The sequence below is a fragment of the Diuraphis noxia genome, unplaced genomic scaffold (assembly GCF_037042655.1).
Source record: "Diuraphis noxia isolate RWA-SAM2 unplaced genomic scaffold, SU_Dnox_SAM2 contig0004, whole genome shotgun sequence".
Lineage (NCBI taxonomy): Eukaryota > Metazoa > Arthropoda > Insecta > Hemiptera > Aphididae > Diuraphis > Diuraphis noxia.
The window spans coordinates 26,036,693-26,243,442 of NW_028301714.1; the positions used below are offsets into that span (position 1 = coordinate 26,036,693).

General features: G+C 32.5%; 3 protein-coding genes across 6 annotated transcripts; 1 reads left to right on the forward strand and 2 right to left on the reverse strand.

The window, feature by feature from the left end:
- Positions 1-953: 953 nt before the first annotated feature.
- Sox102F (transcription factor Sox102F) lies at positions 954-184,214 on the reverse strand. 4 transcript variants are annotated; one of them, XM_089225954.1, is made up of 12 exons: positions 183,753-184,214; positions 115,937-116,068; positions 84,422-84,483; positions 75,522-75,618; positions 39,362-40,414; positions 30,852-31,038; positions 8,298-8,459; positions 6,947-7,529; positions 5,097-5,207; positions 4,932-4,985; positions 4,491-4,634; positions 954-4,297 (listed from the first exon to the last, which is right to left on the reverse strand). In XM_089225954.1, exons 4-12 carry the CDS (start codon positions 75,605-75,607, stop codon positions 3,936-3,938), a joined length of 2,742 nt encoding a protein of 913 aa, XP_089082080.1. In that variant the 5' UTR covers positions 75,608-75,618; positions 84,422-84,483; positions 115,937-116,068; positions 183,753-184,214; the 3' UTR covers positions 954-3,935. The 4 variants fall into 4 exon arrangements, with proteins under 4 accessions (XP_089082080.1, XP_089082079.1, XP_089082081.1 ...); XM_089225953.1 differs by having other exon boundaries at positions 30,852-31,041; XM_089225955.1 differs by lacking the exon at positions 75,522-75,618 and having other exon boundaries at positions 30,852-31,041; positions 183,753-184,208.
- On the forward strand, positions 47,748-51,636 carry LOC149055891 (uncharacterized). Its single transcript, XM_089226358.1, has 10 exons — positions 47,748-48,200; positions 48,594-48,771; positions 48,856-49,100; positions 49,170-49,434; positions 49,504-49,670; positions 49,814-50,023; positions 50,157-50,352; positions 50,885-51,040; positions 51,130-51,395; positions 51,475-51,636. Exons 1-10 carry the CDS (start codon positions 47,949-47,951, stop codon positions 51,601-51,603), a joined length of 2,064 nt encoding a protein of 687 aa, XP_089082484.1. The 5' UTR covers positions 47,748-47,948; the 3' UTR covers positions 51,604-51,636.
- On the reverse strand, positions 157,235-158,362 carry LOC149055892 (KRAB domain-containing protein 2-like). Its single transcript, XM_089226968.1, has 2 exons — positions 157,955-158,362; positions 157,235-157,711 (listed from the first exon to the last, which is right to left on the reverse strand). Exons 1-2 carry the CDS (start codon positions 158,360-158,362, stop codon positions 157,235-157,237), a joined length of 885 nt encoding a protein of 294 aa, XP_089083094.1.
- Positions 184,215-206,750: the final 22,536 nt, after the last annotated feature.

The window sequence follows — 206,750 nt, forward strand, 5'->3', positions numbered from 1 at the left end:
GGTGGACTCCGGTCTATAAAATCTGGACAGGAAGCGGATGCAGTCAAACATGTAATTTGTTACTATTGTATAATGTATGAAAACTGAAAGGGGGTAAGTCGGGGGATTGTCCCGTATAACCCACCCCCCGTATGTATAATTATTTGTCTTCAAATAAACGATGGCGGCAGTAATGCGAAAGTTTTTCCCGCGGCGCTGTCGGCCGGTTCAAACGGAAAAAAAAGGTACCTATATTAAATACTAAATTTAATATTTGCATTTATATAGAAGTTTTCTTGAAAAAAAAAATACCCAGAAAGTGAATATATATATAGTATGAGAGAGTTCTCAAGTCCAACCTTAAAAATTCTTATTTTAGATATTTCAGAATTTTGTCTGTGCAATATCGTTTTTATTTTTTTGATATCACTTATATACAAAAAAAGTTGTTATTGTTTCATAATACATTTTGTGTTTTTTAAGCTTGAATAACTTTTTTGTATAGTTATCTGATATCGAAAAAATAAAAGCGATATTACACAAACCAATAAATTCTCCTCTTTATAATATGGCGAAACGAAGTGAAAATATCACTTTTTAGTTATAGGTAACTGTTGCTTTCTCGGTTCTTTTTTGAGCGAAACAGTTTTTGCTATGTTACGCACTTTTAAGACGGAGACAACTTATGCGGATGTGGTGTCTTCTTAAACTAGAAAACTGTTCTATATACACACGAAAACTAGGTACGTCGATGCATTTGTTTTACACTTAAAAGTAAAAATATGACTTGTTTGGTAGATTTTTCTCTCAAAAAAATTCTATAAACACAAAATTTTTAATTTTTTTTCATTACTTCTTGAATTTTTCATTCGAGTCGGTTTTTAAGTATTTAGATATGCATTATTAGAACCAACTAGCCAGTAGCCAGGCGGACCGGATTCTCCAAACAATAAACGTAAAAAAAAAATCAATAATAATATCATAATGTTTTCTATAATTTGTTCAATTTTTGTTTATTGAATTAATTAAAAAAATTTTTTTAGTTTCTTTTTCAACATGTTGACAAAGAATAATGTTATCATATAATAATATATTTTATTTTAATAATTCAGACAATAAAAGAAACAAAATAAATAACTATCTACCTAAATTGTATACACACACTATTACATGGTACAACACACGCGATTATGAAATACTTCATATTATAATATGCTATATTATAATATGTATGTACTTACATTTATTTATAATAATTATTATGAACGTATATTATAATTACTGTACATCACAAATCGACGACACCATTTAGCTAATAAAAAGGAAAATTGTACAACGGTGTTTGAACTTTCCGACGAATTCTGAATGCTCGACAATTTTTTTACAGTTTAATTATTATTTTTGTACACAATATTAAACAATCTGACATCTGTCTACGAAATCGCTCGTTAAACTCTTACAATACAAAAAAAAAAATAACGTATCTACATAAAATAATAACCATAGTAATAATAATAATAATAATAAAAGTTAAACAGACTTTTGTAATATTAAATATAATATCAAAATATATTATTTCGTATTCAAATATTATGATTTGATAATAATCATAATACTGTAGTAAGATATTATATAATATATATATATACATGATACGGGTATAGGTAGATACTCAAAAACAAAAAAAAAAAAAACAAAACAAAACGTTTGTCGCGGGATTAGTCGAGGGAGGATATGAAAAATAGGCATCGACTACCGAACGTGATAATCTCGGCAGACGGGGTCATGAGACGATATCTGCAGAGAAAATAAATGTCGAAATTAATTTAAGTAACCTACCTAGGTACGTATAATTTATCTACTACGTTTTTGCCCGTATAACATATCCAAAACATATAATATACTTAGATACACGTATTAAATACCGTTATATTGTGTCTTAAGAACTTGTATTTTATACCTATTGATTTCTTGACCCACAGTGTAGTACAGATTATACAGGGTATTCCAAATTATGTGTGTAAAAGTGTCAAATTTTTTGAATGAATCAAAACTATGTTATATTATATACATAGGCGTCCCCTGCAGTCTACTCAGATAGCTTGTTTTATGTTTTTACTTTTAATAGTGAAAACACTGAAAACTATCAATATTATCATAATTCTTATCATGAACGTAACAGAGAGTTTTGTAGTTATGTATCACATTATTTTAGAAAAAAATTCTGATTTATGTTTTTTTTCTTTTGAAGAGAGTTAAAAATTGAGTTATTTTGAATTATATTGGCATCTCTCCTGCGAATAAAGTCTGCGCACGCCTATGTATATATATATACCTATATATATATAATATATGTACAAAATATGAATAGGTAGTAAAAAAAAACCATTACATTCATAAAAAAAAAATTATTGTTTATACAAACACGGTACAATTAATAAAACATATATATAATAATAAAAACAGAGATCATAAAGCCGACAACGCCGGTCGCCGACTAGCCGTACTTATGTGTAACGAAATCTTATGTAAGTATGTATGTCTATACATTATGTTATAATTAGGTACAAGCACGTCTCTCATCCCAGTTCGAGTAAATAAAAATTAAACATAAAGTATATAATATTATGATGATATTATAATATAACATTACATGCCGTTTATGCTTGTACTACTCGCTATATATTATATATATATATATATACGTATATGAAGTATAATATTATATACAAACAATTTAATTATAATAATTTATAATTATTACACTTTCCTATTATATTAAATTATTACATTCTGTCGCGGCGTTCGATCTGCCGTTTCGTAGGGCACATATTATAGTGTCATTATATGGTATAATAATAGTAATACTAATAATATAAAGATATAACCTACTCACGAAATCGCTATACATATATACACACATATATATATATATATAGGTAATTGCAGGTATTAGATGCGATACGCCTACGCACGCGACAAATTTATTTTATATAGGTACTATGCGCAGACGAGGTAATGAAACTTTATCACAAAAAAATTATCATATTTGTACACTCACACACAAATACATGTCACATCGGCACAACCGCTATAAGACGACGTTTTTTTTTTTGTTTTTTCTTTATTTTGTTTTTTTGAATTTCACATATTTTTTCGATTAATCATAATCGATATTATATTATACATATTATTAAACTAAGTTATGTCTGTACAAAATATAATTAACGTACCTACCTATTTATAATTTTAATACAGGTGCGGAAAAAATCCTACATGTTCAATATTTTATAATCTATAATATAATATAATTTAATAATGATAATAATAATAATAATAATAATAATAATAATAATAATATTGTATACACTCGAATCATAACCGCTAAAATATATAACACATAAATATCGTGAACGCGATATAATTTTTTTCGGATTTTACTCGCTTTCCCGTACAATTAAAATAATAAAATCATGTAATTAAAAAACCATAATAATATAAATAATAATAATAATAATTTACACAATTTTCTGTACACGGTAATTAAAGAAAAAAAAATTGGTTCATACACATAAGGAGGAGGGGGTTTATTTTTGACTATTTCCATGGCTACTAACGCTGCACCGTATTATAATATATAGTGTGATACAGGTACTGTTGGTAGTCGTGGGGGTACTGGCCTGTTTGCCGGTCGTCGTGCGGACGTGGCGTGGAGGAATAGTGAGTGATGTCGATCGGCTGAGCAGCGTGGTATACCGATGACCGCGGTAGCTGCGCATCAGTGGCATCCTGCACCGCCGATGACCGCGGTAGCTGCGCATCAGTGGCAACGGCGATGACTCGAACACGATGACGTCGCGCAAAGCTCTTTTAGGTAGATACAACACGTAGTGCACAGGGTGAGCGATACCGATAGTGATGCAGGCGGCTTACTGCATCGCCGACGCGGCTGTCGCTTAATCCTCGTCGTGACTGTCGCCGCCGAACGATGGCGAGTTGGCTGGTGAGTATATCAGGTCCGGCGATATGGACCTGTCTGCCGGATACCCAAAACTGGTTCCGGCCACGTCCGACCCAGAACCGGAAGGACCGGCCCCCTCGCCCCTGTACCACAGCTGCCGCATATCGTTCCGCCGCTGCCGCATCAGCATCTTGTACTCGGATATCCGCATCTTTTTGCCATCGATGATGCACGTCCGCTTCGGTCTGGGCCGATACCGATAGTCCGGGTGCTTTTCCATGTGCAATTTGGACAGTCTGGATTGTTCCTCGTAGTACGGTTGCTTGTCCGAGTTTGACATTGCCTTCCATCTGCCACCTGCAGCGAACGGCAAAAAACACGCGATTATTATCATCAAATATATGCAGGTAGAAGAGTAAAAAAATCGAATAATTTTGTACAGTTGTGGCAAAATCGACAAAAAGATGTAAATAGTCTATTTTGGTACTCTACACATTATTTTGCCACAATGGTACCGAATTCTCTTATCGAGAAGAGATCATCTACGCACCTAAGATTTTCGAAATGTTTGAATTATGCATGTCGGGACAGGCTTTCAAAATCTTTCGCCTCTCGTCCTTGGCCCAAACCATGAACGCGTTCATAGGTCTCTTGATGTGCTCGCCATCTTTCTTCTGTTGTCGTATCATGCGACCTAAGGTTTCCCAAAACAAATTATTTATTATACAAAATTACAAACCATCAACTGTCATATTGCAACGTCATTGTGCAGTGCAGCATAGGTATATATTATATTACAATCCAGTAAAACTTCCATTTAACTACATTTTAACCAAATCTATTTAATTCTATATATATTTTAACGATATCTCTAAAATATGAATTTTGTGGTTGCCCACGAGTCTTTGTAAAGTTTGGAAGTTTCGCTGTTTAAAAGGCCGTTGTAATCTATAGCTGTAGAAGCGTCTATATGATTCTACTGTACACTCACCTCTATCACTTGTGTCATCGGCGATTTTGAAATTTGGATCGCTGGGTCCCCAAGCTGAGGTAACAAAAAAAATTAAATACGTGTTAAATATTGCACTGTTATACATAATTTTATCGTTGATGGTACAATACAAGTCATTTATATAAGCTATAAAGTTATACTTACATAAATCCATGTTTTCGGAATGTTCGTCCCTGAGGAGCTGAGGCGGACACAGTTGGAATCCCGAGTACGGCGACATCTTGTCCTTGCCGGGCGATAGGTTTAGTTTGCCACCTGAGATTAAAAAAAAAAAATCACTAATTGACAACAATATATTATAATAATATCAATTTGGCTACGTGAGTAATTATATCTGGTGGTAGTAATAATAATAATAATAATATTATCGTTGTTTTATGTTACAGTATATTTGTTTTAACTTTTAATTGAGTGCCAACTTTAGTCTCTAATTTATTCGTCTACATTATTTTTTACTTATGGTTCTTATATATACCTGTCTATAAATTCAATTAGATCGCGATCGATGAACGGTTCATATGATAAGGTGTACCGGTTCAAAGTACATTCTAAATAACACATTATTTTTATTCTGCCGATGCGATTATATTATTACTATTATTATGTTTTTACGAACGCGTATTTCATTACCACGGTGATGTTACCTGCAGGATTGAACTATCTCTATCTCTATAATATGCAAATATTGCGAATGCGTGCCCGTTTATATAAATATTGTATTGTTTAGTCCGATCGCAATAGAAAATTATGAACTGGAAATATAATACTGCACATAATATATGTAATAAAATACACCTTTTTTTTTTATTTATTCGTGTTTACTGTTTATTTTTTACATTTTGTCTTTCGCGCAATTAAATCCACGTATTATGATTAAATTACAAAATATTATGCTATATGATATTTTAACAGTTCGCCATTTATCGATTGACCTCGGACGTGTACTGCCGATAACGTCTGTTTAAGCGACCAAACGCCGACGATTAACCCAAAGGCGGCGCCAAAAGTCGTCGGCGACACCTTTATTATTCATTCCGTTGTGCGTCTAACGATCCACCGAAACAATTAATAGAAATGCGTGAAAAACGTTTATAAGCACTTGAACTGGCATTAAGGTGGCGAGGACGCGCGTTAATCACTTTTTACGTTATTATTGTTTAGAGAGATGTTTACGAAATACCGGTCGACGGCGGAAACAACCTTCGCGGGCTATAAAATATTATTATAATAATGTACGCATATATATATAATATCGTGTCTAATCTAACGAAACGAATACAATTATTATAAATTATTATATTATTCTCGTTTTCAAATTATCAAACAACAGCAGGAGGTGAGATAACTCGAGAGAATAATTATTTGTTCCGAACCGTGTGCGAGTATATATAGGTATGTCGATAATGCGAATAATAAGTCATTAACGGTTCACCCGACATCGAATAAACCGATTTCCAAGGCTCGAACGAAAATAATTTATGCGGTCTGAATTTTCGCGAACGCAATTTTCGTCGGCTCTTACGATTTATATCGCGTACGTCGGTTCTGAAAAGAAATATGTTTATTTTAACGAATCGATATAATATTGTAATAACATAATATTATATTCACCGTAGTATATACTATTACATTTTAATAATTATGACCGGACGTAGTGATTTTTTTCTGACGTTTTAATAATGTGTGTTTGCCGACAGTTCAACAGGCTGGCGGACATCGTAAATTCATAATAATAATATAGAATTCAATTGATTGGAATTTGAATTATTAGTTATTAAAAAATCTAAATGACTGAATGACCGATTGGCCGAAACGATGGTAAGATCGGTTAAACCCATACTATAGTACGTAGGGTACTAGATATAGAAGAATATACTAGATTTTATATCTATTATTGTTTATAATGTTTATCAGGGTAGTAGCAGTCTGTGGTTCAAACGTTTGGATAAGTTTTTGTACTGAATTCAGTGGCATTCGATAAAAACTGCACTTACCGGTGGACGAGTGATGTGGCGGAGGAGGCGGTGGTATGCCGGCGTACGGCATGAATCCCCTGGGCACCGGTATGGGTGGTGGCAGGAGTTTCGGAGTGGCCGCGGCCGGTGGGCTGACCAGTCCCTGACCGGAACCGGACCGCCTGTTGGCGGTGCCCGGCGTGGTGGCCGGCGGCGAAGACGAAGACGAGTTCCATCCGGCGCCGCCCGAACTCCTTGGCGCAAACATGTTGTTGGCCTGTTGTAGTTGGTGTTGCAACTGCTGTTGATGCTGTTGGAGATGATGGTGTTGCTGCTGTTGCTGTTGCTGATGCTGCTGCTGCTGTTGGAGTTGTTGGTGGTGGTGTTGCGGTGTCGTCGACGACGGAGGATGTGGTTGTGGCGTGGGCGACTTTCGCTTGGTCAGGTTTAGCGGTGCGTCCGGGTCGGTGGCCGTCGTTGGGTGTTGCAGCTGTTGTTGCTGCTGTGCCTGAGCAGGCGGCGGCGTCTGTTGCTGCTCATGTTGCAGTTGCATCGAACACTGACTGGCCGACGACGTGGACGGCGGTCGGCCGTTGTTGGACCATGCGGCTGTCGGCATGACCTAATGTGAAAAGCAAACAGGAAAATAGTATAATATGTCAATGATTTAGCGTTATATTGATATAAAGTCTACAAGTCCTCGCTATTTAGGTTTAATCCTAACCTACGTCTAGCCTGGCCCACTACATAATAAGCGAACGAATTCTTCTCAACTCGAAACGAAAAACTCCTTTACAAAACTCTATATTGATGTATATTTGGGCAAACGGTATTCAACAATGGGCGTAGCCAAAATAATCAAATATATATAAAATTGAAACTTTTCAAATCATAACTTTTCGTAAAAATATTACAAATGCTCCAGTCAGTATCCAAATCACACTGTTCATACCGATTTGAAAATAAACAGTATAGAAGAAACTGCAAAGGAATTATACAAGCGTTTTTGCTTCCAACTAATATACCATCCAAATCCTGGATAATCGGCGATAAATTTCGAAACCATTATCCCCCTCGCAGGTTAAAGGGAGCATGTGGAGTTATGTTTAAAATGCATATTTATCACTATTAAAATTAATCAAATTCACAAATAAAGTGTTATCGTTGGATCTTGTGTCTCATGTCTTAAATATATAAATCCGAACACACAGGCTTATTGTAAAAATTAGAAAACATATATAAAAATATAAAATACTAAATATGTATATTGTAGGTATTGTGGAAAAACTTAAACATGCCACAGAAGAGTTGGCCAAAAAGACGTACCTATCGAGTGGAAAAATCGTAGCTTACTAGCTAGATTAGATACAGGTGACGTTTAGATACTCACGTTGCAATTGGTGGATGCCATCGTGGTAGAGGTCTGTTGTTGTTGACCGGCCATCGTTGCCGCGTTGGAACAGTGTGACAGGCCACGAAGTTGGTCCAATAACGGCAGGAAGAACAGTGACTGAGGGTTTGGAAGGCTCGGCATCCCTTTCAGGTGGTTGAACTGAAAACGCAAAAATGACTGTTATTAGAGATCACAAAAAAATCACGCTCAAAACATCGTGTTTAAAAACTATTTTATTTTATTTTTTGAGGAAAATAATTAACACCAAAATAAAATATGCATAATAGCGTAACATACGAAGTCATAATGTCATGCTGAGCGGTATAATATTGTATTACTATTTACGAGTATTTTCAAATGGTAACTAAATATTTTATACTTAATATGTATTACTCATACTAACTGAGATTTACGACGAAATATTTTAATTTTAATTTAAATAATAAAATGAAAACTCAAAACTCTCAATTAGCTGAACTATATTAAGTTTTATACATTAAAACTTTAGGTCGTAAATATATTTGTCAGAATGAGCGAAAAAATTGTTTTTGATTAAAGAAGAATATACAAATAAATATTTGCTTAATAACGCTTCTCGAGCTGTTGCTGTAAATAATATGAATAATTTTAAATATGATGATATTATAATAACTGTGTGGGTGAATACTGAATACTCGCGCGTGCTCAAGTTCCATTGATCAATGCCGAATTGATAATACTAAAATAGTAAAATATAATATTATTATTATATTGCCGATAATATTTTAACGATTTAATACGGCTAAGGGTCGAGGGATATAATATACCTATCAGAGTATGAGTCCGAGTATAAACCACTTTAACCGCGGTTAAGTTAATAATTTATACATACAATGAAATATTTGAACGACGGACAACAGCCACAGACCAAACATTATTTACACGCTATATACACCGAAGCAGCAGTCTACTACAACTGTGCTTGATTAATGAACGTAAATAAAACGTATACTGATATACATATATGATATTTTGATACTTATATATTATATATTATATGTGCATGCAGCATGCGTGTTACGCACATCGGAGCCAAGTGTATTAATTCTGCACACGACTGTCGAGGGACAGTGGGTCTTTTTTCTCGTGTCTCGTTTACACACTCCCCCGCGTGACAGTTTTATTGTTCTATAAGACGGTAGACAATTTTTTTCCACTTTAATCATCCGAATAGTTAAAAATCTTTTTTTCCCATCTCATTCGCGCTCTTCCGTCACTGCCATTACCCACTCCCCGTGCACCATGTTATAGCGTATAATATAATATGTAATATTATTCACATAGTATATAACGTACATACACCGCAGCACATCCTGCCACCCTACCTCGCACGTCTATTTTGAATTCAGGCAAAAACCGTCTCAGCTAGCTGTGGCAGAAATATCGCACCGCATGTGCTAATTTATTTATTAATATGTCGTCGCGCGTGTTCCGGTTTCCGGTTGCGATTAAAACACATGTTTTCGTCACGACCGAGGTGAATCATTTCAATATCGTTGCAGTTCGATCCCCATTTACATCCGGACATATAACACGCATGATGAGAAAAAAGTCGTCACACTCATAGTATCGTCAGTTCAACTGAGTACGGAAACGATCCAGAAAAAAATTAAAAAACTCTAGTACACATGATATATTATACGCGTGTGTATAGCACAAGTGGTATCGTTCTTAACGACGCGTCATTCCGAAGACGCGCGCGAATATAACCGAAAGTGATAGCGAACTGCAGGTGATAACCGGAAACGATTGCGGCGCGTACAATTTTTTATGGTATATGTAGGTACCATTTCAAAAATAAATAGATCGCCACTACTCGTCATTCTTAGATACAGCTCATGTAGTCAAGCTGAGGCGCTTATATATTATATGTACCTATATATATATTATATACATATTTGTCCATATTCTGTCTAGCTTTCAGCTGGTTGTGCGCACACACTCACACACACACCAGCGAGCGTGGGGCATTTTAAAAAGATTATGGCCGAAAGACAAAGTGCGAAATCGTGGCAACGGTCCAGTACTTAAAATATAATAATATACCGTCGTCGTCGTATTATACAAAAGTTTGTAGCAGTGGAGCCTATATAGCGGTGACATCGGAGGCAACCATCCAATTCTTTAGATTTATTATTATTTATTATATTATTTAACGCCTATACGACAATTCTCGCTCGTGCTGCACACACTGACACATCACACATATACATGACGGCAGCAATTCGACCGGATAATAGTGTACAGTATGTGTGAGTGTGATGAGTGCACGCGCGCGCATCGACAAAACGTTACAAAAATAGGTACATTTCGCAATGCAAAAATGCCGCTAATTTTTATACAAAAAAATCGGGGTTTGTTTGGTTTATTTAAAAAACAAATTAGAAAAAAAATATTCAAGAAGAGCGTGTAGGAGGTTTTCGGTGGTAGTAGTACCCGTAAACATATTTTTTCTCATCTCTCGCTCACCGTGCCTTGTGCAAAGTGGGTTTATTCCGGCATCGGCAAAAGCACTTACGGCTACGTCACCTCTCTCTTCTGTTGACTTATTCATATTATACAATACTCGCTTCGAGGATAAAAAAGAAAACGCTTTTAAATTATTCTTTTTGTCGTATTTTTTTTTTTTTTTTTATAGACGTGACCCGAAATCTGTGGCGCAAAAGATTTTTGTTATTATTATTATGTATTTCGTGGGAGCGCTAAGTTCATTTATGAATATTGAACGAACCCGGTCGCCACTGCTGCGGCCTTTGAACCGCACGCTTCGTGTTTACCACCACCACCACAAAGCCCTTTTCAATATTTAATTCGTGATAGGTATCGATTGCGGACGACTTTTCACGTTTGTCATTATCGGGCGGCGTTGTTTTACCGCAAAAAAAAAATGCCTGAGGCTGGGAAAACGGAAGAAAAAAAGCTTAAAAGTATAAATTATATTCACATAAAAAAAAAACTAATAATAATTGCTTTCCCGTCGAGAACAAGACCTGCTCACCTACCTTTGGTTTTTTTTCTTAGTATTTATTATTCTATCGCTATTCCACCTCAACCACTGCCACTCGGTAAACAATGGAGATATCGTTTAAACGACGTCTCGGGGGCAATCGTAATAACGCGGACGAGGGAGGATGTTGCACAGGGAACCACAGACCAGGAGATTTCCACACTGCGCGTACGGTTTACGCGTATTATAATATATTATAATGTATTATGAAGACCGCCGTCGATTCTTGCGGCATCGCAGGGACGTGCGTGTATCATTGTTGACAAAATATACTTCAAAGTGAACTCTGTGTGCTGCTTGTTGCAACCCTCCTCGCTGTGTGTGTGTCGTTGTTATTATTATTTTTTTACGAGTGGTGTACCGAATGCAAACAATGAAACTGCGTTCTAATTATGCATCACCGCTACTAGAATATTATACATGTTTGGATTTTATGCGCTTCTTTTTCCATCCCCCGCACCGCACCACCCATCGCGCCACCCCAAGCTAATCTCGGCCAACGGTACATGACGTAATACATAATAATATGTACGTATTTGTTTTAGATTATTGCGCGTGTGTGTAGCGTACATTCGCGGAGGAGTGACACAATATCAAAAATGTATAAAGGGCTCGACCGGAAACCGGGAAAGACGATACATACTCGTATAATAATAACAAGTATTATATATATAGCTGCTGGGGATTAGGCGAATAATCATCACTGCAGCAGTACATATGATTTTTTCATGGTTTTATTCCCCCGACCGATTCAAATGACATTGTCCGATCGACGGAAAAAAAATCCGTGCACTATTCATACGCGAAGAACACGTGCCACCGATTTCCGAGATCAAGATCGCACGCGACCTACGGTTTTACTGTTGTTTTTATATCATTAGGAATACCGTGGAACAGCAGCTAGAGTACTCGAATTCACAATTCCAATTATTGTCATATTCGATTTACTCAAGGGTACACGCGTGTCATCAAATCGCCGGTGCTCGCAGAATCAAAAAAATTGCCTACAATTGCACAATATAATAATATTTATATGAAACACAGTCGGTTTTGCAGTTTTGTATATTCGAATTCGTAAACGTATTATCGCACAGTCGAGGAAATTATGTGAAAAAAAACAAAGTATAATAATCATATTATTGTATAATATATACAGTACCTATTGTTTCACAATGTCGAAACAAAATCATTGCGCAACGTTAATGGGAGGCTGGAAAACGTGATGACATTATGAAAAAAAAAATATTTATATAAAAAAACCTACTCACCACAAATTAAATCTTATTGTTAATTTGAAAGAAACCATTTTTGTACACGCGGATTATAACGCTTACTAACTACATTAGAGACATGGCATATAATATAATAAGAATTCATAAGCCATATGCCTACATTATGGTACTATAGTAATATAGTTTCGACATTATTATATTGTTATCTGTTTATTGCAATAATTTACACTGATGTTACTATAATATTACATCGGCGTGTATACGGTATTATAATAATGTAAAAAACATGTTGGCGAGTTTCTCAACAGATTCCAGTTTATATATATTATAATAATAAATTTAACAGTGGGCAAAGTGCATTTAGTCGTTAATAATAATAATAATAATAATAATAATCGAGAATGACACGCGAGGCTCACTGAATTCGTTTGGCTGCAAAAAAAAAAAAATTAATTAATTAAAAATAAACTAAAACCTCGCATGACCATCGACGTGATTCGCGTAACATAATAATATCGCGACCGTGTGATAATTTTATACGACATATTATTATTATTATTATCTGTAAACTTAACTTGTATAATAGGTCAGTCAAAGGTTTTTGTCTCAAAAAAAAAAAAAACGGCCACAGTACGTATTCGGCGCGTGTAATATGTACTGCTGCAGAATCACAACAATGTGGTGTAATGCGGTGCCCGCGGTGTATATATATATATATGTGTGTCATTTTCGTACTTAATATTGTACGTCATATAATGTATATATATAATATTATACAATTTGTGCGACTCGGCACTAGTCTAGTCGGCGGTTGTGTACAATGCGTATAGATAGGTATAGGTAGGTAGTATATATATATGTTAAAATTTTAATAATCGCACTGCAGCAAAGACCTACACAATACGCGTCGAACACCGTGTGTGCTCATATATATAGGCCCTTGAGGGGGTCGTAGCTGCGATGACGACGGCGGTATCAAAGAGATAACGTTGCGGATAACAGAACGCGCGCGGGCAAACAATGTGGCATTGTACACACGCTCAGCGCGTCAGTGGCGGTACACACACACACATACGGTATACATTATTATTACAGATATAATATACGTGTACGTGTGTGATGACGATAGCGACTGAGTGTATTCTCTTTATAATAAACATCAGAGTAATAATAACGTCCCCGCGCGGTCCAGCCGTACCTATATAATAATATGTGTATATATGTATACTATATATATGATGGGTGTATATCGTATATATATATATATATATATATATAGGTACAGTACGTGTAATCACACAGCTTTGTCGTCGATGAACCACCACCCTCTGCCCACCACAACTCGTTCATCACCGAAAAACTAGGGTCTTGTCCGTCCGTCCGTCATCCGTCCGACCACCCTACAGCAGCAGAAATCATTGGGTACGCATTGCGTCGTCGTTGTCCGGTTAGTTTTTTTTCTTCTGTACATTCGTCCCTCTCTCTCTATAACATACAAACGGTTCTGTTTGTCGTTATTTTTCGGGGTTATTATTATAAATTTTTTTTCATTCTCTAATTCTCTATACAGATACGCGTATTATGCGTAGATGCGGCTGTATATAGTTTATATATATATATACACTAACGTGGTCATTAGCTTCCACTTGTCTCCGCAATAAGCTAAATGGATTCATGTCGGTTTTTTCCCCTTCCATGAGCACATACTATGAATAGGTATAAACGACACATATTGCACCGGGGTGGTTCTAGTCTGCGTGTGTGTTATCTCGTCTCGTGTTGTACAAAACGCGTATCATATAGGACGTGGTCATACGATAAGAGGGTGGAGATCGGTAACAACACATACACGACAAAGATCAATTACGATATTAACATTCACAAATTTCTATGAAATACAAATAACTCTCATTACTGCTTTCAGAGACATTATTTGTCAACTGCCGGATTTCGATCTATAGATGGGGTTGTTGACGAGCTACGGCTACATCGTTGGTATTACCCGTGAAAATCGCATACGTTCCTGTTCCTACATTGCATCATTCAAAGAGGTTGTGATAAGAAAAATATAACAGCTAGAATATTAAGTCGACATTTTGTACTTCTAGTCTTATAAATGAAAAATTATCAAGTACTTAATTACAGTGAAACGATAAAAATAATATATTGGCCAAAATGAGCTTATCTTAAGTTTCACAGATTTTTGGTGATATTCCGAAATCTGTTCGTGCATGTTGCATGTTTGTCATTATATAACTATAACTCACTATAACTAGGCATTACGAAATAATGTTTTAAAGTTTCTTAACAGAATATATTATACCAGCACTTATGTTTGTATACTTTGGAAGGAAAATAAATCCAGCTATTATACATGATAATAATGATATTATTTACCTCTGCTACTACAGTATGTAATAATATATATAATATGTACAATATAAATAATATAATAATATGTATTGCACGACATATTACACAAATTCTTGTGTAGACACGCACTTTTGTCGACACTGCAGATTGTTCTGGTAAAAACAATCGTCGACAGAGGTGGTACTGCACTACTGCATGCACACGCTCAAATACACTTTCATTACATCAGACTTTACTATTGGCGGTGACGAACTATGGGTAGGCGGAGAGAGAAACTCTTTGAGTCGGTAGGGATATACGCGGTAATAATAATAATCATAATTGTAATTATAATAATAATAATCGTGTACAGCATTATACTTTACGGCAGCAAGACCCACGGAGACGGCGAGAACAAGTGGATAAGTCACAATGGCAAACACCACCATCATGGCAAGAACACTCACACAAAGAGTTTTCACTTTAGAAAAAATAATAAATTCAAATGAATAATAATAGAGTTTTGTGTTACTTCGGTGACGATGGGTGACGACGGTGGTGAAGTGCTGCTGCAGTGTATACATAATAATAATATATTCGCACCGCATCGGCCGTCCGATCAGCGTGCGAGAGTGTTGTTGGCGGGGGTGTTTTATAAGTGTGTCGCGGTTTTATTTTTTTTTAACAACGCGGTTATTTCAAAGAATTATTATTTTTAATGAGGCCTAACCTCCCCTTGTCAGCCCCCACCAAACTAGTGACACGAACAACAGTCGTTGTGCGGTTTTTCAATACACAATATAATATAATATATACATTGACTCCTATAATAAATAAATATATATATATATATACATTCATAATAATAATATACACACTTTACATTGCAGCACACGGCTTTATTGGTAGTTAAAAATTAAAAAGTATAGCAACAAAATATATAACTATGCGTTAAATCAAATTTATCATTTGTGACAGCGAGACGGCGTAGTCTATAATATGTTTTTATTTCAATAGTACCTATTGATATCATAATGTTCTATTAGGTACTCATATAATATTGTGGGTTAGATGGTGGTGAGTGGCGTGTGCGTCCGCGCTCTTACACCAACACCGAGTGCCAAGATAGAGCAATATCGGTTCATTAGGTCGGATAGGACGCGCCAAAATAGTTACTGCGCGATTTCACTTTTCTAAATAAAGGTGTGAGTGTGTGTGTGTGTGTTAACGCGTTCGCTTGTGTCTCGAGTTCTTTCCGGTTAATTGATTAATATCGTTGCCAAAATATAGTACGAAATGTGTGATATGCGTCCCCTCCTCAGTTGAATGGTTTGGATTAATGACGGCACCGTGATTTGATAATTGAAAATAATTGTTAAACACCACAGAAAACCTTTCTAATTTTTTTTCTAGTATTATTAAATATACGTTAACAGTCAGTCCCCGATGATTAGTAATCAGATGATAATTATTGATTGTTATTCGATAAAATATCTCATCCTCGTGAATTTCGCCATTTCGGATATAATATTTTTATGCGTCACGTGTTAAAGAAAATATACATTAGAAATATCATATTTTGCGCCAAATGCCCTCTATGGCGAGAGCTTTTCATTAACATATATTTATTTATCATTTATTGATAACATGTACCTTGTATCTATAGAGGGATTGAAATTCACAATTTTGGTTTTGATAACGGACAAATAATAAATGATTGATGCAAAAGTGGTTGATGCGTATTGTGGGCAAAGAAACTTGTAAGAAAAATGTTATATAACTTTTATTCGACGTGTGTCAACTTACCCCTACAGAGCCAACGTTGCCCGGTCACCAACATATATATATAGTTACTAAGTAAACAGAACGCGAAGAAAAGCGCATGAAAAATTCAATGGACAATGTATTAGACGTTCGAGTCGGGGATTAATAATTCGGCGTTCGCGGGCAACGAAATCTCCCATTTGCCACCGCAGCCTGCACTGCCGGACATTCGGAGCTCCGAGGCTCGACAAAGGCGTAAATCGGTGGAAACCTTTTAACGGACTTAGCTAAAATATAGAATTTGCGGTGGCGTTAAGAACCACGTAATGCCGACCGTGTCCAGCCTCCTCCCTCCCCATTCATAGCATACCTACGTAAACGCGTATAATCTGGTGATCTCCTTGTTCGTCCCGAGCGTAATATATGTCTTATTCCTTTTATTTTTCCAACGACCTCGTAAGCCATTTGACGTTCGCCATATGGCCCCTACCTTCACCCCCGCCCGATAATCCACCACGGCCACTCCGACTATTACCTCCCTCCATCCTGGCACTATACCTTCACGTCCACGAAGCGCTATGCACTGGCGAGTATCCTTTACAACTGTGTATATATATATATATATATATCATGTGTACACGAGCGCGCACAGTGTTGATCTTTTGTTTTCGACAGGAAGCGAGTCATATATATATATATTTTTTCCGACACATATTATATATATATATGATGATATTCTCCGAGCGATTAGTTTACGGTGACGACGACGGTGGCGGCGGCGGTGATACATTAAATCGTCACGATTCTTTGGACTTTACATGACACAATATTACGCGGGGTATGATATATATGTACGCATGCGCGCTTGTATAAGAACGAAGCTATTATTACGCGAGCGATATGTACATATTATATATACATACAATAATACATGGATATGTATATTACTAATTTTTATGTATATATATATTATATATATATATATATATATATATATATATAATATTAATGTTAGCCATTTCTACCATCGACCAAACAACAACGGAAATTTTATTTCGAACAACGCGCGAGACGCTTTATTTTAAAGATCTTTTTCCTAATAGTTTATTAGCCTCGCACGCATCATCATCATTGTTGAACAACGAAAAAAATACTTAATAATATTAACGCACGAATAGCCAAATACGCCGCCGCATTCCTCTGCCGGAGGACCGTTTGACTCTTGGTAGTCTAGTGTAATATTATTATTTTATTATTTTCCCGCCATGTTTATATAAATCGCTGGCGTAAGGACGTTTTAACGAATATCAAAAATAAACTCGGCTAACCGTTGTACAGTATACTATAACAGCAGTGACAGCAGCTATAGTTGACACACGCAACGATGCAACCAAAAACGCGCACTCGACGACTAGAGAGATAATAATTTTTAAATCGGTCTCCTAGCTACAGGTTAATTTATTACAATTTTTATTTGTGTGTGCATACACATGTAGCGCAGAAGTAGCAGTGTTACAAAAGACAAAGACAGTCATTCAGGAGATGACTTGGCCAAGAAAAAACATTTCATTTAATAATGACGGAGAAGAACGATGTCTATTATATATTATTATTATTGTGTGTATGGAACTGAAAATAAAGATTTCCTCCGTTATGAATTATTAAAAACACGCGCGGTGGCGGTGGGATAGGGTGGCAAAATTATACGAGAACGTATTATATACACCATCACGCGAACGACGACGGCGGAGGCAAGGGACAAGACGTCTGAGAAATATGAATTATGAGAACTTTGGCTACAACTATCGTTTCTTAATTCTACCTCGCTTCGTCGTCGTTGTCCTCGCGATCGTCGTCGTAAATACGGATTAGCCGAACGCACGTATATAATATCGCGGCAGCGGCTACAGCAACTTCATCCTAAACCGTGCATTACACAAATTAATGATCTCGTTAAAAAAAAAAAAAACTCCCTCCCGCCCGTTGTTATGTGTGCTTCTGTGCGTATAACATTTAAGTACGACTATACAGCTATTATTAAAACGCTTTGAAAATAAAGTATTTTCCAAACGGATAAAACTGAAGTGTTCGTCATGGTGTCGCACTTACCTATTAAACATATTATACGCCTGTAGGTAAATGTCATGTATACACATAGAACTTTTCGATGACTACCTGACAAACTGCGAAAACGCCGTATCTAAAGGTATATATTATATTATATAGTGGCGAACTGCGCGTGACGCGATATATATAGTGTTATTGTCGCGAGAGAAACGGCTTTTGCGGTGTGACATTGTATAGGTTACGAAACGCAAGCCACTCATTTTTCTGGTACGGAGTGAGGCTAGCGGAGATATTCTCATTATTTTCTTTGGCATTGGTTGCGGAGGTCCGCTGGGAATCGGACGGCCCCGGACGAAAACAGATTAACGCTGTGCAATACTACGCCGCTCTCTGCCGCAGCCACCCTAGTATTTTCGCCACCGAACCGACACAAATGCACAACGACAGCAAAAATGTTATCAGACGACAATATCATCCGACACGAGGTTTTCAACGAATTGTTCAGCTAGATATTTATATATATATATATATATATATATATACACACACACAGTTATATATATATAGAACATTATTGCTACTATATATAGTGTAACGTGTAAGAGCTGCACGGGTAATTATATATGTTGTGGGTCTCATTGCGAAAAAATCGTTTCTACGTAGGGGTGGAGGAGGATAGAACAAACATACGGTGGCAAATTCATCTCAAAGATTTACCAAACAACAGTATAATCGCCTGCAGTTCGAACGACCCTAATATATTACGTACTCCTATATACTTCTCCACTGGCCTCCTTTCTTCTTATGTGGGGTCACACAAAAGTATACATCGAAATAAGTAAATAACAGAGCATGGGGATATATAATATATATATAAAGAATGTATTGTACATTATTATGTATATATAGCTATGAAGGATCGACAGCATCGGTGTAGAGCAAAGAGCGAGAATTTTGTCGAAAAACACATATTGCGAACAGATTGTGTTTCGGAGAAGAAAAATGCTGTCAAAAAATAAATAAAACAGGCTCATGATTTATAGCGGTCACCGGGGGTGTCTAGCCGGTCAAATTATTTTACAAGGGCACGCGGAAAAAAAGAACCCTGCCGGGTTCGGATTACGGTTGAAAACAAAAAGAAAAGGGCCGTCAAAACTGAATAACAAACAAACGATAAGACTTGCCCGGCGATAACCTATACATTTTATCGGTTTTAACGACGAACGATGTCGTTTATATATCGAGAATAATAAATTGATAATATACAACATTATATTATATTATTATTATACGATTATCTGCCTGCGAACAGATGTGGTAATAATCAAAAATATCGTCGTGGACCATTTCAAGTCTTCGTATTATAATTATTGTACTATTCAAATTCATATTTTCTGTTTTGACTTTTCGACGGATACCAGAAAAAACGCACAACGTCCGTACTCGGGTACTCCGAATATATTATTATAATGTTTGAGTTATAGTCGTAGTTATAGATTTCGACTTGCTGCACATGTCAATCCACTGCACGGACAAGACATCACGAGTGTTTTGGTCATTTGCAGACGATGACTTTATATAATTTCACGTGGGTATATTATATATACGGGTGATAATATTCCGGAGGCGAAATGATTTTTATTTTCTTACTCGTGAAATCGGATATGCTGAGCATAGGGGGAAAAATCAAATCTCTTTCGACGCGTGAACAGGTGCGATTCGTAATAAGTTTTTACATTATAAGACACACATCGTGAGGAAGAGGAGGAGACGACGACGACGACGACGAGTTGACAGCGACGGTGGTTGTCAACGCGGTTGTCGCCGCCACTGAAACCGAACTGCGTTTTGTGTGGCGTTATTGCGTGCGCGGCGCATCGGATATAGGAAAAAAACACCGCCGCCGTCGACACGTAATAATAAAACGCGCGCGCCATCGATTGACGTCTTACACCCGTCATGTGTGTGTGTGTGTGTGTGTGTGTGTGTGTGTGTGCATATCTGTTGTCGTATATAGTCTATGAAATTAATTGGCCACGTGGAGCGGACGAGACGCACATTTCGAAAACCTAACAGCAACAGCAGCAGCACTCGCCACGTACATTATTATATTATTATTATTATTACTTTCTTCTAGAGGATAATATTCTGTCAACACGCGCAGAACCAAAACTTGACGAAATATTTATTTTGTGCAGTGGGTTAGATTGAGGTGTACAATTTATTGCTGCAGTGTAATTAGGATATGGTAATATTTAAACGTCGGGCCGTACACTGGTACAAAAACAATTACTGTTGTACCTATATAATTAACTTAACACACACTCTCACACAATAGGTATTTATAAATGTGACACAATATGATCGTATATTGCTATGAAATAAAATGTATTATGCTATAAATTATGATGCTTATTGTTCTGTATTGAAATCATAATTTTTTTATATATATATGTATATTAATAATTAGTATCAAACAGAGTATTATAAATGTACGCCATGCGTATAGTATCTACGTTGCGATCACGCGGTGACTTATATAGTTGGAAATATTTTTAGAAATGAGATGAGCTGCAAGGTGACACATATTGTTTTTTTGCATCAAGTGTATGTTAGCAATCATTTATTTAATGTACTTATAGAAAAAATATTATGGAATTAAATATAATATTTATCACATGAACAAGTGAAAAACATATCAAGGCATTGATGATTAGGAAAAACCAAAGCGGGTCTGTAGGTTTTTTAATTATTCAAATCAGTAAACATTATATATAATACATACGTAGGTACATAATGTGTTAAAAAATATGGCCATTCAAGTACTTGAATATATATTATACATTTTAAATTGAAAAAAAACAAGTTTGTATTTGAGTAAAACGTGTACAAAGTAAATGTATAATTTAGCGTGTAGGCGAAAATAAAATATATACTTATACAATTATTTTTTTCGTGTAGACACTTATAACTATTATAGAATTTAAATATCTATATCAACTTAGCGAAGTATTAAAGTCCATTTGGGACCGTCGTACGATTAAAAATAAAGAACTGCCACACGCGCACGCAATGATGGGTACCTGGTACCTACATATACATTATACGAGTAAATATAAAGTATTTACTTAGGGCTTAAGTAATCGCGCTCACTGCAGCAGGACAAGAAGAGCCGGTGATGATCATTTAGATGTATTAGTCAAAGTTGTAACAAGAGGGCGAAATGTGGAAGGGGATGGGCTGGGATTGGTCGGAAAAAGAGTAGTTCGCTGTCGTAAACGGACTGGAAAAAAATAACTTGCAACTTCCTACGAATAATGTGCGTGACGACGACGACGGACGGCGACTTTATACCTATACAACCTAACCTAACCTATACAAATTAAATAAGAGACCTCCGCCGTTTATGAAAAAATAACGAACCGTATAGTTATTATTGCTGCTGTAGCAAAAGAATATATATAAATGCACCGCGTGTTTATTATTTATTTACTTATTTTCATATTTTTAAATATACATATTTATATAGTTATACATTCCACCGTATAATCGTGGAAATCTTATTAAACGCTCATGCTCGTTTTGCTAAGCATAATAATTAATTACGCTTTGTTTATTAAATCGGAAGAAAGGGAGGAAGTCGCACTCACTATGACATTTATTCTCTAGGAATAGGTGTAGTGCAGTAAATAAAGTATAGGCATAACTGTGTACAAGTCGGTATATACTTTATATTATGTAGGTAGGTATATATCTACCAATAGTTATACCTATATGGCTATACATATAGTTATAGGTACTACTATACGGTAGTACTACTACTTCAGGCATATATATAACCTATAATAATCCAACAACGCTTAGTAATAAATGTATATATTTATATAAATGTATACAGGCATATACAATATACATGGCTAGGTTTGAGATCAAACGCACTTTTTAATTCAAAATTATAAATTATAAAATTTGAAAGGCATGTAATAGTTGAATTTATAGGGGCATATTAAAATCACATATTTTATGTAAATGTTCGAGAAACAGTTAATACAATAATAATATTATGCCTATGGTTGTAGGAGCAGATAGGGGGAATAAACGAGATGAAATGACGAGAAAAACATTATAGTTAATATTATCCTTTGCTGCTTTTCATTTCGTGGAAAAAGGGCTGATGTCTGATAAATAAATACAGTTTTCCGTTAATTACGTACATTTAACTGTTTCTTCCGAGAATCACCTCCTCTCCACCGCACTGCCACTCGTGATACGGCACAACGATTTTTGTTCAAATATACAATGTATATACGAGTACAATTTGTACTGTACAAAGTGTCTTTTGGACTTTGAAGACAAATCGACAAAAAAAACTTCCACTGCCAAAGGTAGGTATTGAATAATTTAATTTTTAATTATTATCGTGAGATAAACTCAAAGGGCTCAACGTCAGCTATTAAAGTTCGAGTTTATTTGATATTAATATATGTATATATTATATGACAAATATATATGGCTATATAAGCACAAATAATACATTATACATTCCTATAGGTACTTATTAATGCGCGATTTTGGAAATTTATAGTTACGTTACGTACCTACCTATACAATATACTTATTACGTATGAGATACAAATTAAAACGATAAATGATATTTAAAAATAAATACGACATATTAATGATTGTGACATATTTTTGATTTTATTACGCGGAAAACTATTATCAATTAATACCTAAAGAAAAACCGATACTATAATATATATATTAAAAAAATATATAATATAATATGATTATATATGGCTTAAAATATTTAATATATAATATATAATATGTATAAGTATCTACTATCTATATACATAATAATATAAAAATACTTAAATTTATGCCGTGCAATCTTGTGTAATAAGTAAACAAAATAATAGCGAAAACATTTGATTATCCCATTCAGTATGCACACTGCAGGTGTTTTCCGTACTGTTATATTGGAACTATTGGAAATACAGATAGGTACCTATATAACCCATATATTATTAATTTTATAATGATAATCAATAATCGTATACATTGTGGTACGACGGAAGACGTACAATGGGGCGGTTTTCCACAGTTGGCCTCGCGAACTGCAGGCGTGACGGACGGAAAACAATAAGAGAGGAAAAAATATATTTTCGGAGGGTCTGCCGGCACGCGATTGGCACGACCGACGAAGGGCTGCTATTGGCCGCCGCCGACAACAATACATATTTTCACGTCGACGCCGCAGCGTGCACGCGCATACAGGTGGATGACAATAACGCCGCGTGAACAATGGCGATGATGTTCCTATATAACATACTATACCTGTATAGTATATATTATATAATAACGACGATCTGCCTAGTGCCTACCTACCTACCAACAGTATAATACAAAGTAATAAAAAATAATAATAATAATAACAATCCCACCGTTGTTAGGTCCTCCTCCTCATTGGTAGCTATACCTATATATAGGTGTTGTTAATTTTAAAGACCGACGAAATAAAACGTACAATAGCCATTTTTATATTAAATATAAGTCATCGTCGTAGCATATATTATAATACCAAATAAGTAATAACTATTAACTATAATAACAAAATAAATAATAATATGTTATTTTTCCAAATAAGTCAGATTTTATCATAACACGCAAATGTATAATATTAAGATATATAGAAATGTATAATAATATTATTTTATATTCACATCACGCACCGACGCACCACTTTGAATTGCTCCAGATTTTAACATCATGAACATAGTTTTAGGTGAAATAGTGTAAACTCATATTGTACTTTAATATACTATATGATGATTATACGAAAGTTTTTAACATTAAAACTCATCGGAAAAGAGAAGGGAATTTTTTTAAAATTAATATTGAACCAAAACTTTGTGGTAGATACATTTGCGCATGTGGAAATGGCAACTCAGGTCTTATATACGTTATATGCATATGCACGCTGCAGAGGAAATACCTAACTCTAAAATAGACGACGATATACCTACAATTATGTGTGGGAAAGAAATGAAAATTTTTACCCTGTCATATATTTACTGCATGTTGAGACTTTGCGAGCGATGTAATACAATATATATATATATATATCCACATATAAGCGTTATTAATCACTGTGCATGGGATTTTCGACGAACATGATTTTTCGAATGGGTGCGACATATACTTCACGTTGCAGACACACACTCGCACATATATTTTATTGTTGTGTTAGTTTATATTTGCGAGATACTATATTATGTATATATATATATATATATATATATGATATGGTCGTCGTCGTCGATAATGTAATATGAGGGACCCGAGAATGTTTCCAGATGTTAATTTAATAATATATATATTATATGTATATATAATATACAGATGGTTTTCAGAACAAACGCTCCAATAAATGACGACGGCGACGTACGGTGCGTCAGACGAATCTATTATATTATATACACGACAAGTCACTTTTCTGACCTACATTACATATGTGCGGCAGTTGACGGCGGTGTTTTTCGAAAAAACCCGAAACACAATAATAACACATTTCGAAGTCGTACGTTAAACAGCAGCATATTTTTAATACATGTATATATATATTATACGCTCTATATAATACGCCATGTATTATTTATATATTATACTATTTTGATATAGGACTAAGACATGGGCGGATAGGCCATTTTTGGTCTACCGGAAAATTTTAAAAAGGGTTAGGTTAGGTTAGGTCCCCGCATGAAAAAAAATTTAATAATACATGATATTAAAGGGCTCCATTACCAAAATACGAAGGGGGGCCCACCCGGAAATGCCCGGTAGCCCGGTAGGCCTATTCGCCCATGGACTAAGAGCTGTAGAGTGTAATAAACGTATCTATACAATACATATATTTAAACATGTAAGACTATCGATTTTTCTACTGGAAATAAAGAGAGACAAAGAAATAAAATGCAACAGAAATATTATATATTTATACGAACGCGTATATAATATAATAGCCAATATTAAAGTATATTATATCATATTTTTTTAGTACATAATATAATGCTGACAAAATTTATTCGGAAAAATTCGACGTTTAATAAAACGGATGAAACAGCAAAGCCGATATACTCCGCAGCGATATGTATATACCAAAATATACGTTCGGTCTTATTATTCATGGGTCGGTTGTCCGCGTAATATATAGTGTAATTTTAAACGATTTCTAATCTAACCTGTATATTAATATTACGTAGGTTCAACATAATATAATTATAAAATAAATGATTGTACCTATACTATATAGGTTAGGTTAGGGGTAAACGATGGTGATAACATAATATATACACCCTCATTATGCCTATTATATTATATATACATTTATACCGCGTAATAGTTTATATGATCATTGATGTTTATTGTGTATTTCATTTTTGTATGCAAATATATATTTATTGTTATTTAGATGATATGTATAAAGTATATATATATATATATATATATATGTATATATGTATAAAAAGTAACCTGTTATTTACACACACACAAACTTCAGGCGAGAACCTCGACAGCCAAGGTGAATGGACGGAACTTAGAAGAAACGAGTCAGAAAAAATGATGTAACCCGGCGAGACACGCTGACAAAAGGTGCAGTGAGTATATAATATATACACCTGCCTATAGCTATATCACCGCCACCGTCAACCACTGTGGCGTGGAGTTTAAAATTGTTTTTTTTTTTTTTTTTATCATTATTATTGTAATAACGAAGCCTAGACGAATAGACAATACACGTATTGTACGCGCCCACAATGGCGTTGTCATTATAATACAAGTAGGTCGTGGTCAAAAAAAGTCAGTGTGTATTTCGTTTTGAAAAAAAATATTACAAACAAAAAATATATGTATATAATATAATATATTATAATAATAAACCGAAAGAATAATAATAAATAATACACAAAACAAACAGTACTTTGATAAATGATTTCTTTTTCTTTTCTTATTATATATATATATATATATATATATATATATATATATATTATATAGTTACTATTCTCTTATATTATATTCTTTTATCCTCCTGGCCGAAGTTGCCTACCGCGGTGTGCACGTCGTTGTTTAAGTCTCACACAACAATCATAACCAACTCGCACAATAGCCGCCATTTTCTTCGGTTCAGTCGACTATAATAATGGTCGTATAATAAAAATAATTGAAAACTATTATCATCGTCGCAACGCGCGGGTTTGCGTATATAGTAGTTGTACGACACGCCACCGACTGCGGAGGTGAAAGAAAATTACGTTTAATAAGCCGTGCCGCTTTTTTTATTTTTGTAATAAATCAATCGGTCGAAAACCACAACGCAGCGTATAGTAAACACTAAACATATTATATAATGATAATAATATGATTATGCGACTGCAACAGAAGCCGAAAGAAATAAGTATGTATTACTGTCATATTGCAGTAAACGATTATGTATACTATAATATTATAAGTTCGACCACGAGACCGACTGCACAAGGGTGGTTGTGTAGCAGTTCCTTAATAAATGAGTTTTCTGTAGTTTATAATACAAAATACAGAAGAATAATAACGATCAAACCCAAGGAGGAGGCCGCGGAGTAGCTACACACACTGCAGTATTTATTGCGAAAATCGTTGGCTCCGACTACGGGGCCACCGGAGGAGATATACCATATATACCTTTATAGTCATATTATATTTATCCATACATACAGAAATATGCATATACTATATAAAATTAATATAATATGCATAATATTATATAAAGGTTTTAGACGTCACCCGCGGTCAGGGAAATGAATGAATGCTTTTCGCTGGCATATTGTTGGACAGGCGCGCGACGAGTTCTAATTTAAACTCTGCGCGAGTAATAGTAGCATATATATATCCACGCGCCGCAATCGTAATAATAAGGATTAGTCTAGGCCAAAGTGTAACTATATATATAATATATGTACGATATTATCATGATGTACACGCTGTGCAAATCAAAATGTATAAATATTTTTATTTTTTTGTATCGATGTAATAGTTACTACAGCTGCAGTTATATATAGGTTAATTTTTATGATTTAGGCACTTTTCGTATATTATATTATGATGTAGTATATTATGTGCAGCGTTGAGTCAGCGATATAGAAGCGCAGAACTATATTTGGTGAGGATATCAAAATATCATCACGCTCGATTGGCGATCATATCCATGCCCGAAGCTAACGAAAAGCTTCGTGGCGTTGAAGTCTGCGAACCGTGAACAATTAAATGATGTCCATACATCGCCGTTATTAGGTATACGTATGTTATATTTATGTCTGTGTGTATCGCATATTGTCGAACGCGCTTTATAATAATATTATTATCTCATAGTCCACTACGTCTCTCCCACATATTACATGAACATAGACATACAAACGCTCTGATCGCCGTATATACGTCATATTGATAGTGCTTTGCGCGCGTTGTATATCCCCGGAGGACCGTGATCGCGTCTCTCGCAGTAGCGGCGCAGTTTATATGTCGATCGCGGGCGTGACAACGGGAAATATATTATTATATCAAACATATGTTTATGAATATTTAATGTGCCGGCCACTTTGCAAAACCCTATAGTCGGAATTAGCGGTGTGCGTGGAATGCTTATATAGCTGGCAGCACCCCGGTGAACTGCAAGAACTGCAGCAGTGCTACAGTATAGCAGCAGCACTCTCCGCGGTATAATGTATATAATAAATCACATTACACGCACGCGACCCCTGCACAACCCTTTTCTCCTCGTCTCGGACCTCTTTCCGATTGTCCGGTTTTTTTCAAAACCCCGCGCGGTTCTGCCACGCCAGCCGTAGGAAATTAATCAAAAACGAATTTTAGTGATGGCGACATACGTCGGATTAACTTCTCGTTATATACACATATCACTGCGTATATATACGTATACGCACGCTGTACTCATTACGCATATTATAGTATTATTTCCTACGCGCGTGACGGTTGTTTTTTCTCGTAATCGAGTTTTAATTAAAATAAACGCGCGAAAACCCGTGTATGTATACAAATATGTTTTTTTTTTTAAGTTTGCGTACTTTTTTCAAGTAGGTATACTTCCGCACGAACGACGAGTTACCGCACGACACTGCGATGCTGTTATATGTCATCTTTGAGAGTGCTGCAACTGTATATAGGGTTATAATATACTACTCCTGACTCCGGCACTTTACACTAATATACGGCGTTTTTACGGACATTTGAACAACAGAGCACGTCCGTTCGTTGAAAAGTTTACATAATGGCCGGAAATAATGAGATATATACCTACCGGTGGATACAGAATTATTATGCGCCCGCTTCAGCTGCTGCAGAGACTGTGCAGACGGGGGTAGGAGGAGACGCAAAAGGAAAAGCATTTCTTTTCAAAAGCACAGAAGCAGATTAAAGTCCGAACGCGGAACAAAAGCAAAACGGCCGAGTAATGAAAAAGAATGGAGGCGTGTATACATATATATATATATACCACGGTACATACGCAGTGGTATACGCACGTAACCGGCGTTGTGTTATTAATGAAAATGAAGAGAGAGAAAAAAAGTACTACAATATGATTTAGGTAAAACGCTCGTCTTTCCACAGTGGACCCTTCTTTTACTCCTCCCGTACAATATAATATATATAGACTCGCTGCAAGCAGTTTTTTCAGAACATTTTTATTTTAATTTCTCATTGAACTCCACCGCCATCCGTTACCGCGCGTATACCACTCCACTGCCCCGACGAAAAAAACCGCTTTTCCGATTATGTTGCATTAATGCGCGCCAGACTTTTCATGTTTCCAATCATAAAAATGCTATACCTATAACAACGACTGTGTCGATATTACAAAAGAATAAGCGGGATGTTCTGTCAATATAATAATATACACTAATTAAACGGTGAACTCGATATGGAAATGAAAATCGATGTCGATAAATATAAATTAGTTTCAATGAGATCATAGTAATTATTATTATTATTGTATGTTGAATAATATATTATCAACGTTGTTTTTGTTAATGCACTCGAGTTGGCAGATTTCCGCAAAATTAAATACAATACGTGAAAGCTGCAGCAGTGTTGTACCATCGTATAATATAATATGCTATGTGTATATATCATATCATCATTAAAGAGTGTTGTGCGAAGTATGGTTTTCATTTGTTTAAAAATAATATAATTAATATAACATGCCAATGTTAAAAATGTTCGAAAATAATATTTATAATTATAAAACCACCCTCTATTGTAGCGCTGATCGGATACAACAGTGCGATGATGCGCATTTCGATTATAAAAATAGTTCATATGTGCAAGCGTATTATTATTATATATTATGGCGTAGCAAAAACGGTAGTAAATCAAAAGTTATTACAAAACATAAATGTCGGCTAGAGAAGAAGGCAGTTAAATAATTTTTTTCTCTCTCCGTATACTCATATATATATACACATATCACTCCACCGAGAAGTATCTCTGGGTTATGTAGGACGCGTGTCTACAATTTTCTCAAACACTCCTCGTGTTACAGCTGCAGATATCAGCGGTTTCCAAAATGCGCGTGGGCCGCTAAAGAATTTTAGCGCCGGACATCGCGAAATATTTACTTTATTCATTTCGCTCACGAATACGATATTTTTGATAATATTATAATAATCGTGTGTACATACATAACTACATAACATTTGGAACTGTTACCGGTCAGTATACCAACTCATAAAAAAAACAATAGCATCGTCCTATATAATATGTCTACATGCATAAAACACGTCCGTTGAAGAGGTGTCCTCCTAAATTCTTAAGTTAAGAAAATAATATTAATACTAATTTAAGATTGGAAACTTTATATATGCTTGTAGAACATACATATTGTTGATACATATTGTATAATGTATATTTTTAAAACTATATGACCCACCGTCTCTCCCTCCCTATCTCTCTCTCTATATATTATATATTTTTTTTTACTTAAAACAATGGTCTAAAATTATATTAAGTTAACTATTATATATAAAACCTTACCTTGTTAGGATGATCTTGTTGGGTAAGCAGTTGTTCCCGAAATAATTGCAATTGCAATATCATTTCCGACAGTTTGCGTTCTTTTTCAACTATCGTAGTGGTATCGCCTTGCAAGTGTTGCAGTAGCTCCATGCCGGGGGGACCTCCTGAAGGATCTTCGCCGTGTTCGGTCAAAGTGTCCGATTTTCTGCTGAAAAAAAAACCATTGTCATTGTAAAATAAAAAGACACAGGTAAAATAAATTGTCACTGTGTATACAAATATACAACAGCTTACAAGCAATCAAAAATCAAAATAAAACATTCATGTATGTTATTTAAATAATAACTTATAACATTGCATGTGATTAAATAATTTGGCGTTTTATACCATATATTATATTTTATTTTATTAAACAGTCATTAGGAACGAATGGTTGTCAGACCAATTCAATTTTAAACGTAGGCACTAAACATTTTTGTCGATTAGACAGACATTCCGTAATTAACACATGTATGTATTGTATTGTCTGAGTTGGACAGATAATATATTATTTAAGAAAAAAAGGATATTGTAAAATAACAGCTGTATTGTGACAATATAAATACAATAACATACTCTCCGTTGAAAAATCCGTCCCTAGAGATTATATTCTACTAGATTTAACGTGAAGAGTTCGCAAGTAAGTATATAACGTACCTAATATATAAATTCGATTAAGTACACTGCAGAGAACGATTCGAGTTTTGGCTTTGTTTTTATAAGGTAAAATCGAATCAGTAATGTACGATGTCCGATCGACTACATAATATATATATAGGTATATAATAGAGGACAGAGGTTGGAATTTTCAATACGGAAATTGCGTAAAAAAAAAAAAATGTTTTTTTATAAAAACTTTACGAAGGAGAGGGTGGGCGGCTGCGTTTATACACACACACACGCATGTTATATTATTATACGCGCGGGAGAGGTAGGTAATAATAATAATCGATGGTGATTTATACGAGTTTAACCCTATAAACAAACGTACACCATTCCCCGTGCACCTTGCCTAGACCTAAGTCGACAGTATTGTATATAGTAAGTATATATACACTATCCCTCTCTACATATTATTTCATATATAGTTACTATATATATATATACACAGAGTACAGTGTGTTTTATTATTTATTCACAGGGCCCTTGGGGTTGCGGCGGCATGTCCCTTACACATACACACACATAAAAAATACTGCACACACAGTACAGCGCGTATACATATATACACGATTATACCCTTTTGATCCTACCCGTGGCGGTCATGCATCCCCTCCTCAGTGGCGGCGACGGGATGGTTTTTTTCTCCTCTCTCCGTCCCCGAAAAATTCTTCTCTTGTTCTTTTACCGTATTATGTGCACGCAGGCGCTCGACCGTCGTATACATATTATAATATATTTATCAAGTCGACGCCACAGCCGCTGCCTTCCGTCCGAGAGATAAGTCCCAGACCCCTCACTTGCAACGTCCCGTCATTATACTTTAATGTCGCTCGTCCGTATGTGCGTATATAAACACAACAATGATGCTGTTATTTTTTCAAGTATTATGATGCGTGTTTTGTACGAAATATGTAATTTGTTTCATGCACGTCGTGAATAACCATAATAATACGAACACGCGAGAAAATACAATTAAGAAAAATTTCCGTTTTTTTTCGCGGAGTACCTACTCATATATATATATATATATATGTATATGTAGGTAGATATATTCTACACGATATTATATGTGCGTGATCTTGTTTTGCATAACGTACACATATTCTTATTATTCATATTATTTGCGCGACGGCGATGACGACGACGATGACAGAGGAATGTGCTACGGGCGCTCGTTCGCTGAGAAATAATTTATATTTTTTTTAAATCCCGCGCCACTGCGTACGACTATAAACCGATTCCACAAAATATTAAATAATAAGTATTTTTTCTTATTTTATAGGCGCTAATTTTATCAAAATTTCTATTACACTCGTTTTGACTATTATTGACGGCGGACAGCTTTTATATTATTATTCACTTATACATTCGTTCATTGTGTTCGTGCGTCGGTGTGTTCGCGTATATTATGATATGTATTATTATTATATATTATATAATCATATCAACGATTTATTCAAATTAATATCTCATTCGTTTAGATTTTACGACTGTTAATATATTTTAGGTACGCGTTGACATTTAAAAACGTATACATTTTTTCATTTTACGCCGTAATACCTACGACGACGAAAAGGGTTTACGTCGTCACTCAATATAAGTAGGTAATATTTGTTAATTAAAATTTCGTTGAAAACGACATCATTCAAATTTATATATATGTAGGTAAGAACCAAGTACTAATTAATATTTAATTTGCATGCGGCGCGGCATTACGAAAAAAAATAATAACAATAATAATATCAGCCGTATATAATATACCTATAGCTATAAACTACCTATGCACGATTAAGCCGTGACACGATAGTTTATTTCAACAATGTGCAGTGTGTTTTTTAAAGCAATTTTCGGTAAAAAATATAATTTTATCGCCGCGTGTAATCGACTTTCTGTCCCGGACATTCCGATTCTGATAAAAGCGTACAGAAATCACAGAAAAATAACCGATGTAAGGTATTTGTTTTCCGCAATGAAATACACGACGGACGAATGTTAGGAAAAAAACCTGACCTATACCTCTTTGCGAAGAGCAAAATATTATAATAACGTACAGTATAAAATACCTAGACGTCGCGTGGTAGTTATTATGATTTAACCCTGTGGCCGCGTCTGGTGGTCAAGTGCGTGGTCGTTGAGGCCGTTAATTTATAACTTATATAAAAGTGGTTTCTCACGTGGCGCAGCCATACGTCAGACGGACATTACTGTTATTATAATGGCAAATATAATTATGGCACTTGTGTGATATAATAGTATCGTATATTATAATATTGCATGTGTATTGTGCATTGTTACGGAAAAAATAAACCGTCGGCGGCGGCCACCTTTCGATGACCTTGATAGCAGTGAAAAATAAAAATAAAACAAAACGGACGCATAAAATAAAAATAAGAATTTGGACCGCGGGAACATTATTATTATATTATATACACGGGGTCGTCGAATAAAATATAATTATTAATTGGCCGTGGTCGAAAGGTTTAAGGTAGGTATAGGCACCTATATTAAATTATATTTGCACGGAGGTGACCACGGCGTATACCAATGTCTATATTATAGAAAACGGACAGACTAAAATTCTCTCGAATCATTAACGTTCATTGTTAATAGCGAAAACATCACTGCACATGTAAAGAAAAATCATAATATCATAATATATTATATAAAATGATTATTGTGTACACTAACGACCACATCTTACCTATATTATATTGGCTTGTCCGGAGATAAAACATAAAATATTGCTCTCTTTCGATATTAAATATTAATTCTATACAATAATAATTCGTATTATTGTTATATTGTATTATTTCAAAGTCTAAATAAAATAATAAAAAAAATATTATACGTGATATTGTAATAATTTATGATATTCGCTTTTGCCCAAGATATTTTTGGTTATGATTTAATGTTAACATCTAAAACAAAAAATTTATATTTATGCTTGTCTATGTTGTTCTATAAATTTATAGCATCACACATTCACACCTATAATAGAAGAGATATAATTCTATTTTTTTATTTTTGCAATAAATACTAATGGACTGTTGCAAGCATCATTAGGTATATCTATAATCTATAGACAATAAAAAAAAAATGAGAAAGATATATAGTTCTTTCCAAGTATGTTGGCCTCAAGCGAAAGCACACACACATCCATTGTATATTAAACATAAAAAAAGTAGGTATATATAATAATATAACATATTATACAGTAAAGGTACAATGTTAGTGGCGGTAGTTCCACTCGACATGTTTGCACTGTTTGCAGGCAGTTAATAAATCGTCTAATTGAAATTCAGATAACAGCACCTGAATACTACACCATATTACCACACACATTATTATTGTGTTATTATCATCATCATCATCGACGACGACGAACGTTTAATTATTTTCTGTATATATACTCGTTGGTGTATATAGTACTTCTACGAGCATAACGTACATATTATATAATATTATATGTATACCTAGGTTATATGCCTATAATATGCCAATTTAACGTCTTTTCGTTGTCGACGGCAAATAATTAAATATATGCGGTCGGAAAAGGGGGGAGCCACGCACTTGATATAGTTACACACCGTATAGAGGGATAATATTATAGTATAATATTATTATTAGCGAAAAAAACTAAGAATGAAAACTAACCAAAGAGGTCGTATAAACTTATAACACATATAAATTTTCACTGTCACGGTTAATCTCAATCACACGAACAATCCTGTGGCGTGTGTCTAAAAATAAAAACGAAAAATCATCGTGCAGAGTAGCGGAAGTGCTAGATGCGGGATGAAATTTTGTTTACGGAAGTAGTGTAGTAAGTATCCGAAGATCATAATATGGGATTTCGAGATGAATTTTATTTCTAGGGGCAGTGCCCTATAATAGCTATTTCCCCTTTCCCACGTCCATTTCTGCAGGACGGAATAGCTAATCCAGAACCTATATATGTGCTGTAAAATACGCGAGACAAGCAGGTGGGTAATTTTACTGTGGACAGAATATATGGGTCATTTATTCACTATATTATTATAATTCAGGATTATATTATGTTATAATCACAAAAACGTTCTATATAACACGAGGATTAACAAATTAAATATTAAAACGTTCACGTACTCGATCGCATCAGATCGCTCCGAAGAGAGGATTTGTTCGGATCGTGCATATATACCACGTGGCACGCGGATATAACAACAATAATATTTAGCTGCGTAAAAGTAAGTACCTCACTCGTGTTTGTTTCGTGTAAAACGTGTTAACCGCAGAAGAGGCGAATGTCGAATATGGCATTTATCTCCGGAACGATATCATGTAGCTACTCGGCGGCAGCAATCGACTAATACGCGATGGAGGATTTAAATATACATTTAAAATTTTCAAACATTTGCTGCAACATATATCTGATTAGTGTCGGCACCCGCGAGAAGAGCCTATAATATTATTACAATAAGTAATTTAACGATATCGTCGCATTTGTGATGTTCTGTCTCTAAAACACGCGATCGACCAAATTTTACAACTGCTATATACTGCGGTCACATCATTTTGATTTTGCTTCGATATTATTATTAGGCATAATAGACATCGTCTAAAAGTACAAAACAATAAACGCGCGCAAACGACCCAGCGGAGGAGTGTTACGCTCGTCGTATAACATAATATATTATTTTCACTGTCACAGTAGCGCACTATATAGTATTATGAAGATAATAATAATAATAATTTAAACGAAACAGCATTTACGCGCGCGAAACGGATAGCTGCGGTCCAGCGACTATAAAACTGCGTTACTAGTCGCGGGATGACTCGTATATAAAACGCGGGACAGTTACGTTTTGTTGGCCGACGGCCATACACCTCCGCCGTCGCGGTTTAATATAACCGAACTCGGTGAGACAGATAGGAAGAATGAGAACGTATATTATTATTATTATTATTATTATCATGCGCATCATAGAGAACACGGCGGGTACACATTGTATAATATTACTTATATGTTATGCATGATACAACAAGAGCAGAAGGCGAAAAAGCCATCCATTAGCCCTGCCCGTAGTCTTTATCACGACCCAGTCACTATATCCGCCACTCTTTACGTTACTTATTATTTCCCCTTCCTTTCAGACTGTTCTGATCGTCAGGTTAGACCGAGTGGTTCGTGCCGGCGAGTCGTAATTAGATCATTAATTTATGATGAACTCCTCTGAACGTGTCAAAATTTATTAGAGAGAGAGTGTATGCAGAGGGAGCAGCGTAGTTGTAGTCTAAAATTTGTATCAATTTGTTGGCCTAGAGTAAAACGGCGGCGGCGGCAAAGATGACGACGCCGAATTTCCATACCGCGATGAGACGCGTTGAGCTTTTCTTTTTTTTCGTTTTCGATAACGTATAATATTATTATTACAATAAAGGCACTCGACGTGACGCGTGTATGCAACTAATTTGAGATAGCCACCTAGCCTAACCTATCCTAACCTAACCTATATAATTCTAAATTAGCGATTTGCATTTTTTTTTTCTTAGTTTATAAGGTTAGACCTAATTTCAGAAATAATTTTATTAATATTAATTAATAATAGCTAATGTCGGACGTCGGTAACCGCGAAAATGGAATGAATTTAATTTCTAATATTATTTTACTCGTTAAGTTATAGAATTCTTTGCGTGCGCAGATTACCGGTGAACCTATTATTACAAAAGCGAACAAATTATCCAATATAAAAATAGTGCAGTACACGTATAAAACAAAAGATCGACAATGGTCGATCACAAATAATTAATACAGAAATTATAACCGATTGACATTATTATTGTTAGGTACCTATACCTTGTTAGATTATATCATAACAAATTACGAAAACACTGTGTTTATAAACTGTAGGTACATTTTATATAATAACATGTCTGATCGTATAATAAATATTATTATTATTAATAATTATCATGTCATAATACAGGTATAATATATACTAATGACACGATATGTATCGTTTTTCGACTTACCCGAGCCCAATTCCGCCGCCGCCGCCGCCGCATTCGATGAAAAGAACGCATTTTGAACACATGTCTCAGCAACCGTTCCTCTATTATAATATAGCTGTAGTGGTTTATTCGGTTATAATGTTATATTTTACGACGGACGGAGTGTCACACGAACGCGTAGGAGGTACCTCTCTGTGCTTTACAATATATTATGTTATAATATTATTGTGTCATATAACATACGACGAAGGCTAAACTCTCACTGAATAAGCTCCAACCATGGACGGACGACGGTGGTGGCAGCGATTACTCGCGTGTAACTGCACCAGAGCCGTTCGCTCGCGATTATGATGACAACGACCAGAGATGCACGAAATCAATAATTAATATTGTCGGCAGATAATGATGAGCGTTTTATGATATTGTATTATAATTTATAATGATATATCTGACGACGTCACGAGGATTAAAACGTTATTGAAACGTCGTGTGCAGCGCGTGTGTGCACGAGACGAGTGTACAGAAAAACTTTTATATATAAACGCGTGACTACGCCAGACCCCACCCCAAAAATTGCATGTTCATAGGTCATATATAGATATATTGAGTGCAAAAAAGATTTCACCTTCTGGATAATATATACCTGCGAGCTAGCATCTTGTTTTTAAAAAATATTATACTTACTTAATAATATATATATATATATATATATATATATATATATATATAATTATATAAGGCACCTATTGCAGTTAGCGGTGTATTATAATATTATTATTATTGTTATATCTTAGGAAATCAAAAGTTGTTATTACAATGTTTTAATAAAATGCACAACTATCAACGACAGAGACGATATGGACGAAAAGCGATATGATATATAGGTAAGCCGCGGCCATCAGAACAATACTACACGCAGCGCATGCACTCGAGTATATATCCACGGCAAATAGGACTACAATATAATTATAATAACTACGTTGTTATAATATACGATCTCGAGTGGTCTATAAAAAATATACTCAAAACGGCAATAATTGTTCGCTATGATATATTTTTTTTATCTCTCACATAATATTTGCTTCAACGCATATTTAATTATAATAATATATAATATTATAATACTACAGACTACGATTGCCACCGAAAACTCAAGTACATATAAACACATAGGCCCATCGTTTTGTTTTATTTCGACATCACAATACACGAATATGTTTATTGCTCATACATAATATAATTATACCCTTGAAAAATCATATCAATAAATTATTAAAATATTTTACGAAAAATATCCATCGGGGATCGTGATATCAAATACTCTACTTATAATTGCGATATTTACGATGGCACTATATAGGTACACCAATAAGTAGTAAAAATTATCGACCGATAGAGGATTTAGCATTTTTTTTTTTTTTTTATTAACGTCTATTTTTTACTATACGATTTCAATATTGCACTCTTATTGTGTCGTGTTGGGATGTGTAAGTATAACTTAAAGACGTGCTCACGGTGGGGGAGGGGGGTAAGATGAAGGTGCCTTTTTGGCTTATTTTGGTGTATAAAACATATATTATAAATAAATGAATGTATATATTATAACTACATGATCTGAGAATAGTCAAAAATGTATATCTCCCCTCTTTCAAAAAAGCTGAGAACGCCTCTATGATGAGCACTAAAACTACTATTTTCGCTTTAGTGGTTTGAACCACAACACGGTATCCAAAATACAAGATGTTAGATACTTGCTGCAGTAAACGTTAATTTCAGCGCATCGATAACACCAACAATACTGAATGGTATTATAATAAACTTTAATGAGCACTAACCTTTTTTTGTGCGATGGCGAATCCGGACGACCGGACGCAATAACGCCGTGTTCGTCTTTGATGTGCTTTTTCGACGAAAGTTTCTTGAGCACGTCGTCCATGGTGCGCTTAGCGGCTGGTCCACCGATCGGAGACATCATGTTGTTATTGTTGTTGTTGTTGTTGATGTTATTGTGGTTGTGCATGAAAGTGTTGTTGTTCAGGTGCATGAGATGAGCGAGTTTGTCAGCGTCGTCAGCGCCACCCTTGCCGCGGAGTAAGCGCTGTTCGATATCAAAATATGATGAACCGGAAGCCGCTGCAGCGGCCACAGCCGCCGCCTGAACGCTATCCATCATGTGATGGTACTGTTGTTGTTGCTGCTGCTGCTGCTGTTGTTGTTGCTGCTGCTGCTGGACGTGATGGCCACCGGCATTCATGAACGCCCGTTCGTACGCTGCCGCGGCAACGGCTGTCTCGTAGAAAGCGGCGCCATGGTTAAGCGTCAAAAACGACGCGATGTGTGGCGGCGGATGTGTGGACGGCTGATGTTGGGGCGGCGATCCTGTGGTGTGTTGTCTGGCGTACGCGGCGAACGGCGACACTCTAAGAGCGGCCACAGCGGCCGCAGCAGAGCCCGCTGCGGACGAGGGGCTTTCCGTGCGTTGGCGTTTGTTGTTGTACGACTGTCGGCCGCCGCCGCTGCTGCTGTTCTCGCTGTCCGATGACGGCGAGGGCGACGTGCCGCCACTGCTGCTGGCCGGCCGGGCTGCCGCCGATGATGGCGGGGGGCTGTTGGCCACCGCCGGGCTGCCGCAGCTCCTGTCCGTCGTCTGCACGGCCGACGCTGTGGCCGTGGCCGTTTCCATGGTCGTTTCGTTGCAGTTGTCGACGACTTCCGTACCGTTACCGCAAGTGTAACCGTCGTCCGAGTGGCCGCTACTGCTGCCGCTACCGTTCTCTTCGACCGCGTTCGTTGCAACCGTTGTCTCAGCCGTCGTTGTCGTGTCGGGTGCGCTCGTAGCGTTATCCAGCAACTTGGACGGCGGCGATTTACGTTTCGATGACATTACACTGCAACAACAACAAATAAGTCGTAAGTTACTCGTCACACTATATATACTCGTGGATTTCGGTTAGGCATATATAACGCATGGAAAGTATTAAATTATACCGAGTACCTACTCAAATGAAAATTCAAATCTCCTATAAACATTAAACATATATATATATATATATATATATATATATATATATATATATATATATATATATCGTATAATGTTTTTGGAGGCTTTAATATCAGAGAAAATAATGCATAACTTAAAGACATAATATAGGGTGGGTTGTATTGAATATAATATAATGTATTATATTCATCATCTCCGTATGGTTATAATATGAAATTGATTTCTGTTCTTATTATTGTATGTTTAGGGACGAAACAGTGTTTATTTTTATAGTCCGACAATCATAAAAGCGTCGAATAGAGGCTCAAATACTTTGACCAGATACCGTTTAGTATAGATTTATGTCACATTTTGCAGTCCTCTTAAGCCTTCCCGTCGTGCTGTTGACTTTATTATATTATAATGCATTATTGTTGTAAGAGGTCAGTTTTGAAGGAAATCTGCCGGATCCGGTTAAACGCACGCGCGGGCAACAATTTATATCATTGCATTGTTATATTATATATACTAGTATTATTATAAACATTGTGTGTCACTCAGCACAATTTTACCGTGACAAGTACAATATATTATTATGAAGCGCGTGGTAGACGTTTGCGCGTAAACGTGAAAAAAAACATAAAATATTCGTGGGAGGTGTCATCCATATCCATATTATATGTATAAGATATTATTATAATATACGCACGCCATAACAATATCGTATTTGTCGCGTGCAGCTCACACTGATCCAGAGTTGAATAGTTCATTAAAAAAAAAAAATAGTGCACGTGCTATTTCCTTTGCAAGCAGACAATAATGCATGTATTTATTAAAACGATTTTCTGAAGAACTCGAAATAATGTGAAAAAAATCGCAAGAACAATAAAATCCGCTTTTCAAGCGCGCCTCTTCAATTTATCACGAACAAACACTTTTTATTTGATTTATCATATAAGACAATCGATTTTTTTACATTTTCACGTGGTATTCTTGAAACGGTTCGATGACGCGAACGAATTGAATATATTCTCTCTCTCTCTTTCTCTGAAGTCTCACTCACATTCACATATATGTATATGTTACACTACCATAGTCGAGAAGTATTTTATTATTAATATTATTATTAATTTTTCAAACGACATTTCAATTTGAATTGTGTTACAATCTGTAGCTGTATTTGTATGTGCCGCACGCGAACGAAATGAAAACGTATTTCAGAGTCAAAGGAGAAGGTTACGCGTAACGATCGCGTTAGAGGTCAAAAATTCTATGCAGGTATGTATATTTATTTATGTGTAATTACACTAAAAATACGAATATTTAAAGACAATTTAAAGGGAAAAGATACAGCTTTGTATATATATGCAATATATATATATGCGTGTGTATTTTAAATTAAATAGACGACGATCTTTTATCATGATTGACGTTACACCATCGAGTCGAATAAAAATAAGATATACAATCCGATAATATACATTTAATTATTTAAATGTGTTCCACGCATATTATATACGAGCTGGACGCTTGTAAAGATTTTTATTTAAACGTCCTAATATAAAATCGGTAAAAATAAATAATTATAATCCATCATTGGATTCGCGAAATCTCAACAACTTTTTAATTGGCACGACACGCATGAAAATATCGGCTGTTCTGTGACGATCTTACAAATTTGCGTCAACGTATGTATAATAATAATTTAATATTCAAAACACACCCGTGACCATTATAACTGCGGCGACGCGATGGCAAATTAAAACAACGTTCTGTTGTCATATTAACAAAAACTGCTGAAAAAATTATATACTTGGGTAATAATATACGCGACCTATAAAATAAAACAGTATCACACACATGCATACACGCATAATATTATGCATGTGTCTATACTGCTGTATATATATGCTGTACATTTTTTTTCAGAGGTTATCAGTTCAAGCAATGGCCCGATAACATAATATATTATAAGCCGGACTTGAATCTAACAAAACACCAATTGAAAGAGATAAAGCGCCAATATATGTATATTTAATATATATATACGAGAGTATCAATCATTGTTATTTTTTTATTGAATTTATTGACGATTATTTTTGTACATAAAAAAAAATTATTATAATAATAAACGATGACCCTCACACCTTGTAACTTAAATTTTTTTTTAATCCTTCTCGCACTGACTCTCCGCCTCACTCTCACTCACTGTTTCTCTTTTTCTCTTTCACGCACACTCAACTCGCTCACTCGTGTGTAGACACATACAACACAGTAATGTTGTGTATATTATGTACATAGAGTTCCAAAGAAACCTCGTTGCTCTTTTAACACAATATTAATACTATTTATAAATTATTATTTGTAGTTAAACGATTATGCGCGTAATAATATTATTATGATACAATAGACATCAAAAATTATTAAGCTTGATTAATAACTTGTAAACGTAAGGAATACGAATAATATTGAATTTCTTTGGAAAAATACTTTTTTGAAATCGGCAATTAATCCGTATTGTTTCTCGCTGACAATGGTCAACACTTTTCGCTCGCGACCTATACACGCCGCCTTCTGCTAAACTATATCACACATCACACTTTTGTTTCCAATGGCCCCCGATTTTTTAATAGTTATAATTTCTTATTATTGTATTAAACACGCACACGCACACACACACACACTTGCGCACGCGTGTAATAATGTACAGTGAATTGTGGTTTAGACATATGGTTTTTCTTTGTTAAATGTCACACACACAATTGAGATTAAACGTATAACAGGTAATACAAAGATTTTTTTTCCTAAACTTCCCTTCAATGCGTCTCATTGATTATTGTTAAAAAGATGGTAAGGTATTTACCAGACCAGAGACCAGAGGTTTACCTAACCAGATAATATTATAATATACGTATCGTTATATTCCACTACCAACTAATAATGTTTTATAATAGGTATATATAATAGTTATTATAATAGTTAATTTAATCAATCAAAAAGTTTAAAAAAAAAACATTACAGGTTTAAAAAAATATAATTATTTATTATTTATGTATATTGTATATACATTGTAGAATAATATATTATGTTAGGTAGGTAGGTACATCGATTAATGGCAGTCTGCTTGTATAAGCCAGGCAAATGGAATCAGCAATAACCGCGATCAATGTATTATAATGTATGTATAATAATAACATATTAAATTACTCCCGCATTATAATCAGCAGACTTATTTTTCATCATACTCACTCACAGATTATAATATTATTATTATTATTATATATATCTAACCATCATTTGAACGTAATAACGTTCCTTAATTGGGACCGCCAAATACATATGAAGAACATTTTATTGCAATAATAGTAATAATAATAATAATAATAATAATTTACGAAAATCCGTAATCAATTTTCGTAATCCAATAACAAAACGGTCGCCGCCGCGGGTCCGATTTATACCACGCGCAAGCGAATAGAGATTATTTATACTCGTAAAATATGTATATATATATATATATTACATATAAGGATCACAAATTGGAAACGCTAAACGGGTGCATGTGTATAGTCGGTTTTTCATGGGGGCTAAGACACAGGAAATGGACGTAATTTCCCGTTGCACACGTTGTCTTGTTACATCGTCGTTGTCGTACATTGCATTAGGCGAGTACACGTCGTCTCGAGACGTATGAGTTTATAATATGTATATGAAGGTACACAAGTGCACACAGATATATACTGCACAATAATAAAATTAGAAATTTCCGATATAATATACGCACACATCTCATCACGCATTCTCGATGGATAATTTAAATAAGAGCGTGTAGGCCGCGATCATTCCTTTCTTCGTCGGCCTTTGGCTATATACTTACGGTAACATATTACGCATATTTTAAATATATATCCATATTCCAACATCTCCTATATACCAACGCGGCCTATCCTACCTACTGTATATGTTCCTTAGAAAACGTGTTATCTTGTGTATATAAAATTATAAGATATATGTTAAAATGTGATGAGTATAATACCAGCCTGCGACAGAGGTCGTCAAACGAATAAGGGTCAAGCTAGTCATCAATGCAGCATAATATAATATTATAGCCTATAGGTACAGTTTTTGTTGAATCTACATGGTTGACTTTCACAGAGTGGATCCCATGTATAGATATTATAATAATGGTATATATGACGTGTATGCATAAAAACTTTAGGATGAAGTTTTAAAATTTTTTTTGTTAAAAATGATAAGCTGTAAGGGTCATGATTAAAAAAATGGTTTATATTACGTATCAATAATTTTCTTTCATTCATTTTAATATTATGCTGTTTGTCTTATAGACTAAAGAAATTAAGAGTGTTTTTCTAAATTGTTTTTGAATGTCGTTTGAAAAATAATGAATAAAGACGATAAATTTATATAAATAAAAATACATGGTTGAAAATTATTGTTATTTAATTAACTCGCCTAGTATATTACATCATACCTACTGTATATAATATATTAATATACGAACGCGATTTGAACTACATTACAAATTTTATTAATCATCGATACACTACGCGAAAAAGGTTACAAACGTACGAAGGTACCTACTTAAATGAGGTATAAGGATGCATAATATGTCTAGCGTTATGTCATTATTAATATATTACAATGCTAAATTTGCTATGATATAATATAGGGGTATATAATTTTGAGGAAGCTGCGCATTACTCTACCACGGTAAAACTATTGTCTTTGCAGCCAATAAATATGTTATGGGCGCGAGTGTGTGTTATTATATGCTTCAAGGCCTAAGGGGCATCCCGCACGCGATACCCTGTATCTCAACGCGATGTTAACTGCAGGCGCTTTGTCAGACGGATGAGAATAATATATTATAATAATACACCAACCGACACGGCGTATATACTTTGTTATATATAATAGCTAAACATAAACTAATAATATACGATAGAGTGTTGTACCTATTTTGATTTTATGATTTTCGAACGCTGCCGCTGGTATAAATCGTTCGTCGCCATTGTTGTTCGCGTAATAATAATAATAATAATACATACGCGTATATATATTATATACGCATATATATATATATATATATACGCGCGCGCGCGCATCAACAAACCCGAACGGGGAAAATGTTTACACGTAACGTCGCCGCCGCAGCGGTCGTTCCATTAAAAATTTCCCGAGTTATTTAAACTGCGTGTGTGTATATAGAAAAAAAACCGATGTAAACAATATACATATCCTCGAGGCGGCGTGTGTCGTCCACGTGCGGTTCAACGAACCGTTTACCGAATGCATTTTAAAGAGAACGCGAGATGTAAAAACAACAAAAATCCTCCGCGCAAGTGGACTATATTACCGCGACTATCGCGCTTTGATGACATTTTGCAATCGTTTTATTATTTATCTTTTTGCGCACTGAGTAACTACCTACCTATAAAATAATGCGTACAAAAAGTCCCAGGCGAACGCGCGCGGGGGCAAGCGGACGCGTATTGTTTCGTGACTTTTGGTGAAACATTACAATTTAATCGGATGTGCCAACACGGCACCACGTAAAGGATGGATTAGCTTAGCGCGAAAATCCAAACGAGATTAACAAAATACAAAATATTATGTAGGTAACTACAAGAGGCAAAACGCGAGACAGAGCTGAAAGCTGAGAGCAATAAATGTTGAGATGAAAAAATAAATAAAGGCTCTCTCGTATACGAGTATTTCAGTATTATATATTATTATTACTATTATTATTTATGAATTCCCGACGATGAATAGAGAACGTCACCTCAAACGTATTGTGCACAAATGCGCAGCATTGACAAAAATAAATACGAGTAATCCACTGATTGAGGGCGTATTGTAAAGGTTCAAACGGTTTTCGCTCTTATTATCAGGGCTTGAAACCGGTATTGGATACCGTTTTTGAATACCGGTTAAAACCGTTAAAAAACGAAAACGATATCAAAACCGAAATCGAAAACGAAAAAAATCAATAGCGGTATTCAAAACCGAAATCAAAATCGGAAAAAATAAATACCGTTATCCGAAACCGAAATCGAAAACGGAAAATATAAATACCGTTATCCGACACCGAAATCGAAATCGGAAAAAATAAATACCGATATCCAAAAACGAATATAATTTAAAATTAATAATATATCACATTTAAAATTAAATACTAAATAAGCTGTTATAAATACGGTCAACTGTGGAGTGTTGGGTCGTCCGACGGAAATACGGTATAAATATTAAATATAGGAGTCAGCCGATGCGGGTAATTAGATTGCAAATTCACTCTAAGTAGTAGTTCACTCTAGTACTCAGTACTAATCAATATTATATTATACTCATTCTAAGTAATAACTAGAAAAAACTAATAACTTAGAAGACGTAATGGTATATAAATGTAAAATGTATACCTAATTAAATTGTATATAATATGTATAACATTGAAGTAGGTACTTTGTTAATTTATTTTATAAATAAACAAGATGATAAAATAGTTTAGGCCGTACATGGTGAAAGGTTTATAAATATTATAATTTATACATGTCTAATAATAATATTATTTACACAAGTATATTATGGTGTTAATACTAATTCAATGGAAGTTTAAAAATTAAAGATTGGAGTATACAAGAGAATGCATAAATTATAAAAAGTACTAGGTGAACTAAGATTTTTTTGATAATTGTGTAGCGCGTTTAAAAACACGTGCTTTTTCTGCATCATCCTTTTCCATTTTTTTCCATTTTTTCCAAGTATAATTGAAAATAATAAAATCAAAGAATACTACGTTGGCTAACGATAAACGAATACAGTCAATAGTCAGTCAGTATACGTGATTTAATAATTAATATTATTTTGTTATTGTTCGGCAGTGCCATTGTTAATAAGCTATTAAGCCATAAGATGTACACTGTACAGTGTACACCGCCTCCCCAGTCCCCATAGGTACGCCACACCAACACGGTTAGTATGTACTATGTAGTATGTACAGCGACTTGAATTTATTTATAGATACATTGCCATGAAATCTCCGATAGGACGGTAACATTTCCAAACAAGATTGTTTTAATTTGTTTTGATATTACTATATTAGTATTAATATATATTTTCAATTTTCATATTATATTATGTATAATACTATAATATAAGAATATATGTAATATGTACATTATAATATACTATAGGGGCCAATACGCCATGACATAATAATATTATTGTACAAATAGTTATTATTGTTATTGGGATAATATCTAGCTGGCGATCATTCGAATTTCGAGTTATTACTTCGTAGTTCGTAGACCGTCACTCGTACGCGTTCGTTCCTCCGATCCTCCGTAATTACTAATTTCTATCGTCTCTCGTTGCCATTGTTTATAAGTTATAAGTATAGACGTATAGTTTAACTTATTAAAATGGGAAGAAATCAAACTAATCCTGTTAGTAAGTTATTCTATACTTATAATATTCAAAAAAATGAATCGACGTGTAATATTAAACAGTGTCGACGACCAATACTAAAAGGTCGCCATAGTTACAATCTCGAAACGCACATAAAATGTAACCATCCTGAAGAATATAAAGTCTTGAAGAGCAAGAAAAATGAAAATACACTCAAAGACAAACGTCCGCTTGATGACGCTACTATAGCACTTCCATCATTAAAGGTAATTATAAATTAAGTGCATATACCTACTAGATATTTAAATATTATTTTAATGAATTTTATTGAGGATTGTATTTGTATGTGTTATATGTGTTTTTTTTATATCAAAAATTATAAAAATATGTAGTATTTATAATCAATGGTTATACCAAACTAAACTTAAAAGATACCTACCTATTTAAAAAATAGTACATTAATACCTACATGCCTAGTATTTGTATTTGAAATCAATTTGAAAAGTATATTTTACTATAGACTTAACTTATAGACTGCCTATTTTTTATACTGTTACTACTAAATAGCTATTAACATATTTATAATAGAAATTACTAATTATTAACCTTGCATATTTTAAATAATATATCTGATCAATAAGAAAAAAATACTTTCATAGAAACGTGGTCCAATAGATGATATGGTTATAAAAAGAAGTTTAAACATTGAGATGGACAAGAGTACATTATTAAATGCCTGTACGGAACTCGTTACTGTAAATGGCCGTCCTTTTACAATATTCAGCGATTCTGGGTTTAAGAAAATTTTAAACCCCTTAACTGAAGCTATCGGTAAAGGTAATTATATAATTTTTATCTAAGTTATAATATTATGTTATAAAATTAATCCTAAACATACTAATTTTTTGTTAACCATTTTAGGGTTTACTATAAATTCACATAATATTAAATCCCATATTTTATCAACTTCGGCTATAATAGTTGATAAAATAAAGTCTGATATTAAAAATCAGTTAATCAGCTTAAAAATAGACTGTGTAAAGCGACATAGTCGTTCAATTATGGGCGTTAATGTTCAGTACATTAAAGACACTGAATTATGTTTGTATACAATAGGAATGGTAGAAGTAAAAGAACAACATTCATCAGAAAATTTAAAAAAATTGGTAAATATAATATTTAAAAGGTTTTAAGTATTTTATACTTGGTAATGTTTAAATTATAATCCATTTTAGCTTCTTGAAATACTAGAAACATATAAATTAAATAAAGAACAAATATACACAATTACTTGTGATAACGCGGCAAATATGGTAAAGTTAGCACGAATAGTAAATGATAGACCAGAAATATTTGTAACGACGACTGAAAATGAACAAGATGATAATGATAGAGATACCATTGATGATGATGAGTCTGATGTTTATGTTAATGAAGGAGAACTCCTTTCATGTACCGATATTGAAAATGAACTTGAAAATGGTGAAGAACCAACAAATGGTAATTCAATATAGATAATTAATTTTATTACAATTTTCATAGTTTAATTATTATTTTAATTTTATACAGATGATATTAATATGAATATTGAAAATTTAGAAAATAATGTTTGTAATGCCCTGAATCCAGTAGCTATTACATCCTGTGTGCGATGTTCAGTGCACACATTACAGCTATGCATACTTCAAGGTTTTAAAACTGCACCAATTATGAATACTATCTCACGGGCTAGGGTTGTAAGTAATAATATCGAATAGTTGATAAAAAAAAATATATATAAATACAAATACTAAAAATATAAAAAAACAAATATAAATACTTACCTACATAAAAACCTTTTTTTTTTTGTAATATTTACATCATTTATTTTGTAAAATAGATTGTAAAAAAACTTAGAACTCCTAAGTATTCTTGTTGGTTGGCAAGGGAAGAGTTTAAATTAGCGATTCTGGATAATGAAACAAGGTGGAATTCATTATATAATATGCTGTTTAGACTATTAGAACTGAAATCGTTTTGTCAAAAATACGATGAAACAAATTTAGAGTTGAAACTTCAAAATAGTGAGTGGGAATGTTTACAAAGCATTGTAAGTTGTTTAATCCAATTAAATAATATTTTTTCTAATTCAATATGGGGAAAATTGTTTTAAAATCATAAATTGGGGCATTTCTTGTTTCCATTAATATTTATATAAATTATTTAATTGTTGCAATATTTAGGTTGATGCTTTGAAACCTGTGAAAATCGCTACAGTAGCTCTGCAGAAACAGGATTTAAATTTAGGAGATTTTTTTGGAATTTGGTGGAAGGCCTCTAATGGTTTGAAATCAAACGGCTCGATACTTTCAAAATCAATTTTAAAGGCTATGGTCGAACGTCAAGCAATTTTGTTAAAAAATGATGTTTTCTTAGCAGGTAATGTATATTGAATAAAAATAATATAAGTGTTTTATAAATTGTAACTGTTACATTAAGAAGCCAAACGAATTCTATTATTTGAGCAGTAATATTATCTATACAAGCGGTTCTTAAACTTTTTAGGACACATACCCCTGGTGAAACACTTAATCACATACCTCCTTAATAAACAAAATATCATGTTATCATAATCAATATATTATATTATAAATTAGTAATTACAGCTTAGATCATATCCTATGGGTATAATTGCTCTTACACCGAATTGTGTTCAACATTATCCCCATCACTTCAAAATTTTATTTAATATTAAAAACCTGTAGAAATGATTTATATTATAGGTACTTACTAGTTACTACATTGTATTATTCATTTTATAATTGGGGTTTTTGTATTGTGCCTAACCTAATTTTTATCTAAATGTTTTGATCACAAGCAGTTATTCTATGATAAATTATAACCTACAATATAAAATAATAAACTTGATAAACTATCTGTATACATTTTATTGGATTTTTTTTCATTTTAGCAATATTCCTTGATCCAAGATATCAATGCTTATTGGACGAATTTGAAATAAGCAATGGAATAAACCATTTAGTGTTAACTTGGAATGCTTTGCTCCAGCTCAGTAAATCTGAAGATGATTTAGATGATGAGATTAATTTTAATGACTCATATCCGGGTAAAAATAATTTAATGTTAATTGTATAAAGAATAATATTCTTGGTACCTAATGATGGCCTTAATGTGATTTAATATTATTTTGTTTAGCGAACAGTATTTCCGAGACTGAAATTACTGATGATGTTAATGATGAAGATGAATTTGAGTTGTTCTTATCTTCACAATCATCTGTATCCACCATACATAGTGATATAGAAAATACTAATAATATAAGATCACTTTTAAACGATTTTAAAAATGTTAAACGTGAACCTTATGCATCAAAAATTATGAACTACTGGGAAACACAAAAGTTAAGCAAACCGGAACTTTACAAGCTAGCCTGCATCGTCCATGCTGTGCCGGCCACTCAGGTTCGTAATGTTTTGTAAACATAACAAATTAATTACATTTGAAATATTACTTGTTATTGATGTCCTAAATATTTTATAGGTGAGTGTTGAAAGAAGTTTTTCGGGATTGAAGTTCATACTTTCTGATTTAAGAACTTCATTGTCTCCTGAACAGTTAAATGCGATCATGATAGTTCGTAGCAATACCAAATTCAATAAATCACTGTAATTTGTTACAATAAATTTGTTTTTAAAATAAAAATATTCTGTATTAATGAATTATAAATGTATAATAAGCAATGCTAATAAATTATATAATATCATAACATGGTCAGTTTCATAGAGTAGAAACTTAGCTGTATACCTACTACCTACTTATTAAAATGTATTTCTGAGTGGACACGCAGTGGTTAATGCTTATAAAAATATAAACTAAAAAAAGGACTGTGTCACACACTCACACTTTTGCCTATAATAAGCTGTATACCTATATATTAAACCCTGTTATGCTGAGAATGTATTGACATTTAGGAAATTATTTTATAAGTCATGAACAACATTCTGTTGTTGGATTTTGACTTTTTTCAGAGTTGAGATGTTTTAAACATATTTAATACATCTAAATTAATCAAACATGGTTTTGTTTTAAACGTTTAAAACAAATGATTTAAACATCATAAAAAAAAAACAGTTGTTTAAAACAGAAAAATGTATACTTATAAATTAATAATTAGTTTTACTCCATCATTAATGAAAAAAATATATATATAAATTAATATAAACTTGATAGGTAACAAACTATTTAAACATCACAATAGTATTAATTATTTGTTACAACTATTTAAACTTTTAAATACAGAGACTAATTTAGCAGATTTCTCAATACCTAAACGGTTTCTTAGTTTTGTATGAACTATACCATAAGTTGAAAATATTCTCTCGATGCCAGCTGATGAAGCACATGATGTGAACAGTTGCTTAACCATATCATTCATTTCCTTGGTTAAGTTTTTTTCCAATGCTGACCACCATGTCAGTGGTTTAATTTTTAAAACTACATTTTCATTGAACAGATAAAATTTGAAAGGAAATCCCTGTACAGTGTACTTAAAAGGTACAACCACGATTAACATGTCTGAAAACGTGGTTAAATTATACGTGGTTTAACTATAAATTAAAACAACTTTTTTTTAAAAATAAACAACATATTTTGTTTTAAACTCAATGAAATCATGTTTAAAACAGTTGAAAAAATCATTTTTAAAAAATCATGTTTTAAACCAAAAAACCATGTTTTAAACGATTAAAACAGTTTTTTTGATTTTTTTAAAAAAATTATAATTTTTATCAACTCTGATTTTTTACACGAACAACACAAAATATGTTATTGAAATATTTTGCTAAGTTCAAATATTAAAACACTGCTCTAGATTTCTGATTTATTCACAAAAATCTTAGAATAATACCAAATGTATATTATGTATTAATATAATTTAGTGTTGAAGTTTTAGTGGCCATCTCATTAAATGAAGAACTCTCTTTGGGTGCGTGTTGCACCCCCGCACGGTGAAATAGGTAGCTTAATATTTTCAACAAGTGGCGACCACGGTAATCGAAAAAAAATTAAAACCGAAAACGAAAACGGAAAAAAAAATACCGTTATTCAAAGCCGAAAACGAAATCGAAAAAAATAAATACCGTTATCCGAAACCGAAATCAAAATCGAAAAATATAAATACCGTTATCCAAAAGCGAAATCGAAATCGGAAAATATAAATACCGTTATCCAAAAGCGAAATCGAAAGCGGAAAAAATAAATACCGATATCCAAAACCGAAAACGAAACCGGAAAAAAAAATTTCGGTTTCAAGCCCTGCTTATTATTACAATAATTATAATAGTATTTTTTTTATTTATAAATAATATCTGATATGATATTATTTCTAATCATTTTGAAAGCTCGTCGGTCGATTAAATACTCCGTACAACCCTACAGCACTCTCGGGAGGAATCAATATAGCTGAAATGTGACTGACTATATGTACATTGGTACTATATAATACATAGTCCTCTCGTAAGTAAGTATATATACATAAACATATATATAATGTACTCGTGACTATTTAGTTAACGAAAGGGATATAGAAACAACAACTATTAAAATAAGTTCAAAGCGTTTTAAAAGAAAAAATAACAAACATTTCACCCAGCTTGAGTTGGCCGGTTATATATATCCTTATTATACTGCTATAATGTATTATTTTATGAAAACATAATATCGAAAGATTAATTATAGCGAATGTTTTATATTTTATTCTGTCGAAACGACGTAGGTACTCATCACTGCGCGTGTTTTATATATTGTATTATAATAACTTAATAGTAATAATTGACAAATACATTAATTCCAATATCAATAGACATAAAAAGACACTCGACGGATTGTGTATAGTGTGTACAGAGTGCTTCAGAAACAATATTATAACATTATTTATTATGCTGTTATCGACAATTCGCTTAATAATAATTATAAAATTTTATTTTACACATAATTATTGCCTATTATAAGTATACAGAAATTTAATTATTTTTTTTCGGAGATAAGTGTGCTGTTTTAATCATTTCATAGTATATAGTAAATGTATATTATGTATTTTATGTGTATTATGATGATGAGATAGAGATAGAAAGAGAGAGAGAGAGAGAAAGGAAATTCCATTAGATTCTACTGCACTCGCTCAAATATATAATATATATGTAGGAGTTGGGGGCTTAGGCTACAAATCAAAGCTGTTAAAACGGACAAATAAACGGCCGAGCTAGTCGAGGAGGACGTTTACTACGTGTTAGAAAACTGCGCTGCTCTGTGAATTTCAACAAGTGATATCTTTTACAAATGTTCTTTTATTGTGTAATTATTTATTTGTCTTCAGCGCCGCAACAATAAGTAACGCGGTAACAACGTCGCTGCAATCACGCTACAATAAATAATAATATATATACGTATATATGAGTCGATGATAAATGTGGTACACAATTTTATGGGATCGTAAATTTCCCAGACAACACTGACGTGGTTATATTATATATATATATATAAATTATATTGTCCGGTGGTTGTTTTGGGCCAGCAATAAAACAGAATGCAAATTAATATACCGTCCACCTCCTCTACGTGGCGATAGAATTGATGAATTTTTCTAAACTTATTTTAAAAAAAAGGACACAATAATAATAATAATAAGACGCCAGACAAGTGTCACTAACGCGCGCGTGATAAAACTAGGTTCGCGCAATCGTTCGTTTTGGAACCACACGATTATGCGTGCACATATTCATAAAAACTGAAAATGTTTCAAAAGTACGGTGATTTATTTTGATATTGAAATTTTTTTGAACCTATAATCAAGGCAATAAATTAAAATGTATTTAAACTTATAAATATACATATTATATAGGAAGGTACGGTTTTTAAAACAAATTGCTTTTTAAATTGTAATTACTTATATATTAATTATATGCGTAACACAATGTATCTATATATTGAGTATACATATATTAATGTATAATATTATTGTAATATTATTTATCACAACTATACATTTTACAAAACGACACCAAATAAATATTATTTTTATTTTGTGTAACTTTATAATGATAAATGAAAAATAAATTGAACATCCATAGAATAATAATTAAAATACATTGTGAAGATATAGGTGTAGTATATTACTAGATGATTACTATGGGCATTTGCTCATCCGCATTAATTCGAGAAATACGAACAATGAAAAGCATTAAAGCATAAAAGAAAATGTATCTACTTATATACCTACAGTTTGCTATACGTATACGTATGGTAAAAGGGTTTTTATGTATAGGTATTCACTTGGTTACAATAAAGGCGTCGAGACAATAAAAGTGAGAAAAAATATATAATAAATAAACCAACACTATTTGTCGATTCCCCCTTTTTTTAGATTATTTTCTCCCTTATTTTTTTACACGTCCGAGGCCTTGTATACAAGAGCTTTTTTTTTTTTGTCAATGACAAATGATCCGGTAAACGGTCGAGTATTTTATATACTTTAACATTTTATACGTTTACAAAAGCATTCGTATATATATATACTACATCCTTTTCCTCCCGCTCACTGCACAAATCACCCAAAGTCTCACAGGCACACTCGCACAGTATATATCAGATACACAACACGACGTCAATATAGACACTGTGCAAACAGAAACCGATTTTTTACTTTTGTACACATACATTTTTTTCGATAATATATATGTCCCAATAATACACATACACATATAACGTGTGTACATATATTATATAATACATACATGAATATTTGCAGTGCAGTGGTCGTGGTGGTCCGGGAAAATCGTAAAGTTATTTTTCTTTTATTCTTACTCTATATTTTTTCTTTTCTTTTCTTTTTTTATTATTTTTCGGCTACCGCAAAGGAAACAAAAACGCCGGTGGTGAACATCATCCATTATTCATCGTCATCAGATCCACTATATATATATATATATATTATACATTATATGAAGTGGCGGTGGCGATGTTTCTTTCTCAAAGTGTACACGCGTATATATACTTCAATCCGCGAGCGTGTATGTGTTTTGTTTCCATCAAAAAGCAAATGCGGACCGTCTGCTGAATGATAAACCAACTACGATATTGCTCTGGTGTACATTCTCTATTCCTCTGTGCTTGTACGTGAACTATATGTACGATCGACGATCACTGCACATTGACACAAACATACATATTATACACACACACATGATCGCATATCCGACATAGAGAAGCGACGTATATACGACATTAACGGTCGGTGTCGCATAAACTGTCAAATATTTTGTTCAGAAGACATAAAAAATACGGAAGATTACAAATCGAAAAATGTCATAGATTTCTTTATTTTACTTTTATAGAACTGCGACAATATATCAACATTGTTTTCACTTCAAATATATATATATACTCACAATAATTTACAATATTTCATTTTTTTAATTAAAGAAACGTTCGGGGCAACGTAGTATAGTGTATACATTTATTGGGTGCAAATGTACAATAATTGTACAAATATGTAATAAAAATAGAGGTCTTAACAGATCATAATAATATAGTAATAACCAATATTATTTTATCTCATTATATTATATTAATATATCATAGGTATAGTATATAGGTATACCTGTTCCGCGGGATTGTTAATGCGATTTACAGTATCTATCAACTAATAATAATATATAATAAACTCCGTTCGTGATTGATTTAAGCTCTACTAACCGACCAATTAACTATATTATAGTAATACCGTAAATTATATTTGCCATATTTCACATCGCGATGCACTCATCAGATATATACCATTATTGGATTAATGTAACTGCTTCGAAAAATGTCCTCAATGTAACAATTGACTTTAAATAGTAAAGCGTATTAAATATACGCATTTACCGTTACAACAACAATAATAGCGGTGGCACGCGTTGCGACGATGGCATTCTAATGCGCATTGCAGCGACGCGTGGGAGGACGGTTTCGGAATAGAGAAAAAATGCAATTCAAAAATAAAACAGGAAGCATGCCTTAAAAACTATGTTTAGGCGTTGTGTCCGGTTCTGGGATGATAACTGCAGAGCGAGCTCCGAACAACCAACACACAATATTATAGGGATCGTACGCCACCGGAAGTAATCGATATCTATATAATCAGGGCAATTGGCCGCGTTGCACAAGTGCACTCAGCTGATGGCATTGTCACGGCGTAACAATAGACCGTTTGCTTTGATGTCTATTATTATATACAGAATAATAATATATAGCCTCTGTACACATGACGTGATGTGCAAGACAACAACACAACAACCATAATAACGCGCGGGACGATTGAATCTCGTTTGTACAACAAAATACGACCAAATAAATATTGCGCATGTATGTCTATAATACTATGCACTTACTTATATTTAATAGGCATTTACTAATAAAAGGAAAAACGCGCCTAGTGGATAGGAGGAAAATTGTATTCGGAGCAACAGAATATAATACGCTAACAACGCGCGGACCGAATGAAAATCGCACGAGTTCGGGCTAGAAAATGAGGACTCTATTATATTTGAATCACTTATAATATAACCAAGGGAAAACGTGTGTGCGGCGAGAAGGCGATATAAATAGCGATTGACGAGAAAAAAAACTGTCCGATGTGAACGAAAGAAGAAACATCGTTTGTAGATGATACGGAGCAGATAACCCTGCGTCGCCGTCGTCCACGCGTATAGTTTGATAAAACATGATGATAAGGTGACGCGCAGCTTCCCCACACGAAGAAACTTTACATACTGCAGCCAAATGATCCGTACCGACCGCATGACGACTTAACCTTTTTGTCAGTCTCGAGCTAATTGTCCGTCAAGACCCCTAAAAGATACACGCTCTATGTATATGCTGCAGGTTCGAAAGGGGTTATTTTTATGTGAACCAAAACCGTAAAAAAAACAAACAGGATTTTAGATTAAAAAAAATTAAAAAACAAAACCAAAAGAAAATTAACCAGCTGATACACCTACAACTGTACTTATGTGTGGTACCTACTATGGTGACGTTGACGACCTTGCAAAGACGGACTAAACTTTGACTGTAACCGACACGAAAACTGCTATACGGCTTAAATAGGTGTAATTAAGAGATGTGTTTTTGTTAAAAAATAATAATAAACCCATTCTCGAGAGGGTCACAAACAAATGAATAACGAGTTTAGAGCGACACAATTAGTTCGAGACAATAACGAGGAGTTTTGAGAGCGACAATAGACGGTGTTTTATTGGTTTCATTGTTGTTGTTTTTTTTAATTTTCGCTTAAAAATACATTTGAACTAAACGGGTCTATTATCTCGAAAGCAACACCGAGTTCATAAATAACAAAATCGACTTAAACTATAATAATATTATAATAATTTGCGGTCGTAAAAAGGGTATTATTGGGTATTTGTATATCCGACATATTTAAAAATGTACGATAACGATAAATAACGAGGATTTGAAGGAATCATTGTTTGCTTTATCGTAGAACCCCAATGTCAATGAAATACAATAAAATACCATGTGGGAAGTATAGTGTATTATTATACATATATAGTGTGTTTTTGTAAAAAGATTAAACACAATGTCAACATATTTCACACATCCTCTATACGGGCTCTATAATACAGTATTGTAGATAATTACTATAACCGATCGCATTTGATGCAGCAAACGACGTTTTCATACCGTTTCAAATACAACAATATAATAATGCTATATGTCTATATGATAAGGCACTGATGCATCACACGTTCCCGTAAACGAAAACACATATTAAGGACGTTAATTACAATATAATAATATGAAATTTTGAAACATGCGTATGTTTTGAAAATTATTAAACAAAGTTGTGTTCAAAACCGGTCGGACAGATAGCGATCGTACATAAACTAGCGCCGCGGATCCGATCCATAAAGTCGATCGTGATTTAGTTGCAAAGTAGCTGGTAGGTAGCTTTGTCTAATGGTTATCACTTTATCAGTACAACTGCGCTGAATGGGTGGGTTGGAAATTGTTACTATTAAATTTGTAGGTATAGCCGGTACATTGCTTTGCCGCTGGTAATACAGTTAAGAGTGTATCGGCGTATTTAAAATAATATGTATTTATAAGACTTAAAGTGCGCGATTTTTATCGCGACAGACAAGAATGCATATCTTTTTTCCAGTTTTATTTGTAGAATGTATAATTACCGCCAGAGGCGAGTACCTAAGCGTTTCGATTGAAACATAATTGCATCGCGATATCGAGTGCTACCATACACTCGAACGTCTGAAGATGATGTTATTATAATACACAATATTAAATATGTACTGTATATTATATTCGAATGACGATAGCGGTGTATATAATATACTATTGTAACACGTAGTTTTTGTTAATAAACGATTACATTTTTGTCGGCATTGATAAGAAGAAAAAAAACTGAAAACGCATCAAAAACTCGACGTTTGTATAATAATGCGATTGCGGGCGGCCCGGCGAGATACTATTATATTACGCGGTACATATATGTTCGTGCCGGGCGGCGTGAATGATAATAATAATAATATAATGTGTTCACGTCTTCTCCGGTTTGAAACGTAAAATATCATGATACACCGGAAGAGGATTTAAAACTAATTTGTCATATACGAAACGAGAAACGGTCGTACCGTGGACACCGTTTCTTAGCCGTTTGGATAAAAATAGTGTTAAAATGAAAAAAAAAAAATGTGCTCGGAAAAAAGCGGTTTAGTCACGGTTTGTACGAGTTGCGGCCGTCCGCCCCGCCCGAACCGTCCCACACACCGGATCATATACGTTTATATTATTATTACTGCGTGTGGTTTATGACGGATCTATACACATACTGACGCACACACATACTCTCCACATACATACACATCGATGCTGCTAATGTGCATTTGCACACACTCACACGCGCAAACGCGGACGGAAACTTAATATAGAACAAAGGCTTTTTTGTTTCTAAGAAACTGCAACATGGCTGGGATGACACATCTGGTGAACATTTCAAAAAGAGTGAACGCCCGTACAATAATAGTTATTATTATCGTTTTTATGTTATTGTTATGGACAACATATACCGCATGCACTCATGCACCCGCTGCCGCCGCCAACTCCGACGAGGCTGCTGTTGTCGAGTCTTTGCGCTCGTATTTTATTTCACTCTTAATGTGCGCACATCGCACTCTGTAAGTACAATGTATAAATATAAATTATGTACACAATATTATGGGAATTAAAAATAAAATTAAACGGCCGATATTGCGACATACGACAATACCCGCGTGCGTGCGTGCGTATACAGCATATTATATATGTATGCACAGAAAGTAAAACAAATTTTTACATTTTTAAATCGTCCGAATCTCCGGGGCCCCGTCCAGCCACGCGCGGAGATAATGATATTATTTTATGCGTACGCGATGGACGGGGCCGCCGCCGCCGCCGCCGCCGCCGCCGCCGCTGTCGGTGAAATGTGGAAGCTATGATACGTCAACCCGACTCCATGTTATTATATATACGAAGGCTTTTACGACCAATAAAACGAACGATAATAAGACGGATTTACCGGTGTTTGTTTTAGCGTTTTAAATTGAAAGGATACTATTTTAATCCTTTTAACGCGCCCGCCGGATTGATACGCCTTTTACGCCGCAGTCGTCGCCATAGAAGTGTACATTGAACTCTGTCCAAAGAAAATAAACTAACCTCTTTACCACCGCCGCTGGACCGTTTACAAAAATAGATACCTTTTTAACAAACAACCCTTGTGAAATCGTCGTCACGATTAGTTAGATTGACAGAAGGACATTATTATCTCGAAACAAGTCGGGCGAATCATATAGGCAATTTCGATACTCTCTATTTACATTCTACCGTTATACAACATGTTTTTAATTCAAATAGCCGTTTAGATAATAAGACGAAATATATTAATAAATAAATTGGTATGGGTTATTGTGATATGTTCTTTTTTTTTTTTGGTAATTATTAGATATACTTGGATTATTGGATACAAAATACAGAGTTTTATGCGCATCATGATTCATGAATGTATAAGTATTTTCATAATATGATTTAATTACAAAATATCGCTTATAGTTATGTCTTTATTACGCGTACAACATTTGTTAGATTGTGTAGGCAGTGCTTATCAGCCACGTTCAAAGTGTATGACCGTAATATCTTGATAATATATGGATTGAAACAAAAAATAATAATAATAATAATATAATAAGATCCAAAAATTGAATGGACCAAAATGAGTTTATAATATTACTGATCTCGTTATATTACATACTATAAATTCTGTGATATATGAAACTTTTGTATTTATAATATAATTAGATGTTGTATACACAGAAGCCGTTCACTAAACATATGATACCGAATTAAAGTGATAAACCGCATACATGTAAATCGTATAGGACGTTATACTGCATTATATCGTAGGTGGATTTTACGGCCGAGAAACGGATATTATAAAGAGTGAGTGTGAATGTGCATGCTCGCGTGCGTGCGTATGTGTGTGTGTGTAGCATGTGGTGGCTATAAAGTCGGTTGATTTATGCGATTTATTAAGGAAGAAAAGATGAAATCCGTAGCAGAATTGGGGCTGAACCTTTGGTTGGCGGTGGTAGAATTTTTCGTTTTACTCTTTATTTAATTTTTTTGTTTCTCACAAACACATGTTGAATGTTAGCAACGCGAATGGTTCTGCTATGCAAGCAATATGTACGCAGGAGCTGCAGGAGGTAGCGAGGTGTAGGGTTTTCGTAGGACATATTTGGGATAATGGCAACGGTGGTGGTGCTGCATGTGACGACGGTACAGGAAGACGCTGACAAAGGACTTATATTTATTTATTTTATTATTTTTTTTTTCGTGTATTCGAAGTACCTAACACAATATTATTATTCCTCATCTACCAATAACGTATAACGAAAATTACATAATAATATGCTCACTTATGAGTTATGATTCAATATAGACAAAATTATGAACATTGCTGCAACGGTTTATTCGTAGGCATCAGCTATAATATTAGTATACCTATACTTATATGTAAGTCATTATTTTTTCACGTTAAATATTATTATGTTCGTGATAAGGTGAATTGCGCTTATCTCGTTATATGAGCTTGTGCTGGTTTTTTTTTTCTGGCAGCCTGACAGCAGCGGCACGACGTTTGCTAATTAAATTAATTTGAAATAGTTTTCCTACAGCATTATAATAATAATAATAAATTTTTATTATTGATATGTAGCCGCACATGTATTTGTAAATATAATAGTGCACCGAATTACACATAACCTCGATAGTATTCGGCGACGCGTTATCGGTAACATTAATCAGATAATTAATATTTTCTTAAGGGGTTTTTCGACGGTAATACGCAAATGTTTGTATCAAAAATGACTGTTTTGTTTTTTATACTTAAATCATTGTATAATAAGATAAAATAAAAAAATTGTAATAATATTATGATAAAATATATGAATATAATATATATATATATAAACATTTTCTGTGTATCTCCAGTTATATATATGCATAAGATGAGCGGTGTGTTGTTTATTATTTATAAACACAATCTTTTAGATACAATGTCATGCATGAGCTCGTGTGTATATTGTTTTTCTTTTATGGAAATGAGTCTCACGAGATTATCGAAATTTTAGTATCCCGAGTAGAATATAGAACAACCGCGTGCGGCTGCAGTTCTTATGTCCTTATCTATACAGTATATATAATAATAATATACAGAAATAGTGAAACCGTCGTAAAAACGCATATTATAATAATTCCGACTTCCAAGGTTTAATATCTTCAAGATGTGTGACAACAACAAATGATGACCGCATATATAGGCCCAGCAGCCAATATTTTTGGTGTTTTCAAAAAAAAAAAAAACCATCCCTCTACACGACGGCGAATATACTATAAAGATACGAGTTTCTCAACTACCACAGCACGCATATATAGGCAATTATATATTTTATATGTCGTCGTTAAAAAAAAAAAAAAACAACAACAGAAAAGACCCTGCGCACCCCTCAGGGCTCATTAAATATAGAAACCCTCAGCTGGTGCCGGAAACGTACGGAAATTGTATCGTTGTTGTTTTTATTGTTAACACGACTTTGGGATTAGCGGTGCGCTCACCCCGAGATAAATGAGATTTAACCGACGCACGCACACAAACACACAAACACACGCTCTATCTCTATTACTTCATTATAGGTTACGTCGTCTTCTCTTGTACATAATACATTTTTTATCAGCTGTATTCTGTACATAAGACTGATAGATGTACACGACGGATAATAATAATATCCTTCCGCGGTGGCGTCGTCATTTTTGATGCGCCTGCACAAGTCTATAGACGCGCGCGCACGCCCGCGTGTATATACCTATACGTTATACATATAATATACACTGCATGTACGTATAATTACTGACGATTATTAATTATCGTCGACTGTATATTATATTATATTACGCTCCTGTGTGTGTTATATGTGCCGTGTGGAATGCATGTGACCCCATCAAATAACAACAACGGTCGCCTTATTATTATTATTATTAATATTATACTATAAATATGTGTATTATATTAAATTATTGTACATGTACAGTACACCAATCCTTTTACAATGCGCTCCATTTATTTAAAAAAATAGAATTAAATAAAGAAAGAACACCCGAACACATACACATACGCGCACTATAATATAATGTATTAATGACGTTTGTCGAGTCAAAAACCGAACCTCCGTTAAAAAAATATTGCGCATAGGCGCACCGGTATTTAATATATTAAAATATAATGATAATAATATTATACACACTATTATAATAATATTTTTGACAATGAATACGCATTGTTTTCGTTCAACACAAGGCGATGGTGAGGTATGGTTTTTGGTATATCTAACGTCAGATGTTTTTTAATTCAGGTTAGCTCATTAATAGCAATATACAATTAAAATGTCAATATACGCATCTTTAAAGTTTAAACGATCAGAAATCGAAAACAATCCTAAGAAATGTTCGGGTGGTGAATATTTTAAACGGCATTGCATTGCAATGTGTAGCGCCCAGAATCTATTCACATTTTAAAAATATTGTATACATTGATAATCATTCATTTTTCCAGTGAATTTCCCGCGTCAGTTTCATTTAGATATTAACAATTCAAATAAATACTCTTATCTGATATGAGAACATGCACTTCTTTACTCATTACAACACGAGATCATTTATTTTAGATGATTTTTAGTTACACCTTAACGCAAACATTTGGATCTTTTGAAAAAATATAATGATTTTTTTAGTACGTTAGTTAAATTATAAGTACCTGCCAATTTAGCTATTTTTAAATATGTTTCGTCAATAATTAGGTATCTAAAAAACTAAGCGTTTATTTAAATGTTTAAATCCTAAATAATAAGGGATGGAAACAGCTTACTAACACATGTATAGAATATACGTTTCTATGTGTACTGTAAAATTTGAAAAAAAAATGTACCTATATTATAATGTATTAATGTACAAGTCGTATGATGAATGATGATACCATTATATAAAAAACTTTCAACACTATTTACCAACAATATTCTAAAATGTGAAAGATTAGTTTTTTTATATTTTAGCCTAGAATTTATTTCGAGTTTATTTTTATCACGATATTATACCATATTATGATGTTACTATATTTTAAAAAAACAGCAGCTAACCTTATATTTGCAATGGTTTTTACAAATTAAAATATAATTTATGATTATTATTATTATTATTATTATTATTATTATTATTATTATTATTTGCATACTATTGATGACTTTTGGTACTACTTACCAGCTTTGTTACTGCATTTAACCAACCGTACACAATTATATCAGTTGGCCTGCAATATAGTTTTCATATATATAACAATTTTGTTTTCGATTCAAGAAATATCACAATAGACGGTATAATATTATGCACAGGAAATAGGTCCCATATCATGTATTATTACCTATATATTTTATTATTAAACGTTACTCTTGCACCATTATGTAAAATCCTGATGGTTTTTTTATTTTGGTTAACATCCGTAGCAAAAATTTAATTTTTTGTTGTTTTGTTTTAAAAAGACAATCTCTCTACCCCCGCAGTATAATTAAATCATATATCTTGGAAAATATTTTATGATATTTTTTTCTTTTAATTGTTAGTTACAAAAAAATTCTGTTACTCTGCCACATTATTACGGTTAATGTAATAATGTGACATTGTCAAGGCAATGTATATGCATGTGCTAGTGACGAAGAAAAACGAGTACGGATTTATTCGCTAAAAATACGGATTTTGTTTTTTTTCACCAAAAATCATTCAGTAAATGCAACATAACAACAGAGGACGCGCAACTGTGTTGTATTAAAGACAATTAAAAATAGTAGTATCTAAATATAGTTACTTCATTGTGCGTTCGAATATAATTTTTATAAAAAGAGAAATGGATTGTAATATTTAAAAATTAAAAATATATCTCGTAGAGAAAAAATGTATGAAAAGAACATAACCCTAGAAAAGTTCTATTTCAAATTAACTACTAACTTCATAGTTAAATAATAAACGTAGTGATAAATGCATAAATACTATAAAGTGATTGAATCATTCTAATTATTATAACACACCATTTTTTTGTATTGAATAATGATTTATAGGTACCTACCTAATTAATGTTCCAAATATTAACATTTATGATACTATATAACAATATCAATAGGCAAAGTAGAATATTATTTATGTTTATTATACCTACTTATATATGTAAGTAAAATGCGTTTGATCAAATAATTGTACAACATAGTAAAAATACTACAAAAACTGTTTAAATTGTGATCAAAAATCTACCCAATATATGAATGTAATATTGGTTTAAAAATAGATATACAATTCACAATAGATGAAGATATATATTCATAAACCTAAATGTCATTTACGTTCGTTATGAAAAAGTTGCAAGTACATTTCGAAATAAATGCAAAGGAAATGCCTTATTTTATATAGTTTCCAGTATTCGATTAAAATAATTTCGAACTGGATCTAATAAGTCGAAACTCAGCGATAGAAAATAAATAAATAATTTCAAATATTATAATAAATTGATACCTAGGTAAAATTTTTTGGAAATCGTTGACACCTTAACTTAAACTAAGTCTTTTTTTATGGGTAATACAATCTAACAAAAAAAAAACAAACCCAAAACAAATTTTTTAACGTAAGAATTTTTTTAATAATTATTCAAGTATAAATTGAGATGTGTATAATTATAATAAAAATTTAAAGTTACGATATTATATTTCAAAACAGCAATCGATTAAAAATTAAAATAACTAATATAAATATAGAAAAAAGAATTAGGATGTCTGCGGATCTACCATAACAGTAATTAGCTTGAGTATCACTGAACATCGTTATATTTAAATGATGACATGGCGTATACAAGTAACAAATTGCAGCGAGCTGATGAATGAACTTAAATAAAAGATTTGCTACAACCTTACTATACGCTATTAAGAAAATTAATAGAATACCCATGCAATAATAAACAAAAATCCATTAAAAAAAACCATTGAACAGTCTCAGAAGGACAGTGTATTCTTAACTTTTGTAAAACATTGTCTTGTAAATGGCACTTGTATTTTTATTTATTTAATATTATAGGTACACACAGTTTAGATATTTTTTCTCCGGTTAGATACCGGTGATATGGACATATCATGTTAATGAGATTAAACGACGCGTCGAAAAAATCGTTTGAAACTGGGCACGCGAATTTGTATATTTCCCTATTTTTTTTTTTTTTTTATTAGTTGTCGGCACATTTACCAAAAGATGAGAACACCGGAAATTCGTTAACGTCGTCAATCTTTTCATGTGCGGACCTGCTAAACGGTTTCGGTCAGTTTCAGACTATAATAAACTCAGTTCATAAAACTTCATCATAAAACAAAAAAAAACTATGTTTAATTCATAGTTTTTTGTCAAACAATACGATATTTTTTTCTTATGATTCCCACCGCTACACTAGCACCACGAGTTATTTATTTTATTAGCATTTTTAAATATATTTTTTTTTTCATAAGGCACGTGCGGGTGAATTTAAACACGCCTCCCGATCCTTGGTGACCGCAACGCCAAGTCACTTACGACAGGAAAACATCAAAGAGCCGATGTAGTGTAAAAATCGCAACACCTTTGTAAACGTCATTCAGACAACGTAAGGGTCCATTGCCACAGCGGTGTGCAATGATGAATGAACAGAATATTATGATAATTATTAATATTTCTAATAAAAAAATTAATATATTTATATACCTTCACAACATCAAAGCGACCAGAGTTAATGAATGGCTGGTTAAAACGCATAATATAATAATACATAATACATATGAATAAAATATATAACAATATAATTATATAATATATTATGGTCATATGTCGTTGTTACTTGTTTATGTTTTTATAATTATATTATATATATATATCATATTGTTAAAATACAAATAATATCATTGACACAACTGATTAGGCTATTAAAGTGTGTTAACGGAAACGATAAAAATTAACGGATTAAAATACCAAAATTGTTGTGATAAAAATTTCAATTTTTTTTTCTTAATAAGAAACAACCTAAGTCAACGATTATTATTTTGGGTTATGGCCACGTGAACCTGAATAAAATAAATTGAATAAATGGTTGAATTTGTTTTCAAGTATTCCAAAAAGTACCATATAGTGATATAAAACAAAAGTGCAAAAAATAGTAATAGGTATACCTACAAACAACCTAATTATTGTTTCTTTTCTATTGTATTGATTTTTTTCTAAGAAATTTTAGTATAAGTGTAATTAGTTTTTCAATTAAAATTCTGATAGTTATTTAAAGAAGCATATGTTTCTACGAATTTATTCCATAACTATACTATAGTTAGGTATAATAACGAATTTTTATTGTTATTTCACGAATTCATTACGTTAAGTTCGATTTAATTATTTGAATATTGGTCTACGACAAAATTCAAATATATGACTTACAAAATTATTTAGTACTGTATATCTAATGAAAAAATATATTCAAAGTACAACTCATACTTAATGATAGAGAAATTTAACAGATAATAAACAAATAAAAAGAAAGTACTTATCAGGCACATGATAAAATAAATATAATTCCTATAATCCAGAATAATAATTTTACACATTAAAGACCGAAGATTTAAAATCATTTATTTCTGATAACGAATCGTAATGTCACGATGTCTCACGATTGTCGATTGTTATTTCGATCACTAATTTTATTAATTTTGATGAGATTCTGCAAAATTTCAATTAAAACACACCATGCAGATAACCACGATCTATGGGTGGCCATATAATATATTGCTAAAATTATTTTACCAGGTATACGTAGCATATTGTAATAAGCTGACCACTTACCGGAATAACTATTGTGAACGGAACAGATAACACCGGCCGGCAGAGCCATTGGAAGATGGAAATGAAATGTGAATAATTGTCGAAAAAAAATGAGAATAGTTCATCGACAGCGGGCAATCATCATAACGCGTGACGATGAAAATCGTGCGGAACGGAGTAAAAATCGGAAAAAAAATTGTTCGTCGGAAACCGGCGGGTTTGGGTGGGAAAAGAAAAGTGTCGCCGGTGCGTGGGTGACTCGCAGTCTACGGACGCGCGACGGATAGATAAAGAGATCGAGGGAGGAAGTGAGAGAGAACGTTTAAACGCGGTTTGACCGTCGAATTACGATAGTGGGAATTACGGGGGAGTGAGAGAGAGGTGTGTAAGATTTCGGACGAGCCGGCAAGCGAGCAATTGCGCGGGACGTACTGGCGCGCGTAATACGTTTGAGCACACCGTAAGCGCGCGACGTACACCGACTGACTGACTGACTGAACAGTTCGCCTTCCCGTGGCGGCGGCGGCGTCGTCGTCGTCGTCGTCGTCGCGTCCGTCGGAGGGCGGTTGGCGGCGGGCGGGTGGACGTTCGGTCGGCTGCGGGTGCTGTTGTCGCCGTCGACCATGGGGTGCAGGGCGCGCGCGCGTGCTCGTGTGTGTGTGTGTGTGTGTGTGTGTGTGTGACGGACGTTTCGGGCGCCTCCGTTGCCGGTGGTGGCGATTTTCCGTACGTACGCCGCACGCCCCCACCGCGCAGAACGCGCGATGTGTCTGGCGCGGTGTGGTGGGGTGGCCCACACCTTTTGTCTTGGGCGAATCAAAAGGTTGGAAAACAAAGAACCGCCGCCGAGACGGTCTGCAGGCATGCGCCCCGGCCATTGTTACGGGCCGCCGACGACGACGTCGCGGCGGCGGCATCAACGACGGTCCGGCCCGGCCTCCTACTACTACTATTATTACTTCTACTAATACTACCACTACTACAACTATTACTATTATTATTGCTGCCACTGCCGTACGACTATTATTGCTCCTAATACTGCAATAACATAATAATTTTACCATCGGATTGTGCCATCACATCCACTGTGCATATTATTTTGCAAAATAGGACAAAATAGTCCGTAATGTCTAAGAATGGATTTAATGAAGATTTTTTTTTTTAAGCATATAATCATGAGGGTCGGCTGCCTTGGCAACTTCTCTCCACCCCCCCCCCCCCCCCAAACCAAGATCTCGAAACGAAAATTTTTATAGTACGGTTTATTTTTGATAGATTAAGATATAGGTACCACAGATTCCTTGACGTATATTTTTGAACGTAAATACTCGTGGTGTTCCTGAATTGAATAATTTCTGGACATTATAAACACAAATCCACGTCATTTAATAAATATATATTTCAACACAAAAATTACAAAACATTTATCAATTAAATTGGATTATTAGAATATTGGAGTATGTCACAAAAGTACAAATCCTATATTATAAAATACATTACATTCTTTGCTCAGACTTTGGAATTTTAAATAATAAATTATATTAAGTATTCACCATGTGAAAAATATAATATTAAGATTGAACACAATAAGATATTTTATACCTAAAGTTATTAAGGATTAAGGTATATATAAAACCCTATAAGTACAAGTGGGTAGGTTTATTGTTTTAACACTTTTTTTTTTATAAAATAGCTAGAGTAGTGTTCAATCTGACAACAGTCTGTCTTGAATAATATAGTTACAATATTGTTATTATCCAATTTTTTTATTATTATTATTATTATTAATTGTTTTAGGTATCAACAACGAGGTTATTATACAAATAATATAATCCGATTTCTTTTCGTTTGTTCATTATTAATTTTCGAGAAGCACTTATCTTTATTATTATACTGGAACTTTTTTTTAAACAAATTTTGATATTATTATGTTTTGTTGTTAAATACTAAGCTTATACTTGTGCGTTTTAAATTGTGCGTGTGTGTGACCACTCCTATTCCTACGCATGTATACTTTCTATCATATACAAACTAAATTCTTATCGTATAAATATCTACTCATGTCACTATAAAGTATACGTGTATTAGAGGTATATATAGAGGCAATCGTCTCAGACGTTTACAATTTGCATTTAACGCGCACCTATTTACAAACAACATATTGCTGTTACTGTTGTTTTTGTTGTTGTTCAACGACCTGCAATCATCGAATGTTTTTGTACCTATACTATATATAATTCTCATTAAAGTACTTTCTACCAAACACACATAATATATATGTACATGTGTGCTTAATCAAATCCTCGTTGCCTGTCGTTCATTTAACCAACACTGTCATCTGTATCCGTTAATGATATTTAGATAACTATACTAAATTTTATTACAGCACGTGAGCAAATAAAATCGTTTCATAACTTTTTAGAATTATATTCATATATTATTATTATCACTTCGTTAATTTTCAATTAAGTAATATTACCAAAACCCTCGGATAATTCTTATTTTTCTAACTAATGTTCAAAATATAATGGAATATATGTATACATATATATATATATATATATATATGTAAGTCATTATTATAATTATTGCAGAAATTAACATACATATATCATACTAAAAGATGATATATAATCGATTCCGTTACGTTATAACTTATATAGTTCATTATTGAATATTAAACTGTATCTATATACCTTAAGTTATTTTATACGTATATTCCACTACATTAACATGATGATTAATCACTAAATATGTAGTCAGTTGTATTTATATAAAAAAAAAAATTTATTGACATCATCGTCATGTAATTGGTTAGAAAAAATGTGTTTGTTCCTCAAAATATCTCTGTTTAAGATTAGCGTCATTGAGTTCATAAACAAAAGACAAGATGTTCATTACAGAATACATTACATAATTGCTATCACAATAAAAAATATTCCAGAAAAAATAGCAACCACAGATAAGAAAAATGTGTGAGGTAAAATATTTAATCATATATATAGGTAATACATTTAGCTAGCAAATTTATCGACGTATTATTCTGTACACATAATACTATACCATTATATATACATATATATTATTTCGATACTATAAAAAGATCAGAGTAAGGTGACTATATAAACTCATAAGTCAAAGTCTTGTGTCCAATCGAGCAAAAAGGTTCAGTTAGGAAAATAAAAACATAGTTACCGAACTTTCTGTATATATAAATATATATGCTTTCAGGTGTAACTATATGTATATAGTTTCATAATGATAAGTGGTGCGTTTGTTTTTTTTTTTACTTTTATCATTTTCAATATAAACTTATATACATTATACACCATCTACCGTGATAATTTTTCATAAAACATGCTTGAACATGGTTTCAAAAATATTCACAGTATAATTAATATGTTTTATATAATCTTAATATTGAGAACGATGAAAATAGTAAAAATCTATGCAATAAGAATATTATTAAAATTTGGGCATTAACCATCTTTCCCTTTGGTGAAATTTTGTTGTTTAGTTTATATTATTAACTGATTGAAACTAATATTTACCTGAGGCAATAATTTGAGTTGTAACATTTTACAATATATTTTTAAACTTTCCACTTAGAATGTTTTTTGTATTAATTCATAATTGACATGGATAAAAAGTTATTCTCGTTACAGGATGTAGACGTTGGGCTGACAACTATAGCTCCAGTAACAGTTTTTATGTTATCATATTTCTATTTTGGATTAATTCATTAGTTAAATTCCCTACAATTAAAAAAAATATTTACCTACATAACTATACACAATTTAAAACTATATTCCGCAATAATTTATTGTTCTAATGTAATAAAATATTTGTTTTCCTTTCCTTGCAGGGTTATAAATGATGTACCTCACTTTTTCATCACCCTGTAAATTGTCGTGATAGCAAATTTGAACTAATATTTTTAAATTGAACTATAGAGCAAAAAATATTTAAGCTAAACTGTAAGTTTGTCAAAATACTATAATATAAAAATGGATTAGCATTAATTAGTGATAATGACTAATATAAAAAAGTCTTGATGAAGATGTTTGTGCATAAAAAAAAATTTTAGAATAATATTTATTTTACTCGTGTCTTATCCGTTTTATTTTAATTATTGTTACTATATGTATTTAGTATTAAATATAAAGTGCGTGATAATATGTTGACTAATATTTTTTGTGATCTTTAAATTTTACCAAGGTTTAGACCTTCCTAGATGCTTTTCCAAATTTAGTCACCCAATACAAGCAAATATCACGTGGTTCAATTCAAAGTTTTGATTTTTGTTGTTACAATGAATTTTAAGCTATAGAACGGACTGTAAACGATTTTAATAGTAATTTATTGGTTCTATTTATCTGTTATGAATGGATATAACTATTGTAATATAAGAAGACAGTAAAAGCAGTTGAAAGATTCGAGCACCAATTAAAAATAAACAAGTTAAATGAATTGAACTGAGGAAAAATAAATACATTTTTCCCAGGTTTTGGCGGCGAAACCAGCGACGGAAACAGTTTGGCAGAAAACTAGTCCACTGCGGTTCAAATTTATTATTATAATTTTTTCTCTACCCCGCACAGTGTTCTTCCTAATAACTCTCCACCGCTATGTGGTTATTATTATTATTATTATTATTATTTATGAAATATGATTAAATGAGTCGCTTTCACAATATATAAACGGCGGTCCTTGTTATTACTTTGTACAGCTGCCATATTGAATTGGTTGGCCCGTGACGTTTGTTTGTTTTGCGTGCTTTACAGACTATATATGCGAAACTTAAAATATCCACATCCCGAAATATCAAAAGCGATAAGAAGAAAAAAGTTAACGGGTGAAAAACTGAATTTGTCGTTTCCGTATATAATTATAATTTATAATTTATAATAACAATATTATTATTATTATTATTATTATAAGCACGAATTGAATTATAATATAATATTGTATAACTGCTGCAGTCTAATATAAAAGTTACAATTCATATAGGTATCTGCAATGCCTATAGGTATTTATATACACATTGTCAACGGTGATAGTTATTTTTATACAAACACTAAAATATGAAGTATAATTTAGGTATACGTTGGTGTACTGGTGTATACGAACATTGAGCGCCTGGTCGCATGTATCGACCTGGGTTGGTAGGTCAAGAAAGGGTTTTGGTCTACATATATATATATATATATGAACGTATATAAGATGTGGCCTTTGGGGAAATAACGATCGCTTTGCTGGCCGTACCCTCGGGACGGGGCGTTATTGATAGCCTCTTCTACCAGCCCTCTCTAAAACAGACAACCGTTCGACCTGTTCCTCTCCTTATATATCCCTATCACCACCCACCCATATTTACAGTATATATACACTCTATATATTTACCCCTACTTCACCAAAGCTCTTTCCTACTTGCCCAAGTATAAATATATAGATGTGTATGTATGTGTGCTTGCGTGAGAGAGTGTGCAGTATATAATATGTAGTACAAAAGGAGAATATAAGGAATAAGATACGAAGAGTTACAACAGCGGTGGAAAATCCAAAACAAATCCAAAAAGCAATACCCAAACTAACCGATCGTCCTGGCCGCCACGAATGAAGGACAAGAGAGAATGAAACGGTGTCGAAAATAAAAGGACGACAACGACGACAACGACGTCTTGCTTTATCGATCGTATTCTAAAAGCAGACGAGAGGGGGTCTTTTGAAATCACGTGCCCCCCTTTGTAAACCCGAGTATGCAGTCGAAGAGCCGGCCAAAGTTGAAGTAAGTAGAGGGACGCGTGGGGTGGTGAAGTTGGTGGGTTACAATCGTGGACCCGCGCAATACAAAACACGCCCACCCGTATCCTTCCTTTCTTATCCTCTCCTTGCTCGCGAGCAAACGGAATATACCGAATGGTGTTAGGGAGATGCTAAGGGGAAAGGGTAATGGCAAGGAGAGGGGTGGGCTACACACAAAACGCCCTGGGCGTCGTCGTTTAAGTACTATATATATATATATATATATATATTATATACATTATACACATACAATACACGAACGAGCGAACGAAGCGCGAACGCGCGATAAACCGCACGGCAACGGTACATAATACCCGATAACCTTTCCTTTTTCCCCCTCCCTATAACTGGACAGGTAGCGGGGAACCGGAAATATTGTCGATTTTCCCTGGAATACATACGTGCCATAAACCCCTTTGTGTGTCTTTCTTCCACTACTTAGGTACTGAAAGACACACATAACCACAGATATTACATGCATATAAATAAATATGTAGTATACGTGTACTATATAGGTACTATTTATATGACTATATATGGTTTATATGTCCACCTTTTTAAAATGAGAGAAAAATTTTTTATTCTAAAGAGATTATTTTCTATTTTTGATTAGTACATTTTTTAGCCTTTATAAAGTTATATCTTTAAAGTATTTATATTTTAAAGAAAACGACACAATTTTTATTATAATATATGTCTAGTATTCTGTTTGTTGATAAAATTAGTTTTATTTTTTGACAGGAGGGGCGCCTGTAATCTACAATAGATGTACAATCATTTTGTTATATTCAAAAATATAGTACCTAAATACATTTTAAAAATAATAATTAATTAATTATTTTTAAAGGTAACTTTAATTTGAAAAATAATATACTTAATTTAAGATTTTTCCAAATACTGTGATTTTATAAATATTTTTAAATTTGCTGTTTAAGAATATAATTAATGCACTACTATGTATAGTATATATATATCTTACAATGATATGGTTGTAACTATAATACAATACTGTTAATATATATTTTTTGTTCTTTTTTAAAATACACCATCGTATTATTTTTATTATGACCGATTATTGATAAGAAATTATTAGATTTAACTGGAAATTATTACATTATACTTTTGTATAATATACATGCAAATATGTTCATTGCTTTAAAATAAGCTATTTGTATACATCAATGGTCAATTAACGAATTAACACAATGAGTTAAATCATTATTGGAACGCGCAAATTACTTGAAAATAATTACCTTGAAAGTAAAAGTCTTGAACGCAAATAGTTAATAAGATAATCTTGTGTCAAAATTTGCTTATGATCATTGGTATTTGAAAACATTTCTGTTAAACCTAAATTAAAAAAAAAAAAAAAAAAAAAAAAAAAAAAAACTAAGAACATAAAAACAGATGACATAGGTTTGTATAAAAACTAATTTTTATGATGAACATTTTAATTAGCAGTGTCCTTCACAATGCCATACAATGATATTTAAAAACAATATTCCATGCAAATATATTATTTGTTGCAAAAAAACTAAACACTGTTTACGTCTTGTAGTGCACAGACGACTATTTTTTCGTCAAAGCAGGTTCACGTAAATTCATTAAAATAATAACAAAATGTACGTTTGGCCGATAAAACAGAATCGAATAGTTGAAAAAACAGCAAATCCAAGGTTTTATAAAGACAACGACGAGTCGGAGTGTGCAACATCAGAAAATATTAATAATATTTCCGCATTATTATTATGTGAATAAAATAGAATATCAAACACACTAATGTATACGGCTCAAACACATTTTAAATTAAATTAAATACACACTTAAAAGTTTTTTTTTTTTTTTTTTTATTAATGAAAAGGCTTCAACAGCTTAGGTTATTAGCCTACAGAAAGTTATAACAACTTAAAAGTTTATAACAATGATTTCACGCGTATTTTTATAATGTCTAATTTTTACGAGATAAGGTACAGATTTCAAGAGGATAATTCTAGAAGACGTATATAATAATCCAATCCGCAGAGGAATGCACATAATATAATTTTGTAGAAGACATTCGATGGTAGGCATGCATTGGATTTTCGGAAATGTTGCCAGATTTGAACACGGTCGACCAAGTCGATGAATTTAATGTGTGAAATGCGGGAATAAGAAACCGATTGTGATTTTTCGGAAACGAATGAATGAAAATAATAACGAACAGGAATTCTTGAACGGCGGCGAATGAGCGCGTGGGCGTCGAATACTGTAACATTATAAGACTTTTAAACAGAAGTTCATTACGGCAATTAGTGTCGCGCTCGTCTTTCGACGGTGTGGTATAAGACGGGTCGAAAACAATAACGACAACGCTATTATAATAATAATATACGTGTGCGTTTCCCCGTTTCCACATTATAATAATAATCTATTTTTCCTCGATTCTATATACGCGCCTTGTCCTTTGCGCCTAATAACGAGAACGAAATTACTAATTTTAATACACCACAGCACGCGATCTTCGGTCTCCAATTAGTAGCGTTGAAATATCGTGCTACAGCATTTTATTTATTAAGCTCTCACTGGAAATCATTTGGATAGGTGATTTTTTTTTGTTCCCACACCACTAGCAGTTGTTTTATTCGCATTTCATTATTTAATTGCCCCCTTCCTATTCCAATAAATATGCGTATGTATGTATACTCCGCACTACTCCTCGTCCTTTTTTCAGCCGACAATCATCGACGGTACAATACCGCATGTTATTGACTGTGTTTTTTTAAGTGGCCAGAGCGGTGGTGAAAAAAAAATAAAAGAACGGCACGTGGACCTCGCCGTTGGAGTAGCAATCGCAGTAACCGCGGAAGTAGCACCAGGTCACGTGTGCACTCACGTGTATGTGTGTCCACCACCCCTTTGCGGAGACTTGGAGTTTTTATTTTCTATTATTGTTATAATTTATTATTATTATTATTATTACTAAGACTTTGAAGGAGTACGTCATGGAAATACGTCGTTTTTGATTGGAGGATATTCATTATACGAGTATATTACTATATTATCATCGTTGTTATATATTTTAATAATATTATTATAAATTTATAACCCACAGTGATTCCGAATTACATGGAAAGTTGTAAAATATTGTATGATGTACCTACATTGTACAAAATATATTATGTGCACGATGTTTTCTTTTTAAAATGTATATCGCATATATTATGATAATATAATATACTGAATAATATAACAATATAATATAATATGTATAAAGCAAATGCAAATAATTTGTAATTTATATTTAATTGTGTACCATTGCGTTGTTGCGCGGATGAGCACTTATAGTTTGAGGGAAGACTCATTAAAAATGTAATAATTAATCCAAAACAGCGAATGAGCACAAAGTGAATTTCATGTACGGCTGTCCCTGTGTTTATATTTATTTTGTTTTTTTGTAACTTTTTATTTTTAATTATTGTGTTACCCTCTTCTTGTTTGCTTTTCCGTCTATTCGATTTCCATGCAGAGATATTATGTCAACGAATATAATATAATACTTGTATGTACATACTACATACTATTTACTAATTTACTTTTCAAACCCCCACTCTCCATTGACAGCATAATTATGTTATAACGTTGAACTCATGTACATTATTAGCAACGATATATTATAATAATAAACAATCTGAATAATATGATGGACCTAAAGCTACACAACATGTTCTAAATATTAAATATGAGCATGAATATTAAAATAGTTACATTGAACACCCAAATTAGTTAAAACTTTGAAACTAATACCTACATAATATGCAAACCCTGTTATTGTGTGAAAATAATGTTTATAAGTCGGTAAGTTGGTATATATACGTAATATTTAAGTTTTGAGTTGAAAATAATTATTAAATTCCGGATTTAACACCACAGATTTACATCTTGTTATATTTCCTGATTTTTAATTTAATTCGAATTGCCATAATTTATCTCGCTTTACTTTACTTAATTAATCGTTCGTGATATTTGCAGATAATAAGAAATAAATGAATTCATGATTAACTTATTTTCTCGGGTTTGTTTTAATATAAGTATTACTTCCTTTTTGTGTTACATATTAATTGAGTTTCAAATGTCATTTTAAAATATAAACAACCGGGAATATTGCGAGTTAAAATGGGATCGAAAAAATCAGATAATAAAATATAGGTTCACATTGTTAATTATTATGTATATACATGTTATAATTTCATCGGGTTTAATTTGAAACACATTATTTATAATTTTTATCGATTTAATTCGTAACGCAATTTCACAAGATACTTTATGGCTTAAGCAGATTTTCAAAACCTCTTTTCCTTGTTCAACGAACCGACCATAAACAATGTGACGAGAGTAAGAAACACAGAAAGAGCGAGAAGCAAGTCGAGAAGCGGTGAAGTGTACAGAGGGTTATAAAGATAAAAGCAAAAAGGACCCAATTTCACCCGCTGCTGCTGCTATACCGTCTTTTTCAGTATAACGTAATTAAAAACTTTTGCTTGGGTACAGTAAACAAATTGCGTTGTTTTTCTATCCATTCATCCTGTGCTGTGTTTTCAACATAATAATGTTTGTATAAATAATAAATATATATATATATATATACATTAATCACATTTATCAGCTTTTGTCGCTCGAGCCATTTCTGATCTCTCATACGCCATCTACAATTTCCCAACGTCCCAAACAAATTGTAACTTGTCCGCCGTGCATAATCTAATAATAATTATGAAAATGTATTTATGCTAATACAATGTTATTAATGTTATATAGGTATATGTACTAACAGTGAATTGTATATGATGTGTACCATGTACATGTGCTGTATGTGTGTTATTTAATATATTTAATTATTAGTAATTAGGTACTTATTATATATCTACATATAAACGTAGGTGGTACATTTAATGTATCCAAGTAAGAAATTTTGTAGGTATTAGTCATTACTCATATAAGATATTTAACCAAGAAAGAATATATGTTTATGATATAACACATACAAACAGTCGTGCGGTTACACGCTTGATATTTTATAGTTATAGACCCTACCTACCTATGTGATTATAGGAGAAATTAAGTAAAAAAAAAAAAAAAAACAAGGAATTAATTAAATAATATTCAATATTATCCTCTTTGAATTGTTTTTATAATATGTTTTCTAAAATTTAAGTTGGTACATGTTCAATTTATACATATTACTATATAAGTAATATTACTGTGTTTTACAATTTACATCAATTATTCAACTTGAAATTTTTTTTAAATAAGGATTAATTATGGTTATTTTTAATTTATGTAATTTAAAAAAAATATTAAAATAAAAATAATTTATAGTTGTTTGAGCTAAGAGAATAAGGTATAGTAATAGTAAGTAACAAGTATGCAACATTTGTTTTAAATTTATATATTCATAATCGTACAACTATTGAAATCAACTATTATTATAGGCGTACCTACTACCAAATAATATTAAAAGTTATAACTTATAATTATAATCAATCATCTGCTGGTCATGAGAGTATACTATACAAAGATCCTGCATTAATAAATTACCGCATAGTAACCCTTTTATTCTTAACTATAAACTATACTCAGTTAAATTATTCGTTGGGTAATATAAATTTATTAAAAGTTTCTACAGTACACGATTTTGGAGTAAAATTTGACTCCAAACTATCTTTTAAGGACCACATACTTTATATTAGAAATAAAGCGTCGACAAAGCTAGGTTTTTTAAAACGAACACGTCGAAACTTTAGAGATAAATCTGCTTTAAAAATATGATACTATACTCACTAATCCGTTCACATTTTAATATCCACAGGCAACTCAATAAAAAATATTCATTTTTTTTGTAATTCTTTAAATACTTTTATGCCGAATGTTTAAAGAAATACATAGCAAATTAGGTACTAGAAACAATATTAACATCTCGTTTTTATTTAATTAGTAATATTTTTTTACTATATAAATTTGAATATTTTAATGTAATACCTATTTGCTTTTTAAATTTTAAGTTATTTTTATTATTATTATTATTGTTATATATAACTTATTTACTGATAACGTACGTGTACAATATATTATATACATATTATATGGAAAAAAAAAATTTAATCGGAATTTATTTCCGTAATAAAGAAATATTATTATTATTATTAAATATGTACTACCAAGCAAGAACTTTATATACTATACTAGGTACTTATAAAAGGGTACTATACTTAAGATATTGGTTATTTTAATTAATTAAAAATTAAAAATTAAATATTTACAATTTAAGCAAGTTGATCGCTCATCCCACCACATAAAAGCATCAGTTGCACCATATAGAATGAAATTATAAACTTTTTACAAACCATTTTTTTTTTCTTATTTTACTTTAAATCTGATATAACGTGGACGACGAAACCTTAAAAAAAAATTATAGTCTTTTTTTGTTGAATTTAACTTTATCGGTGGAACTTAATGTTCAATTTTCAAGATTTTTGGCAAATTATAGCAATTGTTATCAATATTTATAGAATATTGAAATAACTAAAAATTCAACAGCCTTTATAAATAAACAAAAACTAGTAGGAAAGTAATAATTGAATGTTTCATGTTGTTACTATTTGCATTTTTTGGTTGTAAAAAATCAAAGGAGAAATCTTTATTTCGCGTAATGAATATATTAGCTTCGTTACATATTATATTAAAATTAAATGTCGTGATAAGTTTAACTCCAAAAATGTACAATAGTTCACGTTTAACTATTTATTCAATTATTACAGTCAAAACATTTATAAATTTGTATTAAATTTTAAAATCTTTAAAATCTAAAACTGAATGCATTATTTCAAAATACATAATGATTCGCAAATTTTTGGGATTTCGATAAACATTGTACAAATTAGAGCATTAAAGATTTTTTGACTACATAATGTTTCAAGTACTTTTTAATTACAATAAGAAAAATCTGAGAAGAATCTTATACAATATTTTCAAGAATTTTTTCTTACACACTTATAGATGTACATTAATAAAATTAAAAAAATTATCGAACATTTAAAATGCTTATAAATATAACAAAGAAGCCTAAATATTTTTATATTAACGTCTACAAAATTCATATAATATAATATAATAATTCAAGTCTCTATACATTCTATATTTTGTGATGTGGTTTGAATAATAATCAAAATCAAAATGGATTTTGTCAAATCTGGTTTTGCATAAAAATCCCTGTTTTCTTCTTTTTTTTCCTATTATTTTCAGAAGTATTGAAATTTATCTCATTTTAACCCATCAAAATATCATCCAGGTAGATTTGATGTCTTAACAGGAATCACTTTTATAATATATAGTTGAAGATTACGTATATTCGTACGTCACGGCAGTTGCTAGTTTAGTAATAAATTTCATGCTGTCATCTATTTTAATATAGATACCCCAATTTAATTATCATTGGCCCCAATCTAAACACTTAATTTTAAATAGAACTATATATATGTGCATTTGTTTTTACTGCAATCAATTATTGAAAAAAAATAAAATCCAGCTTTTATAAACTTGCTGTCACTGCATATATCATAATATATAGTTTGCGAATGGATACAGTAATAATAATAATAATAATAATAATAACAATAATAATAATATACATATATAATATGTTATAACTTCTATTATTGCGACCGCGTTTGTTTATACCAACTACAGTGAGAAATACACGCGGAATACCTAATGCAGAAACAACATCCGGTTTTGGCGAATAAAATATACATATAGATGTATAAATAAATAAACAAATAGAGAAATAAATCAAACGGTTTGATGTACGTGCAATCACGTGCGCGCGCGCACACACACACACACGCACGCACATATAGGTAAATGGGTATATATTGTATATTATAAAATCTACCTATAACAAAGAGCCGTTGTCGCGGTGTTTTTTTTTTTGTTCTGTTTCTCTCCTCTGGACCATCGAATGTACAAGAAGAACGAATAGAATGTCGGTACGTACGCGTATATTATCATACACGAGTACACGACGAATACACCGCAGCACTTTATGTTATACACTGTGTGCGCGTTCTTAATTAATAAGAGGGCGAACGCGGAACGCTTTGTATTCACGGACCATTAATGATACATAGCAAATGAGTGCGGTGATACTGCAGCCTGAACGCTGTGCAGAACCGAAGAGAGGGGATGAACGTATTATTATAATAACGCGTGAAGAAATTTTTCTATTTTTTTTTTTTTCGTGTTGTTTTGTCAACGGAAATGCGACAGCGATGATGGTGCGATGCGAGTGCGAGCGTGTTGTACTATACATATTATATTATATACATCATATACATGTATAATATTCGTTACACGCGTATAGTATAATATTTATATAATATCATTAATATCATATAATATGTTTTTATGAATGGATGACGGAAGACGTGCAGTATTAGAAGTGTGTATGTGTATGTGTGTGTATACAGTGTGAGCGCGCTCCGATTGAATGGGAGAAGAACTCGTCGCGCGGCGGCGGGTCTAAAGCAGTGTTGATGACCGTGCTGGAGATGGCGAAGGGATTGTGTGGCGGTGGCAGTATCATACGCACCATGACTCGTTTCCTTTGTAGCGGCCAAAAATAATACGCGTTTTTTTCGTTTCTAATTTTTTACATTATTATTCTCTCCTATAGATGTGCTCGGTGTGGCTCTACGGCAAGCCACTTCCTCTCTTTATTTCGCGACCACGATTGTTTTTTTTTCCTACCACCAGCGGACGCTGTCATTAAGTCGTGGGTGGAAAATAACAGTCTTGCCACCGCTCTGTGGCTCCGGTCCAGCAACCGTATATTTTAGGTTTTATGTATGAAAAAACAAAAAAAAAAAATGATATGTACGACGATACAGAAAAAAAAAATGATAATGATAATAACCAAATGTGACAAATTAAAAAACAAGTTATAATATGGACAAGAGTGGTAGAGATGATAATAAAAAAAAAATTACAAAAAAGGTGCACCACGGTTTATTTTTAGAAGACGTACAAAAACTGGCCGGAAGTCCACCCCACCTCTACCTACCCTTCTAGCGAGAACGTTATTTCGCCCTAGTGTAGTATAGTTTCGTGGTTCATTAATGAGAACAACGACGATGAAAGTTTTGTGAACCTGCATCGTTTGTTTCGATGGCTAGGAAAAATCATATATATACCTATACGTATATACTATATAGTACATATAATGTTCTATAGTCTATATGGACAGTCGTTATTATTCCTTAGTTATACAAATATATATATATATATATATAACATACGTGGATTAGTAGCAGAGAGCTCATTTGTCTGCCGGTGACAAATTCTACGAAACCGAAAAAAAATGATACCAATTGGGGTGGGATACAAAAATAAACGGAGTCATGTAGGAGAAAAAATCAAGTGTTTTTTCTTCGATTTCAATTAGGGTTAAAAATAATGAGAACGGTTTAAAAAAAGTTTAATCATCAATATTATATTATAATTATATACGTAAATATATAATACTATTCATGTAGGTGCTTGAATAACAATAACTTAGTGTTTTGTTTCTTTCACTCGTCACAAGTGAAAATATTATGCGCGAAATATGTAGCTTGACATATTATTTCGTTAAAATAGTTTTAAGAATGAATTTCGTAGTACAAAATAACATATTTTGTGTAGTTCGATAATTAATATAATATGTGTTACGATAAAAAGAAAACTCATTATTGTTCATCACGAATAATATTATAAAAATAAATTGAGTCTGATTAATTGAAAGTATATGTATATGCCTACGATATTTAAACGTTTTTATTATTAGTCCATGTAGCGGGCCGAATTAAATTAAAAGGAAAACGCCTTGAATGTTATGTTGTCATACAGTTGTGCAACAGCTGTGTGCCAAGTAGAGTCTATACAATTCGCCGTCAGACGGCAATCGTTTTGGTTCACAATAAACCGGTTGTATTATTGTTTTACGCGTCGAGCACAACAATAATATAGCGAATTTAATTCGGAAAAAATACGATAATTATTATATCATTATACTTTATAACTTTAGTATATAAGTTAGAAAATGTAGAATAAAGTACCTAAACATATTTTGTAAGAAAACACTCACATGATGCTTTTGTCTCGTTATTCCGTTGTTTAGCGACGACATCATCGTCCTTGGGTAATGATCTGCAAAACACCAAAATTCAAACATTAAAATCAATTACACGTTGTTTGTTTATGTATTTTTATGTTTTTTTAAATAGATAATATAATAACTAATAATTTCTATCATTAACAGCGGTGGCGGATAGAATAGAAAGTAGAAACGGAATATTTTATTACAACCGTTGGGAATAATAATTGAAAACGTATGGCTTTTTCGATGTCACATTTCACAAACGCCACCACCAGGTGACAGATAATTATTTTATTACGAACAAGTTGGGAACATTTATGTGTGCTTATAATATATTATGTATATGACCAGAGAGAATTGGCAGGGTTCGAGAATTCCTCGATGAATAATAAGCTTAATTAAAATATTGTCGACTGGAACGAATAAATAAAAAGATGCATAATGCTGTGTCTCAGATTTAAATAATATATATAAGTAGTAACGTATAGTTATCTTTCAGGTATGTACAGTGTACGTATAATATGTTAGATTTGTTTCGTTTGTCGGCGTTTCAATATTAATGCACATTGTGGATGCAAATCGTTGTAAAATAGAGTTGTGAAAAAAAACATCATCAACATCGTGATACAGTGGCAACGGGCGACGGATGCAGAATACGTATTATATTAAACATTATGTATACCTAATGTATACCTAATGTGTATTTATATTCTCAATAAACTGGATCCGACTTAAATACAAAAACGGTTTTGATTAATCAATAGATATTCAGTAGGATGAGTAAATGGAGAATAATATTATTCAAATTATATGAAATATTTAATTAACTCGTCTGCTTACAAGTTGCATTGACTATATATCAGCTGTTTTATAGTACCTATAGGAAGTTAAAATAAAATCAAATAATAAGGACAATTTATATATTTTGAATAAACATATAATTATATTACTGTTATCTTTGTGAAAAAAAAGCTATTACACATTGACGTCTTTAAAAATCATCGTAGACTTAATACTTAAATCAGACCGATTTTATTTTATACCTAGTCAGTATTATATTGTTACTATTATGAAATATATCAAGAATTAAAACTATGTGTACAGTAAACAAAATATTATCGTTGTGCCTATATACACTTTACGTAATATCAACGTCTTCTCCGTAAATACTATTTTTTTTTTTTTAAGTAAAAGAAATAGATAATTCCTTGATTTGTTATTATTTTGTGCAACATGCAGAAACACGTATATATTACTAAAAGTAGACAAATTGCATCTAAATCACGCCGTTAAGATGAGAAATAACAAGAATGGGTTTAAAAACAAAACGAGGGTTGTTTAAATAATATACATATTATATGGTCTATATATACGTTGTTAGATTAGCGTTAGGTTAGGAAGGGTGGTGGCGGTTTTGGCTTAAACGATTTGACCCACTTGTTGTCTCCCTTTTGTTTTAACCTCCCCCCGTATAAAACAGTATCCTCACAGTTCATGTTTTACACATATATATATATATATATATATATATATAGGTGCAGTCTGGTGCAGACAACAAAATAGGGTTACCACGATACTGTGTTCACCAGTAGTAGTTGCAGTACACTACCAAACGCAACAGGCCACCACAGGGTTTCCGCCACCGCCCCTTTTCTCGACACATGCACCAGCACATTTACACTGGTATTGTATGTATTGGTATGGTATTGTACGGATTTCCCTCGTCAAAGTTGCGGTATAATACATTTATAATAGGTATATACGCGCTGTCGTTTCAAAACATTCAGATTCACGTGTTATTTGATTTTGAGTGACGTATGTAATAAGAAAACTATTTTCAATGTAATACAATCCACCCACTAACTACACTGTCTACACTATAAAAGTCATATATATTTTATTATAATACAATAATATAATTTATAAAATTGCACCAATGATATACAAATATTGTAAAAATGATCCGGAATTTTGACGTGTTTGGTATATATAAATACATGAAATAATAAATTTTCTTGTCGATAATTAATTTTTTTTTGTGCAAATTCATTTGTAGATGAAATGTAAATTTATTACCTAGTCAAGTAGAAAATACTTCTTAAGTGTAATTATAATATAGTAAACACGGTAGGTTATTGAACATTTATGTCTAAAAAATTGTGTATGATTATATTACCTGTTTAATATTATTACCTATAATACACGTATAACAAATTCGTAAGGTAAACTCAGTCAAATATTTAGGTGTTCACCTCGATAAATGGCTAACCTGAGTGACACACATAAAATTTAAGAGAAAATCTTTAAACCTCAAACTACATAAAGTTAGACATTTTCTAAGATCCAACATCTCACTCTCCAACAAATTACTAATATATAAACAAATTATTCACACGGCTATGACTTATGGCCAAAAACTCCAACCTTAATATATTTCAAGTTTTTCAGTAAGTTAATCTTAGGATATAACTAAAGCTCCGTGGTATGTCAGTGATCTTACTTTTCATAACAACCTTAACATCTGCACTATACGCCAACTCTCTCGCAAGCATTTATTATTCTAACTTCCACGCGCACACTCTCAATCACCCTGACCCCCAATTTCTAATCTTTCCTCTACCAACATTCTCAGAAATTCTCCTCACCGCTTAAAATGTAATTACAGGTCACGTAATTTACTTATATAATTAGCCAAATCAAAAGAAAAAAAGAATAATAATAATAAATTAAAACAAAAATAAAGAATTAGTATTGAAGTAGTGTCACTGAATTAACCTTCTATCACAAAAAAATGCCTTGTATATAATATTCTAAAATAAACTTATTGTATCAGTTGAGTACAGATTGTAAATATATTTGTTTTTTTATTAATAAAAAAAAATAAAAATAAAAATAAAAATGTATATCATTCAAATTAAAATAATATAAACATAAAAATAGTGAGGTTTATTACATATATGTGTTTAAATTATTATAGTCATTAAATTAATTAATTGTCTCCATTTAGTTAGTATCATTGTGTATAATAGTAAAAGTACTAATTATAGCTAATAGTTAAAATTACGCACAAGCACAGTAGTTTTTTTATTGTACAAATAAATTTTATTTTTTAACTGTCAAGCATTAAACATACAACTAAACTAAATTAAAAATATTAACTAACTTTAGATAACTAAATCTAAAATTGACTAGGTACTTTATAATAATTCTCAATTTAAATTATACAAAGGAAGAAGTTTTTTTTAAAAATTAAATCTGTTTAATTTTTTAATTATAATTAATCTTACGTAGGATAATATACGATATATTTTCAAATATTTTATTTTTAAATTATGAAATGTGCGCAAATGGTGTCGTGATTTGTTATACCTATATATATATATATATATAAAAAATAATACCTAGTTAAATATTATAATCGAGTAATCATAGGAAGTGTCATCATAATAATGTTCCTGTCAATTATGTAATCTTAGCATATATTCTTATTGTATAATTATATATAGATTGTATATTACTTGTATAAATAAAAAAAAAAATTAAAAAAATTATGAAATGTGGAAGATATATACTTAAACATTTATATATTATGTCTTAAAATCATTTGAACTAATGATTATGAAAAATTAAGTTTTTGTAAAAACGAAATCAATTATGTTTATCAAAATCTAGCTAGATAGTTATTATTGTCATTAATACATAGTTAACACTTTTGCGACCAGTCATTATTATGACTTTTAACTCTATTTGTTACTATTGATATTTGCTATGTTAAACAATATTTGATTAAACAAATCCATACAAAATTCTTATTACAAAACAGTTAATAATGGTTATCATAATATAAATGCACTATTTATTATCATATAAGCCTACACGTAACCATAAAGCACTAAAAGGGTTTCATTACTTTGTTCACATTCACTTGTAAGGATATATCACTAATAATTGATTTGAATTGTAAGTTTAAAAATGGAATTAGTTATAAAATTGCAAAACCATATTCATAGAAATATGAATTATAAAATATACAATATTATACTGTGTAGTGTTTATTACTAATAAAAAAAGATATTAATCTCCTATATACTGCCTAATGATATTTTGCAGTTTAGGCAGACAATTTCAATATTTTTTTTTAGTTTTTAACATTGGACACGCGTAGATGAGAAGCAGTAATAAAAATGATAAAAGTAATTGGCTTAAAATGATAATATAGCCATAATTATTTTAATAGTAGTATTGATATACTGTATAACAGATATATGCAATATGCACTTAAATAACCCCGTTAATATGCCATAATTATACCAATTATACGGCGTACTGTTTTTGTTCAATTCTTAAATGGGATTTTAAAACGATAAACTTACGTGAAATCCACACACTTATAGCTGACCCAAAAAAAGAAAATCTTGAAATCTTGTGTAAGTATATTAAAACAAGTATTGAAAAAAATAATTGTCTGTAACGATGAAGTGGAAACGAGACCAATACTGCGATCCTGTAAGCCCGCTTGCTGATTCGTTTTCCGTTTTAAAAGATCCCCGCGAAAACCACGATCAGTGTTGATTCGTATTTTCTTTTCCTAGGACGGTAACGTTAACGCATCATCAATAGGACAAAAGATAAGTACATTTTATACCGTTTTACGCACCGCGTTATTAAACTTATGTTAAATAAATTATGTATGGTACTAGCAGTGGCGATGGTGGTTATACATGATGTTCAATGGGGGGGGGGGGGTAATTAAACTATTTAATTTACCTTAATTAAACGTATGACAAAGATTGTTAATATTATATGATAAGTAAATAACTTAGAAATATACTCATGTTTGCAAATTTTCAAAAATCACGTTTTTAAAGAAGTTATTACGTACCTTCCAAATTAATTTAACCAAAAAAATATTGAATTTTAAAAAAATGCTAAAAAAATAAGCTATTTGACTTAGATAAATATTTTTACCATCAAAATTGTTCTTATAATCAGATTCACAAATAGGCTATTTTGAATTTAACCAAACAATCTGTTACACTTTGTATACTTATATGATATAAATTAATGGATATAATAATAGATTATAGGTACCTATAGTAATGTTTATATATTTTTAATATTAATTTAATTTAAAAAAAATATAAATGATGTACCTAACATATATGTTTTGACTTAATTGTTAATTTATTATCTTATAATAATCATAATAAATGCATTTGCCTTTTTTTTACTTGGCAAAGCGTATAATCAAAAATGACAACACTGCTATATGAAGATAACTTACTGTGACCGCTCAACCAAAGCACCACGGCGTGTATTATAGACATATTATAATCTTAGATCATATATTAAATTCTAATTGGTAAATCAATTATTACATTATTATTAGTACTAGGCTAGTACCGTAGTCTGATATGTGATAATGTTATATTAATTTATTATCAGTCATTTACGCATGCGCAGTAATAACCATGGCTCTAGCTTTTTCAGGTATTTTGGCTTCAAATCTAATACAGTGTAAATACACGAGCATTATACCGAGTGGCTATACATCCACAGTATAATAATATGATCTAAGCATATAATACATATTTTATTGTTTTATATATCTATGGTGTGTATCCATTGATTTTTATATCAAGTTTATCGTATGTTCTAATTACAGTTCACAGACACCAGAAAAAACCACAGGCTGATATAATATGGGTACTATTCGTGGTTAAAACGTAAAATATGATCAAGGATGATCCAAAGGGGAGGCAATCAACCTATCAACCTCCTCTTATAACCGCCAATGTGTACTAGCATTGATTATAGGATATTCTATAATCAATGGTACTAGGTATACTTATGGTGTATGTCTGTAACATTTAATGTTATTAAATGCGTCCCAGATTACATTATTATACTTATGATAACGTAACACGTCGATACTCCGTTATTAATTGTTCGTTAAAACTACAAGACTAAACTTTTGACAAATTTTAAAATGAATTCGGAGATGTATATAGATACTTATCTATGTTACATTTTAATAGAATAAATTATGCGGCGTTACTATTTAAACTCAAGAGTTTACCTGTTGGTGCCATCGATATTATATACGTTTACATATAACACGCGCCACAAATCGGGTGGGCCTGTGCACATTAAATCCTATAGGTACCCATAATAATAACAATAATGGAATAAACTTGGTGTGATTTTTGTCGATCCCGTGGTTATCGCACACACACACATACTCCGTACATATAATTACCGCGGTCAAAATGTATATAATAATCGATAATAATATTATTGCAGCGGTCCGTGAACCCGGTTGACCCTGATCGTTGTGAAAATTATACGTGTTTCATCAGTTAAGAAAAGAGAAAAAATATATAATAAAAAGACCAAGTATAGACAGGTACCTATATATTTATAAATGAAAAAAATTTCCACTGGGATGAGCAGAGTCAAAAGAGAACGTGACAGATTACCACTGACCGTATATATGTGCAGCTGCAGTGTGCACAGCATATAATAAAAAATATATTTATACCTGAATAGATTTTTAACCTTCCACGGCTAATGATGACAATAAACGGATCACGTGCTGCCGTCATCGAAGTGGCTATTATATATCCGCGGTGATTTCAATTATTATTATTATTGTATGTGTGGGGTGAATGGGTAGAACCAATTTGGATCGAATACAACAAAAACACACTCGTTAAAACTAAATGATAGAACTATATAGCTTAGATAGTGGTGGGAGGGAGTGCTAGCGAATATTTTTTTTAAGTATTTGGAAATGTTTAGTTGGATATTACGAGTAGGTATATTATGAGTATACTATCTTATGACTCATAATCATACATCATGTATTGAAATGTTAGTCAATAATAGTTATATATGCTTATGAATAATATAATATAATATAATATGTAGTATGATGGGTATATATTTTACAGGTTATGTATAGGCTAGCTGTTGCAGTAAATGATTATAACAAACAACTTTTACTTATATTATAATTATATCAACTAGTTAAGATGCCAAATGTTTATTTTCTTTAACTGTATAGTTAATTAAAAAACAAAGAAAAAATTTCAATTTCATCGTGTGTTATACAAATTATAAAGTATACTCTTGAAAAAGTTTGGTTGAAGTTCAAGACTCTATTGGCTAAAATATCGTCGCACCATACATTTAAGAGCGGAAGGGCTCCTAAAATAAAAAAAATCGTGTGGATAAGAAATAGAGTCTGGAGATAGACACGATAACGTATTTTTATTCCAAAATTATTGACTAACGTAAACGTAAAATATCTCAGACACAAATATAAGACTCAGATATAGATAGGTTGATAACTGATAAGTTTGTGCATGGTTAGTATGGTTAACGGTTATGTTCCCACTGTGCATAGAGCATATATGATGGGATCTATATCCATAGAGTAAAAACGAGTGCACACTACTGCAACATGTTGTGACTTGTGAAGTTATATTCGTTTTATGCGGAGATCACAAAATATTAGCATGAAATGTTATTCATCTATAAGTTGAAAATATTTAGCACTAGTACCAATAGTACCTATGTACCTAACGTGGATAACAATCTATGACACCACGATATCGTGATATAATAATTAAGCATAAAAACTTCAGTAGTCTATGCTCGCGTAACACTAAAATGTAATAGCAAAGATTATCCATTATAAAAAAATGTACGAGTATATTAATATGAATTTGGTAACAATATTATGAAAACGATAATTGACATGTGCTAATGGATCCAAACAGGTTTTAATTCCTCTATACGAATTTTTTCAACTGATTCATCAAACGTGCTTTGCCCAGAATGGGTACCTAATTATATTACCCGATCCTCTGAGGAGCGTGCAGTCTTATACAAAACACACGCGTGTATATCGTCCGGTATACGAGTACTCGCCAACGATACCCGAAGGGGTTATGGACACGCAGCCCGCAGCCACCAAGTAAAGAATTGTACCATCTATTTAGTACATATATTTGCCTGACTATATGATATATTATGTACAATATATTCGTAAGTTTGAGAAAAAATTTTTTTTGTTTTTTGTTTAGTCATTATGTATGTCTATATACGAGCGCAGGTAATAAACTCGACGATGGTATAATAAATAACGCAAGTGCGCTCGTTGTTATATATTAATAATATAATATGTCTAGATACCAAGTGAATTTTTTTTTTTTAGTTACGCCGATTATAATAATACGCGTACACTTGTCCATTTGTGTATATGCATCAGTATTATAATACATATTATACGACGAGAGAGCTACTATAATACTATAATAATACAACAGCACCTATTACTTACTACTACAACTACTACTCACAACTGTAATACTATATACATACATACATATGTATGTATATATAAATAATCATAGTATATAGACAGGTACCTAATACGTATATATATATATATATAATATAGGTACCTGTAGGACGACTCGGGTAATGGACTAGTGACAGGCGCCCATCAATCTGTTGCCAACAATCGGACCCGTTTGTTTTCGGACAAACATTTTATCCATTAGTGTATTTTTTTGCTCCCCTCCCCCGTCCCCCAGATATACTTACTACCACCGGGCCGTCACGCCCTAACTTGCTGCGCTCGTCCTTCGCCACGGCTCTGTTCACTGCGACTCAGTACCGCGGACCCATTCAACGCTTGAGCACTTCTATCTGCAGCAGCGGAATATAGGTATATAACATATATCTATTAATAATAATACTCGTACACATGTAATGTGTGTGTGTGTGTGTATACAATGATCGTTAGCCCCGCACGACGTTAATGGGTTACAGATTATTATTTCTTTTTTTAGTTTGTAACAACACTCGATTGTCATTCAGACTCTGCTCGCTTGCCTCCTCGTCTAAATAGCAGTAGGTATGTATAATAGGTATAGGTTAGAAAGGTTAGGCGCCTCATCTCCCGGTTCTTCGCGTTAAAAACGTCTTTTGTCGCTCCTCCATTAGATTTTTTGCAGCAAAATTTGACGTAATTCCTCTATATTGAACAATAACGCCACTATCATGGTGTAAGTGAAGTATATAATTATTGCAAGTAAATTATACTAACGTAATACCTATATTGTTTTCATTACGACACATACTCCTGCAGTATATAATATATTGAACGATTAAAAAAAAAAAAAACTAACGTTTATACTTGTGTGTGTAGTTACAACGAGATTTATTCCATTAAAACAACATGTCGCACTGCGTTCCATGACGCGAGTTTAATAATGTTTAAAGGAGTTAGTGATGCTCGCACTTTGCAGAACATAAATATATATGTGGATAACTGTTAATTATAGCAATACTACGCATATTTCGTTAACGACATAAAAATTATATACTTACCTATACTGAGTTATGCATGCGAGGTAAATATAATATCATACATGTTATATGCTATTTTAAATTACTGGAATTCATTATTCTTTGTGCCCACATCTAATAATTATAATAAAATTATCAGTGTGTTTGAAATTGTTTATCCTCTGCGATTTATGATATAATATATAAATGCTTGACAACAGTACACACCATTATCAAGTGTTGTTTATCATATGCTTAAAATTTTAAATCCTAGAAAATGTTTTGATTTCAACAAATCCACACTCGGGTGGTCCAAGTGACCTAGTATGAAATTGAAATGTGTTAATTAAATTTTTTCTTTTTAATAAATTTAAATAATGTGACATGTGTTTCCTATAAGCATGAATGCAGGCACAACGTCCAATTCGGTGTACTAACAAAAATGAATCGACCGTTTACGGAAATCATAATTATACCTATATGTGTTTTTTAAACAATTTGGTTAATATTATAATAAATAACGTATAGTCAAAACTCGATTGTAAAGTGAACAAATTAATCATTATTACATCGGCAAAGTTCTACGAGTCAAAATATAACTGCTACGTGCGCATCTATTATATTATCATTATAAGTACCTCCTATAATATGGGTATACGCCTCGATCTTGTCACGGTTCAACTACAACGTCAAAACCCAGTGCCCATAAAAAACATAGTATTATAATTATAAAGTTACCATCAGCGTGGAGTAACTTGACGTAATTTTTTTATGCGTTAGGGAGGGGAACAAAATATAATAAATATTTCTCACAAACTGTAGTATTGTGTTGAATAATATAGTTGAGGAGGAGTTAGGAGTTGACACCCATATTTACCACAAATTATTTACTAATAACAATTATAGATCTATAAATTGCACAGTGCTTGAAGTTTTATACCTAACCAACGGGAGTTGGGGTGTGGGATCGTGGTCCGAACGATACTAAAATAATACACACATATCGTATAAAGGAATATTGCAAGGATCGTAGCGAATAAGAAGAATTGAACATACATTTATTTACCAAAAGAGTCCGGCCGGAGCTAGTACGCTGGAAATCGGCACGCCTACGTGACTGCCGTCCGTTGTTTCGGCCGCAAGCGAAACACATGTGAAATTCTGTTACGTCCTGAACGACTAAAGCACAATAAACCGAATCGAAAACAGTCGATGTGGATCTAGACGGAACATTATGAGCTGTCTAATGGCCGTGATGAGGTACAATAATAAAATATCAATATGCATAATGTTTGACGATTATATTATATAATATTTCGGTGGCGTGGTGGATGATGATGATAATGGAATCCACTTGACGATTGCCATTCCGGTCGGAATTTCAATCTGGTAGGTAACACGAAATTTATCGATATTTATTATATGCTCGATCGCGTAAACAATATATTTTTTTCAAAACAATCATTTTAAATGGTTAGTAATTCTCTGCACCACAATTTTTTTTTAGCCTTCTCAGTGGCTTTATGCGGGTAAACGTTAACTGAGTCAAAGGCAAGGGTTTAAATGGTTTGTAAGGTGGAAACGAAGTAGCCTGTATGACAATGTTACTACTTCAGAGAGACCGTTTGAATATTTAAATCTGAGTGGAGCGTGTGATAGTTTGATGCGTAGAATTACGCGTATACAATCATACCTACTAACGTTATTGATTGAAAACAATGATGTGATGAATAATGAAAATTGTATAATATATAATGATATACTGGATATATAATATGCGCATTGTTGTTCGCAATTTATAAGAATATTGCTGTATTATACATTCTATTTGGGTGATAAAATAAATATCACCAAACGTCGACTAATGGTCGATTTCCATACGATGATAACATTATAGAGGAGAACTTTGAATTATAACGTATAGTCTACCGAAAGCGAGATACATATATGAATAATTCCTAGGCGTAGATAATTTACTCACCATGTATTATTATAATACTTTATAATTAAACCACTGTACTATCCATGAACATACCTACAACCTCACAAGTAGTTACCTATTAATTATTGCTATATTAAAACAATACGGCCGAAATACCTAGAAGGTTAAACGTAATGATATAGGTTACGCGTATATTACAAGAGTTATGATATTAATTATCATCATAATATGCATCAGTATATAATATATTATAACACAGACGTGATTGACATCGCATGGAAAATTGGTACGAATGTGTTTTCGAAACTGCAGATAATATTATTATACCGTCGTACAAAAAGTACGCGTCAAACAACAATAATATTACACACGAGCGTTATGTAATATTACATAAGATACACTATAATAATATGAATACATCATTTTTTGATTTGTGTTGTTGTTGTCCATCACCTCTACGAAGGAGTGGCTATAATGTTATGTATAGCGTGTTGTGTTAAGTGCGGTTGAAACTAATTTGTTTCTTCGGATAATAATAATAATAATAATTAAAGATACAGTTTTTTACGTGGATTTTTTGTCTGGCGGAAATGGGCAGTCAGAAAGAAATGTGCCATCAACGACCATCAGCTATATACCATGGTATATATAAAATATTTCAACGATAGATATAAGAAGCGAAGTGTGTAAGTTTTAGCCTCAGGCTTTGAGTCTATTACCGTCAAGGCATTACACGTTAGATAGACATCACAACACGTGCAAGTAGGTACCTGCAAACCGACAACCATATACCGACCGATTACCGAATACAAAAATATCGAATCAATCGAAACTGACGGACGCCAATATTCGGTCTCGTTTCTAGACGTACACGAAACATAATAATAATATATAGGAATTACAATATTGTACGTCTATACATATAATAGTTGACCGCAACAGTGCAGCATTATATTATTATTTGCTGTTCGGAAATATGTATGACATACAAGCAATGATATTATAATCCTCGCCCGGATCGAGGGTGTTGGAAATGAGAAAAAGAAAGTATATAATATAATACGCGGAAAGCTTTTTTTTTGTGCAAAGTAATCGGTGGTGGCGCGACGGCGGCATTGAGGAAGTGTTAATAACACACCGGGGCCGGAAGTGGATGGGCGGAGTAGACGCTGCGCGCGTAATGCCTCGGAGGTTTTTGTACAAAAGTCTAAGCTCACCCCGCGACCCGCTGCACAGCCACCACTGATGGTAAGGGGCGCGCGCGCGAAGGGACTTCTCTATATATACGTATTAAAAATATGTGACGACTCGGCGGCGCGCTTTCACCGAACAGCAACGTAATCTTTCAATATGAGCCCACCACCATCATTACCGCTACACACACACACACACACACACATGCTGATATAGAGCACAGTGCGCTGTTGTCGTATTGACACTTTTTGCGAACGGCTTTACGGCAACGACACGAGTTATATACACACAATATATATATACTATAGACTATTATAATATATATATATATAATACACACAGCATCTCTTTGTGTGCGTACTCTAATCCTCGGGAAGTCTGTGGAATTGACTCTCTTCTCTCTCCATATAATATATATCCGTTGCGAGCAGATTATTACGTATATGTGTACTACGACGGCGTGGCACTCTTCGTCGTTGTTGTGTACGCCTATACATGTATAATATAATATAATATTGTATTATCCGACAATGTCATACCTAATATATATGGACAATATTAATATATTATTATACGTACACGCGTATCCGAGCTCAGCGGGCGGCAACCACCAAATGCGACGCGCGTCGATGTTGCAGCGAATTTTAAAAATTTCAAACGCAATAGCAGGGAGGATGAACGCGTTTTATTTTCCCCCGACGCTTATGGCGGTTCAGTATACGTCGTTTTTGAGGCTATCGTACTTAAATATATCTATCAGGCGCTGCCATATTATTTTATAGTATATACTATGTAATACACAAAACACATACTATTACGTTTATATAATATCCACATCCAAACTCTGCAGCAGTTATTTGTATAACGACGAAACAATAGACCGTATAACTATATATACTCGTAGGTAGGTACTCAATTTGTCTATTCATTTTACCTAGTATACTACTTCTGTCAATGTCGTAACTCGTAAGGTAGATTCATTGGAATATAAACATCGTAATATAATTATATTATTATTTGTATTGTATATATAGCAGAACAATAAAATATGCATTCTTATTAGAATCTTCCCCGAAGACACTATCTATTCCTTCCACTCGCCCCCGATAAAACTGCGTTCCAATTCAGAAATAATAATAATTACAGTTGTATCAGTTGGTACTGCATCAGCTAGGTACTAGGTAGGTATATATAATAATATATTTGATATTTAAAAACGTCTGTACGAAAACCAAAAGGGTGTTATCGCGGTATCCGCGGGACACGACAATAATATTATATTGTATAGTGTGCCGTATTCTCACGTATATAGGTGACTTATTACATCGCGGAAAAAGAAAAACAATCTTTCTAGCAACCCTTCGCCGCTATATGCTGCACATACAAGTACATAACTCTTTACATCCGTAGGAGGTGCACACGTCGCACATGCCACTTGGGCTGTCTAATATATTATTTTATGAGACGTTTGTCTCGCTGCGAGACACATATGGATCATATGGATGGATGAAAGAACAAAAAAATTAAAAAAATTAAAGAATTATTACATAATATTATACAACGCGCGGTGATATTTAAATAGATATTTACTCGTAACTGCAGCGGTGGCACATTGCGCGCGCGATGTATGACATTTTCCCGTCGCTTTATTACAATATTATAATAATATGCTCGAGTCCATATATATATATATATACGTTTGGTGGGCCGCCCAAACCCTTCCTTCCATCGTGGCGGCGGTATTTTGATTTATGTAGGTTACTTAGGACCTCCCTTGGGACCTTTCCTACTCGATATGAAATATGCGTACAGTTCTGCAGTGACAACCACTTTGATTTGTCTACCGTGTAACCAGCTTTGTCTAAACGGCCCGTGAACGATTTGTCATTTATAATTATTTATGCGCGCTGCACCGCCTCTGGAAAACACACACGTCGCTACTATATATCCTCTTCTTTTCGTTATTAAATACCAAAAATGTATTATATTCTAACAGCCGCCACGATAATTATTATTATTTATGCGTTTTTCTTTTTTTGTTCGAGGAGCTATTATTATTATTATTATTATCATCGTCGTCATTATTATTTGTGCACACGCAAGCTATCACGTCTACATAGAGTAGTCGATCGGGTGATCTTCTGACGTGTATATTTTATACGTATATATAGGTACTACCCGTAACTCTACGCCTTTTATATTATTATAAGGATATATATAGACAACTGCAGCTTGTATTATGCGTAATGTATAGGTCTTTTGGAAGGAATGGTGGGGGGGGGGTGAGTTGATGATGATCCACGTGCGCGTACAATGTATAATATAATAATATTTTTTACCATAGTCATCGTCGAGAGATAGTTGGTATGCCGTAATGTATATAGGTATATAATGACTACACTGCAGTGATGATGGGTGCAAGGACGAGATAAAGTGCGATATATATGTATACACGTGTATATGTATTTAGCGCCGTCGCCAATGCCTTCTCTGCAGTATACCAACGCCTCAGCAGCAATATATATATATATAATAGGTATATATCTATGTAATAATAATATAAGCGTTCGACGCACTGTCATTACGCGGGCGAGGTAGTGAGACGTGCGCCCAAGGGGGGGGGGGGTGATTAATGCGAAATCCATACCCAGACACTTAACGCCGGTTATGTCAAATCCCCATCGTTCGACGCAAAACTTTCACCGCGAGTATACGACGACTATACACGACGTGTATACTTCAAACTTTTCACGCCAAACTTATGCCATTCATATATATATGTTATATATACAAGGAGATCCCGCGATCAGCGATCGTGAGGGTTGGGGCAATAATGAGAGGCGGTGACGGTATACATGTACAGAGAAATAGAGAGAGAGAGAGAGAGAGAGAGAGAGAAACGCTGAAAAATCGGCAGCCAGAAGAATAAACAGAATGATGGATCGTGAAATTTCTGAACGGCTTTTTTTTTTCGTTCTCTTTCCCATTTCGATTCTTGTTTTTCCCAACAACGTCACCCTTAATAGCTCGTTCAGACGCGTTTTTTAAATCGCGTACCGCACAACATTATAATGTTATATAAAACGTATACTATGCATAGCATATTACACCTACACGTCGCATATATAGCCAGGTATATAATAATATAATACGCCTTTAGTAGCTATATATTATTATGCACACAAAAACTCGATCGGATTATTTGATCGCTAAAACGTCCAAGAATAATAAATATAAAAAAAATACGTATTCTTACACGATATTATTTTACGATACTCATATTATAGGTATAGGTACGTCATGTTATAATTATTATACATTATATTAACTACTAATATATACTAATACTGCCATGTACATTTATATTTATATATATTCTGCTACAAGCCTATATACAACTACACATATACTAAACCATAAAATTACATTTATAACGAACAGGCCGTTTTCGCTGTGTATAATATATAATATAATATTGTATTATGGTTTTGGCGGCTGAGACGCCGTCGTGCGACGGTGTTCGCGTAGGTGATAATAATATTTGTTGTCATCAATCATAACGTTTAAAACGGCGTGTGTGACTTTTTAAAAACAACTTTTCCGTTGTTACACGGAGTTTAATTATCTCGAGCAGGGACCGACATAGTTGCAGCAATGATGGATGAAGTCATTTTTACGGCGCTCGCCGAGATAACGCCATATCCGGTCCCATCGCATGACATATTTATTATTGTGTGTTACGGTGTTGTTTTTCGTGACGAGCCCGTTTTCTCCCACTATATTATATATACGTCTTACACTCGCGAAAGCAAAACTCCGGTTCTGCGGGGCGGATCCGACCATATAATTTTCGAATAATTCAACACACCGCAGCACTGCACCATATTATACGATATTATCAACATGGCGCAAAATAATATAATATGATAAATTTAATAACAAAATAGTGCGTAATATCGTGTCACCGCGTGCAGGGACATGTGTGCGGCGCAAACAAAATATTTTTTAGGTCCTGCCAAAAAATGAGATTACATTGTGCCGAAAACGCAATGTTATATTTTTTTCTCTCGTAGAATTAACGAAAAAAAACCTTTACCCGGCACACGACGCGTGCTTTTATTTATTCTCCGCAGACGTGGGTGGTTTGGGCGGTGGAAACACATTGAGTTGCGTGTTTTTTTCCTTCTTTAAACATATATATATATTATATACCTTATTCGTCGCATTAGTCCCGCTTGAACGGCCTCCTATTTCCTTTTAAATTACATTACAGTCTCGCGTTTGTGCTTGACGACTACGTCGATACCAAATTATTCGCGAGTTCATTTCATTTTGGATTTTCTAAGTCGTTCACCACCGCCCTCGCCACCATATTGCAACCTACGCAAAGTGCATTTTTTTTTAGGCTTGTCCTGACGATGAAAAATCACATTCGTCCCGCGACTCTTGCACTCAATGCTGGTGACGTATTAAAAATCGAATAAACACTGAAGTTGACAGGACAGGATGCACAGTATTCGCTATAAATCGTGACAATAAGCAGTTGGGCTATTTGATAATATACCTACATACTTAACCACAACGCCGACTGTCTTTTTTATTGATTTCAGTACAGATCACTCCCCCCCCACACACACACACACACACAATACTACAATAGACATTTTACGAGGGATATTAACTATACTGTGATCCGTTTCCCATTTGAAAACATTTAACAATACAATATTATGATACTCATCATTTATCCCCTCCCCCCCATTACGTGTTAGGAGACCACATGTATAGCATCTATAGCTATGAAATTCTCTGTAGGAGCGTAAATACAAAATGTATTACGATATTTTAATCGTTTTATTCTCTATTATGTAACAATAATGTCAAAACTATCTTAAAACGATGCGCACACTATATATACATATACTCCGACAGTATAATTGCATATTATGTGTATCGGGTCCTATATTATGGGAGCGGAGCTCGTAATATTATACTCACGGTAAGGCGGGGCTGGCCAGGTCCAAGGAGAAAAAGAATAAGAAGGAGCTTTGTGCATGTCGACGAGGATATAATAATATCGTAGACATGTATATAGTGATTGATGCGTGTCCGGCGGCGGCATGTCGCGCGACGGATATATATATGTGTTATTGTGACTCCGGGCCCCTTCTTCAGTAATTAACCGTCGCCACTGATAAGCAACGCGTATCGTAGTGGCGTGCCAAAGCGACGGATGTATACACTATATATATATATATATAAATCACCAATATATACCTATACCATATATATATATATATATATATATATATATATATATATATATATATATATATATATATATATATATATATATATATATGCCTAATATGGGGTATAATAATATATTATATAAAGCGGGGTAGTGGCGTGCGTGCAGTGTGGTTTCTTATTTTTTTTTCTCGCGGTTACGCTACTTTGTACATACGATGACTTGCAGCACGCGCTCGCCGTTGCCGTAGAGATAACAAGACCGGCTCTGATTAATGAACGTTAAATGCGCTTTTAATACGCGCGTTCGTATTATACGCGAGCTCCGAGACTGAGGCTGTTTATATCGTATAATATGTGTTTGTGTGTGTGTGTAGACCTCAACCCTCTCCCTACACCGCACCCGAATTACTATTCTCCTAGGCGGTCGTCTTTTTCCGGTTCGCCGGTTCGCCGTTGTACGTCATGTAGAGCGGAAAAAATAGAATAATAATACCGAATCAGAAAAAAAAACTCCTCATCGTTCATATATACATCATGTATATACATTACATTTACATACACAATGCACCTTCTGCTATCATCGTAATAACAGCTCGTTCTAGGGATATAATATATATATAGTACGTGTATAATTTTATGTATTACGCCACGCGCACGGTAAATTAAGCAAATTAAATTCTCGCAACATATTACAACGTAACATTGTATTATAAAATGATATTGTATTCGGGCCTCGGGTTTTTGTTTCACGCTTTCCAACGCATCTCCAGGTCATCGGGGTGAGGAAGAGGGATGAAATCAAATCTTATATAATAGTTTTTACGGCGACAACACGAGCGAACAGTACTTTACGCATACAAATTTAAGACGCAATAATAATTATAAAAGAACAATTTCACTGCGCCGACACAGTTTTAACTAGACGTATACAATCCGTCAAGTTATTTTTATTTTTGCTTTATCAAACGAATTCAACTGTATACCTATAATAGTCTAACCTATAGGTACTATTAAGCAGTGTTGGCGAGTTGCGGCCCAAACCCTAAATAACGTACGAGTTGCGTCCCGGGTTTATGAAAGGTACGTACGAATTGCGGCCATACAATAATGTATATATATTATATACTATATGTCCATAAATGTATAGTAATAGTATATAAACATCACAATATTATGTAGGTATTTTCTAGTATAAATTGTCGTACTTATATTAATATTGGTCGTAAAGAAAATAAAAGTATTCATAAAATTATAGAATATAATATAATTGGTGTAATATATTATGATAATAATGTCAAAAAAAAAATCAAAGCATTCATAATGTAAGTCATATAATATGGCAGATAATACGATAAAACGATCTATATTATCTTTATCATATTATATACAAAAATATAACTTCCTATACGTATTGAACATTTCGTTTATATACGGTACACAGGTAATAGGTATTAGGTATATAATATAATGTATATTATATAAGTAAGATACATATGTAATGATAATTACTCGGGCCGTAACTAACCTATACCTAAAATATTATCGGGCTGGAATTCATCGGTCTCCAACACCGGAAATGAAAGGTCGGGCCGCAACTCACCCTCAGCCCTATTAAGTAGTCGATTCCCACATTATCGATAAAAAAAAAGGGTTTTATACGAATACTATTATTTTATTTTTTATATCATATAAATAAATCGTATATTTACACAGTACAAAGTGGCATTTTTTTTCTTTTAAAATTCCATAAAATACTAGAAATTTGTGCGTTTTAGTCGATTCGGAGCAGTTACGTGTTTTACATTGAGGATTTTGATTGACATTTCAGTTTCCGCTCCAATTTATTTCTTCGCTGTCATCACCAATGAATATAATACAACTGATATAGTATATTATTGTATATTATGCTGTATACGTGCGAGGTGTGACGTCCATCGTGTGTTTGACACAATTTTTTAACCCACATCGATCGAGGCCTATATAATATAGTAGATGTATACAGAATATAAGGGACGTTTCGACAGCGTATATATGTTTTCGCGATATCGTGTATGCGATTTCGGTGGTCATAAAGTAATATGTTGTTTGATATATATATATATATATACGCTTGTGTGCACTTGTGGTATATAATATTATAGTGAACATTGTGGGAAAATAACAAAAACATTGGCTGTTGATGGCGCGGTGAGTTCGTATAGCATAACTATAGTTTACTATTATTGGCTTAACGCAACGTTTTGCAATTTAAATATTATTCATCTACCCACATTCTTATAGTCGTTCGTGTTTAAACACTACATAAAAGCTTATATTATGACATTCGATGTTATGCAACTTTCTTGTAAGCGTGTATAATAATATTGATAAATACGCGGCCGATTTATGAACAACTAAACACGCACTAGTAGAGGCATATGCCTGGAATAGTTAACGGCATAGCCACCCCCCCCCCCCCTCAAAGCAAAGCAAAACAACTAAACACGACTTTGTCGCATGATCCTATAAAATTATAAGTGCCAACCGTGTTTATATTATATTGCAAAGACTCGGGACGTTCATTATTGAGTACACCCAACAGTTTCAACTCTTAAATGATTTTCTTCAAACAAACAACAACTATTTATTCTGTCTAAATTATTCGAATTTATTTCCCGATACTATATATAATATCATATAATGTAATAATGTATATGAGATCGAGACATAAGACACATTTTTACATGAGCGACGATTGAGTTCATACACACATTGTCAATAAAATACGTTTAATTTCTGTGAACAAATTTTATCTAAAGCTTAAATATTTCCACTACCTAACCGATGTCCTATGTTGCGTGTGAAGTGTTAAAATTATTAATTGAACAAATTTTTTTTTCCTTTACAATTTATCAGACAATTCAGTGATTTATTAGGAATAGAACTATAGAAACAGGATTAACTTGAGTCTTATAAAAAAAATTAAAATACCAACGTTTGTCGTAAATGGCAAACGATGACGCAGCGCTACTGCATAACGAGGAGGTGGCTAGCCAATCGTTGAAACTTTGAAAAAAAATTTTGTGATTTTTTAACAATGATTTATAATTATACTAGACAAAAGTATACGTATAATATAATACATAAAAATATAGAATATATAATACTTATTATAAGTAACTCATTTTACTAAAATATTTTAAAAACTATACAATTATTGATCTATATAAAAAAATTACTTAAGTTGCTTGTAAAAGGCTACTAAATATATCTATATTTCTGTTGAAACTTTTAAAGTACCTAAACATAACAAGTTATGAAACATTTGTTGGGTTGTGGTAATATGTTTTAGTGTGTAATAAAAACGGAACCTCCCGCTCCCAGTGGTTATGTTGGATATAAAATTAGTTAGAAACGCAAATTTCGAGAGCGTCAACAGAGTACCAGCTCTATAACTATTTGTTTTCCAAACCAAGCAATACCCCGCTGATCCAGAACTTGGACATACATGAGATACAATATAATATATGGTATGTATGAGCGGTGAAACGAACATGATGGCGGTAGACAAAAACGATGGGGAAATCCATTTTGCAACGTTAAGTTTATGTGCATATACAAAGACGAAATATAATTTTTATACAAACTATTTGTTTAAGTCGACGGTGAAATAATAAATACGATATAGATCAGTGGCTCATAAAACGAACGCGCAACAATGTTATGCTGATTTCGTTTTATTTGAATTATAATATTCGACTCGTCGCCGATTAATTTTCCCTGACGGTTTTTTATTATCCCCGATCGTACGGATGAAACGTGTGATTATATCAAAATCGAAAACCAGTTTAAGCTGATTCCGTGGACACTACTGCATGTAAATTGACATTTTAAACCGTTAAAATGATTTCTATAGATCGATAAGAGACACGCAAACCCGTGAAGAATCTCGTTCGATCAGAATAGTATGTAATATCATTATTATATTGTATCTCAAGATCTCATCATCGTTAGCCACCAATACCTTCATTTAATAATCGCACACGAAATATAGTCGTATTGTAATAATGATGACGTAGTGAACACCCCGTCGTACATCGTATCCAACTTCACCCCTTTGCGCTAGCGCCCAACAATATACATGATAATAATTGTTTAATTATTGCACACTTGCAATTATTCTCTCGGGGGCAGTTGTAACAGAAAAAAAAAACACACACCCATTTTGAAACATATGATATTATGCGTTGGGCGGTGAAGGAATAATTATATATATATAACGGCGATATGGAGCAACACGCCTTTGAACGCCGCTGGCGTGGATTGACGACTGCAGCGGCGGTGGCAGTGGTTCTTTTGTCGTAACATTATTATTCACAATCATATTTTTCAACCTAACGACAATGAAAAAGCATTTGCGTAAGTACAAGTCGAGTAGTGCGTACGACACATAAAATATAATAACAATAACAACAATATACCAAATATAATAATGATGATGATAATATAATAGCATTGTTAAAGTCAAAATAATATTATAGATGCCACCGTCGTATTGTACCTTCAGCCATAAGAACGCCACAGAAAGTAGCTAGGCATGTGTACAACAGTTGTATTTACCTCCAAGACCACCAAACTAGCCGCTGCAGCCTCCACGATCCGCCTCATGAACTGTCATCGTCTTATATGTCACCATCACATGCGCGCCCCTTATTGCGACACACGCGGCACGCCAAAGCCCCTTTTGTCGTCGTTTTTTTTCACAGCAAACCAGTTAGTTGTAAGATATAATATCATTACTATATATCGAACAACGTACAGTTCATCCTTTTCCTATGGCCTGCAACGACACTCGGCCGCGTTGAATTATTCATATATACGCGTGTACCAATAATACACTGCACACAAACGCATATACCCATATATATTTATTTTTCTTCTTTCTTGTATATTATATACCTCTTCGCCTCAGCTGACTGTTTTTTAATTTCTACCACGACGGTCGCCGACAGGTCTCCGCGCCGCGCACCGAGTACTACTTATCTATCTGTATATAATATTATATTACATTCTCGGCGGGCACTATATGATATTAAAACTGTAAAATGCAATTTGTGTGTATGTGCGTGTGTGTGTAGGTACGCTTATATCGCGAAGATGCCATGCATTTTGTCTACGACGTGGTCGCGGTGATTGTGTGTCGTGTCTCGTCTACACCGATAGGTATGTATGTACACTTTTTCAACAACTGTTCGTCGTCGTCTAATAACCCACCAACCACCCAAGTAACATTTTCCCGCGCGTTTTTCCATATAATTTTGTATTTTATCCATATATGCGCTAAATAGCTACCTGATGATATGCCTATACAGCCCGTGTGCAATATAATAGAAAATACAGCGGAACCCCGATAACTCGAATCGGTGGAAGGCGAAAAAAAATCGAGTTATCGAAAATTCGACTTACGGAAGTTCACACACATCACGTATTGTAAGGCAGTGGTCAAGGCATTCCTTCGAGTTATCGAAAATTTGACTTATCGAGGTTCCACTACAGTATAATAGTAGTATACATAGTAAATATGTGCACACATTGCAGCCTAATATATTATATAGGTATGCGTATACGCGGTGCATAGATCACGACTGACAGATTTTGACGGCCCTAGGTATACGCCTTGTGTGTATCTATAAGATTTCGATTAGCGAGCGGAAATACTCTAAATATTATACATTATATTATTATTATTGTGAATGTACTGCAGCAGCAGCAGTATGAAGAGTGTGCAGATCGTTCGGAAGGAGTGCGGCCCAGAATAAAAAATAACCGCATCATATACTTAGGCGAATATATCATATAATACACGACGACCTAGTCGGAGGGGTGAGAGGGTAAAACACCCTTTTCAAAAATCAATTAGAATCACCGAATATTATAATATACCTACTCATGCAGGGGTTTTTTTTTACGTTCTTCGACTGCAAGAAAGGAGCCTATACTCGGATCGGTTGAGTGTGTATGGCTGCGCCGAACAAGAGCTGCTACGAACTATATACAATATAATATAATGTAATATATATATATATAGCTGTCGACGAGGTGGCAAGAGGCGTTGACACTTGTTTGATGGAAGACACTATAACCGAAAAGCTGCGGCGGTGGCACATTATATTGGAGCGCGGCGTAAACGAGCACAAAAGCAACGGCGTTGTGGCGAAATAGCGGCGAGGCAATAATTATATATCGGGCATCAAGATGGATCACCGTCGCCACCGCCGCCTCCACCGACGACAATGCCAGGGCAGCGGGTAGTTGCCCCCTTTTCATCGCGCCACTGGCAATACCAATTTTCTTTTGACCCTTTTCATTATTGAAACGCGCGAGAGCGTTTTACTCTCCCGCCGAGAATTTTGATTGAATACTTATATCCTACTATATATACACAGCTACCCGCCGGAACGAACGCGTCTGCCGTCTGGAGCTCCTCTTGTGCGTGCGGTGTGTCCCACGCCGCCACTCGATCGGATTAAGTTTTTAAATAAAAATAATAATAATAGCATACAATTTCCACGGAGGTTTTAAATTAAGTTAATGATTCGTTACGTCGACGACGACGGATCTCTCTCACACACACTCTTTCACTCTCTCTTTGAATATGCGGCATACATCGTCCTCTCCTCTTTTACGCGATTTTATACGCGTGAATACAATATTATAATATTTTATTGTATACGCATTGTACACGCACACGTTCCCAAGTGTTATCACGATTTTTCGAGCGTACACTATAGTGCTCGATGAAGGTTTTGTGGTAGAAATAAAAATAATAATAATAAATAAATAAAATTAAAATTCACGCGTACAAATTCAACGGACTATGTACAAGTGTTGCATAGCATACAATCATTAAAAGAAACATTTTAAAATAGTTATCGTATTTTTATAGTTATTATTAAAAAATATGTAAACATAACATCATATGTTAATACATAAAACGGATATTTTACCATTACCTGTTTTGAAATATAAAAATTAACGTGGAGAGTTAGAAATCTATGACTATATAAATGACGAGAGAAATAAAATAGATGAATTGAACGTTAATTTTTTAAAAATATTTTACAGTTCGCAAAAAAGATCATGATATTTCATTGTAAGTTTCAAAAGTGTTTTTACTGCGAATATATTATACATGACACATAACTGATTTATAATAAACTATGATTGAGAATTTTGAATTCGATAAGTTTTTGATTTAATTTACAATTCTTCTCGGTCGAAATGGCAGTCTCACAATCGAGTTATACTGTTGACAAACAAAATATCCAATTATATTTTGCCTTGTATCCTATTATTTACATAATCCGTGTAGAAATGTAGAATATATATTTTTAAATTATAAGCAAGGATGATAAACTACACTGCTTGAAGTTGTTTACAGTTTTTTGAAAAGTTTTATAATTAGTAAAAATTAATAGTATACACGTATTTATTAATGCCTACGTTATATAACATATAATATATATATATATATATACTATTCAAACTATATTATCCGAAGTTTATTGTTGAATAAAAGATCCGTGATTATTATTTTTTAATTATAACGTATCTCGTGGTGTACGAATAGTATAACTATTATAATAAGATATCAAACTCTCTATTTTTATTTCCATTTTCGTTTTATTATTCACTCAAAAGGGTTTGTACGGTTCACATAATTGAACTTTATTTGCTATATTTTAATGCAGCCGTTTATTTATTATACGGTACCTACTGAATAGAAAGCACGTATAATAGATATATACGTGTATATAGAAACATGCGCATGCATATACATACCTATACGTGTATTATAAACATATAGTAGTATATAACAGGCAGCAGCACTGCCGGTTTTACGTCATGATTCATTGGTTCGGTTGTAAGGCAATTTACGTACAAGTCGCGTTCTTTACATAAACTTGGCTTGTAACTTTGATAATGTAAAATCATCGTAAAACTATATTGGCCGGCGTAAAATTTTATGGACACTTACATAAAGAGAGAAAGAAAGAAAAAAATATAATAAATAAAGAAAACCCGCACGGGGTAACCACGATTTAGAGCCGATGGATTGTATGGACCATAAACAACGACGAGAGCCGAACACACCGCACAGCAATATACAACTATATCTTTAAAATGTAAAGGGCAAGAAAGAGACAGGCGCACGTAAAAAAGAAACAACCGGCGAAAGGGAGGGTGGTAAAAAAAGAAAAAATTGAAAAATAGTAGAAATACGACGGTAGCCCGTTTGCTCGGCCGGCTCAAATTTATCGTCCCGTAGGGATTCGGCCCTTGAAAAGAAGAAAAACCTTTAAATAACCATATAAATATGATCATTGCCACCATGATCTGTGTATATCGGTGGTGTTTTCTATTTTTCTCTACTTGTTTTTTTTTTCTTACGCTCGCCTGAAGTCCGTGTGTGAGTGTTATAAAACTAATACAAATTTCATGACCGCAATTCCGGACCGTTTCCATCCAATCACTATTGTCGGCCGCCCGTTTCCTGGTAAGTATCGATTTTCGCAGATGCCTTATACATATCTATTCTCCAATGTACAACGGCAGCACATATCATGTGCAATGCGCGGACGCCGGACGGTATAATATATAAAGCGCTGCTGATATTATTATTATTCCGTTTCCGGTTAGTCGGGTCCCTCGAACGCGTTTTATACCGAAATAATGCGCACTTTATCGTGGAAATAAAAAAGTACTGGCGCGAAAAGCACGTGCTATAGAGTAGGCGGAGATCGATGAGGACACATACTATACGGGGGCTTATCTCCTTCAAATTATTTCCAAGTGCCTTGAAATAGAGTTGATGAGTTAAGGTTTATTGCTATATTTTACTGCATGTAATATCGGGACGATAAAATATTATTATTTTAAAATTATATTTATATTTTATTTTATTTTAGGAGTTTGCAAACACAGTAATCTTATGTCTGACCAGAAACTTCTAAAATAAAATATATATTCAATAAAAATATTATGTAAAAATTTAAATTACTTTTTTGATTTTTTTCTATAAAAATAACTATATTTGAATCATTGATATTAACGTCAATTGTATTTGTAGTTTATAATTGCACACAATGAGTAAAATATGTGATAAACGGCATCCCCTGCCAAAATATTGAATATACCTTCTACCCTCAACCCACGGCGATTATTCGAATTTGTTTGCTGATTTAAATTTATATTACTAAAATAAAACTAGAATATTCGGGTCCAAGAATGTATAGGAATTCTTCGCAGCATCCGTATAATAATGTATTATTTATCATGTATAATTCTCCAAACGAAAAGTCTTTAAGCACTATAAACATAGGAACTTGTCAGTCATCGTGTCCTCGACGCAAAAGTTTTTCCCTATATATAATGCATAATATACGCAACCCTTTTAATTAAATGAGAAAGCTGTTTTCAGAGAAAGATATAGTTTAGCACAAAAACGAGTACAATTGCCACGGCGGCGTCGTCGTAGTCTTACGACATTGTACGTAATATGCATGTTTTTGTGTTTACAGCAATGAACAGCAATAATAAGAGGTTAAGAAGAGGAAAAGTTTCGAGAAGACTTCTGTCTATACATAATGCTGTACAACACTCACACACACACGCGTGCACGCACACAAGCTGCACTAGCTGCGCACTGGAAGCACTAAACGTTTGGAATTCGACGCGCCTCCGGGAAATCCGGCGAACAAAACGAGTTGATCAAGATGAATGGTCGGACCCATCTCGAAGCGACGCAAAAAATATTCATTATGCATTGTGCGCCACCACGTATATATATTGAAGAGAAAGCCATTTTATTAATAACGATCGAAACCGACGCGAGGATGTATAATGTATATTATTTATTATGTGTAGGTATAATGTAGCGTTCTACACCTATCTATAATACCCATACGCAGCACAAATATATAATATACTAACTATATAATATTATTATTATATGTTATAAATATTATGGTCAGCAGCAAACCCATGTACATGCATTAAAAATTGACGACCGCTATTATTATTGTTGTGCCGGCTAACGCCATGCGTATATACAACATGATTCAAGTCGTGTTATTTACGTTTCGACCCACATTGATATTTAATAAACATTATTATATTATACACGCCGGACGAGGCAAAACGAAAAATGACAATTGACGAGTGAAATTCTTCGTAGCTAGTTTTTAAGTATACCTACCTACCTATATCATACCTATTGCGAAGCGGTAAATTTTAAAACTATATATATATACGGTCGTGTGTACTACGCAATACCACACATATAAAACAGTTTGAACGCGTTAAAACCGTTTGTTACATTTGTTAGCAGTTCGTATGCGACAGCATCAGATTTAGGTGTAGTCAACGGGCATCATGCTGCTGGCGTGTATATATACCGACTGTAAAGATACCCACCGACCAGTTTCTCGATCGATAGCGTACAAATATAATATAATAATATATAATAGCGCGGTGGAATTACGATGATATGATTCAAACTCCCGGGGCGTGGATTTTTTTCTCGCCAAAGTGGTTCACTCTCTAAACCGTCGGGTGCACATGTACGATAATAATATATTACGTATTTATATATATATATATAAATCGCCTCGACCCGACAGCCGTCTGCAGCACTATATACTATCTGCGGCAAGCACCTGCCCGGTGCCGTGACGTGTATGAAAATATTGTAGAGCTCTGCTGCTGCAACAAGCGCTGAAATATCGCAATGATATCGGCCGTGTAGTCCACGGTGTGGGGTGATGAAAATAAAATAAATTTACGCTCAATATACCTTTTTTTTTGCAGCGATGCGGAAGAGAGATTAAACCATTTAATATATTATTACTGTTTCAGAGACACCGCGCGAGAAACGCTGCGGGATCGAGTAAAAAGAAAATTCATTTCTCGATCCCTTCTTCGGACGAGTTGTTTAACAAGCTATTGAACTCGTATTTTGAGCGCCGCGGGGACGAACGAATGACAATCGTAATAGATATAATTGGTAACTGAATTCCCGGGGACGCGACCGTATTGTAACGTAAGATGCACCGGTCGCGCCGGGGGAATGATAATTCAAACGTAATTGTCACCCGAAGGGCAAAAGTTTCGTCGCTGGACGAGTAGAGGGGTCGGAAAAAAGGGTCGAATTCGACACACGTCCGCCATGCGCCGTCTGAAACTTTCATTCTACGACGCCGCAGTTATTGCGCGATTTACGGAGTTACATGGATTAAAAAACCCACGAAAAACAAATTATATATATATTATACGTTATTATTTTTTAGTGCTGCGACATAGGTCGGTAGTACTAACCACCCTGCGACAGGGGAGGGGCACGAAAAGAAAAGAAAACCTTTTATAGTTTTTTTTTTTTTTTTGCTGCTGTGCAGTGCAGTGAGAGGTGCACCTTCACGCCGACCTTTAACGAACATCCGCTTGTCAATTACGATCAGTTAACAACTCGAACGCGCGGAATACGCGTATAACAAATGAACGACTGGCGGAGCAAAAGGGTTCGGACGTGAAAAGCGAACGGCGGATAAATCATTAATCATTTCGTCGTCGTCATCGTCGCTTTTCTCGGCACGGATGGTATAGCGACGTTAGAAACTCGGCGACGCGGGTTGCAATATTGCTCACGCAGAGCCAAAGTATATTATTGACAACGTGAGATACCACCGTGGTACCAAAGCTACTCATCGTATCACGAGTCGCAAAGACTGTAAACATCGCTATTCAGCACAATCTTATGTATTATATAATGATTTGTCATAACACCCCGTCCAATGATGAAATCCACTTGTTCGACATAAATTATTTAAACTTTATTATATTTATAGAAGCGAGAATTCGGTTAGATTTAGTAAACAGCTATACCAAATAAGTGTTTGATATGAATGTATAAATTATAATATTATTATTGTTATTACATTAAAAATATGTACAAACGAAATTGGCTCTACGGATAAAGTAAATACATGTCGATTACTTTTGGCTTGAACAAAATAAACATCGCTGTTGATTCGAGCTCAAAAGACAATATTATTATTATTATTACTACAGTTCGTCCCACTCATTCAAATGATACAATTAATTCGAATTCAGTTACGGAGATGCTGCGCACGGACAACACTGATACATATAATATTATGTATAATACATTAATACGCCTTTATAGTATATAACGAATATATTGTACTATAATACTTGTGAATTATGAATTACGTAATTTAATGATACGTAAATTGTTACTAAATAAACTTTATATTGATTTTGAAACGTATGTACACTTATACAATGTAATTTATTATTACATGGCATATGCCATACATCGCTTCAAAAATTAATTATAATAACAATTTATTGTTAAAGGGGCCGCGTATTGCGTCTTTTTGTCTTGGCAGTAATGTAGATTGACCTCTGCGACAGAAATAACTGTAAGCTATAAAGACGACTAGGGAATATTTTGGCATGGACAAAAAGAATATGAATAATTTCATAGTGTACTTTCATTGATATTTTTCTAATTATATTACACGTTAGTTTATTACCCCGCATCAATGTATACATATTGTACGTATAAAAAATTACCTAGTAGTTCAATCTTGGAGTAGTTCTATCTCATATTCTATATATAACATATTAATATGAAGACAATGAATAATGACCGTTAGACTTAAAATGTATCATATTGTACAGAAGTTTTATGTTTTTTTTTCATTTATATATTTTTTAGTGTGGATGTACATTTAATATATGGAGTATACTGATATACATTTTATATTGTTATTTCATGTTCTGACATATCATTATATTTATAACACTATTGTATCGTCTGTACGATAATTTAAAATTAATTTAACACACGAACAGTCGTTTTAAAGTATAAAATATAATCGGTTAACGCGTTAAAACTTAAAAATATATTATCCGACGACTGCAGCGGCAGACGACACACGCGCACGTTTAAGTCGTATCGTAATTATTTCGTGGATAACGGAATCTGTCAACACGGGATTATGAATGAACGAAAGGGGTGTAGTAGTAGTAGTCGTAGTAGTAATATACCACCATCATCAGTATGACATATTATATATTATATAATACGTTATATACCTATACCTACTAGTATAGTCAGCGTATAAATACGAAACGAGTTGTTATTTACTTTTTTTTACAACTTTGGTTAGAATAAGCCACTGCAGTGTAGAGAAGAACAAGGGGAAAAGGGCGTTGTTTTGGATATATATATAAAAAAACAAAACCGTTTTTTATCTCAATTTGTTTTTCCCCCGGCCATTAGAGGTACTCGCGCGTATACGAAAATAAAACACTGCTTCCGCCGTTTAAATCCGAAATCCATGCCAACTGTTGTGCGTTCGGGGTCGAATTCCACTATATCGTTGTCCTTAACTGGTTTATATAGTGGTGAATATTAATGTGCGAGCGTATACACACCCGCGCTAAGGAGACACGTGGTGAAAGGATTGGTGTGGCGTCGTCTATATTTACAGGTGACGGGCGGGGAAGGGTTGAGAAGGACGCACGTATGTATGAAACGAGGAGTAAAAAAAAAAAAAAAGCCAGCGATGGAATTAATAGATGTCCTCCGGTATAAGATTAATACAAGTCCCCCGGGGAAGTCTATATAGGGAGAGGAATATCTCCGCACTGCTGTTATAAAAACGGCAAACCAAAAATAAACGTCTTACCTGTTCGTTCATGTTATGTCGGACGGTATTGAACGACTCCGACAGTCATAGTCATATTGTACGCTACAATGAATGACGCGCGTGTATATGATGTTATGCGTCTACAACGCGATTCTCGATAGTGGGCAACGCCTGAAAAATACATTTTTAACAATGTTAACAAAATTCTAATAATGATATCGATAAAAATAAATCTAACACGACTGCGTGTGCCTTATGGACAACATTAAGGTTTTTAAATAAATTTATTTTTTAGGTTAACTTAAATAATATTCACACATTATGATCGTTGTTAAAACCCAACTATAATATGTATACCACAAGTCATATAAGTATAGGTGCTCATAATAGAATAAACATTTAATAATATAATTTACATATTATTATTATATTATAATAGGTACATAGGTATCCGTATTTCGGTGAAGTGCCGTCTGTGAGCGGCTTATTATTTTTTAATACAATCACGTCAGCATAAACCCTTATAATATCACAATATTTATTGATAATTGATGTACTAGTTAGCGTATAGAATAATATATTGAATATTAAAAAATATATATAGGAATAGAATAATATCATATTAAGCAACTTTTAAACTTAATTATTATTACCTATTATTTACAATGACTAACATTCAATTTTATTTTTACCACAGAATATAAATAATTAGTATTCATGCTCTATTAGATTATTTTACTCTTAGTAATTCGTGGTAACTCGTAGTGCTCGTGCAGTTGAAGAACTTCTCTGCGGGATTAAAATAACATAATGAATGCCAACCAACATAACTTTTAAATTCCTATTATCGTATAGGATTGAGACAAGGTTTAAACTAAAAATTATTACTTCTTCAGAAACCGATTAATTTGAAGTGGCTCTACAATAATTTTTATATGTCCTCATAAATTGTGTAATTATAAAAAAATGCACGTTCCAATTAATGAAATTCAGTATTTAAACATTTTTATATTTTGCATTAAATTAACAATATTTTAACATAGCTATTGACTATAGAGATTGACTTAAATTGGAAAACATAACTACAAATAAGAGGGTATTTGAACAAATCAAGAAACTATTTAAAACAAATCATTGAAACTACTTAAACTAGGTAGGTATACGATGCAATAATTTAATGTGTAAAGGCTTTTTTTTACATAGTATTTTTAAATTTAAAACTGAAAACTTATTCCAGATAAATCGATTTTCAAAATATTATTCTGATGCATTTTATTCGATAGGTATACAACCGGATAACTATACATTATTTAAGTCATTAAAAGAAACCTGTATTAAATAACATAATTTATAATTTATTAATCATAAATGTCTTTGAATCAAGTACGTTACAGGTTGTTGTAAGAGAAAAAACACGTAAGTCGATTAAACCACTGTACAATAATATATTATTATTATAATATTGGACACTGAATTCGAAACTAACAATTGCCTACGCATCAGTGCAATGGTGTAGAAATAGGGTGGCGTGGGTGGTTATAAACGCCAAACAACTAATAATTATATCACAATGTATTTTTATGGACGTCTTGTAATTAAAATAAAACGAAATGAATAATAACTGAAATAACTTCTGAAGTCAAATTACACTGCGCGTGGGAAGTGAGGATGCGCACGCATATTATGTGTGTTTGTCGTATTGAAAATGTGGTTTTGATAAATACGAGTATATTCAATAATAATTTATTTTATTTCATAATATAATATATAATATATCATCTTCAGTTAATAAATCGCTAAAAAGAATGCAATAATTAGGTACCTTATAAAACGCACACACACACATCCAACGTTTCTTCTAGGTAAAGTTATAGAGTGATATAGGCGTCCCTAAACAACTAATAATAATAATTATTATTATTATTATTATTATTATGTATATATATATATATATATATATATATATATATACATATATGTATATATTTATTTTTTTAATTTATAAAATATATGGAGGGGAAAAATTCCTGGAAATCAAAATTGTAATTTCAGTTTATACACATTATATATTTTATATTATATACATACACATTATTGTACTCGGATTTTTATATACGTAGTTACTAGTCAACAAAATATTCATTTAAAAAAATAAAATTTTACGTCAAAACACGGGTAATGGCTTATTAAAAATATTTCAACTGACTCCGATTTCCTACGTGTACTTATACGAATTGGATCTCGTTAATCCTGCATATTTATAATATTATAATCCCGGCTTAGTAAAAATATCCATCCCACTTTTCACATAATATCATTATTATACCGTATATGCGGCGGCGCATATGGGTTACCATACAACGTACGTAATACGACGCGTCGTGTAGGTTAAGATAATAATAACACGAATATATTATTATTATTATTATTGTAACATGTATGATAGGTATGTGGTAGTTTTTTTCTTTTTATTAAAATCCGACGATTTCGACGATATAATGCGTTTGATTAAAACGAAGTAAATGAGGGGAAAAACGTGTCATCCGTCCTGAACAATCGTACACGTTATATCGGATTCCGTATACCAGTTTTATTATATTGGTAGGTAGAGGGAGCGGGAGATGAGATATAGCGATGATGCAAACACAGATAATAACAACAACAACAATAATAATAATATAATATGAAAGTGTCCTGCGCCGGACGATGAGCCACTCATGTATTATAATATTATATACATAGGCAACTAATATTATGTATGTATGACTTGCAGCTCGACGGCGTTGCGCGAGGACGAGGGAGGCGTAAATCACGATTTTACGATAAAGATCGACGGACGATTAATAATCGATTTTTTCCAATTTAAAATGACTACCGAAAAAAACCGACGACCGCAACGCGCAGTGGATCCTTTCGCTTCACGACCTGTGGACTCGCGTGAATATCGGTAAAAAATAAAAACGATTGTTTGTAATATTAAATACATAATAATATGTATAATCTGATAATCTACGGTACCGAACTGTGTACAGCCGTATAGGTAATTTATTATATTGTATAAAATAGTGGGTCACACGCGTTGAGAATTAAATAGACAAAAATAAAAATAATACCGCCATCGCGTGTTATTTTTATAATAATAAGTAATAACATGACAATAATAATTAATATCATTAGTAGGTATATGAAACTCTCGTTTTGCACATTTATATTGTAATATATAATATAAATATTGTATGATGTGATGCGTGTTGTTTTATGATATTATGTGGCAGTTAACTCGAAAATATAATGACTCGTTGGACTGCGTGTGTGGAGCTTTATTCTTGTTGTAACGCGAACAACGCGTAATAATAATAATTTAACATTGCAGAAGATTATTATTGTGTTATATTATTATTATAGTGGTCGTTGTGTACGAGATGATCTAGTCGTTATACACGAACGGGGCTCATTAAAAGTAAGGAGAAAAAAACAATATAATTTAATCGGCGCGCCGCGTATATATTATATATTATTATTAATGTGTTGCACGGCACGCGTGTTGCATAAAATATACCTACGATACGTTATTTTCGATAAAAATTAATAAATAAAAAAAATATAATACATACACCCGCAGTCCTATCGTTGATTATGACGTTAGGCATTATTATAGAATACTAAATTATCCGTATTCTATCGTATCGTATAATACATATTTATGTAGGTATACGCGCCGTGGCTATATCACGATATTATATAGATGTTATAAAGCATTATGATAAAAGGCGTATACGTTATAGTAATAATACTACCATACTACTAATACTAATAATAATAATAAGCAATAATACGTTGGTATAAATAAATAAATAACTGCGATGCCCACACGCGTCCTCCCGATTGCGGCGACGACGAATGCTGGATGGATACTGCTGCGTGCTGCTGCAACCCAAGACGGCGGCGCGCGGCGGCCGCGGATAATGGCTCAATCCGAACGCTTTGTAAATCAATTAACTCGTGTTCGACGTTTATATATTCTACGAGAGTAGTTTTTGTACATATTTTGCTCGTGATTATTATTCCACCGCGTTCTAGGATTCCGTGCATACTTATTAAAATGTAATTTATAATAATATTATCATCGTACGTACACTATGCGAGCCTATTGTGTAATGTAAAATACGTGGTGCGCATTCACTTCATTTCTGCAGTTCATTATTATTATTACACTGTTATTATATTATTATCAATGTAGCAGATGCTCCTCGTCCCGCGTGATACAAACAGCAACGATGACCGTCGTCTCCGGCCGAGTAGACGATTAAAAAAAAAAAAAAAAAAAAAAAAAAAAAAAAAATGTTTTTAATACTAAATATCGGTATAATATACCATATACCTACGAAGCGCGTGGTAATACTAACTATAATAATATGATATAAATGTTATATCGCCATCGACGTACCGTGTTATTAAAAATGCATCACAACCACAGAATTTATTTTATACACACACTCACATATCATAATATAATGTGTACAATGTACATTGTACTACACAAGACATCGTAGGTATACCTATAGTTTCTATAAGTTGCATACGAACACCGTATTTCGCTTGATTTCCCCGACAATATAATTATTATTTTATGTATTATTTTATGATTACGCCGGCCCGAAGACAGCAATGATATGATGTACAATAATAATTGTTTCTACGCGATATACAATAATAATATAAGCACGATGAAAACGAAGGTGTCTTATTAAAACAATGACCAGAAAGGATAATATAATATATAGATTTCGCCGCACGGACCTCTAAATTCTAATAATGTCACCGATCGACGGCAGGTGCAGATAATGACGACCACGCACGAGAACTCCAAATCAACTAGCGGGTCTCTCGAAATCACGATGCTATAACGAGAAGTTTTTTTCCCGTCCTACACAAACTACAGGTAAGCAACGCATACACTCGCTCTAATATCGTTTCTATACAATGTATTGAAAAAATTGTCCGCTACCTATATATATAGGTACTGCAACTGCACTGCAACAAACGTGGACGACGATGACATGAGAGCAGTATGATATAATTATAATAAATGGTAATGGTTAGGTATAATATTATTAAAATAATACAATATATTATATATTTATATCATACTATATTTTGAATAATTACCATATAGGGGGAGAAAACAAATTGAAAACTTTGACAAGAGTTAAAAATATTGTTTTTTCATATATTATAGGGTAGCGCGTATATTAAGTAAATAGGGAAGGCACATGATGCGGTACAAGTCACGGCCATTATAAAATAATGACTTCATTCCCACCGCGGTCACAATTAAAAAACTAAAACCACAAAACAATATGTCATTATGAAGTATAATATTTATTATAATAGTGCTTGTTTTAAACGACTTTTTTCCCGCTCTCGACGACGCAGCCAACAACAATAACAGCAGCAGCGACTTTCTTAAGTGGCCGACAACAATTTTTTTATTATTATTTTCTGTGGGGGCGCAACTCGAAAAATAAACCGAGCTTTAACAAAACAAAACTCGAGTGGCTTTTGTCCGACGGCGGCGGTGGCATGACGAAGAAGAGCTTTCCCATCGACCGGCCCATGCGGCGATGGTTTTTCATTATTTTTACATGTAATAATTTTTATTTTTTCCTCATTCTACTTTTCTCCGTCAATAGGTTTCGCCGTGCATTTTTTATCCGTTCTCGTCGTAGTACATTGTTCGCAAATCCCGTGTACGGACGTGCGCTATTTATATATGTATATACACGTGTATACATTATTATTACATATTATTATACACCGTATTATACACACATATATACTATATATATATAGCACACAATAATAATGAATGACGAAGAAACCCTTTTTTTTCGCGCCAACCCTAACGCACAACCACCATCGCCACAATGTGACGTGTGTGTTTCGTGTTTGCATGTGATGCGAACTGCACTATCTCCTCCACCGTAGTCATGCATTTATAATAATCATCGTCGCCGTGTATAAAAATAATAATAATAATGAAAAAACCGGCGTTGTGTGCGTGAAAACGATGAGTGGAAAAGAGAAGAAAAGAGCGGAAATAACCGAGAAATCCATTGCAGCATCACAGCCACTCGCGCGTGTATACCTATATATATATATACATCCACCTCACCTGCCTTGTCATAGGGGTATGTAATGTACGATAACACAATATATATAAACATATGCGTATAGAGAGAGAATACATACTCATATATTATCGTATATAAATATATGAATAGGTACCGCGCGCGTTGTAGACGGATGGACGGATTCGTATACAGCGAGAGGGCGACCAAAGTAAAAATAATAATAAATAAAAGAAAAACGCACACTCACGCGCTGCTCCGCTTTTTCCCCCGCGTTCTTATTTTGTACTTTTTTTTTCAATTATTTTCACCTCGACGACCGCCGCCGACACAATGCCCCCGACCTGCCGACGTGTCGAGTGCAATCCGTCCGTTTTTCCCATATACGAACGCAAAGCCCCACGCCTAGATTCACGACACTCACCGAGCGTATACATATATCGATTCCCGTCGAGATCCGATATGGCGATTTATTATACCCCGTCAATTATCATTTATTTTTAAAATATTAGAAATTATTATATATGGACGCGTTGAAACAAGTTTGGCAAATAAGTTTGGACCGGTGCATACAAGAAGCTTATAAATTATAACCATCTGTTATGATAGGCGTTTGGTACGTCTTAACAATAATATTTTGGCGATTATTGTTGGCATCGAAACCCACTCATTTCAAAATGTAGTATCCATTTTATTATTATGCATATACGAATACGGAAAAATCAATAAATATTTGCAAACAATTAAAAATGTTCTCCGTTATCTGACCGATATAATTAATCAGCAAGTGCATCAGAAATTTATTTCCGCCTTTTTACTACTATTATTATTATATAGTATATATAGTTTTATGACTTGTAATTATTTTTCTTGTAAATATTACTGATCGAGATAAATCAACTTTGCTATGATAGATACTTGACTACAGATTTGTGCTTTTTTGTTTTTTTTTTTAACTGAAAAGCCACTCAGCTCACCCAATACAATAAAACACCCACAATGAACAGCGAATGCGCTCGTTTAATGTTCAGATCCGGCCATACAAAAGCGAGCTTTTGTTTTAGATTACATGATTGTGTGAGTATAATAATAATAATAATAATAATAATAATCAGAGACGAAAATATCCGAAACGAACAAAGAGCCAGAGAGCTTATTATAGAGATCAGAGAACGCCTGGATATATATAATAATAATCGATGACAAATAAACACGACGACGTAAAGGTTGCCCACTCGCACACGTACACGTGGTCTGAAATTATACGGTGCGTTCGGACGAAAACTAGTTTGGTTTAGACACATTTCGAAACGTGGGCGTGTCAGTGCTATTATTATTTTATGTATTTTTTTTTTTTACTTACTTTGATAACAAAAAAAAAGTCAATGTATAGTATAATAATACGTTGCAAAGAATGTATGCGGACCGACAACGACGAACTACCATGGCGGTGGAAGCACACCGTCGCGCATATTATATTATTCGGCAGCAGTACATATAGCATAATGATATAATATTATATTATATACCCTTCTATATTATTATTATTATTATTATTATGCGCGTACGGCAACGGCCTGATTGTTGATGATTGTCGTCGTCGTCGTTCGTCCCCCGACGTTTGACGCACGCTGCTGCTGCTGCTACAACTACTGAAACACGGCTGCTTTAAACATTTCCGGCTTTGTGTTATTATTACCATATTTTTTTATTTTTTATTTGATTATTATTTTTATTACTCGATGCAAAATTACGTCTCCCCAGTAGGATGAAAATCTTATTTATTTACATGTCACGTTCAGACTTTTGAAAATCAAAGACGAAAGTGAACATTATATTTTATATCGCAAGTATTTATAAAAAAACATGCATTGATTTGGCAAACGGTTACAGATTGTTTTTGCTCTTTCGTTGCATATCACAATTAAGACTTTTTCTCATTTTCCTATCGCTCTCTCTTTCTCTTTCTCTTAAAAACACAATTTTTTCATTTTACTTTTCGTGCATATAATATAATATATTATTTGTTTTGATTAACTTTCGTTCGATACGTAAACACACACAGAAGTATATTTCGTATATATATCTAAACCATCTCTGCCTCAAAAACAACTTTAATGTAAAATGCAATTCAATTTTATATTTTGTGACTGATGATACAGTGGCGCAATATTTTTAATCATTGACGCCGATATCGAGCAACATATTTATAAAAATAAATAAATAGAAAGAGTATAGTCATCATGATTACTCTTTAGTCACCGATAACTATAACAACTGAAGCTATCCGTAAATAAACATTCTAGTCTGTAATATAGATACAGTTATAATAGGATTCGATTAAATTTTCGAAAGTATAAACAATTAAGGTGAACATCCCTAGTGTGGATGTATTAAAAAAAATTACGGTACTTATTTCAAACAGACAGAATATGGATATAATGATTAAAGTGGGTAATTTTTATGCAATGAAACAGAATGCTATATAAGCCTACAAATGACAACACGCGCAAAGGAAATACTGCAATACACAAATATATATTGAAATTAATGATCTTGTCTTCTCCGCAAATGTCTTGAACAGTAGAGTCGAGTAATATTCATTATGTTTTAAAATAGTTTTTTAATAAAAAAGAAAAAAGAAAAATGCGGCACATTAAAATATACTCAAGTCATATTTTGTCTGGTAACGCTTTCCGTTGGCTAACGATTATACACGGTCTCGTATTTATAACTGTAATATTTATCACTGAAGCTGTGTATGTGCAATTAATCCGAATTTCAGAAACAATTATTTTATTTTTAATGATGAGAAATTTGTTCATTTTTCAAATGGAAATTTGGACAACTATAAACTATATGTGAACAAAAAAAAACATGTGCCTACACTTCTTTTACGTATATAATATAATATATTAAAAATGAAAAATGAAAAAACAGACGTATTAAAGTGGCACACAAATGACTGAGTATCGGTGATCATTTTTGTTCATCATAGATTATTGAAAAGTGTGCGTCATGCCAAAACAATAATATCATAAAGTCCGATGTTTTTTAAACTATTATTATTATCGTCTTATATGGGTGACGTATGCCAGTTATGGTATAATGGTAATTTTTAGCGCACCGCCAGGATCATTCTTCGCTCTCGCATTACGGATTTCCCTCGGGGGGAGAAGAAACCGTAAAACATCGGGAATTTCGTTTTCTATACGATTTTGATTTGGGGGGTTTTTTTGTTGTTGTTTTTTGAATGATCGGTACCATCACCATCGATCGGGTCGGTCGTTCACCTCGTTGGTCGCACTCATAGACACACACACACATGCGTGTACCTTAAACATAACACACATATTGTACATGTATATAACTGCATACACACACACACACACTGGCGGTCGTAGAGAGATACCGACATACCGGTTTAACGTTTAAAGCGGTCGCCGACAATGGGTCGCGCGCGCAAGAAAACGGGGCTAAAACACGTGCCGAGCGACGGGCACGTATAGGTATATCAGAAAAACGCGACAATATTGTATTCCACAGCCGGGAAGATAACACGCGCGCGTTTTTTTTTCTCCGTACCTCCATAATATGTGCAAGTTACGTTTACTATTTATTTATTTTCTACAACCTGCACGCTGCTGAGTATACCTACCTATCGCGGTACGATCATCATCACACGTCGACCGCGGCAGCATCTATAATATACAGCTAGATAGGTAGATATTATTTGTGTGAATATAAGATGATATTAAATTATACGTGTCGAGAAAAATGCGTTTATGTTACCCACCCATGTAATATTATATATATATATATTGTGCCTGTGCCGTACGTTATCTGCAACGTGTGACGCCGCGGATGATACCAGATAATATTATTACCACCGTTACCACGTGTGTTGCAGCAGATATCGTATGAATGTTGGTACAACATTGAAGGGCATATCGCACGCCACAGACATTGCAGATAGCAGGGTATACGTCATGGAAGCTGGATATGCAAATTGTTTTATTGAACTTAAGCATCGGCATCTATTGTGGAGGGGAGTAAAGGTTACTTTAGAAACATGTGAGTATGTGGGACGAGGATTGGTCACCAAAAACTCTGATTTTCGCCCATCTGGGAGCTATAGTGACGCCGCGGGTGCTGCAGCTTGACCACATCCACTTTATAGGTCTCTGCAGGATATATTAAATGTGCTCCCCGAAGATATATATTTGTTACAGGATTTGTTTATTGAAAATGACATGGTTTTATGATTTATGTCACATATAATTAAAGGCCATACCTATAAAATTTATATTTTTCTAAAAAGTTTTATTTTGGTTCTTTGGTTATAATGGTCATCTAAAAAAAGTTGTCTGCGGTGTAACGATGTCGCATATGTCCGACTTATTAACGCAATATTTTTCACGAAAAGTTACCGACAAATATCATAATTTTATATTTTTCCGGTATACTCATTGAAAAAACATGACTAGACGGCTGGTCATCGATGGATAACAATGCATTGAAACAGTAGTACATACATGAAAAAGATATCATATGATGCTATGTTAAATGGGTTTGGAATAAAAATATGAAACGATGCTTGTGTACAACTCGTTAAAAAAATAACGACACCAATCTGACCGCGATGTAGCTTTATCTGGGACGTTCCCAGAGTTGCATTAATAATATACGATACCTATACACGTATAAAATCTCGCGGGTTTGGTAATATAATTACCGCGCGCGGTATACCCGCGTGCCGTCAAATTACCGGTCCCGGTCAACAGCGGCGGCAACACGTTTTAAGAATTTGACACAGTAAACACATCGGATGAAACGCGTTCCAGTATATAAAACATGCATGTATATAATAATATAAATGTGTATATATACGAATCGAGTTTTAGTTGTTCGGCTAGATCACTTCTGTACCGCGGTATATATATTGTCGATCGATGGGTTTGATGCATCGGGAATATATTTACATAAAAAACATAATCATTCACCGAGTTCACGTGTAGCGATAAAAACGAAAAAAAAAACAGAAGGCGAAGTAGAGAAGTGGAAAACCGTAAAACCGTGAGAAAAGTTCTGATTTCGTTAATATATCATAGATCGATCGACACAATTTCGATTACAGCTAGTTGATTGTTTGTAAGTATATACCGCATGAAGAGCACAGTAATCAACGACATATAGTCATAATATCATTACGGAAACGTTCCCCGTGATGACGTAGATTACCGGCGCCTGCACGGAACGCTGGTGATGGCCATCGGGTCGATTCTACAGTATTGCAGTGCTCACAGGATTAAAAACTTATTTTTACTATATATTTTATACTCGGGTCAAAGTAGTAAGCAGTAGTCGCGGTAGGCACTACCGATACTGCGACACGTATGACTCCTGCAGCTGCAACACTTCACAAACCATCGTTGCAGGGTTTGGCACGACGACCACCGCCATGGCTGCAGCTTATTTTAATATTATTATATTATCTGTGAATAATAATAGGTTATATATATAGGTACGAACGCCGCCTTAGGTGAGAAACGCGAATAGAAGCATACCTACTCTGCGGCGGCAAACGGTTTAAGACGTGCGTACAGCAACAGGTAGGTAACTCGGTATTCGTGTGTTACCGCGCGAGCAGCGACGAGATAGCAGCCGACTCGGAAGCCCACGCGCATCCGATGCGGTCGGCCGATATCACACCGTGCGGCTGCTGCTGAGCACACCGGTGCGGTGGTAATGTAGCTCGAGGACGTAGTTAGCGTGTACAATATATACTCGCTGCCTGTTATACACAACAATATTCGGATTACGATCTTAATGTAGTCTATAATAATATAATGGTCGCACGCGAGTTGCCCAAGAGCGGTGGCGGCGGCAACAATAGGAAATCCGCAGGTCTGACACCTCCGCGGGTTATTTGTTCCCCGCGTATGTACACCATAAAATGTATTATTCATGTGCACCTATATATATATATATATATATATATATATATATATATATATGCACGAACCTACTTAGATACATTGTCTGTACCAGTTAGGTAATATATATGGTCTAATAAAGATAGACCTGGTAACGACAAAATAGGCGTGTGAGGTTGTATTTTTATAATATACATTATTATAATATTTCCATTCGATTGAGTTCCGCAATGTCCTCTTCCTCCTCCACGATCCGCGTTTAATGTGCACTTATTATAATATTGTGCATTGTAATTTTTTGATTATTTCAAGGGGTGAGGGGAGGGGTGAATAGTGTTAAGCGTAGTCTTCGTATCTCTTGTGATCGCTCGCTCGTCCACCGTTTATTTTCGAAATAACAATATTCAAGGCCGAATTTGACTCCGCCACCGTGTCAGGTTTTATTTACAATATACTATTAATATAAACGCCATGCTTTATTAATCTGCAGTACACTGAACACTCGGGACAATGCATAGTTATCGCAGAACGCCTCCCCCCCCCGCATATATGTATTAATATTATTGTAGAGGCGCTGTCTCGATCGTTTTTTAAATTTCATTATATTCTTCAGAGAAACGTGAAATCGTAATATTATAAAGAAAAAGGATTCTGCGATGGCGTACTCAGAATACTGCAAATAATCAAACGCGACTTGTTCTTATGCGCGGACTTCAGCAATTGACACTATGTGAAGAAAACGCTAAAAAAATAATCTTTTTCAAAAACAACACAATTAATATTGAGCAAAATAATATATTAAATGCAATTATATGGACTTGTCACGTGCACAGGTAGATCCGAGAGTAATTGGTCTCTGTCCCTCTTACTCCTACCAGCAGAAAGCTCGGTGAATTAATCGTCGATTTACGAAACACCTATTTTCCTCGTTTAAACTATCAACAAACGATAATATACATATTATATTTTGTTTTGCATGATGGTAATAATAATATTAATACTGTTGCGCCGACTCGACGACGGCGGTGGGCTGAGATAAATATCACAGCGATTATTTATGTTTTTTTTTCGTCCTGTATATGTATTATATACGTGCGATAATTTGTCAAGATCATTTTATAAACAAGATGCGTGAGTGGTGAATGTAGCTGCCTAGGGAAACACAACCTTTGAAGTGGCCGACTCGAGTATAACATTCGCACTAAATCAAACTTTTCGTGCACACGCGTACCTATAATAGCTACTTATTGTGATCGACGCAACAAAATCGACTACAACAATAATAATAAAAATAATACACTATTATAATAATATCACATTATTATCATATACTTTCAGTTCGAAAAACACGTATCGACAATGCCATCGAGTATATTATATTATTATAATAATACATATATAATATTATATATACGCATACGGAAAACTCACCGCGAGCAATACACCACCACCGCTGCACCGGTGCAGTGAGCGGTATTATAAATAGGTATGGTATACTGCAGGTGGAGAATCTCTGGAGGCGATAGTTCTTGTTGTTTTTTTTACCGTCGATAACGATCTGAAAATCGCCGATACACAATTTGTAGGCCATTAGCTGGATATTACGCTAAACACACATTTCGACACACACACACGCATCACGTGCCTATATAATAACAATAATATGTACCTACCTATCAGCTATATACCTACGATAAAACAATATTATGTTTCTTTGAAACCTAAAGTTTGTGTACACTGCAGCCGTTTCGCAGCGGTGTTATCTTTTTTCGGCCGTCGTCGTGGCAGCGTACACGATTATAGAAGTGCGTAGGACCTTATTATTGTGAGGCGTTCTACTATAATGTGTAATTAAAAAATAATATATATATATATAACCTCGAGCACATTATGTACACATAAACGAGTAAAACAATATAAAAATCAATACGCCCTGCACAAATAACCCGCAGCACGTCATTAATATTTGTCGGGCGTATAATATACGTATAACTACGATAATATATATATATGTATTATATAATATATACACGTATAATAGTATTGTGATTTGAAAAAATAAAATATCGACGTCGTTATTACAAAATAATTAATCATTCTGTGCAAGGCAGGAATGAAAAAAATTATATATATTATATATATATATATATATATATATACTACTACGACTACTACTACGCATGTACGTGGTATGTGGTAGTGGTTAATACAATACAATACCTACGGTATCATAACATTTGACATTCACGAATTCGGTAGTCGAATGGACCGTTTAAGCACCGGCCGAGATGATGCACAGCACACAAAAACCGTATAAGAGGTAATCATATTTTCTTCATCGCGGCATCCCCTGCGCATCGTGAAGGTACATAATATTATGGATAGGTACGTTACGCATTGTTCGTCTTCGTGCGGTTAAACACTATTGTTGAGTGTGTGAATAGATATTATATTGTAGTAGAAGAAAAAAAACAACGATAAAATCAAAACACGCGACAGCGGCTGTCTCGTACGTACCAACGTAATATTATATATTTATATACATGTATATGTATATTGTATACTTGTATGTTTTTTGATATCCCGCGCCGTATGTAGGTACACACGAATTCCACCACGTATTATATTATTATTATTATTACCGACAGCAAAATCAGTAAATCATTTGGGTAACAAACGTCTAGGAATGTCGAGTTTATTCGTAGTAAAAATATTTAATCGTATTGTTTTAATTGAACAGACCGTTTACACAATAATTCGTATGATGATATAGTATGCTGCTGTTATAATATGATTATGTTGTACGATTTGTACGCTACAAGAGATGAAGATAGCCAACGAAAGCGTATAATATAATGCCTATACATTATTGTTATATAGCTGCGCAGATGACGAAAACGCGTAGAGTTCCGTTCCACCGTATCATAATTTTATTATGATGTACCTACTGTTGTACACGATATATAACTAAAGTAACTGCATTTACAGGTAGATTATATACAGTCGAATATTCCGGTAGTAGAAGGTTAAAAACAATCAAAAGAGAGAAAAAAATTATGACGAAAGCCAAAGAGCCTGGAGCAGTCACAAAGTGTATACCTATACTGGCTAGTGCTACTGCTGTAGTAAACTACTACCGGTAAGAAGTCACGTCTTAATGGCACGTCATAATCATTTATGGCTAACAAAGGCGTACATTATATATTATGTACACTATATATAACGGTATTTTGGTAGTACGATTGTTAATATGATTTTGAGAACAATACGAAAAAAAAATAGTATACACAACACTGTGCTGAGGCCTGAGAGACAATGGCTCCATAATAATTGATACGATTATAACCACTAGGAGGCACAGTTACAATCAATTAGAACCGTGTTTATTTCGATAATAATATTCATTAATGTCAGCAAACATTGTGATGGAAAATTAATAATTACCTCCACTCTTATACAACCACCACCTTCGCAAATATATAAGTAATATTATAATCTCATTACGACACTAATAAATTGTGCACCAATAATAATCGTAAAAGCATATAATAATATAAACTATTTATTTTTCAAGCTACAGGGCTTAACGATTATAGTAATTGCTTATATTTGTAGTATATTTCTGTCATACGCGTGATAATAAACAAAAAAATTAAAATTAATTAAAAAAAAAAAATACCTAGCTAACTACTAACACTAACTAACATTTTTGTTTCTTTTATGAGTTTGATCAAAATGTATTTTTCGACATTACTATAGCATAACATTATAGTATATTAATAAATAATCATTTGCTTGTTTTTCATACTTAAGATATTGATTGCATTATTGATTAATTTATTTTTTAAATGTTTTTGGACAATCAGTAGATGACAGATATCAAATATACTTGCCGAGTTTTAAATGCATATTTTAAATAGTAAGTTCTCTTAGACTGTTGTCTTTGTATCGCTATAATATCCTATCTATGGTAAATAATACCTATGCATAACTTAAAATAAGAGAAAATAGTGTTCATTGTATAATTAGTCTGACAAATGGTATTTAAAGCGTTGTGAATCTTAATTCAGACTCATGTGCAGTTCCGAGTGTTATACTCTATACGCAGTATACAGAGTACAGACATAAATCGTTAAATTTTATGTTTGGTAATTATTCCATAAATTTTTTTGCGATCAAATAGTTTTGCCAAAATTAACTAAATTAAAAACGTAATCGTTGACGTTGGAATAAACAAATAATAAATCGCTGAAATCGATGTAGTATCGCGCAGCAAACGGAACTGAAAAAAGGTAATTATAATTGATAAAGTAAGTAGGTATATTATATATTAAAAATTAAAACCGAAAAATCGATGTCATAGAGATATTCTTTTTTCCATTACCGAATGCGTAACAGAAAAAATTAAACTATACAAAACAAAACCCCACGAGAAAGTCGTTGCCGCAAAGTAGCTGCTACGAGGTAACCAGCCGGCGAGTGTGCACCGATGATAGTGATAATAATAATAATACCTATATCTACAACAAACTACCTACTACTAAAATCCACCATCAACACGCTGCAAGCTGCAGTCAAAAGTGCGCTGACACGATAATTATTTCAATTACGAAATTCACGGAAATCTACGTTTTTGTTTTTAGTACCTAACCACTACTACTTCTATAATATTATAATATTGTTGTAGTACTATATCACGATCGGCCGCGGAGACCCACGTTTCGGTCCATATATCCATATTATTATTATGCCCGTAGTTCAAACGGAAGATAAGTAGCCCACGTACTAACACACAAATCCCGTTCATAATAATAATAATATATTATATCATTGCGAGCACGCTTGTGTGTGCTTTTCTCGTACACAACAATTGCATATTATATATTATAATATATAATATAGTAGTGTGTCCCGCGAAATCTCGTTAGCACCCGCGGCCAATGCTTGTAGTTGTACTGGTATATACACGATGATGATGATAATAATAATAATAATAATGTGTAAAAGAGACGGAAGAGAAAACATTGCAGCGATCGAGATTGACGGCGGCGACGGACGGGCGAGGATCTGGCGTGAAACTCGTACGCTGCAATGACTCTTGTTTAAACGTTAGTGTGTGTAATAATAATAATAATAATAATAGCAATAAAAATACTCGCATTAAAAGCGCTTATAACATCATATTGATGTATACACATACTACACATACGCTATGCGCGGAAACGTTGCCGAAAAGAAAAGAAGAGAGTAAAAAAAAAAATAAGATAAAATAATACACCACTCGAGAAGGCGATATTGACCATCCCACTCACGATGCGGTCTATCCGGTTCTTTAAATATCCTCTTATTATTATTATACCCATACGCGCGGCACGACGCAACACGCTCGGTGGCAAACGTTTTGGAATATTTTTCGGCCAATTACGCGCGATTCCATTATTTTGAGCACAATGCACACCGTCTACAAATATGTATTATATCAATAAATTGTTATAAAACTCTTAATAAACATATTGTTATAGTGTTTCGAAAATAATGCGTTACATAAAAGATATTAATATCAATACCTACTAAAATAATAATATTATATCGCATGTTTTTAGAACTTTAATTATTATGCACATTATAGTATATTGTTAATCTAATAGATACGACTAAGACTGTTGCCTGAAATGTTAGACTGTTAATTATGTTGCCTGTTGCTTCAGTTCAAGTCATCCAACGAGGGATTGGAGAGAAGCTGATGTTAAGATTTATAAATTCTCACCCAAAGTTTCCCCACTTTCCGTCTTCCCCCTTACATTTAATCGAGAAAAAAACAAAAACCCGTTAAAAATGATAAATAGCGTTACCGCTGAGGCAGGCTTCGTTTTAGCGAATAAGTTGATGATATGTTTTTGGATCGGGCATAGAAGATTTTTCCTTCTGACCGATTTCACGTTACAATAGGTGCAATCGGTGCATCGATGCAATATGTATAATATAATTACGTTACCAATGTAACCTCGTAGATACATTTTTTTTTTGTTAATCATCACATATTTTTATTTAATTATAAAGGATCCGAAAAAATATATAATCTATGATTTCTTTGCAATTTTACGAGCAGCGAAAAAATGTATCAAGTAATACGCTACGTTTTTAATATAAATATGTTTTTGGAGTGTATTCAAGATATTTTTATTCTGGCCGATTTTTCGTTAATTTTTCATTGTCATAGTTACTTATTATAAAAAAAAAAAATATGATTCATAGATTTTTGTCGTAAAGAAAAAATATCGAGTAGCGTAACTATGGTTTTCTATACATTCTTTTCGTGTAATTTGCATATGACATTAACTCAATTAACATATGTTCTTCTGAGCATAATATTATGTTTATGGTAGACAAAACTTCAGATTGTAATGATTAATTCCTTAATAATAAATATTTCTATAGTAAGAAACAAAATATGATCAACAACTTATTCCATATACTTGCTACATTACGCAGTCTTTATATGACCAAATGTCCAAACCTCGCACAATGTCGCACTTTCATTTTGGCATTAACATAATATATTTTGTATTATTCGATCGCATCTAGCATATTTTTAGCAATAAAAATTATTTACACACACAGACACACGCGCGCACTTAAATATCCGTTTACTGAACGCAAAATACGAGTTTGTTATGTTTATATTTTATTACACGTGATACGATATAATAATATAATAGTGTCGAAATTATGAAAACAAAATATTTTATATAGGTAAATTATGTACCTATAGTCCACCCTGTTATTTTATTTCCACGTCTGACAGTTTTAGATCGAAATCGCTACTCTACGAAACACGTGGTTTGATTAAACATATAGGTGTATGTATAAATAATATTGTATGACATAATTTATGCACAATAAACCCGTTTCGATGTAAAGTAGAAATTTGTTAGTATAAAAAAAAGATTAACTGTCAAAAACAACGCTTTTGGATCGTATCGAAATGCATATATTGAGGAATTTGTATTTTACGACCAACGCGCATATTATAATATTTTATTTTTTGTAACGCGATTGTAACTTGGTTACAACATATTTTTTAAGCCGGGATAGTAATTTATTTAAGGGAATTTATATAGTAGGACGAAATAGAAAAACATGTCTGTTCTAGATGACAACTAAAAACTTGACGGTACACATTTTTACAAATTCTTCTTTTAAATAAATCCGTTTTCAGTCGATATCACGAAACGCTCAATGAAGACGTCTTAATCACGCGATCCAGCAGCAGCTGACGTGTCCAAGGGGCAACAATTTACATAAATCTATCGATTCTGCTGTCGGGCTCCAATCAGCGTATATGCGTAATTATTATTACCTTACAATGCTTGTATATGAAGATATAAACGGATGAAACTGCTGGGGAACTGTTATACGCATGTACCTACATAGTTAGGCGAAAGAACGTTCGTTTTAATTACGAAATAATCATATACATTATATATATATATATATATATACATATGGCCAATGATCGTGTCATGCATGTGTGTTTTCCAAACGTTGAAAAATTAATAGCCGTTAGCAATAGTTAAATATAATGAGTAATTTTTTCGAAAACACATTATATGATATTATATTGTTATTATAGTTATATTCACTATTATAGTTGTAAAATAACAACAAGAAACGTTTTTAGCTGTGCGCTTTAACACACATTATATTTTACTGGAAAAAACGTGTCGAAAGGTTTTATTATTTGTTTGGCATATAAAGATATATAGGCATAATAATATAATGATATGATATATATATGACACTTGAACTCTAAATTTTAGGAACTTGTGACATGAGAAAAACGTGTCAAGTTCTAAGATATCAGGTGATGCAAAGGATAATAATATAGTGCACGTATGGGACTATAACATATTATATGCTAAGTCGCAGTAATTACCGCTCGTCACGTTCTTCTCCTGTGGTCTTTAAAAGTAGTCTTGAAAATTATCCAAAACGTACTTATTTTTTATTTTTTACTTTAAACAATTATGATTACATATTAATCGGATAATTACAACTATCATCAGTATCTATAATATAGTTATTTAACCAAAATATAATTTCTAACTCATTATACTAATCATAATATATAAGAAATTTCATCAGAAGCTATAATATATATATATATATATATAATATTATACAATTAATTATATATAATATATATACTTGAATCGTTATGTGTGAATACATTTTTTTATCTTTTAATGTTACATTTTTATAAATAAATATAAAATATTTATTATTACATACATATTATAATGATTATAATATTAAGTGATGACACGTTTTTTAAGTTATAGGGGCTTTTCTCATCATCCGTTTAAATGTATTATACGGCGTTATAAGCTCTTACGCTTCGTGTAATATGTTAAATAGATTTTTTTATCACTGAAACATTTTTTAACGATTAATACATTTACTTTTCAGTATAATACATCTCATTATCGTGCATATTATATTTTCATATCAACCAAAAATAAAAACTGAACAGCAAATGCAATATTTGTAGTATGATGTAAATATACAATATCTTTTATTTGATGCACTTTATATAGGAAGGTACATAATAAAAAAACTACACGTTCTTTAGTCATTTTAATTACATAAATTATGTATCTAAATATTTTGTGAGTGGTTCTTACGAATGCTGCTGCAGTTTTGCCGTCGTACGATAGAATCGAAAATAATATAAGATTTTGTTTTTTACGAGCATATATTAAGTATACATTATATTATTCTGGGTAACAATCGTGAAATCGCCAAACTATGTGTAGGTACGACGGGCGGGATTACACTAAAAATCCGAATTTATGGTCTAAGATAAAAAAAAAAAAAATAAGTATAATGACCGCTACAGCTGCATTGATACAATGATAATGTTAATGAGCTGCTGCTATACGCGTTTCGTCTAAAAAGACATTGTATGTGTAGAATGCTTCTGCTGCTGCCGAGGGTCACTGGCTTTTAACAGTTATTACCCGTAGTCCTCCGTATATACGATATGGACTGTTTTTTTTTTTTTATACATATATTATTCGCGTTTCAGACATCGTTATAAATCTAATTTTAATCGTAAAAAAAAAGTCAACCTAATATCTGGCTCAATTATGGCACCAATAAAATCTGAGCCGACAGACTTTTTATTGTTGACCCGGCTACACAGTATTATACACTGTTTTATACGTATAATATATATGATTGCGTAAACGTTTCCGAGCACGACTTTTCGAAATCGCGAGAATTCTTATCTATCCACATATTATTATTATATTATACAAGTTATATTATGCAAGAGAAAATGGTCTATAAAAATAATCGTGAACTCGTTGGTCTTTTATGCGACGGAGTGGTTTAACGATTTTGACATTTCTGTTATAAAAAAAAAAAAGTCTCTTGTAGGTAGAAGTAATAAAACTAATAACAATAAGTGAACGTTTATGATTATGAGATTCTATAGGCCTAGCAAAAGTCTCGTTGTAGTTTAATGTAAGCTAAAGAATATTATTAATGCAAATAAACCACTACATATTTGGAAAATATTTCACTCAGGAATCGGTATATTATAATACGCGGATATTTAAAGACATAACCAATTCCGACATTGGCCATTATTTTTAAAATTATTTCAATCAACTCACTCAAACATGTAAAACATAAATTTAATTAGTAGTTTGTTATTTATCGTTGCTTTCCTTGTATGACAAAAAGCAGACATAAAATAATAATTGTGAGCAAGAGTTTCACCAATAACGTATTTTATATCATTGAATTTAAAAAAATAATAATAATAATAAAGTAAAAATCGCAGGTAAACGTGTTTATTGTTCTCACAGTGCCAAACTTTGTATAATATATACCTTACTGAAGGTGGTTAAGCTTAATAAATTGGTTGCAGAAATCAAATAATAACAATATTCAACGCGTGGTTTTCGAAAATTTGGTCGTTTACCAAAACATGTAATAAATCAATGAAGTGAAAAATAATCGAATTTCGAAAGTTTTTTGAAATGTAAATTTAATAATAGTACTAACTCATAAATCATAATCAATTATAAATATTAATATTGTCAATGTATTTATTGTATACAATATTATTATATTTTAAATTTTTAACAAAATCACTAAGTATGATGAGAGTTGACATTTTGCGCAATGCATATACTCTAACACAACGGTTCTCAATCTTTTTATTTATGCGTATCACCTACACAGTTTGAAAATGCCCGTGTACCACTTTATTAAATAACGATTTTTTTTGGCTCATCAAAAATGTAAAGTTATGTTTCGTGTTTGAAATATTATTTCTCTAAGAATTACACAAATATGATTGTTCAAGTATTTAATGTACAATTAATGGAAAATTAAATATTTAAAATTATTATTGATATCAAATAAAGCAAGTTATATTTTATGCGAATAATGATCCATTCCAGTTTTTTTCATGAAGCGAGATTCTCTCAGTGTACCGCACATGAGCTATATTCACCTACCGCCATATTTGGTACGCGTATCACAGGTCGAGAAACGCGGTCTTAATAAACATGCAATAGTAACATTCATAAGATATATTTGAACAAATTTTGGACGAGTTTTTTCTTTTTTTTTGAAAGCTTATTTTTTGTTGTCACGATGACTTTCGGCTGGATAGTGTGACAGTAAGTTTTATCTTATCAGTATCCCAATACAATTGAGATGGTCTAGTTCTCGCTAGATAGCGGTTTAGCACTGATATACTGGATAGATATAAATTCGCTGTATCGTACGCGCGTTATAATTACTATATAAAACAAGGGTACTTATCGCACCGATGACAATATTGCTCGGGTTGCCGTATTTAATTGTTTTCAATAAATGTATTATGCTGCCGCCACCGAATGACCTATTATAAAACGATTCCGCTAAATATCCTATAACATAATTATTATACTGCCTCCGTTCCAAGCAGCTATTCTATGTAGACTGCATTTTATACGTGAGTGCACGTTAATTTTTTTACCGAGTAATCGTAAAATATAATAAAACATTATCGTTCTATATGTATACTAAAAACGCACTTTGAGAAGATAAAAAAAAAATCGGCCAATAAAAATAATATGTTATTATTATTATTATGCTTGTATTACAACCACCGCGCCGCCGCCGCTCTTTATACGTGTTGCAGCAGAATACGAAATAATAATCATAATAATAATAATAATAATAATAATATAATAACAACATGGTTTGCGGCAGAACAACTATATACACTATACACACACAGACACATTATATACTTTACATTCTATGCACTTCCGAACGAATTATTATTTATTATTATGTAGGTTAGATATTATTTTTTTACACATCCGCGAAAATCGACCACACCGCCTCAAGTTTTGCGAGCGACAGCGACAGAGTCATAACAATAATATAATTTTGGGTCTACAATATACATATATACATATTTTAACAACATAATTCCTCTCACCTCACTGTTTCATCTGTAAGCGTGTGGATGTGATCTGATATGGTCACGAATATGCATCTTTTCGGATTGATGACATTTCTAATATACAAAATATACCTTCTCTATTGTTAAGTTATAATAGTGATAAATTAAGTTTTTTTTTTCTTTTTTATCAAGAACTTTTAGTAAAAACTATGATAGTTCAACAATATTACAGATTGATACATGATAATATATATAGCTCGAAAATTAAATAGTGAATTAAGTTATTAATTAAGAATATATTATTATATTACGATAAAATGGGAGTTTGAGATTTAATTTAAAAAAAGACAATGTTGCCTATTATATCATTTATGACCAATTGAAAATAACCCCATTCAGAATAATGATCATTGTCAAAATATGTCAATATTTCTGTAGGTACATATACCTAAATTATAAATTATTATGAAACATACCTATGTACGTGTATTGTACTTATTTTTTATAAAAATATATTTTTAATGCATTTCTACCAAATATTATGTAAAAATTATCAGTTATATTTTATTCAGCGTGTATAATTCCATGTTCTCACTAGTTTTTAATCAGAATTAAGAAATCGCACTCTACTATGGTATTATGTTAAAATAATATACAGGGTGATTCTTTTAAGTGGGTACACTAATTATCTCGAAAAGTATTTACTTTTTTCAAAATATTTTTTACATGGCTTCAAGTTGTTAAAAACCAACGTTTTTATAAAAAAATTATATTTTTTATCCTTATCATTTTTTAAGTTTTTACTTTTTTGAATGACAACATAGAGTTTTAATTTCATATTCCAAAGCAGAATATTTTTCTAAGTATTTTGATTCATACAAATTGAATTTAGGGTTAGTAGTTTTTGAGTTATAAGTATTTAAAGTTTAGATTGGCAGAGTGGAGTGGTACGGGGTTACCCCGCAAAATGTTTGTCCACTACTCCGCTTGTATAAACTTTAAATACATATAACTCATAAGCTACTCGTCCTAAATTCGATTTTTATGAAACAAAACACTTAAAAAATATTCTGCTTTGGAATATGAAATTTAAACTCTATGTTGTCATTCAAAAAAGTAAAAAACTTAAAAAATTATAAGGATAAAAGATATTTAAAAATATAATTTTTTAATAAAAACGTTGGTTTTTTTAACAACTTGAAACCATGTAAAAAAATATTATGAAAAAAGTAAATACTTTTTGAGATAGTTAGTGTACCACTTAAAAGAATCACCCTGTATAAATATTATTGATATTTTCACTAAGTTTTTTAGTATCCATTAGTTCGTTTTTAGTTGTAATGATAGATGGGAGGATTTGCTTTTACTTTCTAATATTTCAATTGCTAATACCGTGAAGTCTTCGATAAACATTCGACTATAGACTACGCATGGGTATAGGATTTATCGTGATCGGATACGCACGTTATGTGAATGCGATCGGTTGTTGTGATAATGACAATATATATACGTTTATTGATTTATGGATTTACCTATATAATAAAACTGCATGTTAATATGTTAATTATAAACGAATTTAATTGGGAAACTTGAAAATATGTATAGGGTCAGCTATTGTATTACGGTACACTTGCAGGAACTTGAACTATTATGACTTTCGACCGGAGATTCGGTGACGCGGGAATACAACTTCGACAGAGTTCGACGACGCACATTTCTCGACACACTTCCGAACGCATTTCGCCAACGGCGGTGGCTGCTATGGCGATGGCACACTGGATGCCGACTATCTTTCATCCGGGTCGGTCAAAGCGGAAAACTATGTTGAAATATAATAAGTATTATCATGCGTGTACCAAACATAATTTTTTTTTGCTCCCAAACACGCTGAGAAAGAGCTTTTTCAATTACGATAAACGTCAATTGTGCGGAACGTCTCAGTCGGATATCTCTCGCGCGATGCCGCCGCTGCTGCAGTCTAATTATTTATTACGAAACTGGTTCTTCTTCTTTTCAACGTTAGTAATGGATAAAAGCGCGCGTCCGTACACAACACTATCACTCGTATCCATATACATATATTTTTTATAAAATAATAGTAAAACCACCGGCCGGACAACATTACAGGTCGGGCGAATATATAGGTACATGTTTTTATTATTAATATTATTATTATCATATGCACAATATGTATATATATGCACACACACACACATTTCATCGTCAGCGTCATAATCGCGGCACACGCGCCGTAGCATCATCTCTCAGCAGTACACATAATATTATTATAACGCATTAATAACATTTATACATATTATACATGTACGGTTAGTATTATATATTATGCACACCTATGTGAGATTGACTTTTATATGAAAAAAATAATACAATATCATGCGCGTGCATGAGCGTTTAATATTATTCCGCGTTTTGCTAATCAACCAGTGCCGTCGTTAATTATTATGTTTTCGCTTCGCTTCGCGAGCGCGTTATGCGACCTGCTGCAAGCAGTTTCCTCAAAATAAAAATAAACGCTGCGTACCTATACGTATAGAAATATTATAATATATACATGGCGGTTGGACGAGCAAAAGAACGAGAAGAGACGAGATAAAATATAATCACGAATAACCGTTAAAAAAACTGGTTTGTCTCTCCTCCGGTCAACGCTGTGTTATTATTATTATTATACGCTCTATCGTCTTTATTGTTTTCATTATATCTTATATTATATTATACGCTTACACGTGTATATATATATATACATAATAATGTGCACACAAAAATAAATGTATACCGGTACGTTTTAAGTGAAAAAACGTGTAATCCATGATATCGTTGACCCCGACCACGCGCTCATCTGAAGGGATGACATTGCGCGCGACACGGCAGCTATTCTTAATGCACCCCCCCCCCCCCCCCCTCATGCCATAACAATGTATTTAATATATAAATGTTTGTTTGTGTATATGCGTTTACTGTATATATGATATCTGTACGACTGCAATATAATATATCCGAAAATAAAAACAACCAGACTTTTTGGTCATCAACAATAATAATTAATCGATTATAGCTGACTATAATAATGGATTTCGTCTTACACGATAAAAGCATCATATAATATATAGGTAGGTTTATACATTTATATATATATATACCTACCCGATGATCTAACGTGAGATCTGTGTATAATAGTCTGACTGATCAAATGAAATTATATATAGGTACACTCAAACATTGGTTATGCATTATAATATGACGCTACAGGAACCACCATAATATAATGCAATCAACAATTTAACATTAGAATGTGTATAATATAAAGGTCATCATCGTGTCGACGATATAAACGGAATTAAATATTTTATTGATAACAGCTATTATTTTATAGTTTCACAAGAAATAATGAAAGTGATGAAGACTTAACATAATAGGTATTGCAAGGTCTGCAATCTTTAATGTGGTAAAACTTCATACGTTAAGTTTTTTTATTTACTGTCCCAAATTGTATATTATACGCTATAAAAGCCTAAATATTCTCTGTTATACTGTTTCTTGTCTCATACCATTCGAAAGAAATTTTTAGAATTTAATGAATAGCAGACAGTCACAGTTTAAAGAATGTAAATACAATTATATTATAATATATATAACTCGATCACATCGTAATAATATTACTATGATATATATTCTTATATACAAAACAAACACAGGAGTGACTCCGTACATTGAATTCGTACCAACGCTCATTGACAATGCCTTAATAATAATGTTATGGTGTTGAGTGTATATTTACTCCGATTGCGTATTGACCATTTCCTGTCGTAGTGCTTATGGTTTATATGTTTTTGGCAGGTCATTAAGGAAATACTGCAAGACTGAAGGCCTTTGTGTGAGTATATAATTGAGACATCTATAGTTCATTTATTTCGGTTGACTACATATTATATACAATTTAGTATATATTATTGTTGTCCGATTTTTATTTTGTTTGCTTGTTTTACTATATTCCATCGTGGCAAATTTTAAATGATTGTTAAATATGATGGGGAAAAATCTTATAAATTGAGTATAATTTAATGATTTTTCCCTTAGAGTCAAGTGAATACAAATCACAATTTATTTTATTATAATATTATGAAAATGGACATCCATTTATGTGCAAAACGAAATTTATAAAAAGAAACCAGTTTTAATATATTTTGTAAAACTAGTACCATAAAAGTTCAAACTCATCGTTAAGTATTTAATAATGTTGTTATCAAAGGATCGTTGACATTTATCGAAAAATTACAAACTGAGCGTATTATATATACAATAGGTTCAATAAATAAAACAAATAATGTTGAGTGCTAGTCAAAAATAATTTGAATATTTAATTGACGGTAAAACATCGTTTGTTATAATACACGAAGAACATGAAAAATTATTGTAATTCCGATTATACTTCAAGATAATATGTCAGAATAGATATGAATTTAATTAGAAAACACAACACGGCGAGGATTATCGCAGTGTATTTTCTCGATCCCATTCGCATTCCACGTAGATTATAATTTATTACACTATTTACAATTTTGTATAACTATACGGTACAAATTAGGATTTTATTGTGAAATGTATATCTGTACATAAATATATGTACAAGGTACTTATAGACATCATAGTCATGTCCTCGACGACTTTTGCGGGTGGTGTACTTCACTATTTATATTTTATACCCATCACGGATCCGTGTAGGTAAATTAAAAAAAAAACATATACATTATTATTATACATAAATTCTAAATCGACAATTAGAAATTGAAAAAATACAAAAACTTTATTCGAAACATTGAAAATTAATACTAATTTAAAAATATGAATTAAATTAAATTAAAAAAAAACCATCTCCAATTAGATATTGTGATAAGTGTAATAATATACGGAGAGAGCAAGACTGAATATAGGCACAATCAGATGGAAAATGTGGAATTTACACGGTGGTTTAGCCTTCCTTAGCAATGATCTAGGCCATTAAAAGCTTTTGATGAAACTTATTATTCCATAAAGTATAATAGTGGGTACAATGAACGCATAACATTGTAACGAGTTCTCAATGTTAGAAAATTACATTTTTCATTGGTCAATATTTGTATTCAATATATTTTTAAAAATACCGATACATTTTTCATTTTTCATAACCTACGTGTTACACAATTTAATGTATAATTACTATTGTTTATTGCAAAATAGCTGTTACCTATAATATTTTGTAATAATGGACATTGATTGAGAGGTGAGCCATGAGTGGGCTAACGTGTATGTTTATTACAATTTAACATTTCTCTATGAAAAAAATCGTTAATCACTTCCTATATGACAAATGTTATCGTAACAATTTCATTAATCGTAAGAATAGTTCACATATTTAAATACTCAGGTCAAAGACCGGAAGGTATTATAAGGTCACATATAAGGTCACAACTATATCGCACTGACCGACCGGGAGGTGTGCAAAATATACTTTATTGCGTATGAGAACTATTTTCAATAAAATAGACGGCTTAATACGGAAGATAATATTATACACGGTGTATCCGATATCGTCTTGGCGATATTTATTATGTGCAGGCGGTGGCGCAAGCCTTGTATACAAGTACAAATTTGTTATTGCACTATAAATATTGGTATATAATATGGCTGACGAGAACGCATGTGAAAGAGTATAAAGATAATGAGAAAGAAAGAAGGAGAGGCGGTCGCCGGTCTTACTTTAAAAGGCCATTTCAATGTGTTCCGGTATATATAATATGTATAACCTACCTATATAATAATATATAAATATTTTCTATTTTTTTTTTTTACATTATCATCGTCACATGATATATCTCGCGATCTCGGATCACGTGCTCGTACGCGTATAGGTACAGCTCAGTATACGAGATACAGATTCGCGTCACAATTACAGTTTTATCAATCTTTCCTCCGAATGTGCTGCTCGTATATATATTTATAAAACCTATTATAGGGTTACCTGATGCGGAGCATTCTATATAATTATATAAAAATATAATAATATAAAACTGGAGTGCACAGTAAAATCTTTGCGTTATTTACTTTACGAACGCGTTTCTAATGGCGGCGTTGACAGAAAGAAAAAAAAGTTGGTACATTCATTATTATTATTTATTTTATTATTATCATCATCATAATGTATGACAGCGAGTGCCGACAGTCTGAATTCAAATATGGTTTGGCGCGTGTGCGACGTCTATCAGATAACGACACGAAATGGTTGGACGAGGGCGTGTCGCAAGGATATTATAATATTTTTGTATTTTTTTCATTTTATATATAAATTATCTTCAATTTTTGGATACGGTCGCCACCTCACAGATCTCTGTCGGCGCGTCTGACGAACGTGGCGGGCGATTGAAGACTGCGTGTCGACATCGCCACGACATTATTTATATATGAATATAGGTACCATTTGATCCGATAACTCGTAAGTATATATAATATGCCGCGTGCGCGTACTACGTGCCCGAGGAATGCGCGAACGCGTGCCGACGACTCACGACCCGGTTGTTTAAACTGACTGTCGCGCGACACTATTTTATATTTTATTATTATTACCTTTTTTTTACTTTTTGGTCGTTGCTCTTCCGTCGCGAATTTATTGTCCCCCTCCCCCACACACCCGACCGCAGCTCTATAGGTATCTATTATATGTAGGTACAGTAATATATATTACGCTTAAGAAGTCCACGGGGAGTGCAAAAACTAATGTCGTTGTCTTCATTTTTACCGGCGGACAAATTAACATCTCGATTCTCGAAATCTTTCGCACTCCACCTGCACTATGACCGCGGAGATCGCAATCACCAAAGCTGTGCGGTGGAATCTCTTTTACGTATACATACAATACAACTACATGCAGTACTTGTATCAATGGCCGGCACATGTCAAACGCCAATAACTTATCCAACCCGGAAGTATTAACGCCAGTAGTTGTGCTGCAGCGGAATTCATATAATCCTAAATCGATGTATAAAATATAATATATAACACACGCGTATATAGGCGTGTATAACCTGCAACATGTATAACGAAAGTTGCACCGAAAATCCTTCGATGTAGCTGCATTTTAATGTGTTACAGTATATTCATACGCATCGACGATGACCACAACGAAAGAGTTAAAAAGACGTCAGCAGGCTTTACATATTATACACACATATTATAGACTTGAACGCCAGTTGAAAATATTTATTAAATTAATCAGCGACGACGTTTATTTCTTATATTATACACCTTCTCCCGTTTGATATACAACCGACGGCCCATACGAGACCTAATATTATATTATAATTATATTTATATACAAAGTGGAGAGACTATAATATTACAACCATCGAATAAAATAATATATGTGTGTGAAACGTGATGGTTGTATTGGAAATACATTCTCGCGTATATATATAATACAATATTATATACATTATATATATATAAATTATAAAACGCGCAAACGTATAATATAAACCCATACCTACATATATAGCGACTGCAGAGATTGATTCGCGCGAGAAAATAATATATGTACGTCTGTCGTCCCACGATGCAACAGTTCCCATACGGGTTTCCCGATAAGTCGAAGACGCTATTTGTTCGCTAAACGTATTAATCCACTGATAATTTACCGTCGCGTACAAAATGTTATGTTAATGGAAATAATAAGCGACGGGACGTCATCGCGGCGTATAGCCGTCTTCGTGAATCGGTTATAGCAATAGCGCGCGACGCGGTCTACAAAAAATACATATTATAGTATACAATACATTACTGCTTGCAGTGATATTGAGTCGCCTGTATACAACTCAGTGCATGAAATAATAATATTTAGAATAGAAACATGTTCGGATGTAAGACTTTTTTTTATATATCAAGCTAAATAATAATTAAATAAGAAATAATATTCACAAATATATCATACACACGCAGAAACGTCTCTAGACAAAATGTATATATGGGCGAAATCAAAATTTGCTACTGAAAAATTCCACCTCTTCCATAATGCCGCCCAAGACATATAGGCCTGTGTTGCCTGTGCCTTCCGCCGGGCCTGTACACGTCATGCATTATATAATACAAGGATAGTAAGTTACACCCATATAATGGCCATAGAAATACACAGAAAAAAAATGGTATTGATGAACGCAGTAGCTAGAAATATCAAATTATGTCTGCTGTCGAGAGTTGACTCAATCGGGTATATAATATAATATAATTGTCATGGGCAGTTGGAATATTATAATATTATAATATTATAATATTATAATAAGTTATATTCCTTCCGAGTCCAACGTTCTCATGATATACATATAGTACATCCCTCTTTGTAATATATATATATATAGTTCTACGTTCTACTATATGTGTGTGTCTTAGAAATTACTATAATAATTTAAAATCTTAAAAACCTCTCTAAAAACAGCTCTACGGCTCTATTACCCCCTTTCAATCACGACTCACGCGAGACGCATTCAAACATTAACGTCCAATACTATACTTTTTTTTTATTAAGAAAGACAATTATACTATACTATATTAGACTATACTTATGGCTGTAATGTAGTGAAAGATTCTTTGCAAGAAAATGGGCACCGTAGTCGTACGTTACAAAACTGTCGGGAATCACGCGTTATACATAATAGGTACATACAATATCTAGGTAATAATGTAAGTTCTTTTACGGATCTAATTATTTTTTAAATGCTCTATTCCCCGTAATTATTATTATTATTGTTAATGACTCATCGTCGTAAAGGGTATTATTAATAAGAGCCTTATAAGTATATTCTCGTCGCGTATCGCACGTATTGCCCCGGAGCGTCTTGGTCCGGACACTATACGTATATACATATACAATAAACATGTGTATGCGTCCCTCGGTGGCTGCTTCGGCACTATCCCTTAAATAATACGTGATAATAATTGTCCCCAAGGCTTACGTCCGTCCGGACAATGCAACTGTAATTATTATTATTGTCATGTATAGGCTGTCCGCCCGATCATCGCGTGTGACAAATGAAGTGCGCACACGACTATACGCGAGTCGGTTTGTAAATTGAGTAATAATTTAATGTATTGTCATAAGAACGATTTAAGAATTGCGATTTTTTTTTTTTTGATAAATTATATTTTATCACCATGCAGTGTTTATAGGTACACATTTCAATTATGGCTTTTTAAGTATATAAATGCCTCAACAGTCAACATGGTCTACCAACAAACGTCAAAACGATTTTACGGGCAATAATAATCAATTAGGTACATTTAAAAAACTTACCGCCGTACTCTGTTCACATTTAATCATCCAGTCATAAGGTAGAATGACAGAAATCCATTAATTTCCTTTCTTATTCCATCTATATAATGATGTGCGTATATATTACATTGCTTACCTGCAACAAAACAAAATATCCGTATTGTAACATTATTTTTGGAAATGAAAACATTTTTTTTTTTTTTACAAATAAACACAATGTGTATAGCAGAATTATATGTTATTTTATTTACAATCTGATATCATCTCAGACATCGAAGTTCGGTACAGAGATTGTATTTTACAAAAACTGTCAAACCGCGGTTAGACGCACATAATAAATGAAACTGTGTACACTCAAAACAATAATGTTTTATCAATATTTTTTCAGCAGAAATCATCGGTGGTCGTAACATATTATCTATACATACATACTATACACTAGGTATAGAGTATAAGTTTTAAACACGAGTTACTACACACAATCCTCCACACGATAGACAATGTAGCGGACGCGTTGAATTACATTTGGAAGAAAAAATATAATATCCAAGCAGTCCATTGGCAAGACACGTTTCGAAACGTTTCAAATAAAGTAACCTTATAGGAATGGTCTTTTCTTTTTTGATCTAACACGTGTCAGTCTTGATTTTTCTGAACTTAGCCTTTTGTATGTCATATACATTATACACTCCGAGTACGTTTACCTGCTATATACATGACCCGACTTTGTGTACCGCCGCGGAGTCGCATAATATAACACGCGCGTACAGATTTAGATTTTAGGGGTGGAATTTATTATCCGAAACGGAACTTACACGTTTGTATTCCAAATCGAGAACTCGACGAGCCGCATGTATTATTCATCGAAGATCACACGTCAACGACAAATACATCGGATGAAAAGGATTCAGTGTCACCGGACACGATATTATGATACCCTACATACAGCGTATATTGAGTTTAATACGATTGTTCATTGATTTCCAAAATGTTATATTGATATCAGGTATATTATAATAGGTATAGTCGTATTGGTTCATTCAGTGGGTATACTGAGCGATATTATTAATTTCATGTATGTTATATAATTATTTACTAAAATAATTAGTTGACAAAAATAATGATAATTTATGTATACCTATTATAATTCATATGTTTGGAAAATTAGTAAAACTATGTACGAATAAGTTATTGGCATATTAATTTACTAATCGTGCTATTCGCATAATCGATATAAAAAGGATAATAAATTACACAATACTGACGTACAGAAGAGCAACAATTAATTTAATTAAAATAAAAATAATTATAGATAATAATATTATGCAATTCAAAATTAGGATGATGAATGAATAATGTAAATTTAATACGTGAAAGCATGTTTGAAATGGTATTTTACACAGTAAATCAGAGCACTCTGTTTGGTGAAATATGTAATGAAAATAATATATCATTGGGATTGACACCTCACCTACAGTTGGGGAATACTAAGTTAACAATGTCTCGGATTTCATAAAACTTTCAACACGAGTAGGATTTATTTACAAACCGACGATAAATCTTTCATATTGGTACGTGTAGTTTCGATGCACGAAATGAAAACACGTTCTGGTTTTTATTAATTAAAGAATATAAAATCGGTTAAACATTTTCAGAATTGAAATACAGTCTCTCTCTGACTCTATCAAAAAAAAAAAAATAATAATAATAACCCAATTACATTTGTTAACGGAGTACCACGATTGCGGTGATGGTAACGCAGATTCATGTTTATTTTTGAATTAATAATGTCTACTTAGTAAGATTAATTGTTATTCATTGCGGGAATTTCTGAGTACGCGTTACAAACGTATTATTTATTTCACATAGCCGGAATCTTGGGCAAATATATATTTCATTCGTTACAGAGCAATAATATGTTCGATACGTCATGATGTTGAAGACGCCGACTGTTTACCATGGTATTTTATTCGCTATATTTTAATAGCACAGCCAGTCAAACGGTCGGTATTTTAAGTAAGTATGAAAAGTGTCTTGGCACCGACACAATTTATGTTAAGTTAAAAATTTGTAAATAATAATTTTGCAATATTTAAACATCAATTATTTTGCGCAATATACTTGGATATTCTTAAGAAAAACCTACCTATATACAATACAATTTAAACCTTTTGCTAACAATTACCATAATGGAAATGGAAATCACAAAAAATGAACACCATATTAATTGCATAATTTAGTTCTAGAAATCACTCATTATGTATTAAACAACAAACTAATAACCTTTGCTGTTGATGTTTTTAAGTTCAATAAAAAAAAAAATATATTATTATATACTATATCAAAAAATTATTTGTGAACTCCACTACGAATAAAGTAAAGTTTGATATCAAGAGATCATTATAAAAAAAATTAAAAAATGTTTCAAAAATGCATAGACAAAAATCGTTTTTATATCATGGCATAAACACGTATAATACATTAATATATAATATTATAATAATTATATTTTAAGTCGATAATGTATAGTTCCACATCATTTTTCAACAGAGTTCTTGCTTTATAAAATGATATTATTAATCGAGTAGAATTCATGTTGCACCATGTTTTTAAGCATAATATTTATGTAGCAATAAGTTTTGATGTCTAATGGTTGCGGAAATTGTTCTTGTTATCTTAGCGTCATGTCTTGTTTACTTTTATTCATCATTATTATTTTTATTATGTATTATGCTAATTGATATGTATTATGTTGTTACTGTTCTAAACATCATGTTATGAAATCATTATCATTTACATTATTTTTTCTTAAGGGTTATTAGTTTATTACCCGTTCATTAATAAGGAATAAAAAATTAAATTAAAATAATATTATTATATAAGTATAATTGTTCATCAATGCGAATAAAACTACGATATGTCATACATGCTCATTGCTCACACAACTTTGGTCGATTTTACGCGGCTGCAGAGAACAATATAGATATATACGATTTTGCTGCGCACCCGGTCTATGATTATTTATTATAAAATATTATATTATATTATGACCAGTAGTTAATTGTCTGCACAGCACAATAATTTTGAATCGGCAGCAGCCAATCCGTGTCTTATGGTGGAGCCTTATGTGATACGGCTCTGCAAAAAATAGTCGATGATATATTAATATTATACAATATATTATTTACTATAATATTTTACAACATTATTATACGTTGGTAAATGCATGAGATATTAAATCGTCGGCCTTTGTATACAGTGACGTTCAGCCATCATCATAATATTATAGTCACACTTTCTGTACACAGACGACTTTGCTCTCGCAATCGTGTATTATAGTTATAAGCGTTTATTTATTTATTTTCCAAACGTTATAATCTAAAAACTCGACTTTGCCGGGGAAAAAATACCAAATATAAAACACAGCGTTTTTTAAGTGTATCTCGGTATTAATGTACCTCAATGTACGTGAAATGATTGACAAAAAAATAAAAAACGGACGAGGTGGTGACACTCAGAAGAGTATTTGGAAGGTTGGAACAATTTTTGGAAAAACAAATTGGAAAAAATGTTACAAAAAAGGCCTGTTATTATGCATACATATATATTAGGATATCCTCCTAATGAAATAAGATATATTAGGTATTATCCAGAATATCAAAAGATTAATAAAAAATCATTGATCTTTGGGTGACAGAAGTTGTATTTTGCAATTTTGTAAGTTTATAAATTATATATTCGACACATCATTATATATTGCATTACTAATTACTATTTCTGTACTTTACACACTTATGGTCATGATTAATATTTTACTCTAAAATATATTGTGTGTGGAAAAGTCTAAAAAATCTGCTGTTGAAGAATAAAATAGCAAAATATACGAAATCTATACAAAAATATGCTAATAATAATAATACTAGTAATAATAATAATATTCTTTCTGAGCGAGATATAGTGTTTTGATAGATTGAGTCGAACCGGGAATCATTATAATAAAGCAGGACACGATTTTTCTATTATCCGGAAACTAGTACATATATATATATAATATACTCGCTAGCCACCCACTGCTGCAACGAGACCGTCAAAAAGTCGTCCTTCGAACAGGCGCCGCCGGTATACATGATGTTAATATTATAATAAATCGGATGTATACCTACCACGTGTATAATATATATTATTTTGTGGCGTGAGCGGCGGCGGTGTCCGTTTATTGAAATAATGATTTACCGGTTTCCGAGCGTGATTGATAGGCGCGCATCGATGTTATACACGGGCGCTAATATACGTCATCAGTGGCTTGGCCGGCATGAGCCTCCACCGTCGGTTAGGAATTAACGTGGGTTTTTCGTTAGAAATCTCGACCACCACGGAAGCGACGTCTTCGGTTTTATACGGCGCGTGTTTTTTTATTTTTCGTTATGTGTCGATAAAAAAAAATCGCTCATAGACGCTTATAGTGATCGGCGTCGTTTTGAAAAAAACTTTAACGCGTCTTCGAGTTTCGTGTGTAGAAATAACACACGTAGGTATCTACTCATAATTTTATATTAATAAATTATATAGCCGTTCACATAGGTTTTAACTCGAAAACAGCAACTGTTTTGGGATTTTATATTATTATTATATGTGTCACGATGACACACCACTAATTTTTGGTCTATTATATACTAAATAGTCGGTACCCTCCATAATGCTATTTACACGCGAAGAATTTTTGGTCGACTACATTTTTGAAGATGTCGTTTTATAAATATAAAAATGTAAAGAATTTTAAGAGTGTCAGTTTACCCGTCCGTTTTCTGCGAAAAAAAATAAACTAATAACGATAAAATAGGATTACGCTACTGTCTCCCAATAACAATAACAATAACAATAAAATATAATTGAGAAGCGTCTTGGCTCAACCGACGAAATCGGCGGCGGTGGCGGCAGAGTAGGAGGATTTTAAATATATTATTTTCACTCGCCAGAAGACGACAACGGCGCGATGGTTATGCACATACCACCTACAACTGCCAGCTATATATATTATGTGTAGTAAGTTTACACATGCAAATACTTGGACAAATGACCAGAGAAAACGCAACAATTATGTACGACTTTATGATGTTAGGTATAGAATTTATAATAAATATATATTGTATTGTATAAGTAACCGACTAAATGTAATGTTATACGTAATTATCACCCTTAACTGATACGCACGATATAATATTACATTTTGTTAAGATCATAATAATATTATTAGATCGCGTTACTTGGAGAAAAAAAATGTACACTTCGCAACGAATGTCGTTTCGGATCCATTTACAACACAACTATATTATTATATTTATATACAAAGTGTATATAGATAAATATAGGTGTAATACAATAGATCATATTATGACTTAACTCTTAATTTAATATTAATAATCAACTTTTGACTATTGAACAGAATAATATTGTTATCAAACCGGTTTTTTTACCCCAACTACGTAAAAATAATATTATATAACATAAATCGTATCTCAGATCCTGTCCATAAGCTGCATGAAACGAAAACCTACATTTTTATTCTAATATACTAAATAATAGTATCCATAAGACCATAATATAGTTTCCTTGCGCGTAACTGCCGCATATATAAACGATGACCCGGTGAATAAATCTCAAGTCATCATTGCTGTATGGTAGGTATTATATTTATACGCAGATTTACACATTTCTTCGTCTATATTATTATATTATTATTATTTATTACTAACTATTATTCAACTTATTACTACATAGATGGGGGGGGGGGGGGGGAGTTGTCTATTATAACGTATCCTATCGCTAACCGCTAACGTACGCCCGCTATAAGTGACATCCATACAACAATATTGTCGACCAGTATCGTTGCTGTGAGCCATTTTTCTGTAGAGGATTTGGTTGATAAGTTTAAAAGTTATGTCTTAACTCGTGCTGAATATCCAAACGAATATATTGTTGAAAACGTACTATATTATCAAACATAAATATGCATCAAGCAAAAGAATAAATAGCGTTTTTTTTTTTTTTGATGAGGAGCAAATATTCCCCCCATAAAATATATGCTACTGTACGGATATTGTACGTATTATATTACATATTAGTAAGTACTTTTTAAGCACAATTACTGCTAGCAGTGATCTCGTAACATGATTTATAACAAACTATGGGAGTATGGATGCACATTACACATGCGCATAATCGATAATGACATTCACAAAACGATATTCCTCCGACAAGAATTACAGTGGTTCAAATCCACCGCATTGTCAACGATAGCCTTAAATCCGCTACGTACATATCTACTCTCGAAGGAGGTTTTATGCTCACGGTAATTTATGGCCTTGTATATTTACCAACGTATATCATATGATATTATGTGACTTTGCCCATACAGCGCTATTTTAATATTACACACTATAACACTATATACCGTAAAGGTAGGTATATAGGCAATTTGAATGCGTTTCGCTAGTCGTGACTCACGGGAGCTATTTGTAGCATACTTACATGTATTTATTATTTATAAATTTATTTATTTGTTTATTAATTATTGTTTTTATTTTAATCGTTCTCCTTTATATAGACACGACTCGCTTGCGTTCGGTCGGCCCGGAATACGATGACCACGGTCCAGTCCATTAATCTTGTTACGATCGCTGCAGCCACCGCGTAACATTAGGTAGAATATTGTGGCGGTCGTCAGAGATCCGAACGCGGTCGCCACGGCGTTAACCACCGCCGCGCGCCGTCGGGTCAACGTGATCTAGACTCTAGATTCTAGACAATAATAATTATTATATGATTCAATATCGTTATCGATCGCGTATTCCAGTTAGCGCATGCGAATTAAATAATTTAATTGTCATATATAATTATATATTACAGGTATGCAACGATCGGAGTACATGTCGGACACAATAGCAGCGTGTAGGTTGGTATACTTATATTACGTACTTATCGTACGATGACCTGTCGGTGGGCTGAAATAATTGAACGAATTCTTATATTATATTTTTGTTACCTTCTTATACAGACAAGTTTGCGGTTATTAGCTCTTGTTTTAAATTATTACTAATAGTGCAATATATGTAATAAACAAATGTTTAATATTATATATATATATATAATATATATATATGATTTGGTTTATATTTTCCGTTACACTTTCCTATGGAAACTTATCAATAACAAATATGAAGTTGATATTAAAAACGTAATAATTTCAGGTTTTCTTAAACAACCGATTAATATAGTATAAGAATTTAAAAAAAAAGATCCCTTTATTTTGTTATCAGATTTTTCGTGAGGCTTTTAGGGCAATGATATACCACCTATATGTCTTATATTCTATAATATAGTTAAGAGAATGATTTAAGTATATAGGTAACCTACCCATACTAAATATTGTAGTTTAATTTTTTATTGGTAATTCTTAATATTTATTGATAATTGGCTGATGAGTGATAACACCTATGATTTTTTCCTTTCTTTGTTTGTTGTCGATGTTAAGAACATTTTTTAGTGTTTTGCTGCCAATTATATATAAAAATAATGGCATTATAGTCTATAGATCAATTAATTTCTCATAAAAATATTTAGCAGTCATAAGTAGTCCGAAAATTGCTTTTAATTAATGTCATACTTTAAAACACGGATAGATCTTGACAAAATGTTGTGTTAAATATATTTACTGTTATTTTTGTTTTACTGCAATATCTTATAATTTGTTTGATGTTATTTAATTAAATTTCTTGGATTTTAATGTTTATGTTTAGGTAATTTTTAGAGCGTATATTTACGATTTATAATTGTTGCATGTTATGTATTCGTAAATTGTGTAAGGCGCTAAATTATAATGGTTTTGAAATGGTGTGGATAAAAATGTTCGCACACTCGTATTTTATAACTGCGCAAATTCGATTTTTGTTGCTTTAGTTTTTACTTATTTTGAATTTATACAATGCTAGTTATGTATATATTATAGTTATATATACATATATGTTGTAAAAAATTTCTACAGCTATAGGTATAATATTTTGCTGTATATGTCGTAGGCATATAGTCAAATCAGGCATTTTATTAAATGCCTAGGCATATAGTCAAAGAATTTAATGTTTATGCAATTTCACTATCCGCCTAGACATTTAGTAAAATGCCTAGTCATTTAATTAAGTGACTAGGCATTTGACTAAATGCCTATTTCATGCCAGGCAAATAATAAAAGAACATTTTGTATTATTTTAAAAATTTAAATATATTTTCTATCAGTTATTTATTGCTATTTTATACATAAAAAAAGCTGTGTATTATTTATTAATATGAAAAACACGTATAGATACTCGTATATGAAATAATATGTTTAATTTTGTGTCATTATGTCAACTATTACTATTGTTTTAAAAATGAAATAATAAAAAATAAATAAAAAGTTATATTATAATTACAAGTTTTTGTTACCTATTACTTGTTGTCACATGTTGTAATTTGGTGGCATTTGCTGGAACATTTAAGATTTTTCTTAAAACACAAGCACCTATTGGTTTGACATTGCCGCTTTCCTGATTGACATTGACATTTAACAAAACCTTGACCGTTGAAAATTGATAAGTTTGCTACTGCTTCACGTATGGACACGTATTTGTCTTTTTGTATTTTGCTGTCTTCTAAACCATTATTTGACACTAGTTGAAGTTCTTCTCTTGAACACCAATTTTTTATTATACCAACTTCTGTGCCAATTTGGTAAACGCCGTTCCGAATGTCTATCACTAACCCATTTATATTTTGACTATCGAGAGGTCCTCGGTCTACTTTTGGAACACTTAATACTATTTGATCACCAACCTCTAGTTCTTTAAATAGTTTTTCACTATTTTCTGCCATTTTTTTAGCTGCTATAGTTTGTCGTTTGTAAGATTCAATGCGGTTAACTTTTATCTGTTTTTCATTATTACATAGCAGACAAATATTTTCAATATCGTTACTATTATTTATAGAATAGCTGCAATTATCATAATGAATATTTCTTTTACATATAGTACATTGGAGTTCACTACCTGATTTTTCACAAACACTGCAGATATTATTTATGTCACAATATTGTAAAATATTTTCAAAATCTTCTTCACTTGATAATTTTTGAATAATTTCGGCAGGTAAGTTTGTAGAACTAAGACCTACCTTCGGTTCAGTGCCAAACAAGGCTCGATATGGCGAACGACCTAAAATTCGATGATGTGAAATGTTTTTTTGCCATTGTACAAAATAAACTCCGATTGACCACTTGGTACTTTTATTGTCTACGACCCAAGCTCGTAACATGTTTTCAACATCTTGATTTGATCTTTCTACAGATCCCTGACTCTGAGGGTGCCGCGGCCGCCCGTGTACTATTTTACACTCAGGCCACAATTCTGCTAATTCTTCAATTATTTTCGCTGTAAATTCTCGCCCATTATCAGATTGAAGTATTTGAGGTGCTCCTTGTTCCAAAAAAATTTTTAAAAGTTCGTGTGCAACTTCGGTGGCTCGTTTTGAAGTAAGTGGTCGAAGATATAAATATTTGGTTGCGTGATCCTGATAGTTCATAACCCATTTAAAATTTCCATCGGGTGTTGATTGGAAATCAATAAGGTCAATTTGCCCTCTTGAATTAAAATCTGCCGATAATATTGGTTTTATAACGACGCCTTTACAAGGTTTTGATTTTTTTTTGTTACAAGTTGTACACAAATTTATAAATATTTGGATTGCTATTCGAGGAATATTGTATTTATTTTTTAAACTCTGCTCAACTTTATCCCTTCCACCATGACCAGTCGCTTTATGACTTTCTTCGATTTTTTCAAAATAGTTTTCATATGGTACAACATAAATAATATTTTCGGTTTTAGTTTTTGGTTTTAAAATAATATGTTTAACATTTCCTACTTCAATCAGATCATATTTACGACATAAATAATATTGGTTTTGAGTTTTAGTTTTACCTGGATTCAATTTCGCATCATTGATTTCATTTAGTGCTTTGTCGTAGTCTTCCTGACTCCATGCCTTTTTTTTATCTTGGTTGTCGTAAATTGATTTTAATTTTTCATAAAACAATACACTGTGTGACATTATATTATATTTTAAAATACAAATAAAAACAATCAAAATTTTAAATATACAAAAAATGTCAATAGGTATACCTATGTTACAATATTACATGCAATCGCGATCACACTACATACGATTTACGTAAACGTAATAGACGTACTAAACTAAATTATTGTACAATTCAATCGCATGTTCTGTATCTTTTTCCGTAACGTCATATTTTTATCGTTATAATCGATAAGATTATAATTTGTCCCACAGTACTCAATATCTATAGATAAGGTTCTCATACAACCTAGTACCAACGTTAATTTTCCAAGGTAAAAACCAATGGAACTTTTATTTTTATTTAATAAGAATATATAGTACTCACTACTCGTACTATAGACTTTACTGACTATACATATATGCTATACAATATACTCGTACCATCATTTATGTCTATCACACCTAATTAGTTATTACCTGAATATATTTATTTTTTATTATTTCATTTTTAAAACAATAGTAATAGTTGACATAATGACACAAAATTAAACATATTATTTCATATACGAGTATCTATACGTGTTTTTCATATTAATAAATAATACACAGCTTTTTTTATGTATAAAATAGCAATAAATAACTGATAGAAAATATATTTAAATTTTTAAAATAATACAAAATGTTCTTTTATTATTTGCCTGGCATGAAATAGGCATTTAGTCAAATGCCTAGTCACTTAATTAAATGACTAGGCATTTTACTAAATGTCTAGGCGGATAGTGAAATTGCATAAACATTAAATTCTTTGACTATATGCCTAGGCATTTAATAAAATGCCTGATTTGACTATATGCCTACGACATATATATGGGTATTATAAATATTATAATATTATAACCTAACCAATTATAGTTAAAAATTTCGACATCGAAGTCGTATGTTGTATACAAAATATTGATCTCCACCGGATTCGATGTATTATTCCCAACGGATAAAACCGCAACGAAATAGTCATGTCTTTGTTTCCGTATTAATTGGAAGTACGCCGAAGTTAACACGCGGATCACGAGCTTAGACTCTTAGTATTGCTGTCAAACACAATAAACAACACCAGTCTGTTCATATATACTCGATGGCTATCACATCGTATAAGACGCGACAACGACGACAGCGACGTACGCGTATAACAATATATAATATATATATTCATAGCTATGCAGTTGTGTGCTATTGTTTTTCCCGAACACAGATGTCGTCGTACTGCATCGCGACCAGCGCAAGGCTGTGAGTTTCATCGACGGAAAGGTTTTTTTTAATGATCAATAATAATAATAATAATAAAAAAGCGCGTGGCACTCGTATAGACTTGAGCGACAGAGAGAGAGAGAGAGAGAGAGAGAGAGAGAGATCACTTACCGGTAAATAATAATAATATGATATGCACGGCGCAATGAAGAAAACCCGTCCATGGCCTGCGACGACGGATCGACAATATCTTCACGTCACACCGCGCGCGCAATTGTGTCCGCACAAGAATATGACATTAATTTTTATTGGTTTACAAAACACGATTTATTATCTGATTAAATGTACCGTTCGCACCAAAGATGGCAGATGCAATTGTGTGTTATATTATTATATATCATACGCGTACATACGCTATTGTAAATTTGTAATACTACTCCGACGACGATCTGCAGGCCGCAGCGACGCGTTTAGACTTCTCGGCAAACTACACGCGCAGTATACACATATTGGACAGGCAAGCAGAAGAAACGCGAATATGGATAGATATAATAGGACAGACAAATGCTACGTGTTCGGACCAACAAGGGAAACACAATAAAAACAGTAATAATACTAATAATATAATGACTAATAGTCATATTATGTAATATATAAGTACCAGTTGACTTGTTTTCGCCAATTCGAGAAAAGCTAAGGTTTGACAGTCCGACGAATAAGCGCATCACCAGGATGTACGTTGAGGTAGCTACTGCAGCAGTGGATCGCAGATGTATCCAAAAACCGAAACGATGGTTTGCAAAGATCTTATATATCTACCGCATTACCTAGATATAGGTGAAAATCGATAAGCGCGATGATAATAATATATTATATGAAAGAGAGTCGCGTGGTCGTACAAATTTCTACCGACAGTAATGAGGGGGGGGGCGCGTATCGTGGCGTGATTATGTTTTCCTCGGCATTTAGTGCGAATAAGAGAGAATCTAGACGGAACCTGCAACACGTTTATACGTATGCAACAAGTTTATAAACTGATAATGTCGTTGCTGTAGCGCATCATGTCGCTAAGTATTGTTGTAAGACGGGCGTGTCGCCGCAAAAACAGAAAATTGTTAGAAGTTCTAAGAATCGAATAATCCGATTAGCAGATTATACGAGTATGTAGCCGATGTGTGCGCGTGTGCACAGGGTATACAGGTCTTACTCCAAGTATAGGTACCTAATACATACTTCAGCAGCTGTACTTCATCGAGCGAAGAATTTTTCTATTAATCGGGAATAAAAAACAAATAATTTATTTAAGAATTTCCAACGACTTATTATTGTACAACTTTTCTAACGCGAATTCGTATCAGTGCTGTGCGCATGGTTTATTTAAATAATATAATACCAGCAGTTACAGCAGCTGTAAAATTGATCAGGCAAACCTTTTCGAAACGCTGTGAAACATAACGAAACGTCGGCAAGTCTCTGACAGACTCGTTTGGCCACCAATTATGATACCTAACCCAACGATACATACGCACGTAGGTATACAGCAACAATAATATATTATAATAATAATCATAATAAGTATCATGAGAAGAAGAAATAAAAACTGAATAATGGGCTCTCGCTCTGAGTAGGAAAAAAATGGCAAGCCAACGCAGAATATAATGTTTCGTCGGTGGGGGGGGGGAGGGAGGGCGCTAATGACCCGATAATACATCAGTTGCATATACATAAATACACACACATACGTCATGATATATATATTAAATATATACATACACATGCCGGTTAAACGTGACGGCTAAGCCTTTCCTGTGTACAATGGTAATAATAATGATAATAATAATATTTTTCACGTGGTGTGGCTTATTACGGACGTAATTTATTGACGCGACCGGCGATTCTTCATGAAAAAAATAAAGCACGCGCATAACGTATAAGATATTATAACACTAGAAAAAGAGCATATATACGACACTCTAATTCTAAACTATTACCTACTCGGTCGGTATATTATAGTATGGCTTAGCGTACAAAAGAAGGTTTGGCGGCAGTGGCGGCACCTTAATCTGGCAGGCCGTCGCACGAGACTACGAGAGTAGAATACGAAACTGGTCGTCACGAAACTCATATCGTTTTTCAAAATCGTTTCCAAAACATTACGATATAATACGCGCGCACGCGAGTCAAGTGTGTGTTTCAATCTGTTCCGAAACACGGCTTTCTACGTAGAAATCACATTATATTTATATAATTTATATTATAATATTATACAACGCTGCAGCAGTAAATACGACATATGTAGGTAGGTTAGACCTATACGCACGCATATTGTGTAAAAATTATTATTGTCGGCATACAACAGCGTCTGAGAATAATGGTGAGTTATTCACTTGGGTAAAGATCGCCCGCTGGCGTAAAATAAACAATAATAATAATAATAGTAATATTCAAAGACGTCTTGGTGTGTCACGAAACACCACGCGCGCTGTTGCAGTGGATAAAAAGAATTATGGCGTACAAAATAAGGAACACGTACATGATATTATTATAGTAGGTATTTATATTATATACTACAATGATCTAGAGGTTTTACAATATGTTACACGTTAATGTTACACGTTTTCAAACTATTATAATATTAATTTATCGCCTCATTATGAATTCGAAATAATTATTATCGCTTAGATTGTATGATTTATACGGGATTAACGCGGTTTGATTATCGAACAGTAATAACAATGTGATTGATGTTTTCTTATTTTCTATGCCATATAACAATAATAGTAAATGCCGTCCGCGCGTTGTAGAATAGGAATTTATGATATATATATAATATTATGAGACTACCCTGCACAATTGAATTGGCCGCAATCGAGCTAGTTTCGTTATAATATTGTTTCGCTCACCGCGGTTTAATTAAAAAATGCCTGACAATTAAATGCATATCATATTATTTACTGAGTTGCTTGCAGTAGTCGCATTATTATAGATATACGTTTGTGTAGCCCTGTGACGACCAGTTGAACTATTCGAGAGTCCTGTTTATTATTTTTCTTCAATAGGTATAGAGGTATAGACTTTCTTCTCATCCGCCACACACACACACACACACACACATGCGCGTGCGCAAGCACTCACACATCATATACATATTGTACGCAGTTGTATATATTATATGGTATTCATATTGTATATATACGACACGCGTGTTCGGCAGACAACTCGTCAGCAACCGATCAAAGGTGGAAAACGTATCTATACCAGTGTGTGCACGTTTATATAGTACCTACACAAACACATTATATTGTAACGCCATCGTCTGAGGTTCAATAATAACTCAATCGGATCGACGACCTCGTGGTGTCTGCAGTATATTATCGTGCAACATAATAATATAACAGCCCGGTGCCAATCATTATATATATATACGCGTATAGTGGTGTACTGTGCACATAATATAGGCTGCATTTACATCGCGTACCCGTTGTATCCTTGTATACCTATATAGGTACATAATATTTTATAAATGTTTATGATGTGTATAAGAGCGAATATATAATGTGCACCTATTATTATGTATATAGGTAGAAGTACATGCGGCTTTAGGTGATACGACACGACATTGTAGCGCAGAATCGGCCCAAGGTCGAAGGATGAAAACATCTCTCCGCCCCATACACAATATATTATAATGATGTATCGCCCCATCACATGCATAAATGTTTTAATTATTTATGGAGTTGTGGAGTATAGCCAGTATTGGGTCCTATTAATACCTGTATAACACACTATAGCTTTAGCTGGGTGTGCTTACCTCTACATAATATTATGTGATTCGTTTATTCGTTTCGATATTTTATTGTGATTCTTTATTGTACTGGTAGTAAAATGTATTGTAAATAGATATCTGTAACTGAAATAATATATTTAGGGCGTTTGTATACATTGTACGGATTTACCCTACGAGAAAACAAATTGTAAGCGTTATAATAGAAACGAAATATAAATACTAAAAATAATATAGGTAGACAAGAACTTAATCTCAACGAATTCATTGACGGTGTAGAAAGCTGTTGGACGATCAATAGATCTAATCTCATAGGAATATTAAAATCATATAATAATATTATAGCAATTACTTATTATCCGGTGTCAAAGTGGAAAAATATAATGCCAAAGAAAATATAGACCTTTATAATATATACAACGTCATAAAGTTAATTCGTCAATTTATTATATCATGTCCTTACACTTATTATTAGTGTTGTTGGTTATATATTATTATTATTTGTGTGTTATAGAGGTTGATAACTTAAACGGCGTCGTTATACGATGACGATTCGCTATATTTTGATTACAAACTTTATACATATATTTATTATTTACATAGTTAATTATAGATTAAGATAGTATAGTTTTACATCAGGTTTGCAGTGCTATTGCTTGTTTAGTAAAATATACGTGGTTATTGGTTAGTAGGTCGTATATATGTATGTTGTATATCTATACTATTATGCTCGACCTCTTTGGAACATTATAGATCCAGATAAAAGGGGATTGTATGTGAAATGTTGTACACACGTATAAGTTAATGATATGCATTATGCAAACATCATAAATTCGTTATCTTAAAAAGGTATTTTTTTTCACATATACCAGTCAAAGTGTTAATTAAAATCTATGTTTTTTTTAAATGTAATCATTTATAACGGTTTTTTCTTATTGATCTGAAACTGATTAAAAAAAAAAAAATTGGTAGGTAATTATCATAATAAAAAAAACATTGTTTCATTAATATGGGTATTATTAAATAGTAATTAACTACCTATATCAATTTTTATATTTATAGAAAAATTTTCAATTATTCGTACTTCATTTGTACTTTAATACTTTTAATAATCATTAGTAGGTAATTAGCAATTAGTATCAAGTATAAAAACCAATACAAAACTCGCGAAGCATAGGAAAAGTTCAATAATGTTTTACGTTTAATAGACTATTATAAAAAAAAAATATATTTTTTTATAATACGGATATTATTCTAATAATATAATAAACAATAATTTATAGTATGATATTATATTTTTTATCGTCAGTAAGAAAATATGTAACTTTTTGTAATTCTAAACTAAATTAATATAATACCTATCTATTCAACATGTGGATTTACAATAATAATTGTTCGAATATGTAGATAATGATTGGTTAACCACTCTATTATAAGTAAAAATACATATTTTGATCGATTACGACTATATCGTTTGGAATACTATGTGGAGGGAAATAAAATGATAATGTTTTAGATAATCATCGGAAAACGATACAAAAACAGCGTATGTACCTATGATATACCTCTGTGTATGAAGTATGATTACAATCCATTTGCAGCCGTCAGTGAATAGTAGAACTATTTAAATGCACGTACGTGCTTGGGTCATTGTGCCCCACTGAAATCCATATTATACTCACTCGCGGATACAATAACGGACCCTTGCTTGGTCGGTCATCTGAGGCATAGTATAATAATATATTTCACTATTATAATTTTACGATGATAGATCGAGAACAGGACCGCGACAAGACATCGCAATCGAGCAAATAATATAATACAATCGGTTATTGACCTAAATGTAACCCATATCCTATGTGCTAGTGCGCGTATTTTAACGGGTGCCCGTACTGATATTTATTTTTGATTATCAATGTCTGCAGTAAAAATACGCATAATATAATATAGAAAATACACACATACTGCATGAGGAGAAGTAATTACTCTATATATTGGAATTATATAAGAGATTTTTCATATAAACAATATAGTATTCAATTTATTTTTATATAATATATATAGTAGTATACTTTGGTTATCGAATATAGTTAAAACCAAGTCATTTATTATTTTTTTACCGACAAATTAAATTTGTATATAATCTCGAAATGTTGTAGCTTATACTTTGTACTCTTGGTTACTCGTTTTAAATATGAACCGAAATTGTTTTTAATTGAACAATTTTATACTTAAACTAACCTAATTTTAAATATTTGTTTTTGAGAAGTATATTATATTAGTATAAACTATAAATATTGTTTCATAAATTATTAATAAAATGTACAATTTTTAGTGTAAAACTGTTGACTATATGAGCCGTAGCAATAAATATTAACAATTTGATAATACAACAACAAAACGTTTTTGCACGTCAACCAACAGTGTTTTGTAATAAAAAATAAACAGTCCAGTTCAGCAATTGGTTCGATTAAATTGATAAAGTTATTGTAAAATTAACATTATAATAATTTCTTGAATTATCTTTATTTAAAGGAGTACCTATTAATAAAACAATTATCAAAAAGGATAGTTCAAAACATCTGTAGTGATATATAGTTTAATTATAATTAATTAACTACAGAATCAGTAAAATCTGAATTAATATTTATTTGATGTTAGTCTTTCATTAAATATTGTTAAAGGAAACATTTATTTCATTTTAAACAATTTATGTTTTTAAATTTTAATCTCATTCGGTATAATAATTATGAAATATAATTATTCAAACGTGTTAAAACACTTATAACTATAATAAAACTATGAAACTAAATGGGTTGTCATAGTTATATAGGTAGGTATATCAAAATAGGTTACGCATTTTCAGTCATTTATTTAGAAAAAATAAAATAAACGGGGCTATATGGCAATTTGTTTCTGTAAATAATTATCGGTCAAAAGCTTAATAAAATGCAATCAATTTATCTATTCGTTACCCGTAGGTAGGTATTCATATTTAAATTTGCGAACAACCAAACTGGTTTGTTCATTATTTGCTATTTACATAATTATTTATTTGTTTTCCTTCCAACATCGGACCTTATTGATTAAATCTAAATCAAAATAATCATTTACTGGTTTTTAAAAATGATATCCAACTTTATTACGTTATTATGATAATTTCCTGATTTTTAGTCTCAGTAAAAAAATGACTAGTTATGTATATATATTTGTGTAATTTAAATTTATATATAAAATATGCATTACCAGTGTACAAAATAAAATAAATATTATATTATATTTAAATAAGTTTATCCCGAACAAAAACATTACATTCCGAATGCGAAATTTTAGATACCTACTAGGTAAATAATATTTTATTATTTTAAATATGTAAAATTATTTTTATTCTGAAAATGTAACGAATCACATAATATATAAATTTGACGTAACTCTGTAATTATATATAGGTACTTAAGTGTTTCAATCAAAAACGATTATGAGGACATATTAGAAATTAACTTATAAGCAACTTGCAGGCTTCCCGCGGAGAAATTTATACTTTGGAGGATTTCATATCCCAAATTAAGTATAATGTGATAAATATTAATATTATAAGAACTACAATCTGTGTGTATACATATAATATTGTATAAAATCATAATTATACAATCCATCGATAAATTATATAGGTACTATTATAGGCGTTTTGATAAGGATCGTCATGGTGCAATTTTAATAATGATAACTTTAATAATTTACATCACTCTTTGTAAACATATAAACGCAATGAATAATAACGGGTGGCGGCTATTATAACGGACGGTTTGTTAAATTTCTCACGCGCTGTAGTGCTGAAATATTAATCGATAACACGCTGTAACTATTATTATTATTATTATTATTATTATTATTATTACTATTCATATTGTTATCATCGACATCGTCGTCGTCTTTGCGTATACGGGGAAAAATAGATGAAAATAAAAGATAATAATAAAAATGCATGTATAGATAGAAACATAATATTATATTATATACGGTCCGTACGTGAATATGCGTATAATGCGTGTATATATATTACGCTCCAAGTTTGGAAAGCTGCCAAATTGGCGGTGTCTATGTAATTTAGTAGTCCGCTGTTGATTGTCCGACTATTTTAAAATAGAATAATAATAATAATATAAGTGGTAAGAGAGAAAGAGTGAGAGAGAGAATGAGACAGATGGGAGAAAAACTCGCACCCAGTAGTTATGGAGTGGTGCTGCAGAGACTCGCACGTTGATCCGTTATAATAAAGTCCATCTACGTCGTCAATCCGGTTTCAAGGAGGAAAAAATATCAATTATTTCGTTTTTCTTCTTTTACTTTTTATTACATTATGTTTTGTTTTTATTTGGTATTCACGCTATTACATATTATATGCACAAATAATATTTGCATATGAAGGAACAGCAGGCTCCGATAGACCATGATTACTGTTTTACACAAGGTTGGTACCATATTGGTGGAAATATGTCAATATAGGTAGGCTCTTAGGTCATAATAATGAAATAATATCATCACTTCAATGTTAAAATATACCCGCATCATCCAAATACACGATCTTGTATGAATTTTGCTGCACAAGCATACATGTGCAGTAACAAATTATTGTTTTTTTTTTTTTAAATATATGATTTTTATTTTATAAATTTATTTATGTACCTAAACTTTGTATTCTGAACGAAATAACCGATTATTTGTTTCATTTAAATATTATGCACGCTAGGAACAGTAATGCTGTTTTGTCTTAGAAATGTATTGGGCACCACGTCGTATATATACTCGTATTATAGACAAACCATAATGAAATGTACTAAGGATTAAAACAAGTTTCATTGTCGGTTAAAAGTCACCCTGTGGTATCATGTTAATGATTATGTTGTATTTATGTGCAACGGTTCTACACGTGTCATAAAAATATGGAAATAAATTAATATTATTATAGATAAATTCATTTCTAAGGGACTGACGGCGAAGTATATAGGCAATTTAAGTACTTTTAGGACTAGAGAAATATTCACGAATAATAATTATTTTAATGAATGAACAAATTATAATAACTAATTATCTACTACGTATATATATATTAAAATAACTTTAATATGACAAAATATGCAATAAAATATGGTAATAAATAAATAATAAAAAAAAAACATAAAGAAATTGAACAAATCACTCGATTATGTGGAAGTATAAAGAAAATTAGAAATCATCCAAATGTCTATCTACTAGTAAACCTTATCTAATAAACAACAAAAATACTACACTAAGAAGAATGGTCGTCAATCAACCTTATGTCTTACATTTCGTACAAAAGATAAAGAAACAGCTTGGCAAAAATTGAAATTGATGTACATATTATTGAAAATAAAAGATTTATGCAATTTACAATGATATCAAAACAATATAAAATATTAACTATTAATAAAATAAAATTTCCCTATTAAATGGGACTCATTGGTCATTTAATATGTACAAATACATTTTAACATTCATCAAAATATTCAAATAAACATAAGGATAAATTAATAATTAGGCATATTATATTATATAACAGTGCTTATAAAATAGCGGATCATTCATTATTTTGCTGTAAATATTAAAATAGAACATAATAGTATAGAAACTATAAACATTGATATAATTATATTTTTTAGAACACGAGTTTGTAAAAAATATTATTTATCAATATTGTCTACAACTTATAAGGTAATAATTTGTTGTTTCTAGATGTATATTTCAATTATATTTATGATGTGTTATATTAAATGTCATTAACTCATAATTCATTGAGCCTATAAAAATAATAAATCAATCTTTTATGCGACTTCTTAGGTATATACATACTTATATGTTGATACGTAGTACGTACCAACATGCCTATAAATGTTAATGCAACAGACACAATTTATTATTGTTATAGCAGAGCCAATGGTGAGAAGACACTTAAGAGTATTTATTATATTTTCTACTGAAGATGAATTTGATTAATTGGAATCGTTCAGATTTTGTCCAAATACGATAGATATCACAAGTGAAATGTACAAACGAACTGCATAGGTTATAAAACGTCTTCGCACTACCTCTATACCTATATATATATATATGTATATCGCTATATGTTACTTCGTATCATGCGTATTTTTAGTTCCGGTAAAAGTTGATAAACTGGATTGAAATTGTCTATATATAAACAATAATGAACAAAAAATGTTCTTAAAAAATAGCAGATACAATGTACTTACATCCATATAATATATATATTATTATGCATTACATACGATTACTGTTGGGTTTGATTTTTCGGCGACCAGCCAGATACACAACTAGCGCACAGTTACGGGTTAACTGAACAATTATTATTTTATGTTGTCTATAAAATGAAATTGGCTGAATACAAAACATGCGAAATAATTGAATACAGAATAAACGTGCAAATGGTTATGGTATAGACTACACTATATAGACATAGAGTGCCACAAGCCACAAGCCCACAACCAACTGAATATATGTTATAAAAATAATAATATGATTTAGACCGCGGTGGAATAGGTGGATCTTATATTTATTTACAAATACTAATTAGGTTACCACTCGATCTCCTTCACACTAACGCACACATACGCATACTTATTTTATATTTATAATATATTACGTCAAGCATATCCATTTAATATTCATACATACATCCTCTATACTCTATATCTCAAATAAACCTCATCTATAGTGAGTTGTATGTCCCTCTTGCTAACTCATCCGATGCTACCTTTCAATTTTTACCTATACAATTAAAATTGAATTCATAATTTATTATCATTTTTATATCACTAAAAATATGTGAACGTAATTTGTATCATATTTCTTTAACATTCATAAAAACGTTTAATATTATTTATTTTTGCTCCTTTTTGTAAATTTTTTTTATAATTACATACTGTTATTTGGCACAGTTGCCCTAAAAAGTTTAAATTAAATAAATAAATAAATAAAATAGCATAATAATTTTAGCATAGAGAAACAAAAATATCTCGAAATACATTATATTATTATTATTATTATGTATTACTAATGTGTGGGTCTAACAAAGTCGCGTGTCTCTGGGTGTATATATACCAGAAGATACAGTCGTATATACCTATATATACATTATATATAATTATGTATGTGCATTTAGGCATTCTGCACATCGAAACCGATTCCGTTCAATCAAAATATGCATATAGGAACTGTAAGAAAGCGGATACTTAAATTCGTCCTCTGCAGCTATAACTATAAATCGTTGCAAAGGTTAAAACAAATGTGTTAAAAAAATGTATTCCACTTCACGTGGAGAACGCAGTCGTTAATAATGTAACAATATATGAAACCAGTTTAGAATTTGAAAAAAAACTGACAATATTTTATATGAATTATCCGTAGTTTTCATTTAATTGTATCAAACGACTTATTAAATATAAAATATGTACGTATATTATTTAATAGTTCAAGGTATAGTAGGTACTATAGTGTATTATACTATATAATATACATATAGATTATAGATGAAAAATATTTAAGCACAATAAGTATAATCACACCAATTTACAATTGGTTTATATTATCCACAATATTTCATTTATTATTTATAGGTAAACTACTACATTCCAATATATTTATATATATTATATATTAAACACATAGTGTGATTCTAACAAGCCGAGTTAGGATTATACACACACACACACGAATTAATTATTGAATAATCCTACACAATAATAAAATATAATATTAATGATTGTTTTAAATATAGTATTTGTGTACATGGTAAAGTGTTTATTTTAATTTAATAAATTAACCATGTAACATAAATACAAAATGGGAAACTGCACGAATCAAAAAAAAAAAAAAAAAAAAAAATGCCGTTTAAATGATGTATAATATAGGTACCCAAAACAAATATGGTTAGGGAAGTTGTAAAAACATAATAATATATATGGTAATAAAATAAATGTATATTATAATTACTTGTTTTCAGTTAAAATCGCATGTGTTACAGCTATTTAGTATTTTAGTATAATAAACCTAAAAGAGATTTAAACTCTACAGGATCTATGAATTACTGCGAGATCACGAAGACGGCGACACTGGTAACACATCACACGGATATAAAGGTGTGTAAATAAAAACATACAATGGCAATAGTTAGCGTTAAACAGGTTTTTGGAGCGTTTCACGAGTGGGATCAAGGTGAGTCTCGTTTACACACAAATGACCAAAATATGGTCCGTTTTCGACAATCGTTTTGCGTGTGCGAATTATTTTTCTAACCCGTTCAAAACCCACTACATATGTATAGTAAACATACACAAATTAATATAAGAATCTCTTAAGTTTCGAAAACATGCAAAACGGTTGCAATAATTTTTTACGATATAGACTTAAACTTAGGGCGTATACCTACGAGTTTCATTAAAATTCGTAAAATATTTTCCGAGATTAAATCTTGGTCACGCATGTTCTTTGCTCGTTTTATTATAGTAATACATTTTTAAATAAACAACAAAAGGGGAATGAAGCACTATAAATATTTTGAAATTTATCACCAAGCGTGATAATGAAAATTTAACATCGTATATATTATTTTCGACTTCATCGAAATTAGACGTTCATTACGATAATATAAAAGAACATATTATTATCATTTTTACGACCCAAACACATTCATATAATCATATATAATAAAACCGAACTGATACTTTTAATTGGAATAAGTGCTAGTTTCATGATAAAATAAAATACGATAAAAAACGTTAACGCTTTGGTCGCTTTGTATAATTTTAGAATATTTTTGAAAATGTACCTAATAGCTATATTATTTTATAATTTATAATATACCAATACCTATGTAAACTTTATATACAGATCCTGTTAAATATTTGCAGGAACAACAGTGTTGGTATATATTTAAAATAATTGTGGCACATTAAAATTTGATTATAAATAGTTAACAGAACGTATATAAATTATAGAGATCTATAAAATAGAGTGTTGAAGTGAAACGAATTTATTTCCCCGTACGACGTTTTTATGGATTTTCGTGCACTACCGTTTCCAGCGGCCGTGGGCGACGGTGGGGACAAAAAAAATGGCAACACTCGACGCGCCTGCCTATAATTTAGTCTATTATTCCTCCTCTCTTTATTATTACGGTCGCGCATCGACAGTGGCTTAAAATACCGTGACCGGGAAGGCGGGCGGCGTGGCGCGCGGTGGCAGGTAACCGCCGAGCGCGCCTCGTCGTTACATTATTGTACCTGTGCGTGTATAATAAAAATAATAATAATTTTTATTTTTATATTGCTACGGTGAGGGGGGGAGGCGTTACCCGTGACCGACCAATCGCGAGTAGTGTCGACAACGCCGTATGGGTGATGATTGCAGTTATTATCATTATTATATATAGGTACAAATACGATGAATATCGTTATCTTAAGAACCAACCTATGTATAAAAGATAAAACACCTACACCCTATAACATATTTATCGACATGTCGCCAACTCCTGCGATGTAAAGGTAAACCTTAATTTTATTCAGCTACGTGAAATATAATTATTTATAAAAACGCCACATTAGAAACTTGTAGACAATAAATCAAATCTATTTTGTGACACGCGAAAGTTTTAAAAAGTTTTATAATATTTTGTATCAAGGTTGTTTAGACAACACCTTTTCTAATAATGATAGGTAATGATAATAGAAGATATATATTAACGGAGACTTTAACGCGAGTGCATTAGGTATATATTATTATATTCACTCTGCCACTCGGCGTGCAGCCATCGCGTAATTTATTGTTTTATCGGCTTTAAAGTGGTCGTCGTTGCCAAATTAGGGCACATCACGATTGTAGTTCCACGCATAATTCTACTCGCGGTAGTTTATAGCGCCAGTCTAAAATTAAATATTAGCCGCCACCTGTTCCCGTCAATCAGATCTCCATCTGCACATGGAGTAATCGACGCATAATATATAATATTCCATTTTTGTCTGGTTGGCCTACGGGTAATTTCGAAGAGAAAAAAAAAAACAATAATTTACAACACCTATTTTATTACGGAATGTACAAAATGCCTGACACCCTATGTGTGTATCTATAATATCTAAACTATTCTGTTTTTTTTTTTTTTTAGAATTTTTACTTCATTCACTATTACAGCCGCACATTGTTAAAATCTGGAATGCCGAATCGTTCAACGCGGGGTCGTTGTGCTATGCCAAATAAATGTAGGACACGATTCTGGGCTTATATATTATATATAAAATATTTTTCGATATTTCCAAAATAAGACGTAGGCATTACAGATGTCTGATACTAGTGATACTTTGATTGTAAAGTAGGATGGATAAGTAAAGATTATTTTTAAATCAACATACGACAAGTATTTTCATTATTTTGGAATTCTATATATGTTAAGTTATATACAGAATGCACTGTTGGATTAATAATATAATTATATAAATATAAATATAATAATATAATATAATAAATATAATTATAATATAATCCAGGATTATATGGTATTATAAGAATTAAGTGTTAGAAAAAGTTTTAGAAATTATAAAGCTATATATTAGCTTGTATATAGTTCCTATAATAGTTAGTTCGATAACAATCATCCAAAATAATTAAGATATATTCTCATTTTTATTTAGCTGTATAATATTATTATATATATATAGAGGCGTCGTGATGCAAGTTTAAGGAATACCTATATACCTAGCATAATAATATAATATGCTTATAGTATATTATCCTATTATATTCCAACAGCTGCTCTGCAGTCCATATTATATTCGTTACGAAAACATTATACTTTGAAACTAAGCAACTATATACTCTATATTATACATTTGGGTTATAGGTATTACATATATAAATAATTGCAGGTTTAAATAATAGGCACACGTTTGAAAATATGTTTGCATTTTCGGAATGAGATTAGGTATACATTGATATTTTACGCTGTACACCTGTATAATCACTATAATATATACACGCATAGGTGTAACAGATTGAACTGACTTTTGGAATAATTTTTGTTCAAATCAATATTTTTTACTATTTTTTTTATTCATTAAGTGACTCTAGCGTTACAAGTATGATAATTTTTTTCATGTTTATTTTTTAGTACTGAGAATAAAAAAAAATTAATTTAATAAAAAATTGTTTGAATAAATAAATTCAATTTAGTCTATTTGTGAATATGATTTTAAAAATAATTTTGACGGTAAAAAGATTTATCTAAGTCAAGTAGTTTATTAAAATTCAATATTATTTTGGTTAAATCTGCAATTTGGAACGTAATACCTAACTTTTTTTTAAATATGATTTTCGAGAATTCGCTGAAATGAGTATATTTCTTAAATTAGTTACTAATCATATCATATAATATTAACAACTTTTGTCATACGTTTAAGTAATTAGTATAATTTTTTGTTTTTTTTTTGGTCAGGTATTTCTGTTACATCCAGCATATTATTATATAGGTAGGTATAATTTTAATCTTATTGTTTGGTTAAATTATATATACCCTAGTGGAGTTTAAGAGGACTATGCTAGAATTGTAGCAGTATATTATAGGTAATCTCACATTACATAATACATATTATATAATATGTATTACTGTTTCTGCATTTTATTTGAATATACGACAGAAACAGATCGAAAGTGCAGTGCGTAAGTCGCGTGCTACATCGAGCCCCTCGAGTGTCCTCGCGCCGTCGGCTGTGACCGTGCGATGGCGGTGGCATTCCGTCACGTCACCACCGCCACGGAGGCTGTTTGCCTGTTGTTTATGTCTCGGCAATGCAACGACGTTTTACCTAGATAATTGCGTGTAAAAACAGTACGGGCGGTACGACGACGACGATGACAACAACAATAAAAGCTCCGTCCGACATACACACACACTCGCGAGTACGCGCGCGCGCGCATAAATGGAATAGAGCTCGCGAACGGGGCAGTGGCGGCGGTGGTCAAGTCGTCGTCGTTAAAATCCAATTAAATTTAATTGATCCGACCGGAACACGCGGTATAAATGTAACAATTGCGCTCTCTCCCTCGATCTCTTTCCCCTCTATCACTCACTCTCTTTCGCCGACTATATCATCTATCTTTAATACCGCTACCAGTCGCGGTTTTCTTTGCGTATAAATAATATCGTATCCGTTTTTTACTATTGTAAATTTATGTGTAAGTATGTGTTTGAGAGCGAGAGAGAGAGAGAGAGAGAGAGAGTACTGTAGGTTTATTGTATATATATAAATCCATACTGCATGACGAGATCGTTTAACCTTATATACTACAGATGTTAATAAGTATATATTTCCCTATTATACATAATTTTTATCACGTTTAGTGTGTCCCTAATATTATTATTTTGTATAACTAAATACTTGCAAATTGAACACTATATTATCTCCTCAAGCATTCCCCAATTTTTCTTCTACTCTCAAGTCACACCTAATTTCGACCGGCGATTTCACAAATGAGTAATGACGAATTTATATTATGATGATATTGCCAATGCAATTATTGCAGTTGAATGTGAAATGCACAAACGATATGAATATTTTAGTAAAACCATGAATTTTATAAATTCTAATTAGCTTTATGTATATTTATCATATTTTTCACGATATTATACACGAGTAATTTATCATTGGATCCGCTTATGTATTACAAATTGTTATAACGTACCTACACATGCCATGCGATTTAGAAACTTTAATTCGACATAAATGTGTATAAATGAGTATAAGTGTATACACTATACATACCTACCATATTATAATATACATTACATACCTAAAGTATGCCACGAGCACGCAAATTCTACTGATTTTACACAACTAATTAACGATTTCACTGTTTTTCCTATATTATTATGGTACACAGAACGTACAAATAATAAATAATATATGACCTGTATATTGAGTGTATACACAATATTATTATGAACACGAACACAGTCCAGAAAAAATAATTTAGATTTAAATTATATTTTCTACTTAAAATTGTCACGCTATATTATTCAAACGAAATTATGTATTGTACATGGAGATAAATTACATTTTGCATCATCTGTGAAAAATGAGTGCATTGAAAACGAGTTTAGGTTTATGATGATCACACGTCGAGTCTGATTACATTTTACAAGCGATACTCGCCTTACTTATTATTTATTATTATATTCATTGCGATATCATTTTATGAGATTATGAGAAATAAACGTTAAACTAATAAAAAGTAATAATAACATGAAAGAAATAACAAAATGCATATTATAAAAATATAATACATTCTTTAAGTTTATTATTTAGAATTACTTTACCTATACGTTTTTTCTCAATTTTTGCAAGTTCTAAATGCAATATTATTTATTCAATAATACATAATAAACGTGTCTTAAAAAAAAATCTCTGTATTATGCAGCAATCACACAAATAGATGAGTTCCAAAAAAATACGTGCACGATTTCGCGTGGCAAACGATTGAAACATTTGCATATTATAGAGCAGGCACCTAATAGTTTGTAGAGTATAATACATACTTTCACTTTTGTAGAGTGTTGTCGACAAAAAACTGTTGTACATATTAGAATACATATTATTAATATACAACAATTGTTTTGAAGCCGCGATCACGAATTGATGGGATTTTATAACATATACTGTTATTTCATATTACGTTTAGTGTGTTAAATTATGGAACACTGTTCTGCACTGTCGTTGACGATAATATTTGACTATTTCTTTCTCAATATATCCATCTATTTTTATTCTTCATTTTTTTTATTATACTCACAAGTCACAACTGTTACTACAAGTATCATTGACTATTTTAAACATTATATAGGTATATTGCAGCAAACAGCAGTCCACTAGAGTTACGCAAAAATAAAAATTTTTCGATAACTATATTACCACAGTCTACGACCTAGCTGCCCATGCAACACGTTACCAGTTATACCCAAATTTACTATAAATAGTATATATCTATTATCTATACACAATGCGATTAATAGAATTCGTTTCAAAAACCAAAGTGTCTACAATTTTACATATAGAAAATAGTGGTGTAGTAATATTAGATGTGGTATATAATATAGTATACGATATATTGTTGTTTTCACAACGAGAAATCTGCAGTGACCAAAGAATGAAAACCACAAAAACACATCACACAACTATACTACAACACACGCGAAGGTGAAGGCGCAGTAGCCAAAATCGAAATGTAGCGGCGACTAAATTAAATAAACAAGTCGTCGGGTTCTCCGGTTTCTGCCACTGCCCCGGGGCCGTAACCATCGTGGGCGCTCTACCGCCGAGCCGTATCATGTATATACGTAACGCGCAAAGATTTTTTTTTAATTTTCTTACACAGCGTAAATCATTATGGAGTCCGTAATACGATAAAAATGATTATTTATCGCGTTTAAGAGGTTTTAGGTTGTATCGGCATAAGTCCCTTATAGCATAATATAAACGGGCACATACATACGAACATACTACGTCTACACGAATGATAAATCGACTAGAACTCAGCATTCGTGTGTACACGAGTAGTTTCGTTTCAAGCGGCTGAAGTAGGTATATTATGGAGTATCATATAGTTTTATGTTAATTCTTAAGGTATAAAAATAATAAAATTAGAAAAAAAATACTATAAAATATCAACGAAATTAGTTTTATTAGCCTCATCACACCATGTTGAAACAAAACGGTATCAGCGACCTTATAATTTATTATTATACGTTCGTATTGTGTAATAATTCGATATTTTTCTTTTCTTTCGCTTAAGTGTGCGCAGAAGACCTTCCGACGACAGAGCATTTCATATAATAATATGCTTATCAATAATAACGTCATTCTTATGTATCCTGTCTCTTTCAATCGCGTAAATAGATCTGTGTGCGGTCGTCGTGGGTCACCAGTGTCGTACCTACGTTATGAACGTAAATAAAATGTACGACGTCGGAAAACGAACGGTTTTAACGACATCAAGGGTTCGGACATCAAACGTATAAAATAAATCGTATTACGATTATTATACTAGATATAGTATACAAGTGGAAAATGATTTCTCTTTGGAAATATTAAATAACAAATACGCATTGTATTTAATCATATACAAAAATTACCCGGTAATTTACGATTCATAATTGGCCAACAACGATACGACGACGAAGAGCACCACCACCTCTCTGTTTTTCCACAGAAATGGCCCCGCCACCGACTATTATAATGGTAATTATTATATCGTACAATGAGAGAATAGTTCTCATTTCCATCGCCACGTGATTGTTATTATTACACGCGTGAACGGCTCCGGTCGCCGGCGCTCATTAAGTACGGGCACCTATTGCGGACTGTCGCTTAAAAAGAGTACAAACAAATAGTTATTCGGAATGTTCGCTACTTGGCATGTGTGTACGTCGGAAAACCGAAAAGCCATTGTGAGACAATCGCTTCGACATTATAATAATAAAATGCGCACACACTTGCATAATATTATAGGTACACAGGTACACATAGACATACGTATTATTATTATTATTTTTAAAAATAATAATCGATACCGCCTATCGTTATACCAGCCATGTCTGGTATATATCGTATACTATTATTATGTTATACATATTTACTCACTACAATTACTTATCATTATATTAAATTGTTCTATTTTTTATAAATTGCGTAGGTACCCACAACTAGGCTGGCAGCGCCGCGCATTTCCACTTTTCATTAATTAACGGTAGCGGCGGCGCCCGCAGTTTTCCCACGAAAGCTAAAAATGATCGGCCATTGTGTGCGCGTGAAGGTTTATTCATATTATTACTATGATGTATACATTTAGTGTTATTATATAGATAGGCAAGTGTATGTATATTACGCGCGCTTTTATTTTTATTCCAACAAGACCTTGTCAAACGACAATTATTATTGTCATGTGGATGTGATTGTCGTCGACCATTTTTTAATCGACGCAAGACTGCGAAACAATGGTCATAGTCAATTATTATTGCGATGGTTTATTGAATACCGCCACCGCCGTTTAAGACCCTGCGGGCCACAGGCACAGACTACTATATCGGTGTGTATTGTGTACTCGTGTATTAAGTATTGAATAAATGAGTAATGACTATAACGTTGTAATTACCCTGCAAACAATAACATTTACAGTTATACGAGAAAATGTATTTACTTGATACAAAACGACTTGTGTCCAATCTAAACTTAATATTTAAGTGTATATAGACATATATAGTGGTAAGTTATTGTGTTGGGCAGAATTATTATGCCAAAAATATCGAGTTACCTATATTTATTAATACCTGTGTATGTTTATTAAGTATGTAGGTACAGCAGTTGACTATAAGTTATTAATTATTAAAATATTCTTATAAATGAAAGGAAACAAAATAAAACGTTTAAATTTGTTATAAAAAAAAAATTTAATAAATTAACACATTATTGTACAAGAAATACAACCGGACCCATCGAGGTAATAATATCTTTAAATAAAAATTCATATTTATTAAAGTTTTATAACTATTGAAACTCAAATCATAGAAATTAATAAAATTATATATATGATATATATAGTATGTTTAATATTGATAACTACAACCCCGTATTTTGATTTTTACAATATGTGTACTCTTAATATTGATGGTCCACGTCTTACCACTATTTATGTTAAAGGAAATAAAAAACATGAATTGTGGGACACTTATGTTAACGCATAACACAATATTCAATCTTAATATTTTTAATTATATTTTATAGATGACATGTATGATTCATATTGTGAACCAGTTAGTGATAAATTATTTTTATTGTAATATAAAATAGTAATTTAATACGATAAATAATAAAACATTTTAACTTTTAACGGTCAACCACATAATTACAGAATGTCAAAAATATAACCAGTATCGAATGTAATACCACATCTCAGAACAAATTTGTCAAGCACTAGGACCAAACCCACAGGACGTTAAAAGCTTAATTTTATTCTTAAAAAAAAACAGAATTGTACAATTTAATTTAATGTAATCATGTAAATACTAAAATACTAACAATGTAATCAAAAATTCGTGTACTAATGGCCTAGTTGTCTTGTATTTCAGATCAATAAAATAAATAAATAAAATAAAATAAAACATTTATGGCTTACAAATCGTCCGTCATTGAAGCAGATTTATGCAAGGAAGCAAAAAAAAATTAAAATTATAATACAAATTTTGTGAAAATCAATGCAAATTATGAATTTATAATGGACAGTTAATGTTCTAACAAATGTATTAATGCAAAAACTATTATTAACATTTAAAAAAATAGTACTTATTTTTTTTAACTTTTGGCTACCTACATTATAAGGTTTATATTCTTTGAACAAATTAATTTACGTAAATTCTAGTAATTATTCACATAATACCTCTACATCAATTTTTATTGATATACCTATTGACGAATCAAATAGGTAATAAGTGTATACCTACGTGGTCGTATATATAAACTGTGCAATTAATTGTTTGAAAGAGGTGATGGACGGCGTGAGAGAAGTTTTTTATATGTACGATAATAGTAATAATATTAATAATAATAATCATATTACAATATATTAGTCGAATACTAAAGCAAAGTATAGTGATTTATATATTTCTGCTTAATGCCAAGGTCACGGTGCAGCGTCGGAGCACTCGGCTGCTGGTCAACAACAACAATAGCCACTGATACATGTCTACAATACCACACATATTAGGTATACGTGTGTTAATCATAATATATTAATTCATCTATATATATATTATTATTATTATATTTAGGTACTTAACGACAAGTTGATAACAGTAAGACGTCAGAGCAACAATACTACAGATTTAAGTAAAAACTGCAAATTTATAAAATAAACAAAACACTAATATAAACGGACAGTAATATATTATAATATTGTAATAATCGTATTCCGCGTTGCGATTGTTTTACATCTTATTCTCAGGTACGATCGTTGTGATGTTGCAAAATATAGGGAAAAAGGAATATAATACGTCAACAGTATAATTGCAACAATTTTGATGACGGAAATTCTTCCGGAAATCATATTTCGACCAGAGGCCGGTAGGACTACACAGACGCCGCCACGAGGTGTGATTAAATTGTACATATTAGAAGTATACTTTCTGATCCTTCACGACAACGTTTTCCGTGTCAAATTAAACAATGCTCGCAGTGGGTTTATCCCGAATTAATATCCGTTAATAATATGACGTAAGCTACACAATTTATAATTTTTACCGATTCATCATTGGGTGGTTTTGATGATGAGCCAAAAAGGATTATCTTTAGGTATATCGGAATATGTACCTACCATATTTCAGTACCATAACGAGTGTGATAGACTTTTGGGATTGCTGTGGATCACACAACCGAGTGATGGAAATTTTTACTGGCCATACGATGACTGCAGTGTAAAGTATAATATAATCATATAACTGCACCGGAATTAAATTCCTGCAGCGTGGTGGACATCAAGCGGCGCGCACGTCCGGGAATGTGGGCGATTCGACGGCGGCGGTGTCCTCTATATATAGGTACGCGTATATGTTATTGTTATTAATATTATTTTTCGCATAATACCATGTGTACCTATCGAGAAAATTATTTGCTCGTCTCGTTCTATAATACGCGCTTTATTTTTTAGATGTTATATGAACAAAACAAAAAAAAAAATGACAATAATAATAATATTAAAACCGCACATTTATAATATCATAACTTACGTATGATGAGAAAATAATATTAAGTATTGCAACCATATATAACGCCACATACTTGGTGTACCAATATAGTATCATCAGCAACGTATATCAGATATATACATACTATAATAATAATAATATAACATAAACGGCGATGGCGTTTAGAACGACGACTGATGTGAGTTTTTTTTTATATGCGACGGCGACGGTGGTTTTTTTATCATAATAATAATAATAATAATAATTTTTTTTCTGCTAACGACGATTATTATTATAACCCAGTTGTTGTTGTTGTTATATACCTACGCGACACACACGCCGACCGTATCGCGGTTACGGCTGCCGGATAGTTACCTATAATAATATAATAATATACTACGTGACATAGAGACTTAGAGAGAGGATAAATAAACGATAACATAACATCGCGGCGAGTTTCGCCCACGTCGCGACAAATTGCACATTTATCCGATAAAACGTGTATGATTTAGTGTGCACATTATTATTGTTATGATATTATGATAAATAATATAATATAGGACACTCTCCAAAAAGCACTGAACCATTTCTTAAATTTTAATTCGATTTGTATTCGATGAGACACATTCAGTACCTAATAACATCATAGAAAACGGCCGCGGGGAACGCGTGCGGTTTTCGTTACCGGGATTCCCGGATACCACGCGGCGCGGGGTTGATACCGCGAACCGCGTGTCGGTGAAGACAGTGAACCGCGTATTGTGAAGACCACGAACCGCGTATCGCGACGATCGCGACCGGCCATTTCGGAGAATTTTCGGCGGTCTGAGAAGACATTGGCGCGAAAAGCGCGATGTACCTCATTGTCACCGGTAAAAAGCAGACGGAAAACGGCGGCGTAAGTCACGGGTCATACATATTATATAGCGATCTAATAATATATAGGTAGTAATTATTATGTTATATAGCACCAGAATGCCGCGATCAACAAAGGATTGATTATGCTTGTCATCGAAATCAACCGAGGTATGTTATACGAAAAGTGCACCGACCTTTTTAATATCCTGATGCGCGTAAATCCTTCGCGGACGGTCCGGCTTCGAGTGTTTGGCCTTTGCGGCGGCGGTGCAGATCTCTCGCAACGGTCGAACCGGAAAACCGCGCACGCACACAGTTTCGACACGGGTCGCACTCGCGTCGAAAGACGAACTGTATTGAAATACGTATTTAATTTTATTATTATTATTGAAGTATTAATATTATTATTATTATTACCTCGCGGCGACGACCGCCGGAAGATACAGAGACGGAACCAAATTCGGCGTCGGGCGAAATACGAAATATAGGTACGTACCTATATTATAATAATAATTATTATTATTATTGAAAACGCACAGGTGGCGATAGATTTTACGCGCGACGACGGCACCGCGGGCCCGCGCACACCGTGTACAGACTAGTGATATGATATCAAACGAAACGCACGGAACCGGAGCTCCGAAGACACTGAATGCTGCTCATCGGACACGGAGGGAATCTTGAGCAGGTGTGAGACGAGATCAACTTTATTCTCCTCCGTCCCATTCTTGCCGGTTGCGCGCGCGCGCGCGTGTGTGTGTGTAGTCGCGGCGGCGGCGGGTGACCGGCCGTGCCTAGTCAAACAAGTTTTCGTGCCCGTGTGTGCGCGCGTACATATACAGACGGGGTGCCGGTGCGCGTGAGTGTGTGTGTTTCGCGTGCGTGTGCGTGCGCGAGCGAGCGTTCGGCCGCAGCGGACGACAACAGTACTTCTTTCGACAACAACGTTTCACGTAAACAACGGTAGTTCTTATATATTATTATATTTTATAGGCACGCTCGATCGAGTATCGCCGGTATCGGCGCCTCTGGGCTCTGAGCGAGAGGGGCGCGGGTAAGCGATTGGTGCTGGTTAAGGATGGGGTGGGGAGGGAGCGATATTTGCGCGCGACCGCCGCCGTATGCGTTTTGAACTTTCGACCGTCATTGCATAGGTATATTATAATGCAATAGACGTACCTTAATGACTATCCTAACTTAACCTAACGCGTCTATGGTGATAGACAAGTCTTACACATTTTTCGGCTATTGGCAAACGAACGCTGGTGCCGTGACCCCCTAAATGTGTCAACAAACTATAAATATAACAAGTTTTGTTTGATTGCTTCCCTCCTTTTATGTTATATGTTCATCAATAATTATTATTTTTAGAGTTACAATGAGGTTATAATAATATGTTACATATTAACATATTATAATATGCTTATATTTTATATGATTTTTTGGATTATCCTGTTGTATGCAGGAATTCGTTTCATCGTGTATAGATTCAAATATCAAAATTTTGTTTTGCATATAATTGCATATTTTCCAAAATTTAGAATATAAGTGCATTTTCTGGTTTAAATCACTTATTTTATGATTGTCGATACGAAATATAAAAAAAAAGTGCAATAATTTATTAAGTAAACATTTAAGCCAACTCATTTACTTACCGTGTTTAAAAAATTACAGGTTGTTGGTTTTTTTAAAATTAAATAATTCTAAAATACAACTATTTAATATAAGCACCTATTATACTGGCTACTTAACGTAGAACATTATTACACACTAACCGTAGTCGGTTTTCCTCTCGTTTGTCCGCAAAATATGTTTCGTACATTTATTAAATTTAAATATGGGTACACAATATTTTTTTATTTATTTTTTTTTAAATGTTTCATATAGGCACACGATTAATCTGTCCCATATTTTGTTGTATAATGTTTTTATTTTTCCAATTAAAATACCAATTGCAGTTCTATAGGTCAGTTAGGAACTTTCCCTCGCGTGTTAAAATCAATTTTAAAGGAGAGCTTAATTTGTTGGCTGACTACCACAATCTAATGGGAAGGGGTGGGGGCGTGAACTGGTTGACGATCACTGGATGGTAGTCGATAGTAAAGGGGCATTAGTCAAAAAAAGCTAATTTTCAAGAAAATTAATTGTTTTATATCTTTTTAAATTCTGTTTTCATATTTCTTCGAATTATTATTTTTAAAGATTTATCTTAAATATTTAAGAATAACTAATGCTAAGTTATAACTTTAAGTTTGACGACTTAATCGTTTATTGTGACTATCTACATCGCAAAATAACTGTAAAAATAACTTTTCATCTTATTTTTACTGATCATTCGCGATTCTAAAATATATTCAGAAACATAAAATATTTAATATATAACATTTTATGTAACATAAAATATATTATAACTTATACATTTTTAATTGAAAATTATTGTGTTCATATACATTATAGCTATTATAGCTAACCATACAATGTGGTAATAATGAACTGATTTTTCTCATAATAATAAAAAATATGTAAAGCATAGCTTATACCCGTTCGATATTACCAAACACCAAGATTAGGACTAGTACATGCTAGCACAGAATCATAGGTATGTCCAGATCTCATTCGCAGGTCATGAACAACAGTGGCATATTCAGGGGGGATAAATGCAGTCCCCCTAATATATATATATATGTTTATATAAATCATGTTAGGGTTTGGGGATTAATACCTCACAATTTAAAGATTTTAAATTTAGATTAAATTTCGCAGGTCATACCTGTACATGACAGGCAGGTCCCATGGACACCGAATAACCAGAAAGGACACCTTATTTTGAGTTTATATTTTTTAACTCACAATTTGCACATACTCGTATATAATATATAAATAATTGAATACATTCTATGGTTCTAAAATAAACAATTCTGATCTCACCAGTCACCGTAACAGTAACGCTATAACCATTATTGTCATACCTATAAATTGCAAATGTAAGAACAAATATTATTGTATATGACATATGTACGTTAAAATCTGACCGAAATAAAAAATGTAATCGTGGAATGAAAAATACACCATATGGGATGAAAATTACCAAAAATGAGGTGGTTGTATATAATTTGTACGGCCATATGTTAATAAGTTAGTGAGGTGTAAATTCCAGCAGGTTCTAAGAACGTTGACACTAGAATTATGTTAATCGAGATTTTAAGAAAAAAAAAAATCTGAAAAAAAATTGTAAAAAAGATGATTATTTATTTATTTAGACACATCAAATTAAATAATAACAGCTGATTAATATTATATGCATATTTTGTTTCTTTCAAATTCGATTTTTTTTACTGTTTTCTCTGGGATTCGAGGTAATTAAGTACAGTTTCGAGTTTGACCTATGATTCTACTCATGTACCCATGGATTTAAAAAAAAAACTAATTAAACATTAACTTGCTACAAAATTTAATTTACTGTTTAATAATCAAGTTATTCATTAGGAGTGAAATTATTAAATCAGTTAATCAGCCGTCGCTGTCTGCCAAAATCTGTTTTCTCTGCGCTCTTGGTAGATGTTTACAATATAATATGTAAACGGGAGACTACTTTAGAGGCTTTACACTGATCTAACCGGTGTAATTAAAATGAATTTATCGATGTGGTTTTTGTGTTTATAATTTGTGGTTGGAACAATGGAATATATTGTAATTAAAATTAATTAATTAATTATATATTGTCAAAAAAATAAAGGTATATTTCGCATCAAACATTTAAATTTAAATCGTGTTTGGATTGGAACTCGGACAATTTATATGAAATTATAATCGGTATGATCAGGATAGATAAAAATGAATATAGTTTTCTTAAAATACGAAAACTAGCTGTGTGTGGTGCAATTTTAAATTGGAACTACTTCAAAAACTTAAAAACCAACTGAGAAATGAGTTTAAAATTACTGCCGCCGACTGTATACTTAAACGTAAGATATACATGATATACATAATAAACACAATTTAAACTTTTCATTGGTAACGCTTCTTCGTTAATGTCTCAATCCACGATGTTTAAATCTAACGACTCTGAGAAGTCATTTGTTTTAACAAATTTTAATCACTTATAAAGTTTCTCAACTTAATATTTTAATACACCTATACGTAAGTATAACAGGCATACCTACATTCCAAATTGTAAGATTTTTCAAATACAAAGTCGTATGAGGATTAGCACATATTGTGTGAAACAATTTATTTTAATTTTCGTTAAAATGAAAATTTAATTTAAATTAGTTAATTTTTTAAAACTAATAAATTTATTTCTATTACAATAGTTATTTAGATTAGAATTGGTTTTAAAAATGTGTATAAGTCATATTTTTAAATATTATTCATAATATTTCTCCATTTGAATGGTCAAAATGATAGAGATAAAAATTACTATTCCAGATGTATTATAGAATAGAATGGTTAATAGTTATGAAGATTAACAAGCGTAAACTAACGTCAAGTTTCTAACGATATTATATTGACCATATTCTGTGTAGTTGAATGGATGTTTTTATTTTTCTGTTAGTTTAGTCTAATATAATATACAAATATCTTTCTATTTATCTATCAATGTATGTATAAACTAACCAATGGAAACCAAAAATAAGCAAACAAAATAGAAATTAGTGCTATATACCTATTTAGAAAAAAAATGAAGGCTTCATTCTTTGTCCTCCGTATACTCAAAAACTGAACTGTTTTCAATAAAAGTTATATTTATGTATTAATTCTTTGAGCTTATTATTTTTTAACTCTTAAAATAGACTGGCTCACACATGGATTACGTCTTAATTCACGAAGATCATATATTTTATCGTTTATTGAAATTTTATTTTAAATTAACATTAGTTACAGATTGTAAAACTAATATGGCAAATAAAAATATTAAAAAATCTAATACTATGAAGAACATAGCCTATAATATAGGGTGTTTCATAAATAACGCCATATTTAATATTGTTATAACTATATAAAAAAATTATTTAGAACAAAATTTTTTTATTAAACTGTAGTATACATTATTCTCCGATTGAAGTGTAGAATATCACATATGGCATATGTCCACCTCGGCTTCGCTGGCAAGCTTCTGTTTGGATCACAAAACTTGTTATCACTTGCTGATACATCTCTGGGTCGCACCATAGTCACATAATATTATTATTTTGTGTCATGGTTATAAACAGAACCGGAGAGTTTAAAGATAACAATTATAAAAGAAACAGTTCAATAAACATACAAAACAAAAAATGACAGCCAAATCAAATCCTGCGTTCTTAATGAAACACCCTATATAATGAATATTTTTATGGTTTTCAATTATGATTTGTTTTCTTAATTATTATTCTTGATATATTTTTATGCAGTATATTTTAAGACGCACTAGTTTCTTAACAATGTTAGATTTATGTCGGCTTTTAAGTATATAGTTTGTTCTTAGGAATATCAAAAAAGTTTAGAGAGAACCTAATTTGAATTATGTTCAAAAACACATACAATGTGCTTTATCCAATCCACTATTGGTGGATTACTCATATCCGTAAAATTAGTTTACAGAACGATAGATCTTACGCCGATTTTCCTGTGAACTGAAGTTTACTAAAACCGAGATATACACCAATTTAGTCCCGTATTTTATGTTTGCTAACTTTTATACAGGTGAAATCGGAAAGTTTTTACTGTAATATATCTATCAAATAACATTAACTGTGTATAGACTCTTCAAAAGTTTGATTTGTGAAGAAAACTGAACATTTTTGTCAAAAATAATTTCTTATATTACCATATTACTTGATGAAAAATTCGTGGAATCGTTTAAAGTGTTAACAGAAGAATGATTAGATCAACTACCTATTGATTACAGTAAGTACTTATAGTGAATCCATTCATTTTAATATAACCTCAAACACTAAGTTTTCTTTTTTACAATTAAAACACTGTACAAATAGGAGATATTTGGTTACTGTCAAATCATTAACATTATTGTAACTTGTACGCATTGTTATTCATCAATAACCCATGTAGGTAATGGGTATTATGTTCAGACTTAGAATCATTGAATACAAATTATTTGATTAATATATTTGATTATCATAATAATAAATATTGTACCTATACTCTCTTAATTTGGCATGAATTCAAGTTTGCGTTTCTAATATTAAACATGTGATAAAATCTAATTTATAATAATAATATGTAAGAACATTTTTATTTGGGTAAAAAAATTTAAATTAAAACGACATATCATATTAAAAAATGATCGTTTAGCTTTGCACGTACCGTTCTACAAGTTTAAATTTCAACGTGCTCAAAAACTGCAGTTTCTATACAATTTTTATTAGGGTTTTTAGGATTTCTGGTTTTCGCGAAAAGATACACGTCATCATTTCAATATACATAGATTACGGAAAACCCATAGACTTAATTAGGTTTATATTACGTTAAAATAAATTTATTTTGTATAGAAAATACAACGTATATAGCGTTATATGATCACCCAAGGTCAGTGTCATATCCAGAGTTGGATGTTGCAGGGGAAGATAAAGGGCCACACAAGATTTTCTGTTCTTACAAATGGTTTTATACGATTTATCGCTTGAAGATGTTTCGTATCCTTATAACTTTAGGCTTTCGATCCTATTGACCACCATAACCCCCACTTCTTTTGTACACAATATATCTAACATAACTATACTCATCATTAAGGTCTCAGGGACAGTGGTACGTATAATAATAAATAATATACACAATAATTACATAAATATATTCTATATATTATGTGCAATGTTATTATAATGATGATTATAACGAATCGCTTATACATCATATTGCATAGATAGATAATATAAATCTAAAGTACAGTTCGTGGTAGGTACCAATGAAATGCAGACAGTATTTGTCTTTCTCACAAACGAGTAAAAAATCAGTAAAACTATATTCCTTAGAATTTTAAAAATTACTTGATTCGTATGAACGCATATTATCATAGTACCTCCTATAAAATACTTTAATACGTAATTTTCATTAAATATCGTTATTCTTTCCGAACTATGCTTTTTAACATTATCGATAGTATTATAATATAACACATGCATGTAACAAATAACTTAATCGTGCGTTTTTAACGAAATAATGTACAATTACCTATACTTTGAAATTTGAATAATGATGATATAACATTTTACTTTCGTAAAAATAAAAATAGGTATACCACGTTTTATTAAAGCTAATAAAATTTACTTTCTCTTAAAATGTAATAATATGGTACTTAATTATATTTTATATTTAGTGTTAAACTGTTGATATCATGTATTACTATATAATAACTATATGTACTACTGTTTTCTATATGCTGCACGTATAGAATAAAAAATTAAATTTCTTTCAAACACTTGGTTATAAATCAGCTGGTTTTATAGCAATTGTGTTAATCAAGACATCTATACGTACACATATTATGATAGATTCTACTTATGATGGAGTTCACGTCGAGTCGACACAAAGAAATAAGAAGCAATAATATTTGTTTTTATTCCTAATTATTTTGTATTATTAAAAAAAAAAATAATAAGGAACAAATTAATCTTTTGCTACAAAATATTAATCGTAGTTTCGTCACTATTTTGGAGGTTCTCTTGCTGTATAGGTAATACAGATCGAGTGTATTGAATATTAAACGACTATTGGAAGAGAAAAGGCCAGTACCTATGATAAATATTTATAATATACTAGAATCACCCACTGGCCTAAATTTGACCGGAAAACGATATATTATTTCATTTTCTTGATTTATTTATACAATTATTAAAATGAGTATAAAACATTATTTTGTTTTGTTTTTTTTCGTTTTATATGGGAAAACAGGTATTTCGTTTACGTGATTTCACCTGACTTAAAAGCTACATATTTTAATATGTGTGCAATTTATTTTTCCAGTAACGTCATACTCGACAAAGCCTTTTTAACTATACATATATCTCTGTTTTAAATAACTGTAGATATTTATCTAAAATGCGCGTAAATCAATATGGACAAGATAAATCACTTTACATTATACATCGAGAATGCAATACACACGTCGTCATCAATGGTTCATTGTTTTCGAATACAAGTTCGCCTCGGGTGTACGCCGGGTGTAGAAAAAGTGAGGTGCTATGAATGAAACGTGACTAATACTGGTGGTGGAAAATTTCAACCGAAAATAATAGATATCATAATTGTATAGTTGCAGTTTCCAGTTTGATGTCGAAAACCCGTGTGTTCGTCATCAACCGGTCGTAACACAATGTATAACTTGCGTCAATACTGTTAATTTAAATTTGTGCAAATTTTAATACATCATATCCTAATGTTACCAGCGTTTTAACACTACAACACAATCAATGTTTGATGTACAGTGTGTACACGTTTTTATTTATCGTCTATATATAATACACGTAATGATATTGTGCCAAGGTCGATAACACCGCTGGTTGAATAATATTACAATATTAATAGTCGTATATTTTTATATTTTAAACTAGTTTTAGTTTACCGACTGAAGCGATACTTTAAAAGTCTCTGTACACGCACCTCGGACTCAAACAACTCACATCACCGCTTCGTGCGGCTTACGCTTTAATTCGAGAGCCAGTAAAATAATATTAAACGAAAATGCAAACATGAGATATTCGAAAATTCAAATAGGATTTGAATTTGAATTCGAATTTAAACGTCAAATAACTAGTTTGAAGAAACGTTGTAAATTTAAGATTAATAAACCAATTACTTTTTATCGAGTATTATAATATTATTATCACACACGGAGTATAACATTATAGTACTTCACAGTGCAATTTTTCCAAACGATTTTTCGTTTAACTTCTATAAATCCATTTCACGGAAATTAAGGAAGCAGTCTATTATGTATATAATATTATTATATCAGCCATATGCCCATATCGTATACAAAATTGAAAACACTAAATTTTTAAACGCATATACAGAGTGCATAATATTATCATCATGCCTTGTTTGTTCTCGTCGATGTTTTATTTTTCTAATTCATATATTTTAGTGTGAATAACTATACGGTCCTAAGAATAGATTAATTCTGTTTTAAAGTTCTTACTTTTTGGTTTACCTGAAATTTAAATGAAAGAATTTTGATTAGATATAAACCATAATTTAAAAAGTCGAGAACGTTAATTTTTAGGGGTAACTTTTTATCGATTTGGTTATATTTAAAGGTTAAACCGCAGTTATATTAAATATTTAAATATCTGTATAATATGTATAATGCATTAACATGAGCTGTATAAGCTGTTAAGTATAGAACTATATTACTATATATAGTATGGGAGTGGGTAAATACTCACGTGGGACATTCTGTATAATGAATGTATTCAATATTTAATTATTATTTTATCAATGTATCATTATTACAAGAGAACAAAATGTTTTGTTATTTCTTTGTTTACTATGTTAGTCTATAAAACGATATATTATTATAAATATACGCACATATTACAAACTGATAGTAAAGGTCTTAGCGTCTCTCGTAGTCATAAATTATATGTATACATAAAATTATATAATTTTCATTGTGTAAAATATTTGGAATATTCCCATCATCACATAAATTAATAAATGATAATCTGTTTAAAAACACATACATTTTATTTATAGGTAATAGCGATTTTTTATTAGGATGAACCAGCGGCAACATAGTTCACAGGACGTATGATGGTACGATAGGGGTTATTTTTATGTATTTTGTTTGTTGGTTTTTTTTTAGGGTTGTAACATGTGTTCATGTATGTGTGACAAGAATATATTACTAAAAATCCCGGGTGGTCACCCATCCAAGAGCTATCAACTGCAGCCGGTACGTACGCTCAGTGCGTTTCTATAGATTGAGTGTACGACCGCGCTTCACCAAGCCACATAATAACGATTTCATGAAAACTAACTCATTAAAATTATTGACGAGAAATTATTAAAACCCGATTTGATCAACACAAAAAGTGTCAATGACATATTATATTCAATTAATATAAGGTTGACGTATAAATGTTATTACTAGGGCTCGGAAGCTGTAGGAATTGCATATTGTTCTGTATGATCTCAATTTATAGCAGACCTCGCTAGAAATTTGAAATATACAATTGCGAGTTAAAAAATTGAAAATCGAAAATGCATATTTTGCCAATTTTAGCTAAAAAGTGCATATTTCATCTTTTTCTGAAAAAAATTGATTTTTTTCTTTATTAACATGTATATTTCAACTAAAATATTGAATATAAAACTCAAAATGACCAACGAAGGTATTTATTGTCATCGCCATAGCCAATTACGGAGTTAATAAAAGTGATGTACTGATGTGATACGCATTTAGTCTATCACGCTAGTATGCCGAAATACTTATTTGTAGTATTATAATTCTATCGTCGATAAGTTATCGTAAATATAATGATGGTTTCTTCGTTTATCGTTACTGTTGATTGTACACGATTGATGTTTGACAGTTTCGTTTTTTAGACGTCGTATTGTTAGTAGGTGAAGTGCGTATATTTTTGGAATTCAGAATAATATTTTTGCATACTTAACATTTATAATGCATATTTTGCAATTTTTTAGTACATATTTTACCTTTTTTTAGCTCCTACAACTTCCGAAGCCTATAGTTATTACCTATAATATGTATTCAATAAATTATATACAAATATATGCCTAAATAATCGGATATACCTATATACCATTTTTGCGCCGCCGCTGCTTATACCGAAAACCGTCGGCGGATACACGTCCCAATACCTGTATAATACGTCAAAGCATAACGTTGCGATGCTATACTAGAATTATTTACGCGTATCTAATACCTATAATATTATATCGCTTTCGAACATAATTTATACACTGCACACCGTCCGTCGGCCTATTTTAAATACCTTGTAAAACTATAAATCTTATCCAATTTTTATTTTATTTTTTAATTTGCTCCGGCCTCGCTTATTAATATATAAATCAAAACGTCGCGTATCTATTATGGATATCACGTCCATTGTGTGTGTTATAATGCATTAATGCCGTTCAATAATACGCTCACCATTAAATTATATTGTTGATTATATATTATTAGTAGGTATATTACTATAGGTATCTAAATATACATTAATAACATATCCATACACTCGATACATATCTCTAATACCTACTTCGCAGTTGCAGTGCCAATAATGTATAATATATAACATGTATAATAGTATTATAGTGTAATATTATGTACCAAGACACGGCGCTAATTTTTTTTTCTCTGGAGTGCGGAATGGAGCAAATTATTTTAGTACATGCAGGGCTAGGTTTTTTCAAAAACTACAGTGATTACCCAGATCAATAATTTAATTTAATTTAACATAGTATAAGTTTCTAATATAGCTATAGAAGCAAACGTTTTTAAAGCACTCACAGGGTATAGTATACTATTATCATATTGGTATATGAATACAGTAATAATATTCATAGCTATAAAAATACTTCAAATATTTTTTTCCAATTTAATTAAATGATGTTAAAATAAGTTATTAATAACATTAATAAGCTCTTATGAATAAATATAAATTAAATGAAGAGGTGTTATTATACCAATTGTTTTTTCCTCAATCACAAAATGTATGTTATTTTATTCTTATAAATATCGTATTTACTAATTGTAATAGTACTGTGCAGATTGTACATATCTTTTAAAAAAAAAGCCGTTAAAAAAATAACAAGTGAAGTTCTGCTACATTTTCCAGTGAGTGGACTGGTGAGAAGACTGTATCAAAAGCACTCATTGGCCTCTCTTAGCGCCGTGGCTGTATGCACCTAAGCTGTATAATAGTGTATTCATGTCGTTGGCATCATTTCAGAACTTTGTGGAATGCAAATAAATTAGACATGCATTACCTTGCTAGTACCATATAAAGTTACATTTTTTTTTCCAAAATCGATAATTCCATTGTTTAGTAATAGATTTGTAACTGTTGTCTGTTTGCAACTCCAAATTTGGAGTTTAAAATATCGTAACATAAAATATACATTTTTCCGCGATACTCGTTCGTCTTAAGTGGGGGCCATGAAAATACAAAACCCACATTACTATAAGGATATTTTTAATAAAGGATTTATGTTACAAATGGTTGTACCTACGAAGTGGTAATTGCAGAGTGGAATCATGATAACGAAAAACACATTTAATCAGTCTGCACAAAAAATGTTGAATTAAGAAAACGTAAACATGAACAAATAGTATAAATGATACTTATAATTTATAAACACTATCGATATTTTTTGAACTACAACAATATGTATGATATTAAAATAGTTTGAAGATTCCTTAATTTTTGTTTAAATGTTTAGTTTAGTTAAAAGATAAAAAATGTTTCTTCTTCGTTAAAGTCTTCTATTATTTTCTTCAGTTATTCTAACTACAAGCTTTAAAAAAAGTGGATTTCATCGTATAACACGTTTCAAACGCTCATAAAATTTATTGTTGGATTACGAAACATTTATTTTTTAATTTTAGTAAAAACCACTTTTGAAGAATCTTGTATCAATTAATTGTTCAAGTTTTTTTTGACTAAGAATTGGATATTTAATATAGAAAAACTAAATCGAAATTTTCAAACGTCTCTGTTTAGATTACAACCTTTATCTTTATAAAATTATAATATAATATGTGTAAGAAAATCAAAATTATAATACTCTTGACCGTCTAACTGTAGTTTCAACATAAAATGTCATCTCACAAATGGCCAACGCATCTGGTTTTTATCTTTTCATACGCTTTGTTATAACAGTGTCGCAAGAGGCGTTTCGCTAAAGCAGTAATATTGTATCGACCACGGACTTAAAAAGGGCGTTTATTCCGACAGCGATAATAGTAAATTAATATTAAAGTAATATATTGATATACGAGTACATAATTGTATATTGGATTATCTATTAACTTTTCGATAAAATCGATAAAATCGATTTATATAATAACCGTTATATATTAGTTTTATATATGTATTGTGTTTCATACAACTAGTGAAGGGACGTGATATGAAAAATGAAACGAATAATATAATAGATATGTATACACAACAGAAGAAGACAATACCTAGGATGTACTTAGGGTGACAGTGAAAAGAGAGAGGTCACGATCAATGACGTAACGTAGTTATAACATAATATTATATTAAAAGCGTATGGTGCTGTATACGCATGCAATCGCCGATCGATTTGGTCAGGATACCGACTGACGGATGGACGGCAATTTAATAACGATTTCGACGTGCTCGACATCGACAGACGCCGTAGGTATCATTTTTTTTTTGCCAATAAAAAATGATTTTTGCGACAACTCATCGCGTTCGTGTCGTTGTCGTCGTGGGCATCGATGCAGTCGCGGTCGTCATCGTCGCGCGCGTATATACACGATTTCCATTATTGTCGTAAAATACGCGTACATAAAATATCTATTACAGGTGTATGTATATAACACATAAACGATCTCGACCGACCTGAAGGCGATATATACGGCCACGATGTACAAGTATATATATATAATATATACGTATTATACGTTCAGAAGTGGACGCAAGTATCTACATATAATAATAATATACACGTTACAGTTACAACATACAGCTGGTACATTACGATGCAGTGCGGTTATATTATTATGTGCAGGAATCGATCATCGCTCCGCTTTGGTATAGGTTAGGTATATAGTATTATCAGTACGGTGGCGGCGACCGATACGATTTTTAATTATGCTAATTTTGTGTGCGCGCGAGTATATTATAATAATAATAATAATAATATTATTATTATTATCATACAGTCGTGGCGTAGGTATATATACGTGAACGTATGACGCGTGTGCGTGTGTACCTGCATGTATGTGATTCGGTTTTTTATTTTATTTCCATTTCGTTTCTCATGGCGCAGACACCATTATTTATACTCCGCGTGGTGGGACTCGGCATGGGGGCCTCGCCAGGACTCGGCAGCTCCAGCGTCGGGACTCCTGTTGAGAACGGGCTCTTCGAGCGTTTTTTGATTAATTGGCCGCCGCTTCCACGGCCCGACGACGCTGCGGATGCTGCTGCAGCCACGTCCGTCCGTGCACCGGCGGCGGCGGCGGCGGCGATCGGATGACCGCGACGCGACCGCATCGTCGTATATTATAATATTGTATTATGATCGTGTGTACCTATGTGCGGTTTCGGAGAGGTCGCCGCGCGATGTCGGTGGGAGAGACGGAGAGATTTTTTCCTCATTACAAGACTCGTATATTATTACAATGCCACGATACAGTCGCGCGTATATATTTCCGTCGAAATCGATTGAATTCGCCATCATATATATATACTGACCGCGCGTTAACGTTTTTTATTATATTAAAGAGGGGGGAGGGGGGAAACACCACTAATCCCGAATAATAATATACGCGTCTGTTCAAAATGTGGACATCATTGTCGTAATTTTGATTAAATTAAATTACCTACTCAGAATCCGCGGTTTATAATACTGATCGGTTTAGTACTACAGTGGAATCTGCTTAATGGGGACACCGTTTGAAGGCGACAACCGCTTTATAGGAACAAATCGGCAGAGTCCCGAAACAATGTATTCATTTTAGGCAATTTAACTTTGTTTATTGGTGACAAACCATCAGTTATAATCAGTGGCGTACGCAGGATTTTAGTTCGGTAAGGGTTTTCAATATATGTTGATCAGTGACTCGTGGGGGGCTTCGCCCCCCACACCCCCACTATATAGCTAAACTAATAAATATAACCAACATTATATAACACATAATAATTCTTTCAAAATAAATTCCTATTTATGTATTTAATCATCTAAATTCTTAAAATGATATAAAACATTACATAATAATTATTAATTAGTATTTATAAAATATTAAAATATTATATACTATAAACAAAATAATAAAATAAGTGAACAATATATTCATGAATTATATTTATTTATAATAAATTATAGATTCAGTCTTAAATTCAATCTACGATTAGAATATTAATTAACCAAGTGATTTAGAACCTTTTTAGGTAATACACTTATATCTGTATGGATGTTTAGTAACGCTAACCCATTTAATCGCGACTCACTTATTGTATTACGGTTACGGAGATATGTTTTTAAGCGACGTAATGTAGAGAAAGATCTTTCTGCAGATGATGTAGTAATGATGGGCAATGTTACTAATATTTTTAACAATAAATAAATAGTTGGAAATAATATTTTATCACATGTAATAAGAGCATCTATAGGACTTTTTGGATTCATTTCATTTTGTTCCACAAATGTATACCATAATTTTAATTCTTCAGCAGTCATTAATTTACTTTTATTAATAAAAGATGAATACGTTTCATGAAGATCGATAAAACTTTTTTCTTGTTCTTTTGATGGGTTTTTTGTTTTAGGAATCAAACAGGAAAGTTTTTTAGAATAGTATTATGTGATGTGAGTCTTTCACGAAGCTGGAGCAAAAATGTGTCGAGAAATGGTATAAAAATTGACCGTAAAAAATGCTGCTCAACATTTTCAGCTGGAACATTATTCCTAGTTTTTTGGCGATTAATTTTTCTTGGAAGTGAAAAATATAATAAAAGATAATAGACATATTATTTAAGTGTTTGACAAATAAATAAATTTTAAGATGAGAAAGAAATTTCGGGGGGGGGGGGGGTTAAAACCCTATAACCCTACCCCTGCGTACGCCACTGGTTATAATAAGGGACACAGTTTAATCTGTTCGTACTTGATTCTCTTAACGAGAAACTGTTATTATTTAATCTCAATGTCTCTATTATACTTAACTTAATAATTTTATGTTATTCAATATGTTATAATATCGTACAGGTATGTATTTTGTTTTTGTCAATAATGTTTATCCTACTACTACGCACAAATTCCACGAAAATAAGAATTGACTAGCTTGGTGTATACAAAATTACTACCTCGATAAGCTTGGTCACGTTCTTTCGGCTGTGTGTAACGTTTTCGTCGTTTTTTGATCTATTTAAATATTTTGATAATTAATTAATTATACTAGTATACAGTTGGATAGTTTATAAAAAATATATATATATATATATATTATTCGGTTACCTAATTGGAACTGTTGGATAATAGACCAAATAGGCCACAACCCAACGTGTCACAATTAAGCAGATTCTACTGTATATATATATACCTCACGAAGTCGGTTATATATATATATATTAGACAATTTCTTATAATAATTTTACTTTAGTATTTTGTCCGATATGACACGACCGGTTCCTAGGTACTTTAATAGTTATTATTATTTAAAATGCAACATGCGATTGTGCAACATTGAATAATATAGGTAACGAGTTGATCAATGGATCCAGTAGTTATGTGTGTTGGAAAAATGAACCAAACTATCTACTTCCTAATGAAAAACGAACTGGCACCAAAATGATACTATATTGTATCAAAAACAATTTTAGGCCTAAATACGTGGTTCACTGGCTTATGGTTTCAATAGAAAATATAAGTCAATACTCTTGAGGTAGTATATATAGTGCATTAGTATATACCGCTATCACCAAATAAAAATGTTCAATAGTATCGCTATACTTAAAAAAAAAAAATAATAATAATAATAAGGCAATATATGAAATGCCAATTTTTGGTTATTAATGGTTACTAATGAAAATTTAAATTAAAAATTTCATTGTTCAAATATTGTTAACTGAAACGTCATTTACAGTTTTTGAACACGATTTATGTGTATAGCGTGCTGCAGTGAATTAATTTCAGAGTTTTGTTTGTTTGTATACAATATCCATACGGGTTTTGGACGAATCTTGTCTATTTTATTTAAGGACAAAGATTATATTATTTCACTAATTAGAAAGCGTAAATATTTGTGGAAATAAATAGTTGGCTACTATGCTGCGGCACAATACGTGGAAATCGGTTTTCATCACAGCGTGTATTAACAATAGGTGTGCACGTGCTCGCATTTATGACTTCAGAATGGTTGCCGATGTAGAATAGTGACAACACCGCGGTACTTGAGAGAATAACATTGATCTACAGATATGGGAAAAGGAACGTCCGTGCGCTCTGGCAACTACGGATGAACGCTGTTGCGGGTATTTTAATTCAATATAGCTATTTTGATACATAAATTCGATACAACCTGTTGACTATTATAGTTTATGGCCGTGGCGGTGGCGTTATGTAAAATGTCGGCTGCGGTGTCCATTGTAATATGTAAGTAGTTCACGCAAGAGACACAACAATAATTATTGTTACGGTGAATACCTATCATATAATATTATTATAATATACTCGTGCACCTTGTATATATACATATGTCTAATATATATCCTTTCTAAAAAAAAAAGTACATACGATTCGTCGTAAATTACGTGCGTATATTCTGCGGTCATACATACTGATAGGTGCACTTGAAGAGTATCGCTGCTGCTATTATTGTGCCATCAATCGGTTTCATGCGATTGAGAGAGAGGCCCATTCTCCGTACACTCTCGCGCGTTGAATACGTTGCGGAAAACGTTTTGCAATTATAACAATATTCCGTTCATATGAATGTAATCTCCGTTTCCGCCACGAGCACGTCGTCGTTGTCGTCGCCGTCTCTTTATACAATTTACACAATTTACATTTATTTACCTATTATACACACATTGTTTCGTATTTCTGCATTTGTCGAGTAAGTGCGTATAACGAACAGTCACCCCGCCGTTCATTAAATCGAATTCCAATTAAAATAATTTCTAAACACGGAGAGATTTTATTTTTTTGCATAAAATTTACATTTTTCCTTAGATACGCACCCGTACGCACGCACGCACGCTTGCACACAGCGACAAACGAATCCGTTGTAAACGCGTATTCGCTTGTTTTCGTATGAAATCAAACTACTTTTAGCTTTATGTAGGTTTACACAATAGACGTTGTCCAGTACAAGTTTTTGAATTCCATTCCATTATTATCTATGTTAAGTATAAACAAAAGAATATAATTATTTTTTGAGTGGACCAAACGATAATAATAAAGAAGTACATAATATGGGCGTTAAGTTATTCGTAAAGTATAAAAGGTGATCCGTGTGAAAAATCTGGAATGCTAAAATCTAGACTTAAAAACAATGACAGCAGAAACCTATATCACAAACCTTATCACAAACCTATATAGAAATTTGGATCATACATCTAAGATACGTTGAAAAATTGATCCCACGTCATTGAGACTCCGGTAATCATTATACACCGGGTATTCGAAATCGAAATCGTCTATCGATTTGTTGTTATGTAAAACCAGCTTGGATAGGTTTAAGTTATGTTAGGTTAGGACTTAGAGTTAGATTTTTACGGATTTAAATTGTTGATATTTTAGACTTTTACTATTGATATTTTCAAAGTCCATGTTTTAAATTGTCATGTATATAAATATTTCGGTTAAATAATACCATCGATGACTATATTATATTTATAATATAATGAAATATACTATTTACAGTTTTGAGTTTACGCAGTCATGGACGGACTTGAGATTGCATTTTAACTGTATACATTGGACATAAATTCACATATAAATCCCTTTTGGGATTGGAGTTCTGAGTACTCGATCCTCTGGAATTCCCCTTGTCTGTTTACGTGTACATGACATTTAATTGACTAAATGCATATATATATATATATATATATATGTATAATGTATATATTATGTAATATTTATAGTGAAACAAGGGTTCTAATATTATATTGTTTGCATATATAATACATATTACATTCATATGAATAAGGTTTAGTGATATTGGTAGTGGTACCATCATCCATTAGATACCATATTGCTTCTCACATAGCCTCATATTATTAGTATTAAGTCAAAAATGTGTAAAGGAATTGCGATTTTCGTACGACATAATAATATTAGTCTATAATATATATAATATTATATTAAGTTCTATATTTTTTTTTAGGAATTTAATCTACGGGCTATATATTTAAAAACATAAACACTACTGAATGAGTGCTAAATAGTAATCAGTGTTTGGTTACAGTTAACAAGTAATAGGTACCTAAAAACAATTTATTTTTTAAATCAATAAATTTGGCTGAGAAATTTGGTGGGTAAATAGATCACCTGGTCCCAGTCGTTTACAACTATTATGCTGTTGTAGTATAAAAAATTCAGGTAATTCGATATTAATTATATTTATGTTAAAACTGTACAATAATAATATTTAGGTACCTATATATGCATAATATTATTTATATTATATATGAGTGTATGTGCAGTGTACGTGTGTTTGCGTTTGCGTCTTGACGTGCCACCGATAAGATAACCATGCGCGAGACTGTCGGGAGAAGGCCGGGTTGTAAATTTGCGTTGTAAAATCGTACGATATAAGTTATCCCAGTCAGGGCCTTCGACCCAGTTTAGTGTACAGACGTGTGGGCGCGCGCGTGCGATTTGTGTACAAATAAAATAATATGCATTGTAAATATATATAGTTACATAGGTAGGTAATATTACATAATATATTTAAAAAGGGCACGTAAAAAAATATTAAACCACAGCAGAAATATAATATAATAATATTATTATGTACATAATATATAACAATGTTAAGGTATATACAATTCACAGTGTACACGCATTATACCTTTAAATAATAATGTATATTACAATATGTTAGTGAGCACGCGTAAACCGGATCGATTGCTTCCTCTGCGTGTAACTTTGGGTAGGTAGGTGGTTAAATAAAATTGTAAATAAAGGAAAAAGAAAAATAATAATAACCGGAAACGAACACACTTTGAGTAAGCGAAGGGTAATCTTTGTGGTTTTGTCTTCAACCACTGCATAGTATACACAAATACCTGATAAGATAACAATCACTCCAAATGTACACTATACAAAAACACGCATATACACATAACACATAATTCTTATTAAATATTTATAAATCCAAGAACTTATATGCATGTAATATGTAATATTGTATAGTATGTTATCAATAATCAGAAACAATTTGATGTATTTTATTCCGGCTTTAAATTGTTGATATAGTAATATAGTAATTCAATAATACCAATAAAGTACATATGCGTATGTTTAACAATCAATATCATTAACGCCTAAATTCAGAATATTTTGCATAAATTAAACAACTTTTTTGAAATTTTATCTATAAATAACATTCTGAACCGGAAGGATGTAATGCCCATGCTGTTCCCCTCTCACAGAATTGTATAGGTACCATAAGAAAAATTTGCATTTCGATATTCGTATTGATTTCATTGGTATATTAAATTTCATCTGGTTTAGTTAAGGCTTATTCACTGGCATATTTATTAATAAATCCATTCTGAAAAAGTAACACACACACACACACACACACACACACACACACACATATACAACAATAATATACATAATATAAAAATACTATATATAGGTGTACAAATGCACAACATGTATAATATACATATATATACGTACATTCGTGTTTACGTTTAATACTGGGGCAACCATAACACATGTGTGTTGTATAGGTACTGCAGTAATGTTTATATTTATAAACGTGTGTGTCGGTCCTGGAGTGGTGGACGGTGAAAAACAAAAAAAAAAACATGGTTCTAATATGTTTTAAGCGCTCAACCATTGTTTTTAATCAATTTGATTCTACAAAGCCCATTAATATCGCACCGAGACCGGCGATGGACATGGCGACACAGATATACATACGGAGACTAGAGGGAGAGAGAAACATACGGAGACATTAGTATATATAGTGATAAAGAATGAGAGAGAGAGGGAATTAAAGATAAATTATCGAGGCAATGATATCGCAGAAGAATCTATGCTGTAGTTGTCGTCGTTGTCCTCGTCGTTATTTCTCCTCCCTCTTCATATAACGTTTTCTCATTCTTCGTATAATATACCTACAATAAGTTTTTATTTATTTATTTATTTATTTTTTTGTTGTTGTCTTCTCAGTAGAAACACAAAATCTTCTCTCTGGCGTCGCAACGTCCGTGAATGACCGTTTGACTGTTGACAAATTGCTGGCTGAAACACACGTGTGAATGCATTGGTTTAGTCATATACAAAAAAAAAAAAACCGACCGCCGAGATAGGTGTACCTTCTAAACTCTATATAATTCTGATCCGAACACATCGCATATACAATTTAAAAAAATCCATCCTCCGATTAATATGCACCTCTTAGTTCTTATCATCAACCACGATTCGACACGTTAATGAATTCGGATTTGACTAGTAATTGATAGTGTATTGCGCCGACAAAGCTCCGCAGACGTGTATTAAAATTAAAGGTACTTATCTGCCTAATGTTGCTGTCCTCGTGTTGTCATGTCCATTACTAGAAATGAAAAATTTTCCTCGCCAGAAAGCCTTAAATTTTATTTTACATATGATATAATATGTACGTATATAGTATATAGTCAAGTATTTTATGTATATTATACATAAAATGATAAATAATATGATTTACCTATATGCTTGTAATATATTTTTCGAGGACTGATAGAGTATATCTAGTTGAATTAATTATATTTTAGGAGACTATGCTATAGTAATATTGTTTTAATACATATATATATATATATACATAAATCAACGGTAAATTTTTTTTTTTAAATTAATTTACTCATTTTTAAAAAATTATCTTCGCAGATTAATCACAATATAATATCAATTAAGATTAAATAATAACATATGCAAGTGAAAAAATTTGCCCTTTGAATGCAATTTAAAATTAAATCATGCTAGTCGATATATTTTATTATGATGAAGTATCCGTGAACACCGCAATGAATGTCGTATAAGACCTGACCGCGAAGCTCGAAAAAAACTCGAAGGGGCAATAACTTATAACATTATAATAGTGTTGTATACTAATAATATTATGGTCGATCGTATGAATATGCAATTTTATGTTAGATGATGTAGGTATAAATATTTAAATACAACAATAATTAAACTGTAGGAATGTTATTTGCTGGGTTACTCGTGTTTTTCGTAGCAATACATTTCAATATGTACTTTTACACGAATATATATAATGCAAAAGCAATTTCACAAGAGGCGTGATTGATGGAACGCAGTTTCTTACTCATCTTTATGCGTAATGGGTGATTAAATATATTTTCATCTACGTATTATTATACCACGGAAAGGTTAATTTCACGGGTATAAAAACGGAAGTATTGATGTCTGTATATATTTTAGTTTCGTCCTAAAGATAACTATACGAAAAAGTTCTAATCTGAGTTGCGGCCCCAATTAATATGAGTGTTTTGACCAGTAGCTTTCAGTAGTTGTTTTTGGAATTTAAAATATTTACCAGTTGCCTTCACTTGTGATATAGCACAATCATAAATTGCCATAAGCTTCAATTTTGACATTGCTGAGACAACTTTTCAAAGGGGCGATGGCAGTGGGGCCAATTTTTCACACGCCACATCTCTTTCGGTCACATTTTATTTACATTCCGACTCTTTCATAAGTAAATAATATATATTAGAGATTATACTGGGATGGTGGTAGTGGTTAATACTGAAATATGAAATCGCGTAATTTAAAATTTATGTTTTGTCCACTATAATATATATGGCCAGTTCACTGGCAGTATAGTGATGGATCGCGTCGAGTCCCTGTATGTACTTCGCACGGTAAGTCCCGCCGCGTCGGTCGTAACTATATATAATATAATATATTATTAAAATAATTTAGATAGTTTATTATTGTAATTATTATAATTCGTATAGAATAATTTTTCCGATATTGTGTGCAGCTGTTCTACACGCGGAGCTACGGATGAGCGTAATATGCAAGTGTGAAGTCGCACTGAAGTGATAATGATAATATTATTATTATACGTGAAATAACATAACATGGTGATTATATTGTTATATAAAAATGCATATGCATACGCAGTCCGGTACCAGTCTGTTTTCAATCAAGGCCTGAGTAACATCGCCGCGTGCACGTCCAAAGTTTAGTTTTGACAACTGCACGACAACTGTATACTGCAGCTTAACGCGCTCATATCGCTACAATAATTATAGTACAATAGACTTTCATCGTGTTATATGTTG

Bases quoted from the DNA above. Each gene is read 5' to 3' on its own strand.
- LOC149055891 (XM_089226358.1), top strand. From the start codon at position 47,949: ATGGGAAGAAATCAAACTAATCCTGTTAGTAAGTTATTCTATACTTAT. The intron at 49,101-49,169 runs GTAAATATAATA...AATCCATTTTAG, and splicing joins CAGAAAATTTAAAAAAATTG to CTTCTTGAAATACTAGAAAC. The intron at 50,353-50,884 runs GTAATGTATATT...TTTTCATTTTAG, and splicing joins AAATGATGTTTTCTTAGCAG to CAATATTCCTTGATCCAAGA.
- Sox102F (XM_089225953.1), bottom strand. From the start codon at position 75,607: ATGTTTTCAAATACCAATGATCATAAGCAAATTTTGACACAAGATTAT. The intron at 5,208-6,946 runs GTAAGTGCAGTT...TTTTAATCTCAG, and splicing joins GCCACATCACTCGTCCACCG to GTGGCAAACTAAACCTATCG. The intron at 4,986-5,096 runs GTAAGTATAACT...TTGTTACCTCAG, and splicing joins TTCCGAAAACATGGATTTAT to CTTGGGGACCCAGCGATCCA.
- LOC149055892 (XM_089226968.1), bottom strand. From the start codon at position 158,362: ATGAACTATCAGGATCACGCAACCAAATATTTATATCTTCGACCACTT. The intron at 157,712-157,954 runs GTAGGTCTTAGT...AATGAAAAACAG, and splicing joins TGTTTGGCACTGAACCGAAG to ATAAAAGTTAACCGCATTGA.